At 45.8% G+C, this 246,779-nt stretch overlaps 3 protein-coding genes across 4 annotated transcripts; all 3 read right to left on the reverse strand.

Moving 5' to 3' along the window:
* Window positions 1-363: 363 nt before the first annotated feature.
* SLC8A2 (solute carrier family 8 member A2) lies at window positions 364-172,792 on the reverse strand. The gene is made up of 8 exons (XM_073549114.1): window positions 172,559-172,792; window positions 106,355-108,189; window positions 33,402-33,505; window positions 26,914-26,931; window positions 25,452-25,576; window positions 12,496-12,595; window positions 4,124-4,399; window positions 364-4,033 (listed from the first exon to the last, which is right to left on the reverse strand). The coding sequence occupies exons 2-8, from the start codon at window positions 108,103-108,105 to the stop codon at window positions 3,657-3,659; spliced, it is 2,751 nt and encodes a 916-aa protein (XP_073405215.1). The 5' UTR covers window positions 108,106-108,189; window positions 172,559-172,792; the 3' UTR covers window positions 364-3,656.
* A 35,908-nt stretch (window positions 172,793-208,700) lies between these two features.
* On the reverse strand, window positions 208,701-211,857 carry LOC141051960 (uncharacterized). Its single transcript, XM_073549116.1, has 2 exons — window positions 210,701-211,857; window positions 208,701-210,485 (listed from the first exon to the last, which is right to left on the reverse strand). Exons 1-2 carry the CDS (start codon window positions 210,897-210,899, stop codon window positions 209,656-209,658), a joined length of 1,029 nt encoding a protein of 342 aa, XP_073405217.1. The 5' UTR covers window positions 210,900-211,857; the 3' UTR covers window positions 208,701-209,655.
* A 125-nt stretch (window positions 211,858-211,982) lies between these two features.
* KPTN (kaptin, actin binding protein) lies at window positions 211,983-234,897 on the reverse strand. Of its 2 annotated transcripts, XR_012220717.1 has the most exons (13): window positions 234,625-234,897; window positions 234,394-234,476; window positions 222,069-222,153; window positions 221,367-221,421; window positions 220,555-220,630; window positions 219,875-219,948; window positions 219,020-219,129; window positions 218,002-218,103; window positions 217,831-217,909; window positions 217,331-217,466; window positions 215,322-215,477; window positions 215,076-215,256; window positions 212,122-212,260 (listed from the first exon to the last, which is right to left on the reverse strand). XR_012220717.1 is itself a non-coding variant. In XM_073549115.1 (12 exons), exons 1-12 carry the CDS (start codon window positions 234,845-234,847, stop codon window positions 212,117-212,119), a joined length of 1,323 nt encoding a protein of 440 aa, XP_073405216.1. In that variant the 5' UTR covers window positions 234,848-234,896; the 3' UTR covers window positions 211,983-212,116. The 2 variants fall into 2 exon arrangements, 1 of the variants encoding a protein (XP_073405216.1); XM_073549115.1 differs by lacking the exon at window positions 215,076-215,256 and having other exon boundaries at window positions 211,983-212,260; window positions 234,625-234,896.
* Window positions 234,898-246,779: the final 11,882 nt, after the last annotated feature.

Raw genomic sequence — 246,779 nt, forward strand, 5'->3', positions numbered from 1 at the left:
CCGGGCATGCGCACAGATAAATAGCGGACCATCAAAGCAAAAAAACGTTGCAGTGTCTATCCCATCCACCCAGGAGACGCTGAAATCTTGGCGGATCCATCATAAAACGGGTGGGACGGACGAACATCAGTCAAGATCCGCCACTAATGTAAGTCTATTGGGGAAAAAACGGATCCGCCCCCTTTTTGGCGGATCCGTTTTTTTCAAAAATTGGCGGATTTTGACTGACGTCAAAAAGCTGAAGTGTGAAACAGGCCTAAATGTCTGATATTGAGCAAAATTCCCGTCCAACTCCAATATGGCCATTACAATAAATCCCCGATCAATGTCCAGTCCCTAGAAACCTTGTACCCAACATCACACAAGGAAACACACTTTTTTTTTTCAAAATAAATAATTATATTGATAAAGTTATAGCTTTTCTTGCATTAATATGACATGCTGAGGACCTTTCTGTGTCGGCACACGCAAACTCAGAGAGATGAGGGGACAGACAGCCAAAGACAAGGAGGCAGGAGGAGAAGGATGCCATAATTAGGAGGAAGAAAGGTAAGATGAAATGGGAAGCAAGGAGGAAGCAAAACTGGAGAAAGTAATAGATATAGTTGGGCGGGAGTGCCATGACAGAAGAAAGTCAAGCAAAAGAAGAGTTGAGTCGTCTCAAGCAGAGTCATCTCGAAGTTCAGAATCTCAGAGATTTGAGATAACACCTCAGGCCATGTCCATTTTTCTATCTTGTAATAACTGAGGGTCAGACTGGCCCACCAGAGAAACGTGAGATCATAATTTACATGAGAAGAACCTCATCGGGAGATGACTTTGGACTCGCCAATCACCTGGCCACTAGGGTCAATATCTTATGGGATGATTGCCATCTCCTCTGGTGAGCCCGGGGAACCCCAGTCTGGCACGGATAAGAAAGGAAAAATGGAAAGAAAACCTAGAAGAAATTAAACATGTAAAGGAAGTTTGTACAATTGATGAAGACCCATCAAATAAAGATGAAGAAAGATTGAGAGATATGTGAGAAATACATAAAAGCAACAAAAAAGAATGAAAGGAGGAAGATGTCAAGACTTCACCAACCCCAAATTAAGCAGAGATGCCTCGCGCAAGATGTACAGGGTAAGGTTAAGATTGAAAGCAAGAATGGTAGGAGCAAAAAGCTCAGGAAGACAAAGAGGAAGCAAAGATCTCAGCATCTGGGTGAAGACGTAGTGGGATGAGCAGACACACAGACTAAACACTGAAGGATGTAGCCGGCATTACATATAAAACAGCCATATGAGAACATCAACAGTACAAAGGGCAGTGTTATCTCCTCTCACAGTCCGCAGTGCCCTCATCTGGCATAGGAGCTGGGACCGACGTGTCCCATTATTTTATTTTTTTTTTGGTAAGCATATAAACAGGAAATTTTCATCAGCATTAACCTGCCACCCGTTGCAGAATTGGGGCTTGGTCCATGGGTGTGCTTATTGAAGTCTGCCCAGTAATGCACAAATACAGCCTGTCTTTGATCAAATTAAACAAGTGCCAACAAGTTGCTGGATCACATCATGTTGTGCCTCTGTAGATCACCGTCGCGAGGTGTTGCACTTGCAGTGAAATCTAAATGGAGAACAGGATGGTGTGCAGAAAAGTCAAAAAGTCTGCATGTATGTTATCAGTACAACCCATTCTTGGGAACCTTGTCTCCTTCTGGTTCATTAATAGACATTACCAAGTCCGAAGATTGATTGATGGCCACTGAAAGAAATGTTCAATAATGTGGCTCTCTCCCAAAACTAGCCAACACTCAATAACTGGACCTTGAAGACATGCAGCTGGATTATGAAGTAGGGACATAATGGTGGACACATTTGTGTCTTCTGTGGTGAACAGGTTGGGTTTTGGGAAAGATGACTCAAGGTATTAACTTTAATGGATACCTTCTTCTTCATCGTAAACTCCGTACAGTTTGGATACTTAGAAACACCTGCTTTAATTCTTAATTTATGTTTCTAGGATAAGACAAGGTCCTCTTGATGGAAAGAGCTCACGGTGATCTATCTCATTGCTTTAATCATGTACTCACCATGCCGGGCGTTATTTGGAAGAAAATGGCTGAACACTGTGCTGTTTTTCTCTACTCACAATCTGGATTGTTTGGGCAGTGACATGCAGGAGCTGCTACCCCATAAATCTAGACAAATGACTAGGAGGGTTGGCAAATGGCTTTATCCTGATTGGCTTGGGAATCCCAGGGCTTGAAGGTGATGGCCCATCAGAACATCAAAACTTTGGTCTGATGGTCAATAAGGGCAGTGGGAGCTGAAAATTTTATAGGTTGTACTACTACTCATAGGTAACTACTAACACTGGTATAGATTACCACATGTAACGTTTGAAAGACGCTTCCTTCCGAGGTGTAAAACAGACACAGTTCTTCAGGAGGAATGAATTGAGTTCTTTCACCGGGATAACATCGGAGGGCGCTACGACAGGTGGAGTCTCTTCTTCCTCCATTCTGGAAGAACCATCTGACTAGACCTCAGGACATACTAATTGTATCGGGTTCATCAATGCACATACCAGTAAGTAACCATTCTCGATGAACCCTGGGAACTGTCATCATTGTCCGTTACTACTTCTTTCAACTACAAGTGGTTGAGTATCATAACTATGGAATATGAGAATGAATGGAAATTCTTGGGGTCACTATAGAGCACTTAAACTAAAATGCCCTTAAGCCTTCCTATTTGACTATTATAGTCACTGAAAAAGTAGACCGTAGTTCAGAATTTAAGGTTCTCCCTCATCACCGTGCACCAACCAGTTCTCATATTGAACACTGTAAACATTACTGACTATGACCATCTCACTTGAGTTGGCCAAAATACAGGAAAGCTATAAATTTGTGTTGGTAAACCTTGAAATCTTGGTAGACGAGAACTTTTGTGTGCCTGACATTAGATATAATAGCACCAGTGTGTGTTACCGGGCTACAGAGTCCCATCCATTGTCATTCCAGTAGAGCGTCCTACATGAGTTGTGGCTTAAAACATACTTACCACTGTAATAGGTATTTGAGGCTGCCATATTGGTGGTGTTTCCAATATTCAACTCTCCATTCACTAATAACTAGACCAAAAAGTGCCTCATACCTCATGTCCATTGCTATCTAGTAGGGTCCATCTTCATGAAAGTTGATTAGGTCCACAACTTCTAATTGTATGTAGAGGACGGGTTCCTCCGTCATGACATGACACCGGAGAACATAGATGTAAGGAGTCTATTTGCTGTAACTTGTAGTATGAGTAAAATCTCAACCTTACCTTAAGCAGTTACTTGTTGCCAGAGGCTGTTTAGGCAAAATTGTGACCCTCAACTCAACTTCTATAACTCATTCTATGAGTTGAACTTTAATATAGAGGACAATCTAATGGCCTCTTTTTTTTTTTGCAAAATTGTGCTACTTTACCAAAACAGAAGATGAAGGAATAAGACCCAAAAATGGAAACAAAATTAAAAAAATAAATAAATTATCCTTTTTTTTCCTTGTTTTTAGCTCTCCGCTTCTCCCTAATGAAACATCTCACAACCGATGTGAGTGGCAGCCCATGGAATGTTTGAGTTCTACAAGAAAGCCTCTTGTCGTATCTTTGTATCCCCTCTTAGAAGCCCTTGATATGGCAGTAGGCTTCCAGGCTAGAGAACAAGATGTAGAGAAACCACAAGCCTATGAAAAGAATGGCAGTGAGGGTCTTTGATAGGCGAGACCCTCCAAGCTCCCCTCCTATATGGGGTCTACGACGATATAAGAGGACACTGATATTGATGAATGCGAAAATGGTGAAGAGTGTGACCGAGAAGGCCAATGTACCCGTCTTCACCTCAAAGTTTTCTCCTTGGATAGCCCAGTAGATTGCAGCTACGGACCAGGCCACCCCAATACCCAAGAAGACATTCACTGCGTTGCTTCCCGTCACGTTGCCGATGCAGGCGTCTGCATACTGGTCCTGTGTTGCAGCCACCTTACTTGCAAACGTATCTGCAAAAGATAGCAAAAAATGAGAGTAAAAGAGCTCTGTATTAACCTCCTATATACCATGGCTAATTCTGTGTAAAACTAATTCTGTACCGGGGATAGATGTGCCAAGTGCGACAAACACCACCGCAGTTACTGAGTCTTTCAGCCCAACGGTGCAGCCGAAATGTGAGGCTAGGTCGCCTATGACTGCAGTTAGCATCCCCACTATAGTAATGCAGACGAAGAAGCAGGCCCAGCCATTCCAGTATTCTGTAGGGGGCACAAAGGCAAACAGGACTTTCCAGAACACCGTTAGGAAGTGCATGACGTAGTCAAAACAGGAGGGGAGTCTTTCGTCTCTTCCATCATCCTCCTCTTCCTCATCCCCTGGAAGATAAAGGCGAGAAGTGGTCAGATAAAATCTTATAGACCATATATACAGAGTTCTTAAACTATACTCAAAGTAGACCTAAGCTCAGTCTACAAGTGCATGAATCTAGTGCAGGGTTCCATCCGGTGCTGCACACTTACACATTACAACTGAGCGGTGCTAATGAGGTTACGATCCCGCCAAGACACCTACACGTTACATGTCTGTGGCGCCCCCAGGAGTATGGTCGCAACAGTGGTATTGCCTTCCTCCTAGGGAGTGTGATGTCATGCTTGGAAGCAATAAAGGACCTCTCTGGCAGTTTACCACAACACATGACACAGTTTCCATTCCAGGTCAGCAGAGGGAGCTCTGAACCAAACCTGGGGGAGGCGATACTCTCTGGGGGCCAGGAAGGAAGATTAGGGAGTTCGTGTGAGGAGGGCAACGTGTGTGGACGTGAGGAGAAGAGTGGGGAGATTGAGCAGAGAGTTGAAGCTCATTCCCAGCTATAGCGCATGATCTGGAGCCCGGTCTCCAAGGCTGTACGGACACTGATGGTCCTGCAACAGAAACCGGAGGAATGGGAAGCTGTAAATGCTCTATTCCCACATAAGACTCTGAGGCACAACAGTGACGTGTGAGCCAGAAGAGGAAGGCTACAGCTGTCTGCCATATGAGGGAGTTCTAAAGAGAATAAGCAAGTGGAACTTCAGTGTAACACAGTACTGCAAGTACCTAAAACTAAGCACTAGGAAGGATACTACACAACCCATCTGCCTAGAGAGATTCCTAAGTTGCTTCCAGGCTAGCCAGCTCCTGTGCCATCTGTAATATGGACCCTGGACTGCATTTGCCAAGCAAAGTAAAGGTAAAGAAACTGCACCCTGCTGTGTCCTTGCCTTCTTCGCGTAACTCCATCAGCACTGCTACATCTCTGTGCCAGACACTGCACCCTCTTCCTCAACACCTATCCTCATTGCCCTGGGATTGCTGCCCTACCTGTGGAGGGCCACAACATCATAGCTGCACCACACCATCTGTCCCAGGGGATCTGTCTGCAGCGTCGGCTTAACATCTTCATTGCCGAACACCACAGGTGGCGTCACGAATCATTCACTCATAAACTTTATTCCATCACGTAACCCCTTTTACATGGGCGCCCAGGGCCACGGACCGGGTCACCGCTGCTGTGACATTCCCCTTTGAGAGACCGGCCCGGTACCGAGTACCCCACAGCCCTGGGAGGGCGACCCATGTCGATCATGCAGGCAACTCGTGAAGTCATCAGTAGTTAGTGGCATTGGATGGCTCAGGATAACTTCTTTATAAGCCTCGGTGGCGTAGCCATAAGTAATGGAGTGACTGTTGCACCCAATATCTGCCACTTGATAGTGCCCAAATGCCCCTCTGCCACATAGGAAGACATCACTGTTTTAAATGGCCCCCGAGAGCTTTAATTTCTGCCATCGATAAAGCCATTCGTTGGTGAGAAATTGCCGTCTATCCTCAGGTGATTCAGTTTAGCTGAAATCCTTAGTAAATATCTCATAAGTGGCCTCACAGGAAAACTGCAAACTGCCAGCTCCCGAAAACACAGCTTTGACTGTATTACAGCGTTGTTACTTCTTAAAGTCACAAGGGGGCGCCAGAGTCTTGTAAGAAGCGAAGCTATACCGGGGACGGGTACTCTCATCATGAGATTACCTACAATTATCACACACAGGGCGCAGTCAGACGGCCGTATAACACGCACGACGATCGCATCGCAATGCTCTGACTGGCCGGCGGACCTCCCGTCTTGAGTGTGATAGCTGCATGGAAATACATGAAGCTGTCAAGCTTGGGTCAGGAGAGCTGTTTGGCCAGTCCGAGCATTGCGATGCGATGGTCGTCTGTGTTATACAGCCGTCTGACTGCCCCCTTACGTATAATTACACCAGTTCTTCACGTCCAACATTCACACTTCAGCTACGGACAGTCCATACCGGCTCCGCCTCTTTTGACCAAAACTCAACAGCCTTATATGCATTTATAAGACTTTTAAACGGTTATTCTCCTCCTCAGTGATGGATACTGTTGGGTGCACATTTGCCATTTACTGCTTATTAAAATTTGAAAACACTTTTCTTTTGTTTACAACTTGTTACTTAGGAGACCGACCACCGCTGCCGTCTAGCTTGTAAGCACTGTGCCGAAGCTGCCGCAATTAGGTGGTAACATCACACTCAAATGATCCTGGCCAGCATCAAAACAGTGCTTACAAGCTCAACAGAAAACAGCTTGTAAGCACTGTGTATGTTCTGCTGTCCAGCAGTGGTCGGTTTCCAAGGCAACAAGCTGTAAGCAAAAGAAAAGTGTTAGGGTATGTTTCCACTGTCAGGATTGGCTCAGTATTTGCTCAGGATTTGACGCAGGTAAAATCTGCACCAAATCTGTATCAGAGGTCACTGGTGGGTCACCTGCGTTTTTGATGCGTTTTTTTCCATGCAGATTTGTATGCGTTTTTTTGTAAGCTAAATAAAGATATATTATTTAACAACAAAAAAGAATTGTGATGTAATTTCCTTGTCCTACCTCTACATACTCCATTGAAGAATGTTTACACACATAGATAGATAGATAGATAGATAGATAGATAGATAGACAGATATGGGATAGATAGATAGATAGATAGATAGATAGAGAGATAATAGATAGACAAATAGACAGAGAGAGAGAGAGATAATAGATAGATGATAGATATGGGATAGATAGATAGACGGCACTCAGGACAGGAGTGTGCGGCTGCATGTATTTCTATGCAGCTGAACACTCCGGTCCCGAGTGCAGTGCTGAGTACTGAGGTGCGAGACTCATGCGAGTTTCTCGCATGTCTGACCCCGGCTTAATATGTAATGCCCTTTCCTTTATTTTAAAATAAATAATAGAAAAAAAAATGGTGTGAGCTCCCGTGAATTTTTCTGCGCCAGAGAGAGAAAGCCAGCGACTGGGGGCCGATGTTTATATCCTGGGAAGGGGTTAATACCCTTGGATCTTCCCAGGCTATGAATATCAGCCCACAGCTGTCTGCAAAGCCTTTACTGGCTATTAAAATAGGGGGATCCCCCACAAAAAAATGACGTGGGGTCCTCCTATAATTAATAGCCAGAAAGGCTATGCAGACAGCTGCGGGCTGATATTCATAGCCTAGGAAGGGGTCATGGATACAAACACCAGCACACAGTCGCCCCAGAAATGGCACATGTGTAAGATGCGCCAATTCTGGCACTTAACCTCTCTCTTCTCACTGCCGTGTAGCGGTGGCATATGGGGTAATAAGGGGCTAATGTCACCTTTGATTTCATTAAGACACCTATCCATTATTAATCCTATAGTTAAAGGGTTAAAAAAAGACAGCCAGAAAAAGTATTTTAATGAAATAAAACACCACACAGTTTTGCCATTTTATTATATGCCTAATTCCCCGAAGTCCTCGATCTCCTGAAAAAAAATAAAAATAAAATAAACACAAATACTTCCTGTCCGACATAGTCCTTAATAATGAGTGTCCCACGACGAGTCCAGCTCTGCTACATCTGGATGCATGACATCCAGATATAGTAGAGCTTGTAGATGACGGCTGTATGCAGCGTCAAACACGCAGCGTTTCCTGACCGTGGAAACATACCCTTAATATGTTAAGAACAGCAGAAAATTTTAAGAAGCAGTAACTTGCAAAATTGCTTGTATTTACAAGCTCTATCCAAAAAATACCCATTTATAAAGATGGTGCTATCTCTTTAATTTTAGTGAATAATCTCCACACACCCCCCAACAAAAGAAAAAAAAACCAGACATACAATAGCCCCATAGACTCTAATAGGTAATTTTTCTATCTGTGAAAAACAAGGAAAATGAACTTGAAATCTACAGAAAATTGCCCCCCGGAAAAAGCAATAGCACGTCCACGTTAAAATATGCCCTGTTGTATTTGGCTGCACAGCCCTGGCATAAAAAAAGTGTATTTAAGAAAATTTCTTCAAGTGGGTTAATAACCGATAACAGGTATTATTGGTAGCGGGTGGTTTCATGCCAGATATCGGTTAGTAAGCCGCTTAATCAATTATTATTTTTTTCTTAAAAGTAAATCCCTTTTAAATACATGATCCCCGTAAATGTAGAAATCCAGCATTAATTACAAGTACTAAAGTCAGGCAATTAGTGCATAATGAGCGGCTTAGTGTAAATCTGGTCAGATTAGGGGCTACTTATAAGCGATTCACACACATTATAGGGGCGCGACAAACAAAAATACCATAGGCGGCTAAATAAGGCTAGTTTCACACTAGCGTTTATGAGCGCAGCGACGGCCTGCGCACGGCCGCCGCTAAGCCCCGCCGGTAGCTCCGCCTACCGGCGCATGACGCTTCATGCGCCCTGCGTCCCCTATCTTTATCACTGGGGGCGCAGGCCGTGCGCTGTATGCGTTTGGCGGCGCATGCATCCTTTTGACGGTGCGCCGACCTGCGCCAAACGCAACCTGCTGCAGTTTGGTGGCGCCGGCGCACCGTCAAAAAGGCGCATGCGCCGCCAAACGCATACTGCGCACGGCCTGCGCCCCCAGTGATAAAGATAGGGGACGCAGGGCGCATGCGGAGCTACCGGCGGAGGCGCGGCAGGGGGCGGGGCTTAGCGGCGGCCGTGCGCAGGCCGTCGCTGCGCTCATAAACGCTAGTGTGAAACTAGCCTAAAGGGGAACTGCAGTGATGGGGGGCACCGCAATTTCCAATGTAAAAGGTTCTTGATATTCGGTCCTACGGCTCTCACTTGCAGCATTCTGATTTATTTCAGTTGGTCATGCTGGGTTCCGGCAGTCACCCCGACCCCCATCATTCATTGCCTACAAAATTGTAAACGGGGGATTGGCATGGGGCATAGTGCATAGACTGTTGTGAGTGAATTGGCCTTGTGTATGGAGCAGGGGGCATAGGCTGACCTGCACCGACGATGAGTGCATTGGCATTGAACATGTGGAGTGGGGCATAGGCTGTCCTGCACTGACAGTGAGAGCATTGGGCACGGGGCATAGGCTGACCTGCACTGACAGTGAGAGCATTGGGCACGGGGCATAGGCTGACCTGCACTGACAGTGAGAGCATTGGGCACGGGGCATAGGCTGACCTGCACTGACAGTGAGAGCATTGGGCACGGGGCATAGGCTGACCTGCACTGACTGTGAGAGCATTGGGCACGGGGCATAGGCTGACCTGCACTGACTGTGAGAGCATTGGGCACGGGGCATAGGCTGACCTGCACTGACAGTGAGAGCATTGGGCACGGGGCATAGGCTGACCTGCACTGATGGTGAGTGCATTGACAATGGGCATGGGGCGTGAGGCATAGGCTGACCTGCACTGACTGTGAGAGCATTGGGCACGGGGCATAGGCTGACCTGCAATGACAGTGAGAGCATTGGGCACGGGGCATAGGCTGACCTGCACTGATGGTGAGTGCATTGACAATGGGCATGGGGCGTGAGGCATAGGCTGACCTGCACTGACAGTGAGAGCATTGGGCACGGGGCATAGGCTGACCTGCAATGACAGTGAGAGCATTGGGCACGGGGCATAGGCTGACCTGCACTGATGGTGAGTGCATTGACAATGGGCATGGGGCGTGAGGCATAGGCTGACCTGCAGTGACAGTGAGAGCATTGGGCACGGGGCATAGGCTGACCTGCACTGACAGTGAGAGCATTGGGCACGGGGCATAGGCTGACCTGCACTGACAGTGAGAGCATTGGGCACGGGGCATAGGCTGACCTGCACTGAAAGTGAGAGCATTGGGCACGGGGCATAGGCTGACCTGCACTGACAGTGAGAGCATTGGGCACGGGGCATAGGCTGACCTGCACTGACAGTGAGAGCATTGGGCACGGGGCATAGGCTGACCTGCACTGACAGTGAGAGCATTGGGCACGGGGCATAGGCTGACCTGCACTGACAGTGAGAGCATTGGGCACGGGGCATAGGCTGACCTGCACTGACTGTGAGAGCATTGGGCACTGGGCATAGGCTGACCTGCACTGACAGTGAGAGCATTGGGCACGGGGCATAGGCTGACCTGCACTGACGGTGAGTGCATTGACAATGGGCATGGGGCGTGAGGCATAGGATGACCTGCACTGACGGTGAGTGTGTAATCATCACGTGCCAGTTGCGTAAGCGCCACCGTTGGAACCTAAGACTCTGTAGTCAGGAAGCCGTCAGACTGATAACTCTTTCAGGAACAGTTGCTTTACCTATTACAATTATTACTTCACCCTGCACCCATACTGTGCTAATATCATTTGCCACTTCCCTGCTAAACCAATACCTCCCTGCGTGGAGTATTCCCCTGTTAATAAATCTGTTAACCCTTGCTCTGCCTCCCATCTGTCACTGCATCCCGCGTACCTACTCACAAGTGCATTAACATTGGGCACAGAGGGTGAGGCATAGGCTGATCTGCACTGACAGTGAGTGCATTGGTATTGGGCACGGGGCGTGGGGCATAGGCTGATCTGCACTGATGGGGAGTGCACTGGCATTGGGTGTGAGGCATAGGCTGATCTGCACTGACAGTGAGTGCATTGGTATTGGGCACAGGGCGTGGGGCATAGGCTGATCTGCACTGATGGGGAGTGCACTGGCATTGGGTGTGGGGCATAGGCTGACCTGCACTGATGGTGAGTGCATTGGCATTGAACACGTGGCGTGGGGCATAGACTGACCTGCAGTGACGGTGACTGCATTGACATTGGGCATGGTGTGTAGGCTGACCTGCAGTGACGGTGACTGCATTGACATTGGGCATGGTGCATGGTGCATAGGCTGACCTGTACTGACTGTGATTGCATTAGCATTGGGCACGGGGCGTGGGGCATAGGCTAACCTGCAGTGACGGTGAGTGCATTAGCATTGGGCATGGGGCATGGGGCATAGGCTGACCTGCAGTGACGGTGAGAGCATTAGCACTGGGCACGGGGCATGGGGCATAGTCTGACCTGCACTGATGGTGAGTGCATTGGCATTGAACACGTGGCGTGGGGCATAGGCTGACCTGCAGTGACGGTGACTGCATTGACATTGGGCATGGTGCATGGTGCATAGGCTGACCTGTACTGACTGTGATTGCATTAGTATTGGGCACGGGGCGTGGGGCATAGGCTGACCTGCACTGATGGGGAGTGCACTGGCATTGGGTGTGAGGCATAGGCTGATCTGCACTGACAGTGAGTGCATTGGTATTGGGCACGGGGCGTGGGGCATAGGCTGATCTGCACTGATGGGGAGTGCACTGGCATTGGGTGTGGGGCATAGGCTGACCTGCACTGATGGTGAGTGCATTGGCATTGAACACGTGGCGTGGGGCATAGGCTGACCTGCAGTGACGGTGACTGCATTGACATTGGGCATGGTGCATGGTGCATAGGCTGACCTGTACTGACTGTGATTGCATTAGTATTGGGCACGGGGCGTGGGGCATAGGCTGACCTGCAGTGACGGTGAGTGCATTAGCATTGGGCACGGGGCATGGGGCATAGTCTGACCTGCACTGATGGTGAGTGCATTAGCATTGGGCACGGGGCATGGGGCATAGGCTGACCTGCAGTGACGGTGAGTGCATTAGCATTGGGCACGGGGCATGGGGCATAGTCTGACCTGCACTGATGGTGAGTGCATTAGCATTGGGCACGGGGCATGGGGCATAGGCTGACCTGCACTGATGGTGAGTGCATTAGCATTGGGCACGGGGCATGGGGCATAGTCTGACCTGCAGTGACGGTGAGTGCATTAGCATTGGGCACGGGGCATGGGGCATAGTCTGACCTGCACTGATGGTGAGTGCATTAGCATTGGGCACGGGGCATGGGGCATAGGCTGACCTGCACTGATGGTGAGTGCATTAGCATTGGGCACGGGGCATGGGGCATAGGCTGACCTGCACTGATGGTGAGTGCATTAGCATTGGGCATGGTGCATGGTGCATAGGCTGACCTGCAGTGACGGTGAGAGCATTAGCACGGGGCATGGGGCATAAGCTAACCTGCAGTGACGGCAAGTGCATTGAGTACGGGATATAGGCTGACCTGCACTGACGGTGATGGCTTCCATGAACTGCTCCCTCCAGGAATGGGTGCCAATTACAAGTGCCAAGTTCGTCTTCTTGATGAGTTTGTCCACCGTGCTCTGTAAGGGGAGAAGAGGAGCTGAATAATAAAGCTGATTCTTCATCAAATGTACTACCAATTCCCCAAACGATATATGGAAAGTTTGTGTCAATCCACAAGTGCCGCCATATAGCGCCATCCCCCCCAACAAGCATCTAACTTCCATTTAATAAACCACTCAAAAAATGTTTTTTGTTTTTCTTTTTAGTTGCTGTGGGGAAATTAATATATAGGTATGGACTTTACATTTCTATACATTAACCCTTTGTGGTCTATCTGGACCAATGGCTACAGAATGGCCGTGGCATAAAGGAAAGGAGAAGTAGACTAATTTATCGTCATAGCATCATCGATTACAGCCTAAAATATCTAACTTGATGTCGTGACCCTCCCTGGGAAAACAATCTTCAGGCCTGGTGAGATCATTGTGTCTAAAGTGTGTGACGTCAATGGCGGCACATAAATACTGCGACAATCAATTGGCCATTTGTGAATAGATGTGGTTTTCAGGAGCCAATAAATTAAAAAAGGCCTAAAAAAAGATAAATCAATGACATTTTCTGTTCTGATATACCGCTTATAGATTATGGCGGTGGTACTGATGTAGACCTGGTCCTAGGTCTGCTACCACCTAAAGCCATGCAGCAGCAGGGTCTTCATATATAGTAATTTATATAGGGGGCCTACCATCTCTCTCCAACAGATGAGAGAGGAAATGGTGGATCAGGCATGTTGAGTTTAACCTGCCCAATCCTTTCTTCTCACTGGAGATATGAAGCAGTCAAAGATGTCTGACAACGGCTCCCTACACTGTCGCCATTGAGAACAATACACCCTCTGCCAAGACGAGCGTGCCTGTACATGGGAAAATAGGAAGAATAGTTGATGGTTGAAAAGTCAATAGCTGGTGAAGGTGCATGGGGACTATAAATACAGTATATAGGAGTTATCAGTCATTGTACAGATGGGGAGGAGGTGAGCTGTGATATCACCTATTGTGAATGATGAATCCTGTGATCTACTGTATATAGAGGTGTTATCGGTCATTGTACAGGAGGAGGAGGTGAGCTGTGACATCACCTATTGTGAATGATGGATCCTGTATTATCTACTGTATATAGAGGTGTTATCAGTCATTGTACACGAGGATGAGATGTGTAAAAAGTCAACATGCCTGAGCCTTCTCTCCTCCTGACATCATCAGTCAAGAGACTCTACACATGAAATAGCAGGGTCTAGCTAGCTTTGCTGTAATGTAAATGGACACCTTAGGATCGTACGCTTTGTACCATAAACCATATTTTAAGCAGTTGAAGAATATATACAGTCAATACATCCCATAGCTGTTCTGAAGCTGAACTCTCTTAGAGGAATATATTTTTTGTCCTCAAAAGTCCAAGACATGACCAAAATCCACATGAAAAAAAATCCTAAAGCACATCGATTATTTTAATGAGGGTTTCCTATAGTGGGATAACAGTCATTGTCCTGCCCCGGTCTATGTAGACCCTTTCCTTCCATCTTTATGTCCCTTCAGTCATTTTCTAATGAGTAAACAGTCATTTCTTTCATAGCCTTTGGATACGGCATAGGTTTGGAGGTAATTGTATCCAGAGAGTCATATCCATAGGCAGTATAAATAATTAACTATACTGAATAACACAAGGGTAGAACAGACCGGGAACAAGGTAAGACAAGAACTGAACCCATGTATTCAGGAAAATAGTCATAAAGGCTTGTACAATGACGTGAAACAATATGGAAGTTTAAGCCCTGCCGTAATGATGGAAAGTGGGACACAACAAGTAGAAAGCATAGTACAGTTTATGAAAACGTTTGCCCCCTTCCTGATTTCCTATTCTTTTGCATGTTTGTCACACGTAAATATTTCAAACAAATGGAAATATTAGACAAAGATGACACAAGTAATCACAAAATGCAGTTTATAAATGAAGGTCTTTATTATTAAGGGAAAATGAAATCCAAACCTACAGGGCCCTGTGTGAAAAAGTGATTGCCCCCTAAACCTAATAATTGGTTGGGCCACCCTTAGCAGCAACAACTACAATCAAGAAATGGCGATATCTGGCAATGAGTCTTTTACAACACTCTGGAGGAATTTTGGTTGACTCATCTTCGCATAACTATTGTAATTCAGCCACATTGGGTGGCTTCCGAGCAGGAACCACCTTTTTATGGTCATGCCACAGCATCTCAATCAGATTAAGGTCAGGACTTTGACTAGTCCACTCCAAAGTCTTAATTTTGTTTTTCTTAAGCCATTCAGAGGTAGACTTGCTGGTGTGTTTTGGATCATTGTCCTGCTGCATAACTCAAAAGCGCTTCAGTTTGAGGTCACGAACAGATGGCTGGGGACATTCTCCTTCAAGAATTTTTTGCTAGATAGCAGAATTCATGGTTCAATTTACCACAGCAAGTCTTCCAGGTCCCGAAGCAGCAAAACAGCCCCAGACAATCACACTACCACCACCATATTTTACTGTTGGTATGATGTTCCTTTTCTGAAATGCTGTGTTACTTCTACGCTATATGTAATGGGACATACACCTTCCAAAAAGTTCAACTTTTGTCAGACCACGGAGTACTCTCCCAAAAATCTTGGGGATAATCAAGATGTTTTCCAGCAAAACTGAAACAAGCATTTAAGTTCTAATTGCTCAACATTGGTTTTCATTTTGGAACTCTGCTATGCAGGCCATTTTTCCCAGTCTCTTTCTTATGTTGGAGTCATGAACACTGACCTCTGACCTTAACTGAGGCAAGTGAGGTCTGCGGTTCTTTGGATGTTGTTGTGGGGTCATTTGTGACCTCTTGGATGAGTCTTTGCTGTGCTCTTGGGGTAATTTTGGTGGGTTGGCCACTCCTGGGAAGGTTCACCGCTGTTTCATGTTTTCACCAATTGTGGATAATGGCTTTCGCTCTGTGGTTCCCTGGAGTCCCAAAGCTTTAGAAATGGCTTTATAACCTTTTCCAGACTGATAAATCTCAATTGCTTTGTTTCTTATTTGTTCCAGAATTTCTTTGAATCTGGGCATGGTGTCTAGCTTTTGATGATCTTTTGGTCTACCTCATTTTGTCCGTCAGGTACTTTTTAAGTGATTTCTTGATTGAGAACAGGTGTGACAGCAATCAGACCTCGGTGTTGCTAGGGAAATTGAACTCAGCTTTTTAAAGATGTAATAAACCACAGTTAGTTTAAGTGTTAAGGAAGTGTGCAATCACTTTTTCACACAGAGCCCTGTAGGTTTGGATTTCTTTTTCCCTTTAGTAATAAAGACCTTCATTTAAAAGCTGCATTTTGTGATTACTTGTGTTATCTTTGTCTAATATTTAAATTTGTTTGGTGATCTGCAACATTTAAGAGTGACAAACATGCAAAAGAACAGGAAATCAGGAAGGGGACAAACAATTTTTCACACAACTGCAAAACCATATAGGGAAGGCCATTCTGTACATATTACAGAGGCCTAATCAGTAATCACACATAAATATCTACACTAAACAGAGAAAAGTACTGAGAAACACGCTTTAATCACTGAATTCAGGTTTGTCATGCAGTCCCATTGCATAACATCCGATCCCTCCCCCTGCCCCCCGATGTATAACATCAATTCCCTCACCCCCTGATGTATAAAATCCAGCCCTTCATCCCCTGATGTATAACATCCGGCCCCTTGCCCCCAGTGTATAACATCCAGCCCCTCGCTCCCAGTGTATAACATCAATCCCCCTGTTCCCCCCAGTGTATAACATCAATCCCCCTGTTCTCGGTGTATAGACTCCCCCGGTGTATAACATCTGGCCCCTCGCCCCCTGGTGTATAACCACCTGCCACCCTTGCCGTGCTGTCTGCCTTTACTAACATGTGACAGAGCGGCCGGTGGTGTAGAGCTCACAGATACCAGTGCGGTACTGTAATGGGAGCCACCGGGGTAACAAGTCCGTTCATTACATTTCTTTCCTCCTAAGGGTATAAGCAGGGGCGGGCCTACAGCCCATGCAGACCGTGCATTGCACGGGGCCCCGGGGGAAAGGGGGCCCTCCAGCTTCCAGTACCGCAAGGCTAATTATGTCAAAATTCAAATTAGCCATGTGTAGTGCAATGAAAGGGGCCCCTGTGAGGCGGGGGGGCGCCTGCCGCCAACGCCGACTCCACCCCCCCCTCTCCTCCCCGCATTGAAGGAGGCAATGATGGAGCCTGGAGGAGAGAGCGCCAGCTGACGCTCCCTCTCCCATCATTCCCCGCTCTGCCTCTGACACAGCGGGTGCGCGATGATGTCATCGCGCTCTCACTGTGTACCAGGCAGTGCAGGAGAGGAGACAGGAGCTGGGAGCAAGGCAGGCAGGAGGAGAAGGTGAGGAGTGTGTTTTGTTTTTTTTTTAAATCAGTGTGAGTACTGGACTGTGGGGCCATGCTGGGAGGCTATATACCATGCTGGGGGGACTATATACCATGCTGGGGGGGCTATATACCATGCTGGGCTGTATCATACCATGCTGGGGGGGCTATATACCATGCTGGGGGGGCTATATACCATGCTGGGCTGTATTATACCATGCTGGGGGGGCTATATACCATGCTGGGCTGTATTATACCATGCTGGGGGGGCTATATACCATGCTGGGCTGTGGGGCCATGCTGGGGGGGCTATATACCATGCTGGGCTGTATTATACCATACTGGGGGGTGCTATATACCATGCTGGGCTGTATTATACCATGCTGGGGGGGCTATATACCATGCTGGGCTGTATCATACCATGCTGGGGGGGCTATATACCATGCTGGGCTGTATTATATCATGCTGGGGGGGCTATATACCATGCTGGGCTGTATTATACCATGCTGGGGGGGGCTATATACCATGCTGGGCTGTATTATACCATGCTGGGGGGGCTATATACCATGCTGGGCTGTATTATACCATGCTGGGGGGCTATATACCATACTGGGCTGTATCATGCCATGCTGGGGGGGGCTATATAGAATGCTGGGGGGGGCTATATACCATGCTGGGGGGATAGATACCATGCTGGGGGGCTATATACCATGCTGGGCTGTATTATACCATGCTGGGGGGGCTATATACCATGCTGAGCTGTATTATACCATGCTGGGGGGGCTATATACCATGCTGGGCTGTATTATACCATGCTGGGGGGGCTATATACCATGCTGGGCTGTATTATACCATGCTTGGGGGGCTATATACCATGCTGGGCTGTATTATACCATGCTGGGGGGGATATATACCATGCTGGGCTGTATCATACCATGCTGGGGGGGCTATATACCATGCTGGGGGGGCTATATACCATGCTGGGCTGTATTATACCATACTGGGGGGGGCTATATACCATGCTGGGCTGTATTATACCATGCTGGGGGGCTATGTACCATGCTGGGCTGTATTATACCATGCTGGGGGGGCTATATACTATGCTGGGCTGCATCATACCATGCTTGGGGGGGGGCTATATACCATGCTGGACTGTGGGGCCATGCTGGGGGGGCTATATACCATGCTGGGCTGTATCATACCATGCTGTGGGGGCTATATACCATGCTGGGGGGGTCTATATACCATGTTGGAGGGGCTACATACCATGCTGGGCTGTATTATACCATGCTGGGGGGGCTTTATACCATGCTGGGCTGTATTATACCATGCTGGGGGGGCTATATACCATACTAGGCTGTATTATACCATGCTGGGGGGGCTATATACCATGCTGGGCTGTATTATATCATGCTGGGGGGGCTATATACCATGCTGGGCTGTATTATACCATGCCTGGGGGGCTATATATCATGCTGGGCTGTATTAGACCATGCTGGGGGGGCTATATACGATGCTGGGCTGTATTATACCATGCTGGGGGGGCTATATACCGTGCTGGGCTGTATTATATCATGCTGGGGGGCTATATACCATGCTGGGCTGTATTATACCATGCTGGGGGGCTATATACCATGCTGGGCTGTATTATACCATGCTGGGGGGGCTATATACCATGCTGGGCTGTATCATACCATGCTGGGGGGGCTATATACCATGCTGGGGGGGCTATATACCATGCTGGGCTGTATTATACCATACTGGGGGGGGCTATATACCATGCTGGGCTGTATTATACCATGCTGGGGGGCTATGTACCATGCTGGGCTGTATTATACCATGCTGGGGGGGCTATATACTATGCTGGGCTGCATCATACCATGCTTGGGGGGGGCTATATACCATGCTGGACTGTGGGGCCATGCTGGGGGGGCTATATACCATGCTGGGCTGTATCATACCATGCTGGGGGGGCTATATACCATGCTGGGGGGTCTATATACCATGTTGGAGGGGCTACATACCATGCTGGGCTGTATTATACCATGCTGGGGGGGCTTTATACCATGCTGGGCTGTATTATACCATGCTGGGGGGGCTATATACCATACTAGGCTGTATTATACCATGCTGGGGGGGCTATATACCATGCTGGGGGGGCTATATACCATACTAGGCTGTATTATACCATGCTGGGGGGTTATATACCATGCTGGGGGGGCTATATACCATGCTGGGCTGTATTATACCATGCTGGGGGGGCTTTATACCATGCTGGGCTGTATTATACCATGCTGGGGGGGCTATATACCATACTAGGCTGTATTATACCATGCTGGGGGGGCTATATACCATGCTGGGGGGGCTATATACCATACTAGGCTGTATTATACCATGCTGGGGGGTTATATACCATGCTGGGGGGGCTATATACCATGCTGGGCTGTATTATATCATGCTGGGGGGGCTATATACCATGCTGGGCTGTATTATACCATGCCTGGGGGGCTATATATCATGCTGGGCTGTATTAGACCATGCTGGGGGGGCTATATACGATGCTGGGCTGTATTATACCATGCTGGGGGGGCTATATACCGTGCTGGGCTGTATTATATCATGCTGGGGGGCTATATACCATGCTGGGCTGTGGGGCCATGCTGGGGGGGCTATATACCATGCTGGGCTGTATTATACCATACTGGGGGGTGCTATATACCATGCTGGGCTGTATTATACCATGCTGGGGGGGCTATATACCATGCTGGGCTGTATCATACCATGCTGGGGGGGCTATATACCATGCTGGGCTGTATTATATCATGCTGGGGGGGCTATATACCATGCTGGGCTGTATTATACCATGCTGGGGGGGCTATATACCATGCTGGGCTGTATTATACCATGCTGGGGGGGCTATATACCATGCTGGGCTGTATTATACCATGCTGGGGGGCTATATACCATACTGGGCTGTATCATGCCATGCTGGGGGGGGCTATATAGAATGCTGGGGGAGGCTATATACCATGCTGGGGGGATAGATACCATGCTGGGGGGCTATATACCATGCTGGGCTGTATTATACCATGCTGGGGGGGCTATATACCATGCTGAGCTGTATTATACCATGCTGGGGGGGCTATATACCATGCTGGGCTGTATTATACCATGCTGGGGGGGCTATATACCATGCTGGGCTGTATTATACCATGTTTGGGGGCTATATACCATGCTGGGCTGTATTATACCATGCTGGGGGGATATATACCATGCTGGGCTGTATCATACCATGCTGGGGGGGCTATATACCATGCTGGGGGGGCTATATACCATGCTGGGCTGTATTATACCATACTGGGGGGGGCTATATACCATGCTGGGCTGTATTATACCATGCTGGGGGGCTATGTACCATGCTGGGCTGTATTATACCATGCTGGGGGGGCTATATACTATGCTGGGCTGCATCATACCATGCTTGGGGGGGGGCTATATACCATGCTGGACTGTGGGGCCATGCTGGGGGGGCTATATACCATGCTGGGCTGTATCATACCATGCTGTGGGGGCTATATACCATGCTGGGGGGGTCTATATACCATGTTGGAGGGGCTACATACCATGCTGGGCTGTATTATACCATGCTGGGGGGGCTTTATACCATGCTGGGCTGTATTATACCATGCTGGGGGGGCTATATACCATACTAGGCTGTATTATACCATGCTGGGGGGGCTATATACCATGCTGGGCTGTATTATATCATGCTGGGGGGGCTATATACCATGCTGGGCTGTATTATACCATGCCTGGGGGGCTATATATCATGCTGGGCTGTATTAGACCATGCTGGGGGGGCTATATACGATGCTGGGCTGTATTATACCATGCTGGGGGGGCTATATACCGTGCTGGGCTGTATTATATCATGCTGGGGGGCTATATACCATGCTGGGCTGTATTATACCATGCTGGGGGGCTATATACCATGCTGGGCTGTATTATACCATGCTGGGGGGGCTATATACCATGCTGGGCTGTATCATACCATGCTGGGGGGGCTATATACCATGCTGGGGGGGCTATATACCATGCTGGGCTGTATTATACCATACTGGGGGGGGCTATATACCATGCTGGGCTGTATTATACCATGCTGGGGGGCTATGTACCATGCTGGGCTGTATTATACCATGCTGGGGGGGCTATATACTATGCTGGGCTGCATCATACCATGCTTGGGGGGGGCTATATACCATGCTGGACTGTGGGGCCATGCTGGGGGGGCTATATACCATGCTGGGCTGTATCATACCATGCTGGGGGGGCTATATACCATGCTGGGGGGTCTATATACCATGTTGGAGGGGCTACATACCATGCTGGGCTGTATTATACCATGCTGGGGGGGCTTTATACCATGCTGGGCTGTATTATACCATGCTGGGGGGGCTATATACCATACTAGGCTGTATTATACCATGCTGGGGGGGCTATATACCATGCTGGGGGGGCTATATACCATACTAGGCTGTATTATACCATGCTGGGGGGTTATATACCATGCTGGGGGGGCTATATACCATGCTGGGCTGTATTATATCATGCTGGGGGGGCTATATACCATGCTGGGCTGTATTATACCATGCCTGGGGGGCTATATATCATGCTGGGCTGTATTAGACCATGCTGGGGGGGCTATATACGATGCTGGGCTGTATTATACCATGCTGGGGGGGCTATATACCGTGCTGGGCTGTATTATATCATGCTGGGGGGCTATATACCATGCTGGGCTGTATTATACCATGCTGGGGGGGCTATATACCATGCTGGGCTGTATCATACCATGCTGGGGGGGCTATATACCATGCTGGGGGGGCTATATACCATGCTGGGCTGTATTATACCATGCTGGGGGGGCTATATACCATGCTGGGCTGTATTATACCATGCTGGGGGGGGCCATATACCATGCTGAGCTGTATTATACCATGCTGGGGGGGAGCTATATACCATGCTGGGCTGTATTATACCATGCTGGGCTGTATTATATTATGCTGGGCTGTATTATACCATGCTGGGGGGCTATATACCATGCTGGGCTGTATTATACCATGGTGGGCTGTATACCATGGTGGGCTGGGCTATATACCATGTGGTGCTGGGCTATATACTATGCGGCTGTGTTATATACCATGGGGGGTACATTTTACATTATATTCTATAAGGGGAGGCTGTGTTATATAATATGAGGGGCTACATTATATTCTATGGGGAGGTGTGCTGAATTATATTCTATTTGGGGCTACATTATATTCTATAGGGGGGGCTGTATTATATTTATTATATTCTATGGGGGCTGCATTATACTATATGAGGAGGGTTACACTGTATTCTATGGAGGGGCTACATTATACTATATAAGGGGCTGCATTATATCCTATGAGGGGGTTGCCATATATTCTATGGAGGGGCTGCATTATGCTATATGGGAGGGACTGCATTATATTCTATGGGGGGGTTACATTATGTTCTATACAGATATTATATCCAGCCCTGCATAGCCTCAATATTAGATAACAACAAATAACAAATAACTTTGTTGCCCTATGAAGGGTTGGGGGGCCCAAAAAATTTCTTGCACAGGGGCCCACTACAGTCTGTGTCCGCCCCTGGGTATATGCACACGGTCAGTAAATGCTGCGAGTTGAACATTGCATACTTGTGCAGCGTCCAACCCACAGCGTCCAGATGTTACAGCATAGTGGATGGGATTTAAAGAAATGCCATGCCCACTATCTCTCCACAGATGCCTGCGGCTTACTTGCAGAGATGGATATACGGCGCGTCTTTCCAGACTGCAGCATGTCTATGTATCTTGCAGAGACGCGCTGCGTCCAAATCGCTGCCAATTACTAAACGCCTGCACATACCCTAAATCTTCCCCCATCACCTGTGAGTAATATTGCTGAGAAATGGAAGGAACTGCAGCAACTGAGCCACAAAGTGGAGATCCTGTAACTTTAGAGTGGGGGGCCGAGTGCTGAGGAGCAGAGGGCAGAAAAGTCACAAACGTTCTGCTGACCCCATAACTGCAGAGTGCAGACGTCCGCTGGTATAATATAAGCACAAACACTGCACCCTCACCGGAAGCTTCATGGCTGAGCAGCTGAATGCAGTTTTACATCACCAAGCACAATGTCAAGTGTCTGATAGAGTAGTGTGAAGCCGCCACCACTGGACTGTGAGGGAGATGTATTCTGTGCAGTGACAGATCGCACTTCTCTATCTGGCGCCTGATTATAGATGGGGTTGGTGACACCAGGATAACGTTACCCCCTGGCTGCATTGTGCCCACTGTACAGATGGTGGGGGAGGGATGACGCTTTGGGCTTGTTATCAGGGGTCTGTTTCAGCCCCTTAGTTCCAGTGAAGGGAAATCTTAATCCTTCAGCACAAGACATTGGAGACAATTGTAGCTTCCAGCTTTGTGGGAACAGTTTGGGGAAGACCCTTTTCTGTTCCCCATGAATGTGCCCAGTGCACAACGTCCATACAGACATGGAGGGGGAGTTTGGTGGAAGAACATGACCTATAACGGAGATTGTGAGCCTGGACAAGGTGCGATGATGGAATTTAAAGGGGTTTTACTCCCTTTTTTAAAATTAATATATGACCCCAGTGTGGTCATTAAAAAAAAAAAAGAAGTAATTTCATATACATACATTTTGATCTCCCAAAGTTCCTCTGTAGTGCTGGTGGTCTCCTTTACTAGTCTCCTTTCCTTTTCTTCATGCACGGTTGGCTTGTGACTGCTGCAGACAATCATTGCCGGCAGTAATTTGCTGCAGCCAAGTGCCAAAAACATTGGAAGAGATGGTGAGCAGACTGGTAGGGGGACATATCCAGTGGAACGAAGGAACTGTGAGCGATCAGAGGGTAAATAAATGCTATTTAATTTTTTTTTCTACCAGACTAATGCAATGTGTAAAGTTTAAAAAAAAGCGCAGAAAATCCCTTTCATGTGATGGATAAACTTGGGCTCTTTGTGGCAGTGTTAGTCTGAGAATGAAATGTGGCATAGTATGATCACTGTATGGCAGTATTGTAAGGGCCAGTAGCGATCTGGAAAATCTCACGTCTGGAGGCCTGGTAAAGGGTTTTGGATGATCACAAAAGTTGGACCATGATCTCCCCAAATTTACCCAAAAACTAAGTTTGGAATATTAATATGGAGAAAATAAACCCATATATGATTCATGATAACAGAGACCATATTGAGCCAAGAGTAACCTCCTACCCGCTGGCCTCGCTGTCAGTATATGTATCTGGCGGGATTATCAGCAGTGATGCGTTGGACGTGGTCACATGTACGTAAAACTGCAATCTGGTGATATAAAACTATGAAGCATTGCACAAGACAAGGGATTGAAGACCCCTCCTCTGCCCCTCACAGCTGGATGCTACCTCAGCAGCAATTACATGCGACTCATATAGAAAGCCTTTTCTGCTACCACAGCAGCGCAGATACGCTTAGGCTTAAATAAGGATTATACAGCATTCTTTCCCTTTTTATGGGTTTACTACAGCAAAAAGCAGATAAATCCTCATGCTAATCTGGCCACAGCGCTTTACTGATGACTGCTGAAAGTGATAATTATGAAACTGCAGGAGAAGGATCTACGTAGCTGACATTTGTCTTACTAATACTTTAAGAACCCATCCCCTCGTTGATCGGTGGACGTGCCCATGGTACACCTAGGTAGCATCCTGATATGATTAACTTAAGTTCTCTATATATTTAATTTTCAGCCACTATCCGGACTCAAAGACATGTAGTATCGAAGGCAGAAACACTAACAGTGAGCCACAGTCCTGATCTGATTAAGTTAAGGTCTCAAAATATTTAATTTTCATCCACTGTCCAGGCTTAAACTCTAAGACGTGTAGTATTGAAGACAGAAACACTAATAGTGAGCCACAGTCCCGAACTTATTAAGTTTTCTATATACCGTATTTAATTTTCAGCCTCTATCCGGACTTAAACTCAAAGACGTGTACTATCGAATGCAGAAACAATAACAGTGAGCCACAGTCCTGATCCGATTAAGCTAAGGTCTCCATATATTTCATTTTCAGCCACTATCCAGGCTTAAGCTCAAAGACGTGTAGTATCAAAGGCAGAAACACTAACAGTGAGCCACAGACTGCACATCTAAGTATAAGAGAATTTTCTCTGCCTAAAAATCACAATTGTGTTCTTGTTTACAAGAATTATGATATATACCATCACATTTCAAAAAGGTGAAATTAAAAACCTGACAATCCACCCCCATAAAATAAAGACAAAAAATTACAATAAACACTTTTTTTTTTGCAATATAGTTTTTTTTTTCAAGTAAATAGAGTAATCATGTTTGGTATTCATGTAAAGAAATGATAATGTGTTGATAATGGAGGTCCCACGTCTTGGAGTATAAAACCGCGCACAACAGTATAAAGACATCACCTTGAATTCATAGGACTCTTCAATAATAATCTCCAACTTGGAATGCTCCCCAAGTATTGGCTTTCCCATCTCTGCAATCCTCCGAGCCTCCTCCTCTTCTGCAGTCAGCTTCTTGTCTTCCTCGTCTGGTTACGGAGAGAAAATATCTTAGTAACCATCACAAGCTCAAGTGCAAGATGGCATAAGACATTACATATGCTATACTAGGCGCATTACCCAAAATAGACAAGCTGACATTACTGCAGGCAAATAATGTCCTTAAAGGGATGGTTTAGTTTAAAACACTTTTTGTCTACCCTTTTGTTGAAGAATATTGAGTTCATAAAAGAAGTGGGGTCTCTCAATCAGTAACCTCATCTAGTAAATGAGGCTGGTGTACTTTGAAAACCCAGGTCAGATGGATTGTATATTCCTTTTATGAACGTTCAACCCATTATCTGCCTACCTAGCCTGATTAACAGCTCCTCAGTGTCCCTCCTCCCTGGTGCTGTTGTGATCTCACACTGCACAGCACTAGCTGCTGCTGTCTGTCAGGCAAAGACTGAAATATACATGGACTCCTGAGCTCTCTCACTCTGTAGCTGGACTCATAAAAGACTCGTCGCACAATAAAGATTATAATGGATCTTCAAAGTAAGTACACCAGCCTCATTAGGTCAAAATGTGTATTTAATAATGTATACAGTTTGTGTTGTAAAATCTGTTGACAGATCTGCTTTAAGGTACCCATAAACATAAGATCATACGCAGAACTGTACCAAATCTGTCTCTTTAAGTGGGATCACCCAACTGCATTATGCGGAAGGGGGTGTGTAGACTCTCTCTTTTCCCAATCATCCATATCTGGGGGGGGGGTTAAAAAACAGATCTATCATGTTGGATTTTATCCTGTTAGATTCTTACAAGAAATAATTTCTACAAGCGGTCTCTGAAAGTCTTCTTCTCTGTACCCATTGAGGACACATGTATGCTCGAGCATGCATGTGTTTTGGGGGGATTAAGGAGGGTCTCATTTCCGGGACAGTCGACAAGCAGGCAAGATGTCTGCAGTGACCTCTGCAGGCGAAACGTGGTATTACACAGCTATTGTTCAAATACTGTACCTAGAGTCGGCAAAACAGGGGTCACTTGTACAGAGCAACTATTTGTTGGACCACCCACTACATCTGCTCCTCTAGGGGCTATTTTTAATAACCTCTGTGAACATTTTACTTGCAGCAGTACCACATAGAGCAATATTACAACCATTGATTATACGGTACAGACGATCAGACATCCTCAATAGTCCAGAAAAGAAGGAGAACACGTTATGTCTCATCCTGCATCTCACAAGTCAGGCCATGTTCAGAAAAGCACTGACTGATACGAGTTCCTGACTATCAGATGCCGGATGATTGGAAATTTTGGGGGGTGCATTTCACAAGCAATTAGCACTGAAACACAGTAAAAGAAAAGATCTTACCCTCAGTAAGTAACAGAGCTGGAGAGAAAGAAGAAAGCGAGAAGACAGAAATGAAGCATCACATCTTAAGAGGCCACAGATCCCCCACCGCCCCTCACATGCACCCCGCATACAGTACCGTACACAGCACTGTAAGAATTCTGAATGTTTGCACTGTATACTGTGCATATTTATTATCTTCATTACCTTTTTGTCTTTTCAATCACTGTTTAAAGCAAATGGATACTTTCTACATTTCATATTCCCATTATATTCCCATTATTTACATATTAAAGGTGCTAAATATGTTACTTTATGACAAGGGCGAAAAAAAAAATCAAAATGGACTTAATTATCTGTATTATTGTTCACCAATACACTTTTATAATTAACTTTCTAGTTTGTTAAAGGGAGTCTGTCACGAGTATAATATAGCTTTTTTCTTCTCTTTCAGGTTACATCGGGGGCTTATCTACAGCATTACAGAATGCTGTAGATAAGCCCCTGATGGCTGTGGCCCCAGCTTATAGTCCAAAAATGGGGTGACAGATCCCCTTTAAATGATATAATTAAAACTACCTTCAACCGCCACTAGGGGGAGCTAATCGTATATGGATGTATACAGCTAGAACCGAATGAACTGTATAACTCTGTATGGACTGTGCTCCCCCTATTGGCAGGTTTGGCAGTGATTTCAAACAAGGTCCCATCAGTTGTGCTGTTAAAGGGGTTTTCGGGGGTCATAATTTTGATCTGATCAGTTGGTATGTGCTTGTGCTGTGGCAGGATGTAAATAGGGACCGGAGCTAAACAGCACAGCTGCTGGGATCTGCAGCTCGGCTCCTATTTAAAGAAGGATCAAAAGTTTTATCCTCTTAATACATTGCAATCATCCGATTATACAGCACTGTGTACTTACAATTACTAATTTACTAATTTTTCCCTTCTACCCAGCTAAGGCTGGTTTCACATTAGCGCTTTTTAAGCGCACGCACGGCCGGGGGTAGCTCCGCCCCCGAGCCGGCTCTCTCTTTTCGGATTTTGGCGCGCACGGCGCACCGTCAAAAGTGCGCAGCGCAGGTCAAAGCGCAACTAGCGCACGGCCTGCGCACGATCTGCGCACCCTATGCTAAAGATAGGGTGCGCCGATCGCAGGCGCCGCTGTGCGCTAGGAGGCGGCGCTACAAGCAAGGGGCGGGCACGCCGGGCAGAGAGCCGGCTCGGGGGCGGAGCTACCCCCGGCCGTGCGTGCGCTTAAAAAGCGCTAATGTGAAACCAGCCTAATTCTTCTCTTTTCCATTAGGTTTATGACATCACGTAATTAAAAACAGACTAGCGCAATCCTTCTAAGCTCTATGGAGAAACAGGAGGTCAAATTCTCCTGCATGAGTCATAAGTCACTGCAAAAGTCCCTAACATGGGGGAGGAGGGAGCAGCTGGGTCTGGAACTGAAGTGGGGAATGATGAATGCAGGGACAAGAGACTTCCTGTTAATACATAGAGCAGTGAAAAGAGAAGAAATAACTGGGTAGAAGGCAAAATGTGCAATTATAAGTACACAGTGTTATATAATATGATGATTGCAATATAGCAAGAGGATAAAACTTTGATAAGAGGAGGAGGAGGTAGAGGGCTTCTTTAAGATCTCCTATTTAAGGATGACCCAAAGACTATCATAGCACACATCAAGGACACGCAATAGGAAAAAGAGGATCTGTCAACAGCAACTTGTTGATTGTTTCCAAGTAGCATCAGGCGACATAGTCTGATATCACTACAAAGAGCAAACGCAATCTGATCAATAAATAAAAATCTCAAAAGTTGCAGAACCTTTTACCACTAGGGGGCAAGGCTGAGCCATCTCTATACCTATGTTATATCTGTTATCTCTGTGGGCTGTGTTATTATGACAGGCCATTTGTACATTATAGCAGTCAGGAATCATTTATACTGTATTGTACTTTACCATTAATAGCTTGAGGGAAAATGAACATTGCAGTGTTTTGTAATGTCTGTAATTACCATAAGTTCCAGTATATTTTTTAAAATATCATTTGTGTAGAAATCAGCTCCAATATATTTTGACAGGCCTACATTTTTTTATTTTCTTACTATAGAAAACAGTTTACAAAGTTATATATATAGCATGAGCTTTGTGGGTGCGTGTAAAGAGGACCTGTCAGCAGGTCAAAAGTAGCCAATTGTTTCTCTTCTTTCCACTGCTTCCCTGAATATTCAGTTTTTTGTATTTTTTTTTCTCTTTTAAAAATCCACCATGTGGTTGAAGAGATAGAGGCCTTTTTACCTAATGCTAATTTTTGTGGTCTTTACCAAGCAGGTAGTGCTCACAGTTTAATCATGCAGAGCAGACTAAAGCTACGCCCCAGAGGATCCTGTGGATCAGTTTAAATATGTAGAGCAGCCCAAAGACACGCCCCAGAGGGTCCTATGGGTTGGTTTATTCATGCAGATCAGCCTAAAGCCACGCCCCAGAGGATCCTGTGGGTCAGTTTAAACATGCGGAGCAGCCTAAAGATATGTCTTAGAGGATCCTGTGAACCAGTTAAACAATGCAGAGCAGCCTAAAGACACGCCCCAGAGAATCCCATGAGTCGGTTAAATCATGCAAAGCAGACAAAAGACACGCCCCAGAGGATACAGTGGGCCAGTTAAATCATGCAGAGCAAACGAAAGACATGCACCAGAGGATCCTGTGGGCCAGTTAAACTCATAGATCAGCCTAAAGACACGCCCCAGAGGATCCTGTGGGCCAGTTAAACTCTGCAGATCAGCCTAAAGACAAGCCCCAGAGGATCCTGTGGGCCAGTTAAACTCCACAGATCAGCCTAAAGACATGCCCCAGAGGATCCTGTGGGCCAGTTAAACGCCGCAGATCAGCCTAAAGACACGTCCCAGAGGATCCTGTGGGCCAGTTAAATCATACAGACTAAAGACACACCCCAGAGGATCTTGTGAGCAAAGTCCTCTTGATAAAGACCATAAAAATTGCACTAAATAAAAATGCCCATATCTCTGGAACTGTGTGGTGGATTTTTACATTTTCTTTTCTAAATTGAATACTTAGGTGATCAGTAGGAATAAAAAGCAAAAACTAGCCAATTTTGAACTACTAACAGGTCCTATTTTAAAATTAAGAATTTTTTTTGCTAGGAAACCTGTGAATATCCATAAGTTGTAGTTCGCCAAGTGTATTGCCTGAGGGGGTGGAGCATGACACAGACATTTACTCTACAGTACTGAATCCATGTGTCATGCTCCACCCCCTCGGGCTTTGTACTAAATATAATACAGTTTATCAGTTTTGCCTGGAGTGTTCCTTTAATGATAAACCTAGTAGACATTTTCACAACCAACCCTCGGAAAATATGCACAAACAATTTCTACATCTGCTGGCCAGTTGGTCGAGAATCAGGTCACGTAGTGGGGAGATAATGAGCGCTTCCTTCTATCCGGAGTGGCAGACTGTAGGAAGTGCTCATTATCTCCCCCCTACATGGCCTGTTGTTACGCTGTGCGATGACCCGATCCTTCCTTTTTTTGATAATTGTAATTTCAGATTTGCCCCAGTAAAATAATGGTCTTATCATATAATAACGAGCCTCCCTGTACGGACAGAGATTTCTATAGCTGACGCTCCATGGTGGATAATTAACATTGCACTATGTGTGCTCTCATATCGCATAAAGCCAATGACAGGAGAGACCATAAACACTGTGCTCTGTGCCACAGGCAGACAGGGCATTGTGTGAGTTGTAGTTCCCCAACAACTGGAGATCCATAAGTTATATAGCACTGTTCTATTGAATTGGCCTCTCTTTGTGTGGATATTGCCCAAAATCTGCAGCTGTGAAGGTGGCATAAGAAGAGGTGAGGAAAGGTGAGCATAAAGATTTTTTTGTTGTTTTAACTCTTTCCCTTCCCTTAAAAAAATGAAAACAAATTAAAATGGTAGAATAGATTTGATCATCTCTTCGTCAGGTTTAAAATTCTGTAAGTTTCAAATTCTGACCTATTGTCTTAATATATCTCCGTTTTTCGAATACAGAGATCCAAATTCTCTACATAGAAGTAAGCATAAAAGATAACATGCTGGCTACCTGCATCCACCACTAGAGGGAGCCTAGCAGCTTACTGCATACAGGTTATGCACTGAACTCCATAATAACACTGTATGCAGAAGACTCCCTCTAGTGGTGGCTGTAGGTAGCCAACATGTATTATGATAGATTTTGTATGTCATGTGCGAAATAACGTTTCAACTAAATGCCATTTATATAGAGGACCTAGTTCCTACTTAAATCGCAGCACGGTGGGTCAGTGGTTAGCACTGCAACCTTGCAGCGCTGGAATCCTGAGATAAAATCCCACCAAGGACAATATCTGCAAGGAGTTTGTACGTTCTCCCTGTGTTTGCGTGGGTTTTCTCTCAGTTCTCTGGTTTCCTCCCACATTCCAAAGACATACAGATAGGGAATTTAGATTGTGAGCCCCCATCGGGGACAGTGCTGATAATGTGTGCAAACTGTAAAGCGCTGCAGAATATGTTAGCGCTGCATAAAGATTATTATTATTATTACTAAGTAGGTATAGCTTAACTTTTTAATTAATTAAAAATCAACTTTTAATAGATATGTAAATGTCATGGTGCACCATCAGACCCCTCTTATTTACATAATAAAGTCAGTTCCTCATATTGATTGACTTGTACGTACTCGCACTGACGCTATGAGCGTGCCGTGATCATCCATAAAAGCTAACGTGAGCCAGACTCCTGCTATCTGCAGACTTGCTCCTGGAAAGAGTGAAGAATTGGGGTCCCTTGCTCTGAAGACTGATGGAGGTCTCTCATTACAAGCATACAAAACCTACAAAATGAAAAAAACCCTGCTATAATTAAATAAGTAAAAAGCAAAAGTGCATTTAAATCATACAGAGTTCTTAGTAATACTGTATTTGATCAAACTTAGCATAAAAGCCGTCCCACCATCGACAAGTATTACTAAGAACTCTGTGTGATTTAAATGCACTTTTGCTTTTTACTTATTTAATTATAGCAGGGTTTTTTCATTTTGTCTTTTGTAGGTTTTGTATGCTTTTTGGCCATGTGAACATGCATTTATATGCTGCATGTGTACCAACTCAAACCAAGCTCAATTTTTGTGTTTTTTCTCTCATTACAAGCAGTAAGGACTACGTCTGAAACGCGTCTGTTTTTTTAATGGTGATTTTTTTTCTGGCTTTTTGTACATCTAGTAAATGATTTTTCAAGGACCCAGCCTGCTGGATTTTATGCTTTTTTTTATAAAAAATACTTATCTCATAAGGTGAACGGCAAAAATGAAAAAAAATGAGAGGCCAGAACTGTCATTTTTCTATCGCCATAATTCCCGCAAAAGTAAAAATAAAGAGCGATCAATAGCGCACCCCAAAATAGATCTATAAAAACTAAAGCACAACACGCACGAAAACAAGCCCTAACACCAGTCCATTAACGGAAAAATAAAAAAGTTATAGGTCTTATAAACTTCTATTTTTTTCAAAGTTCACACTTTTATTTCATCACTAAAAAAAAATAATGTTTGCTATGGCCGCAAATTATCATTCTGGCCTAGAGAGTCATATTTTCAGGTAATTTTACATCCATAGTAATAAAATCTCCCAAAACAATGGCAGAATTGTGGGGTTGGGTTTTCACTGTTTTTCCACACTTGGAATTTTTATTACCATTTTTCGGTAAAGTGAATGATGTTTTTCAAAACTACAACGCGTCCCATAAAAATATGGCTTTGGTGACAAAAAAAAAGTAAGTTAGTAAGTTATGGCTATAGGAAGACGGCGTTAAGGGGATAAATTGGATCGTCCTAATTAGTAATGATTTCAGTGTGGGAAAAGTGGCGGCATATTTGTAGCGTAGTTACCGCTGTGTCCAAGGCTCACAATTAATAACATAAGACATCTGGTTATTGGGATGCGTAACACAAGACCCAGTGCCGGAAAGCCAAGACTCGTACCCTCATTCCACTACATTCATCTAGACATTTCTGCCATATTGCCTGTTGCTTAGCAACTGTTTCGATACCCGTTGCTATGTTACCGTGTCTAGTGTTCTACAAGGTAACGTTATTTGGCAACCATTTGCCGCTGTACACGATTCTCCTAGGCAACCGATAAAACTTGTTGCTAGGCAAAAAGTGTAATCATCTGCAGGTTGCTTAGCAACAAAGGAACCAAGGAAATCAATGCCTGCCTCGTCTCCACTGGAGATGATGTGAGCCGTATAAACCATTAGCAAATGCTGCCATAGATTTCCTAATTGGGAGACTATTTTTAGGTGGCTGTGATTAACCTCTCCCGTGCCGGGAAAAAAAGCAGCTCTTTGATTGGACGAAGGTTTTTCGGGGTGTGGGGTGGTGGTCTAGTTCAGCCTTTTAGTAGATGAATGTTTTTATAAGAATGGTGGGGTCCAGATTAGGAAATGACAGGGGTACCTGAAATGCCACGTTTCATCCACCGAGGCTCCTCCAGGACCACAAAGAAGTTCTCTTGTTTCTCGTATTCTTCGTCGTCAACAATCTTGACTTGTAGAGTTTTACTGAGGAGACAGAATGGGAGAAAAGGTTATTTTTTTGGAGTCCTGTTTCAGAAAGCAATAATCTGGACGGCCCAAACTGAAGTACAAATGTCACAGAGACAAAATGGAAGCCCTTTATAATACTACAATGCGAAGGAGAGTCTCATCCGGACAGTGTTAGAGCAGGACATTATGGGTCCGCGGGCCCCAGGGCAATAGAGCCCCAGTGGCCCCTGGTAGCCTCCTATTTGCCTACAGCTATACTGTGATGTTTAGGAACAGGCTACGTCTGAGAGTGGACCCTCTGGATCGCGGATCAGGAGCCCCTGGGCCGAGCACGCCAGGTGAAGACCGACCCCTATACAGGGATCGTTTGGGGCAGGACCACAGGGGACAGAAGCCTCGACAGCTGGTACCTAGAGGGACGGCTCAAAGGACAATAAGGCTAAGGGAGATGGACAGAACCTAGGGAACCAGAGCAGGGGTTCCTGGGCAGGGAAGGAGGAACAATAGAGGCAGCAGGGGAAGGTACAGGGAGCAAAGGGAGTCTGATGAGGAAATCCCAAGGGCAGGAATAACAACGGGCGGATAGAGGACGGAGAGCACAGGGAGGCAAGGAGACAGGAGGAGAGGCTCATACACAGACAACAGACTGGGAAGACACTGGAGGGGACGCACAGACAAGGCGAGGCAGAGGCAGGCACGGAGGTCGGCAAGGAACAGAGACAGAGGCGGAACAGACGGGTGACAAGGAGTATACACGAAATGAGGACTACAGTGGAACTGTAGCGGCCAGAAAGGTGCAGGGGTACCACACGATCACCAGGCGCCCTCCTCATAGAGAGGACGCCTGAAATATCTTAGCACCCGGAAGTACGTCCCCCAGCCCTGCCCCTCAGCGACGCCCACCGCTAGAGGAAGAGAGCGGGTGGGCGCGCGCACGCGACCTAAGGCCGGTGCATGTGCCCGCAGCAGGGAGGAAGGCAGAGCGGGTGCACACGTGGACGGGGGCGTGCAGGTGAGGGGACACTGCGGCGGGTGCTGCCGCTGAAGGGGCATTGGCGGGTACGGCCACCGATGTCACATATACATTTATTACCTTTCGCTTCATAGTGGTGTATCAGGGCTTGTTTTTTTCTTTTTTTTTAAATTTGCTTTACAAACTGTACTTTTTATCATTACCATTTTGGTGACTTCCTGATCTCATTTTATTAGATTTTTTTGAGAAGCAAAAAGTGGGGATTCTACATTTTTTTTGCGTTTCGCACTTCAGTATATGGAATAAATTATTCAGACATTTTGTTAATTTGGGTAGTTAACTATGTACATGGCGACACTAAATTTGTTGCTTTTAATTTGACTTTTTTAGATTTCATGCACACTGAGGAAAAAGGGAGGTGATCTGAACTTTTTTATGTACGCAAAATATATGTGTACGTGTGTATGTGAATATGTGTGAATGGATATTACGGTAATATAATTAAAAAATATATATACATAATATCTGTAATATATATTACATTCCTTTATATTATATATCTGTAATATATTACGGTACATACAAATGTATTATAAAGATAAAATATGAGTGTATGTATATAAATATATATTTTTAAAAAATATATGTAAACATTATACATACATATTTTATTGATATAATATATTTGTATGTAATATATATTACAGATATATAATATAACCAAATGTTATATCTAAATATACAATATATATTTACAGCTCTGGCAAAAATTAAGAGACCACTTCCAAATGTTCAGTTTGTCTGATTTTTCTCTTTATAGGTATATTTTTGAGTAAAATGTAAATTGTTCTTTTAGTCCATAAACTTCTGACAACATGTCTTCGAATTTTCAAGTAATAGATTTTGCATTTTTTTTATGACAAATAATAATAATACATTTTATTTCTATAGCGCCGACATATTCCGCAGCACTTTACATTTCAGAGGGGATTTGTACAGACGATAGACATTACAGCATAACAATAATCACATAGATCATAACAGATACCAAGAGGAATGAGGGCCCTGCTCGCAAGCTTACAATCTATGAGAAAAGAGGTGGGTGGTAACAGTTGCCCTGATTGTTTGGACCAGCCATAATGGTAAGTGTGTAACAGTACGGACACAGAGGGCTAATAGATGCATAAAGCATGTGGGAACATGATGCGGGGAACCTGGTTATGGAAAAACTTTTGACTGTGCCACACAGGGATAGTTAGGTTAATGTGTTGAGGCGGTAGGCCAGTCTGAATAAATGAGTTTTCAGGGCACGCTTAAAATTGTAGGGATTGGGGACTACTCGTATTGACCTGGGTAGTGCATTCCAAAGAATTGGCGCAGCATGTGTATAGTCTTGGAGATGGGAGTGGGAGGTTCTGATTATTGAGGATGCTAACCTCAGGTCATCAGCAGAACGGAGGGCACAGGTAGGGTGGTAGACTGAAACAAGGGAGGAGATGTAGGGTGGTGCTGAGACATGGAGTGCTTTGTGGGTGAGGGCAATAAGTTTGTACTGGATTCTGGAGTGGATGGGTAGCCAGTGTAAGGACTGGCACAAGGTATAGGCATCGGTGTAACGATTGGCGAGGAATATGATCCTGGCTGCAGCATTCAAGACCGATTGGAGGGGGGAAAGTTTGGTAAGAGGGAGACCGATTAGAAGAGAGTTACAATAGTCCAGACGAGAATGAATAAGAGAAACAGTAAGAGTTTTTGCAGAGTCAAAGGTAAGAAAAGGTCGAAATGTTTTTGAGATGCAGATAACAAGAGCGAGCCAGTGATTGGATGTGGGGGGTGAATGAAAGCTCGGAATCAAGTATGACCCCAAGACAGCGGGCATGTTGCTGGGGAGTAATAGTGGAACCACACACGGAAATGGCAGTGTCGGGTATAGGTGCATTAGTAGAGGGAGGAAACACAAGGAGTTCAGTCTTTGACAGGTTCAGTTTCAGATATAGTGAGGACATGATGTTAGTCACAGCGTTTAGACAATCGCCGGTGTTTTCTAAAAAGGCTGGCATGATGTCAGGAGAAGAAGCGTATAATTGGGTGTCATCAGCATAGAGATGGTACTGGAAACCAAATCTACTGATTGATTGACCAATAGGGCCAGTATACAAGGAGAAGAGGAGGGGGGCCTAGAACAAATCCTTGAGGAACCCCAACAGTAAGGGGAAGATGAGAGGAGGAGGAGCCGGCAAAAGATACAGTAAAGGAGCGGTCAGAGAGATAGGAGGAAAACCAGGAGAGAACGGTGTCCTTGATGCCGATGGAGTGGAGCATAGTGAGGAGGAGCTGATGATCCACCGTGTCGAATGCTGCAGAGAGATCCAAGAGAATTAGCATGGAGTAGTGACCATTTCATTTAGCTGTTAGTAGATTATTAGAGACTTTAGTGAGGGCAGTTTCAGTAGAATGTAGAGAGCGGAAACTGGATTGGAGAGGGTCGAGAAGAGAGTTATCAGAGAGATAGTGGATCAGACGGGAGTGGACCAGGCGTTCCAGGAGTTTAGAGATGAAGGGAAGATCAGAGACAGGTCTATAGTTAGCGGCACAGTTTTGGTCGAGAGATGGTTTTTTAAGTAGTGGATGTATGATGGCATGCTTAAATAAGGAGGGAAAGATACCAGAAGAGGGGGAGAGGTTAAATATTTTAGTTAGGTGAGGGGTGACAGCAGGGGAAAGGGACTGGAACAGATGTGACGGAAATGGGTCACTGGTGCAAGTGGTTGGGCGAGAAGATGCAAGGAGCCTGCTTACTTCTTCTTCTGTGACTGGTTCAAAATCAGAGAGTGAGCTACAATAGATGCAGTGGGGGAGGGAGGACAGTGCATGGTATGTGGTGATTGGGAGATAATTTCCTGACAAAGAAAAATGGTCAAAGTAAAAAAAAACCCAGTGCTTTCAGACCTCAAATAATGCAAAGAAAACGAGTTCATAATCATTTAGAAACAACAATACTAATGTTTTAACTCATAAAGAGTTCAGAAATCAATATTTTGTGGAATAACCATGATTATTAATCACAGCTTTCATGCGTCTTGGCATGCTTTCCACCAGTCTTTCACGCTGCTTTTGGGTGACAAAAATGTAAGCAGTTCTTCTTTGTTTGATGGCTTGTCACTATCCATCATCCTCTTGATTACATTCCAGAGGTTTTCAATGGGGTTCAGGTCTGGAGAATGGGCTGCCCATGACAGGGATTTGATGTGGTGATCTCTTTACTTTTTCCAGAGCTGTAATTTATATGGTCTATATTCATACATATACATGGGAACTTTGTTCACCATTTTCCATATATATGCTTATTCATGTGTGTGTATGTGTATGTACAGTTCTGGCCAAAAGTATTGACACCCCTGCAATTCTGTCAGATAATACTCAGTTTCTTCCTGAAAATGATTGCAAACACAAATTCTTTGGTATTATTATCTTCATTTAATTTGTCTTAAATGAAAAAACACAAAAGAGAATGAAGCAAAAAGCAAAACATTGATCATTTCACACAAAACTCCAAAAATGTGCCAGACAAAAGTATTGGCACCCTCAGCCTAATACTTGGTTGCACAACCTTTAGCCGAAATAACTGCGACCAACCGCTTCCGGTAACCATCAATGAGTTTCTTACAATGCTCTGCTGGAATTTTAGACCATTCTTCTTTGGCAAACTGCTCCAGGTCCCTGATAATTGAAGGGTGCCTTCTCCAAACTGCCATTTTTAGATCTCTCCACAGGTGTTCTATGGGATTCAGGTTTGGACTCATTGCTGGCCACCTTAGAAGTCTCCAGTGCTTTCTCTCAAACCATTTTCTAGTGCTTTTTGAAGTGTGTTTTGGGTCATTGTCCTGCTGGAAGACCTATGACCTCTGAGGGAGACCCAGCTTTCTCACACTGGGCCCTACATTATGCTGCAAAATTTGTTGGTAGTCTTCAGACTTCATTATGCCATGCACACGGTCAAGCAGTCCAGTGCCAGAGGCAGCAAAGCAACCCCAAAACATCAGGGAACCTCCGCCATGTTTGACTGTAGGGACCGTGTTCTTTTCTTTGAATGCCTCTTTTTTTCTCCTGTAAACTCTATGTTGATGCCTTTGCCCAAAAAGCTCTACTTTTGTCTCATCTGACCAGAGAACATTCTTCCAAAACGTTTTAGGCTTTTTCAGGTAAGTTTTGGCAAACTCCAGCCTGGCTTTTTTATGTCTCGGGGTAAGAAGTGGGGTCTTCCTGGGTCTCCTACCATACAGTCCCTTTTCATTCAGACACCGACGGATAGTACGGGTTGACACTGTTGTATCCTCGGACTGCAGGGCAGCTTGAACTTGTTTGGATGTTAGTCGAGGTTCTTTATCCAACATCCGCACAATCTTTCGTTGAAATCTCTTTTCAATTTTTCTTTTCCATTCACATCTAGGGAGGTTAGCCACAGTACCATGGGCTTTAAACTTCTTGATGACACTGCGCACGGTAGACACAGGAACATTCTGGTTTTTGGAGATGGACTTGTAGCCTTGAGATTGCTCATGCTTCCTCACAATTTGGTTTCTCAAGTCCTCAGACAGTTCTTTGCTCTTCTTTCTTTTCTCCATGCTCAATGTGGTACACACAAGGACACAGGACAGAGGTTGAGTCAACTTTATTCCATGCCAACTGGCTGCAAGTTTGATTTAGTTATTGCCAACACCTGTTAGGTGCCACAGGTAAGTTACAGGTGCTGTTAATTACACAAATTAGAGAAGCATCGCATGATTTTTCGAACAGTGCCAATAGTTTTGTCCACCCTCTTTTTTATGTTTGATGTGGAATTATATCCAATTTGGCTTTAGGACAATTCTTTTTGTGTTTTTTCATTTAAGACAAATTAAATGGAGATAATAATAGCAAAGAATTTGTGTTTGCAATCATTTTCAGGAAGAAACTGAGTATTATCTGACAGAATTGCAGGGGTGTCAATACTTTTGGCCACAACTGTATATATATATATATATATATATATATATATAATTTTTTTGCTCTCCTAAGGGACTTGAACCTGCAATCATTTCTACGGTGCAATGCAATATGGTGATGTTGTAGTGTAAAATTACCAATATCCTATTAAGACCAGCCACCTAAGGGGTTAAGGTCAGAGTTAGTTCAGATCACAGCAGTTAGACTCAGGTGCCACATTGTATAGTGCAGGCTCAGCTCCTGAGCTTGCTACATAGATGCAGTGCTCACATCCGGATGTGACAAATTTGAAATCTAAGTAGTTAGCCCCTCAATTGCTGTAGATTCCCGGCACTTTTCTCAGTTTGCCAGGTTCAAGTCCTGGCTCTGTTAGAACAAATGGATGCCATAGGGACACCATTTTTTGAGCTGCCATATAGTCTGGTTAGAAGTCCGTCTCCCAGCAATATCAGCTAACCACAAGGAGTTTTAGGAACAATATCCCCCGACGATCCACTGATTTTTTTTTTAGATGTTCCCTGAAATAGAGTCATCTGTTATGTTCCTCAGAAAGCTAAATAACAACCAATATGGCCGCCGACGCTAGTCCTGAAGGCAAATCTGTCAATTTATATGCTGCAACAGAGAATGGTGTAGGATGATTTACTATACAGAAACTCTACAGAGGAAATATTTTCTTCCCTTTCAGTATTTATAGGGGATCTGGCCCCAAACACTTCCCTCATCTATTCACAATAAGGGCAGCCATTTTGTTTAGAATATTTATGAGAATGCAAGTTATCAAAGCAGTAGGAACCACTCGCTCATGAATATTTATCATAATGATTTCCAATGCCCTCTATGATTGCTGAAGAATGGGTAGGCTAGGTCGTCATAAATATTGTACTAGCCCCAAAAATGGCTGCCTAGCTGGTTAGCAAACACTCTGCTTTTCTCTAAGGCTTTATGCACATATTTGTGACCATTTTTAATCAGTGATGGTCGTTTTTCTTCCGTTTGTCTAGTTTTACCTTCTATTACCAATTTTTCCCACATATATTAAAATCAGATGACTGGGTCCCAACCATCGCTTAGAATATGGTCCAAGAAAAATGGCCAGCAATGGGATTACATCCGTGTGCTGTACGTCTTTTTCACAAACTTAGTTGCTTGAATGGCTGAGTTCTGGGTGCCAATCCGGACTCTGTTTATGTTAGGGATTATGTCAGATGTCATTTAATGAGGGTCCCCCAGCCATGTGTGGCTGCCTGTGACTTCCGTATCATCACAAAAGTCTAAACTTTTTTAAAAAAGAGGTTGTCCAAGATTGAAAAAAGGAGTCTGCCCGTTCACTCAAATGGGGATGAGCTGTTATACCAGCTGTAGCCCAAGAGTGGTGCTGCTTTTGAACCCCTTTATTAACAGAAAACTTTACAAAAAAACAAATTTTGTAAAAGTAATTCTGATATCTAACGTCTTCATTTCCCGAGCACCATTCTATATCTGGCTTATATAATAGACTGCACAGAACCACATCATCCAATAGTTGATGTCACCATGGGTGCAACATCAATACGGCATGGTACGGAGGTTAGACTGAAGCATATCCATTGAGGGGAGAATAATTCACATGGTGAGGATTTTTTTTTTTAAATTGTGGTTTTTTTTAAATAATTTGAATCATTTTTATTTCATTTTTGACAATTGAGTAAAAATAGATAAATAAATGAACAAAGCTCAAAGTTCCAGGACTCAACTTGAAGACCTTGGGCCCACTGGCGGATACAGATAGACGACCCCTGGGTAAAACCAATATATAGGCTCTTTACAGCTCAATAGCTCATCATAATGCACAAATCCACCTACTTTGGAGGTGATCATAGGCCCCCTTACCTCTTGGGCTCCTGTATGGATGCACAGGTTGCACCAAAGATATATTGGCCCCAGCTTGGGCCCCAATGCAAAATCTCTAACGGGCAAAACCTACCATGTGCCATTTATTATACAGGTGGTTTCTTACATGTTAACAGGACCTTTAAGCTCCTTCTTGCACTGGGTACAACGTCTACCTCTGCATCCAGAGGCGTAACTACACTGCTCAATAAATGAAGAGAGGACTTGCATATCATGGGTAAAACCAAGTCAATTAAATTTCTGGGATTTAATCTGTCAACTTAGGAACCAGAAGTTAGTGTGAACCATTGTCAACTGCTTTGGTTCAAATGAAAAATGACAACAGATGAACTGGAGAGGTAACCTCCCAAAAAGAGAATGGTACAAGTGATGGTCATATATAATTTCACTCTCCTTATCCTTCCGTATAGTTGCACAGGTAGTCCAGCTCCTTCAGGACCACATATCCATGCCAACCGTTACAAGAAGGTTTGCTGTGTCTCAAACTGCAGTCTCAAGAGCATGGGGTAGATACCAGGATTTGCGCCGTTACACGAGGAGAGAAAGAAAGGGTCATAGAAAAGCATCAACCTGGCAGCAGGACTGGCATCTGCTCCTCTGTGCCATAAGGAACAGGATGAGTATTGCGAGCACCCTACAATAAACCCTACTATATGATGTGCATGTCCCCATGAGACTGGCAAGAGAGCACGTCATCCCGTACTAGGACCTTTGCTCTCACTCCAACACCGTGCAGTTTGATAGAGAACACCAGAATTGGCAGGTCCACCATTGGTCACCTTTTCTCTCCACAGATAAGAGAAGGCTCCCTCTAAGCACATGTGACTGATGTGAAATAATCTGGAGACACAATGCTGAAAGCGATGGTTCCGGCTACATCATCCATCATGGCTTGCTGTCACATACCCCAGATCTAAATCCAGTGGAGAACCTCTGGAACATTACACATTCAAAGTCACCAAGTAATGGCCGAGTAATGCCACAAGCAGTCCAGGAGCCACTGATGCCCTGATCCAGATCTCGGAGGAGATCCCCCTTGACCCCATCTGCCCTCTCATTAGGAGCATGCCCACATGCTGTCTGGAGAACATACAGGCACATACTGTACTACTGGGTCACAATATGAGTTGCCGTGATAAAATTCACAAATTGGATCTGCCTTTGATTAAAAATTTTAGGTGTGATTTTCTAGATGATTTGGAATCCAGACCTCAATTGGCTGGCCGATAGGTTTGGTTTCCTCTCTGAAGAGACAATTTACAATTTATATCTATGTTATATGTGACTTAAGTGTTACTTTAATTTTTTGGAGAGTAGGGAGGGCCAAAATGTCCTTTTGGCCACAAAAGGCCAATTCTATTAAAGATCTGTGATAGTTGAGGGTCCTGTTGGCCACTTTTCATTGAGGCCCACGAGCTTCAAGTTAAACCGCTGTCTGCACTCTATAGCTACGCCCTGCCATGAGTTGTACTGTGCTAACATGGAGTATACAGCATGTGCACATATTTTTTCTTTACACCTATATAGAAGAGAAGTTTATGAGAGTCAGCTTGAATTATAGAAATTAAATGCTATAATGAGACCGTATGATGGATGGGAAAGGAGGAGCACTAGAAATGTACAATATTATCCAGGGAGCAGGCTGATAATGAGTAGCTCTTCCAGCACCCATAGGCAAGGAACAGAGGAGTGAGGGGGTTGAGTAGAGATGTAGAGTTCGTCAATGAATAATTTAGACCCCAGATTTGTGGAGTGATGTCCCCCGAGGTCTCTGAAATGCTCTATCAAAAGCCTTCTGCTCTCCGCCTATAATAGACACAATATCAAACAAGAAGGGGAGTAAGACAGGGACATGGTCCTTACGTCCTGACTTTATTTCTGTCTGTACCAGGTCCTGCCTTATACATCCTGTACAGAGTATTACAGATACAGAGAGACCCGACAGTGTTAGAAGGTGTGCATATACTGCTACAAAAATGTCAAGCGCACGGCACTTGGCGTAATTTATAATTTACAACATGATCTTTCCCACCCACGTTACTACACTTGCTTTATAATTCTCTGGTGGGTATGGGTTGAATAAAGAAAACTGCTGACACTAATTTTACAATGTGAATGTGCACAAGAGATTTTTATGCCCAAGCTTAAAACCTATTTTCATATCCACTGTTAGGGCATTTTTAGTTAAGTTTATTTAGTGAAATGGGGAGTTATAAACGGCTTTTGTGGAAGGACCCAAAAGTCAATAAATTGCACATATTGATCATTGATTGCAAGGGATTCCATGAAATTCCTCGTTTTTCTTTTTAGTAGCACTGCAGGAGAAATTACTATGCTGCCTGGTCCCCCTACAGATTACAAAGGTTCCCTGGGGGTTCCAACAACAGCAATCACCAGCGATCAGTTGTAATGTGTGGGAGAAATTGTCATCAGGCGTTCTGATCCTTTGCAGTGTCCCCACTGGGGAAATTAGGCATTACACTACATGGACAGGCTAGATTCTTTATTTCTATTCTTTTTGGTGATCACCTGAATAAATGCATACCTCCCAACTTTGAGGAACAAGTTATGCAGTGTGCGTAACATTTTGGCCACAAAAATTTAGACTTAATTTTATATGGGTCGCCCTCCCAGGGCCGTGGGGTACTCGGTACCGGGCCGTGTCAGGGGGGTTGTGTCACAGCGGTGGCGGTGACCCGGTCCGTGGCCCTGGGCGCCCAAGTAATGGTGGTTTTTAATGTAGTTTATGTGATAGTTCGTGACGCCACCCGTGGTGTTTGGCAAGTAAGATATTAAGCCAACGCTGCATGCAGATCCGCTGGGACTGATGGTGTGATACAGCAAAGATGGTGTAGCTCCCCACAGGTGGAGCTGTAGTCCCAGGGCAGTGTAGGTGCAATGGATCTAGAGAAGTGCAGGATGGTGTGGATGCTGGTACCCAGATGTAGCGGTGCTGAAAGTGTTAGCGACGAAGGAATGGAGGACACCAGAGCTTGCAGTTTCAAAGCTTTAATCACAGTTCGTGGTACACACTGGTGCCTGCCTCCGTGCCGTGTCCTCCGGGGTAGAGACTCAATCAACCTCCTGGGCAAGTCGGGGCTCTCCTCTCCAACACTCTGCCAACATGTACCTTTCCTGAACGACTCCTCCAACGCGCCTTGTGGTGTGAAGCACTCCAGTACTTAGTTACTCTGGAATACCTCCTGTCTAGATGTTCCTAGAACTCTACTTGTATGACAGACAGCTGTAGCCTGCTTGGGGATGCTCCTGGGTCCCGGCTCTCTATCCGTGTTGCTGTTTTGTCCCAAGTCTTGGATGGGTGTAGTGCATTTACAGCCAACCACTCCACCGGTGTCTGCTGCAGAACCATAAGTCTCCATACAGCCTCGGGGACCAGGCCCCGACCTTGCGCGGAGAACCTATAGGCAGGTGTTATGAGCTCATTTTCTCCTTCACCTTTGATGTCCGATGAACTCCCTCTGCTGGTGAAAGGAGGTAGTGAAATTGATTTGGATGGGAAAAACCTGTCTTCTGAAAAGGTGGAGTGTGATTGGATATCCGGAATCTCTGAGTGGATATAAGGCCACCGACACCCTGCTGGGTTGCTGGTGATCCTCTCTGCTCTGAGCTCTGGCCTCCAGTTTAGTCCTGTCTACTAAAGCTAAGTTTTTGCTCTGCTATTGTTCCATGAGATTAAGTCTGCTTACTTAGTGTTTGTGTTCAGCCAGCCCTGGTTGGGACTGGCTGAACACCATTTTTGTCTCTGATCAGTTGATCTCTTTGCTCTGTTTTCAGAATATACCTGAGTGCTGATATAGTGATTTTGAAGTCTAGTGACTTCAGGGCCTTTTTTATCAGACGTGTTGGACATTATTTTTGGCAGGGTTTTTGCGTGATTGCAGACAGTTGCTTTTCTTTCCTGTCCTATCTAGTTAGTGAGGGCCCCATCGTTTGCTCAGCCTGTCTTTCTGTCTGTGTTTGTGTTTTCATCTGTTTTCACTGTCAATACATGTTGGGGGCTGTCTATTGCTTTGGGGTCTGCTCTGGGGCAGTTTAGATTTCCCTTTCTTCCTTTTGGTTTATTTAGTTCTCCAGCTGTGTACGAGGTGTCTAGGACCACAGTAGGAACACCCCACAGCTACTGTTAGATGTTGTGAATAGGATCAGGGGTCTGCAATCCGCTAGCTACCAACCTCTCCGGTTTTCTGGACTTAGCTTGTATTTTTGTTTTTTCCTCCTCCGGTGACTCATTCATAAAAGGCAGGGTTCCTATCCAACCCACTCCTCCTCTCTGTTCTCTTTACTCCTTCGTTCCGTACTTGTCTTTCCTTCCTATGGATGCTTAGGTTACAGTTCTTCGTCTTTCTACCTTTCTTACTTTCCCGTGCCAACTGGCTCAGGTCACTGAGGCAGCTGCATCACTCCTTCCTTCATCCCTTCTTCCAGGGATCCTCACTCCTCTCTCTGAGTGACTTCCTACTCCGCCGACCTTCTGTCAGACGGCCCCCTAAGGGACTGACCTGTAATTCTAAACCTTCCCAACCTTTTATATGGATCTAAACTCCACCCACCTCCCAGCACATCTCGTGTTACGAAGCAAGGACCCACGAAAGGTGCTCTGCTACCCTCTAAGCATGGAGCTGCAATCTGGTCCTTTGATGAACTATCCTGTGTGCGGGTGTAGGTGTTGAAGTGTGGAAAGGATGGTGGGGCACTACACCTTAGAAGGTGCAGTACCTCTGTGGCGACGGAGCCTCAGGGGCACCACATATACGCAGAAAAAAAATCTTTTATTCTCACTCTAGAATACAGACACCTAAAAATATACTGCTATATACAATGTATCTCTGTAATCTGCCTGTGGAGTCAGAGTCTGCAATATGGAGCAAGTATACAAAATTTTCCCAATGACATCACCAGAGCCTGTGGCTCATTAGATTTTGCTCCTCCTTGTAATGTTGAAGGTTGTGGGTTTGAGACATGGGGAGGCTCACAAAAAAAGAGAAAATTATATTTTTGTAAGTTCTTTTGATTAGTTGTAGTAGTTTTATTGGAACAAAAACTCAAAAAGTCTCAATTACAGAAGAAGTGTGAATAGTTTAATTTAATATGTGCACAGAGCAGAGAAATGCAGCTCTGACCCCCGAAGAGGAGGACATACCGAACGATGAAGAGAGATGAGTAATAGAAGGCGGGACCAGGGGAGTATCTGGGGGGGGCGCAGCCGGGAAATGTGCCCCCAGACTATTAGTCGGCCGTTCTCTGTGTCGGCTGTCAAGCTGACAGCCAGCACAGAGAAGCTGCAGTGTGCTGGCTCCCAGGGATCAACTGTACTCATGTCTGTCTTGCCAGTACAATTGAATTTGGATTTAATGTGTGTGGGGAGATTGGGAGTGGGGATGGGAATTTAATGTCTGTGGGGAGATTTGGAGTGGGGATGGGAGATTTAATGTGCAGTGGGGATGGAGAATTTAATGTGTGGGGGGATTTGAGGGCACAAAATGAGGAGCAAAGGGGGAGATGCAGGGCATGTATGAGGAAACAGTATGAGGGATGGGTGCAGACAGTATGGGGAGCGAACGGGGAATGTAGGCGGACACAGAATGAGTAGCGATGGGAAAAATGTATGTGGACACAGTATGGGGAGTGAAGTTGATAGGATGTGTGCAGACACAGTATGGAGAGTCAGGGGTATGTGTGAGCAGGCAGTATAGAGAGTTAGGGGGTAAATATACGAGGAGACAGTATGGTAAACAGGGGGGATGTGAGAGGAGACAGTATAAGGAGGGAGGGGAATAGTGTGAGGCAACAATATGGGGGGAGAAAAGTGTGTGGGCACAGAACAGAGACTGAGTAGTGGGGTGTAGCATGGGGGGGACAGTGTAAGGGTACAGCCAGGAGGGGACAGTATACCAAGGTGGGGGAGTGAGATGAAAGGGTTCACTATAGAGACTGAGCCCTATAGGGAGGACAGTGTGGGAGGACAGTGTGGGAGGACAGTGTGAAAAGGGGTCCCAATATGGAAAAGAGAGGTCAGTGTGAAGAGCATGTACTATAAGAGGGACAGCGTGGGGTAATATTTTGTGCAGACAATATAATGAGGGTAAATTACTTATTCAGTGGCTCAGCGTAGGGTGGATATTTTTATTCAGGAGCATTATAATGACACTGCTATCTTTTAAGGGCATCATGTGGAGAGATGGAGGTCTGCAGAGACGAGATCTGGAATCTGGATGAGAAAAGTCATCATGGGGTCTGGACAAGATGAAGAAAAGAAGGAGAACGACTCCAGAAACGACATCATCTATAAGGTACCTGGATGTAAATATTATTTGTGAGACTGATTAATTCTCATGTTTTTATTTATGTTAGGAGCATTAAAGGGGGTGTCCAGGTCTGTGGTGAGTCTGCAGTCATTCTATGTGACTGCAGACTTCTGAGTTCTCACAGTGCTCACTGAACGCTGTTAGGATTCTCTCATGCTGGTGATTTACATACATGCAGTCACATGCTGACTAGACATGTGTGGCCTCACTCAATGAAAATGAGCGGAGCGAGACCGGGCACGTCTAGTCGGAGTGTGGCCAGAAGTATATAAATCGCATGCTTGTGCTGACATGACCGTGTACTCTTGCCACCGGCAAGGGAGAATCGTGAAAGTGTGCAGTGCATTCGCTGTGAAAATTCAGAAGCTGTAATGTCAGGATTCAGCTCTGCAGGTTCCAGTAGTCATCACATGGACAATTCACTCATATGAGACTTTCATTCTTATTGTCCTGTGACAACGAGCTTCTCTTCTGCTTCTCTCAATTTTTCACTGAACATTGAGAGCAATAGGCAAAGCAGCTCATCGGTACATGACTAGGGCCTCATACTCACTTGCGAGAAATACGGACGAGTGCAATCCAATAAAAAATCGGATTGCACTCGGACCAATGTTATTCAATGGGTGACATCTCATTGGCGTTTTTTTCTCAGCTGTAATCAGACTGAGAAAAAAATCGCAGCATGCTGCGTATCTCGGACGAGACTCGCCAATGCAAGTCAATGGGTGCGAGAAAAAAATCTCTATCTGGTGTCTGATGGACAAGTCTTGGTGTGGTGAATACCAGGAGAACGTTACCCCCCGACTGCATTGTGCCTGCTGTACAGTTTGGTGGAGGAGGGATAATACTATGGGCTTGTTATCAGGTGTCGGCCTCATCCCCTTAATTTCAATGCAGGGAAATCTCAAAGCTTCAGCACAAGACATTGTGGACAATTGTAGCCTCCAGTTTCATGGGAACAGTTTGGGAAGACCTTTTCTACCCCCATGGCTTTGCCAAGTGCCCAAGCTCCTTAAAGTTTGGGGAAGTTTGGTGTAGAAGAACATGATTATTTGCACTTAGCCCAGACATCAATCCCATTCAACACCCTTGGATTGAACTAGAATGCAGATTGCAAAATACATAAACTAATGGGGGTGAATTATATAAAAAAAAAAAGATAGATGTATTTCATGATCAGGTAGAACTGGAAGGACTTAGATCAATACAGGGACTTGTGACGAGTGCAGAAAAATGTACCAATTTAGCTTGAAATGTTTTTGTTATTCAAGCCGTATAGAGTTAACCAGCAGCGTTTGCGCTGTTGGGCTGGTTTTACACTTACCGCATTTTTTGCTGTCCGTTATTGCAGCCCATTTTTGCGGGCTGTATCGCCGCATTTTTTGTGGTCTGCCGCAATAACGGGCCGCAAAAAACCTTCACAGATCGCCATTTTTCCCTGTTATAACAAATAGCAGGGAAAAACGTCAATCCGCAAATACAGTGTACCGCAAAAACAAGCTACCTTTGTTTTTGCGGTACCGTTGAAATGTATTGTGGCCGTGTCCGTAAGCCGTGAAAAATATCGAGCAAGCTCATTATTTTTTCACGGCTGCAAATACGGCCCTCACGGCCATATGGAGCACAGCCCTCCTACTAATTTTTGCAGGCCGATTTTGCGGCCCCATAGAAATCTATTGGGGCTGCCAAAACGTCCAGCTAAAATACAGCAAGTGTAAAACCAGCTTAATGCCTTTGCTCTGCACCTGCTGACACCCCTCCACTCTCTCTGTATGGCCTTGTGTTGTGACTTGGCAGTCCTGTTGCGCCATTTCACCTCCTCTGTAGCGTGGAGAGGCAAATCAGATTTTTCATTTGTGTTTTTCAAAGAGTAAGATAGCGGAGAGAGTGTAGGGGGAACAGATTTCATCTTGCACAGCCGCCCACGCAGCCTGAGCACACTGTCTTCACAGTGAGGAGGGGACACTTCTTTGGACTTTACGTGTGATGTGGTGGAGGTGATGCTGCTTACTATGTGGGGATTCTGCTAATCTCAGCACCGAGGTGCCAGAATGAGATTGAGTTTGTGGAGAGCGACGAAGCGAGCAGAGATGTTCTTACATAAGTCTCATTCCTTCAATGACACACGGCAATGCTGCTGTTACTAGGCCTCGCGGGTGATTGTCACCTTCATCCATGAACTAGACTGGGTGACATTTCTTTCACGATTATTGTCTGTGTACAGTCATATGTTGACTCGAATCTGTACAGCCGAAAAGCAAGATTCATTCATGGCAGTCTATAGCATTCTGCATTTCATCTCCATATTTAAGATAACTTGCTGGCAGAGAATGAGGTGTAAATTATAATGAATTTCTCATTCATGTTCGGACATTCATTCTCCTGCTAAATTCCGCACACATTTCAAAAGTTGTCGGAGCTGGCTGGCCATGACTGTCATAAAAACGGCAAAAAATCTCTACAAGTTGGGCAATATCTCAAACAGTTTTGAGCCAGAATTCTAAAAAGCAAAATGTTTAAGGCCTCATTGACATGTCCTTGTTTAAACACATAGGTGTCAATCAGTGTGTAATCAGCATGTCCGATTTTACCATCAGTGTGTCATCAGCATTTTTCACGTGTAAAGGCCCCGTCACACTAAGTGATCTCGCTAGCGAGATCGCTGATTTTGTGACACATCAGCGATCTCGCCTGCGAGATCGCTGTGTGTGACGGGGATCAGCGACTGGCCCCCCTGCCGGTTATCGCTGATCGTGCTCAAGCAGCCTGGGCCGTTTTTCGATCGCTGGTCTCCCGCTGCCCAGCGTGCATCGCCGCGGCTCCTGGATACCCGCTGTTTACCTTGGAAACCGGCATACACGCTGGTTTCCAAGGTAAACGTCGGGTATCCAGGAGTCGCGCGGCTCCTAAATACCCGATTTTTACCTTGGAAACCAGCGTGTATGCCGATTTCCAAGGTAAACAGCGGGTATCCAGGGAGTCACGCGGCTCCTGGATACCCGACGTTTACATTAGAAACTAGCGCCCAGCGTCGCTGGTCCTGATCGCTGGGGCTGTCTATGTGACAGCTCACCAGCAATCAGCCTAACGATGTCCCAGCGATTCCATCATGTTGGATCGTTGGTGGGATCGCTGGGACATCGTTTAGTGTGACGAGGCCTTAAGACTGTATTGCCCTGTTACTGCTCCTGAAGACAATTGTGTAATATAGATAATATCATGCATTTTTACATCTATATAGTGTTTTGTGAAATGTGAACTATGTACTGTTAATATAGTAATTTGAAATATTACTGTATATGCATAGTACGTGGCACGGTGGCAGGGGTATATGACGTGATAGTGTGAAGGGTTAAAACTAAAATCAGAGCTGAAGTTTTATTTCTCCATTTCTCTGAAGGTTTCGTTTCTCCATTTTTGTTGCTGTAAGATAAATTTTTGTAATTAGTATGAAAAAGTTCAGGATGTTATGAAACCAGACTGTTTCCATCAGGTGCAAGATAAGGGAAGCGGGGATGTAGAACTCTGAAGAATATGCCATTATATTACTTTCTGTGCTATTTGGATACGGACATATATGCAGTTTCCGGTTTTCTTTCAATATTATTGGCTTATAAAGTGAAATGATCCTATTGGTAGTTGAGAACTTTGCATAATTAAGCAAAAGATTATAAAAGAAGTGACTAAAATAAAGGGGACTAGTGATCTGTCTCGATCCTCCCGTACAGAGACCCCCGTCTCTGTGTGGTCATTTGAGTTGCTAGCAACACTCTGTGGATTAATTTGGAAATCACTGGGTCAACCGTGAAGGGTTAATTTAGCCCTCCCTAAAAAGCTCCATCAAGAGTTTGGCCGCCCAACGTGGGGCCCACGAATAGGGATGCCTCTGCCCCCGGAGGACAACAAGACAAAGGACCCTCGGAGCGGACACAGGTGCTGGAAAATTGGGACTGATCATCCCCCACAACAACCACGGTAAGTTGGCAGTTATACTGTTCAGACTGACCGTTGGTGTGGTTTTCCTGTGCTTGTTGCTGCAAAGAGGATCTGAGGTTTGTCCCCATGGTGGGGTGATTCTTGGGAGTAATCAAATAGAGGTGCAGTCCCGTTGGGGGCCCAGTGCTCGAACCGTACCTCATAAGGGATGGACACTCTGGATTGACCAGTGATTGTGACTCTCTTTATAGTCAAAATATCCTGAAATCCTGAATTCACTGTTAGAGTCAGGCGTGGTGATGTGATCGAAGACTGGGTAGGATACGTAACTCAGGTATATATAGATATATATAACCAGAGGTGTCCAGAGGGATAGTCTGAGACGCCCTCCTCCTTTCACTGAGTACCGCGTTGAATCTTGGGCAATCCCAGAGGGGGATTATTGACCCAGTGGAACAGACTGAAATGGCCGCTCCAGATCTGTGCACAACTGAAGTAAGGATATTTAGCTGTAAATGAGAGAATCCCTGGAAGGAAAAGAAGAATTTTGTGGCTTGGCACATGCATTGTGTGACGAAGGTGTTAGGAAGAAAAGAGAAAATGAATTCTGATTGTTTCTGTTACTGCTATGTTGAAGAAGGAAAAATTACCTATTATGACAAGGACGGGATGTATTGTGGTTCAAGAAAGTGACTGTGGTGCAGGAAAGAATTGAGAAAGTGATTGATTAAGAAGGAACTGAGATCGAGACTAATGTGTCAGGCAGATAAATAGTTAAAAGTGATGATTTGAAAGAAGAGGTCTCCCTGCTAGATGATAATTGTACAAGGAGACCGGGAGAAGCAGCCCCCCGCCCCCACCTTTCCTTTGTTAAACTCTGGCGGTACCTATTATCATCCGCCGCCAGCCTCAGTCCCCGCTATGTCTAATATTGCTAGTGGTTATGACTATACTCCCTTCACCTCATCTCAGATAGACACCCTTTGCAATCAATTACCCAATCCAGAGACTTCCCCCATGGCTTTCTAGAGGCAAATGGCAGCAAATCGAGAGATTTATTCCACTCCCCGAAGAGATCTATTACACATACTTCGAGTAAAAGTTGGGGAGGGGTATTTTCCAATTATTGAGGGTGGCATAATATATAATATGAATCTGGATGGGGAAACCTATGAGAGTGGTGTTGATTTCTGCAATGCTTTAAAGGTTTGGGTACAAGATAGATTAGCGGACCAAGCTACCTCTCTCACAGATATCATACAGGCCAAAGGGGAGACTGCCGAGAAGTTCTATGGGCGTCTTATGGTAGTACTTAGAGATCTGGGATTCTCACTGTATAATGAAGCCCATACACTTTTTTTGTGGCAGCTTTGATGTTCGGCCTCAGACCCGAATTGCAAGAGGCAATAATTTCAGTTAGACCTGACGTTGAGAATTCCACTCCGGACAATGCATTGAAAGTAATAAAAAGTTTTCAGAAGAATTTAACCCGTTCTGCAGCAGCAAGGAAACAGAAAAATAAATCAACAGCGACAGTTGTGACAGCCCCTGCTCTAGCAGCAGCCCCCACCATTGTGCCCAGCGCTGCTGCAAGTACACAGCAAACTCTGGCCCCCCCCTCAGACTTCAGCTCCCTACTCTCCTAATCCTATGACTAGGAATCTTACTACCCAGACCCGCCATGCCAATTCTCGTCTGTAATTCTGGCGCTGTGCCCGACTCGGTCACTTTCAGAGATTGTCATTCTCCTGCTGTTTTAATCGGGGTAGATGGCAGACCCAATTAATATACTTTTATAAACCCCATCCCTGTGGGACCCTTCCCCGAGGTTACTACTCAGTTTGTAATCTCTCCCACATGTCCAGTAAATTTACTAGGGGCAGATTTATTATCATAGTTCCGCTCCAGAATACAATTCCAAGATGATGGTCGGATGGTTCTTACGTTATATACGTAATCCCTATGTAGATGAAGACAGTGAGGAAATCTGTACTTTGCATGCCTTTCCCACAGATGCCACAAGGGGCCCAAAACAGTCCCAACTAGTTTGCAAAAAAAAATATGAGCAGGTGTCTTTTGCCATTGTTGCCACTGTTAGTCTCCTCAAGCATCTGGCAGCACTGAACTGTTGGGTTTCGGCCTCGAGACTTCAGTTCTGCCTTGGTCAAGTGATATTCTTGGGTCACTGTCTCCTTCAGGGTGCCAGACACCTCGCAGAAGAAAGAAAAATAGCTGTCAGCTCCCTTTCTTTCCCAAAAGATGAAGCTGAACTCCAGCGTTTTCGTGGACTATGCACTTATTGCTGTCAGTGGATACCGGATGCATCCCACATAATGCAACCCCTTTACAATGCCTTGAAAGACGGTATAATGAACTATAAGGAAAGATGGCAGTGATGAGGATTATCTCCAATATGATTGTTCCCAACTTCTGACTGAAGAAACAGCTACTCCACCAAATGTCAGTGAGAATCCACTCCCAAATCCTGATCTGGTGTTATACACGGATGGTTCAAGATATGCTGACGAGTTTGGTAGATTCCACATGGGATACGCTGTTACTACAGAGGACACTGTAGTGCACTCAGCTGCGCTCCCGCCCTCACAGTCAGCACGAGAAGCAGAACTCCAGGCTCTGTCTACTGCATGTACTTTGGCCAAGAACAGACGGGCTAATATATACACGGACTCACGGTATGCATTTGGTATTGCTCACGATTTTGGGGCACTATGGGCCAATCGAGGGTTTATTACTACTGCCGTAACTCCAGTGAAAAATGCTGAAGCTGTTAAAACCCTCATGGACTCGATCAAATTATCTATTCAGGCGGCCATTATCAAAGTTAAGGCGCATGGTCCTAGGACCAGTCCACAGACTGTTGGCAATGTATTTGCGGATATGCAAGAAAAAGCCGCCGCTCTTTTACCCGTTGAACCAACCATACCAGCTATGGTGACCACACGCTCTCAGCGGAAACAGTTACAAGATGCACTGACCCTACAAGAACCTGATGATCTACAACAGACTGAAGTTTTCTGTCGGACCCCGCGAGACCGCTTAATGACGATGCAGAGAATGTCTCCAAAGGAAGAGGTGAAGCAATGGAAGACTGATGGGGCACGAATGGATAATGGTCTCTGGAAAAAGGACCAACTCGTGTGTCTCCCTAAGCGGATGTACCCTGCTATTGCCACATGGGCCTACACATCGAGGAAAGAATCAGGCCCTCGCACTGGTGCAAAAATTCTACTGGGCCCCGGTTCTCCAGTTGGCCGGAAGCATTCCCTGTTACCAACATGACTGCGAAGACCACAGCGAAGAAACGGGTGATGGAAGTTATATGCAGATATGGGGTTCCAGAAGTTGTTGAAAGTGATCAAGGTCCGGCCTTTTCTTCTTATGTGTACCAAGAAGTTCTGACAATGCTTGGATCCACTGTAGCCCTCCATACTCCGTACCACCCACAATCCAGTGGGGAAGTTGCAAGGCTGAACGGCACACTGAAGGGACAATTGACCAAAACGATGCAGGATACTACGGCTCCATGGCCAGAGCTCCTACCCATTGTACTATACCACATTCGTACTACCCCTATTGCAAAACATGGCCTGTCCCAACATGAGATATTGTTTGGTGCTAGGCCCCCAGTTGCAAACTTCCAGCCTCAGCAGTTATCAGAAGAAACTGACCATGCTGTTCAATGTGTTTTTCAGCTTAGTAAAAATCTTGCTAACACCCATGCTCTGGTTTCTTCTTCTTTTCCAGATTCAGCAGAAACCGACACCTGTTATAACCTGAAGCCTGGTGATTTGATAGTTGTGAAGAGGCATGTCAGGAAGCACGGACTAGAACCCTTGTATGACGGTCCCTATCAAGTTCTCATCACCCAACAAGCCAATAGCAAATGAAGGGGACATCATGTTTTGGTTTTTTGCATTTTCCATATTATTATTGGTAGAAGTTAAAGTTAGAAGATATTGAAAGACTCAGAGATCAATACAATAAAGACAATGATTGTAATAAGGACAGTTGGTGGTCAGACACCTTCTCCTTTCTCAATCCAGCCAATTGGTTTAAGGGAATTGGGGGATGGATAGCTGGGATCTTACAAAGCTTGTTACACATTGCTGCCTGTATCCTTGTTGTATATGTGATACTAAAACTTGTTCTTTGGTGTATTTCTGTATGTATTAGGAAATTCTGCACTAAGACAGCTAATGATGATACCAAAGACGTTGTCACCCCTGCTCTTCTCTACACCGATTTCAAAAGGCTACCTGATGAAGATGTTGAAGCCAAGTGCATGGCCATCTTCAAAAGATCTCCACCACCGTCATCAAAAATTGTTATTCGTGAACTGCAGTATACAGAGGGGACGGGTGCGCCGCGACAGCCATGACTGGTAATATGGCATCAGTCATGTGAAGACCAGTACCCCTCAAGCTGTTAGCTTGGGATAGCACCTCTGATGTTGCATATGTGTTAAAAATTTTTATCTAGGGGGGAATGTGAAGGGTTAAAACTAAAATCAGCTGAAGTTTCATTTCTCCATTTCTCTGAAGGTTTTGTTTCTCCATTTTTGTTGCTGTAAGATACATTTTTGTAATTAGTATGAAAAAGTTCAGGATGTCATGAAACCAGACTGTTTCCATCAGGTGCAAGATAAGGGAACCGGGGGTGTAGAACTCTGAAGAATATGCTATTATATTACTTTCTGTGCTATTTGGATACGGACATATATGCAGTTTCTGGTTTTCTTGCAATATTATTGGCGTATAAAGTGAAATGATGCTATTGGTAGTTGAAAACTTTGCATAATTAAGCAAAAGATTATAAAAGAAGTGACTAAAATAAAGGGAACTAGTGATCTGTCTCGATCCTCCCGTACAGAGACCCCCGTCTCTGTGTGGTCATTTGAGTTGCTAGCAACACTCTGTGGATTAATTTGGAAATTACTGGATCAACCGTGAAGGGTTAATTTAGCCCTCCCTCAATAGCTACCCCGACAATAGTGTACAGTATAAGGATAGGACATAAGATAAGGACAATAGGCTTAGTATATGGATCACCCCCTGGGCTGTGGGGATTACTCGGTACCGGGCCGACGTCTTAAACGGGAAGTATCGCGGTGGCGGTGGCCTGGTCCATGGCCCTGGGCGTCCAATGTAAAATAGATGGAATGAAGCTGAATAAAGTTATAAGTAGATAATTCGTGACTCCACCTGTGGTATCTGGTCAGAAGGAGGACCAGCACTGCAGAGCAGATCCTCTGGGACGGATGGTGTGGTGCAGCAAAGAAGTAGTAGCTCTCCACAGGCAGAGCTGTAGTCCCAGGGCAGCTGTAGTGGATGTTGAGGTAGATGATGTAGTGTTAGGCACAGAGATGTAACAGTGCTGAGTAGGTTGGCGCAGGAAGAAGGCAATGACACAGCTGAGTGCAATTCCGAAACTTTACTCACATTTCTGGCATAGACAGATGCCCGCTTCAGTGCCATGCTCTCCAGGTCAGGGGCTCAGCCAACTCCCAGGCACATGGAATACACCCTTCCAGCACTCCCTTTCGTGTGCCTTTTCTGAACGTCTCCTTTCTAGCGCTAATCTGAAGTACTTGTAGTTCTGAATTACACTCAAGTTCCTTTCTTGATGTTACCTATAGATTACTCCACTCGTATGACAGGCAGCTGTAGCCTGCTTCGGGGACTCCATACAATCATGTCCTAGCTCACCCACGTTGCTGCTGTGTCTTCGAGTCTTAGGTGGGAATAAAGTGGTCACAACTTCTATTTTCCGTTTTTTACTGTAAGATCATTAGTATCACACACAGCCTCAGATACCGGCGCCCAGCCTTGGCGCATTGAACTTAGGACAGGGCTCTGCACTAGCCCTAATCCCCAGTCTCTCTCCTCCTCACGTTCCGTTCTTATCTATCTTCCTTCTGAACAACTGACCTTTCTTTCTTTCTCTTTCCTTGCCAGCAGCTCCAGCTCACAGGAGGCTGCTGCAACTACGTGCTTTCCCTCCTTCCCCCAGAGGGGAACTGTCTTTCTCCCCTTCTATGGGGATTCTGACTGCAGAGAGGTCCTCTATATTCTTCCCCCTGCAGGGAACTGACCTAACTTCCTGTCAGCTTTCCCCTCTAGTGTAATCTATAGCTCCACCCACTATCCAGCACCCTTCATGAACCAAAGCAGCTGCCATAAATGGTGCTCTGCTGCTCTAAGGTGTCTGTGCTGGATGTAGGTACTGGAGTCTGGTCAGGTGTTACCATCTTACCTGGGGAGTAGGATACTACACCTCAGGAGGAGGTGCAGTACCTCTGTGGTGACTGAACCCTCAGGGGTGCCACATATATACTCTTATAGGATAGTAACTGTAGTTAGCTAAAGGTGAAGGATAAGATACAGTTAATGTTTGAGCCCACAAGGGGAAAGGGCTAGTGCCAGTAAAAAGTAGGCATTTTCTGGTAGTGTCTCAGATAGGGAAGTACAGTCACAAGGTCAATGTTAAAGGGAACCTGGTGTTTTTAAGTAAAAGAGCCACCTTGTGCAGCACTAATGCTGCATTCTGTCTAAGTGGCTCTTTTATTTAGGGTACCTTCCACCGCAGAAATAATCGTTTATAAAATTGGTCAGACATACCTGATATTTGACAGGGGGGCAGGTGTTTCACCATCTTACAGAGACGCCTCACATCCGTCACTCATGCCTTCCTGCATTTTTGGATCCACCTCCACATCGCTCTTGTCAAATTCTGGCGCCTGCGCTGTCCTATTTATTCTTGGGCATGCGCAGTTACTGCTGCCCGTCCTCTCTCATGACTTCCTGCCCTTCCTGTCGCGCCTGCGTGGACGTGCGGCCAGATTTTCTTTTACTTAAAAATGCCAGGAGGGGGTGACAGGTTCCCTTTAAGCAGTTGGCTGCTAAGGACAGTATGTACCTATCATTCAAGGCAGTGGGAGGCCGTACCAGAATCCCGGGTGGACATCCTATTAATAATTATGGTAATCCTAACTGACCAAAAATGTGAAATGTTTATTCTGATTTCATGTTGGATGTTGAGAAAACATGCAGATGTGTCTTTTGATATAGTGAATGGAAACTTCTGGTTTCAACTGTAAATTCACTTTTAGGCAGGGGTCACACGAGTGTAGATTGTCTCCTCCGAAAATCAGGGTGATTATGTAAATGACACTAGGATCAAACTCTGATCAGAGTTTGATCCAAGTGTCAGCTTTGTGTATTCTGATTCTCCTGGATGACAGAATAGTAACACAGGTGAGGAGAAGATGGAGAAAAAGATTTCTCCGTCTTCTCCATAGTGTGAATTTGCAGAAGTCAGATTGCACTCAGATGTCATCTGAGTGCAGTCCAATGATTTCCTCGCACCCATGGACTTGAAAGGGTGAGTACGATGTGATTTGCACTACAAATCGCAGCATGCTGCAATTTTTTTCTCATGCCGAATCGGTATGAGGAAAAAAAAATCAGCATTGTCCCATAGAATAACACTGGTCCGAGTGCTATCATAAAAACATTGGCTAGCACTTATCCGATGTATACGCCACAGTTTGGCATCTGATTTTTACCGACACATTTCAATTTTGCAGCATACAGAAACTGTAAATGATTAATAGTGCTGAGTAAAAGAACGGATTGCACACAGATGACACGTGAGAAATAAGTCGTCCAACTTTTCTGGATGAAAATAGGAATGATTTTTTATACGCACGTTTAACCCTAACCTCTAAGAGTAAGTAAACTTTTTTTAACGTATTTATTGATTAGCCTTTGCAAAGTTGTGATTTTTTGGTATATACTTCACTAGCTTATTTTGTTTTCTCCTCTCCCAAATGCTATACTGCAGTGTTGTTTCAATATCTAGTATGTGCTCCTTTAGAAGTTGCTTTCAACTGCTGCTCAGAAAGATCCATAAATGATATTCATACATTCTATGTGCAGGAATTCTCTTGTCTGAGTACAGGAAAGGAGGGCAGAGAAGGCTCAGACAGTGAAAGTGTGGTACAGACTGTCTGAATATAGTGTACAGATTTTTGCTGCGCAGTAGTTGAAAGTAGCTTCTAAAGGACAATAACCTGACCATTGAAACAACACTGCAGCATAGTGTTTGGAAGAGAAGGAAGCGCAATAAAGTAAAGAAATATACAACAAATAATCATAACTTTTCAGTAACTGAAGGAAAATCAAATAAAAAAGTTGACTTACACTTTTACGATGTACAATATAAAATAATATTGTGGTACCGTGTTAGCTAGAAAAATAGATGTAAATACTTATGTCCCCCCCCTCAAAAAAAATGAGAAAAGTATTCAAGAAGTGATACCTTTATGGGCTAACCAGAGAAATTATATTTGCAAGCCCTGAAATATTGCTTGCAAATATAATTTCTCTGGTTAACCCATAAAGGTATCACTTCTTGAATACTTTTCTCAATTTTTTTTGGGGGGGGACATAAGTATTTACATCTACTTACACTTTTAGTAAGTTACCTTGTGGAATGCAATACCAGCAAATCTAGAAGGTCAGTAGCAGCTGTCTGGGTATGCTGGGAATTACAGTTTCTCATAGAGTGGAAAGTGATGTAGAACAGGGTGGTGTCTGGGGGCCCGACCCACCACTGCAAAAGGGCAGTAGGTCCCCTGGTGCCAAGAGTCAAATGCTCTACTGATCTGATATTGGTAGCCTTTTAGAAGGATCGATTATTATCAATAATATGATCCTGGAAAATCCTGTTAGGATTTTTTCTTAATCAATGTAATAAAACATCGTTGACTGTCAATGACAAAATCCACCCTGCTACATCTGTAAGCAGCCTTTGGGCTGTTTTCCCAAGTGCAACTTTTATGGTGGTTTTCATGCAGTGTGTGTTTTATATTTGGTTTTGTTGCAGTTTTTGTAAAAAAAAAAAAAAACACATTGATTTTACTTTCAATGTAATGATAAAACACAGCTCTACCCAACATAAAGGAAGGAAAAATTTGGAAATGTAACAAAACCTGCACATGTGACTACAGCTGTACACATGCCTTCAAACCATCACTGATCCAGTGACACAGTTTTGAATTCGGGGAGTTGTCCCACTTTAATCTATTTCTGCATCTTTAAGACGCAGATACAGTTGAATATAATGGTGGAGGAGCCGGAAGCACAACCTAGGAGGAACGATGACGACACTACATGGCACCAGCTCCACCGACTACACACTGCACAGAGCGGAGATTTGGTTTGCTCATCAAAAAAGGGGTAGATGGTATTTTGGGGAGAGGGCAATGTAAAGGCATCATGCTGTGTACACTATGATTGGGGGCATCATTACTCCAGGGGTATTATGGGGGAAATAAACTCTGGGGGGAACCACGCTGCTCCCGTAGGAGCCGATTAAAGTGTAGGAAAAGCCCTGTTCAGTATCACACCATTTTCGATTGGTGAAACCTGGTGGTGGTCAAGAACCTTTATGGGTCTCCCACTCAGGGGAAACTGTGAACGAGGGGGCAGGGTTTTGTCCCAGCTACGTGAAGTGTGAAATAAAACTTTCCTGCTTGGTTTAGCTTCATTTCTATCTTGAATTAATCATGAGAGTCTTCACAATATGAGCGTCTCGTACCCTTGTGGGCATTGTGTGGGTGGCGTACAGATTAGTTCCAACAAGTGCTCAATAACTGGTGTGCTCGGTGCAACATTGAAGAAAAAAAAGGCAGAAAATATGTAGGAAATCTGATTTATGTTGTGGTGTACGAATGTGCTTTAAAAAAGAATTATCATTTTATTAAAATCTATCGGGCAAATGAATGAGATTGTGTAAAAGAGAAATGCTGTCACCCATAGCAACCAACCACAGCTGAGCTTTCATTTCCCAAAGTGTTTTTGAAAAATAAAAGTAGCACTGTGATTTGTTGTTATTGGCAGTTTTATAAATCTGACCCTTAATGTTTTGCATCTTTTCAGGATGTTCATTCACTGTCCCTTTAGTAACGTAAACCTATCCTGATAATGTTTTGCCATAGTACATGACCACAATACACATCCGTGTGTTGTGGATTCCAACGATTCCATGAAATTCAATAGGCCTCAATGTATGAAAAAAAAATTTTGCTGGCCTGAGCAGCCAATCAGAATTCAGCTTTCATGTTTTAAATAGCTCTGACAAAATACAAGCTGCACTGTGATTGGTTGCTGTGGGCACTGGGCATCATAGGTTTCTCTAAATCTATCATCATCAATCCAATTTGATATTGAGGCACACAAAGGGGTTTTTACCACGTATTCTTGCTGTGTTATGGAGGAAATCCCTCCTAGAAGCATATCAGCCAGAGAATATGGTCCCTTGCCTCCTCCCTGAGCTCCATGACTTACTAGGGAAGTGAGTGTGTGGCGCGGGCTCAGGAGCTGGCCAGGTTCAGGTGTGGTACAGGTGACCCCTAAATGCCATCAGTGTCAGACTGAAGAACATTGGGCCCACCAGAGGACTTGATTCTGAGGGCCCACCTTTCATGTATACAAAACCAATGCATTATCATTAAAGTGGTTTTTCAGATCTAGACTAATTTTTTGTCATTCACTGTATCAAGTGGTATAGCCGTAAGATGCACAATGTTGGGATTCAGCTCTGGTTGCTAATTCGATTGGTTATCACGTGATTGTTCAGATACTGTTGAAATCCACATGGAGGAGCCAGGTTCTCTCCCAATCAAGAGCCCCAGAGCAGTTGCAAGGCTTGCACTAGGACAAGACAGGGCCCACCAGAGGATTCTCCGGTTCTTTGGTGGGCCAGTCCAACGCTGAATGCAATTGTCTGTAATAGCAGTATTTGAATGCCATGATCGTACCCAGGTGTCTATTCAGGGCACTCATCTTGGCAATCCAGCAACTTGTTCATAGAATGTCATTGGGATGCCGTGGCATCCAGGGGTCTGCTAACGGCCCTCTATTGCTACGATCTTGGTATTCTTGTGAAGCCCAGGCACAGACTGGGCTTCATAGGGGACTGGTGTTTTACATACTCCAGTCCTGTTTGATCGCAGGATCTATTGATCAAGTCCCCTAAGAGGACTAAAAGATAAAGTAAATGGAAAAAAAACCTGCTTAAAAATTTTAATCACACTCTTTTCCCAAGTCTAAGGCATAGAACTGTAAAAATAAACATGTTCAATATTATTGTGTCCATAAAAGTCCAATCAATCAACATATAAAATTGTTTAGCCCACATGGTAAATGGCGTAAAAAATACCCCTAAAAATGCCAGAACTGCCATTTTTCAGTCGCTGCAATGAAAAGCGATCAAAATGGTACCAGCAAAAAGTACACCATGGCACATAAAAAAAAAAAAAACACACCTATACCTCTATCAATGGAGAAATAAAAAAAAGTTTTGGGTTCCGGCAAATGTTGATACATACAAAATTCAGACTTTTAAGCCACTAAAACAAATTAAAAAAATAAATAAACAATTTTTTGGTATCGCCGCAATAATACTAATGCAGAATCAATGGCATAAATACAAAACTCTATTAAAAAAAAAAAAAGCAAAACTTTTTTGTTTTTGTTTTTTTGCACTTTTACGTTATATGATAAAGTGAATTGTGTAAATAAAAAAAGCCTTCATATGTCTGTCGACAGAAAAATAAGAACAAAAAGCTATGGTTTTTGAAAGAACTACAAAAGAGGAGGAAAAAAAATTAAAATAAATTGACAGTACCCTTAAGTGGTGAAAGGGGTTCACGGATTAGAAAAGCATGGAGGCTTTCTCCTAAAGCAGTGCCACAGTGGCATACAGACCATGTGTGGTATTGCAGCTCAGTCCTATCCACGATAATGGAGCTGCAGTACCAAACATAAACCATAGACGGGCGTCTCGAGGGGAAAAAAGCAGCCATGTTTTTCTAGGTCTGGACAACCCTTTTAAAGGGCCATTGTCATTTAACAATACAATTCTTGGCATACAGATAGATACAGTTATCAGCATTCTGCAGGACGAGGAGCATTGCATGACCAGGCAGCTCTTATGACATTATCAACATTGCAGACTATAGGGAAGGTTGCCATCCGCTATTTCTCCCATATCAGAAACCCTACTAATGAGACTTGGAAAATCTCAAGACAATTGTGGCCGACGGACGCAATGTAATTGTTAAATGTGATGGAATAAGAAGAGGGGGAGAAGGAGAGGCAGGAGAAAAGATGTAAGACAATCCAAGAATGGCAGCGAGACAAAGAACATTATAGAAACCGAAACGGAGACAATCAGATTATGATGGAGACAGACGCAGTAAGATAGCTGCAGAATCTAAACTCTAGAGTTAGCTGCTCGTCGTATATTAAAGGGCAATGGCAGTGTAACTTGTAAAATCTCCAATCAGGACTCTTTAATAGTATTGGTCTACTAATATGGGCCTGTGGGAACTATTGGTAACCCTTAGGTTCCATGGCCTAAGATCTCCGAGGATCTGTTTATACCAAGGAAGGTGACGGTCACAAGGGGGCATTCTCTGCGTCTGCAGGAGAGAAGGGTTTTCCACCAACACAGAGGAGGATTCTTTCCTGTTAGGGCAGTGAGAATCTGGAATTCCCTGCCTGAGGAGGTGGCGATGGGGAACTCAGTCGAGGGGTTCAAGAGAGGCCTGGATGTCTTCCTGGAGCGTAACAATATTGTATCTTACAGTTATTAGCTTCTTTAGAAGGACGTAGATCTGGGGATTTATTCTGAAGGAATATAGGCTGAACTGGATGGACAAATGTCTTTTTTCGGCCTTGCTAACTATGTTACTATGTTACTAAGTATGACTGCAACCACTTCTCCCACCCTAGTTATTCCCCCTTTTAATGGAAGAAACATAAGATTAGATATTAATAAAGGAACAGAAGACCCAAAATGGGGGTACATCAATTTCAGGAGAGTGACAGAATGGTTACAAAAGAGCCAAGCAGAGATAACACCAAACTCCATATCATCTAAAATATTTATGTGTTTTAAAGTTTTGGGTTATTTTATGTCAATTTTATTTCTTTATTCTTATTTAAAACTGGAGCTGACATGTTTTTCTATTTGTAGATCCTATTTTTTTTTAAATTTTTTACACTATTGGGGCACAGTTCTTGTATTTTAACAGCAATGAGAGAACATACAGCGAAGGTGTAGACGCATCTTTAGACAAGGGTTCCTTGTGATGTTATTGATGACATCACAGGGTTCCCCAAAAACCAGTCCTATGCGAATACCGCTACTTCTTCATTTGGGTACAGCACTCGTTATATACAGTATATATGCACTTTTTGATTAGTGGGTTTCCATAGTATAGGATTGGGCTTCAACCTGCCGATGGCACTACCTTCTATAGCACATAGTGCCAAAAATAAATTAAACAGGAGTAAATTGATGGTGGAGGATAATCCATTTTTTTTAGATGCAGCATCTTCAATGATCTTAGGGTATGTACACAAATCAAGTATCTTCTGCGCTTTTGTCGCGTGACGTTGGGATTGTCAAGTTGTTCACGTTTATGGGAGACACAACCATCCCCAAGCCCCACACCACCCCCATGTATTAACCCATACGCTGCTAAAAACACCAGAGACCAAGTTTCTTTTTGGAATTTGTATGGCCACAGCAGCCTTTTATTAAATTAACAAACAACAAAACAATGTATTATGAACACCATAAATACAATACTTGAACGCTGAGGAGTAGTCCTTGAAGCCACAAAGATCTAGGTGAATTACCCCAAAATTTTGTGGACAAAACCAACGAATTACTCCCAGCCGTTACCCCACTGGCTCGGGAGCACCAGCACACCGAGGCATCTTGTCCACTAATCAACTAGGGGATCCGCCCACTTTACGGAAACTCCCCCTCCACTTTTCACCAGATCACCACACCATACAAACGTAGGAGACCCAATACCGTGAGTCTCCAAAACCAATTTCATAACGACTCCAAGGACTCCCCCCCTTTTGAACCGCCACAACGAGGGCCCTTGAACACCTCAACGGCCCGAGACCCCCCGAACACGCCATGCCATGGCCCTCTCAATGCCTTCCTGCAGACCCAGTGTCCAAATGTCTGACCCAACCGCGTTCAAATGAACGCCATCAGCCAACCAAAAATCCCCTTCCCCTTTCTCCAGATCAAAATGCCGCACAACCACGCCCCCGTTCCTAACCACAAAGGAAGACACCGCCCTATTAACTTTAATCCTTGCCTTGTTGACCTTCACCAAGGATCTCATAGAACGCCAACGCTTGCGTGGAACAATTTCGGACCAGACAATGGTAACCCCCCGATACAACAACCACAGCCGCAAGCAATCCTGCTTGATGTCATTTATCAACTCACGAAAAGGTCGAACCGCCAAATCGTTGCCCACAACATGAAGAACCAAAATGTCCGGTGCGCGGTCCAACTGAGCACACACGTGAACTTCTTGCAGTACCCTTCTCCACTCCATTCCCCTGAAACCGAGCCACCGCACCACCGCCACGGTCCTGGGGAAGCCCAGTTGTCTGCCTTCGTTCCGGACATCAGCTCGCAAAGCTCCCCAATGAACGAAGGAGTGCCCAAAAATCCAAACCAGCAGAGGCTCGGTACCTGGAACAAAAGAAAAGGGGGAGAGGCGCTAGCCATCACAACATACCACCGTCCGAGAAAGTAAACTCCCATTACACCACCAAGCCGCTACCCAAGCCACCCCCCACCCCTCCCTCACCAGTGAGGCCTAACGTAACTTCGGTACCGATTAGACTTCCAACCACCAATATGCATTATGTACGCAGGACCCAAACCCCCAGACGCTGCTTCCGTGGCAGCACCAATCCGAAAAGAGTGAAAAGCGAAGCGGGATTCGTCGAGGCCCAACAACCGAATAGCCTTTTTAAAAACAGCGCCAAACTGATAACGGGACAAACTAGTGCCGTCCACATGACACAACAATGATCCGCTCAGCTGGGTCGAAGCTCCCAAAAATTCTGTTAGCAATGAACAGGGCACATTGAAAAGCCGGGCACCCTGCCCAACACCACCCGGCGGCCTTTTCCCGACTGATCCGTCTTGGACCGTCGTAACCAAAACTCCACACCACTCGAAGTCGATACAACATCCCTAGCCAATAACCCACCAACCGATCCTTTGTTAGGGGAAATAAGTTCACCCGCCCGTAAAGCTCCAAAAAAGGCGAACGAGAAAGCCAAGCGAAATAGCAAAAGCTCATAATGCGAAGAACAAACCAACTCCAGCACAAGGCCCAACTGTTCCAACAAATTAAAAGATACTGGCCTCCTCAAATCCCCCCCGCTTTTGCAGCGGCGAAAACCCTTAGCCGCTTGTCTGACCAAAAACGTCTTTGTCAGATCCCAACTATTGCGTAAACGAAAGCCAAAGGACAATGCAGCCAAAACCCGTGACACTTTTGCGTAAGACCAGCCCTCAATTGAACCGCGCCCCAACCAGGCCAACAGCATTCCCTCTTGATCCTGCCCGAAACCAATGACAGGGCCGGCTGCCACAACTTCCTCCCACATCCGCCATACAGCCCGGTAAGCCTCCCAAGTTTTTGGAGCCAAAGAAGACTCGATCAACGACTCTGCGGCCCGTAAGCCAACTTCCACAGTTCCTCTGGGCAAGCCAAACCCTCGACATCTGCTTCTGGCGCCAAAGAGCGAAAACGATCCCACTGCGAACGAGAGAGAGAGTCAGCTATTTCGTTCCTGACACCAGGAACATGTGACGCGGTCACGTGCGCATTCAAGGACAAGCATAGGAGAACCAATCGCTGTAATACACGAACGACTGGAGGAGACAAGGCGGTAAGCCCGTTGATCGCGCACACGACAACCATGTTGTCGCAATTAAACCGCACACGCTGGTCCCGAAACTCCTGTCCCCACAAATGCACCGCCACCAGGATCGGAAAAATCTCCAACAACGTAATGTTACGCACCAAACCAGACACAATCCACTCCTCGGGCCAACGAGATGCGCACCACTGTCCTCTGAAGTAAGCTCCAAAACCAACACCCCAGGCTGCATCCGTAAACAGCTGCAGCGCGTCGTTACCAACAACCTCAGCCATCACCAGCGAGCGACCGTTATACCCAACCAAAAAAGACTCCCAAACCGCCAAATCCGCCCTGAGCTCCGACGACAATCTGACAAAATGATGGGGGGCTAGAATCCCTGAGGTAGCGCTCGCCAGCCTACGTGAAAAAACTCGCCCCATCGGCATCACACGACACGCAAAGTTCAACTTCCCCAGCAACGAATGGAGATCGCGCAACGATATCTTTTTTAAACGGCGCGCTCGGACCACCTCGGCCCGCAGATCAGCCAACTTGTCCTCCGGCAGCCTAAACTCCCAATCAACGGTGTCAATGACAATCCCCAGGAACCGCAAACACGTACTCGGACCCTCAGTTTTACCAGGCGCCAGTGGAACGCCAAAGCGCTCAGCCACCCACTCGATGGCTTGCAATAATCTGTGGCAACGCAATGATTCCGCAGGGCCGACACACAAAAAATCATCCAAATAATGGATAACTGATTCAAAACCGGAAACATCGCGCACCACCCATTCAAGAAAAGAACTAAAGGCCTCAAAATACGCACAGGACAATGAGCAACCCATGGGTAAACACCTGTCCACGAAAAACTTGCCATCCCAAAAACAACCCAGGAGCCTCATGCTGTCCGGATGGACCGGCAACAGACGAAAGGCAGCTTCAACGTCAGTTTTAGCCATAAGGGCCCCCCGACCGCAACTCCGCACCCACCGCGCCGCCTCGTCAAACGAGGAGTAAACGACCAAACAAATCTCCGGATCGATACCGTCGTTAACCGACCTACCCCGCGGAAACGACAAGTGCTGAATTAGGCCTGTTTCACACTTCCGTTTTTGTGTCCGCCAAACGGATCCGTTTCCGTTTTTTTGACGGAAACTGATGCAAACGGATCCGTTTTTTTGACAGATCCGCGGTAACCACTAATGGAAGTCTATGGGACAAAAAAAACGGATCCTGCAAAAAAATGGCGGATCCGTTTTTTTACGGAAACCAACGGATTTTGACGGATTTGAAAAAACGGAAGTGTGAAACAGGCCTAAGCCGAAACTTATTTGGCTCCCTCTTCGGAACCACACCCAGGGGAGAGACCACCAAATCCGGAAACGGCGGGGACGTGAAAGGGCCGGCCATGCGGCCCAAAGATACTTCCTTTTCGATTTTTTCCGAGACCACAGCAGCGTGAACCAGGGCCGAACGCAAATTTTTCAAAACGGGCGGAATGTCAAAAGGGGAATGCGGAATCACAAAACCATCTCTAAAACCCGCATACAACAGTGCCGCTTTTTCACGGTCCGCGTATCTATTTAGATAAGGGACCATCCCTTCCATTTTCACTGGAGTCTCCCCCTTTGGAATTACCGCCCCCGGCTCCTGGCTTCCCTTTTTTAAAACACTTGGATGCTCCGTGGGAAGCACCGTTACAAGTGGAACAGAGATGTTTAAATTTACAATTTGCCCCGAACTTACACTGCCCGTCATTGAACTGCCAACAGACCCCCAACTTGTGGGTAACCCCTTGCCCCGAACCGCTTCCGCTCGTGGCACTGGAGTTACTGCTGCCCTGGCTGGTGCTGCCAGCCCCCCCATGAAAGGAGCTCCCAAACTTGTTCTGAGCAATGACGCGCATCCATAACCCAATATCCTTCTGATCCCAACGAATGGCTGGGCGAACCGCCTTCCTCTGCCGAAATTGTTCATCATACCGCAGCCACGCCTGACCCCCGTAAACCCTGTAAGCTTCGCCTATCGCATCCAGGTAACAAAACAATGCCGAGCAATTGTCCGGGGCCCTTTCCCCAATAACGCTTGCCAAAATGGCAAACGCCTGCTGCCAATTGACAAACGTCTGAGGAATTAAACGCCACCTGCGTTTCTCCTCCTCCTCCTTTTTGCTATCCTCCTTCCTACTCTTATCCAAATTAAATTTCTCGAGAGGCAACAACGAGAAAATTTCCACATATTCATCCTTCCATATGCGCTCCTTAACTTCCTTCTTTAAATGAGCACCCAGTGGGCCTTCAAAGCATACATAGACCTCACCATGAGCCCTGTCATCCAAATGCACGCGACACTCCTTCTCCTTCTCTGTTTGCACCGAAACCGACACTGGTTCGCTAATGCGCCCCGCCAGTTCCGGCCCGCTCCGCCCCACCCTTTCCACAGCCGGGGACCCCACCCAGGCCGCCAAAGGAGACGGTGCAACAATATCCCGCTCTAAGCGCGAAAGCAAATCACGGACGTCTGCCAGCATTGACCTAACACCCCCCCCCAATACTCAAACCGTCCGTCGAGGGACCCACCCCCCCTGACAACGGAGACACCAGTGGTTGACATACAGGGGACACAGATCTATACTCACCGGGCTGCGAGGGAGCTGTGAGCCCTCCAGCCGGACCGCCTGGATCCACGGATGGGTTCCCGCCCGACTGGCTCCCGATGCCGACTCCACTGGACCGCCGCTGTAGTCCGGGACTCCCCCCTGAAGGAACTGGGATACCGGGCCCGAAGCCCAGGGGGATCCCGCTTGCATATCCCCAAATGGCGGTGCTGCCTGAGTCCCCGTGACCGAAGCCCCTGATGACACGCCATCCGTCCGTGATGACGCGTGTGGAGCCCCCGATGAAGAGCTCCGTGGGACCGGAGCATACCCCCTGCTGCCAGATGTGGGGGTTGATGGCACATGCCCTGCAGCGCAGCAGGCCGTGCCGTCCCTGCTGCGTGGCCTCCCGTCAGTACGCCCGGAGCAGGAAGCAGGCCGCGGTGTGGGAGCCCCCCTGCCGCGGCCCCCCGATGAACCCGATGGTCCCCCTGTGGCAGAGGGTGAGGAACCCAGCCCTGCTGAGGAGCAGGCCGCTAGCGCCGTACTTGCCGACCTGGAGATGGGAGCAGCCCGCTCTGTGTTGGAGCCGTCAGCGCGGCCCTCCGAGGGATCCTGGGTGCAGCGCCGCCCGGCGCGTGTCCGCCCCGCCCTCTACACGGAGCGAGACAGAGGCCCAGACACCGCCGCAGGGCCTCGCCGGGCTTGAGGATTCCTCCCACGCCGGGGCCCGCCCGAGCGAGCAGCGCAGGGCGCCCGGCCTGGAGGGTCCCGGGAGGGGCTCCTGCGCCGACGGGAGGCCCGAGGAGCTGCATCAGGGGAAAGCCGTGTGGGAGGCCTCGCCCGCCGTGCACGCCGCTCCATGTCTGCAGGCAGAGCCGACTGCCCTGACGTCCCCGGGGTGATCGCCGCCAGCTGCACTTCCAGCCATCCCGGAGGCTGAGTCATGGAAGCCGCCCTCAAGCACTCCAGCGCCCGCTCCAAGTCGGCCATGGTAAGTCCCAAACTTGCTTAGGGAAAACGAGCAGGAACTGTGAGGAGGGAGGCCCGTTACTCGCCCATATATATATGCCCCCACCCCCTCCTACAAGCCCTCTCCCCCCACATTCACCTTCCACACCCCCCGTCATGCTGGCCTCCGCCTGACACCTTTTCTGAGGGGAGGCTCAGCTCCGGCCATTACTTTTTTTTCTGCGCAGATTTGTCACGAAAACTGAATGATTTCTACAGGAAAAAATCCAGTTGAACCAATTGTAGCAACTTGTGTTGGCCTTAATAAATATTAAGTGTGGCTTTTTATCATGCAATTCATTATTTTTGGAGTTCCGAATCAGTAATGTTTTGCAAATTAAGAGCGTCGGCATGTAAGTGACACGACATGTATGTACTAAGCCTTGTCAGAGAACTGAGCTAATCCACATTAGTATTGAACCTTTTTTTTTTTTTCAAAGGGATTTTGAAATTACTATTCAGAAGTGCAGATATTTTTGTAGAGGTAGCAATTACATGTTTAGATCGCAAATATGTCCATCAAGTTCAACCAGAGAATGGATGAAAGGGAGAAAAAGAGTATATTTTAGAATTTAGTTTGTCCCAGGTGATCCTAGCAAATATTGTGAAGGAACTAGTGATGAGCGAGTACACTCGTTGCTCGGGTTTCCCCATGCATGCTCGTGTGTCCTCCGAGTATTTTGGCGTGCTCGGAGATTTAGTTTTCGTCGTCTCATCTGCATGATTTGTGACTTGTAGACGGGCTGAATACATGTGGGAATTACCTAATAAACAGGCATTCCTCACATGTATTCAGCCTGTCCAGCAGCCACAAATCATGCAGCTGGACAGGCTGCATGATTAAGCCCTTTCAGGATGAAACGCGTAGGAAATTGCTCCCCTCCATACGCCTCTTTATGTCGTTTTTACCTGATGGTATGAAGATTTTATATCTATAATAATAAATGCCCTAAGCAACTTCCGGTTGTAACAACTTCCGTCCAGTTGTAACCGGTGACGTCACCGCACACCTCTTTCCATGTTAACCCTCAACACACACACTCCACTCACCTTTCACCATCTCCACTCACTCTTTCACTCCACATATGACCCTTTCTCTCACTCCGTCTCTCATACTCACGCCGTCATCGCCGCTGATCCACGATCCCCGACATCATCTTCCGCCGGCGCCATCCTGGATCCAGACGTCCTCCACGCCGGCGACATGTTCTTGCGGCGACGCCATTTTGGATCGGCGAAATCCCGCGATAGTCAAGATGGCGTCGCCGCAAGAACATGTCGCCAGCGAGGACGACGTCGGGATCCAAAATGGCGTCGGCGAAAACTCGCGAGATTTCGCCGACGCCATTTTGGATCCCGACGTCGTCCACATGTTCTTGCGGCGATGCCATTTTGGATCGGCGAAATCCCGCGATAGTCAAGATGGCGTCGCCGCAAGAACATGTCGCCAGCGAGGACGCCGTCGGGATCCAAAATGGCGTCGGCGAAAACTCGCGAGATTTCGCCGACGCCATTTTGGATCCCGACGTCGTCCACGCCGGCGACATGTTCTTGCGGCGACGCCATTTTGGATCGGCGAAATCCCGCGATAGTCAAGATGGCGTCGCCGCAAGAACATGTCGCCGGCGAGGACGACGTCGGGAGCCAAAATGGCGTCGGCGAAAACTCGCGAGATTTCATCGACGCCATTTTGGATCCCGACGTCGTCCACGCCGGCGACATGTTCTTCCGGCGACGCCATCTTGACTATCGCGGGATTTCACGATACTCAAGATGGCGTCGCCGCAAGAACATGTCGCCGGCGTGGACAACGTCTGGATCCAGGATGGCGCCGGCGGAAGAAGATGTCGGGGATCGTGGAGCAGCGGCGATGACGGCGTGAGTATGAGAGACGGAGTGAGAGAAGGGGTCGTATGTGGAGTGAAAGAGTGAGTGGAGATGGTGAAAGGTGAGAGGAGTGTGTGTTGAGGAGTGTGTGTGTTGAGGGTTAACATGGCAAGAGGTGTGATGCTAGTTCTCAATAAAGCAATTATTATTTTATCTCCTGGAGACGCTGGAAAAATCCTTCTTTATGTTGTGCATGCACTATACACCCGGGTCAGGGTGTTTCCGTGCGTCGGAGGTGTGATCAGGAGTGAAGAGGGGTGAGCTGAATACTTCTTGTTTGTGTACAGTTTACGGCACTCCCATAAATAACGAATGGAGCGGAGGCCAAGCATACATATCTCCGAGCCATTCAGACTCTGGAGAGGAGTAACCCGCACTGGGGTCCCACAGATCATCCCCATTTACCATGTGGCATTTATAACAATAGTGTCTTATATAGCAAAGGGATGTTTGGACCCCATCAGGCACCAGGGCCTGTGTGTGACTGTTATCTCTGAACCCAATATAAGTGCAAAGAAAGAGAATCTCCAGCGCTGGATTAATATTAAAATACAAAAATTAATGGAAAAAATTATTTTAAAAAAAATGAAGACTGTACTTCAAAATACATATATGAAAAATTAATAAACGGACATGACAGTAGATGGTATCTCAGGTGGTATAACCAACACGTTTCAACCTCAGCGGGTCTTATTCATGGTGCAATGGAGGCAAATATCTGATAAGTTGCAATGTCATTTTACTACAGAAGGAACTTGAAAAAATGAAATAAAAAACAAGACAAGTGGTAAAATTGATACATTATGTTGTTTCCTTGAAAACCTTTTTATAATGCTTGACTCCATACGTTTTAATGAAGGGTTTTCATTGATTGCGTCGACCGTTAAAATAATTGAATTGATTTTCTGTAAAGTTCTCCTAATAAAGCTTTAATGAATTAATAAATTATACAAGCAAATAGATGATTAAAGTGAAGGGAAGCGCTACACGATTTATTGTAAAAACTCACATCTTCCAGGTGATTAGACATTGCCTGTTGGGGGAAAAAAGGGGATATTCAACGATTCAGCCCTCCATACCTTGCGCCTCCTCACTGCGAAACACGTAGGTAACCTGCAAGGCTACTGAACTGTGGTGAATGATGCTAAGGGCTCAGGCATCAGTAATGCCGTGTACATGGATTCAGCACGTAATACGTATGGTGCCTCAGCTAGCAGCACAGTTAGGGGAGATCATCTCCCTAAGACCGCCAACTGATATAGGATTGCACAATCCTTGAGTAATATGTAATGACCCAAAGTTGGGGATTACATTAATGTTTTATCTATGCCTTGAGGGTGTAAGGAAGAAGACTGGACTGTGGGTACCTAAGAGACACCGGGTCACGAACTGCTGAGGCTGCATCTAGTGTTGCAGGGGGAAAGGAAATGGGAGTCAGAAAGAACCCATGACCTGGAGAGAAGGGGCGTAGGTTGAGCGCGGGAAAAGTCAGAAGAGAAGGGAAGAGAGAGTAAGGAGCTGCTGCGCGCTGCGGAGAGAGATAGATTGCAGAGCAGAGACCCATGATGGGCGCAGTGGGGACTCCAGGGTACCAGTGGGTGCACACAGAGACGTGCGCCGAGGGAAGCGTCGCGGTGCGGTTATCCAGGTACCAGCGGGTGTACCGAGAGTCAAGTGCCAAGTGAAGCATTGTGGTGCGGGCATCCAGTTCAATGGACTAAGGGGCTCAGCGGACAAAACCAGAAGCGGGACCATGTGTTAGGCGGGAAAACCTGAAGACGCAGCATCCCGTCACCCATCGGACTGCAAGCGAGTAAAGGACAACGGAATCATGATAAAGGCCCTGTCACAGACAGCAAGATCGCTAGCGAGATCGCTGATTTTGTGACGCCACAGCGATCTCGCTAGCGATCTCGCAGTGCGTGGCACGCATCAGCGACCGCCCCCCCCGCCGGGTATCGTTGATCATGCAGGATCGTCCTGGGCCGTTTTTTGATCGTTGGTCTCCCGCTGGCCAGCACGCATCGCTGCGTGTGGCGGCGGGAGAGCAACGATCAGCGACGCTGGGAGCTGGTATCCAACGTAAACTGCGAGTAACTAAGAGCCGCGCGAAGGCAGTAGGATGGGAAAATGTTCTACTAGGAAATCTTGGATCTTGACATCATTTAGATGTGACTTGTATCATCTACCTAAATATTGCACAGACCACATACCCCCTTCATGCCCTCATGGTAGTGCCCTCTTTCTGCCAGATAAACACACTATAAAAATTGGATGAACATTTCAAGAGATGAAGCTGATGACTTGTCTCCACATTCCCCAAATCTCCATCAAATCGATCAACTGTAGGATATACTGGAAAAACACGTCTGATCCATGAGTGACATATAAGATCTTCTGCTCATGTCTTTGTCTTTGATGACTCAAGGACCTTCAACAATATTGTGGAGTCCATGGCTTAATAGGTCAAGATAGGAACCCTCTCAGTATGAAGCTGGTGATTTAATTATGGGGCTGATTGGTATTTACACACACTGAAGAAATATGAGGCTCATTGGTTGCTCAACTGACTTTCTAGTAACATAGTAAAAAATGTGAAAATGTGGATTTCTTTTCTTTTTAAGGCAACCCCATTGACAAATGACAAACCTTGACTCAGAGGTCCAGCCTTAAGGCTCCATTATCCCAAATAGTAGCGTGAGCATGAGCTTAGTGGAGCTAGAGGGCAGCTAACTGTCCAGAATGAAGGACAGGAATCCCAAAGCATAGACCATTTCTGTAACATGAATTGCCCTGTCTGCAGGCTCTGAGTTTCAGAATCGACCTGTGGCACCGTCAGTGGCACTGACATAATGGAGGTGGGAAGATATGAGTTTGATGCACCACACTATAGGGTGAAACAAAGGGAAAAAGCCACTAAATGGAGAACTCCAAAATTGAGAGTTTGGATGATCTTGGATTAAAAAATGGCTAATTTCTTCACGAAACAGCATTACACCTGTCCATGGGTTGAGTGGGGTTTTGAAGATCACATAGGATGAAGGAAATGTTGATGGGTTGCGATACCCATAACCTATGGTTAAATGTGGCACTTTCTGGAGAAAAAAACCTGAAAGGCATGAAGGTTGAAGATTATAATTGTTGGCCAAATGAAGAAGCTTAAAGGCTTTGTCCTTCTAAAATCTATATCTACTATGATGATTGCCATAGCACCAGATGCCAAAACCTTCCATTGATCAAGTGGTGGCACAAAGGGAAGCTTCAGGCAGGTCTTCAGCAAAGAAGCTTCAGATTATATTGGGTTTGTGCTTTGGAGATGCCAGTTTAAAGGCGTTTACTGCAGAGGTGACATCACATCAACATATGTGACTGCTACAGCCGATCACTGATCACAGCGTTCACACCACTAAGACCAAAGGATGGCTTCATCTGCTGCCCACGTCATCATCCTCCACCAGAGTTCTGGAGCGGTGGAGGATTTAACAGGTAAGCAATGCAATTTTATGTTGACAACCTATACTTGGTGCACAGCTTTTGCATGTGTAGGTGTAAACACATCACAAATCGAAAAAGGATTTATCCATCCCATCGCATCTTTTCCCCCAGAATCAGCTGGGCTGCAGGAGTTGTGAAGCACGGCAGAGCTTTTCAGAAATGGTGATCCCATGGAATAGGACTATAAATGTAAAAGCCACCACTAGGATTCAAGATGGAGGACGTGTCCTTTTGATGTCTTTTGATTCCAACATTTACAAAAACGTCTGGTTGCTCAAACGCGTGAAGAATCTCTACATACTGTATAAAGACACACTGGTCACCGTCAATGAACATGTTATGAAAAGATAAGCATTAGACATGGACTAAAAAGAACAATATGTAATAATACAAGCTGCATTTTAGATCTTCTAAAGATTTAAAAAAAAACAAAAAAACAGGTAGATCACAGCGATGAAATTCACAGCAGTGAACACAGGACTGAGTGAGGGCAGAAAAAAAGGCTAACGCTATAATGAATGTGTCAAGTGTATCTTCAAGAACACGAGAAATAATAAAGTCATTTTACACCTGCGAGTGAGAGGTCCTGCCGGCACAAACTGAAAACCACACAACTTAGACGTAAGGAAAAATCCAATTAGTCATTTTTTTTTCATGTTTAGTCATCAGTGCTCCAATATTAAACCCCCAAAGTTGACATGTGTGTACTCGCAGAGGTGAATAAATGCCAGGTAAAGCTCTCTGGAATGGATCAGTAATGCTTCAGCCGGGGCTACCCCGCACCTGCTACTCTCGACAGTCGGATTAGAGGAAATGCATATGCATGCAATACCTAATTAGATCTGTCAAGGTTGACCTACACCAACGAAAATTTCTCCCAAGGTCTTTTTAGTACTCAGCTGTATAGTACAGATCACTACTAATTAATGTCAGTGGCTTTGTTAATGGGCAAATAATGAAGCAAGATCAGGATGGCTGGTTGGGTGATTCGTTGCATAGTTGGTTCATTGGCATAGCACAATTGTGGTTCAGAACTGCTCCACTTTGCCCCATGACTGTTATGGGGTCCATCTCTATCCAGATATATCATAAGCATACCAGAGAGATGCCTGAAGACCCCAGCAAAAACACAGATTGAACCCTTTATTCATGGGGTCATAAGGAGTCTATAAAGTCAGGAAAACTACTCTAAACAGTATATGTCCATGACTGTACATGTCATAGAGGCATCCCGTTTGGTTACTAAGAGGGTCTTGGACCGAAAAGGCTCAGCATTGGTCAGCCTCAACCCTTTCGTACTGGGTGGGACTTCCTTTTCTAGAAGAACTGCATTTTTAGGGTGGAGAATCGTCATAAGATTGTTAAAGGGCTGGGAAGGGAAGGGCAAGCATACACCGAGCCGTTCTGTACTAGGCTGCAGAACCTAATGAGGACTCTATTTTTTGTATATTTTTTTTTACAATGGGTCCCTCATCTGGTCTTGATCCATCTGACCTATGTATCTTAAGATCAATTTACACTGCAGGATTATCACGAACCAGCAATGCTAGCAACGCTCTCTTCACAATAATCTTACAGTTAAAACAGACTGGCGATCACCCAACGAACAAGAAAAACGGTTGTTCGTCGGGTGAAACAATCTTTTGATCTCCTCAAAAGATCATTGTTCTCCTCAGTGCATCATCCTTTATAAACAGTACTCTCGCTGCTATGGACAGTGGTAGCCAATGCGCACTAAGCGATCTATTGCAGACCTTTAAATGCTCATCTGAAGCCGGGTTGGACTATGTATATAGGCTATAAAACTAGCGCCAATCAGCAATCGCACAGCTGTCATTTAGTACCCCAGGTCGGCCTGTGTAAATGGACCCTTACAGTAAACAGATCACATTTTATAGATTGCATGTTGGAGGTGTCTTTTCTGGATCCTTTTCAGAGGATTCATGGAGTAAGTAGAACAATTAAAAAGTACATGTTACAATGGAGAGGTGGCTTTTCTGGATCCTTTGCAGAGGATTACTAGAAAGAGTAGATCTAATGGCCATCAGTGCATTTGGCAGTGGATAGGTGTCACATCTGAATGCTTTGCATAGGATTACTAGATCCCATGGTTAAGTGTAGGGATGGAGAAGCGTCTTTTCTAAATTGTTATACTGGAGTTAGTAAATCCATTAATCAGGAGTAGAGGTGGCACTGGAGATATGTCTTCTCCATCCTTTGCTGAGGATTACTGGCATGTGTAAATCCTATTTTCAAAATTGGAGAAGAGTTTAAGAATAATTTGCAGTGGATTCATAGAGTAAGTAGATCTAATGGTTAACAACATTTATTGCCATTGAAAGGAATCTTTTCTGGAACCTTTGCAGAGGGTTAGTGGCGTAAGTAGATCCAATAATCAAGAATGCATGTGAAAATAAAGAGGTAGATTTTTTTGGATTCTTTACAGGCAATCATTGATGTTGTGTTAACAACAGAATCTACGTGCTCCAATGAAGAGGCGTCTTTTCAGGATCCTTTGATGAGGATTACTAGATTATGTAGATCCCATTGTCAAGAATGCACATGGCAATGGAAAGGTCTCTCTTCTCGATCATTTGCAGAGAACTGACTGAGTAGATCCCATAGTCTACAGTGCATGTTACAATGAAGAGGCAGCTTTTCTGGACCCTTTGCAGAGGATTACTAGAGGGAGTAGGTATAATGATTATCAGCTCATTTGACAGTGGAGAGGATTACTAGATCCCATGGTTAAGTGTAGTGATGGATAGGCGTCTTTTCTAAATTGTTTTACTGGAGTAAGTAAATCCATTAATCAAGAGTGCATGTAGGTAGGTACAGTATGTCTTCTTGATTCTTTGCTGAGAATTACTAGATTGTATAGATCCCATAGCTGTGAATGCAAGTAGCAATGGAAAGGTCTCTCTTCTGGATAGTTTGCAGATAATTGAGTGAGTGGATCCCATTCTACAATGCATGTTGCACAGGAGAGCCATCTTTTTGTGAAAGATAGAAGCTGCACTGTTGATTTAGATTCATCCAGCAACTTTAGGGCTTAAAACGGTTATAGCATACAGGGAGTGGTTATCTCAGCCCCAGGGGATATTAGGAAAGTTATTATTGTGTCCAGAACATCCAAGAGTAAGGTGTGTTAGAGGGTCTCCTGTCAGACTGAAATCAGACAAGATGTAGACCAGTTCTTCCACAGAAGCGATTGATATAATAAAAGAAGCAGTCAGGACAGCCAGGAGCATCTTTATTACCTCAGATAGAGGTGAGAGAGTTACAGCACCGGACTCATCCCCTCTCCCACCTCACTGCATGAGCAAGGAAGGTACAGTTCTTCTTAGGTTAAGACACTGTGAGTGAAGAGAAGTTATCTGTAAAGAGACTTTCATATATGTTGATGAAGCATTGCATGCAGAGAAGTGATTCTGTGTGATGAAAAGAAGCTTGAATAAAACCCCTGTAATCAACTTCAATGCAGAACTGTGTCATAGCTGTGTGCCTTTAAACCATTATCTCCACTCTACTGTGAAGAATTATAATTAATGGTCATCCTGAGTAAGATTTCCCCAGGATTCCAAAAAGAACTCAAGTTTCTTTTGTATCGCATTCATATACTGAGTGGTGTACATGCAACATTTTCTTGATCCTTTGCAGAGGATTGCTGGATTAAGTAGATGCGATGGTCAAGAAAGTAAGTTACAGTGAAAACGAGGAATCTGGTACTTCTAAGGAGGATTACTGGAGCTCGTAAATTGTATATTTAATAGTGTTTTGGCAATGAGGGGTATTACCTCTACAGTCTTACAAAGGATTGCCAGAGTGAGCAGATCCCAGTGACATTGGAGAGGGATTACTTTTCGATCCTTTCGAAGAGGATTACTGAATTTATGTTTGTCACACAGAAAATCAGTAATTCCCCCAATAAAATGCCATTTCTCCACTTGCCTGTATCAGGATTTGCTTGGCTTTTAGTGATGGCAGACACTTGTGTCTTCCGTCCAAGGACTGCAACATGTAATTGACATAATTGATCATGTTTTCTTTCTCATTGCCAGCAATAAACCTGCCTGATTTTATGTAATGTCCCGACCCCTTTCTCTTGGTTATTAGATTTCCACGTAGATATGAGAACACATTACGCGTGGATGTGATTATGTCATCGGTTACTTGGCGAGAATGCAGAGAGGTGTCAAGGTGATCTCTTCTGCTAGAAATACAAGATGTGGCCTCATATGAATTCTCCATTTGTACGGGAGTCATTAAATGCTTGCGGAAAAATGCAATATAATACAGTAGGAGAGGATTTTTTTTGTTGCATCCTTATATAATGGGGTCGTAGTTGAGGTCGGGAGAACACGCAATTAATTTTGGTACAATTGTGTAAGTGCAGAGGGAAAAGTCAGCACCGAAGCAAGTAAATACAATAATTTATCACCTAGATCTTTTACATCTACTTCCTGTCTCACTAGAAGCTTAAGCTACTGCTTTGCCTCTCACCATGCTTTACACTGCAGCACTGCTTCCTCAGATTGGTTTCTAGGTATAAACATTAGCACAGCAAGTTTTACATTACTTAAGGATATAATGATTATAAACTACCAGTAACTACTAAGCTCGAGTCATCAGGTGACCACCCTCAATAAGTGGTGGTCTCTCTCTCTAGCAAAGGCGTATGCAAAAGCTCCTGGACCCCCAAAACTGTAATTAGACCTCTGGTCTTAATCCTGGTGTCTAATGTGGTATAGGAGTCTTTGCGCTTCCTTAGGTACCACTTCGTACCTGCTGTGTCAGGATCACCGCACTGCACTTGCTCAAAGATACCTGTGGAGCGGGGCAGCAGTGGTGACGATGCGTGCTTCAGACGAGCAGGACCTGAAGTACGTGACTGCTGGGGGCGTGGCCTAGATCAGAAAACCAGAACGGGCAATGGACGGTACAATAGGGACAAACTGTAACGGAGTAACGATAGCCAAGTCAGGAGGTCAGAATCGGAGAAGACAATAGTACCAAAACGAGAGATGGAGTACAGAGTGAGGGGACAGACCGGGTCATACACGGGAATCAAACAAGTAATGCAGTATACACGCACACCAGTGGGGTCAGACACACAGCCAGAATAACAGTATAGCTGACAGGGAATCCTAGTCTGGAGTGAGTATAAATACCCCACCAAGATCCAAAGAGAGGCTGGCAAAAGTTAACCCTGTGAGAACAGGACATTAACCATGTCCTAACCATGACATGCTGCCTTTGCACCCCTTATAGCTACTTGTCTGGTCAGGAGAGCTACAGCAATGTAAATTACAGATCCGTCAGTCTCTTTAATTCATAGTTTCCTTTTTTAAATGACTTCCTTGCATTGGAGCGTTTCCTTTTTGCAGAGTGCAGTGATGACCGTCTCATTTCCTACATCATCATTTCTAGAATAATGAGGATACAGATTTATAGAATGATCCATCAATCATCACCCGCTCCGGTTCTGCTGGATACATCGCACACAGTGAGGGTCTTATAGACAGTGACCTGTCACGTTCCAGCTATCGCCTATTATAGGATGTATATCGCAACTCATAACGGAGTAGCACAAATCTAATTAGTAATCAATAGGTCAATAACGAGAAAATATCTTGTACTTCTCACACTAATAACAAGAGGAAATTCCCCTGAAGTCCGTGTGTTATTACCAGGAGAGACATCTGGGTATTGGGAGATGAGTGGTCGGTGTACCAGGAAGGAATGGTGGTTGTAGGTGACTTTTTGTGGGAATCTCCCCCACCCTAAAAAAAATAAACAATACCTGTCCATGGCCGATTGGAGCCCTTTTTGGAGATGTTTCCAGATATAGAGTTCTTAAAACTGAGCTCCCCACAGTACACCAAAGGGCAGGTGCAGATGGCCATATCATCAGTCCCAAATATTGGACCACACCTGAACCAACGTTCATGTATGGGGCTGTGTACAAGTCCAATTTTTTCTGTCTGCGGAAAAAATTGCTGCATGCCCAAATTTGATCACACTCGGTCATACAAGTCAATGAGTGCGTGGAAATCATCAGACAGCACTCGGATGACATCTCGGTACTGTCCGATTTTTGTGCACTGATAAAATGGAGAAGATGGAGAAATTTTGTTCTTCATCTTCACCTCACATTGTGCTCCGATTCTCTCATCCGAATTGTGGTAGCTATGTTTCCCTAGGTAACTGAGAGCGGGTCAAGCATATTGGTCTGCAATATTCTTCCAGACACCACAGTGCTCCAAAAACAGAATATGCAACAGTAGCCACAAAACAGTGATAGCCGCAGTGTCCCCATGAAAATTCCAGCCATAGGGCACTCAGGAAAGGGCTGCCCGGAGTGACCCAACAACAGAGACAGCCAATGTATCTAAGTATCAGCCGGAGTGCCCTAGAAAAGTGGCCACCATGGTTTCACACAGAAAAGGGACAGCTACTTTGCCTCCTAATAGTGGCAACCATTGTGCTCCCAGAACACGGGCAGCTCCTGTACCTCAGAGGAACACAGAAAGCAGTAGTGTCCTTAGAAAATGGCTATCCATGGTGTCCTCAGAACAGTCTACCACAAAAGAAGCCTGAGGATCCTGGAAAATTGAAACATAGTTCCCTTGGAAAAGTGCTAACCAATGTGCTATTAGACATGGTTACATACAGAAAATAGTTAATATGGTTGAAAAAGACCCATGTTCATCAAGTTCTTCAGAGGAAAGTGAATGGACAATGGGAACCACAATGCATTTTTTTAGTCCGCCCCCAAAGAGCTAATCTTTCCCTCCTGATCCCAATTTTCAATTCACTGGGCCAAATGGTCAACCAGAATAATGGCAGCCGTGTTGATCTCAGAAGGTTTGAAAGAGGAGGAAGCTGAGACTTAATGGTGCTTTTGCCAGAGACTATAGTGCTACAGTACCCATAGCGGTAGCCACTAGGTACCAGAACAGTGCCAGCCCGTGGTGTCCTCCTTAGAATAGAGCAACCTCTATGACCCAAGAAAAGTGGGCAGTCGCGAATGGAATTTAATGACCAATTTGCAGTGGAGGGCACAGAATGTACGCAGGGATAAGATTGCATGCCACCGACAGCACCAATTTACATTGACACTAGCTGCAAGATTCCCACTATCGCTACCACATATAGAAGTGTGAAATGTGTTTTTAAATTGGCACTTCTATGTGAGCTGTAATAGGCGTAGAAATTTCCCATTCACGCTGTGGATTAGAAGGAAGTGAGAAGTCTGAACCCTGATTGTTCGCTGATCCCTCGTTAGCTTAGAGGACCCATCCATCATTAATACTGTGAAAGCTCCTCTCAGTCACACAGAATCACTCAGCCCACGCTCCCTGTTGGGTGATTAAAACCTGGCAAAAAAAAAACAGTAAAAGAAGAAGCTGTGTCTTGCATCGCCAGTAGTGGTGGGTGGATAGACCTCTGTTCAGCTGCAGCGATCTGCTATCACTGTTTTCCAGAATGCATTGGCTAGCATGGAGTATCATCCATCAAGCGAATCAGTGACGAGGGCCATGCTGAAAGATGACATGAAAGGAAGCAGATTCTAGGAAAATATTATATAATAATAATATCCTGGCTATACACTGCAGAAAATAACATGGTCAATGTCAGGCACATTGTTTTGATGGACGTGGCACATATGTGCATTTCCTAGAACATTGAATGTTCAACATGTAATACTTTATTTCCCCTGTGGAGGTGCTGCAGGGAAATTGAACACTTGCAGCCAAATTTAATTGCAGATTACGGATGATTACCAGGGGTCTTAGGTGTGGGGCAAGATGTGATCAGCGCATCTTATGAGGGAGATCTTTCTAAAAAAGATAAAAAGTAATAATCTAGATTGTACCGTAACTCAAACCAATGACGGACTCGGATAGAAAAGGGCCTGACTTGGCACATATGTGCATTTCCTAGAACATTGAATGTTCAACATGTAATACTTTATTTCCCCTGTGGAGGTGCTGCAGGGAAATTGAACACTTGCAGCCAAATTTAATTGCAGATTACGGATGATTACCAGGGGTCTTAGGTGTGGGGCAAGATGTGATCAGCGCATCTTATGAGGGAGATCTTTCTAAAAAAGATAAAAAGTAATAATCTAGATTGTACCGTAACTCAAACCAATGACGGACTCGGATAGAAAAGGGCCTGACTTGGCACATATGTGCATTTCCTAGAACATTGAATGTTCAACATGTAATACTTTATTTCCCCTGTGGAGGTGCTGCAGGGAAATTGAACACTTGCAGCCAAATTTAATTGCAGATTACGGATGATTACCAGGGGTCTTAGGTGTGGGGCAAGATGTGATCAGCGCATCTTATGAGGGAGATCTTACTAAAAAAGATAAAAAGTAATAATCTAGATTGTACCGTAACTCAAACCAATGACGGACTCGGATAGAAAAGGGCCTGACTCAAACACAAGTAAAATACATTGATGTTTCAGCCATATTGCCAACTACATGCCAAAAAGGCATTCTTCTTGTATTTGTACCACTTGTGTTAACACGTCATGACCCCTGTGATGTACAATTATGTCACAGAAAACAAATTGTGCTCATGAAGTGATGTAACAGTGGTGGAACCACTGTGCCGTGATCCGACGAGAGCCTGGAGGTGCATGACTAGGCGAACACCTGACTCTTCTCTAGAGCCCCTGATGGTGGGGTTAGACTTGGCTACAGATGGACGCCAGGTGCTACTGCAGGACAGACCTCGGCTATACAGCGGCTGACCCCCAAAGAGGCAGGTATATGGGCTTGATAATTAGAAGTAGGCACGACAGGAATACTGGGAGACATGGCAAGTGTAGACAGGTACAGCTGGTATACAGATTGGCATGGCAGCAGGTGCAGGCAGATACGGCTGAGATACGGACTGGCAAGCCAGGTGCAGACAGTTATGGTTGGTATATAGACTGGCACAGCAGGTGCAGGCAGGTACGACTGGTATACAAGCTGGCACAGCAGGTGCAGGCAGGTGCTGGTGGGCATGGCTGATATATAGGAAGGCTGGTACAGGCGGGCACAGCAGATGTAAAGGCGGGCAGGTGCTGGCGGGCACGGCTGATATACAGGAAGGCTGGTACAGGCTGGCACAGTAGATTAACCAGCGGGCAGGTGCTGGCAGGCACGGATGATAAACAGGCAGGCTAGTGCAGGCGGACACGGCTGATATACAAGCAGGCAGGTTCTGGCCGGCACGGCTGATAAACAGGCTGGCTGATGCAGGTGGGAAAGACAGACAGGGTGTCACGTCTCCGTCAGATTTGGGGCCTGCTATTCCGGTCGCAGCCACTAGGAGGCGCCGGGCCGCCACTTCGCCGTCAGACTCGGGGACGGCTGTTCCTGCCTCGGCCACTGGGAGGCGCCGTGGTTCTATTACGTCGCCGTCAGACTCAGGGCCGATGGTCCCAGCTTTAGCCACTAGGAGGCGCCGGTCTGTCACGTCACCGTTGGATTCGAGGCCTGCTGTTCCGGTCACGGCCTCTAGGAGGCGCCAGACCGCCACTTCACTGTCAGACTCGGGGACGGCTGTTCCTGCCTCGGCCACTGGGAGGCGCCGTGGTCCGCCCGTGAGTTATGGTGGTGACAGAGAAGTGGCTCCTGCGCAGGCATCTGGTGGGCGCAGGCTCCGCCCCTCTGTCAGTCATCAGGGGGTTACTGCAACTCCATCTGGCCTGGTCCTGGGGGCGGCCCTAATGACATCACCAGTCCAGGAACCTGTGAGGGATGACCTGATCCCTCAAATACCTTGGGACTGGTCTTGCAAGCCGCCGGATATATTCTTGGTTCCCCTGTGTGTTACTTAGTGATTGATTTCTGTTTGACTCTGACCTCAGCCTGGATTTCTGACCCCTCTTTTGCCTGACGATTCTGTACTTCTGCTACTCTCCTGGTTTGTGACCTTGGCCTGGATATTCTGACTCTGCTACTTCCTAACGATTCTGTACCTCTGCCGCCCTCCTGGTTTTTGACTCTGACCTTGGCCTGAAATTGACTCTGCTATTGCCTGCTGTTTTTGTACTTCACTCTGACGACCGTCCTGCTCTGGCCGCTGCTCCTATTCAGACAGCGCCTCCTGGGATCTGTTGTAAATCCAGATCCCTGTATAGGGGTAAAGGGTATCAGTGTTTCTCGGGGTGTTGCCTGGCTGCAGCCCAGAACCGCAGACAGACGTTACACAGGGGATACAGACAGAATTGTGCTGGCTGGCATGGCTGGAATACAGGGATACAAGGCAAATACAGGCAGACAGGTGCAGGACAGGTAAACTGACTGGCGGGTACTGGCGACCTGGCAACTAGCAAGCATGCAGACAGCTGACTTTACATGTTGCTCAGGCACCTCCATTCAGGTGGAGGTGCCTTAAAAAATAATCCATTGGCTGGGGACACTTTATGACAGTGCGCACTGTCCATTTAAGAAGAAAGGAGCACTTGCACCCTAAGCACAGTGTCCGTGAATTTTCAAGCTCTGCGTAGACCCCGGGCAGCAGCCACAGGAGCAGGAATTGCGGGATGGGGGGCCACGGCGGTGAGTGAGTCGGTGTCCCTGCCTGGGGAGGGGAAAAGCATGCAGGGATTCTACACTATGCCTGCAACATTTGAAGTTGACTACAATATACAGCTGGGCTTTTGCTCCAACAGCCCGGATCGGCGATTACCCTGATACAGGCACTTTAGCCATTGATATGCTAAAGATAAAGCTAACTACTACATTTAAATAGTCAGGGACCACTCGGTCTAAACCACCCAGTGCAGCAACACAAATAGATGTTGACTATACATTGTCATGGCAGCTGGGGGAGGTTTAAAATTGACCCCCAGGTCTAGTAGTCAATATATGAGTGGGCAGCGTGGTGTCTCAGTGGTTGGCATTGTTGTAAGGGGGGTAGAAGAAGACGATTCCAAACAGCAGGAGGGCGCACAGGGAGTCTAGCATAGATCCCAGGATGGTCCGGGGCCTATGGCCCCAAAGAAGCATTGGAATTCATGTCTCGTTCTCTTCTAAGAGGAAGGGGCCAGTTGGAGAAGAGCCAGAGGAAACGGTGGCGGGCCTCAGAAAAGCTGTGTTGCCTGACAGGGAGGCGAGACAAGGAAACATACTGTGAAATGGGAACCGTAACTGAAGGGGGCTCTGCACATACTGTGTGCCTCAGACAAATAGATCTGAATTTTACAGTAAAACTGAATCTGTTGAACTGGACCCAAGTTCTTCTGGTGTGTGTTACTAATCCTGGTTCAAAGGACACACATGTAACAGAGGCTTCCATCTCACAAGTGAGTACAGATCACATCCTACAGCACAACGCGCACATGTCAGATTCTTGTTTAGAAGAGGGGTTTAAGGGTAAAGAGAACTCAGTTCTGGCCCACAGCACTAAGCCTTGTGCCCCACTTCAAGTAGGCCCCGGCCCTTTCTGGGATCTATGCTAGACTCTCGGTGTTCCCTCCTGCTATTTGGAACCTTTGTACTGTTAGGGCCCATCACAACTTGTACTTGAACTTGAACTTTGACACTAAGACTCTTACTGAACTCTCTAGAACTCCTGTCCCAACTAGGAAGTACTTCCCCTTTTTATCCGATCTAGTTTCACACTTGCGTTCAGGAGAGCTCCGGATGGCTGCCTACTTCTTTCTTCCTCCCTGAAGCTCCGCCCACTGCCGAATGCAGCCTGCTTTTCCCTGCGTACCTATCTTTAACATTGGTACACAGGGACATGCGTTGTATGCAGATGCGTCCGCATGCGGCGATTTGACGTGTGTGCCGACCGCACGGAAAACCGAGACACAAATAGGCCATGAGGATAAAATTTTATATAAAACAATAATAACATTAAAACATTAATAAACATTACTGTATAATTTATCTTTTCTTGACCCGGCGTCTTCTTCTACCCCCTTACACAGTTTCCTCAGGGTACTCAGATTTCCTCCCACACTCCAAAGACATACTCATAGGGGATTTAGATTGTGAATCCCAATGGGACAGTAGCAAAAAGGACAAGGATTGTAATCCAGCACCAAAAAGGTTAAAATTCCAAATTTGTTTTTTAAAAATCCATGCCATAAAAAAAGGTAAACCAAAAAAAATCTAAAAAACGTGTTACCGACTGCAGCAAGTCCTTACTCCTAAGTATACTGTATAAAGATTTCCAACAAATAAATACTTATTAGGACAAAAAAGCGCAAAACATGTAGGTTTCTAGATGCTTTTTGGATTCCCTTTTTTTTTTACCGCATGTACAGTATCTTTTACAGGATTTTTTAAAAATAAATTTGCAATTTTAAAATTTTTTGGGCGTTGGATTACAAGAATTGCTGTTTTTATTTTACATTTTGCCTCTTTAGCTCTCAAAAAAAAAGTATAAAAAGAGTTCAAAAAGTCATAGATTCCTATTTTATGCATCAATAGTAGAGCAGAAAAAAACTCTTTAAATTTGGTGTCATCGTAATCATATCGAAGAATAAATTGAACACGTCACCTCTACCTTATATGCACAGACGAAAGGCAAAAACATACATAAATTACAACTAATTTCTTGTCATTTCTGAGTCGTTAACCCAGGAAATTGCCAAGTACAAGAGCTTTCTACATAATATAATATAATTTATTACATTTTCAAAATTGATGATGCCCCTTTTAGTTATAATATATACATGAATATTGTATGCATCTCCAGACTATAAATATATGATGTGCAACTCTCCTGCTAGGAACCTCTGACTGTACGTTGGGTATGGTATATTATAGATGGGTTCGGAAGCCAAGGCAAAAATGGCAGCTTGTATTCTTCCGAGAGACGCTCATAGCATGAACGGGCTACTTACTGTAGAATGGGAACACTCCCGAGGGCAAAAATCCGATAATAAGCATAGGAAGTGTTCTGATAGGGTTACATTAGGGCACTTAAAGGGGTTATACCGTGGTTATCGGTAAATAACAATCTGCTATTGGATCACAGGTCTAGATATGGAAGTTACATACTTGTGATGACACCTCCTAATGGTTTTTTACTTCCTTTTTGAATGTCCACCTACTGTGGTCAGTGCTGGCTGTTACATAATAGGCTTAGCTCCAGGAGTGGACACAGACAGAGGAGGCCCCTGTGCAAGAACAATATATAGACCCTCTGCAGTCCAATAGGTCATCAAAATGCACAATTCCACCTGCTTTAGAGGTAGAAGTGGCCCCCTTACCCCTCCGGCCCCAGTGCAGCTCCACAAGTTGCACTAATAGTATGCCCATCTCTGCTTAGCTCAATTGCCCATTGGACAACTCCTTAATATTTTAGACTCTACAAGTCACCCTTTAAAGTTGAACTTTTACTGGACTTAATTGCTATGCAATCAGATATGATTTCATGATGGTGAGAGTAGAGATCTGCAAATTGATTCGTGGGACTTTGATTCATTGGCCAAGTCAGTAGTCTTTGGCCATTGGATGGAAGGCTCACCAATCTCTTGCCTTCCGGGATCCCTGACGTGGGATACCTAGAAGGTCAGAGATTCGCAGAGCTCCCGTCCAGCGGTCAGAGGGCACTGACCTGGCCGGTGGATGAAAGTCCGGCAAATCGATTCACCCAACTCTAAGTGGCAGGTATGACACAATATGTCAAGGTGCTAAAGGGTGTAGAAACTGACTAGTGTTGCAAATAATATATTTTAATAGCGGGGCAGAATAAGCAAAAAAAAGTCCATGAATAGAAGACATATACCAGAACGTACGCTCCATAGTTGTTGAGATCGACAAGCGTGAAGGAAATTTAGAACATGGATTGAAAGGCAACAGCTATCCATGACAGGAGGAAGACGTGCCAGAGATGGGCCTAGTACACTGGTGCATTCTCTGACCGTAAACCACATTCACATAAACTGCAAAACTGTCCATTTACCAACCAAGAATTGGAATACCAGGGGATTTGGTAAAAGCTTTAGCCTGTTCCTGCCTGAATCATGTTACGACCCCCAGCAATTAATGACTGTGTTGTACAAGTTGGGCATTCTGCAGTGGGAGAGGAGATTTAATTTCATCCTCTCCAGACTAGGCTGATGTTACTCCAAACTGGCCAGTACTCAGGGTATAATGGCTAAATATTGACTCTCTGTTACCGCCTATCTGACTGATGTACAAACAGGATTAGAGGGTAATTAACTCTTCCTGAAAGCAACACATAATCCTCCCAGGGGAGCGCTATTGTAAAAGAAGTGCTCGAACACCTCTAAATATAATATCATCTGCCTACCTGTCATAACACTGTGCTCGGGGCGTCTATCCATGCCAGACTAAAATTCTGGCACTATTCACATTCCAAATTAAATTTTAACCACCATGGAGGCATTCATCATTTCAGGTGAGTTGCTATGTTGCAAGTGAATAAATTGGAATATTTATCTATTTCTTGGTTGGGTTGAAGCTCCAAGAGGGGTAGAGTTGGAGATGTGCAAGGAATCATGTGCCCATCATGGGTGCACAGGGCACACAACAAGCCACTGTTCGTTGGCTAAGAGATTTAGTGTGAGCGCTAGAACAGCCAGCATAATCTTTCCTCCAAGGGAAGGAAACACTATCTGGGTTAACACCTCAACAGTACTATATGTATGTTTTCCGCAGGTCTAGTATAACATCCGTATCTATATTTCTGCTTTTCCTAGGAGGTGCCGCATCCTTATTGCAAGGGGCTCAGGGCAGCACTGTTTAGCATTATGGGACTTATGATACATTCCAGACAGTTACTTATGGGTTAATTCCTCAATATTGTTGTTTTGGTAATTTTCTGCTTTGAGCCTTGGGCCAACTAAACCCCAGGCTCACTGCTTATATTTGCCAGTTATATACAGTGGGGCAAAAAAGTATTTAGTCAGTCAGCAATAGTGCAAGTTCCACCACTTAAAAAGATGAGAGGCGTCTGTAATTTACATCATAGGTAGACCTCAACTATGGGAGACAAACTGAGAAAAAAAAATCCAGAAAATCATATTGTCTGTTTTTTTTTCATTTTATTTGCATATTATGGTGGAAAATAAGTATTTGGTCAGAAACAAGCAATCAAGATTTCTGGCTCTCACAGACCTGTAACTTCTTCTTTAAGAGTCTCCTCTTTCCTCCACTCATTACCTGTAGTAATGGCACCTGTTTAAACTTGTTATCAGTATAAAAAGACACCTGTGCACACCCTCAAACAGTCTGACTCCAAACTCCACTATGGTGAAGACCAAAGAGCTGTCAAAGGACACCAGAAACAAAATTGTAGCCCTGCACCAGGCTGGGAAGACTGAATCTGCAATAGCCAACCAGCTTGGAGTGAAGAAATCAACTGTGGGAGCAATAATTAGAAAATGGAAGACATACAAGACCACTGATAATCTCCCTCGATCTGGTGCTCCACGCAAAATCCCACCCCGTGGGGTCAGAATGATCACAAAAACGGTGAGCAAAAATCCCAGAACCACGCGGGGGGACCTAGTGAATGAACTGCAGAGAGCTGGGACCAATGTAACAAGGCCTACCATAAGTAACACACTACGCCACCATGGACTCAGATCCTGCAGTGCCAGACGTGTCCCACTGCTTAAGCCTGTACATGTCCGGGCCCGTCTGAAGTTTGCTAGAGAGCATTTGGATGATCCAGAGGAGTTTTGGGAGAATGTCCTATGGTCTGATGAAACCAAACTGGAACTGTTTGGTAGAAACACAACTTGTCGTGTTTGGAGGAAAAAGTATACTGAGTTGCATCCATCAAACACCATACCTACTGTAAAGCATGGTGGTGGAAACATCATGCTTTGGGGCTGTTTCCCTGCAAAGGGGCCAGGACGACTGATCCGGGTACATGAAAGAATGAATGGGGCCATGTATCGTGAGATTTTGAGTGCAAACCTCCTTCCATCAGCAATGGCATTGAATATGAAACGTGGCTGGGTCTTTCAACATGACAATGATCCAAAGCACACCGCCAGGGCAACGAAGGAGTGGCTTCGTAAGAAGCATTTCAAGGTCCTGGAGTGGCCTAGCCAGTCTCCAGATCTCAACCCTATAGAAAAACTTTGGAGGGAGTTGAAAGTCCATGTTGCCAAGCGAAAAGCCAAAAACATCACTGCTCTAGAGGAGATCTGCATGGATGAATGGGCCAACATACCAACAACAGTGTGTGGCAACCTTGTGAAGACTTACAGAAAACGTTTGACCTCTGTCATTGCCAACAAAGGATATATCACAAAGTATTGAGATGAAATTTTGTTTCTGACCAAATACTTATTTTCCACCATAATATGCAAATAAAAGGAAAAAAAAACAGACAATGTGATTTTCTGGATTTTTTTTTCTCAGTTTGTCTCCCATAGTTGAGGTCTACCTATGATGTAAATTACAGACGCCTCTCATCTTTTTAAGAGGTGGAACTTGCACTATTGCTGACTGACTAAATACTTTTTTGCCCCACTGTATGTTACCAATTCTGGTTCACTTCTTTACCCGATTAAGTCGTAGTTTGCTTTTCCAGTCCCTGACCTTGGCTTGTGTTTAGACTACCCAACTGCCTTATAATTTTGTTACTGATCCAGACCTCTTGGTACTGACCAGGCTTTCTGACTATTCTCTGCCAGCTTGCTCCTCTGGCCGCAGCCACTCCATGGTCTCAACCTAGGGGGCTGGGCGTAATTCCTGTTCCCTGTATAAGGCTTCATGGGTGAAGGCCAGGTGGCATTAATCCCCAAGGCTCCTTTGTTCTCCTCTGGGAGGCCTGGAAACTGCCCCAACCTGTTTGACTACCCCTGGACACAAGGAAGGGGGTGGGGAGAACAGGAGCTGGTCAAGTCAGTTCCTGTTTGGAGAGGATCGTGTATAGACTGCACTTCAGAGAGAAGGACCCATTTTATCCTCTAGTGCTAGAGTTTTGGAAACTCGTCTCCCTGGACATTTTATCCTGTTACTGGACTACATTCTTGTTCTGGACTATTGTATCCTCAATGTGGTGGATTGTTTATGGACCTTCTAATTTTGCCTGTATTACAGGTCTTGGGATTGTTCACCTTTCCCTCGCTCTGTTGATTGTGTGGTATCGGAGAAGGACCCCGTGACACCAGGGTTCTCTTGAGACCTGCTAGATGGAGTGGCTTGCGTAAAAGTCCATCTGTGGAAGCTCTTTTAAGAGCTGCCAGACCTCAAATAGTAAGTCCTCTCTTACATATAGGAAGCTGAGATATGAGGAACTGGTAGGCAACCTCACATGGCATATTTGATTTACAGTCCCTGTGCCTACCTGTGGTATTTCAATGACAATGGAAGGGATAGGTATTGCCATATTTGTCAAATCTTTTGGAACAACCAGGGGGCTACCAGAAAAAAAGTAGATTACTGCAAGAGTTGGCAGATTCTTAGAAACCAATGCTCCCCAAACATTTTCTTTGATGGGAGCCCTGGTATTTGGAAGCACATTCAAGGGGCAGAAATGGCAATCTCAATTTCACAGAAACTATTTCCAAAATTATGGCTAAAGTTGCTATTTTATGTGAAAACTGCACTTGCAACTCCTCAATCCTGGGAGGAAAGTGGAAATTGAAGGTAGCTATGTTGGCTGTAGTCCTGAATTTCAAGGTCTTGAGTGGAGTTTTAATTTGATGAGTTAGACTCATGGAGACAACCTCTGTCTCCATTCCCTGTTTGAGCAAAAGAACATTACAGAAGATATCTGTCCTTCGAGATTACACATCTATGACCCAGAAAGGAGAAATGCCATTTTGGAGGTCTTGAGTCTTTCTTACAGCATATATGGACGGCGTTATATTCTCCATGGAAAGGTTTGGATCGTCAGTCCTCTAACTAGACAGCCCTACAATAATGGTCTTGTTATACACAACAACGTCACATCTTAATATACCATAATTATGATAAGAAAATCATGCCACCTTGTTTCTTCTATGAACTGAACCTCAAAAGAGTTGGGGTTTATGTGTAAGGAGGAGAACCAGGCCGTGGGTACCTGTCCTATGCCGGGTCCAGAACTGTCGGGGTTGTCTCCTCTGTTGTCCGGAGAAAGAAGTAAGAGACCGGACAGTCCTTTGCACTTGGAAATAGGGAGTGTGGCTAAGCGGCTAGAGCCATGCATGGAAGCAGTCAGTCTTGGCGGGAACAGGCAGCTCGCAGCACGGAGAGAGAAATGCTCCCTTGAGCACCTGGGCTGCGCCAGCCTGCATCTGTGTCCTCACTATATCTGAAACTGAACCTGTCAAAGACTGAACTCCTTGTGTTTCCTCCCGCTACTAATGTACCTACACCCGACATTGCCATTTCCGTGTGTGGTTCCACTATTACTCCCCAGCAACATGCCCGCTGTCTTGGGGTCATACTTGATTCTGAGCTTTCCTTTGCCCCCCACATTCGATCACTGGCTCGCTCTTGTCATCTGCACCTCAAAAACATTTCTAGAATTCGACCTTTTCTTACTTTTGACTCTGCAAAAACTCTTACTGTTTCTCTTATTCATTCTCGTCTCGACTATTGTAACTCTCTTCTAATCGGTCTCCCTCTTACCAAACTCTCCCCTCTCCAATCTGTCTTGAATGCTGCAGCCAGGATCATATTCCTCACCAATCGTTACACCGATGCCTCTACCTTGTGCCAGTCATTACACTGGCTACCCATCCACTCCAGAATTCAGTATAAACTTATTACCCTCACCCACAAAGCCCTCCATGGCTCAGCACCACCCTACATCTCCTCCCTTGTTTCAGTATACCACCCTACCCGCGCCCTCCGTTCTGCTGATGACCTGAGGTTAGTATCCTCAATAGTAAGAACCTCCCACTCCCGTCTCCAAGACTTTACACGTGCCGAGCCAATTCTTTGGAATGCACTTCCCAGGTCAATACGATTAGTCCCCAATCCCCACAATTTTAAGCGTGTCCTGAAAACGCATTTATTCAGACTGGCCTATCGCCTCAACACATTAACCTAATCTATCCCTGTGTGGCAGAGCCAAAAGTTTTACCATAACCAGGATCCCAGCATCATGTTCCCACATGCTTTATGCATCCATTAGCCCTCTGTGTCTGTACTGTTACACACTTAACATTATGGCTGGTCCATACAATCAGGGCAACTGTTACCACCCACCTTTCGTGTCTACCTCTTTCCTCATAGACTGTAAGCTTGCGAGCAGGGCCCTCACTCCTCTTGGTATTTGCTATAATCTACTGTATGTGATTATTGTTATGCTGTAATGTCTATTGTCTGTACAAATCCCCTCTGAAATGTAAAGTGCTGCGGAATATGTCGGCGCTATAAAAATAAAATTTATTATTATTATTATTATTATCTGTGGACTCCCGCCGTCACCAGCAGGGATTACAGAGAGGGAAGTGCAGTGTGCCCGGTAACTGGCAGAGAGCAAGGTGCTTATTCTCTTCGTGACCATGAGTACAGCGCACATTCTGCATAGAAAGAACCGGGCATTGGACAGAAGTTTGCGGCCCCCTTACTGGCATATCCCTGCCCGCCCACGGTGGACCCTGATAGTGCTGCGGCCTTGTTTGTTCCGGCTGCATATGCTCATGGCCTAGGGGCTCAGCGGAAGATGCCGGAGATCGACCGCTGCCGCCAGAAGATGGACCACTGTTGCCAGCAGAATCTCCTTGGACCAATACCGCGCCAGCTGTTGTAGGCGCCACCAACCCCCAAGTAGTACCTGCAGTCTGAAGAATTCCTGACACGATAAGTGCACCAAAGAACTGCTGTCACCTTGTTTATTAACCTTTCATATCCTTTGCAATTGGACAGCTAATTTCCCATTTAACCCTTCATCTCCCTGAAAGGCATTAACCCCCTGTTAAATAAAAACTGTTGAATTTGTTAACCCTTGCTCTGCCTTCTGTCTGTCAATGCATCCCACAACCTGCTTTCACTTGGCGTAGTCGGCAGGATGCAGTCCACAGGCTCAAGGGCATGTTGAGGATGCACGCCATGACCCCCACGATGCAGGCAGAGATTGCATGATGGTCCTGGATGGAGAAGCAAGGTGCTCCGTCATGTTCCATCCCCCGCATGAGCAAAACACCTTCACCAAGGTGTTAGAAATTCTAGAGGAAATGCATGGGACCCTTCCGGACATTGGCGAATTGCACATGAGCAAAGGGAGGGGGAGTCGGTGACCCAATACATGAATGCGCTGCAGGAGATCCACGCTGCAATCGCTAAGCCGGATGACATAGCCGTAGGGCCGCTTTACATGGTTTTGAGAGACCAGCTAGTTGCAGGCTTTAGTGATGCTCTGATTAAACAGACTTTGCGGGAGTGCATGCGGGTTAATCCACGTATTTCTTTTTTGCACGCGAGCAAGAGCAGGGGGTGACAGCCCCGGCAGGGAAAGTCCGGAGCAGGGAGGTATCTGTTCTGCTTGCAATTGAACCAAGCTGAGTGAGTGAAATCGGAAGGAAATCCAGGACATGCGAGAAGAATGGTCCGACTTAAGGAAGAAACCTCCCCTAACCCTGTATCCCTCCAGAGGTCGAACTAATCCGGCGCCTCGCCACGAAAAGAGGCAACCTCGCACAGAAAGACTGCTAATCTGTTTTGCATGTGGGGACATTGGACATTATGCCCGCGGGTGTGCGTGCCGGGGGGAGATCTCCCAACTGCGGTCAGTTAAACTAGCGGGCTCCGTTGCTGGGGGACACCGCCCAGACCCTGAGCAGTCAAGAAGGAGAAAAGGAAGTCCCACAAGTTTAGTGTCTCTGAGTCCTCTTGTGTGGGCCGAAATGGATGGTCAGGCCCTCCGCTGTTTAGTTGATACCGCTCTCAAGTAACTACTATGCCAGAGACTTATATCAGACATCATTTTCCCCAGGTGATGCGGCCTAAATGGGCCCCAGTAATTAAATTGATGGCGGCCAATTAGTTACCCATCCAGGTCGCAGGGGTGGTCTGGATGCAAATCACTGTGCGGCAAAGATGTGGGCCGGAAGGAAGTCGTGTTAACCGCTGGGGACCCAGGCAATGGTCCCACTGTGACTTTAGGAATGAACGTGTTGAAAGAACTCGGGAGCATCCTAGTTAGTGGGTCGGCAGATGTGTTCCTGAATCGATGGAGCCCCCCCAGAGAAAGGTGTTTCAACAGTTGATACGGGTGGCCCAGGCCCAAGAGACGTCAAGCGATGGAAAAACATTGGGGAAGGTGGTCATTACTGCTGCTGCCAACCTCATTCATCCACCATGTCAGACTGTGCTCCCTCTGCCCATCCGAGCCTGTACCCCTCTTGAAGGAGTAGAAGTTCAGATAGAGCCCACTTTAATGGAACAACTACCTCCAGGGCTCCTCATTGCACAGACGTTAGCCACAGTTCACGAAAGTAATGTGCCGGTGCGATCTGTCAACCTAGGAGAGGACAAATATTCAGAATTGAGAGTCCTCAGTGGTTGATATCTTTTAATGGCTAACTGAAAAGATGGTAACACGTTGCAAGCTTTCGAGACTACTCAGGTCTCTTCTTCAGGCATAGACTAATACAAAATCTGAAGAGTCACATATTTATGCACAATACAGCACAGAAAAAATGCAATAGATGAGACAAGTGACGTGAAGCAGAATTATGATTATGGGAGAGGGAGAAACATAAATATTGGACCAGTTCATAGATAGATTAAGTACACCTCATTAGATGTAATGCAGCTTCTGTCCTCTCCTACAGCTGGAGGAACCTTTCCTTGCAACCAGAAAAAATGTAAAACCTGTCCATCTATAATGACCACGGACAAGATAAAGATCCCCAATTCACATCAGGACTACAAGATCCCAGGTACTTTCAGCTGCATTACATCTAATGTGGTGTACTTAATTATTTGTACTAAATGTCCAACTGGGGGTCTGTATGTGGGGGAGACAGGGCAAAAGCTTAGAACAAGGATGAATGCTCATCGTCACACAATAAGAGAAAAAAAGAATGGATCTACCTGTGGCAAAACATTTTTTGTATGATGGACCACAACACCAGGGATATGAAATTACTGGTATTGAAAGGTAACTTCACATCTCAGAGAGAGAGAACAGTCTGTGAATATAAATTTATGACGACCTTTGACACTCTCAATGCTGGAATGAATGTGTCGTATGGATTTATGTCTTTTTACATCAATTAAGGAATTTGCTACTAAGACCTTGTGGGGGCATCACAACACATTAGGACACCCCAATCAGAGGACAATAAAACATCCGGACTCCTTATCTATGAACTGGTCCAATATTTATGTTTCTCCCTCTCCCATAATCATAATTCTGCTTCACGTCACTTGTCTCATCTATTGCATTTTTTCTGTGCTGTATTGTGCATAAATATGTCTCTTCAGATTTTGTAATAGTCTATTCCTGATGAAGAGACCTGAGTAGTCTCGAAAGCTTGCAATGTGTTACCATCTTTTCAGTTAGCCATTAAAAGGTATCAACCACTGAGGACTCTCAATTCGGAATATTTTTCTATCTACTGGCTAACACGGTACAAAGATATACATCTTTCCTGTAGGAGAGGACAGACTTACACTCCTGCCCAAAAGTGAAGTAGCACAGATAATGGGTATGCTGCAAGAGTTGATACCACCAGAGGCCGTTCAATTGACGATGAAACAAGGGGACCCCTGGACAGTGGCTGTGGCGGTGTCCTCTGAACCACCCCCTAATAACCTTAAGGAAGGATGCTGAATCCTGGAGCAGATGTGGGCTGAACTAACGGAACTCTCCCCACAGCAGGTACAACAAGTGGAAGCAGTGCTAGAGCGATACCAGGACATATATGACCATCATGATGATGATTTCGGCTGCACCACAGCCATCACCCATGAGATACCAACAGGAAACACCACACCCATCCGGGAGCGATATCGACAAATTCCCCCACAAATGTACCAGGAGGTGAAAGAGATGTTGGCGCATATGCTACAGAGTGGGGTCATCCGAGAGAGACAAAGCCCGTGGGCTGCTCCCATTGTTCTAGTACGGAAGAAGGACGGGACCCTGAATTTCTGTGTAGATTCCCATAAGCTGAAGGCCTGCACTGTGTGAGACTTGTACCCGCTACCAAGAATTGATGAGTCCTTGTCTGCTCTGGGAAAAGCAAAGTACTTTTCGTCGCTGGATCTAGCTAGTGGGTATTGGCAAGTGCCCATGTCTGAGCAAGATCGGGCAAAGACAGCATTCATACTGCCTATAGGATTGTTTGAGTTCAACTGGATGCCTTTCGGCCTTACCAACGCACTCGGGACCTTTCAACGATTGATGGAGAGATGTTTGGGAGACCTGAATGTTGAAGCTACCCTCATCTATTTAGATGACATCATCATCTATGCCGCCACCTTTGAGGAGCACCTGCAATGGCTGGAACAGGTGTTGAGTTTGCTGCAGAAGCACGGCCTGAAAGTGAAACCGCGGAAGTGTCATCTCTTTTGCAAGCAGATCGAATATCTGGTACATGTCATATCCACTGAAAGGGTGAAACCGGCACGTGAGAAGATAGCAGCAGTGCAGGACTGGCCCACTACAAAGACCGTGAAGGATGTCTGGGACTTTCTGAGACTTACCGGATACTATCGATGGTTCACGAAAAACTTCTCTTGAATTGTTAATCCGCTGCTGGAATTGTTGAAGGGAGTCCCGTCCAGTGCAATGAATCGGACCATTCAGTGGGGAGATAGCCAGGAAGAAACTTTCCGAGCCCAAAAAAGGGCCCTGACTGAAGCACCCATACGGGCCTATGCAGACTTCAACCTTTCATTCTCCACATCGATTGACGCAGATGCAGTTGGGAAAGAGCAAGTGATTGCTTACGCGAGCCAGTCTCTTCACGACTCTGAACAAAATCCAGATAATTACAGCTCTTTCAAGCTGGAACTGCTGGCTTTAGTGTGGGCAATGACCAAGGAATTCGCTGAGTACCTATCCGAGTTTGAAGTCTTGGTATACACCGATAACAATCCTCTGGCCCATCTGGAAAATGTGAAACTGGAGGCTCTGGAGCAGAGATGGGTGGCCCGCATGGCAAAGTATCGATACAAAATCGCATATCGGAGAGGAGCTGAGAATACGCATGTCGATGGTCTATCCAGAGTGACTCACGAGCCACCTGGGCGTAAATGGACGAGGAGCTGGAGGCCGAAGAGATCCATGGGTTTCGGAACCCCATCAGGATGTTGGTGGCAACGCAGGGACAGATCGGGGAGGCGTCCGGAGAACACACCCTAGGACGACCCTGTGATGACTGGGTCCAGCTTCAGCGAGAGGATGGGGAACTCGCTCAGTTAAGGCAGTGGGTGTCCTTGAAGCAACTTCACAGCCGAGAAGAGAGGGAAGCCCTGTCCCCGGGAACACTGCAGATCCTCCGGCAATGGGAAAGGCTCCAGTTGGAAGATGGCTTGTTGTACCGGAAAGTGCAGCTAGCAAGAGAGTTAGGAATCACCTGGCAAGTGGTGCTCCCGAAAAAATTGATCAGTGAGGTGGCCATCGAAGCCCATGAGAGGGGGGCCCACTTTGGCCCAAAGACATTCCAGTGGCTGCAAAAGTTGGTCTACCATCCTCGGCTAAAGACTTCAGTAGATGAAGCTTGTCACAGGTGCAGGAACTGTGAACTGGCCAAGCCTCCAGAACATAAGGCCCCTACGCAGACCATCATGACTTCTGCTCCTCTAGAGGTATTGATGATCAATTACTTGACTGTGGGTCCAGCTCACCTAGGATATGAACACTGTCTGGTGATGACCGATCATTTTGCCAAATTTGCTGTGGTAACTCAGACCCGGGACCAGACTACCGAATCGGCTGCACTGGCCATTTGCAGGGACTTCATCCGAGTATACGGTTGTCCGAAGAGAATCCACTCCGACCAAGGCGCCTGTTTCCAAGGAAGAGTAATGGAAGAACTGCATTGCCTGTATCAGATTGAGAAATCCAGAACGACGCCCTGTCATCCACAAGGAAATGGAGCCTGTGAGCGTTTCAATCAGACGCTGATTCAGATGCTGAGGATGCTAGAAGAGGACCAGAAAGTTCGCTGGCCTGAGTATGTGGCCGATTTAGTTTGGGTGTGCAACAACCGGGTACACAGCACAACAGGATGCACGCCATACACTCTGCTGTTCAGCCGAAAAGGGCGAGAGATCACTGAGCTGGAACTAGACCCCGAAGAGGACTACCCGCGGACGGGGGTGTCCACCTGGGTCCGTCAACATCGACATCAATTAAAGAAGATGCATCGATTGGTCCAGACCAAGTTTCGGGAGCTTGAACATCATGAGACGATACCCCGGCGAGGGAAAACTCTCAAGGCCAGAGACCGAATACTGGTTCGAGACAAGCGACCTTGGGGCAAGTTGGAGTATCGGTGGGAGAAAACCCCGTACCAGGTGAAATGCCGAATTGGATTCGAAGGTCCTCTCTATGAGATTCAACCTGAAGAGGAAGAAGACGCCCCCACCCGAGTAGTCAGTAGTGTAGCTACTGGGGGGGGGCAGAGGGGCCATCGCACAGGGCCCTGTCACATGAAGGGGTCCACCGAGAGTGACTGTCACTTTTTTGATAATGCACAACACAGCACCGTAGGAGAGCAGGAAAATGCCTGCTCCCCTGCCTGACAGAGATTCTGCACGCCAGCTAGCACAGTGGCCAGTTGCAGAGTTTCCCTCCTGACACCTGCAGTGTAAAGTGCCAGCTTTACTGACCTGAGGAGCTTCTTCTGGGTTGCAGTTTGGTGCATGCTCGGATTGGCTCAGGCATGCTGGGTCCTAGTGCCCACCCTGCATTTCTCCCAGACACTTCCTGGTCTTGCATCACTGCCTGCCAAGTAACCTGGTAAATAGGGATGGAATGTAAATGTAGATTGATTAAATGTAGGCATGTTATGATCACTGGGGGGTGAATATGAGAGGATGAGGGTATTGTGGGAGCTTAATTGAGGGAGGGGGAACAGGGCACTGGGGGGGCTGAATGTGAGAGGATGGGGGTATTGTGAGGGCTGAAGTTGAGGAGGGGGATAGGGAACTGGGGGGCTGAATGTGAGAGGATGGGGGTATTTTGGGGGATGAAGTGAGAGAGGGAGGACAGGGCACTCGGGGGGAATGTGAGAGGATGGGGGTATTGTGGGGGAGAAGGGACAGAGCACTGGGGGGCTGAATGTGAAAGGATGGGGGTATTTGGGGGCTGAAGTGGGAGAGGGGGACAGAGCACTGGGGAGTGAATGTGAGAGGATGGGGGTATTGTGGGGGAGGAGGGACAGGGCACTGAGGGGCTGAATGTGAAAGGATGGGGGTATTGTGGGGGCTGAAGTGGAGGAGGGGGACAGGGGCTGAATGTGAGATGATGGGGGTATTGTGCAGGCTGAAGTAGGTGGGGGACGGCATGGGGGGGTGAATATGAGAGGATGGGGGTATTGTGAGGGCTGATGTGGGTGAGGGCCAATAGAGCCCTAGGGGGCTGAATATTATACTGTTTTGTTAGTAGATTGTATGCACTCTATTACATGCAATAGTTGCTGTCTGGGGGTCTGAAGATGGGGAGGTAGGGGGCTTTTGATGCTTACCAGCTGGGTCTTATAAAAGTATTAGTATAACAAGCCCCCATATAATAACCATGAACTGCATCACATTTAAAGGGGATATGTCACCCCCTTCCCGGGACGTACAGTATATGGCCTATTAATATGGGCATACAGGTAATAAAAATATGTATGCCTCATAATTATGGTCTTGTTGTGGAGAAATGTTATATTCTCTCGTTATGCTTTCTTCCAGGCTCCGGGGCGTGTGGTGCTGTAAGAAATCCTTACCTCCTGTCTTCATTGTAATACTTACCCCCTCCTATCAGCGTCAATTACGGCCCTGAAATCCCACGCCTGCACCCTGCACTCCCTCAGAAATACACACCTCATCCTCCCTTCTATGGGTGCTGCATTCAGGGATATTCTGCGCATGCGCTGGCGACTTCCGCTCCAGTGACCTCCTCAGATGCTCTCCCCACTTCCTCCCTGCATGGGAGGGGAGTAGAATTATAATGAGGACAGGAGGCAGGGGTTTCTTACAGCACCGCACGCCCAGGAACCTGGAAGAAATCATTAACATAAAGAAAGAATATAACATTTATCAGCAACAAGACCATTAATATGAGGCATTCACGTAGGACTAGAGTAACATTTCTATTACCTGTGTGCCCATATTAATAGGTCATACACGTTCCGGGGGGTGACAAATTCAGTTTAAAGCACCACTCCAGCATTTTTTTTTATTTCATCGCTGGAGTGGCGCCTTAAAATCCAAGACCTCTACCGACTGTCTGATACTCAACTTCCGGTGTTTCCATCTGTTTTCGCAGCTGCCGCTCGCTTGCATCTCCTGCAGTTTGTGACCTGTCTGCTGCCCCAGTGTTTCATGGAGTGGTGCAGAGGTCTCTAATTAATCTGAGTCTATGAGAACCTCTTTCTAGCCTCGTTCTTGTATCTTTCTGTCTTTCATAAACTTACATTGAGTGCTTGTGATGTAGCTTCTAACTTCTGGCCAGTCAAAAGCTGCTCTCACAAGTTTGAGCTGCAGGACTGGAGCTGTGTGAAAAACCGGTGAATACGCCGGAGGATTAGTATATGACCGGGGCAGGGGACTTGCGTTTAAAGCACCACTCCAGCGGTGAGAAAACCCCCCCACTGCAGTGGTGCTTTAATAATAAGTAATTTATTTTTATAAAGTTAATTACGGCTTGGAAGAAATGTCTTCATTCACTTTATGTGACTGCAGACTGCCAAATAATGACAGGGAGCATCTGCTGCATGAACCCCCAATATCACTGGCATTATCGGGCGGTCATGGACCCCATGTTTGCTATGTGCATGTGTAGACTAGAAAGGTTTGGCTTCTTGCAATAGAAGAGAATTGAGAGAAGCTAAAATAGTCGTCACATGACCGCCTGCTGACATTAGCAATGCTGGGGCCATTGTTACTGTATATGGGGGTCTCAGGAGACATTATTAAATGTTAGGTGGGCACTTAAGCATTATTGTTATTGGGATTCAGAGTATTGTGACCATAAAAGTTGCATATGGAGTATTATTACGTTTTAGTGACAAAATGTGGAGGGCACTAGCATGGGTCATTAATATTTTTAGGAGGGAATTTTACTATCTAGAGAACACAAAGGGGGCATTATTACAATTCAATTCAAAGAAGCTTTATTGGCAGGACTAAATACACATTAGTTTTTCCAAAGCAAGTGTACAAAAGGGAATAGGGATAGGGAGTAAAAGACAAACCTTTGCACTCGGAAGCAGGGGGTGTGGCTAAGCGGCTAGAGCCACAGCGTTCGCGGAAGCAGTCAGTCTTGGCGGGAACAGTCAGCGCGCAGCACAGAGAGAAGTGCTCCATCCCTTGGGCGCTGGCCCGCATCCGTGGACTCCCACCATCACCAGCAGGGATTACAGAGTGGGAAGTGCAGTGCGCCCAGTAACTGTCAGAGAGCGAGGTGCCGTGCGCTTCGTGACCGTGAGTACAGCGAACGTTCCGCTTAGAAAGAACCGGGCATTGGACAGACGCTTGCAGCCCACCTTACTGGCCTATCCCTGCCCGTCCGCGGTGGACCCTGATAGTGCTGCGGCCTTGTTTGTTCCGGCCACATATGCTCATCGACTAGGGGCTCAGCGGAAGGTGTCAAAAACCGACTGCTGCCGCCAGAACATGGACCGCCGTTGCCAGTAGAATCTCCTTGGACTGACACCGCGCCGGCTGTTGTAGGCGCCACCATTCCCCAAAAGGTACCTGCTGTCTGAAGAACTCCTGACACGATAAGTGCACCAAAGAACTGCTGTCACCTTGTTTATTAACCCTTCATATCCTTTGCAATTGGACTGCTGTTCTCCCATTTTACCCTTCATCTCCCTGCGAGGAGTTAACCCCCTGTTAAATAAAAACTGTTATATTTGTTAACCCTTGCTCTGCCTTCTGTCTGACACTGCATCCTGCAACCTGCTTTCATATGCATAATAATTTAAAGGGACGCTTTAGTTAGTTTTGTGGTAATGTGACCGGAAATTGAGATACAGACCATTTACATATTCCAACTGAGCAACAGAACAGAAACATCTAATAGTAAATAGGATGGGGCTATTTTACTATTCTCCCAATATCAAAGAGGTCATTTTTCTTAGAATTAAACTCATCATAACCCTACATGTGAATGAGCCATAAAGCATTCTGATCTGAAGAACATTTACATAATTTTCTGTGAAGGTTCATACTATTCATGATTACATATAAATGATCTTAATAATCAGGCGCACACATTAACGTTCAGTCACATTTAACATAATAAAGCACATGCGACTAATGGCAGTAATGTATTTTAAAATCAACTTAGCCTTTTCTATAAAAGATATATTTTACTCGTTGGGCTCTTTTCTTTTTCAATTCTATCTTGGACACCGTTGGTCACTTTGGGGGGAGGAGATTTGGAGGGATAACAAAATTAAATAATCTTTTCCCACTGTGATGATTGCCATCCCCATTCTTACACATAGTGGCTCATGGATTTGTGGATCCTTGTAGTATAAGAAAATAAGCATTAAACATGTAGGGGCACAATTTTTGCATATTATTAAAGGACAAATTACTTCAAAAATTCATAATCGGTGGTGTGGTAGAGTTGACCTCTGCACCCTCTTCCCACTAATTTGAACAATGATGGAGCTGCTAAATGAGCACTGCAGCTCCTTTAAAGTTTTTTTTTTCCAGCCAGGGGAACTGGGGCATATCTCTATTTAAGTTGCAATTCCCTGCACAGCCAGGTAATTGAGCATGGTACTGTGCAGGGAAAATAATGACTCTGGTCCTGTAGCCAAGGACTACTGATGAAGACGCTATTCCGAGGTCCAATTTATATTTTTGCTCAATTCTCTTTGCAATATATACATATATTATTGGTTACTTACACTGTTTCATCATTCTGGAACTCCAGTTCTCCATAGGCATCTTCAAAGTCAATTCCTCCTCCACGTGCGGTACCTTCTACCGTCCGATATGGTATAACCACAGTTCCTCTTGCTCCAGAGTTACGAACCACTTTTATCTCCAGGATGCCAACACTTTCACTAACATGAATGAGTTTCTCATCAAAAGTAAATATTCCAGCGTGATCATCATCCAATATTGTCACTGTGGCAATGAGCGGAGAGACCAATCGTGCTTTGGGATGCCCTTCATTATCTGGTTCGAACATCCCTTCTGCATCTCCTACTCTTAAGTTCATGAGCCTTACAAAAAAATGCTCATCTTCCTCAAAGATGTCATCATCAATTATACCAATTTTAAGCTCTTTTTGGGTCTCTCCAGGTTTAAAAATCAATGTCCCTTCACTATATTCATAGTCAGAGCCTGCGTTAGCAGAGCCATCCTCCGTCTTGTAGTCCACATAAAATGTGCTCCCACCATCTCCTCCTTGGCATGCAACGTTGAGTGTCACAAATCCACAATTTTCCAGACACTGGTAATTGCAGGGATGGAAAAATATCTTGCTGGTGTTTTCCTCTCCAGACTCAGAAGTCACCTCTTGAAGATTGGCTGGTTTCTTACTATGGTCAGCTGCATGTTTCTTCAACACGTTGCCTGCACCGATCATCATGCGTGTGGCCTGGATACGATAGAAGGCCCTGCTCTTCTGTTGGTGCAACAACGCGTAGTAATTTGCCATTTCAACTAGTTGGTCCAATTCACGTTCTGGATACTTCTGCTTCAATTCTTTTAAGATGCGTATGACCTCTTTACGACTTTCATCAAGCTCCTTGGCTTCAGCAGCCGCTGCCGCGCTGTCTTGTATTCCAGGTTCTTTAGTTTCCACTGGCACTACAGCAGATGCCCCCAATTTGCCATCCATTTCTATGCTTTTGGGAAACTCCCCCTCAGTCTCTATGATGATACCTCTACGCTTATCTGCTCGGTACCTCTTGTAAACGTATTTATAAAAGAGAAGACGCTTATCAGCTATCCATGCAAAGACAACACAGGCTGGAAAGAATAAGAGAGTGACCAACGCCTCCCAGACTTGGACACGACCTGGAGAGATAACGGCAAGAATGAGGTATAACCATATATACGCAAAGATACTCCAGGCAGCTGTTACAAAAAAAACTCTTGGGTGCTTGATCTTCCGGGACTCTCCATTGGGAATGACATAGACACAAATGGCAATAATTACAAACATGTTAAAAGCTGCAGAACCCACAATAGTTCCTGGCCCTAGTTCACCTGCCTGAAAGTTGTGACCACACACCTCAATAACTGAAAGGAGGATCTCCGGAGCAGAAGAACCTAGTGCCATGAGTGTGAGATTGGAAACTGTCTCGTTCCATATACGCACGGTGGCGACGCTGGTTTCTCCATTCGGTTTGGTCAATGTGATCTCCTTTTCTTGAGATGTGATGACCTCAATGGAGGCCATGAAGCGGTCAGCGATGATAGACACCCCTAGGAAGAGGTAAAGCATTGCTACGAAGTAAACCACCGCCCGGGCGGCTTTGTCTCCTGTTGACGGATTGTGAGGGCTCCAGACTGGGAGCAGGATCCCTGGTTGACATTGACCAACCGGCGATGCAGTGCAGTTTCCATTTTCTGATATTTCTGAGGAGGTGGCAGACACCAGTATAGTTACCAGCAGAAGGATTCCCACTCTTAGGACGTTTGCCATAGCTGATTTTTATTTTTAAATTATTTCCTGTGAACGCCTTATGCAGGATGATGTTGGATTTGGGGTTGCTCTGGACGAAGATGCCTATGACAATAGATAAAAACACATATATTAGTTGCTTAACTATTTACTGTCATTTCTGCATATGATCTGAAGCAGATTCATCAAAATTGTCTAAACTAAAACAAAACCACTCTTGTTGCCCATAGCAACCAATCAGCGTGCAGCTTTCATTTTGCCAGTGTAGTTTAAAAAAATAAAAGTTGCGTTCTGATTGGTTGCTAGGGGCAACAGAGACATTTTTAGATAGTTTGGGTTAAAGAGATCCTCGAAAAATATAAGAGCCCCTTGTAGATTCATATGGCTCATCACCCACATCCAATGTCTCCTCAGACATCATCCGCCTTCTGCCTTGGCTATAGACAGGACATTTATAGGGGCATAATTACCAACAGCAGTATTAGGGGAAAAGTGATGTTTACGTTGTGAGGGTGTAACGGGGAGTGTCATATACCTTTCCCTGAAGACGACAATTGTAGTGTGAACACTGACATACCGTTGTATTGTGTTTTGTACTGATGCTGCTGTGTGGGTACTGTATTGGTAATACCTAAGGTAACCTGGTACAATCAGCTCAGGGATAGGAATATTAGGGCAGATACAGTAGGTAGTGGTGGGCCTATTAGTGTTTAAGTGATAGGTATGGTATAAGTATTTTTAGTACAGTATTGTTGTAGGAAAGTAATGCAAGTTGTGTGCTGGAATGTAGGTGGAAGTTTAGATTGTCCCAGCAAAAGATTGCAGGCCAGGAACAGATGCAGTTAAATGTTTGGTACCAGCCTAGCATGGGAGGCGGAGGTCAAGCAAGAAAAGGAATAATTTCCTGGTTTAGTCACTCTGAGTAAGGCAGGTTTCACACTAGCGTTTTATCGCGCAGCGTATTGTGCGCTATCGGGCGCACGCGCAATGTTCCCCTATCTCTAACATGGTGGTCGCAGGGTCTTGCGATTGCATGCGCTCATCAGTGTTTAGTGTGCGCTGCGCATTTTACAGGTGTGCGACCAGACGCGCCGTACGCTACATGTTGCATTTTTTGTTCCGCCTACATCGTTAAAAAAATCGCACGCGCACGTGTGCGCTCGGTGTGCGCACAAAAATAGCATTACAGTCTATGGGGTCGCTGACGTGCGCTTAGATGCGCGCACGTCAGCGCTTTGTGCGCGCACGCGATTTCAGTAAACAATGTCTAGACACTTGTCTAAACCTCCCCCTAAACAAGCAACATTGTTTGAGAGGAGTCTAGATAAAAGGTGTCTTCAGGGCCAGACCAATACTCTACAGACAGCCTTGCAGAGACCAGACAAGAATAGTAGAGCCTTCCAACCGTGGATTCAAGCTTCAGAAGCCAAAATGTGAGTATTCTTCAACATAATGTCTGTGTGTCCTGTACAATTTTATAATGTACTAATGTATTTTTTGTTTAAATTTCAGCATGTCTTCTTCTGGATCAGTCTATTCGCCATCTCGGCAAGAACTGGCCCAAGCTGATCGTGAGGTGTCAGCCATTTGACACACTGTCCTTCACATCTCCGACGTGACATGTAATTCAGTGTCAATAAACATTCATCATTATCCCGCAGAGTGCGACCTTTTTCTCTTGGAAACTACATTCGTCTTGCTACGAGGTCAAGCACCCGGGAGTCCTGGATGTGAGCTCTCCGCCTGCTGCCAGCCACGGACCTTAGCACGGTAACAGCGGTGCCGTCCGCTTTCTTGCATTGACTTCGTAAGTATAAAGATGCTCAGTGATACTGCATTGATTTTTGGTCCAGATGGTACTGGTGTGTTTGTGGCAAGATATATTCTTGCATCAAACACACCAATGCCTTCTGGAAAACAGTGATTGCTTTGTGTATTGAACTGCTGTCTTGATCCTGTTTTCACTCTTGCTCCTGATGATACCGTTGTTTTGGCTGATACATTTGTTTTCAACTATGCAAGCTTATATCTGGTAACCAGCTTTTCCAATCTCTGCTCTGAATCCACTCCTGTGTGTCTCCATTCAATGTCAGCAAGCAGTTAATCCTGAATGCTATCTATGTGTTTTCAACTATGCAAGCTTATATCTGGTATATAGTTTTTTCAACTTACTCTGCTTGTCCCCTTATATTGTGAGGTCAAGAAACTTTTCAAAGTGCTTTATGATCCATGTAGTGCTAGACATGTGTTTATTTGACCACAACATTTTATTGGGTCCTGGTGTCTCAATTTAGTGTGATTGATTAACGAGAAAAGAGAGAGCAAAAAAAAAAAAAAATCTTAGCCTTAACCTCCTATATATTCAGACATAGCTAGGGGGAGCATTTATGCAGGGGGCATTTATGCACATGTAATCGAAGTACATGTATCAAAGTACTACTGGCAGTTATAACATGGCAGACAGGGCAGGAGACAGGTAAGAAATTTATATACATCTACTCCCTGTACATTTGGAGTACATCAAATATATACCACATGCATTTGTGTAATTTATATCCTGGCCGCTGCATTCACACACATCCACCACCCTGGCATTAACTCTCTACACTCCATCCATATCGGCCCCTCGCTCCTTTCCTCTCCTATGTATAGCACTCACGCTCTTTTCACATTGTTAAATTGCACAGATCCATTCAGTCCCACCATTCAACTTAAGAGACGCTCCCACAAATCACTCAACCATCTGCTCACTCTTTCTATCCTCCTTCTCCTAGTCACAGGAGACATAGCTCCCAACTCTGGTCCCCCATGTTATAGAAAGTCAAACCCCCCAACTGCTACACTCAGAAACCCCTCTAATCTTATTAATATTCCCTGCATGCCATCTGTCTCTCTTAATTGTGCACTTTGGAATTCTCGCTCAGTGTGTAACAAACTCTCCTTCATCCATGACTTCTTCCTTTCTAATTCTCTTAACCTCCTGGCTCTTACTGAAACCTGGATCCAGCAGTCAGACACTACCGCTGCTGCTGCTCTTTCATACGGGGGGCTACACTTCTCTCATACCCCAAGATCAGACAATAGAGCTGGTGGAGGCGTTGGTCTGCTCCTATCACCAAAATGTACATTTCAGGTTATCCCTCAACTACCCTCACTAGTCTTCCCTTCTTTTGAGGTCCATGCCGTCAGACTCTACACCCCCTTCTCCATGCGAGTGGCGGTGGTATATCGTTCTCCCGGCCCCTCCCATCAGTTCCTGGATCATTTTGCCACTTGGCTTCCACATTTTCTCTCCTGTGACATCCCTACCCTCATCATGGGAGATTTCAACATCCCCATTGCTCTTCCCCTCTCACCATCTGCTACTCACCTTTTATCTCTAACCTCCTCATTTGGCCTTTCGCAGCTTACTAATTCTCCAACGCATGAAGACGGAAACTCCCTCGACTTGGTCTTCTCTCGGCTTTGTGCAGTGGATGATTTTGCAAACTCCCCTCTCCTGCTATCTGACCACAATCTTCTTTCATTCTCTATCAAGAACTGCCAGGCTGCTCAGGTCACCCCCACTGTCCAGACTTATAGAAACATACAGGCCATTAACACCCAGAAACTTATGAAGAACTTGCAGTCTTCATTGGCCCCTATCTCCTCCCTCTCATGTCCTGATTCTGCATTGAAGCATTACAATGAAACACTTCAAAGTGCCCTGGATGAATTTGCACCCCCTATAAATAGAACAGCACAACGCAGATGGCGACAACCCTGGCACACGGTGCAAACACGTTTCCTGCAGCGGTGTTCCAGGTGCGCCGAACATCTGTGGAGAAAATCCAATCTACACGAAGATTTCATCCATTTTAAGTTTATGCTTAGAACATACAACACTGCCCTTCACCTCTCCAAACAAGCCTATTTCAACACCCTCATCACCTCACTGTTCAATAACCCGAAACGTCTCTTTGACACTTTTCATTCTCTACTCAACCCAAAAGTACAGGCCCCAACCACGGAGTTCCGAACTTACGATCTGGCCAATTACTTCAAAGAAAAAATTGACCAGATTCGACAGGAAATTATCTCCCAATCACCTCATACCATGCACTGTCCTTCCTTCCCCACTGCATCTAGCTCACTCTCTGATTTTGAACCAGTCACAGAAGAAGAATTAAGCAGGCTCTTTGCATCTTCTCGCCCAACCACTTGCACCAGTGACCCATTTCCGTCACATCTCCTCCAGTCCCTTTCCCCTGCTGTCACCCCTCACCTAACTAAAATATTTAACCTCTCTCTCTCTTCTGGTATTTTTCCCTCCTCATTTAAGCATGCCATCATACATCCACTACTTAAAAAACAATCCCTCGACCAAAACTGTGCCGCTAACTATAGACCTGTCTCTAATCTTCCCTTCATCTCTAAACTCCTGGAACGCCTGGTCCACTCCCGTCTTATCCGCTATCTCTCAGAAAACTCTGTTCTCGACCCTCTCCAATCCGGTTTCCGCTCTTTACACTCCACTGAAACTGCCCTCACTAAAGTCTCTAATGATCTGCTAACAGCTAAATCAAGTGGTCATTACTCCATGCTAATTCTCTTGGATCTCTCTGCAGCATTCGACACTGTGGATCATCAGCTCCTCCTCACTATGCTCCGTTCCATTGGCCTCAAGGACACCGTTCTCTCATGGTTCTCCTCCTATCTCTCCGACCGCTCCTTTACTGTATCTTTTGCCGGTTCCTCCTCCTCTCACCTTCCCCTTACTGTTGGGGTCCCTCAAGGATCGGTTCTAGGCCCCCTCCTCTTCTCCTTGTACACTGTCCCTATAGGTCAAACAATCAGTAGATTTGGTTTCCAGTACCATCTCTATGCTGATGACACCCAATTATACGCTTCTTCTCCTGACATCACGCCAGCCTTTCTAGAAAACACCGGTGATTGTCTAAACGCTGTGTCTAATATCATGTCCTCACTATATCTGAAACTGAACATGTCAAAGACTGAACTCCTGGTGCTTCCTCCCTCTACTAATGTACCTATACCCGACATTGCCATTTCTGTGTGTGGTTCCACTATTACTCCCCAGCAACAGGCCCGCTGTCTTGGGGTCATACTTGATTCCGAGCTTTCCTTTGCCCCCCACATTCGATCACTGGCTCGCTCTTGTCATCTGCACCTCAAAAACATTTCCAGAATTCGACCTTTTCTTACTTTTGCTCTGCAAAAACTCTTACTGTTTCTCTTATTCATTCTTGTCTCAACTATTGTAACTCTCTTCTAATCGGTTTCCCTCTTACCAAACTCTCCCCTCTCCAATCTGTCTTGAATGCTGCAGCCAGGATCATATTCCCCACCAATCGTTACACCGATGCCTCTACCTTGTGCCAGTCATTACACTGGCTACCCATCCACTCCAGAATTCAGTATAAACTTATTACCCTCACCCACAAAGCCCTCCATAGCTCAGCACCACCTTACATCTCCTCCCTTGTTTCAGTATACCACCCTACCCACGCCCTCCGTTCTGCTGATGACCTGAGGTTAGCATCCTCAATATTCAGAACCTCCCATTCCCGTCTCCAAGACTTTACACGTGCCGCGCCAATTCTTTGGAATGCACTTCCCAGGTCAATACGATTAGTCCCCAAGCCCCACAATTTTAAGCGTGCCCTGTAAACGCATTTATTCAGACTGGCCTATTGCCTCAACACATTAACCTAATCTATCCCTGTGTGGCACAGCCAAAAGTTTTGCCATAACCAGATTTCCCGCATCATGTTCCCACATGCTTTATGCATCCAGTAGCCCTCTGTGTTTGTACTGTTACACACTTAACATTATGGCTGGTCCACGCAATCAGGGCAACTGTTACCACCCACCTTTCGTGTCTACCTCTTTCCTCATAGACTGTAAGCTTGCGAGCAGGGCCCACTTTCCTCTTGGTATTTATTATAATCTACTGTATGTGATTATTGTTATGCTGTAATGTCTATTGTCTGTACAAATCCCCTCTGAAATGTAAAGTGCTGCGGAATATGTCTGCGCTATAAAAATAAAAATTATTATTATACATATATTCTAGCAGGACACATAACAGTGTCCTCAGGATCAACAGTGACTGCATTGTGTATAGAATTTTTTTGGGCTGCAGCATTGACTGTTTGCAAAGTTCTATCAGGTGTGTGTGCTGATAATTATGTTGCCTTCATTGCATTGTCTTTTTTCTTTTTTTTTCCCAACAGTGAACAAAGTCCGCACACGTTGGCGCTCGATGAAGGACCGCTTCAACACTGATGTTCGTGCTGAGGGACAGGTTCGCAGTGGTTCAGCGGCAAGGCGCAGAAGAAAGTACCGCTATCATCGCGAGTTGGCTTTCCTGAGACCGGTCCTTGCCAGCAGAGCGCAAGTATTTTTTTTTTTTTTTTTTTATTACTATGTGCTTTTCTATTCCACAGCTGATGCTTCTTGTTAATGCATGATAGTAATATTTTCTCTTTCTTTCCACAGCACTTGGAGCAGCACCCTGCAACCTGTCCCGGTAGCAGTTCTTCATCGATCGACCTCGGTCCAGTCCCAGCCATCCGACAGCCAGGAAGCATCTTGCAGGTCAGAAACACAGACAGCTGGTGACCAGGAAGCTGGTCCATCAGGTGTTCTCCTGTCCCAGGTCTCTGTCACTGGTTATGCGGGCACTACCCGCCAGCGGCTGAGGGCCTTGGATAGGCCTGTCATGCCCGAGTTCATGTACTTGAGCGAGGCCTTTCAGGCCAGCCTCAAGGTGCTGTCCGGCAGAGTGGACAGCGGTTTTTCCCTGATGGAACGTGGTTTTAACCACATGGAACACCGCTTCCACTCTGTCAACCAGCGCCTTGACCGTCTGGAGGCCGACCGCAACAGACCAGTGCACCATTTTTTCAGTAAAATTGAACAGGGCATGGCTGAACACCTTAGTCCTGAGCAACAGCTGAGTATGTTACAGGCCTGCAACACTGCTTACTTGCAGGCTATGTAGCAGAATCGGTATGTGCAGCAGTCAGTGGTGTAATTTCCAACAGTGCCACCGCCGACTCGCTACACCTCCCTACCGACTTCTGCTGCATACCACTGCACGGCCACCAGCATTCCCAGCGAAGCCGGACACCACTACACCACACCAAGTCTGAGTGCTGCTGGACACTCCTCCGCCACCACCACTATGGCAAGCGCTGCTCCTGTATGGAGCACCACCACCGCCACAGCACCACCTGCTTGGAGCAAAACCACCACAGAACCTGCTTGGGCCACCGACACCACCAGTCAACATCAAAGGAGCACCGCCAGCACTCCTCAGCAAAAGAGCACAGCCAGCACTCCTCATCAAAGGAGCACTGCCAGCACTCCTCATCAAAGGAGCACCGCCAGCACTTCTCATCAAAGGAGCACCGCCAGCACTTCTCATCAAAGGAGCACCACCAGCACACCTCATCAAAGGAGCACCACCAGCACACCTCATCCAAAGAGCACTGCCACCAGAGTCCCGCCAGAACTGCTGCTCAGATCACAGACACGCAGCCTCCATCTAGGAGCACCGGCACAACTACATCTCCAAGGATCACCGCCATCGCCACTTCTTTGAGCACCGACACAAGTTTGTCTCCTCGTTTCACCTCCACCGCCACCACTACTATGAGCACCGACACAACTTTGTCTCCTTCTAGGAGCAGCGCCACCACAGAGCAGCAGAGTGGTGACCCGCATTCGATATTTTACAGGTCAACGCCACGGTCCACGATCTCCAAACGGTCGAGCAAAGTAAGGCGGTCACACGGTGGAAGTCGGTCCAGGCAGGATACTCCTGCGCCAAAGAAATGAAAAAAAAAACAAAAACTTTGTTCGTCCATCCACCCTCTCCTCCTAATGTGTCTCAACCTGTCTCCATGTCCATTCCAGAGCTCCCTTCCCCCAGTACTTTCGTCGCCCCTTCTCCTAGAACCCCTTCCTCAACCTCCAGCCGTTCCTCGTCTCTCCACACCCCCAAAGTATCCCAATCTTCCCCCAAACGTCATTCCTAATAAAATCTTTGTTTTTTTTTGTTTTTTTGCTGGAAAAATAAATGTGCAATTCTGCTTTCAAAATATTTGGATTGGTTACTGTGTCAGTCGCCGACTACACACACTGAGCCGTACACACACTGCGCCGTACACTTAGCGTTTTTGCCACCAGATATCTCCATTACTGAGACATGTTTCTTGTGTTAGTCTTGGAGATATGTGTTGTAAAAAAAAAACCAAACAATCTATATGACTTGTCTTTTCCACACCAGTCTCTACATTCTTGTAATATTGCACAGACTGGATCCAACTGGGTTCCCCAACTCCAGTCCTCAAGGGCCACCAACAGATCATGTTGTATGGAATTCTTTTTTTTTTTTGCTCTTGTGAAGCAGTTACCAATGGAGCTATGGATTTCCTTACAACATGATCTGTTGGTGGACCTTGAGGACTGGAGTTGGGGAACCCTGCTGGATCCAGTCTGTGCAATATTACAAGAATGTAGAGACTGGTGTGGAAAAGACAAGTCATATAGATTGTTTTTTTTGACAACTCATATCTCCAAGACTGACACAAGAAACATCAGTAATGGAGATATCTGGTGTACTGCACAGACTGAATTGAGCAGGGTTCCCCAACTCCAGTCTTCAAGTCCAACAAACAAATCATGTTTTAAGTAATTCCATTACTCTGGTGATAACTGCATCACCTGAGCAAAAAAAAAATTAAATCCTTAAAACATGATCTGTTGGTGGACATTTAGGACTAGATTTTGGAAACCCTGGCATAGAGGACGGTGTTGAGTGCAAGGCATATCTATTGTTACCTTGCCTTTTTTGTACCATTATCATTTAACTATTAGAGACAAGGCAAGGAACTGTAGATATACCTTGTAATTAACCACATACTCTATCACGTGTGTGTTGAAGAAACTGATGATATGATGGTGAAAATAAATGTTATATATACTTCACAAATACCCTGACCTTGTATCATCATCACTATCACACCTGGGCAGGTGAATACACATGAGTTTTAATCTGCAGCGTTGCTTAAGGCTGTGTGCACACGCTGCGGATTTTGCTGCGGTTCCGCAGCGGTTTTGGCCGCTGTGGACCCGCAGCAGTTTCTGCCGCGGTGTACAGTACCATGATTCCCTAAGGGAATCAAAAACCGCAATGCAGACGGTGCAGAATTTTCCGCGCGGTTTTGCTGCGGTTTTCAATCCGCAGAAAGAATTGACATGTCAATTCTTTCTGCGGATTCCGCTGCGGTTTGCCATCTCCTCCATAGAGGAGATGAAAAACCGCAGGGCAAAACCACAGAGCAATCCGCAGGTAAAACCGCAGGTCTTTTGACCTGCGGTTTCACCTGCGGATTTTACAAAATCCGCACGGATGAATCCGCACCAAATCCGCAGCGTGTGCACACAGCCTAACTCTCCATATATTTGAAGACGAGTGTAGCGATGCTGTGGTAATGTGTATTCTCCTGCCCATTTGTGATAACTTTGTGAAGTATTCATAACCTCAGCAAAACACCAGGCCTGGGTATTTTACCAGTATGCTTTCAAAATCCAAGCCACACTGGTGATCCTACAAATAATATTTATAGTCACATGTTTCGGTGTCATAAAAAGTGAATTATGCCAGTGCATCAAAAAATCACTATTTGTAAAATCGCCTCATGTCACATAAATATTAGTTGTATTATCTCCACAGTCGCTAGCGATTATAAAGGTAATACAACTGGTGTGTGTATGTATAGTCACCTACTCAGGAGTATTAGTGAATTCATTATGCACAAAACACAGCATCATAAATTCACTGATACACCTGACTACTTGCTAATAGTATTGGGAGTGAAAAAACACAGAATGCACTCAATACAGGTATCAAAACAGTGTTTTTTATTCACATACCAACAAGACAATTTTTTTACACCATTTGCTCTTGCCATTCCAACTGGCCTACATCTGAGTTGAAGTAGGCCGCAAATTGGTCCCTCATTTGGCCAACTTCAACGGATGACCTGAGAGGGTGCTGAGTAAATTCAGGCAATGGATTAGGAGCAACATCATCAAGATCTAAGTTCTAGCAATTACAAAATTATGTAGAACTACACACGCCTTCACCACCTCATCCACTGTTTCCAGTTTCAGATTAATGGCTGTGCCAAGAATGCGCCATCTGGAGACAAGTATTCCAAATGCACACTCTACTGTTCTCCTGGCCCTGGTCAGCCTGTAATTAAAAATTGTTTTGTTGTGGTCCAAGTCCCGGCTGGAGTAGGGCTTGAGCAGGTTTAGGCACATCTGGAATGCTTCATCACCAACCATTACAAAGGGCTGAGGCGGACATTCGGTGTTGGGAACAGGCCATGGCATGGGGAAATTGAAGTTGTTGCCATACAACCTCCTGCCCATGTCCAAGTTCTTAAAAGCCTGAGAGTCATTCCCACGGCCAAATGCCCCAATGTCCACTGCAATAAACATACAGTTTGCATCCGCAATGGCCATGAGTACAGTAGAAAAGTACTTTTTGTAGTTGTGGTACTCAGATCCAGTTCTTTTGGGCTTGATAATCCGGATGTGTTTCCCATCCACCACTCCCAAACAGTTAGGGAAATTGCATACTGTCCAGAATCTTTCGGCGATTTCCAACCACTTTTCTGTGGAGGGCAGGGGAATGAATTCTGGACAAAGAATGTTCCACAAAGCCCAGCAGGTGTCCGCTACAATTCCAGACAACGTGGAGATTCCAATCCGGTACTGGAAGTACAGTGAAGAGAGGGTCTCTCCAGTAGCCAGGAATCTGTGACACAAAGAAAAAAACAAAAACTAATATTTGTGTATACGGATTTTTGTACACACCTAAAATTCAATAAAAAAAAAAAAAATTTAAATATATCTGCAGCCTTTTGTTCAATACATGCCATAAAAAAAATTACTGCAGCCTTTTGTTAACTACATGGCAGAACTATAATTCTGCCAGGTTTGTAATAGTACATGTCACAACAAAGAAAATTATGCAGGCATTGGTTTTGCAAAACTACGTACCGTAATGTAACCAGTAGCCGTTCCTCAGGAGTAATCGCACGCCGGAGCTGCGTGTCCTGTCTCCGGATGACTTCTTGGACCCAACCAAGCAAATAGTTAAAGGTTTCTTGGGTCATCCGGGTATAATCCGTAAATTTCTCCAGGTTTGCCTGGAGCTCACTGTAGAGGGTGTGGTACGCGCAACGGCTCTCCCGGAGTTCCATAATGGGATGTATCCACATACGCCGCTGCTGCCGTCTTCGCTGCCTCTCTCTCTCCCTCTGTTCATGGCAAGCAACGGCATAAGCCTGAGCCGTCCTCATGTCCAGATCCAAGTCAAAGTAAAAGCTCTTCCAGCGCAGATCCATGTTCTCAAGTCAAATGCAAGCAAATGTGAAGAATTCAGCTGTAAACAGGGACTATATAAAGAATTTCCATAGACACGCCCACTGGTGTCCCATTGGTGGAGTGTGTAGCAAGAATTTTTCAAGGATTTTTTCTCCTGTGAAGTGACACCATTGTGCATAAAAAATGCAAACGCATGAAAAACGCTTACAAACGCATAAAAACGCTGCGATTTTTTGTCGTAATGCGCACAATAATGCTACAAAAAACGCAATGTTTACAAGCGTTTGCATGCGCCTTTGACACGCGTTTCGTGTGCACTCGATACGCTGCTCAAAAAGGCGCAAGTGTGAAAGTAGCCTTAGTGAGAGGTTTGTGTGAAGTTCAGGTTCAGTGTAAAGTTGGCTGGAGGCACGTGGAACACATATCGTTCTCACAGCATGAATTTGTACCAAATTTTCTGTGGACCTTTCTATAACGTCCGGGGCCTATGGCACAAACTGGGCACGGACTCGTGTGCCTTAATCCCTTCCATACAGAGGAAGCCGGGCAAGGAACCACGTGAGGAAAACGTAGTGGATTTCGGGAGTGCTATGGGGCCAGGCGGGGCTGACAGGAGGATCAAGCGTAGGGATAATCCGAGCTGAACTTGAGCAGAGGCTTGAAATGTACTGTGTTGATGAAACTAGATCTGGAGGGTGATGTGCTCAAAACTGTGTGTTAAAGACTGTTCTATCTGGCCTGTCCAGTAAAGGTAAATTTGTTATAACGAACCAGGTGTCCCCTGATGTGTGTACGGCTAATCTTGGACCAAAGGATGTGAATGAAACCGAGGCCTCCAGCCTGAAAGTGAGTACATCGCACTACATTCAGCTCAACATTAATGGTCTGGGATACTGTTTATTTGTCTTGTGCCAGGGTGTGGAGAAGCAGCAGCAGCAGCCCTGGGCACCTTACAACGTCCCACCCCACGCCGTCTGATTTCCCTTACTCCTGCGCTGATTAGAAGCACTTCATCTTCTAGCACAACAGGGGTGTCACGATCCATTTTTAACATAACATAGTAAGAGTAATATAGTATTTAAGGTTGAAAGGAGTCCATCTAGTTCAACCCATAGCCTATGCTAACTTGCCCTAACATGTTGATGCAGAGGAAGGCAAAAAAAAACCATGTGACAAACATTAAGCTCCACATTGTGGGAAAAAAAAATTCCTTCCCGACTCCACATACGGCAATCAGACTAGTTCCCTGGATCAATGCTCTATCAAGGAATCTAATATACAGTATATAACCTGTAACATTATACTTTTCAAGAAAGGCATCCAGACCCTTCTTAAATTTTAGTAGGGAATCGCTCATTACAACATCATATGGCAGAGAGTTCCATAGTCTCACTGCTCTTACAGTAAAGAATCCACGTCTGTGAGTATGCTTAAACCTTTTTTCCTCTAGACGTAGAGGATGCCCCCTTGTCCCCGTCTCAGGTCTAAGGGTCCTGTTACATTTAGCAATGCACCAGCGATCCCGACAACGATATGACCCGGTCAGGATCGCTGGTACATCGCTAAATGGTCGCTAGTGAGCTGCCAAATAGGCAGATCTCACCAGTGACGCAGCAGCGATAAGCGATCCATCGGCGGTCGCTCTTACCTGTCACAGCGATGATGACGACTCCCGCCTGCATCCATGCATCGCTATTCGGCGCCAGCGGGACGCCAACGAGGAAGAAATGGCCCAGGACGGTCGAGCGCGATCAGCGATATCCAGCGGGGGGGCTGGTCGCAGGTACGTGTCACATGGAATGAGATCGCTAGCGATATCGCTGTGACAAGGAGGCTTAAGAGTAAAAAGATCATATTGTAATAAGATCACCCCTAAGCCTTAATATTTCCAAACTAAATAACCCCAAGTGTAATAACCTGCCTTGGTATTGCAGACCCCCTAGTTCCCCAATAACCTTGATCGCTCTTCTCTGCACCCGCTCCAGTTCAGCTATGTCTTTCTTATACACCGGAGACCAGAACTGTACACAGTATTCTAAGTGTGGTCGCACTAGTGACTTATATAGAGGTAAAATTATGTTCTCCTTATGAGCATCTATGCCTCTTTTGATGCATCCCAATATTTTATTTCCTTTGCAGCAGCTGCCTGACACTGTCCACTAAATGTGAGTTTGTCTTTCCACCCATACACCCAGGTCTTTTTCAGTGACAGTTTTGCACATACAGGTGCTTCTCACAAAATTAGAATATCATCAAAAAGTTCATTTATTTCAGTTCTTCAATACAAAAAAGTGAAACTCATATAATATAAAGTCATTACAAACAGGGTGATCTATTCCAAGTGTTTATTTCTGTTAATGTTGATGATTATGGCTTACAGCCAGTGAAAATCCAAAAGTCATTATCTCAGTAAATTAGATTAACAAAAAACACCTACAAAGGTTTCCTAAGCATTTAAAAAGTTCCCTTAAACTGTTTCAGTAGGCTCCACAATCATGACAGATGTGTAGAAGGCAGTCATTGACACACTCCACAAGGATGGTATGCCACAAAAGGTAATTGCTAAATAAGCTGGCTGTTCACAGAGTGCTGTATCCAATTATACTAATGGAAAGTTAAGTGGAAGGAAAAAAAAGTGTAGTAGAAAAAGGTGCACAAGCAGCCGGGATAACCCCAGCCTTGAAAGGATTGTTAAGAAAAGGCCATTCAAAAATTGGGGGAAGATTCACAAGGAGTGGACTGCTGCTGGAGTTATTGCTTCAAGAGCCACCACACACAGACGTATCCAGGACATGGGCTACAAGTGTCGCATTCATTATGTCAAGCCACTCATGACCAATAGATAAAACCAGAAGCGTCTTACCTGGGCCAAGGAGACAAAGAACTGGACTGCTGCTCAGTGGTTCAAGGTGTCGTTTTCAGATGAAAGTAGATTTTGCATTTCATTTAGAAATCAAGGTCCCAGAGTCTGGAGGAAGAGTGGAGAGGCCACAATCCAAGCTGCTTGAGGTCTAGTGTGAAGTATCCACAATCAGTGATGGTTTGGAGAGCCATGTCATCTGCTGGTGTAGGTCCAATGTGCTTTATCAAGACCAAAGTCAGCACAGCCGTCTACCAGAAAATTTTAGAGCACTTCCTGCTTCCCTCTGTGGTGGGGGGGGCCGGATTGGGGGGTGGACCACTGCTTACCCTGTCCGGATGACACAGACACCAGGCGATGCAAGGACGAGGCGGAGACAGATTTCAATAGTAACAGTTCCGGGTTTATTCGCCGTCCTCCTGACGACCACAACCACGCACCGCAGCCTCTTTACAGTTCTCTGCCTCCAGGCCCGGGTACCTGCACCTTTGCTCCAGTCGAAGTAACGTCCCTCGCGGATCTTTCGCTGGGGCTGTCCTAGACCAATCTACCGCCAGCGCTTCACCTGCCTGAGGTCGTCGTCCAATCGGTACCCCCGGGGCCTCGTCTGTCCTGCGGTCCGTCGGGTCAGGGCCACCCCCCTGAGTGTCTCTTTGCTGTCCGTCCCCTGGTCAAGCTCTTCTCTCTTCACTGTATTCTACCGAGCTCCTCCCGGGACTAGCCTGCCTGGAACCCTACCCTGTCCTATTTATCCCCTCTCACCGGGAATTCCCCTCCTGGGTTACTATCTCCCGCCCCCCATGACTATGCGTTTCTCAAGCCATAAGCTGATGTTAAGTCCTAAGCTACTCCCCCCTGCCATCTTGTGGTCAAATTTCGGTACTGCACTCCCTTTTCTGTCTCTCCCTGCTGTTACTTTTCTGTCATTGCCAATCTTCGTCTGTAGTGCACAAATCGTCCCCTCCTACTTCCAGTCAAGTCTGTCCATCAAGTCACCTTCCCCACACTCCCCCTTCCTTTGTCCATTGTTGTCCCGACACTCATACTCCCTACCTACGTCGTCCTAAAGCTTGTCCACAGTCTGTTGTTGGATCGGTCGTTGGGCCAAACCCGCTGCCCACGGGGGCCGAACTAAACCGGGAGCACCATGCTCCGAGCAGCATACTGCTACTCGCCAGCGTGCACGCCACGTGATAACTTCTTTTATTTTGGCGAGGTCCACCCGGACTACTCTACGGCATGTACCTCCCACTGCTCTCCCCTTCTACTACCTTCAGCTGTCCGGAATGCCATGACCGAGGCCTTTTGCCTATCGGGTCATCATTGGCGCCCACCCATCCTTTTGGGGTGTCCGTGGTGTCGGGGACCTGACTGACGGACCACTGTCTGGTTCAATGCTCTTCGCCTCTTCGTCCTTCACTTAAAAGAGTCACGGTCGGCGTCTTCGTCACATCTACCTCGTACCCGGGACCTGTTACACACACATTTTTCTTTTCGTTACACACACATTTTTTCTATACATACTACACATTAATTCAACTTTTAGTCTAACATTACCTCTACTTTAATAACAATAGGAGTTACTCAACCAGAGTAACCCCATTTTTTTTAGTTTGTTTTTTTCGTTTTTTTTTTTTTTCCCTTTTCTTTCAACATAACATTTTCTCACAGCATCTTTAAAACAAAATATAACTACTCCCCCTTCCTTTAGTATTAGTACTTCCTCGCCCACATCTTCGCTATGTCAGGAGAAAAGATCAAACAATAAAAACATTCTTCTTAACCTGGACGAAAAACTGTCCTCGTGGCCTGCACAATGGAGCAGCGAAATCCCGACAGTCCGGGCCATCTCCTGATAGCCGGTAGCAAGGGGCCCCACAGCCGTGGAGCTCCCAGGATGCAGGGAGTGTCTCTAGGGGTCCTTTTTACGGGGGGCTCGTGACCTTCGGGTTCAGTGATTACGGCTACCGCGTAGTAGCCGCGGGCACAGTACTCCTTGTACTACGAGACCAAGTCCCCCTCTCGCAACGCCCGGCCGTGACGGATGGAGGTCACGTTGATGTACACCTTCTGGCCGGTTGCGAGGTCCCGAATGAACCCGTATCCCTTCTCCAGGTTGATGTACACGAACCGCCCCATAGATCGTGAAGCCGCCATGCCAGCCTCCCCTCTCTCATGGAGCAGGTTGCAGACCTCCTGCTCCCTGGCCTTCTTCTTCCGTATGACCTCTGCGACCCAGACGGAGGGTCCGGTGTAGGCCCCGGAGTCCGGTGGGCGGGACACAGCCGGGGTTGAGAGCGGGGCAGAGGCGGCCATAGATGTCGGCGGCCCTGCAGTCGCTGGGGCTGGGCGGCGGTCAGGGGCAGCCGTGGTTCCCTGTAGGTAGGCCGCAGACCCCAATAAACAGGCCGCAGACGACTCCGGGGGTGACGCAGATGCGGCCGCAGGGCAGGCCGCAACCGTAGTTGCAGACGGGGCTGGAGTGGCGGCCGGCTTCAGGGAATGGACCGCTGCTGGCAGGTGGAACGCAGCAGCATCGGCCGCGGGCTGGTTCCGCACCGGCGACACTGAACATGGCGCTGCCGGGCGGAGTGGCTCGGGGACAGAAGCAGGGGCATCGCTCAGCCCGGCGGAGGCCGCAGAGCCCTCCGCAGCCGGGTTTGCAGGAGCGCAGGAGACCGCGCGGTGCGGCTGGGTGGAGGGGGCCGCTTGCGAAGCTGCTGGCAGAGCCGGGGGACCTCTCGACTTCCCCGGCGCCGCGGCCTCCGACAGGCCGCCCCGTGACTTTCTCCCGCAGCCTCCGGTCTTCACCCCGCTGTCCGGCAGGGCTAGTCTCCAGGCTCGTGGGTCCCGCGGGGAGGCTCCCAGGTGACGTCTTCGGCGGCTGCTCCCACAGGGCCCACTGTCGCTTCTCTTCTCCGCCCGATGTCTTGAGGACTGTCCGTGATTCCAGAAAGCAGGTCTCCCAGCGAGAATCGACCTCCCGACGCCACCGCCACTCCAGGCGTCCGAGGCCACGACAACTGCAGCGTCGCATTCCGTCCGGTGGGCAACAGTCGAATGGCGCCAAGCAGCCTCAACCGGTCTTCTCTCCCGGGCCACTCCCGCTCCTGGGTGGGGCGATGACCGACTTCTTCACCCATCTGCCCGGGTCCAGTATGAGGGGGCGACGGTCTCCAGACACACAACGCTCCCCCTAGGGGTACACTGGAGGTGGCCCCAGTCCGTCCAGAACAACTGCAAATGCCCGGGCCTCTCCCCGGCGTTGGAGTACCACAGCCATATTGGACAGCTTCTGGTGCCGCCCCGGATCCTCTGATGGCAGCGATGATCCGGAACAAAGCCTCCAATTTATAATCTCCGGGTGAGCAGTCTTGTAATCCACAAGTATTTGTAATCCACAGGGGAGCAGTCCAAGTCCATTTGGGGTGCATCAGGCGCAGGCCTGCCGCAGAAGATGTCGTATTAGCGGCGGCGATCCTGCCGACTACGCCAAAATGTGGTGGGGGGGCCGGATTGGGGGGTGGACCACTGCTTACCCTGTCCAGATGACACAGACACCAGGCGATGCAACGACGAGGCGGAGACAGATTTCAATAGTAACAGTTCCGGGTTTATTCGCCGTCCTCCTGACGACCACAACCACGCACCGCAGCCTCTTTACAGTTCTCTGCCTCCAGGACCGGGTACCTGCACCTTTGCTCCAGTCGAAGTAACGTCCCTCGCGGATCTTTCGCTGGGGCTGTCCTAGACCAATCTACTGCCAGCGCTTCACCTGCCCGAGGTCGTCGTCCAATCGGTACCCCCGGGGCCTCGTCTGTCCTGCGGTCCGTCGGGTCAGGGCCACCCCCCTGACTGTCTTTTTGCTGTCCGTCCCCTGGTCAAGCTCTCTCTTCACCGTCTTCTACCGAGCTCCTCCCGGGACTAGCCTGCCTGGAACCCTACCCTGTCCTATTTATCCCCTCTCTCACCGGGAATTCCCCTCCTGGGCTACTATCTCCCCGCCCCCCATGACTAAGCGTTTCTCAAGCCATAAGCTGATGTTAAGTCCTAAGCTACTCCCCCCTGCCATCTTGTGGTCAAATTTCGGTACTGCACTCCCTTTTCTGTCTCCCTGCTGTTACCTTTCTGTCATTGCCAATCTTCGTCTGCAGTGCACAAATCATCCCCTCCTACTTTCAGTCAATTCTGTCCGTCAAGTCACCTTCCCCACACCTCTGCCGACAAGTTTATTGGAGATGGAAATTTCATTCTCCAACAGGACTGACTTAGCACCTGTCCACACTGCCAAAAGTACCAATACCTGGTTTAAAAACAACGGTGTCACTGTGCTTGATTGGCCAGCAAACTCGCCTGACCTTAACCCCATAGAGAATCTATGGGGTATTGTCAAGAGGAAGATGAGAAACACCAGACCCAACAATGCAGACGAGCTGAAGGCTGTTATCAAAGCAACCTGGGCTTCCATAACACTTCAGCTGTGCCACAGGACGATCTCCTCCATGCCACGCTGCATTGATGCAGTAATTGATGCAAAAGGAGCCCCGACCAAGTACTGAGTGCATTTACTGAACATACATTTCAGTAGGCCAACATTTCACATTGTAAAATCATTTTTCAAGCTGGTGTTATAAAGTATTCTAATTTACTGAGATAATGACTTTTGGGTTTTCATTGGCAGTAAGCCATAATCATCAACATTAACAGATATAAACACGCAGAGGCGTAACTACCATGGTCGCAGAAGTCGCCACTGCAACCGGGCTCAGAGGAAGTCAGGGGCCCGGAAGGTCAAACCATATCTCCCTCCCAACCATCACGATTCTCATGGGACAATGGGACAACCCCGATTTTGACCCCCCCCAGCATCCTGTCCAGGACTCTATTCTTCCTGCACTGCAGTGAGCCGCCACGCCCCCCCATGCACCCCATCCTCGCCCTCCCAGATAGACCCACGGCGGCCCCTTACAGCCTGCAATAACGTTGCTAGGCTGTGTTGTTTTATGTGGCACAGGACCTGTGAAGAGGTCACAGAGGGGAGGAGTCAGGGGTCACATGATCAGGAGCCTCGTGTATGCAGGACTCTCTTTTGCTCTGTTAACATGGTGCTGGGTCAGGAGGGGTTTACAGGGTGGATGTAGCATAGCTGTGTGTGTACAATTTTGGACGGAGCGGAGCCGTGTGTGTACGAGGTGTACTGAGCAGAGCAGCGTGTGTGCGAAGTGTACGGAGCAGAGCCGCATGTGTGCGAGGTGTACGGAGCAGAGCCGCATGTGTGCGAGGTGTACGGAGCAGAGCCGCATGTGTGCGAGGTGTACGGAGCAGAGTCGCATGTGTGCGAGGTGTACGGAGCAGAGCCGCATGTGTGCGAAGTGTACGGAGCAGAGCCGCATGTGTGCGAGATGTACGGAGCAGAGCCGCATGTGTGCGAGGTGTACTGCGCAGAGCCGCGCGTGTACGAGGTGTACGGAGCAGAGCCGCGTGTGTACGAGGTGTACTGCGCAGAGCCGCGTGTGTACGAGGTTTACGGAGCAGAGCCGCGTGTGTACGAGGTGTACGGAGCGGAGCCGCGTGTGTACGAGGTGTACGGAGCGGAGCCGCGTGTGTACGAGGTGTACTGAGCGGAGCCGCGTGTGTACGAAGTGTACGGAGTGAAGCTGCGTGTGTACGAGATGTACGGAGCCGAGCCACATGTGTACGAGGTGTACGGAGCAGAGCCGCGTGTGTACAAGGTGTACGGAGCAGAGCCGCGTGTGCGAGGTGTACGGAGAAGAGCTGGGTGTGTATGAGGTGTGCGGAGCAGAGCCGCATGTGTGCGAGGTGCACGGAGCATGGGCAGGGTGTGTACGAGGTGTACGGAGCAGAGCCACGTGTGTACGAGGCGTATGGCGCAGAGCCGCGTGTGTACGAGGTTTACGGAGCAGAGCCGCGTGTGTATGAGGTGTACGGAGCGGAGCCGCATGTGTACAAGGTGTACGGAGCGGAGCCGCATGTTTACGAGGTGTACGGAGCGGAGCCGCGTGTGTACGAGGTGTACGGAGCGGAGCCGCGTGTGTACGAGATGCACGGAGCGGAGCCGGGTGTGTACGAGATGTGCGGAGCGGAGCTGGGTGTGTACGAGGTGTATGGAGCGGAGCCGGGTGTGTACGAGGTGTATGGAGCAGAGCCGGGTGTGTATGAGATGTACGGAGCGGAGCCGGGTGTTTACGAGGAGTACGGAGCGGAATCGGGTGTGTACGAGGTTGACGGAGAGGAGCCGCGCGTGTATGAGGTGTGCGGAGCGGAGGGTGTGTGTATTTTGGCATGGGGGGGGTCCATTTGAAAGTTCGCACCAGGGCCCATAACTTTGTAGCTACGCCACTGTAAACACGTGAAATAGATCACTCTGTTTGTAATGACTCTATATAATATATGAGTTATGAGTTTCACTTTTTGTATTGAAGAATTGAAATAAATTAATTTTTTTGATGATATTCTAATTTTGTGAGAAGCACCTGTAATTATACATCTTATTTCTTCTGCCCAAGTGCACGCATGACCTCACATTTATCCCCATTAAAGCTCATTTGCCATTTATCAGCCCAAGCTTCTAGTTTACATAAATCCTCCTGTAATATTAACCCCTTAAGCCCCAAGGGTGGTTTGCACGTTAATGACCGGGCCATTTTTTACAATTCTAACCACTGTCCCTTTATGAGGTAATAACTCTGAAACGCTTCCATGGATCCCGGTGATTCTGACATTGATTTCTCGTGACATATTGTACTTCATGTTAGTGGTAAAATTTCATTCAAATAACTTGTGTTTATTTGTGAAAAAAATGGAAATTTGGCGAAAATTTCACAATTTTCCAACTTTGAATTTTTATGCCCTTAAATCACAGAGATACGGCACACAAAAAACTTGATAAGTAACATCTCCCACATGTTTACATCAGCACAATTTTGGAAGCAAAATTTGTTTTTGTTAGGAAGTTATAAGGGTTAAAAATTGACCAGCGATTTCTCATTTTTGCAACACCATTTTATTTTTACGGACCACATCACATTTGAAGCCACTTTGAGGGGTCTATATGATAGAAAATACCCAAAAGTGACACCATTCTAAAAACTGCACCCCTTAAGGTGCTCAAAACCACATTCAAGAAGTTTATTAACCCTTTAGGTGCGTCACAGGAATTTTTTGAATATTTAAAAAAAAATGAACATTTAACTGTTTTTCACAAAAAAATACTTCAGGTTCAATTTTTTTTATTTTACCAAGGGTAACAGGAGAAATTGGACTGCAAAATTTATTGTGCAACTTGTCCTGAGTACGCTGATACCTGATATGTTAGGGGGAACCACTGTTTCGGCGCATGGCTGAGCTCAGAAGGGAAGGAGCGCCGTTTGACTTTTTCAATGCAAAACTGGCTGGAATTCTGATAGGACGCCATGTCACGTTTAGAGAGCCCCTGATGTACCTAAACAGTGGAAACCCCCCACAAGTGACCCCATTTTGGAATCTAGACCCCCCAAGGAACTTATCTAGATATGTGGTGAGAACTTTGAACCCACAAGGGCTTCACAGAAGTTTATAACGTACAGCGGTACAATTAAAAAATCATATTTTTTCCACAAAAATGATCTTTTCACCCCCAATTTTTATTTTCCCAAGGGTATCAGGACCCTAAAAGTTATTGTGCAATTTGTCCTGAGTACGCTGATACCCCATATGTGGGGGTAGACCACTATTTGGGCTCATGGCAGAGCTCGGAAGGGAAGCAGCACCATTTGACTTTTTGGCTGGAATTGAGATCGGACAACATGTCGCGTTTGGAGAGCCCCTGATGTACCAAAACAGTAGAAACCCCCCATAAATGACACCATTTTGGAAACTAGACCCCCCAAGGAACTTATCTAGATGTGTGGTGAGCACTTTGACCCCTCCAGTGCTTCACAGAAGTTTATAACGCCCGGGCGTGAAAATAAAAAAATTGAATTTTTTCCACAAACATGATCTTTTAGTCCCCATTTTTTTTTTATTTTCCCAAGGGTAACAGGAGAAATTGGACCACAAAAGTTGTTGTCCAATTTGCCCTGAGTACGCTGACACCCCATATGTGGGAGAAAACTACTGTATGGGCACACGTCGGGGCTCGAAAGGGAAGTAGTGACGTCTTGGAATGTAGACTTTGATGGAATGGTCTGCGGGTGTCATGTTGCCTTTGTAGAACCCCTAATGTACCTAAACAGTGGAAACCCCCCACAAATGACCCCATTTTGGAAACTAGACCCCCTAAGGAACTTCTCTAGATGTGTGGTGAGCACTTTGAACCCCCAAGGGCTTCACAGAAGTTTATAATGCCCGGGCATGAAAATAAAAAAATCGTATTTTTTCCACAAACATGATCAATTAGTCCCCAATTTTTTTATTTTCCCAAGGGTAACAGGAGAAATTGGACCACAAAAGTTGTTGTCCAATTTGTCCTGAGTACGCTGACACCCCATATGTGGGAGAAAACTACTGTATGGGCACACGTCGGGGCTCGAAAGGGAAGTAGTGACGTCTTGGAATGTAGACTTTGATGGAATGGTCTGCGGGTATCATGTTGCCTTTGTAGAACCCCTAATGTACCTAAACAGTGGAAACCCCCCACAAATGACCCCATTTTGGAAACTAGACCCCCTAAGGAACTTATCTAGATGTGTGGTGAGCACTTTGAACCCCCAAGGGCTTCACAGAAGTTTATAATGCCCGGGCATGAAAATAAAAAAATCGTATTTTTTCCACAAACATGATCAATTAGTCCCCAATTTTTTTATTTTCCCAAGGGTAACAGGAGAAATTGGACCACAAAAGTTGTTGTCCAATTTGTCCTGAGTACGCTGACACCCCATATGTGGGAGAAAACTACTGTATGGGCACACGTCGGGGCTCGAAAGGGAAGTAGTGACGTCTTGGAATGTAGACTTTGATGGAATGGTCTGCGGGTGTCATGTGCGTTTGGAGAGCCCCTGATGTACCTAAACTATTGAAACTCCCCACAAGTGACCCCATTTTGGAAACTAGACCCCCCACGGAACTTATCTAGATGTGTGGTGAGCACTTTGAACCCCCAAGTGCTTCACAGAAGTTTATAACGCCCAGGCGTGAAAATAAAAAGATCATTTTTTTCCACAAAAATGATATTTTTGCCCACAATTTTTTATTTTCCTAAGGGTAACAGGAGAAATTGGACCCCAAAAGTTGTTTTGCAATTTGTTCTGAGTAGGCTGATACCCCATATGTGGGGGTAAAACACTGTTTGGGCGCATGGCAGAGCTTGGAAGGGAAGGACCACCATTTGACTTTTTCAACTCAGAATTGGCTGGAATTGAGATCAGACGCCATGTTGCATTTGGAGAGCACCTGATGTGCCCAAACAGTGGAAACAACCAATTCTAACTCCAACCCTAACCCCAACACACCCCTAACCCTAATCTCAGCCCTAACCTAACCCTAGCCCTAGCCCTAACCCTAATGGTAAAATGGAAATAAATACATTTTCTTTTAATTTTATTATTTTTCCCTAACTAAGGGGGTGATAACGGGGGGGTTTGATTTACTATTTATGGCGGTTTTTATATTTGGCGGCTGTCGCACGCTAAAAGACGCTTTTTATTGTAAAAATAGTTTTTGCATCACCACATATTGAGAGCTATAATTTTTCCGTATTTTGACCCACCGAGTCATGTGAGGTCTTAATTTTTGCGGGACGAGTTGACGTTTATATTGGTACCATTTTCGGGCACGTGACATTTTTTGATCGCTTTTTATTCCGATTTTTGGGACGCAGAATGAACAAAAACCAGCGCTTCATGAATTTCTTTTGGGGGGGTGCGTTTACACCGTTCCGCGTGCGATAAAATTGATAAAGCGGCTTTATTCTTCGGGTCAGTACGGTTACAGCGATACCTCATTTAGGTCGCTTTTTTATGTTTTGTCGGTTTTATGCAATGAAAACTATTTTATATAAAAAATAATTATTTTTGCATCGCTTTATTCTGCGAGCTATAACTTTTTTATTTTTTCGCTGATGATGCTGTATGGCAGCTCATTTTTTGCGGGACAAGATGACGTTTTCAGCGGTACCATGGATATTTATATGCGTCTTTTTGATTGCGCGTTATTGCACTTTTTGTTCGGCGGTATGATAATAAATCATTATTTTTTGCTTCGTTTTTTATTTTTTAAGGGGTTCGCTAAAGGGGTTAACTAATGGGACAGTTTTATAGGGCAGGTCGTTACAGACGCGGTGATACCAAATATGTGTACTTTTATTGTTTTGGTTTTTTTTTCCAAAAAATGAATTTATTGGGGGAAATTTTTTTTTTTTTTTCTAATTTATTTGGCAATTTTTTTAAATTATTTTAACACTTTTTTTTAAACTTTATTACATTGTCCCAGGTGGGACATCACTGTTCTGTGACAGATCGCTGATCTGTCACATCACAGATCACTGTGACAGATCAGCGATCTGTCACAGGCAGTGCAGCAGGTTTCCTCGTGCCTGCACTTTGCAGGCACTGAGGAAGCCGGCTCCCTGCAGGCCCCCGTCGCCATCTTGGATTCGGGGGCCTGCAGGGAAGGAGCCCCCCGCAGCAGCGCTGCACATTGCGTTGCCGTGGGGGGCTCAGGGAAGCACAGAGGGAGCCCCCTCCCTGCCGATGCTTCCCTTTAACCCCCATTGCTCCGCGATCGTGTTTGATCGCGGTGTGCAAGGGGTTAACGTGCCGGGGGCGGTCCGTGACCGCCCCTGACACATTGTGCCGGGTGTCAGCTGTGATAATCAGCTGACACCCGGCCGCGATCAGCGGCGCTCACCACGTGGGCGCCGCTGATCGCTATGACGTACTATCCCGTCCCTGGGAATTAAGTCCCAGAGCACATGGACGGGATAGTACGTCTCATGGCAGAAAGGGGTTAGATTGTCCTCACCTTTATTGATTATCCTGCAAAGTTAGTGTCATCTGCAAATATTGAAATTCTACTCTGTAAGCCCCCTACAAGGTCATTAATAAATATGTTAAAAAGCGGGCCCAACACCGATCCCTGCAGTACCCCACAGGGATTCGTGGCAGCTCTGGTTCCACTATGTTCTAAATGTAGCTTTTTTCCTTTCAGGACCAGCGGGGGTCAGTTTTCCCTGCTGGCAATCTGTTGTAACTGCAGAGTTGTTAGGTCAGCTGATGTGGGTGGGCTCCGCGGCTTCTGTTTTGCATGCTTCTGCATATTTCCCATAAGGGATGGGGGCAGTGCTCTAGAATCACTGCGTTGAGAAACACGTGATGGTGTCTCTGCAGTGTTGGATGTTGATCTCCTCATTTTTCATTCAGCTGATGTGGGTGGTGACCACTCCCACCATCCTTTAAATGGTCATCTGATGCATCAGCTGACTGTTGGTGATACAGTTTCTCTATGGAAATCGGCCTGGCAGTAGCAGCTCTCTGGTGTCTGCTGTTTCTGGAGTATGGAGTCCGACTTCTGTGTCATCTGCGGTGTCTATCTTGGCAGCAGAGTCTGGAAGCTAAGCGTGGTGTTTTCTCCTCGTCTGCCTCGTGTTTGTCACTGTCTCCTGTGTTGTTCCATCTGCAGTGGTGAGGCTAGCGCCCTTGGCCAGAGCACTAGCCAGGGCAGCGTTAGGTGACAGCGAGGGACGAGGTTCCTGACAGCGGTGAGGGGAAGTACCCACTTAGGGCGTTAGGTGAGTACAGGGTCAGGCTCAGGTTTGAGCTCAGGTGGTGACCATCCCCCATTTCCCTATCGGTAGGGCCTTTCTCTCCCCATTTCCATCCCGTTGTGGGTGTGTCGTGCCGTCCGCTGACTAACCTCCCGTTGGGTTGCTATACATTTCATGACAAGGGGTTAATCTACTCAGTTGAGAGCTCCTGGAAGCTTATCTGCCTTTAGCTTTCAGCTGCTCACTGTTGGCCACTTTCTCTTATATAAACTGGACTTTGGAAACTAAGCATTGCCAGAGTTAGCTTCATGCTGCATGGTCCAGGAGTTGGTGGTGTGTTGTTTGCGAAGACATTTGGTGGATTTATCTAAGACTGCTGCTAGGTTCTAGTTGTGCGCAGATCCTCTCCTTCTTTGGTTTTCCCATTCTTCACTCCACAGTGTCTCCCTCTGTTATTTGTGAGTGCATTATTGTATGACTGATATTTTTGTTTATCTCTGTTCTTATTATCTTGTTAGTCTGGTTGGTGTATAGCCATACACTACTATTCCCGTCTTCACTGGGTGGAGGAAGGGAACAGACTAAGGGCGTATTTAGGAGCTCAGCAAGGTACGTGGTCACCATAAGAAGCAATCCGGGGAACAGGCGCCCCTAGCATTATGGACAGGGAAGGAGCCCCTTGCCCCGGAATAAACTACACTGGTATTGTGACATTCTTGATATATAAAATACGATTTAAAGGGGTTGTCCAGCGAAAACAATTTGCAACATGTAAATTGTTTGGGGTCCGACCACTGGGCCCTACACAGATCGGCAGAACAGGATGCTTTTAACCAGTTTGGATTGGATCGGTTTTGCACATGCTCGACCGCCGCTCCATTAATTTTCTATGGGGCTGTCAAGTGTTGTGCTCCATGAATGGTGTCCCTCCTCCCGCTCCATCTGATAACTGGGTTAGAAGTGTTCCATCGAGGGTCAGTAAGTTTTCATCTATCCTGTGTGTAGGACAACCCCTTTAATATCGGTCCAGTAAACCAGAAATTCTGTTAATCTGGTACATTCATTGGAATAAAACATGTGTGCGCAGAAGCAGCCGACCAGGAGATCATAGGCCTTGTGCCAGTGTCGGACTGGGCTGCCTAGGGCCCACCGGTAACATTGATTCCGGGGGACCACCGTTCAGCTGGATTACCCTCATTCATAAATTTAGCATTTTGTTAAATGAATGATGAGATGCTGCCTTTGTCTGTACATAGTGAATTAAGTGTACACTCCTGCACAGGGGCCCACCAGGGGATTCACCGGTTCTCCTGTGGGCCAGTCCGAGCCTGGCACTGTTTGCTAGAAAACAGTCACGGCTCATAGTATAGTTGACTTGGTAATCGCAACCTCTGATAAACGAGGCGGCTGCTGCTGCGGAAGAAAGAGTAAAAATAATGGTTATGTGATGTGTGACAGAAGGGCCATGTTGTTTGTGTGGTTTACATGTAATTGCTCGACTGGGCCAATCGCTGTGCCACCTCACGCTGGGCCAAGCCTTTGTTTGCTGATGTCTCAAGGGACATGACAAACAGGGACAGACTTATCGTCTGCACTATTTATATATCTCTAACCTCTGGGAATGCTCCGAAACGCGTTGCCCCCCCTGTGTACCAGCGACGTACAGGAATCCAGCGGCAGGTGCTATAGGTTTCATGCCGTTAAACAAGAGGAACCCCTGGGAGTCTCCTGGTTTAGCAATGCACGTGTATGAGAGCAGCAGGAGAGCCTAGTCTGGCAGAAGACAGGATAGAATATGATTAATGCTTTATTTACACCCTACCGCCCTGGGGCTAAGAAAAAGAACATTAGGTCCTATACCGTATATCTTAAATTTTACATATAATGTTCCAATTTTTCTATAACACAGATATTAATTCACAGTAAAGGGGATTGCTTTATTCCAAAAACAGCGCCACCAGTGTACACAGGTGGTGCACAGAATTACAGCTCAGTCCAATTCTATACAGTGAAGCCTAACTATAATACCAGACACAAAACACGGACTCCTGGAAGAAGGAAGCCATTTCTTTTTAATTATGTGCAACCCCTTTCATCATTTCCTTCCCATTCCTGTAATTCCTGACTTCCTTTGCTGCATATGATGACCCCGAATGATTCAATGTTTGGTAACTCCATGAAAGGAGTTGTCCACCTTTTGGAACTTTTCTTTTTACTTAAATGCATGTGTTTAGTGCTGAAAAACATTTTTTTAATTGAGTTTCAATTAAAATATTGCACCATTTGCCTTCTATAGCCTCCGTATTGTACTGTCCATTACGGGCTGCAGAATGAGTTAACTGAGAGACCATCAATGAGCTCCTTCTGGCAGGAAAGTTTGTAACTCTTTTATCTATCTTTTCCAGAGCTTCTCTCAGCCGATTTATCACCACAGACCACATCAAAATTGATTGTTTAAGGAAACAAAGAGCCAAATGGTGCAACATTGTTAATAAAACCCAATTGAAAAAAATATTGTTAGTCCCATATCCGTGCATTTAAGTAAAAAAAAAAATCTCTATATATATTTAGTCACCAAAGGTGCACAACCCCTTTAAAACCTTAGACAATATGATGTCCCTGGGCTTTGCGGTAGATGGTGGTCATAGCCATCCATAGAGGAATCGACTTCATGTTCATGAGCTACCATCATAATTTGCTGTAATTTCCGCCACATTACCACCTTTCTCCAGCATAATGTATATGGTCAGTTCTACTAAAATAAAAGGGGTGAAACTGCAATACCAGACACAATCCGGGGATATTTTTCCAGGGGCAAGCAGCCTCCTTTTTCTAATTCTGTACTTTATATGTGAGTCGGTGACTTATTTCATGATTTTAAACTTATGGTATGTTAAGTCCCTCATCTACTTAGAGGCGCTACCCGGACACGGGACGTCAGAATATGATTTGGTCTATACACATACGAGAAGGGATTTCTTACACGGCACATGTACTGGATAACCATACATAAGACATTTTTGGGATGCTCTCCTGAGACATTAGTGATCAAGGCACAAAGCTGTTTTACTTTAGCCAAGTCTTCTTTTTCATGCCATTCCCTTCCATGCTTATGGCAGACCTCTTCCACACCCTCTCCATGCATCTTCTACACTCTTTACATGCCTCTTCTACTCCCTCTCCACGTCTCTTCTACTCCATCGCCATGACACTTGTACTTCCTCTCCATGCCTCTTCTACACCCTCTCCAAGTCTCTTTCACACCCATGCAGACCTCTTCCACACCCTCTCCATGCCTCTTTCATGCCCATGCAGACCTCTTCCACACCCTCTCCACATCTCTTCTACTCTCTCCCCATGACACTTGCACTCCCTCTCCATGCCTCTTTCATGCCCATGCAAACCTTTTCCTTACCCTCTCCACGCCTCTTCTACACCATCTCCACACCTCTTCTACGCCCTCTCCACGACTCTTTCATGCCCATGCCGACCTCTTCCACACCCTCTCCATGCCTCTTCTACATCCTGTCCATGACTCTTCAATTCCCTCTCCACGCTTCTTCTGTACCCTCTCCATGCCACTTCCGCACCCTCTCCATGCCTCTTCCCAACCCTTTCCACACCTCTTTCACAAACTCTCCACGCCTCTTCTATACCCTCTCCATGCCTCTTCCACTCCCTCTCCACATGTCTTCTACTCCCTCTACACGCCTCTTTAGTTCCCTCTCCAAGCCTCTTCTACTCCCTTTCCACACCTCTTCTACTTCCTCTCCACGACTCTTCTACTCCCTCTCCACGCCTCTTCTACTCCCTCTCCACGACTCTTCTACTCCCTCTACACGCCTCTTTAGTTCCCTCTCCAAGCCTCTTCTACTCCCTTTCCACGCCTCTTCTACTCCCTTTCCACACCTCTTCTACTTCCTCTCCACACCTCTTCTACTCCCTCTCCACGCCTCTTCTACTCCCTCTCCACGCCTCTTCTACTCCCTCTCCACGCCTCTTCTACTCCCTCTCCACGCCTCTTCTACTCCCTCTCCACGCCTCTTCTACTCCCTCTCCACGCCTCTTCTACTCCCTCTCCACGACTCTTCTACTCCCTCTACACGCCTCTTTAGTTCCCTCTCCAAGCCTCTTCTACTCCCTTTCCACGCCTCTTCTACTCCCTTTCCACACCTCTTCTACTTCCTCTCCACACCTCTTCTACTCCCTCTCCACGCCTCTTCTACTCCCTCTCCACGCCTCTTCTACTCCCTCTCCACGCCTCTTCTACTCCCTCTCCACACCTCTTCTACTCCCTCTCCACACCTCTTCTACTCCCTCTCCACACCTCTTCTACTCCCTCTCCACGCCTCTTCTACTCCCTCTCCACGCCTCTTCTACTCCCTCTCCACGCCTCTTCTACTCCCTCTCCACACCTCTTCTACTCCCTCTCCACACCTCTTCTACACCCTCTTCACTCATGAGAAGAACTCAGATTTTACAGATTTATGCCACTGACATATTCTGGATCCATACCAGTGTGTGAATGAGGCTTTAGCTTGTATTTTGGCGGATGATTATGCAGGGGTCTATTCACACTTTATATAATATTCTGCCTTTTTTTAGTAATCAACATATATAGAAATGGGAAAAAGAAGAATGAAGAAAGCCATCTGTAACTAACGACGAGGATAACATTCCATTCACAGCACATGAGTCATACCCGCCGCAGCGATGTAAGTATATACAGGAACAGCGTACGGCAACACAAAGGGACAAGTGTAGCGGTAGAAAAGATTGCCACTTTCTGAAATTGAAAAGATAAGTAATCATGTCATGTGGCTTCTTTTCCTGGCCAGATGTGGCCACCATGTCTGGATTTACCGAGCTGGAGCAGCAAGACAGATTTTACACCTCTTACAACATTGACATGTAAAAGACATGGTCATACAGAGATTTTTGAGATATTTTTATTTTGTAGTGGATCTGCTCCAAAATCCTTGTCAAAAACATAATGAAAACTTTTCCTCTCCATTTCTGTGGGAATCCACTTTGCTGTTAATAAGAGAAAACCTTGTTTAGCGGTTTATGTTCTTGAAAAGTTTTTGAAAACCGCCTGGCGGAAAAAAAAAAAATCGCTTGTCTCTTCTTCGAATAAAGATCCTGAAGGAACCCTTTCCAAAGTAGGCACTGCCCATTCTAAAGTATGCAAAGTACTCTTCTAGGAGAAAAATCTTCCAAAACTTTTCAAATCATTAAAAAAAAAAAAATCGCCAAAAAGACCCCAAAAAAAAGAAACGCTTTCTGCTTTAAAAAGTCATTATTCTTGAACACCTCAAAAAAAACTCATAGCCTCAGTCTGCAATGAGCAATGTCAGATAGCGGAAACAAAACTTTCCAGGAACAGTGCCACTTATATCCATGGCTGTGTTTTAGTAGTGCAGCTCATTTCTATTCATCTGAATTGTTTGAAACTGCAATACCAGACAGTCCGCATTGCTTCTGAAGAAAAAGTTGATTTTTTTTTAATTAATTATGGACAACCCCATTTAATGGTGTCTGTCAGTACTAAAATGCTATCAGAATCCATTATACAGCTATGTGGGGTCTTAGCCCCTATAAAATTTTTACTTATGGTGTAACTTTTACTAATTTAGTAGGTATAAAAAAAATTTGGGTGCAAATGAAAGGGTTTCGGGGTACCATTGGTGTGGCCAAGGGCTCAGTGCACTGTTGCGCCCTCTCAATTTGCATACAGAGTGCTGTCATACCTTGATTGACAGGACTCAAGGGAGCAATGCTCTCACCACTGGCTCCTGTCTGCAGTACAGCACAGAGCGGCAGCTGCAGACAGGAGCCCGAGATGAGAGCCAGCAATGACATTGTATGAGCGCGGCTGCAGTGTCTGTGCAAAGCTAGAGAGCCGCGGATTGACAGCACTGCAGCCACACTCACATATTATCAGTGCCAGCTCTCATCTCTGGTTCCTGTCGGTGGTTGCCACTCAGTACTGTTCTGCAGACAGGAGATAGCGATGAGAGCCGCTAATAACACGATGTGAGCATGGCTGCAGAGTCCGAGCCGCTGATTGAGTTTAGTACTGTCAATCAGCAGCTCTGCACACTCGCACAGACACTGAGGCCGCACTTACGCCTCCTTCACATGTCAATATTTCCGGTATGTGACGTGACATTTTTTACAAATACCGGAGACTCAAGTGAATGGGTGTGTGCATGTCAGTGTGTTTCCACGGACCGTGTGTCCGTGGGCAACACACGCTTGACATGTCTGTTTTATAACAGCAGCACACGTGCATACTGATGACACATAGATGACATCAGTGTGACACGTGCCAGCGCCTGAGAAAAGCTGTACAGTTCGCGCTGTTCCGAGGCGCCAGGTGCTGAAGACAGCTCTCATCATTGTCGCCTAGTCTCCCTGAGATCAGTGCGACCAGGCAACAATGATGGGAGTTGTATTCAGTATCCGCTGTGTACATCATGTATTAAATAAACAATTTAAGAAAAAGAAAGGCATAGGCTGCCACATAATTTTCATAACCAGCAGAGAGAAAGCCGACCCCTGGGGGCTGATGTTAATATTCTGGGACAATATCCCAAAAGGTTCCCAGGCTATTAGTAACAGCTCACAGCTGTTTGCTTAGCATGTACTGGTTAGTTTACGGTGCGCCTAATGAAAAAATGAGATAGGGTCCCCCTATAAATCCTAACCAGCAAAGGCTAGGCAGACAGCTGTGTGCTGATATTAATAGCCTGGAAGGAGCCATGGATATTTCTCACGGTGCTAGTTGTGACGTCATGAAGGTTACCGCAGTTCATAGGCCAGTTCACACTGAACCGAGCTTGGGAACAGCTGCCTGTGACCGGCGGTAACCTCAATGACATTACTGCTCAGCTCGGTGTCTCCTGGATTCACGGCTGAGCGGTAGATGTAGCAGAACTGGAGCTGGAGTTCTTTGTGGGACAAATAGATAGTTGTCAAACAGATGAGGAATATGGTGTTTCATTATTTTTTTATTTTATAGCTATAAATGGGTAAAAAGGGTGGGGAGAGTTAATTTCAAAGAAAGAAGTCTGTGTCTTACTTTCAATTAAAGGACTTTTTCCTGTGTCTGTGTCTTTTTACATTTGACTATGGTGTTAGTAAAGTGGGTGTCTTATAAATGCCTCTCCATCGACCCCAACCCTATTACTCCACTTGTCACCGCACCAGGGCAAGTGGGAAGAGTGGAGGGTAAGTGCCAGATTTGGTGCATCTTATGGATGCGCCATTTCTGGGATGGCTGAGGGCTGATGTTCTTAGCCTGGGAGGGGACCAATATCCATGGCCCCTTCCCAGGCTATTAATATCAGCCCACAGCTCTCTTTATAGCCTTTGCTGGTTAGAAATTATAGGGGAACCTGTTATGATTGAGTCACCGTAGGAGGCAAAAATAGAAATGCTAGCTAAGTCCAGAAAACCAGAGAAGTTGGCAGCTATCGGATAGCAGACCCCTGAACCTATCAACACAACTAGCAGTAGCCGTGGGGGGCTCCTATGATGCCCTAGGCCCCTCGATCACAGCCGGAGGACTACACAGCCCAAAGACAGAAAGGGAAATCTAAACTGCCCCAGAGCAGACCCCAAAGCAAAAGTCAGCCCCCCACATACAATGACGGTGAAGCAAGAAGAAAGAACAAAACACAGACAGAAAGATAGACTGAGCAAAGATGGGGCCCACGCTAGCTTAGATAGGAAAGGACAGGAAGGCTGCTGTCTGCAATCCGTGAAAAACCCTATGAAAATAAGAGCCAACAAACTGACAGTAAAAAAGGCCCTGAAGACGCTAGGCTTCAAAAAAGCTATGTCAGTACTCAGGAATATTCTGAAGACAGAGCAACAGGCAAAAGGAGATTCAGCTCACCCCAGCAGGGAATGGCAGAATCCAGAAAAGAAAGGAAAACAAAACACCAATGCAAAAAGGCAAAACAGAAATCTTAGCTTTAGATGAGCAGGAATCAGACTGGTTTCCTAGAAGTCCACAGAGAAATCACCCGCAGGCCAGAAGGGCGTCGGCAGCCTTATATCCAGTCATTAACTCCACTCAGCCAGTCATCATCATCAGCCCCAGGTGTTTGACAATCAAGCTCACTACCTTTCTTCACCAGAAGAGGGAGTTCCTCGGGCCTCAGTAGTGAAGGGGAAAATGAACTCACAACAGTACCTCCCCCTTGAGGAGGGGTCACCGAACCCTCAACCACGCCACCAGGGCGATCAGGGTGAGCCCGATGAAAGGCACTCACCAATCTTTTGGCATGAATATCAGAGGCAGAGACCCAGGAATTATCCTCCTGACCATAACCCTTCCACTTAACCAAATACTGGAGTCTCCGTCTAGCCAGACGGGAATCCAGTACTTTCTCTACCTCATATTCCATGTTACCTTCAACCAATACAGGGTCTGGAGGTGCAACCCCCGGAACAACAGGTTCAACAAACCTCTTCAACAAAGATTTATGGAACACATTATGGATTTTAAATGTGACAGGAAGAGCCAAACGAAAAGAGACCGGATTAATAATCTCCAAAATCTTGTAAGGTCCAATAAATCTAGGCTTAAACTTAGGAGAAGCCACCATCGTAGCAATAATTTTTTAATGATAACCACACCATATCACCAACCTTAAATTGGGGACCAATGGTCCTATGTCGGTTGGGAAACCGCTGGGCCTTTTCCTGGGAGAGAGATAACTTATCCACCATTGGTCCCAGATCTGGTGCATTCTCTCCACCACAGTGTCAACCCCTGGGCAGGCAGAGGGCTCCACCTGCCCTGAAGAAAATCGAGGATGAAACCCAAAGTTACAAAAAAAAGGAGACATCAAAGTGGCAGAGCTAGCTCTATTATTTAAAGCAAATTCGGCCAAGGGCAAAAATGAAACCCAATCATCCTGATCAGCAGAAATAAAACATCTCAAATATGACTCCAAGGTCTGGTTTGTTCTCTCTGTCTGCCCATTGGTCTGAGGGTAAAAAGCAGAGGAGAAGGACAACTGAATTCCCAGCTTGGAACAGAAAGTTCTCCAAAATCTAGACACAAACTGGACTCCTCTGTCAGATACAATGTTCTCAGGAATCCCGTGCAAGCGAACCACCTGTTGTAAAAACAGGGGCACCAATTCAGAGGAAGACGGCAACTTAGGGAGTGGTACAAGATGAACCATCTTAGAGAACCTATCACAAATCACCCAAATAACAGTCATCCTTTGAGAGACAGGCATATCAGAGATGAAATCCATTGAAATATGGGTCCATGGCCTCTTGGGGACAGGCAAAGGCATCAACAACCCACTAGAGCGAAAACACGATTTAGACCGGGAGCACGTCCCACAGGACTGCACAAAATTCCTGACATCACGAGACAAGGAGGGCCACCAAAAAAAACGACTCACCAGATCTCTAGTACCAAAAATACCTGGATGACCAGCCAAAGCAGAGCAATGAACTTCAGACATCACTCTCTTCTTCCACTGGTCAGGAACATACAACTTTCCACTGGGACAACGCTCAGGTTTGTCCTCCTGGAACTCTTCCAGAGCACGTCTCAAATCGGGCGAGATGGCAGAAAGAACTACCCCTTCGCCTAAGATGGTAGCAGGCTTGGTCACCACAGGAGAATCAGCAAAGAAGCTCCTAGAGAGGGCGTCAGCCTTGACATTCTTAGTTCCAGGAAGAAAAGAAACCACAAAATCAAAACGTGTAAAAAACAAGGCCCACCTAGCCTGTCTAGGGTTCAAGCGCTTAGCTGACTCTAGGTAAATCAAATTCTTGTGGTCAGTGAGGACCACGACTTGATGCTTAGCTCCCTCCAACCAATGTCTCCACTCCTCAAATGCCCATTTCATGGCTAACAGTTCCCGATTCCCCACATCATAGTTACGTTCAGATGGAGAGAACTTTCGGGAAAAGAAAGCACAGGGATTCATTTTAGATGTTACAGGATCCTTTTGGGACAAAACAGCTCCTGCACGAATCTCAGAAGCATCCACCTCTACCTGGAACGGAAGTGAGACATCAGGTTTCCGCAAAACCGGGGCGGAGGTGAATCTTCGCTTCAGCTCCTGAAAGGAAGAAACAGCCTCCGGAGACCAATTTAACACATCAGCACCCTTCTTAGTCAAATCAGTCAATGGCTTGGCAATACTAGAAAATTTTGCTATAAATTTCCGATAAAAATTAGCAAAACCCAAAAACTTCTGGAGGGCCTTCAAAGAAGTGGGCTGAACCCAATCGTAAATGGCCTGTACCTTGGCCGGGTCCATTTCAATAGTTGACAGGGACAAAATAAATCCCAAAAAAGAAATCCTCTGTACTCCAAAAAGGCATTTAGATCCTTTGACATACAGGGAATTCTCCCTCAAGATCCGGAAGACAGTCCGAATATGTTCCACATGAGAATCCCAATCCTTGGAGAAGATCAAAATATCATCCAGATAGATAATCAAAAATTTATCGACAAAATCTCGGAAAATATCGTTCATGAAGCACTGGAAGACAGAAGGGGCATTAGTGAGCCCAAAAGGCATCACCAGGTACTCAAAATGTCCCTCCGGAGTATTAAACGCCGTCTTCCATTCATCCCCATGCTTAATGCGAATAAGATTATACGCCCCCCTGAGGTCAAGCTTGGTAAACCAGCAAGCACCTTTAACTCTGGAGAATAGATCAGAAATCAGGGGTAACGGATACTGATATTTAGCAGTAATTTTGTTGAGAGCACGATAATCGATACAAGGTCTTAATGATCCATCCTTTTTGGCTACAAAAAAAAAAACGGCACCTAAGGGTGACAAGGATGGTCTAATATGACCCTTCTCCAACGCCTCCTTAATATAGGATCGCATAGCCTTGTGCTCGGGTACAGATAAATTGAAGAGCCGACCGTTGGGAAATTTACACCCCGGGCTCAGTTCAATAGCACAGTCATAACTCCTATGAGGAGGCAGAGACGCAGACTCATTCTCACTAAATACATCATAAAAGTCCGCCAAATAATCAGGAACATCCTGCGACTGAGGAGAGGTGGAAAACACCGGAGCCTCACTAAAGGCACACCGACAACCCCAACTCACCACAGACACAGATTTCCAATCCAAAACTGGATTATGAATTTGTAACCAGGGAAACACCAGAACAATAGTATCATGCAGATTATGTAACACCAAAAACCTGCAATTTTCTTGATGGTCTGGGGCGACCCGCATTACCACCTGGGTCCAAAACTGAGGTTTATTTTTAGCCAAAGGAGTAGCATCAATCCCCCTCAAAGGGATAGGCGTCTGCAGAGGTGTCATCGGAAATCCACAACGTTTAGCAAAATCCAAGTCCATTAGGTTTAGAGCTGCTCCCGAATCCACAAAAGCCTTGGCGGAAAATGTGGACAGGGAGCAGATCAGAGTAATAGCCAGAAGAAACTTAGGTTGAACACCACCAACAGAAAACGTGTGTGCAAAGTGTTTCTCGCGTTTAGGACAGACAGAAATAATATGCGAGGCATCTCCACAGAAAAAACACAACTTATTACGCCTTCTGAACTCCTGACGCTGCTCTCTGGAAAAAACTCTATCACATTGCATAGGTTCAGACATCTGTTCAACAGGTGGCAACACCTCTCGTGCAGCTCTGCGTTCGCGTAAACGCCGATCAACCTGAATGGCTAAAGACATAGAATCGTCAAGACCAGAGGGAACAGGAAATTCCACCATAGAATCTTTTATGGCTTCTGACAACCCCTTCCGAAAGAGAGCAGCCAAGGCATTATCATTCCAGGTAGTAAGTACTGCCCACTTTCGGAATTTTTGACAGTACAATTCTGCAGAATCACGACCCTGGTTCAACGCCAGCAGGGTCTTTTCAGCCTGATCAATGGCATTAGGTTCGTCATACAACAACCCCAAGGCCTGAAAAAATGCGTTCACATTAGTCAGAATAGGATCATCTGGTTTCAAAGAAAGCGCCCAATCCTGGGGATCGCCACGCAGCAAAGAGATGACAATTTTAACCTGCTGCGCGGAGCTCCCTGACGAGTTAGGCTTCAAGGCAAAAAATAATTTACAATTATTTTTGAAATTCAAAAATTTAGACCGATCCCCAAAAAATACATCAGGTGTAGGAATCTTTGGTTCAGCAGCATGTGAATGAGCAAGGTAGGCGGAAATTCCCCGCACTTCCGCAGCGAGCTGCTCCACACGATCAGACAATTGCTTTATCTCCATTGAGAGAAAAAAAAAATTCCCCCTACGGCCTCAGAGATATAGAGGAAAAAATATACACTTTTTTTTTTGTTTGTTTACAATTCTTTCCTGCTATTGAGTACCCTAGGATCTGCGGTATGGCGGGTGATTCTGTTATGATTGAGTCACCGTAGGAGGCAAAAATAGAAATGCTAGCTAAGTCCAGAAAACCAGAGAAGTTGGCAGCTATCGGATTGCAGACCCCTGAACCTATCAACACAACTAGCAGTAGCCGTGGGGGGCTCCTACGATGCCCTAGGCCCCTCGATCACAGCCGGAGGACTACATAGCCTAAAGACAGAAAGGGAAATCTAAACTGCCCCAGAGCAGACCCCAAAGCAAAAGGCAGCCCCCCCACATATAATGACGGTGAAGCAAGAAGAAAGAACAAAACACAGACAGAAAGTTAGACTGAGCAAAGATGGGGCCCACGCTAGCTTAGATAGGAAAGGACAGGAAGGCTGCTGTCTGCAATCCGTGAAAAACCCTATGAAAATAAGAGCCAACAAACTGACAGTAAAAAAGGCCCTGAAGACGCTAGGCTTCAAAAAAGCTATGTCAGTACTCAGGAATATTCTGAAGACAGAGCAACAGGCAAAAGGAGATTCAGCTCACCCCAGCAGGGAATGGCAGAATCCAGAAAAGCAAGGAAAACAAAACACCAATGCAAAAAGGCAAAGCAGAAATCTTAGCTTTAGATGAGCAGGAATCAGACTGGTTTCCTAGAAGTCCACAGAGAAATCACCCGCAGGCCAGAAGGGCGTCGGCAGCCTTATATCCAGTCATTAACTCCACTCAGCCAGTCATCACCATCAGCCCCGGGTGTTTGACAATCAGGCTCACTACCTTTCTTCACCAGAAGAGGGAGTTCCTCAGGCCTCAGTAGTGAAGGGGAAAATGAACTCACAACAGGAACCCACATCATTTTTTTTCTGGGGTCCCCGTAAACTAACAAACTAACCAGTAAAGCCTAACCACTAAGCAGTGAGCTGTTATCAATAGCCTGGGAACCTTTTGGGTTATTGGCCTCTTTCCCAGATTACTAACATCAGCTCTCAGTGGTCGACTTTCCCTCTGCTGGTTATGAAAATTATGCGGGAGCCAACAACATAAATAATAAATAATTACTGCTTATTTAATATAGGATATACTCAGCGGGTGCTGAATACAGCTGAATACAACTCCCATCATTGTCGCCTGGTTGTGCTGATCTCAAGGAGACTAGGCGACAATGATCAGAATTGATTCAGGTACGTGTCACACGGATGCCAGACATATGTAAAAAAAGGGACATGGATCGCACCGGTACTGGTTTTTCCAGTACAGTTAATATCAGAACGTGTGAAGGGGGCTTTATTTAGCATCATTGCCAGCTCTCATCCCTGGCTCCTGTCTGCAGCTGCTGGTAGGTACTGTACTGCAGACAGGAGCCAGCGATGAGAGCTGGCAATAATACTGTGTAAGTGCAGCTGTAGTATCCATGTGAAGGTGCAGACAGCATTAAACGCTCACACAATGTCAATGCTGGCTCTCATTGCCATTGAAAGGGTACATTGAAGTCTCCTAAATAACTATAAGTGGTTTATTTAGCATTTTGGCGGTGACAGACTCCTTTTCACTGATCCGTTAATAGATACAGGTTTGTTACCAGACTGAAAAATGTAAAGAAAACAAAAAAAAGATTTATTTTGTTGTTTTATTAAAAACCTAGTCCTGATGGAACAGGTGCAGAGTGACATCAAATGCAAAATTTCTCAAGGCGCTCGCGCTGACATCACATAGGTGAAGTGAGTTCATTGGCTGTGAACTCCCAGGACCTTTCTGATGGCACCAAGAGCAGGAGAACTTTCTCAGGCCCATAGGGCCGTCACACAGGTAATAGGAGCTCACAGGGAGACACTGGGAGGCGGTAGCAGACACTGTTCAGTGTCTCTGCTGGATGACAGGCTGTATGGTCGCATCATGCAACCATGCAGCCTGCCATCTAGAGGTAGCAGAGCTAGACCCGTCGTGGGACAAATGGATTATCATCTTTTCTGTGGAAAGGTGAGTATTGTTTGTTTTCTTAACTCTTTTGCAGAAGACAATGGCATCGGTTGAATGGTCGCAGTAGTAAGTATGGTTCAATAAAGATTTATTATAGGAGTCTGTGTCATTGTTTCAATTAAAGGACTTTTTTCTGGGTGTCTGTGTTTTCCTACAATGTAAATATTTGGTTAGTAATTGGAGCATCTTATTGACTCCTCTCCATTACTAACCTCAGGGCTTGATGTCACTTGGCAATACAAAGGTGACATCAACCCCCCCAACTATCACCCCACTTGCCACCGCTACACGGCAAGTGGGAAGAGTGAGGCTAAGTCCCATAATTGACACATCTTATAGATGTGTCTTTTCTGGGGCGGCTTAGAGCTGATGTTTTTAGCCTGCGGGGGCAGAAGCCATTGCCACTTCCTAGGCTATTAATATCAGCCCGCAGCTGTCGGCATAGCCTTTGCTGGTTATTAATTATAGGGGGACTCTACGTCATTTTTTTAGGGTCCCCCATTTTAATAGCCAGTAAAAGCTAAGTATACAGTTGTGAGCTGATATTAATAGTTGGGGTAGCTCCATGGGTATTACCCCTTTCCCAGGCTTTGAACATCGGCCCCTAGCCATCGGCTTTCCCTCTGCTGGTTAAGAAAATTACATAGGAACCCACGCCATTTTTTTTTCAGAAAAATAATGTTGTATTAATTAAATACATTTACAGTAAGCTGCACACACAATGTACTTGTTGTATTTGTCACAGACATCTACCGGTATATAGCTATTCTATGTGTATTTACTATATGTAATCCATCTTTTCTATCCTGTCGGCTCCTGCAGTGATTTTACAGTATGCGGCTGCTGAATTACCAGCTTTTCTTCTATGTATCTATGTACTATATGTACAGTATATATACACTGCTCAAAAAAATAAAGGGATCACTATTCCATTTGCAACAGGCTGTTTGTGCTCCCTATATTTCTTTGAGCAGTATATATAGATATATCTATTATATAAAGCTCAAGTGTGTGTATGTATGTATGTATGTATGTATGTATGTATGTATGCCCGGGATTGGCATCCGCACCGTCGCAGCTACAGCCACAAAATTTGGCACACTCACACGTCTGGACCCCGAGAGTGTCCTAGGCTATGTTGTGAGGCAAAATTTTAACCCCGCGCGTTCCAATTCACCAAACAATTTTGCCCCTATCTACATAATGGGGAAAAAGTGTATGTGTATCAAGCCCCGCCCCTCATGATGTCACAATGGTTGCCATGGCGACGCTGATGTCATCATATGTTGCAAGCCCCGCCGCTCATTATGATGTCATAATGGTTGACTATGGGATGGAGGATGTGTGACGGGTATATGGGCACGGGAATATGGGATGGAGGATGTGTACGACGGCTATATGGGCACTGAACTATGGGATGGAGGATATGTATGATGGGTATATGGGCACTCGACTATGGGATGGCAAATATGTATGATGGGTATATGGGCATGGGACTATGGGATGGAGGATATGTATGATGGGTATATGGGCACTCGACTATGGGATGGAGGATATGTATGATGGGTATATGGGCACGGGCCTATGGGATGGTGGATATGTATGATGGGTATATGGGAACGGGACTATGGGATGGAGGATATGTATGATGGGTATATGTGCACGGGCCTATGGGATGGTGGATATGTATGATGGGTATATGGGCACGGGACTATGGGATGGAGGATATGTATGATGGGTATATGGGTACGGGACTATGAGATGGAGGATGTGTGATGGGTATATGGGCACTTGACTATGGGAGGGCGAATATGTATGATGGGTATATGGGCATGGGACTATGGGATGGAGAATATGTATGATGGGTATATGGGCATGGGACTATGGGATGGTGGATATGTATGATGGGTATATGGGCAAGGGACTATGGGATGGAGGATAATTATAATTTCTTATAACTATCCACAGTTAGTTACTATGCCCGGGCATCGCCGGGCTCTTCAGCTAGTATATATGTATATACACATACATACATACCCACATACATATGCACATATACTGTATATACATATATCTAATATATAAAGCTCAAGTGTATGTATGTATGTATGTATGTATGTATGTATGTGTGTGTGTGTGTATGTCCGGGATTGGCATCCGCACCGTCGCAGCTACAGTCACAAAATTTGGCACAGTCACATGTCTGAACCCCGAGAGTGTCCTAAGCTATGTTGTGAGGCGAAATTTTTACCCCGCGCGTTCCAATTCACCAAACAATTTTGCCCCTATCTACATAATGGGGAAAAAGTGTGTGTATCAAGCCCCGCCCCTCATTATGATGTCATAATGGTTGCCATGGCGACGCTGATGTCATCATAGGTTGCAAGCCCCGCCGCTAATTATGATGTCATAATGGTTGACTATGGGATGGAGGATGTGTGATGAGTATATGGGCACTGGAGTATGGGATGGAGGATGTGATGGGTATATGGGCATGGGACTATGGGATGGCAAATATGTATGATGGGTATATGGGCATGGGACTATGGGATGGAGGATATGTATGATGGGTATATGGGCACTCGACTATGGGATGGAGGATATGTATGATGGGTATATGGGCACGGGCCTATGGGATGGTGGATATGTATGATGGGTATATGGGAACGGGACTATGGGATGGAGGATATGTATGATGGGTATATGTGCACGGGCCTATGGGATGGTGGATATGTATGATGGGTATATGGGCACGGGACTATGGGATGGAGGATATGTATGATGGGTATATGGGCACGGGACTATGGGATGGAGGATAATTATAATTTGTTATAACTAACCATAGTTAGTTACTATACCTTGACAGCGCCGGGCTCTTCAGCTAGTATATATATATATATATATATATATATATATATATATATATATATATATATATATAGATAGATAGATAGAGATAGATATATATATATATATATATATACACAGTAGATATATATATATCACTAGTCTATCGATTCTATTGTAACCTGTCACTCTGTGATTTTACTGTACGCGACACATGAATTGCCGGCTTTGCAAAGGACACCGGTGCATAAAAATCGGGTAGCACGCACATGGTCCAAGTGCTGTGGGAATTTTTCTCACACCCATAGGCTTGCATTGACGAGTCTCGGCCGAGTCTCAGTGACATTCGCAGCCTGCTGCGATTTTACATAGATGTCGAATACGCCTGAGAAAAAATAAACGCTGATGTGAGCTGCCCCATAGATTAACACTGGGCCAAGTGCTATGAGATTTTTTCTCGCATAGCACTAGGCCGTATTCTACGGTAGTGTGACTCTGGCCATAGGAACATTTCCTGAAGTGGTTTCTGCTGGAAAAACTGTCCGTTTTTTTACCGTCTTTAAAAAATAATTCTGTGTGAACATGGCCTTACTTTGTCCTACATCATCCTACATCAAGAAAATGCCAATCACCAGAGCCAACAAATGAATTCTTGGAGATTTCAGATTATCAAACAATAAATTCATTATTTATGACAGCTCACATTAGTGTTGGATTTGCGACAACCACTGATTTCTATTATGAAGGGGCCCTATAAAGCAATGAAATCCCTTTAGCACTGCTCAGATATTTTTGTTACTGGATATCTAACATAAAAGTCTTGGAAAAGGTCCCTGCAAATCAATGGATCACAATGTTACAGAATTTCACCAATGTACTCTTCTCATGTGTATCCTCGGCATATCGGAGGGTCATTTCGACTAGAGATCCCTTTTAAATTTTAGAAATCACCAAATAAACTAGAGCTAAGTAAAGGGATGCAAAATACAGCTTGCACCTTTTTCTGGCTCTTATTAAAGGGAACCTGTCACCAGCATTTTGCTATGTATTATGAGAGCAACATGATGTAGGGGAAGAGACTCTGATTCCAGTGATGCGTCACTTACTAGGCTGTGTTTTGCAGTTTCAATACAATCAGTGTTTATCAGCAGATTATCACTACAGGACTAGCTACTTTGTGACTTCTAGTCCAACCCCGCCCTCAGCACTGATTAGCAGCTTTCTGTCAATAAACAATGTACACAGAAAGCAGCCAATCAATGTTGTGGGCGGGGTTATACACAGCTCAGCATTCCAGCTCTGTCAGGCTGAGTGCAGACGGACTTTTTAGCCCTGCGGATTTTTCCGCGCAGAATGGAAGAAATCCGCAGGTCAAATGACCTGCATTTTTCCTGCGGATTTCTTCCATTTTTCCATGCGGTTTTCTTGCGGTTTTTGTGCGGTTTTCCCCCTGCGGATTTGGTGACAGGGGAGACGGAAAACTGCACAAAAGAAGTAACATGCTGCGGATTTTGTACCGCGGGAAAACCCGCAGCGTCTGCACAGCGGTTTTTTTTTCCATTCATTTTAAGGCTACTGTACATCACAATGCGGATATGCAACGTTTCTGCGTGGTAAAATCCGCTGCGGAACCGCTAGATATCGGCATCGTGTGCTCACAGCCTTAGGCTATGTGCACACGCTGCGGTTTTTGCTGCGGTTCCGCTGCGGTTTTGGCCCTGCGGAACCGCAGCAGTTCCGCAGACATGGTACAGTACCATGTAACCCTATGGGTTTTCAAAACCGCTGTGCTCACGCTGCATTTTTTTCCACGCGGTTTTGCTGCAGTTTATAAACCGCAGCATGTCAATTGTTTCTGTGGATTCCGCTGCGGTTTCACATCTTTAACATAGTAGAGGTGTGAAACCGCAGGGCACCGGTTCCGCTGGGAAAAACCCACAGGTGATTCCGCAGTGTGTGCACATAGCCTTCGGCTACTTTCACACTAGCGTTTTTTAACGCTGCGCTTCGTGCGCAATAGAATCGCATACAAAAAATCGCATCATGCAGTTTTTTAGGCACATGCATTTTAACCAGTTTCTAGCCATGTTAACTCATAAAACGCATGCGATTTTAAACGCAGGCGTGCGCATCTCCATGCGTACGCCTGCATTCCCATAGACTGTAATGTGATTTTTTTTTTTGTGCATTCCGTGCGCATGCGTTTTTTTTTTTTTAGACAGGTCGGACGGACCAAAAATGCAACAGGTTGCGTCCGGCGCGCAATACAAATAAACGCATGTGCACGAAAACGCATACGAACGCGTGCATACGCTAGACCATGCGCACCCATGTTAAAGATAGGGGCGCAGGATGCATGCGCATGGACACGCACGAAGCGCAGCTCTAAAAAACGCTAGTGTGAAACCAGCCTTAGATCTGCAGAAATAAAAACTGTGATTCTAGGACAACTGCTGCACCCAGTAAACAAAGTGATACATTGATGGACTCAGGGTCACTGTCTCTACATCATGGTGCTCTCCGCTAACATAGCAAAAAACTGCTTTCCCTTTAAGAAAATTAGTCCCGGCAATGCTCTAATGGGAAAAAGACATGCAAATTAGCTCTCTGCAACAAGGAAAAAAATGATCTCGCTAGTGCCATCTATTGGATATAGGAGAAGATAAAAGATTGTAGGTAGCCAGCTCTGACATGTGTCTTAGGAGCTGGCATAGTGATAGTGAAACATCCCCTTTAATAGTAACTGTTCGTTATATTTTGCCTTTAGTAATGCTTCTCTTACTCCAGGATCCATTGGTATTGATCCTCACAAATGCGGAGCATCATTCATAATCAATACTATAAATGTACGCCAGCAAGATTAACATCTTAGGATATTGTGTCTTTGTGCTTGTCTGCTGTACTAATATATAAGGGCAGGTAGTGTAAAGCTTGATTTGGCTCAGGGGTACATGCTGTGGAGGGGGGAGTGATTACATCTTTAGCCAAAAAAAAAAAAAAAAGTATTCATCATTTGTATCATGTGATGATTCCACATCGATAAGAAGACCACCACTGCTTTGTAAAGTCACCTTAAATAAGCCGTAAGATAATGTAATGATGGTATAACAAAAAGTTATGCAATTTTTCCATATTCCTACTGCTTCAATTCCTTGTTTAGAAAATCATTGCTTGCTTTCAGTGAATGGAAATATTCACTACCTATATGAACTCCCTGTGCTGGCCAAGTCCTACTTTCTCAAAGCTGCAAAATACCAAAGCCCTGCAAATCTCATACAACCTATAACATCCACGGTTCCTCTTTGGAATAGTAAATCATCGATACTTCATCTGCGCATTGTGTCGAAACGCTGACACTTCATTCGCGCATTGTGTCGAAACGCCGACACTTCCTGCACTCATTGTATCGAAACGCCGACACTTCGTGCACTCATTGTATCGAAACGCCGATATTTTGTGCACTCATTGTATCGAAACGCCGACACTTTGTGCACTCATTGTATCGAAAAGCCGATACTTTGTGCACTCATTGTATCGAAACGCCGATACTTCCTGCACTCATTGTATCGAAACGCCGACACTTTGTGCACTCATTGTATCGAAACGCTGATACTTCATGCACTCATTGTATCGAAACGCCGATACTTCCTGCACTCATTGTATCGAAACGCCCATACTTCATGCACTCATTGTATCGAAACGCCCATACTTCATGCACTCATTGTATCGAAACGCCCATACTTCATGCACTCATTGTATCGAAACGCCCATACTTCATGCACTCATTGTATCGAAACGCTGATACTTCGTGCACTCATTGTATCGAAACAACGATACTTCATGTGTTCATTGTATCCACATGCAGATAATTCATGCACGCAGAAAGGAGGAGGATCACAGCGCTCCGGTCCAGCGGCCATGAGCCACCGGACCAAAAATGAACCAAATCTTTTTGCTCAATTTTAATAAACAGTGAAAAAAGTGGTAGTCCCCCATGCTTGACTACTCTCCATTTAAACAGGGGATTAAGGACCCCTTATTTTGGAAAACCGATCCCTACCAATTTACCAGTAGCGCACCTATTTTGCTTGCCCCCTATTCTTCAGCCCTTCCTACAATATAATTGTTTTTACAATTCTTGTCCTACGGGCGGCTTGGGAAAGGTTCTGCCTTATGTTTCCGTGTGTGGCACTCATGTTTCCGTGCTCATTACAGCAGAACGCCTTGCAAAAGTCGTAGGTAGCGACCTAGAAATATCTCTGTAATATAGGAAAGACCGGAGACTGGGAACAGATCCATTTATCTGTACATGTCTCTAAGACAAAAGACTATATTTAAAGTGAGAAAACAAAGAACAGAATAAAATTGGAGCAGTATTTTACATTAAAAGTCTACGGAGACAAGACTTTAAGGACCTCGACGTATGCGCTGCGAAGGAACAGGAGGCAGCAGCAGAACATAAAAGACACGTTCCGACACATCAAAGGAATTGTCCAGGGACTCTACAGATCTTATTGCCAGGAAAAATGAAGATAGAAAGAGCGGGATCAGGAGCTAAGCTTGGGAGGGAAGCCCTAGAGAGACGTGAGAAAAACTCATCTACGTCAAATTGAGGTGGGTGCATGGAAAGGAATCCCCTCAAGGTGGTAAAGGGCAAAGAAGGGGCTTATAATAGCAGACTGTCAGATATCAAAGATCTGCCGTACTTAGATCTTCCTTGATTAAATTCACATCAAACTTTGAGCTGACGGGAATGCTACATAGGGCAAAGGTGGTAAAAGAAAAATATGGAGGTTATCAAATTCTGAAAATCACTTTTTGTTAGTAGGGCCCCATGATGATAAACTGATGAAAGGGTATCTGTGCTAGAATCGAAAGCGATCAATGTAAGGAATAAGAGAATCCAGTGCCAAGTGTTCAGCTTTCCTGCAGCACCCCCACAGGAGAAACAAAGAATTGCAAAGTTTTCTAAATGCATGGACACAATGGGTCCTTAAGATTTTTGGGTTTTTCTAAACCAGATTCCTTCAAATTCAATGATGCTTTTCGGTTCCTCCTAGTAAACAGTCTACTCTACAGATCTTCAGTGCCTCTTTGACCAAGTATGTATGGAAAGGAACCAAATGGAAGACGACCCAAAATTTTAGGTGAAAATGGAGTTTTAGAGGGGATGTCGTGTAAATGAAGGGGGACAAAATCTAGTGTGTGTGTGTGTGTGTGTGTGTGTGTGTGTGTGTGTGTGTGTGTGTGTGTATGTGTATGTGTGTGTGTGTGTGTGTCCGGGATAGGCATCCGCACCGTCGCAGCTACAGCCACAAAATTTGGCACAGTCACACGTCTGGACCCCGAGAGCGTCCTAGGCTATGTTGTGAGGCGAAATTTTAACCCCGCACGTTCCAATTCACCAAACAATTTTGCCCCTGTCTACATAATGGGGGGGGGAAAAGTGTGTGCGTATCAAGCCCCGCCCCTCATTATGATGTCACAATGGTTGCCATGGCGACGCTGATGTCATCAAGCCCCGCCGCTCATTATGATGTCATAATGGTGGACTATGGGATGGAGGATGTGTGATGGGTATGTGGGCACTGGACTGTGGGATGGAGGATATGTATGACGGGTATATGGGCACGGGACTATGGGATGGAGGATAATTATATTTTGCTATAACTAACCACAGTTAGTTACTATGCCCGGGCAGTGCCGGGCTCTTCAGCTAGTATATAATATACTAGCTGAAGAGCATGGTGCTGCCCGGGCATAGTAACTAACTGTGGTTAGTTATAACAAATTATAATTATCCTCCATCCCATAGTCCCGTGCCCATATACCCGTCATACATATCCTCCATCCCACAGTCCAGTGCCCACATACCCATCACACATCCTCCATCCCATAGTCCACCATTATGACATCATAATGAGCGGCGGGGCTTGATGACATCAGCGTCGCCATGGCAACCATTGTGACATCATAATGAGGGGTGGGGCTTGATACGCACACACTTTTCCCCCCCCATTATGTAGACAGGGGCAAAATTGTTTGGTGAATTGGAGCGCGCGAGGTTAAAATTTCGCCTCACAACATAGCCTATGACGCTCTCGGTGTCCAGACGTGTGACTGTGCCAAATTTTGTGGCTGTAGCTGCGACGGTACGGATGCCAATCCCGGACACACACACATATACACACATTTGAGCTTTATATATTAGATAAGGGAATTGATGGTCCATCATAGAAAAATTTAGTCTAGAAGAAGGTTGGTCTTCTCCAAGAGGTGGTCCTTTAGGAGAGATTTTGCTCTATACTCATACATAGGCGTGCTTTAACATTTGTATGAGGGATTACTCTTTGATTACTCTAATGGTAAAAATTCCCTCTGCTTGCTGTCTTCTACAACATATTCAAATGGTACAACTTCCCACCTCTGATTGCTGTCTCATCTGCTGCAATAGACTCTAATGGTAAAAATTCCCTCTGCTTGCTGTCTGCTGTCATCTGCTGCTTTACCATCTAGAAACATATTTTAATGTGTCTGCTAATTCATTGTTATAAATCATTTGGTGCATTGTACTTAAAACTCACTGTTGCATTTCCATGACTGGGATCAGTGTAGATCTTATCTGGTGGAGGTGTTAAAATAGATGTTGCCTGGCTGAATGTCTTTGATCATCCCAAAAAAAAACAACAACCCTGGTGTGCTGAGCCCAGCTGCCAAATTATCCTCAACCAGTTCCCACAATCCATCTCTTCTGACCCAGCAGTCTGGACTATAAATGTGAACCATTCTTAGGGGTGCACGCATGTGGGGGTGCACGCATCACAGAAGCAAAGCGTCACGAAGATAAGCGTCGGGATACAGCAGTTATTACATGGCAGTTAGTCAGGGCAGGAGTCAGGTAACCCACACTCTGCTGTCCCTTTTTAACCATGTGCTTTATTCCTAACCTCCTATGTTCTCTTGCAATCCACTTTCACCGACCAATCCCCCCTCCATCACAACTCATATACATCAGCTCCTCTCTCTTTCCTTCTCCCATGTACAGCTCCCATGCACTTCTCACCTTCTTAAAAAACCTCAGCCCATCTTGCCCAAACACACTGCACAAAAAATCTTCATACAATTCCAAAAACTACTTGCTCTTTATCTTCCTGCTCCTACTGATTTCAGGGGACATCTCCCCCAACCCCGGTCCACCATCCCCCAACCTCAACCCCTACCCTACCTCACATCAAAACCTTAATAATCTTACTAATATTATTTGCACTCCTTCATCTCCTTCTTTCAACTGTGCCCTTTGGAATCCACGGTCTGTATGCAACAAGCTTCCTTTCCTACACAATTACTTTCTGAAAAACTCTCTGAATCTGTTGGCCCTCACGGAAACCTGGATTCAGGATTCTGACACTGTCTCTCCTGCTGCCATTTCCCATGGTGGCTTACAATTCTCCCATTCCCAGAGACCGACAAACAGACCTGGTGGTGGAGTCGGCATACTCCTGTCCCCACAATGCACTTTCCAGGTCATCCCCCCAGTTCCATCACTCTCATTCCCTTCTTTTGAAGTCCACACCATCAGGCTCTTTCGTCCCCTCTCCCTCAGAGTAGCGGTCATATACCGGCCCCCAGGCTCACCCACCCACTTCCTGGACCATTTCTCTGCCTGGCTGCCGCACTTCATGTCCTCAGAACTACCAACCCTTATCCTGGGAGACTTCAACATCCCCATTAACAGCCCCACTTCCACATCTGCATCCCAGCTTCTATCACTAACCACTTCTCTAGGCCTTTCTCAGCTCTCAACCTCTGAAACACACAAAGACGGTAACACCCTGGACCTGGTTTTCGCCCGGCTCTGCTCAATCTCCTACATACAGTCATGGCCAAAAGTATTGACACCCCTGCAATTCTGTCAGATAATATTCAGTTTCTTCCTGAAAATGATTGCAAACACAAATTCTTTGGTATTATTATCTTCATTTAATTTGTCTTAAATGAAAAAACACAAAAGAGAATGAAGCAAAACGCAAAACATTGATCATTTCACACAAAACTCCAAAAATGGGCCGGACAAAAGTATTGGCACCCTCAGCCTAATACTTGGTTGCACAACCTTTAACCAAAATAACTGCGACCAACCGCTTTCGGTAACCATCAATGAGTTTCTTACAATGCTCTGCTGGAATTTTAGACCATTCTTCTTTGGCAAACTACTCCAGGTCCCTGATATTTGAAGGGTGCCTTCTCCAAACTGCCATTTTTAGATCTCTCCACAGGTGTTCTATGGGATTCAGGTCTGGACTCATTGCTGGCCACCTTAGAAGTCTCCAGTGCTTTCTCTCAAACCATTTTCTAGTGCTTTTTGAAGTGTGTTTTGGGTTATTATCCTGCTGGAAGACCCATGACCTCTGAGGTAGACCCAGCTTTCTCACACTGGGCCCTAAATTATGCTGCAATATTTGTTGGTAGTCTTCTGACTTCATAATGCCATGCACACGGTCAAGCAGTCCAGTGCCAGAGGCAGCAAAGCAACCCCAAAACATCAGGGAACCTCCGCCATGTTTGACTGTAGGGACCGTGTACTTTTCTTTGAATGCCTCTTTTTTCTCCTGTAAACTCTATGTTGATGCTTTTGCCCTAAAAGCTCTACTTTTGTCTCATCTGACCAGAGAACATTCTTCCAAAATGTTTTAGGCTTTTTCAGGTATGTTTTGGCAAACTCCAGCCTGGCTTTTTTATGTCTCGGGGTAAGAAGTGGAGTCTTCCTGGGTCTCCTACCATACAGTCCCTTTTCATTCAGATGCCGACGGATAGTACGGGTTGACACCGTTGTACCCTCGGACTGCAGGGCAGCTTGAACTTGTTTGGATGTTAGTGGAGGTTCTTTATCCAACATCCGCACAATCTTGCGTTGAAATCTCTTGTCAATTTTTCTTTTCCGGCCACATCTAGGGAGGTTAGCCACAGTGCCATGGGCTTTAAACTTCTTGATGACACTGCGCACGGTAGACACAGGAACATTCAGGTCTTTGGAGATGGACTTGTAGATTTGAGATTGCTCATGTTTCCTCACAATTTGGTTTCTCAAGTCCTCAGACAGTTCTTTGGTCTTCTTTCTTTTCTCCGTGCTCAATGTGGTACACACAAGGACACAGGACAGAGGTTGAGTCAACTTTAATCCATGTCAACTGGCTGCAAGTGTGATTTAGTTATTGCCAACACCTGTTAGGTGCCACAGGTAAGTTATAGGTGCTGTTAATTACACAAATTAGAGAAGCATCACATGATTTTTCGAACAGTGCCAATACTTTTGTCCACCCTCTTTGTTATGTTTGGTGTGGAATTATATCCAATTTGGCTTTAGGACAATTCTTTTTGTGTTTTTTCATTTAAGACAAATTAAATGAAGATAATAATACCAAAGAATTTGTGTTTGCAATCATTTTCAGGAAGAAACTGAGTATTATCTGACAGAATTGCAGGGGTGTCAATACTTTTGGCCATGACTGTAGATAACTCACCGCTTCCCCTCTCTGACCACAACATTCTCTCCTTTACACTCACAAATCCTCGCTCACCACAGCACCCTCCTACCTACCATTCAGTCAGAAATCTACAAGCCATTAACCCTCATACACTTTCAGACTCCCTACACTCATCACTGTCCCCAATCTCTTCTTTGTCCTGTCCTGATCTGGCTGTACATCACTTCAATGACACTCTTAGAAGCACCCTTGACCAAGTAGCTCCCCTCACCCTCAGAACCTCCAAACACAGAGTGAAACAGCCCTGGCTCACATCGCAAACCCGATTTCTCCAGCGATGCTCTAGGTGTGCTGAACGCTTATGGAGGAAAACACGCACACCAGAAGACTTCATACACTTCAAATTTATGTTAAGGACATATAACTCTGCCCTTCACCTCGCCAAACAGACCTACTTCACCACCCTGATCTCCTCACTATCCAACAACCCCAAGAAACTTTTTGACACCTTTCATTCCCTCCTCAGGCCAAAAGCACAAGCCCCTATCACAGACATTTGCGCTGATGACCTTGCCTCCCACTTTATAGAGAAAATAGACAATATCCGTCAGGAAATCCGCTCCCAATCACCAAATTCAGTGATTCCCATCCCTCCCTGCATTCCCCCTGGCTCACTCTCCACATTCGATCCCATCACAGAAGAAGAAGTCTCCAGGCTCCTCTCCTCTTCTCGTCCGACTACATGCACAACCGACCCCATTCCCTCACATCTCCTCCAGTCTCTCTCCCCAGTCGTCACAACTCACCTAACTACAATCTTTAATCTCTCCCTCTCCTCTGGCATTTTCCCCTCCTCCTTCAAACACTCTATCATTACTCCATTACTAAAGAAACCCACCCTCGACCCATCCTGCACAAACAACTACAGACCAGTCTCCAATCTCCCCTTCATCTCTAAACTCTTGGAGCGCCTGATATACTCACGCCTTACCCGTTACCTCTCCACTCACTCCCTCCTAGACCCTTCACAGTCCGGTTTCCGCCCCCTACATTCGACAGAAACTACACTCAAAGTGACCAATGACCTTCTGACAGCAAAACGTAATGGTGACCACTCTCTGCTCATTCTTCTCGACCTTTCTGCAGCTTTCGACACTGTTGACCATCCTCTCCTACTCTCTAGGCTCCAGTCACTAGGCATTAAGGACACTGCTCTTTCCTGGTTCTCCTCCTATCTTTCCGACCGCTCCTTCAGTGTTCTGTTTTCTGGCTCCACTTCATCTCCTCTTCCTCTCACTGTTGGGGTACCTCAGGGCTCAGTCCTTGGCCCCCTTCTCTTCTCTCTCTATACGGCCCCAATTGGACAGACCATCAGCAGATTTGGCTTTCAGTACCATCTTTATGCTGATGACACACAACTGTACACATCATCCCCTGACCTTACCTCCGCTGTACTACAGAACGCCACTGACTGTCTGTCTGCAGTCTCCAACATCATGTCTGCTCTCTATCTGAAACTCAACCTCTCCAAAACTGAACTTCTGCTCCCACCATCTACTAACCTCCCTAAATCTGACATTTCCCTCTCTGTGGGTGGCACCATAATAACACCCCGACAGCAGGCACGCTGTCTGGGTGTTATGTTCGACTCCGATCTCTCCTTCACCTCCCATATACAATCTCTTGCCCGCTCATGCCGCTTACACCTAAAGAACATCTATAGAATCCGCCCTTTTCTCACCATGGAAACAACAAAAACTCTCACTGTCGCCCTGATCCACTCCCGCCTGGACTACTGTAATGCTCTATTAATTGGCCTCCCTCTCACTCGACTCTCCCCTCTCCAGTCTATCCTTAATGCAGCAGCCAGGGTTGTTCATCTGGCTAATCGTTACTCAGATGCGTCCGCTCTTCGCCAGTCGTTACACTGGCTGCCAATTAATTACAGGGTACAATTCAAAGTACTTGTTCTCACCCACAAAGCTCTCCACAGTGCGGCACCCCCTTACATCTCCTCCCTCATTTCTGTCTATCGGCCTAACCGACCGCTGCGCTCTGCAAATGACTTTCGACTAACCTCTGCCCTAATCCGTACCTCCCACTCCCGACTCCAAGACTTCTCCCGTGCTGCGCCAATCCTCTGGAATGCTCTACCCCAAGATATTAGGATCATCCACAATTTGCATAGTTTTAGGCGCTCGCTCAAAACGCATTTGTTCAGAGCGGCCTATCACATTCAGTAATCAAAGTCATGTTATGTTTGTGTGTGTGTAGCCCATTCACTATCTCCATCTAACCCCCACCCCCTGAAGATGGCTGGACCGTCATTGTAAATACATCATTGTAAATACAAACCTATGCTTTGTATCTCCCCCACCTCATTGTAGATTGTAAGCTCCACAAGCAGGGTCGTCTTATTTCGCTTTAATTATTGTATTGTTAACGTTGTTACTTATGACTGTTGTGTTTGAAACTGTTCAACTGTAAAGCGCTGCGGAATATGTTGGCGCTATATAAATAAAGATTATTATTATTATTATTATTATTTGTAGCAAGTGGGATTTAGGACACTAAGGAGATATTGTTATTGAGGAAGCAAGCGAAGTGTCTCATTCTTCAGCCTCTGTCATGCTCCATCTCACATCATTATGCACACCATGCAGCCTCTCTCAAAGCAATTTCCATCTGTGATGACAGGGAGATGACACTTGACGGCTTTGTGTCCAGATCTGAAAAGTGGCACGACTGCAAAGATATCAGCAAAAATAAATACAGCAACAAAGAAAGAAGTAGCAGAGAATCTATGTTCTCAGAAAAAGCTCCCCAAGTTTTCACTTCCCATGTATGTGCTATTATGCACTTAATTTAATATACAGAAATACAAAATTAGCATAAAAATAAAGATCCATCAACAGCAACTTGTTGACAGTTTCCAGAATGCAAAATTTAGGCAAATATTTATGGAGAAAAGAATCTCGCAAGAGAGGCCTTCTGGGGCGACTGACTCAGACTATTAGTCAAGCCAGACACTCATGTACAGGCTGCCGATGTATGATACTTGTCCCTCATCAGTGCAGATCAACATTTAGCTGACTTAGATGCTGTTAATGCAGCTTTGAGGAGAAGGGACTGTCTTTGTAAGAAAGATAATTTGCTCCATAATTTTTCCCATGGAGCACTGTCAATAAGACTTTGTATTCAGCTGGTTTCCTATCCACAAGATAGGTGATAACTTGCAGATTGATGGGGAGAATGAAAGGGGAGGAGGTCAAGCATGGGCATCGCTGATGTATTCTAAAGGGGATAAAAGCGCCCCGTTCTGCCGATCCATGGTGTGCTACCAGTAGGACCACCAGTGGTCTATAAGTTATCAACTATTCCATTTAATGAGAGTCATAGCCACTCTTAATCAGATGACAAAATAGGATTTTCTGATGAGTAACCAGAGAAGAACATACCATTGGAGAAAGCTATGCAGCCCAACAGGGACCCAAGAGGTACTGGGGCCACTATCACCTCCAAAGAAGGAGGAATCGTGCATTATGATGAACTACTGGACCCATATTTTGTTCTTGCACAGGTCAGGGGCCCTTTCCAGACTCCTCTGCAATAACCCTTGGGGTCTCGGTACACACGAACTTCAGCCCTGCCATTGTCATTGACTTCCCATTGACACGTTGGGCTGAGGATGCATTAGCCATTGTTTTGTTCATCTGCTGAGCTGGGGACTTGCTGATGAGGCCTCCATGGATTTACAGTTAGCTATGTAGATATAATTTAGCATGATACTGTCGCCTCCTCCTCAGTTTTATACTCTTCCGTTTATAGCTCATGATGCTCAGAGAATTCCCTCTTCCTTGTGAGCCGGTTTATGGAATCTGCGGGCCGCCTGCGCTGGAAATGTTTATTTTTGGAGGAATAGTTGTCTTGGTGACACTGAATCGTATGAGACGATGAAAAGTCCCAGCCTGCGCAGACTAGAAGCTTCTGCAGATTATTACACTTTTCTCATTCACGTCTCAAATAATCAGGGGTAATGCAGCCCATTAGTCATAGTGCCTATTCATGGGTCACGTCATAGGTTACAACAGATGCGTTTCGCCACCACAGAGTGGACCTCAGGTATCATCAGGACCACACAGATTTGTTAACCTATACAGGGAACGCCTGATTAAAAAGAGCAGGTACTGTGTGGGTGGCAGCAATGAAAGGATGTGGGAGTCATAGCTGGAAAATAAGCTAGCAGGATGTCTAGCTGGCCCTGTTGGCATCTGCCCAAATATGGTGGAAACGGAGGCGGAAGTACATCATAAATAATATTAAGAGGGTTTGGGGAGGTGGAAACAACTGTCTTGGACCCATAGCAAGCTTGTCCCAACCCTAACCGACTAGATTATGCTCTTATTTTCTTGGATTGAAATATCTCGCTGAGGTTCTTTTCACTCCCCATATCATCTCCCATCTTCAGCAGCGCCTCCTGGCTTCCTGCTTGCCGGGGTGCAGAGTGCTCCTGATGATTGACAGTTCGGACTGTGTAATGGTCATGCTTCTGTCCCGAACTGTGTGCTCTCCAAGCAGAGGCAGCATTGTCTCTGCAGCATCGGAGGAGCCGAAGGACATTGAATAATAATATATTTGCAGACCCCTGGTCAGTATTCCGTAGTTGCTGGATAGGTGCACTACGCATCTTTTCCTACCAGCCCATATCCCCAGCTCTTCTTCTGCATAGCTGACCTGGAGCAACATCATGTGTATGTCACACCGCAACCATGATGTCACAGGAGGTGACGAGTCCTCGTTAAATAATGGAAGTTAGTGCCCCCCTTATTTGACCCCACGGTATCTTGCACAGCTTTAAGTAGGTGCAGGTCATTAAAACATAATCCTTGCACCAAGAGGACTCCCAGCACTATGACACCTCACAATCAGGTTCCAGATCTGCTGAATGTTAGATTTGTTCCCTTATAGAATATTCTGCATAAAGATATTTTGCCATTACCCATTTCTATCCGCATCCATTACCCTATGCAGTCATTTTTCATATCCACCAGTTCCTCCAGTTCTTATATTAATAAGTTATGGCCATAAGTTATGGTAATAAAATCTCACTTTTCCTTGAATATAAGTTATGGAAAACATATTCTCTCACAAAGTTATGTACGGCTCTTGGGCATGCAGAATCACAGAGCAGACTTGTTGTGATATTTGCTACGAATTATCATCACGTTCTTCCGAGGGCTGAGATGAGTGTAGGAAATCAGAATATCTGCATTTTGTCTTTTGTGGGAAAGAAAAAAACAATGAAGATAGGAAAATTACACTATTCCCTATAGGGGGCAGTATAGCCGTAAATTGTCTCACGCTGGAAACAGACTACAAACTGGTAGTCGGATCCTGAAGTCCTTTAATAAATGTAGGAACCATTTTACAGGGTCGGGGGTGAGATACTGAGGCATCCAACATAAGTGTGTCATTACTATGCTGGGTGGTAAGGAACCCCATGCAAATAATTCCTCAACATTTAGTCTACTCTCAGTCCGACTGAGACTGGGATTGCCCTTTAAGGATGAAGATTTTTCTCCAGGATAAGATTTATAGAGGGTTCATACCTATCATGAGGGCTGACTGCCACCTTTAGGCCAGGATCACACGTGCGAGAAACACGGCCGAGTCTCGCATGTTAATACCCGGCACTGCCGCCAGCACTCGGGCGGAGCGTGTGGCCGCACAGCAATACAAGGCGCCGCACGCTCCGCTCCCGAGTGCCGGTGGTAGTGCTGGGTATTAACATGCGAGACTCAGCCGTGTTTCTTGCATGTGTGATCCCGGCCTTAAGGGGTGAAAAAGATACCAGACATCCTCTAACATCTGTACTATCCTCTAACATCTGTACTATCCTGAACATGGTTAGTTTCATCTGGACGGGATATAGTTTGGCAACTGGCACCCAAAAAAAGAGTCTCCCCTGATGGAGGCAGGATGGCAAAACATCTATTGGAGAAAGTAGTTTCAATAGAGAGAAACGATTTAAAAAGAAATGATCAAAGACAAGAGAATAAAATGATGCACAAAAAAAAAATTCAATAGAGGGGGTGATAACCAAATCCAAAATAGTCACAACCGCATTTTAAGGGACCCTAAAGAAGACTAAAAAAAAGTGCCACTGTACCTATTTTATGTTGGTTCTAGTTATTATAGTCCATCTTCAATAAAGGGGTTTTCATATACTACTATCACATCAGTGACTATAAGAACAGGACCCTATTAAGGACCCCCTCTTGAGGCCCCCATAATATACCCCTGGATTTTTGCAGGACTGGATGATTATTTCATGTTTTTAGGGGCCTGCCAACTCTCAATAGATGATTTTTTTTGTAGGGAGGGAGGAACAGGCAGTGGGAATTTCAACACCCGATCTTTTTGTTTGGTGGAGAGATAAACCACGGCTTGATGATTCAAAAATGAAGAGTTCATAAATGATATAAAAGTATTTTTTTTATTATATCAAGTACATGAGCAAGTGAGGTAGGAGTGGGGGAAACCAGGAAGAAAACGGACACATCACAAGGGACAAAAGAATATACAAGATGTAATTAGCAGCATCAAGATTTAATGTATCAATGAAATTAAAATGCCTATGTGCAAAGTTGCAAACATGCAGCCTGATAATATCAGTTTATATATATACTATATACTTAATGTCTTGATGCTGTGTAGGTAGATCATACAGATGTTATATGTGTGCAGGTATATGGAAGAGGACAGGGGTAGAAAGATAAGTACCAATGCAGATAGTAGTTTAAACTATCCATAGGAAAACCGAGTTCAAGGTATAGTGTATGGGTGATATTGGAGTCCAGCTCAACAGGACTGGGTTTTTCTTTTCTTTTTTTATTTTTCAAAAGAAAATTTTCATGGTCGACATGACCCACTAAGCCGGCGTCTGAGCTCCGGCCTGTATAGGTGATATACAAATATTAAATGGATACTCTCATAAGTACCTGATAACAAGAAGTGGGGCCCTTGGATGCGCCCTTCCCCGACGCGCGTTTCGGCGTCTGCCTTACTTTTGTCCCATGTGGTGTGTCCGTTTTCTTCCTGGTTTCACCCCCCAGCCCTACCTTATTTTTTCATGTACTTGATATAATAAAAGAAAATACTTTTATACCATTTTTGGACTCTTACATTCGGTGGTTTCCTCTGTTTTTCTGTTCAATTTTTCCGATGTGTCCTATATTTCGTCCATTGGTAGCACATGTGGCGGTGACGATGTATTATCCTTGTGAATGACATTACGTACGGCCAATTTTTTCATGTGTGCTTTGCCTTTGAGGCCTCTGTTTAACTGTGTATGGAGGAGTTGGGAGAAATACCCATCAGCCGACAGTTATCCAAGGTGTATGGCCAGCTTCAGAATGAGTAACTGGCCTAGGACCTGATCTCACTGATTGACATGTTATTTGGGTAGCTCCGCTAAGGAACACCCAAGATAATGTCTCTCATCCAAACACCAGTGCTCCTCTGCACCTGGAATAAGCACAAGAAAATAGCTGTGACATTTATGCTGCGTGGAGAAAAGTTACTGCCTGGAGGCAGAAAAAACTATAGCACACAGGATGTAACACAAAAAAAGCTAAAACATAGCAGTAATTCCATCGGGGATCTATCACCAGGACAGGCTCGTGTTGGATTACAGGGGCTGTCTGGCTTAGAGGACCCATATTTAATAAGCGCATGGGTGGTTGTACCCTCTTCTCTATTCATTCTGTTATGCAGGAACATACATTACACAGACTTCTCAATGTGTAATTCTTCATTTCTCCTATAGAGGCGATGTAGGGAGATTGAACACTTTCTGATCACCAGTAGTCCCAGCACCTATAATCCCTGGATTTAGTATATCATTCACTTAGTATCACGGGTCCCTATAATCCCTGTGTTTAGTATATCACTGACAGACCCATTGAAGAGATTGTCCTAAGTGGGCAACCGTCATCCTCAGCCATCTTTTATTTTTGCAACTCAAGGTGAGAATATTGAAATCAAGGGTTAATTGTGCACTATTTTGCCAGAATAGTAAGTGAACCCGTCTGCGTTTTTTTCTATTTTAGTCTAATAAGATTAATAAATGGAACATTTGTGTTACAGCTGAGAAGGAGACTTGTGAACCGTACAACGCACAGTGCCCGGTCGCTCCCACCACCATAAATGATGAGCTTCTCCTACAAGTCATCTCCATGCTCATCATCCAATGAAGGTTACTACGCTGTCGCTCATGTTACAATGTCATATTGCGTGATACATCATCAGTATCTGGAGGGGGTCTGAAGGCTGCATTTGACTTAGCGCCATATTAAACCTAAGTTACGCTCATATGGCCAACTGCTACACTTCTTCACCCTCCCATACAGATGCACGCTCTGTTGGACTGAGTATGCATGTCTTTTCAATAGCAAATGAGGATTAAGCAGCTTCCATAAACCGCAGATGGCTGCTTATCTCCCAGGAGAAAAAAAAAAGGATGGGCTTTAAAATTCAATTGTTCTCTGACATAAAACATCTCAGTCCCGTAAACAGAAAATAGTCATTCCAGTCCCACAAAAATCGGAGTTTCGGACTTTTCACGCATGCCTCAAAAAAACATGGGCCACCTCTAGCCATTTCTCTAATGCTGAAACAATCAGTCTGGTCCTGTGTGCAAATTACAGGAAAGTAGTTCCAAGAGAGACGGAGGCAAGGTTTGAGTGGCAGATGCTATTTGCACAATTGAGGAGGAGCTGTCCAGGATTTTAGCATTACTTATTTCATATAATAGTCTGCAACCTGTACCTCTCTAGCTGGAGGAGAAGTGGGTGACCGGATGACAAAAAGATGCTTCTCCATTAGTGATGAGTTGTTCACAAATGATCCAGCGCAAGAGCTGGCTCCTTTTTACGAATGATGGGACCAGGCACCTGAGTGAAAGCCGTTTGCAGTTTCCAAATGGGGATCCCTAGGGGTAAGAATAAAAATCCAGCTGACGATGTGACCATTTTGGCCATATCAACATGGGGGTGATTTTACCTAATATATGCGACAGAGAGGAGCCAGAAGAATGTAGCGTCTGGTTTCTCCTACTCCTGCACTGATTAGAAGAAGCATTTCACCTTCATATTAAACGGTGCAGGCTTCTTTTAATAGTGCAGAGGTTAATCTGCTCAGTTGAGAGCTCCTGGAAGCTTTCCTGCATTAAGGCTCTCAGCTATGCACTGTTAGCCACTCCCATCTCCTATATGAACTGGGTCCTGGCTAGCACTTATTGCCAGAGCTAGCTTCATGCTGCTTGGTTAGGAGATGGTGGTTTGTGGTTGTTGTTTGAGAAGGCGTTTGGTGGATTTATCTGAGCCTGTTGCTAGGTTTTGGGTGTGTGATAATTACCCTTCTTCTCCTACTTTGATTTTACCCCATCTTGCACTCCTCGGTGTTTACCTCTGTTGTTTGTGTGAGTATATTTGTATGACTGGTATTTTCCTTTATCCCTATGCGTATTACCTTGTTAGTCTGGTCGGTGTATTACAGTACACTACTACTCCCTTCTTCCCTGGGTGGTGGAAGGGTACCATCTGAGGTCGGATTCAGGAGCTAAGGCAAAGTACTTGGCCCTGACATCTTTAACATCAGAAGTAATCTGTGGCACAGGGCGATCTAGGGTGCCCCTAGCGTTAGGGACAGGGAAGGAGGCTCTGCTCCCAGGACACCCGACAACAGAGTCGTGATGGCTAACCTGCCATCGAACATATATATATCATATGGATCCAAAAGATGAGCTCTTTTGGGTGATCAGAGCCAGTCAATCCAGCTGACCAAAAATACACAGATTGTCCATCACTAAATCTCCAAAGCCTCCATAATTGTTGACTACGACTACAACCTCTTTTCACTATTCACAGTAGAAAAACAGCCCTGAAGCACAAATTTCACGAAGTGATCAACCATGCAGATTTAGGTTGATTTGTCAGCAGATATTACAGTACTTTGATCTACTATATGTGAAATAAATGGAAGAAACCACGATCCACATGAATCTCTGTACATACATGTCTACAGGCACAAGCCTACATAGATGGTCCTTTATTGGTCAGACTGTAACTGATTCGCATGTAGGTCCCGGAGTGGACACAGGCAGAAGATGGCCCCTTATGCAAGAAGAATATATGGACCCTTTTGCAGTCCAATAACTCATCATAATGCACAATGTCACCTGCTTTGGGTTTAGAAGTGGCCCCCTTACCGGTCGGGCCCCTGGGCACAGGTCGCACCAATGGTATGTCCGCCCGTTTGGGGCCACATATAAAGAAGTAATCAGATGATTGGGCTCACACCAAACCAGGCAAGTGTGCAAGAAATTAGACAGCCGATTAGACAAGCATGCATGAATTCCCACATATGGTGAGCCATACATGCTAGGAATTATACAGACAGTCACACACACATGGATGAATGGGAAGGGACACTTGACCCCAATAAACGCTCTATTGTCATTTTCCTTAGCAGCAATAGTCACACAGTTATATTTATACCCATCCGAGTATCGTAAGTGACATGTAATAAGAGCCACCATCAGCATCTTAAGACTCATGTCAGATAGGTCTCTCAACAAGCGGCGAGACACTGCAAGGAACCAGGGAAAAGGGGATTGTTCACAGTTCTCCAATTTTGGAAAATGTTTGAGAAAAAAGACAAGACAATGTTATGCACTATATGGCGGTGCTTTTAGACTAAAGCTAAGGTTTACATCAGTCTTTTGTATTACGATGTGTAACGGCCGTTGCATACATAGCCCTGATAATGACCCATAATGTGGTACCTCTTCCTGCTTTTACACCGTCAAGTCCCGTCCATCTGCGCTACGCCGCCGCCTTGACAGCATATTATTAAACCTGAAGATTCCCCTCCTCTGTGGTTGCTGACAGTACAATACTACACCATGCAGCCTGCATAATTACATACCTCCACTATGGGACATCTTATAATATAAGGTTCGGACCACTAGGAAACACATTTTCATTGGCCAGTTCTATACTGGGTGGGTTTTGCTCGGGGACTACTAACCTTTTTTTTTTTTTATAGATGGAGGGGCTCTAATTCCAACCATTCCCAACACTAAGGGGTTTTCATTTAGGCATCAAGACCCCCCGTCTTGATTATTTTTCCCCATTTTGGGGTATGATGGTTCATAGACAAGGGGGGGGGGGACGTACAAAGCCATTAATTAACTGCTTCAATGAAAACCACAATTCATCCCCACGTGCTCCATGTTCTGGAGATGCCACTTGTGGACCGGCTACTGGAAACCAATTAAAGGAGCCCGGGATCCCAGTTAATGGAGGTTGTAATTCCACCTCGTCGCTGGAAATTTAACACTGGGCAGTGGCCATCTGCCTGATGGGACATCATGGATGGAAGTAGACGGCGAAAGGAGAAAATTTACATGGGAAGATAATAGGAAGACGGCGGAGATAGTGATGGGGTGGCGGGGGGATTCACATGGGAAGCACCCAGGGCAGGGAAGGGAGCCAGCAGGGAGCGGAGTGGGGGACTTGACGAGATAATGGGCTGTTTATGTGAGACGGAGATGGATTTGGAGGGGTACAATTACACACATTAAGATTAGGGAGGAGGATAACGGAAAACACAAAGTGACTAGAGGGACAGATGTAGGGAGAGCGGCAGGGAAGCAGAGAGACAGCGGCTATTGTGATGGCAGGGATACCAGGCACAGCCACGCACAGGGACGGGTATGTGGGCAGAGGGGACAGGCACCACAAAGCCCCCCAGACAGATTGATGGATGGATAGATATGCGCCCTCCTCACCTGGTCCTTGGTCTCTCTTTCCTCCTCACAGACTCAGATACATGTCTGTCCTTCCTGAGCTCAGGGGGTCCCTTGCTGCTTGCAGAAGGGGGGCTGCAGGAGTATCAGTGTCTGCGGAAAAGCCTCAGCGCCCACCCCCTGCTCTCTCCTCTCCTCCACAGCTGTTGCGCCTCCAGCTTCTCTCCACCTCCACTCCCTCTCCCTTGTCTGTCTGGATCCGCAGATTGCTTCCCCCTCCCTGTTTCCCCACCCTCTCCTCCCCTCCAGCTTCACCCACCTCCTTTCTTCTCTCTCGCCTTGGTCTTTGCTGTTCTCCACTTATTTCAGCACCTGGACAGCACCATAGATAACTACAGCCTCAATTTGGGTGATGTGAAATAATGGCGCTTTCACATGGGACTGTAAAATCCACAGAAAAATCTGCTGGCAGATATTAACTCTGCGGAAAGTAGATCTTGAGAAAAATTTGCAGCAGATTTTATTCTCAACACTGAAAAGGGGAGAAAAGTGCAGTCAAAATCTGCATCAGAAACATTAGAAACTTACTTTGGAAAACCTACTTAAAACCTGGAAGGAATCAGTCTCCTTCCCCCTCTGGCAGCTGACAGTATAATTTTTACTACTCCTGTGGAATGTTCAGCTAATTCCCTGACTGGAGTTGTATAGTAAATTTGATATACAGTACAATAGTGGGATAGACTCTTTAAAGAGGTTACCATATTAAGGGACTTTGATGAAGATGTTGACGACCTTTTTGTTAACTCACAGCCATACAGTAAACACAGACTATCCATTGCTTTCAATAGGTAATCATGTAATGTTTCATTTATCCTGTGGTGGCGCTGCAGGAAAATTAAATACCACCTTCAGATCTTAAAGCAATATTATACTTTTTTTTAGAAGGGACTGTGAAAACTTGACAACCCCTTTAAAGGGATTTTCACACCATAGACTGGGAGTCTGGCTACTGGGGCCCCAAATAATCAAGAGAACAATAGATAGCAGCATCCCATACCTGGTGTATAAGAGTCTAGGCATGCCTACACTGACTTATCAAAGAGGACATACCAGCATTCCTGCCATGTCTTTTTAGTAACCGCTGTGCTGTACCTCTTTTATTCCTCCTGGAAAAGCATGAATAAATTGACAACTGGGAATGGTCATTTTGTCTGTGACTCCACAATGTCTGCCACTTTTGACAGCTGAATCTACAGCGCATCTATGCAGAGCATGCTATTCGTTTTTATGTCAATCAAATAGAAATTAATGGAGGGGGCGGTCATGCATGTTTACTATTGCTCTGACCCCACCAAGGACAGTCTCAGGATCGCTAGGGGTCCCCCCAACTGTTGGACCCCCATCCACTGTTCAATGTATAGGTGACAGATTAATTTAATGGGACAAACCCCTTTAAGTTTTGAATGCAAAAATCTACCTATGCGACCATATAGGAGCCATGGCACCCAGCTCTGCCCGTGCTAGCAGGACAGTGCAGGATTTAGGAAGTCATCCCTCTACCCTGGGATATTTTTTTGCATGTCCTGTTTTCAACTGTATCTGCATCTATGGGCCGCATAAACAGTGGGGTAGCACTTTGGGAACATCATAAAAAGGGTGGGTGGGCATCATTCTATTTGGGAATGTGTGGGGATACTGAGAGGGGATCATAATGTGTGCGAGGCAATGTGGAGGCATCATATGTGGGTGGGACACTGTGGTGACATAACTTATGGGGGGCACTGAGAAGGGATCATAATGTGTGCGAGGCAATGTGGAGGCATCATATGTGGGTGGGACATTGTGTTGACATTTATGGGGGACACTGAGAAGGGCTGGCTCATAATGTGTGGGAGGCAATGTGGAGACATCATGTGTGGAGAGGACATTGTGGTGACATCATAATTTGGGGGGCACTGAGAAGGGATCATACTGTGTGGGAGTTGGATTGTGGTGACAACATGATTCGTGGGGGCACTAAGAAGGGATCATAATGTTGTTGGAGGCAATGTGGAGGCATCATGTGTGGAGGGGACATTGTGGTGACATCATAATTTGGGGGGGCACCGAGAAGGGATCATACTGTGTGGGAGGCACATTGTGGTGACATCATGATTCGTGGGGGCACTAAGAAGGGATCATAATGTTGTTGGAGGCAATGTGGGAGGCATCATGTGTGGAGGGGACATTGTGGTGACATCATAATTTGGGGGGGCACAGAGAAGAGATTATAATGTGTGGGAGGCTATGTGGAGGCATCACATGTGGTAGGAAAATCGTGGTGACAATTTATGGGGGACACTGAGAAGGGATCATAATGTGTGGGAGGCACATTGTGGTGACATCATGATTTGTGGGGGAGACACTGAAAAGGAATCATAATGTGTGGGAGGGAATGTGGAGGAATCATGTGTGCGAGGGACATTGTAATTACATCATAATTTGCGGGGCGGCACTTAGATGGGATCATAATGTATGTGGGAGGCAATTTGGAGACATCATATGTTGGGGGGACATAATGTAATAATTTATGGAGGATAGTGATACCCTTTGTGGTCGGTGTAGGTTGGGAACTATGGGGGCATCATACTGTGTGGAGGGCCATTGTGGGTGTGTAATGTTGCATGATGGCCATAAAACTGTTATCACACTGTGTAGGAACACTAAGTGGCTGGGACCCTACGAGGTAGCGACCATGTTATTTTAGAGTTTCGGATAACTTGAGGAGGGAGACCTGTGAAGACTCAGACATCAAGGTTAGATTTCAGAAAGGCAGATTTTAAGGGATTCAGAAAAAGAATTGGAGGGATCCAATGGCTGGATATCCTTATGGACAAAAATGTCCAGGAAGGATGGGAAATTTTGAAAAATGAAATTCTCAAAGCACAATTGTTAACAATTCCGAAAAGAGGGAAGAATAGGAAACCAGGATGGATGAACACAGAACTTAAGCACATGCTAAAAAGGAAGAAATAAGTGTTTATAAAATGGAAAGAGGGAGGCATATCTAAAGAAGAATATAATGCTGTCGACAGAACCTGCAGGGCTCGAATCAGATTATCTAAAGCTGACAATGAATTGAAGCTTGCAAGAGACATCAAAAGCAATAATAAAGAATGTTGGGGATATGTCAAAAGTAAAAGAAAAGTGAAAGATGCTATAGGAGTTTCACAGGATGAAAATGATGAAATGGTAAGACAGGATGTTGAGAAGGCCGAACTTTTAAATTCCTATTTTGTATGTTTTCTCTCAGAAAGGAAATGTAACATCAACTATTCTTCACTGTCCTATTAAGGGAATAGAAGAATCCAGGATATCTGTAAACAGATAGTGAAGAAACACTTAGCTAACCTAAATGAATTCAAGTCTCCAGGTCCAGATGAATTACACCCCAGAGTACTGAAGGAGATAGCAGAAGAAATTTTTGAACCCCTCTCCATAATCTTTGAAAATTCTTGGAGAACAGGAGAAGTGCCAGAAGACTGGAGAAGAGCAAATGTTGTTCCTATCTTCAAAAAGGGGAAGAAGATGGACCCAGGCAACTATAGGCCGGTGAGTCTGACTTCTATACCAGGAAAGATCTTTGAACAAATTATTAAACAACATGTATGTCAGTACCTGGATAAGAATGAAGTGATTAAACAGAGTCAGCATGGGTTTGTAACTAATAAGTCATGTCAGACTAACTTAATTTCCTTCTATGACAGAGTCACCGATTGGGTGGATCAGGGAAATGCTGTTGATATAGTATATCTTGACTTCAGCAAAGCATTTGACAAAGTAGCTCACACAATTCTTATTGAAAAATGACTAAGTATGTAATGGACAAGGCAACTGTTAGGTGGATTCATAACTGGCTTAGTGATCGGACCCAAAGAGTGGTCGTAAATGGCTGCACATCCAGTTGGAAGAATGTCTCAAGTGGGGTACCACAGGGCTCTCTCCTGGGCCCTGTATTGTTCAACATCTTTATCAACGATTTAGATGAAGGAATTGAGGGTAAACTGATTAAATTTGCTGATGACACAAAGCTAGGAGGGATAGCTAATACTAGAGAAGAGAGAGAGAGGATTCAGAAAGATATAAATAAACTGGAGCAGTGGACAGCAACTAACAGAATGGTTTTTAACAGGGAGAAATGCAAAGTACTACATCTGGGCAATAAAAATGAAAAAAGCATATACAGAATGGGAGGAATAGGGCTAAGCAACAGCACATGTGAAAAAGACTTGGGTATACTAATAGATCACAGACTGAATATGAGTCAACAGTGTGATGGAGCAGCAAAAAAGGCAAATGCAATTCTAGGATGTATTAACAGAAGCATACAGTCTAGATCACGTGAAGTCATTATTGCCCTCTACTCCTCTTTGGTCAGACCTCATCTGGAATACTGTGTCCAGTTTTGGGCGCCACATTTTAAAAGACATCAACAAACTGGAGCAAGTTCAGAAAAGAGCGACCAGAATGGTCACCGGTCTGCAAAAGCTGTCTTATGAGGAAAGGTTGCAGGATTTGGGAATGTTTAGCTTGCAGAAGAGAAGACTGAGAGGAGACTTAATAGCTGTCTACAAATATCTAAAGGGCTGTCACATTGTAGAAGGATCATCTTTATTCTCATTTGCACAAGGAAAGACTAGAAGCAATGGGATGAAACTGAATGGGAGGAGACACAGATTAGATATTAGAAAAAACTTTTGACAGTTAGAGTGATCAATGAGTGGAACAGGCTGCCACGAGAGGTGGTGAGTTCTCCTTCAATAGAAGTCTTCAAACAGAGGCTGGACAGACATCTGTCTGGGATGATTTAGCGAATCCTGCTTTGAGCAGGGGGTTGGACCAGATGGCCCAGGAGGTCCCTTCCAACTCTACCATTCTATAACACTTAGACCACTACTGTTTGGTTTCACAAAAAGTACTCGGTGTGGTTAGGTGTGTGGATTCGCCGTAAAAGAAAATGGTCTTGGCACACTGCAATACGCATCTCATTTTACTGTCTTTCACAAATTGTGCGGTATGAAGGAGCAGGGAATGTACAACTGTAACAGCACAACCAACCATAGCAGCCATAATGTTTGTCACCCAGGTTTTCCAGAAGAAAAGATGTGTTCGTCTGCTGGAATATCCTACACGTCAGTGATATGATATCGGTAACACCACACTCCTTATACCCCTTGGGTGCTTGGATATAAGATCTCTTATGGGAATACAGCCACAGTCCTCTCCAAGGGATCCGCATTCCGCACACATAAACCTAAGTGAGCCATTGTGAATAATATTTCATCCGGTGCTTGACCCTGGATTTGGGTCCAATCTTCCCTTTTCTCCTTGGAGAATCTTTCAAGTTCTCCGACCCTGTGACCTCCGCCATACATTATGTAGGATAACAAACAGGTTGAGAGAGCGTTTATGGAACCTGACCCCTGGTAATGATATGATGCCGGCTCCAGTTTCATGGACACAACGGTATCCAGGCACCATAGCAAAAGGCACCTGTCAATCACCGGGGCGGACAGGTACCTATGGACTATCTTGAGCGCAGTTACCAAGCCGTACATCAGAACGGCACTTTCTGGCTTTAGTTACATCTCGTTGACATACGAAATATCAGCGTCTTTTCTAAGACTCGGATAGAGAGAAGATACTGAGGGTGAAGCAGGGAGTGGGGCTCATTCTGAGTATTGCCATGAAGCCCTATTATTTCTGTGGGGGGATAGATCTCATATTTCCCCCCTCAACACAAAGGTAAAGGGGGTCTTTAAAAAGGACGGTGTCCATTCAATGACAGCAACAGGGATTCTCGAAAATGGTGATGAACTGAAACACAAACTATATTAGTGCGCTGAAGAACTTTTTCATCAGAAAATAACTGAGCACATGGGGCAATGTCTCTCACCAACCATCTCGATATTCCAGTTAAAGATGGTGGTGGAAGCGCAGCACAAGGTGCTAGGCAAGATGCCGCTCTGTCTTCATATTTTATTTATTTTCAGGGGGCAAAGTATATATTTTTGGCCATTTGTAGGAGTTATTGTTTTTGCCACCAGTGCCTTAAAACTAAAAAGGTTGGAAAAAAACTAGCAAAGGGCTAACCCTTCAAAGTGATCCTGTCACTAAGTCAAAAGTGTCTAGTTATTACTTTAATTTTCTTCCCGCTGCTCCCCGAGTAATCTGTTTTTTTTGTTTTTTCTTAGGGTATGTGCACACACTGCAGATTCACCTGCGGGTTTTTTCCCGCGAAACCGCAGGTAAAGTGACTTGCGGTTTTGCTGCGGTTTGGCCTGCGGTTTTGCCCTGCGGTTTCACACCTCTACTATGTTAAAGGTGTGAAACCGCAGCAGAATCCGCAGAAACAATTGACATGCTGCGGAAAAAAACCCGCAGCTTTTCCGCAGGTAAAAAACCGCAGCGTGAGCACTGCGGTTTTGAAAACCCATAGGCTAACATGGTAAAGTACCATGTCTGCAGAACTGCTGCGGTTCTGCAGGGCCAAAACCGCAGCAAAACCGCAGCATGTGCGCATGGCCTTAATGCGCAATATGACATAGACAATATGGAAAGGAGTCTTCTGCTCACTGAGCAGACGCTCAATGGGATAGATGAGGGGGGGATGCTAGGTTGGAGCTGCAGGACAATGAAGCAGCTAGCTGGGTGACAGAAGGCGGGGTAGAGGGAAGAGCACCAGGGAGGCTAGTCCTGATCTGGCACACCCTAATAAGTTTGCCAAATTGGCAGATGAGGGGAGTGTTAGCGCAGGAGTAGCACTGCCGCAGCAAGGCATGTCCTCTGAAAGCCGGAGGAGTGTCTGCTTCAGTAAGGGGGAAAATAGGAGAGCAGGGCAGGCCAGACAGGTTCTGGTAGTGGGAGACTCAATTATTAGGGGAACAGATAGGGCAATCTGTCACAAAGACAGGGATCGTCGAACGGTGTGCTACCTACCTAGCGCTCGAGTCCGAAACATCGCTGATCGGGTTGACAGATTACTGGGAGGGGCTGGTGAGGATCCAGCGGTCATGGTGCACATTGGCACAAATGACAAAGTTAGAGGTAGGTGGAAGGTCCTTAAAGATGATTTCAGGGAATTAGGCTGTAAGCTTAAAGCAAGGACCTCCAAGGTGGTATTTTCGGAAATACTTCCTGTACCACGTGCCACACCAGAGAGGCAACGGGAGATTAGGGAGGTTAATAAGTGGCTCAGGAATTGGTGTAGGAAGGAGGGGTTTGGGTTCCTGCAGAACTGGGCCGACTTCTCAGTTGGCTACAGGTTCTACGCTAGGGACGGGCTGCACCTCAGTCGGGAGGGTGCAGCTGTGCTGGAGGAGAAAATGGCTAGAAGGTTGGAGGAGTGTTTAACCTAGGGGCGGGGGGGAGGGTATTCCTTTTGTAGGAGGGGAAGACAGTGCAGATAGGGACCTGGGCACAAATAAGGAAACTGGGGGTAGGGATGGCATGTGGGGTGGGGTTAGAACAGTTAATAATTTAAGAAAGAATAGAGGTACAGAGAGATACATAAAGTGCATGTATACTAATGCCAGAAGCCTTGCCAACAAAATGGAGGAATTGGAGTTAATGTTGTTGGAACATAATTATGACATGGTGGGGATATCTGAGACATGGCTGGACGAGAGCTATGACTGGGCGGTTAATTTACAGGGCTATAGTCTGTTCAGAAATGACCGAACAAGTAAGCGAGGGGGAGGTGTGTGTTTATATGTAAAATCATCCTTAAAACCCATCCTTCGTGATAATATATATATGAATCTAATGAAAATGTAGAGTCCCTGTGGGTAGAGATAAGGGGAGGGGGGAAAAATAATAAATTACTGATAGGGGTTTGTTATAAGTCTCCAAAAATAATGGAAGCAACAGAGAATATCCTCATAAAGCAAATAGATGAAGCAGCGAGTCAAGGAGAAGTCATTATTATGGGGGACTTCACCTACCCTGAAATACATTGGGGAACTGAAACCTGCAGTTCCAGCAAAGGTAATAGGTTTTTGACAACTATGAGAGACAATTACCTTTCACAACTGGTTCAGGACCCAACAAGAGGGGGGGTACTGCTAGACCTAATAATAACCAACAGGCCAGACCGCATATCAAATGTAAGGGTTGAGGGTCACTTGGGTAATAGTGATCACAAAATAATAAGTTTTCATGTATCCTTTAATAAGATGTGCAGTAGAGGGGTTACAAGGACACTAAACTTCAGGAAGGCAAATTTCCAACGGATGAGAGATGATCTTGGTGCAATTAACTGGGACGATATCCTGAGACATAAAAATACACAAAGAAAATGGGAGACGTTTATTAGCATCCTGAATAGGACCTGTGCACAATATATACCATATGGGAATAAACATGCTAGAAAGAGGAGGAAACCACTATGGCTAAATAGAGCTGTAAGGGGTGTAATAAGAGATAAAAATAAAGCATTTAGAGAATTAAAGCAAGTAGGTAGTGATGAGGCATTAACTAAATACAGAAGATTAAATAAATTCTGTAAAAAGCAAATCAAGACAGCAAAGATTGAGACAGAGAGACTCATTGCCAGAGAAAGTAAAAGTAATCCCAAAATATTCTTTAACTACATAAATAGTAAGAAACTAAAAAATGATAGCGTTGGCCCCCTTAAAAATAGTCTGGGTGAAATGGTGGATGAGGATGAGGAAAAAGCCAATATGCTAAATGACTTTTTTTCAACAGTATTTACACAAGAAAATCCCATGACGGATAACATGATCAGGGATAAAAATTCTCCGTTAAATGTCACCTGCTTAACTCAGCAGGAAGTACGGCGGCGTCTAAAAATCACTAAAATTGACAAATCCCCGGACCCGGATGGGATACACCGCCGAGTACTGCAGGAATTAAGCACAGTCATAGATAGACCATTATTTTTAATCTTAAAAGATTCCATAATAACAGGGTCTGTACCACAGGACTGGCGTATAGCAAATGTGGTGCCAATATTCAAAAAGGGGACAAAAACTAAACTTGGAAATTATAGGCCAGTAAGTTTAACCTCAACTGTGGGTTAAATCCTGGAGGGTTTTCTAAGAGATACTATACTGGAGTATCTGGAGAAGAATATCCTTATGACCCAATATCAACATGGGTTTACAAGGGACCGTTCCTGTCAGACTAATCTGATAAGCTTTTATGAAGAGGTAAGTTCCGGACTGGACCAAGGGAATGCAGTGGACGTGATGTACATGGACTTTTCAAAAGCTTTTGATACGGTGCCACACAAAAGGTTGATACATAAAATGAGAACAATGGGGATAGGGGAAAATATGTGTAGGTGGGTTAAGAGCTGGCTCAGGGATAGGAAACAAAGGGTGGTTATTAATGGAGCACACTCGGACTGGGTCACGGTTAGCAGTGGGGTACCACAGGGGTCAGTTTTGGGCCCGCTTCTTTTTAACATATTTATTAATGACCTTGTAGGGGGCATAGAGAGTAGAATTTCAATATTTGCAGATGACACTAAACTCTGCAGGGTAATTAATACAGAGGAGGACAATTTTATATTACAGGAGGATTTATGTAAACTAGAAGCTTGGGCTGATAAATGGCAAATGAGCTTTAATGGGGATAAATGTAAGGTCATGCACTTGGGTAGAACGAACAAGATGTATAATTATGTGCTTAATTGTAAAACACTGGGCAAAACTGTCACTGAAAAAGACCTGGGTGTATGGGTGGATGACAAACTCACATTTAGTGGCCAGTGTCAGGCAGCTGCTGCAAAGGCAAATAAAATAATGGGATGCATTAAAAGAGGCATAGATGCTCATGAGGAGAACATAATTTTACCTCTATATAAGTCACTAGTGCGACCACACTTAGAATACTGTGTACAGTTCTGGTCTCCGGTGTATAAGAAAGACATAGCTGAACTGGAGCGGGTGCAGAGAAGAGCGACCAAGGTTATTAGGGACCTAGGGGGTCTTCAATACCAAGACAGTTTATTATACTTGGGGTTATTTAGTTTGGAGAATCGAAGGCTTTGGGGTGATCTTATTACAATGTATAAATATATGCGGGGACAATACCAAGACCTTTCTAATGATCTTTTTATTCTTAGACCTGTGACGGGGACAAGGGGGCATCCTCTACGTCTGGAGGAAAGAAGGTTTAAGCATACTCACAGACGCGGATTCTTTACTGTAAGAGCAGTGAGACTATGGAACTCTCTGCCATATGATGTTGTAATGAGTGATTCCCTACTAAAATTTAAGAAGGGACTGGATGCCTTTCTTGAAAAATATATTACAGGGTATATACACTAGTTTCCTTAATATTGCGTTGATCCAGGGAGCTAGTCTGATTGCCGTATGTGGAGTCGGGAAGGAATTTTTTTCCCCAATGTGAAGCTTACTGTTTGCCACATGGGTTTTTTTTGCCTTCCTCTGGATCAACATGTTAGGGCAAGTTAGGATAGGATATGGGTTGAACTAGATGGACTTAAAGTCTCCCTTCAACCTTAATAACTATGTTATATGATTCCAGAGATATGGGTCTTTTTTTCTCTATTTGGTGATCACTTTTTGTGATCTTTGCCCAGGGGCGTGGCTTACAGGGTAGTTATGCAGTGCAGCCTAAAGACACGCCCCAGAGGATCCTGTAAGTCACTCTCCCTTAGTAAAGACCATAAAAATCAGCACTAAAAAAAAAAAAAAAGACCATATTCCTGGAACCATATAGTGAGTTTTAAAAGACAACCAAACAACAGAATGCTTAGGGGATAAAATAGGAGCTTAAATTGGATTCTTTAACATGGTGACAGGTCCACTTTAAGTAAAGCACAACATCTATCCATTTATTGGCGGAGAAGTAACACCTGAGTGCACCCTTTAGTAATGATGCTGGGGTGATCATTCCCTTTTCGGGCACTCTATTATATATTATGATTTATTAATGTGTCTTGTTGGAATTAATTCCACAGCCCCAGACCCCGTCATTGAGATATTATTGATCTTTCCGCCTCGTACGGGTTTATTTATTTTTAACACTGAATGTGTGAATTACGGTACTTGTTGATGTATAATGAGGCGACCAGACAGGAGCGGATCCTGACAGCTGCGGAGGATGTACATAGCAGGCAATCACATTGTGTCACATTCAATACACTTTAGAAGATGAAAACTGACATGTACTCTGCTTTTCTTCACCGCCGCCTGTACGGTATTTGTTACAAAACATCACGTAGAGTGTTTACCGGGGGCTTCAAAAGAAGCAGAGACCACCGGGTCCTGGTGCACAATATGAATCCTAGCAATATACACAAAAATAACAAGCGTCTCTGTTTACTACAACGAGAGAGGGTCACCGCACTCATAGGGCGAATACAAGTGAAACGTAACCTACATAGTGGTGAGGGGGGAAATGGCGCATAAGGAGAAAGTGAATTCATTTTATTTCTAGGATCCCCTTTAATCATTATATAGTGAGAGGATCTGAAGCTTTCTATTAGACTTTTAGATTTAAGCTACTCACCATTGCAAAATCTCTGCTCTGACTTTACAGTGGTTGTCCAAAGTACTGCTGTTTAGACTGGATCTTTCATGCAATTTTTATACTGTTTAGCAGTGTTCTCAGGTCTTATGTGGATCAGTTGATTTTTCTTGGTTAACTACTTTCTTGTCCCCTTCCTGATTATTAATCAGTGGTCTCTCCGTAGCAATAACCTCCCACATGTCATCTGTGCACAGTAACATTTCCACTCTACACTTACCTGGTAATTGTCATTATCCAGTTTGGCCAATGGAGCTGCATCCATTTCGCTCCTCTCCGGTAATGCGCAGGAGTTTATCCGGTAGTGACTCGCACCGGACCAGCAAGTGCGCCGTCACAGACGCACTTAGCACAAGCCAAGCCACCACTGGTAGGCAAATCCTAAGGGCCGGGATATTCATCACCCACTCCCCAAAAAAAGAGGGTGGACTTTACAGCGCCCTTCCCAGACTGATGTGCTGTTGCGAGGGAGCTGATGTCTGGTGAAACGGGCGATGTCAGAGTCAGGATACCAAAGTAAATCCTAAGCTAGCAGCATTAAACCAAAACGGAAACCAAAAGGGAACCCAAAGAGAATAGCTAAGGAAGAACAGGAAAAGACCATAAGCAACCACTGAGAAGCAACCTCGACTCTCACCAGAAAGAACTCACCCCACCACTACACAAGGGAACTGAATAAACAGCAAGCTTCAACCCGTTAGTGACGGAGCTAATTTTGACCTTAATGACCAGGCCAAATTTTAAAAATATGACAAATGTCAGTTTATGCGTTAATAACTCTGAAACACTTCAAAGGATCCCTTTGAACAGGGCCGGTTCCAGGTTTTTGTGGGCCCCTTTAACACATACCACAATTCATGATTAACAGATACAGCAGAGAAATATTGGTATAGCACAATGCCAAAGATTTCACTTACTTTTTACATTCCATGAGTGATATCAATAGCTCAGAAACCAGAAAGTATAGTCCTCCATACTGTATTAAGGGCACCACGTAGTGCTCCATACAGAATAATGGGCCCCATAAAATACTCCATACAGTATATGATCGGCCCCATATTCTGCTCAATATATAATGGGACTCACATATTGCTCGATACATAATGGGCCCCATATAATGCTTCATACAGTATATATAGGGCCTCATATATCATGGGCCCCATATAATGTTCCATACAGTATATGAAGGGTCCCATATATGTGACGCATATAATGCTCCATACAGAATATGGCCATATAATGCTCCATACAGTATATGATGGGCCTCATATAATGCTCCAGTATATGATGGGCCCCATTTATGCTCCAAACATTTGAAAAAAATGAAATCCTCACCTCTCCTCGCTGGCCGCTGCTCTGCTCCAGACTCCTCAGCGTCACAGTCTTCCGGTTCTCTGCACTGTGACTATTCAGAGCAGAAGGCGCACAGTAGTGATGTCATCGCACCCTCTGACCTGAACGTCACAGAGTCTGGAGACGTGGAAGATGCCACAGCAGAGGAACGAGGAGAGGTAAGTATTGCAAGTACCGGGGCCCTGAACAATCGGGGGGCCCACTCACGAACACTGGCACCAGGCCCTCTCATAGCACACCAGTGTCCTCAACGATGAGTGGACCCCCCACCTGCTCAGGTCCCCGGCACTTGCCCGGGTGTGCCAGGTGTTGACTCCAGCCCTGCCAGTGAGATTATTTTTTCGTGACATATCATACTTCATTAATGGTAAATTTTGGATGATATGACTTGCGTATATGAAAAAAAATCGAAAATTTTACAAAAAATGTGGCAATTTTCAAACTTTAAAATTTTATGCCTTTTAATCAAATAGTTTTGCCACACAAAATAATTAATACATAACATTTCCCACATGTCTATTTTCCATCTGCATCATTTTTGAAAAATATTTATTTTTTGTTAGGAAGTTATAAGGGTTAAAAGTTGATCAGGAATTTCTAATTTTTCCAACAAAATTTACAAAACATTTTTTTTAGTTTTTTAGGAACCACATAACATTTGAACTGACTTTGGGGGCGTATATGACAGAAAATACCCAAAAATTCTAAAAACTGCACCCCCAAAACCACATTCAAGAAGTTTATTAACCCTACACCTTCTTCACAGGAATTAATGACATTTTTGTTTTTTCACAAAAATTTTACTTTAGGCTGGTTTCACATTTGCGTTTTTTAGCGCTGGAAAAAAACGCTAACCTGCGCATGCGTTTTTTCCCCTATGTTTAACATGGGTGCGCATACCTGCGCGCTTGTAAGCGCATGTATGCGATTTTCATGCGCTGCGTTTTTTTGGGGTGTGCGATTGGATTTTCCAGACGCATCATGTTGCATTTTTTGGCCCTGCAAAAAAGCGCATGCGCACATATGCGCACGTTTTGCGCTAAAAATGGCCATTATAGCCTATGGATGCGCATATGTGCGCACTGGCATGCTCATGTAAGCGTTTTTTTGCATATGCGTTTTTTTTTTTAACCATGGAATTTAGGGGTTTGAGTTAGAGTTAGGGTTAGTTAAGGGGGTTTAGGGTTAGGGTCAGGGTCAGGGTTAGGGTTGGGTTTTGGGTCAGGGTTAGGGTTTAGTATGGTTTGGTTAAGGGTTAGGGTCAGGGTTAGGGTCAGGATTAGGGTTAAGTATGGTTTTGTTAAGGGTTAGGGTCAGGGTTAGGGTTAAGTATGGTTTTGTTAAGGATTAGGGTCAGGGTTAGGCTCAGGATTAGGGTTAAGTATGGTTTTGTTAAGGGTTAGGGTCAGGGTTAGGGTTAGGGTCAGGGTTAGGGTTGGGTTTTGGGTCAGGGTTAGGGTTTAGTATGGTTTGGTTAAGGGTTAGGGTCAGGGTTAGGGTCAGGATTAGGGTTAAGTATGGTTTTGTTAAGGGTTAGGGTCAGGGTTAGGGTTAGGGTCAGGGTTAGGGTTAGGGTTAGGGTTAGGGTCAGGGTTAGGGTTAAGTATGGTTTTGTTAAGGATTAGGGTCAGGGTTAGGCTCAGGATTAGGGTTAAGTATGGTTTTGTTAAGGGTTAGGGTCAGGGTTAGGGTTAGGGTTAGGGTCAGGATTAGGGTTAGGGTTAAGTATGGTTTTGTTAAGGGTTAGGGTCAGGGTTAGGGTTAGGGTTAGGGTCAGGGTTAGGGTCAGGGTTAGGGTCAGGGTTAGTTAGGGTTTAGGGTTTGGGTTAAGTATGATTTGGTTAAGGGTTAGGGTCAGGGTTAGGGTTAGGGTCAGGGTTAGGGTTAGGGTCAGGGTTAGGGTTAGTAAAGTCATGGTTTGGGTAGTGTGAGGGGCCACCTAAAAATGTTGGAAAAAAACGCAAACGCGGTAAAAACGCGCTAAAAACGCATACAAACGCATAAAAACGCTGCGTTTTTTTCATGCATGCTCATAAAAATGCTTGAAAAAAACGCAGCAGTTGTATGCTTATGTATGCGTTTTTTCAATGCGTTTTTTTGCGGGAAAAACGCGCTGCAAAAAAAAGCAAGTGTGAAACTAGCCTTAGCCCTAAATTTTTACTTTCACAAATGCAACAGAAAATTAACCTCAAAATTTGTTGTGCAATTTCTCCTGAGTATGCAGATACCCCATATGTGAGGGAAAACTACTGTTAAATGCCCAAGCGAGGTAGTCGTGGGCGAGCTGTGGCTTCCACTCGCTCTGGCATTCTACAGACAACACTTGTCCCCGTCCCACTGTGCTGCTATATGTGGGGTGCATCACACTTACTTTGGGCCTTGGAGCCTCAATCGGCTCCAGGTTTTCTTCTTCTAGAACTTCAGCAACAATCAATTCAGATGTGTAAAAACAGTCCAAGTTTTACTTAATGAATGGCAGACTTTACAAGCAGGCATACAGGATAAGGCCCATCGGGTTGACGTCTATCTCGAGTATTAGGCCCACTTTGTCCCTAGCAGCCCAATGTGTGATAATGCTGCCGCCACTTCACACTACTGTCCCCCAATGGTCAGACTCTTCCTGAACCTGACACTAACACTCAGTTCCCCCTCCCAAACTGGGTCATCCATTACAGTTAATCCTGTCTAGGCTAGAATGCAGTCAGAGTGAGTGTTACCCTTTTCTAACATGCATGAATATAAAATACATAATAAAGAAAGCTAGAGGGCACCACACACAGGGATACACACAGAGTCTGTAAAATAACAATTGTAAATTAAAGAGAAAAGCTACAGACTTAAACTAGGATCACCTGAATAAGCAAATACAAGTTTATTGGATACATAACAGACATAACCAGAATTAAAAACATTTAAAAGTCAAAAAACATGACAATAACCATACCCTGTTTAGCGCACAATAGAGCTAAATAACTCCCCCAAGAGTGAATATTGCACAAAGGCCGTACATAGTAGCCAATATCTTATAAGACAGTGTGACCTTAAATATAACAAATGTACACACACAAAACAGGCACATTAAGGCAATTAAACCTAAGAACTATCACGGCACTTATTCACCTATCCCCCATATATTGGTATAAATCATTATAATATGACAATAGTGAATAGTCCCAATAACTCAGATCAACATAAGTAGAACTAGGTACTCAATCAGGAGGAAATAAAGACACTACCAAAAGAATTTATCAATACAGTGTTACCAATAGCATAAATGCAAAGAGCCACTTAGGTAGAAAAGGTACCCATCCCACCAAAAAGAAAGCTGAGTGCAATCACGTGGGGGGTATCAATTGCTGGGGGAGCTTGTGGAGATGCCCGACGCGTGTTCGCCACAACTAGGTGGCTTCGTCAGGGGCAAGTGGTTATGTCAAAAAGTATCCTATTTATAGGGAACAGGTTTTAGACAAATAGAGTGCAGCTGCACTATTACCTCATCGGTCACGTGTCCTAGAGGAGGCGGCAAGTCCTTCGGAGAGTCATATTATAATGATTTATACCAATATATGGGGGATAGGTGAATAAGTGCCGTGATAGTTCTTAGGTTTAATTGCCTTAATGTGCCTATTTTGTGTGTGTACATTTGTTATATTTAAGGTCACACTGTCTTATAACATATTGGCTACTATATACGGCCTTTGTGCAATATTCACTCTTGGGGGAGTTATTTAGCTCTATTGTGGGCTAAACAGGGTATGGTTATTGTCATGTTTTTTGACTCTTAAATGTTTTTAATTCTGGTTATGTCTGTTATGTATCCAATAAACGAATATAAAATACATTTAACCCTTTACAGTGTCAAGGAGCAGACTATTTGCTCCACCACTCCTACACTTTAATTATGGTCGTCCCCGACTGTCAGATCTTATAAGAGGAGTTAGTGCAAACATTAAAACATTATAAAGCGTTATAAAACATTAAGCTGTAAACTGGTCCAGACTTCTCCCATCACAGATAACACCCAGCCCTTTTTGGATAAGGGCCCCGGAACAGCAAGTGAAACAGTCCAGCACATAACTGTATTATGTTCAACTTTATAACTTTCAGCAGCACCGTTCCATCTCGGTAAGGACCTTGGAAGCAGAGTGTCCATGTCCATATTGTCAACAAGGATCAACGGACAACACAGCAGTAGTACTTTCCTTGTTCAAGAACATGGGCCATAAAACGCACAGACTCTCAAAGTTGCACCAACGCCTGCTACTCCAGCAGAAAATGGTGCTACATGCGCAACAGAAACAAAAATGAACAAAAAACAGCGGCTTCAGGCCTTTTCGGCTTCAAAGGGTAAATGTCAGGAACACCGCACTGCACTTGCTCACTGAGCCAGTGCGCGTGTCCTGAGTAAAGCGAACTGTGCTCAAAGATACCTGTGGAGTGGGCAGCAGCCGAGTAGGTGCGTACTTCAGAACAGCAGGACCTGAAGCATGTGACTGCTAGAGGCGTGGCCTAAACTCCAGAGAGCTAGGAGCTGCAAGAGAACTCCCAGCAGGGTAACTGCGAGACAAAGTTACCAAGGGGCATAGACAGGGATGATAGTCAGGACGTAGCCAATAAGTCATACACAGAGATAGCTGCAAGGTACAAGAGGGGCGAGCAGAGAGTAGTCAGATCACAGGCAATGAGTCATACACAGGGAGGGTAGCGAAGTATAGAATCAACAGGCAACTCACAACGGGGAACAGAACCAGGTCAGAACCATATAAACAAGCTATAACAACGAACAGGCACAGGCACACAGAGGTCACCACACTCGGCCAAAGGCAAAAGTATAACTGACAGGGATTGGAGCTTCCCAGGGGTTTAAGAAGCTCTCCCAGAACCAAAAAGAGGCCACAATCATTAACCCCAGGTGTGTAGGTCAAAACCTGCACTCAGCTCCAGACATTAACCATTGACGTACAGCTCAAAAACCTGCACTGGGATCATGACAGTAAAAGGAACATTCCCTCACATTTGTCTTAATTAGCACACAACTTTTAACTGCATATAAACAGTCATTTACTTTAAACGGGGCAGTTCCCCCCTGCAGTATTTTCTGCAGGTGTCTCACCTATCTGGTGTGAGACGGCTCCCTGTAAAACTTACTGAGGCAACCCCTGACGTGCAGCTCAAAAACCTGCACTGGGATCATGACAGTACCCCCCTCTCAACGGGGGGCCTCTGGACCCCCAGGCTTCCCCGGGTACTTGGCATGGAAAGCCCGAACCAGGCGATCTGCATGTACAGAGCGAGCAGGGACCCATGAGCGCTCCTCTGGTCCATATCCCTTCCAGTGGACCAGGTACTGCAAAGAGCGGCGCACCCGCCGAGAGTCCACAATATGTCCTACCTCATACTCCAACTGACCCTCCACCAGCACTGGAGGAACAACAGGCTCGGAGTCCTCTTTGACAGACTCTACGGATTTCAACAGAGATTTATGGAACACATTGGATATTTTTAAGGAGGCGGGGAGACGCAACCTATATACCACTGGGTTGACTATCTCCATAATCTCGTACGGACCAATGAACTTTGGACCCAAGTTAGCTGATGGTACCTTCAAGTTGATGCTACGTGTGGAAAGCCAAACCTTCTCTCCCACCTGAAACATGTCTCCCGAGGCTCTCTTTTTGTCAGCAAAATATTTGTACCTCCCCTGGGCCCGAGATATTACGCTGGACTTCAGCCCAACCGTTGAACGGACCCCTCAACCCCGGACGACCGGAATCCACCCGTGAAAACTCCCCAAAATGCGGATTGAACCCATAGTTAATCAGGAATGGGGACATGTTGGTGGACTGACTCACCCGGTTGTTAAAAGCGAATTCTGCTTTCTGCGGTAACGCATCACACCAATCCTCCTGTCTGGCGGAGGTCAGACACCTGAGAATTTGATCCAGGGATTGATTGGTGCGTTCTGTCTGACTATTACTCTCCGGGTGATATGCTGACGAGGAGAGTGAGATGCCCAATTTCATACAGAACGCCCTCCAAAATTTGGCCACAAACTGCACACAACATTCAGGGGTACCCCATGCAATCGGACCACATGCTGCACAAACAACCTTGACAATGTTTCTGCTGAGGGTAATGCTGCCAAGGGAATGAAATGGGCCTGTTTAGAAAACCTATCCACCACCACCCAGATCACAGTATTGCCCCTGGAAAGTGGAAGGCCGGTAATAAAATCCATGGAAAGATGAGTCCATGGCCTATCAGGAACCGGTAAAGGTATGAGTTCCCCAGCCGACCGGTTATGCAAGCTTTTGTAACGGGCACACACACCACAAGCAGAAACAAAATTCTTGACTTCGGACCTTAGTGAAGGCCACCAAAAACCCCTGGCTACTGCCTCTCTAGTGGCCGTGATACCTGGATGAGCACTCAACCTAGACTCATGAAACTCCTGCAGAAGTCTAGGCCGCAAAAAATCTGGAACAAACAATTCATCCCCTGGCCTGGTTGCCGGAGCTAGGGCCTGAGCCCTTAGAATTTCTTGTTCCAACTCAGGTGAGACCCTCGCCACTACCACCCCTGGGAGAAGAATGGAGGATGGCTGCTCGGGGGGAGTCACCGGGTCAAAACTTCTGGACAGGGCATCCGCTTTAACATTTTTGGACCCCAGTCAAAAAGTAATGGAGAATTGAAATCGTGAAAAAAAAAAGTGACCAACGGGTTTGTCCAGGAGTAAGCCTCTTCAGATTCAAGGTATGCCAAATTTTTGTGATCCGTGACAACCGTGATAGGGTGAGCCGCCCCTTCCAAAAAGTGCCTCCATTCCTCAAACGCCAGCTTGACCGCAAGAAGTTCTCTATTACCTACGTCATAGTTTCTCTCGGCTGAAGAGAACTTCTTGCAGAAGGCGGCACAGGGTTTGAGATTGGTAAGGGTGGCCGGACCCTGGGACACCACAGCCCCCTCCCCCACTTCAGAAGCATCCACCTCCACAATGAATGGTTTGGACGGCTCTGGTCGTACCAACACCGGGGCGAACATGAAACATTTCTTAATAGCTGAGAAGGACTCCTTAGCGAGTACAGACCAATTTTTTACATCAACGCCCTTCCGGGTAAGATCCGTGAGTGGTTTAACCACTTGTGAGAAACCTTTAATGAATCTCTGATAATAGTTCGCAAATCCTAAGAAGCGCTGGAGCCCCTTGAGATCTTGAGGCTGAACCCAGTCAGTGATCACCAGCACCTTCTTAGGATCCATACGAAACCCCTCACAGGACACAATCAACCCCAAAAAAGTTCCTGTACAAAAAACGAACATTTTTCCAATTTAGCGAACAATTGGTTCTCCCCGAGTCTCTGGAGAACTGTCTGTAGATGTTGCAAGTGAGATTGGCTGTCTGGGGAATACACCAAAATGTCATCCAAATAAATAATAACAAAACGGCCTATCAGGTCAGAAAACACACCATTGATGAAATTCTGGAAAATAGCGGGTGCATTAATTAACCCAAACAGCATTACCAGGTTTTCAAAGAGTCCTTCTGATGTGAACAACGCAGTTTTCCACTCGTCCCCTTCCCGAACCCTTATCAGATCGTAGGCCCCCCGGAGATCTAACTTGGAGAACCATTGGGCCCCAGCTAACTGGTTATATAAGTCTGGGATGAGGGGAAGCGGGTAAGTTTTCCTAACCGTTATCTTGTTCAGTTCCCGAAAGTCGAGGCACGGCCGCAAACCACCATCTTTCTTCTTCACAAAGAAGAATCCTGCTGCCACAAGTGACACAGAAGGCCTGATATGACCTTTGTGGAGACTCACAGCTATGTACTCCTTCATGGCTTGGTGCTCGGGCCCGGACAAATTGAACAATCGAGCCTTAGGTAACTTGGTCCGGGTACTAAATCAATGGCGCAATCGTAGGGTCTATGTGGTGGCAGCGCCTCAGCCTCACTTTCGGAAAAAACGTCTTCGAAATCCTTCAGGTACTCCGGAATACCTTCCAGACCGACAGATAACACAGATAGGGATTTAACAGCGTTAACAAGATGTCCCAGGTTACCACATTTATCTTTACATCCCCATTGAGTGATCTCCCCTGTCACCCAATCAATGGTAGGATTATGGTGTTGAAGCCAAGGCATCCCCAGTACCAGTCCTGCAGGCAAGTTATCTAGCAGAAGACAACTTAGTTTTTCCACGAGTGGAACCTTTTAGAGAAAAAAGTTCAGACCTGCAACAGATACCGTCCTGGGTAAGAGGGGACGAGTCAATTGCCACAAGTTTAACAGGATCCTGAAGCCTGACTGTCCCTATCTTATTAATAGTCATAATTTTGGTATCAATCAGGTTCACGGCAGAACCACAGTCAACAAAAACAGTAGTTTGAACCGGACCATTACCAAGTTCCAGTTCCACCTGCAGCACCATTTTTGCACGTGAGGAAAATTGTACCTAAAGGTCTGGGTAGCCTCCTCGACTACTACCCAGACCTAGTCGTTTCCCGCCATCTTGGAAGATGACGGACAGGAGGGGCAGTCCTTCTTCCAGTGTCCAGATTCCCCACAATAGAAGCACAACTGCTTCTCCCGGCGGCGTCTTCTTTCCTTTTCCTCACAGGTGACAGCGCTCACCTCCATAGCCACAGGAAGAGTCTGGGTCTCATCTCCACTGAAGAATAATGGTGTTTCCAGTTGCATAACGCCTCTAGCCCGCAGTCTGCGATCCATGCGAACCACTTGGGTCATGGCATCCTCCAGGGAGTCAGGTGGAGGATGGAGTGCAAGGGCATTCTTCAGACGTTCACACAGGCCTCTACGGAACAGCCCCCGAAGGGCGGCATCACACCAAGAAATCTTGGCTGCCCAACATCTGAATTCAGAACAGAACCACTCGGCCGAGTGCTTCCCCTGACAGACACTCATCACCTTGTCCTCAGCCAAACGCACTCTATCAGGCTCATCATAAATAAGCCCTAAGGCTTGAAAAAAACGCATCCACAGACATTCTCTCAGGGGCAGAAGAGGAAAGCAAAAATGCCCAGGCTTGTGGGGACCCCCTAAGCAAGGACATAACCACCCCCACCCTCTGTTTCTCATCCCCAGAGGAGCGGGTTCTCAAAGAGAAAAAGAGCTTACAGCCCTCCTTAAATGCTCTGAATTCATCTTTGCTACCAGAAAACGTATCTGGCAATTTAACCGGGGATTCGGGTGGGACTAAAAGGACATCTCTATTCCCCACCTGCTGAAAGCCTGCGGAAAGCACCCCCTGAACCGAGTCCGCAACCTGCCGCTGGGACTGGGCCAGAGCTTGGGGTTCCAACTTAGCTTCTGCAGCGACTGAGTCAAGCATTTCACCTGCTCAGATAAGGCATGCATTGGGTCCATGCTGCAGAAGTGAGAAAAAAAAAAAAGTTCACGGTCAGTTATAATGTCAGGAACACCGCACTACACTTGCTCACTGAGCCAGTGCGCGTGTCCTGAGTAAAGCGAACTGTGCTCAAAGATACCTGTGGAGTGGGCAGCAGCCGAGTAGGTGCGTACTTCAGAACAGCAGGACCTGTAGCACGTGACTGCTGGGGGCGTGGCCTAAACTCCAGAGAGCTAGGAGCTGCAAGAGAACTCCTAGCAGGGTAACTGCGAGACAAAGTTACCAAGGGGCATAGACAGGGAGGAGAGTCAGGTCATAGCCAATGAGTCATACACAGAGATAGCTGCAAGGTACAAGAGGGGCGAGCAGAGAGTAGTCAGATCACAGGCAATGAGTCATACACAGGGAGAGTAGCGAAGTACAGAATCAACAGGCAACTCACAACGGGGAACAGAACCAGGTCAGAACCATATAAAACAAGCTATAACAACGAACAGGCACAGGCACACAGAGGTCACCACAATCGGCCAAAGGCAAAAGTATAACTGACAGAGATGGGAGCTTCCCAGGGGTTTAAGAAGCTCTCCCAGAACCAAAAAGAGGCCACAATCATTAACCCCAGGTGTGTAGGTCAAAACCTGCACTCAGCTCCAGACATTAACCCCTGACGTACAGCTCAAAAACCTGCACTGGGATCATGACAGTAAAAGGAACATTCCCTCACATTTGTCTTAATTAGCAAACAACTTTTAACTCCATATAAACAGTCATTTACTTTAAACGGGGCAGTTCCCCCCAGCAGTATTTTCTGCAGGTGTCTCACCTATCTGGTGTGAGACGGCTCCCTGTAAAACTTACTGAGGCAACAGAGCCTATATAGTTCAAGTCACATTTTCTTTAAAGGCTTCTTTCGGGCCTTTTGCCTTCCTTCCATGAAGGCGGCCCAAGCAGTGGGGGAAGGTGGCCTCCTCCACTTCTAGGGTTGGCCTGAGACCTTGGCAGGGCAAGGATCCACTTCTCCTGAAGTGACGCTCCCGTAGCCCACTTGTGTAGGACCATAACTGTTGATGATGACCCAGAACTTTTGGACCACCTGGCCCACTGTGGCCTGGTTATTTTCACTGAACCCTGGTTTTGCGAGGTTTGCCTCCCCAGCCTGCAGGTCTGTCAAGCTAAATTGTTGCAGTTCCCTTGGAGATTCAGTTGGTCCACAGCCCTTCGAGGGGTTTTGGAAATCTTCTTCCGACACTGCTAGCAATTCTTTAGGGCTCAGCTTTTCCTCACAAAACTCTTCGGTCCTTGTGGCTCTCAAGAACCCTGTAGGGGCCTCTTAAGCTCATTTCTGGCAAGCCTGTCTCTTAGCCCTCCGTTTGAAGAGCTCCTGGTCTCGTTTTAGTATGTCTTGCCACGTGTGGGAGTGCACCAAGGCCGCTGCATACCAGCCCCGGCATCCGCATTTCATGAACTCCATGACCTCTTTCGGATACAGACTGTGGACTCGTGAGGGCATGTACTTTTGTGATCACCACGTCGTGGCTGACATAAACCTTGTCCCCAGTCCATCCTTCCTCCAGGAACCTGTACCCTTTCTTTATGTTAAATCCGACAACCTGTCCGTGAGTCTGGGACTCCCCTATTGACTCCCGCCGAGCAGTGTTAGATCTTTCCAGCCACCTCCTAAAGTACAGGTCAGTCCATTTTCTGCACTCTAGCAGACTCATTGCGTGAGGGCGCTTGGCCAGCCACTGCAGCTGATAATCAAGGTGGCTGTCAACGGGATGGGTGCTCAAGATGTCCCACTCTAGCTTGTGACAATCAACGTACGGGGTCTTTCTCTTGCCCAGTCTTACCTTCACCTTGCCGATCTCTGGCACAAACACGCTCATCTCATCTCCAAGGATCATTCTAGCAAATATCGGAATTGGGACCAGCCACGATGGAATACGTTCATTCTCTTCTTCCGGGCACGCTGCCTCCGCACCAGTACCTTCTTGGGTCTTCCCTCCCTCAGCCGAGGTAGTCTCTCTTTTTGGCATCCTGGTCCGGCACATCAATCTGAGCTCTTGAGCCTGAAGGCCCATGTTCGGCTACGACGTGGTTGTCCATTGTGGGGTGCTTCACCGCAATCAATTCAGGGGACACGAGATTTATAATTACAGTCCAACTTTTACTTAATGAATGGCAGACATTAGAATTAGGCATACAGGATAAGGGTCAACGAGTTGTTGTCTCTCCCACAGGTACCGGACAAAACTTCAGCCCTGGTTCTCGGTATGGGTGGGGTGTCCCTCTTGCTATATTTTCTAGCACTAGGAATTCTTCTCCATCACTAACAGTGCAATATCTTCTGCCCACCCCATGTAGTCTGAGTCCATCAATCCTTGTAGCTTTACAGGCTGAGTGCATCCAAAGCCCCCGATGTCTATCTCAAGGTTCTCCAGGCCGACAGAATCACATGAAAGAGAATTTCTGGCAATTCACTTCACCGAGTGTTAGGCCCACGAATCTGACACCAACAATCAGTGAGCTTGGGCTCATAACCTATTGCAGATTTCAACTTTCAGCAAAATGATCAACATTCAGACATTGTGGGAGAATGAACTGCAGCAAGCATTATATTCATGGTCACAACCTGGAGGATTACAGGAGAAAAAAATAATAGAAACAACAAGCACAGAGAAGTCACAAAGTACAGTATTGGCAAACTCTGTTACTCTTACCACACCATTACATAAGCCTGCAGCTGTTGAATATTCCAACAAGGATTAGGGCAGGCGTGAATCAGGTCAGTATCTTGCAGAACTTACTATTTTAATCATATTTGATTATATTTAGGCTAAATGCTATCCAGTTACTCAATGGTTGAACATATGATTGACTCCCTTGCTTCCCGAACAGTCCATTGCTTATTTGTAGGCAATGAAGACAAAGTTTTCCAAAATGCTCCAAATCAGTCAGTCTCATTGCATCTCTCTGTGTGCCCAGCTTAGGATTGCCAAGCCATTAGCGTTCAGGTCTCACTGATGGCGCACAGCTCTCCAAAACAGGTCAGCTGTTCTCGTAAGTCCGGAGCTCACTGTTCACACTCATCGGGTCCTACAACTATATGGGATCACTACTGCACACACTGCTGCCTGTCTTTGTTCACCTTGGCCAGATTCCTCAGTTCACACTATGCTGACTGAACGTCTATACGTAGACTCCCTGGGCACACCATGTGGCCTCAGCCACACATTAACTGACTTCCTGCTTCTCAGCTCCTATATACAGTAGTCTATAGTGCTGTACTACAGTGGCAACAAGTAACAATGAAATCATGTCATTACTAAATCATGTTACATACAGTGTAAAGCACTATACCCCACGGTAATAAAGAGTGCTTATCAGCCCTGTAAATGGCCTGATGCCACATGATTACCTGCTTTCACATTCTATTTGTCCAATAATACCTATATCTTTAATGCCAGTGCACTCATATCATTCACAGTTTACACTTATGTCCCATTGATTTTAAAGGGTGCTATATAAAGGTTTTTTTCTTCTCTAGTTTTGCTGATAACAGCAGGATCGCCCACTTGGTAGGGGAATCTTCACAGTGTCACCCATGCTGGACTATGCTTTTAAACAAGGGGAAAAACTGTATCTTTTGCTATGTTAGCATGTTTATTCAGCAGCTCATGCGACCTCCTACAGGACAAATAGGGAATTACAATAGTAACTGCTGCCTATTTTTAGAATTTTTTTCAGATCCTAAACGAAAATCAGTCATTTGGAATATGCTAATTTTGGCACATCCCATCTGTCAGTATTTAGTTAAATGTCCTTCAGCAATAATAACAGCTTTCGTAAGTGTCCTGTAACCAGAAAATGTTCTTGTTCTGCTCTTTTCATGCTAAATGGAGAATACTATTCATTGCAATAGGATTGGAGATAATCTGAGCTGTAACACTGGAATCCTTTATCCATTTTAAAAGGTGCTTGCTTGGGTTGGGCATCTGGGTATGAGTACTGGCTGCCAAAACTATTTAGATACAGGACTATGACACCACCAGCGCCAACTGTCCATGTTGCTCAAGAACTGCTCATCCAGACTATGGGCTTTGAGGATGCACCTCACCAGGCGAGACCATCAGGTTCCAAACCCTGCCCTGCAGCACGGCAACAGATTCTGGGGCAGCCCAATGTACAATATGAGCTGGATGCGCAGACGATAGCCTAAGCAAGTATGTGAGATGGGTTCTCCATAAACTCCGGTGACAGACGGGAGGCCACTGGTTATTAACTCCTGATAAACTATTTGGCTTAGAGAACTTTCTATTTTAGAAGAGAAATTGTGGTGCACAGCATCTGGAGTAAGCACTTTTCTTTGGGTGTAGACATCAGTATCTTCGGCTTGTAGACAGGGGCGTACATAGAAATCGTGGGACCCCATAGCAGAAGTTCTCATTGGGTCCCTCCCCCCAAAAAATAACGAAATTTGGCAGAGTCACATAAGAGCATATCTCGCAAATTTGCAGTCTTTACAAAGTAATTTTCCTCCTACTGAAGTCCCTAATTCTCCTTATCATGGTAACATTAGTGCCCCACAAATGCTGTATGATGCCCCCACAGTGAATTCCTCCACATGCAAAGTATGATGACCGTACTGTACCCCACCTCAACTCCCCCGGCAAAGTATGGTAACCATAAGACAGTATAATCCTCCACACTGTATAATGGCCTGCACTAGCACACCAGACAGTATAATGACCCCCACAATGTACAATGGACCCCACATAAACCTTCACACTGTATAATTGCTTGCATACAGTATAATAGTCCTCCAAATATTATAATAGCCTCCACATATCATTCCGAATATTAAAATTGCCCCCACATACCCTTCCATATAGTATAATGGACCCCTCACAGACCTCCATGTAGTATAATGGTCACCACATAGCTCTCCATATAGTATAATAGACCCCATAGTCCTCCATACAGCATAATGCACCCCACAGTCCTCCATATAGTATAGTGCACCCCATAGTCCTCCATATAGTATAATGCACTCCCCATAGACATCCTCCCCTGAAGTTATTATTTATTTATATAGCGCCATTTATTCCATGGTGCTGTACATGAGAAGGGGTTACATACAAATTACAGATATCACTTACAGTAAACAAACTAACAATCACATACTGATACAGAGGGGAGAGGACCCTGCCCTTTCGGGCTTACATGCTACAGGATGGTGGGGAAGGAGACAGTAGGTTGGGGGGTTGCAGCAGCTCCAGTGATTATGAGGTGGTAGCTCCATTGCAGGCTGTAGGCTATCCTGAAGAGGTGGGTTTTCAGGTTCCGTCTGAAGGATCCGAGTGTGGTTGATAGTCGGACTTGTTGGGCAAAGAATTCCAGAGGATGGGGGTTATTCAGGAGAAGTCTTGGAGGCGGTTGGGTGAGGAGCGAATAAGTGTGGAGAAGAGAAGGAGGTCTTGGGAGGATCGGAGATTACGTGAGGGAAGGTATCGGGAGATTAGTTCAGAGATGTATGGAGGAGACAGGTTGTAGATGGCGTTGTAGGTCAGTATTAGTAATTTGAATTGGATACGCCGAGGGAATGGAAGCCAGTGAAGAGATTTGCAGAGGGGAGAAGCGGAGGAGTAGCAAAGAGAGAGATGAATTATTCGGGCGGAGTTAAAGATGGGCTGGAGAGGTGTGAGGGTGTTAGCAGGGAGGCCACAGAAAAGGATGTTGCAGTATTCGAGACGGGAGATGATGAGGGCATGCACAAGCATTTTAGTAGGGGGTTGATGAAGGGACGGATTCTGGAAATATTTTTGAGCTGGAGGCGGCAGGAAGTGGAGAGAGCTTGAATGTGCGGTTTGAAGGACAGGGCAGAGTCAAGGGTTACTCCGAGGCAGTGGACCTCCGGTAGGGGGAAAGCGTGATGTCTATTGTTATAGATAGGTCAGGTAAGGAAGAACTTTGAAATGGGGGAAAGATAATCAATTGAATTGAAGTTAGCAGATATCATTGGGGGAAGCAAAAAATAGTAGCGCAGTGTAGTCAATGACATAACTTGAAGTTTGTGGGCCCCAGTGCAAAATCTACAATAGGGCTCCCAGCTATTAATAGCATTGTTCTTCTTATGTAGTCCAAAGGAACCTTTTGGGTCCCTCTTGGATCTGATGCGACTGCAACCTCTGCACCCACTAATAGTTACAGCCCCAAATGTGCTGCAGAATATCCAGCAAGGTCCCCGCTGCTGTCCGGAGAAGCTAGTGAATGATGAAAAGAGGCCGCGTTACTGTACATGTAATCCTCCAGACTGCAAGGAACTCATCAATAATTGTAAAATCCCAGAGGGGCGGCCGGGACCTAATATTATCACTGACGCTTTTCAAAGAGATGGTTTAATGGTCTGAAACAGGACTCAACAGGATTAACGGGACTTAGCCCTCGACTTGTGCAGGATTACAAGGTTTCATCAAAACTGTCCGGGGCTCGTTTAACCAAGTAATTTGCTTTTTTTTCGCTGTATGTGTATTTTTCCGAAATGCACATCCCAATGTATGAACTGTTACATAATAAGACCGGAGCTTTGCTTCAATCTTAAGGGAGTTTACTATTTGATGGCACCGTTATGCCAGGACCACCATCGCTGGTGCCACCTCTGCAGATAATCCGTCATTGCTTGCTTCACAGCTGACACGAGATTACCAGGGACGGCAATCTCAGACTCGTTCCAAGGGCAGCAGGTCATGATTTAGGGGCCGTGCGGTCACCAAAGCCGCATTATGTTCCTACTGAATGGGACGTCACCGACAATGGTTCGGGCACTGGATTTTGCAGTTGATTTGATGCCAAGGATGCAGCCACGTTCCTAAGGCTATGTGCACACGTTGCGGATTCCGCTGCGGTTTTTTCCGAGCGGAAACGCAGGTAAAACCGCAGGTAAAGTGACCTGCAGTTTTGCTGCGGTTTGGCCTGCGGTTTCACACCTCTACTATGTTAAAGGTGTGAAACCGCAGCAGAATCCGCAGAATTGACATGCTGCGGAAAAAAAAACGCAGCAAAACCGCGCGGAAAAAAGCGCAGCGTGAGCACTGCGGTTTTGAAAACCCATAGGCTAACATGGTAAAGTACCATGTCTGCAGAACTGCTGCGGTTCCGCAGGGCCAAAACCGCAGCGGAACCGCAGCAAAAACCGCAGCGTGTGCACATAGCCTGAGGTTACTGATTGGGTGCGATGGTTGTGCACTATATGGCAGTACTACAGCACGGAGTGTGAACGTTGAGGCTTTAATACCCTACGTTAGAGTAACATATATGGTTGGAGCTTTGCAGACATCTGGTTTCTGGTCTGGAACTGAACCCGGTCACTGCAGATGCCCTGGCCTGCTCTTCTATACCGTCTTCTCTAACGCACGCAGTGTACGGTGGGGACTATAGGTGAATGGCTTGGGCTTATAGCTTTTTTTTTTAAGGGAATTGGTCTCTAATTCTGTTGTCCAGCAATATTCATTGGTTGGTGGGAAGAACTCATCTTCTATATAATGTGTGCAATTTGGCAGCACATCAACTTCTATCGGCCACACAGTTAACGCCTTTTATCTATAGACATAAAAAGAGGCTACAGATCTATAATCTATACATCTCCCCCTTAATACGATGGCGGCAGATGCTGCACAGAAGGGCAAGGTGGGATGGGTGCTGAGCAATCATACCGCAATGAAAGAGAAAAGCAGGGACTTTATAAATGGAGATTTACTGTAATGGAAGAATTGGGCAGGACCTGGAAATCCAGAATAATGGAGACCGCCGACAACAGTGGCCCAGAAAAGATCTCATAAGGTCAAAAGTGGAGATCACTTTTAATGATAATGTGGAAATGCACTTGTTCTGTATTATTAGGGAGTCAGACATACATAGTCATCAAGGTCCTATGCCAACATCTGCACCATGCCTGAAAGGAGATAAAGAGGGGGAAGAAAAAACAAAACTGCAATTTGATATATTGTATATGAATATTTAACTAAAAAAGTGAAGCTGCCACTAGGTGTCGCTAATGCCACATGATTTCTTCATCTTATAAGAAAATGTATAAGTATGTGGTGAGCTCCCCCTGGTGGACTGGATATGGCTGGTAATACGAATTTTAACATTTAGGTTTTCAATGTTAGGCTCCATCCCATTGACACCCTAAGGCTAGCTTCACACTTGCGTTGGGAGGGCTGCGTAGTTCCTCCATTAAGCCCCACCCACTGCCGCACCCCTTCCTTCAGCTCCGCCTACATCTGCATGCGTCCTGCATATTCCATCTTTAACATTAGGTACGCAGGCCATGTGGATGTATGCTGATGCATCCGCAAGCGTCTTTTTGACATGCCCGCCAAACCGCAACAAAATGCAACACGTTGCGTTCGGCGCAGCGTCAAGATGACGCATGCGGAGGTATCTGCATACATCCACATGGCCTGCATACCCAATGCTAAAGATAGGTACGCAGGACGCATGCTGATGTAGGCGGAGCTGAAGGAAGAGGTGCGACAGTGGGCGTGGCTTAACAGAGGAAGTAGGCTGCCATCCACAGCGCTACACAATGCAAGTGTGAAACCAGCCTAAGCCTCCCTGGGAGGTACAGTACTGAATTTCAGTTTTTGATCCATTTGCAATTTCCCAATGTTTTAGCCAATTGATTGTCAATCTGTGGTCATGCTTACACAGACAGTTGTGTGAAAAAGTGCGTGCCCCTTACTGATTTCCTGTTCTTTTGCAGGTTTGTCACATTTAAATATTTCAGATCATCAAACAAATGGAAATATTAGACAAAGATAACACAAGTAATCACAAAATGCAGTTTTTAAATTAAGTTTCTCATTATTAAAGGAGAACATTCCAAACCTACAGGGCCCTGTGTGGAAAAAGTGATTGCTCCCCTCTCCCACCTTAAATCATAAATTATCTTTGGTTTATCACATCTTTGTGAAGCGGAGTTCAATTTCCATAGCCACACACAGGCCTGATTGCTGCCACATCTGCTCTCAATCAAGAAATCACTTAAATAGGACTTGCCTGACAACATGAAGTAGACAAAAAGTTCCTCAAAAGCTAGACATCATGACGCAAATCAAAGTAGTTCTGGAAGAAATTAGGAACAAAGTCATTGAGATCTAGCAGTCTGGAAAAGGTTATAAAGCAGTTTCTAAAGCTTTGGGACTCCAGCGAACCACAGTGAGAACCTTCCCAGGAGTAGCCAGCCCACCTAAATTACCCCACAGCAATGACTCATCCAAAAGGTCACAAAAGACCCCACAACACTAAAAGAACGGCAGGCCTAACTTGCCTCAGATAATGTCAGTGTTCATGACTCCACCATAAGAGACTGGGGAAAAATGGGTTGCATGCGAGTTCCAAGACGAAAACCACTAATGAGCAATAAGAACATACAGGTTCATCTCAGCTTTGCCAGAAAACATCTTGATGATCACCAAGGCTTTTGGGAGAATACTCTGTGGAATGAGGAGACAAAAGTTGAACTTTTTGAAAAGGTGTATGTCCCATTACATCTGATGTAGAAGTAACACAGCATTCCAGAAAAGGAACATCATACCAACAGTAAAATATGCTGGTGGGGTAGTGTGTTGGTCTGGGGCTATTTTGCTGCTTCAGGACCTTGAAGACTTGCTATAATAAATGGAACCATGGATTCTGCTGTCTACCAAAAAATCCTGAAGGAGAATGTCCGACCATCTGTTCATTACCTCAAGCTGAAGCGTGCATGGGTTATGCAGCAGGACAATGATCCAAAACACACCAGTAAGTCCACCTCTGAATGGCTTAAAGCAAACCTGTCACCCCTTTTTGCCACTTTAAGATGCGGCTACCGCCTTTCAGGGCTTATCTACAGCATTCTGTAATGCTGTAGATAAGCCCCCGTCAAGCATGCAAGATAAGAAGAATAAATTTTATTGTACTTTCCTGGGGGGTGGTCCGATGCAGTCTGGTCCGATGGGTGTCACAGGTCCGGCACCTCCCATCTTTATGCGATGTTGTACTCCTGCTTTCTTCGTGTTGTGCTCCTGCGCAGGCATACTGATCTGCCCTGTTGAGGGCAGAGCAAAGTACTGCAGTGCGCAGGCGCTGGGCCTCTGACATTTCCCGGCGCCTGTGCACTGCAGTATTTTGCCCTCAATAGTGCAGATAAGTATGCCTGCGCAGGAGCGTGATGCCGGGGAGAGATGAAGCAACAGGAGGGTGGCGGCGCAAGAAGATGGGAGGCGCCAGACTTGAACCTGCGACACTCATCAGACCGGAAAGCCCCCTGGGTGAGTATAATAAAACTTGCTATTGTTATCTTTCAGGTCAGACCGGGGGCTTAACTACATAATTCTAGAATGCTGTAAATAAGCCATGAAAGGCAGTGGCCGCATCTTATAGCGGCAAAACGAGGTGACAGGTTCCCTTTAAGAAAAACAAAGTGAAGACTTTGGAGTGGCCTAGTCAATATCCTGACCTTAATCTGATTGAAATGCTATGCCATGACCTCAAAAGGGCGATTCGTGCTCAGAAACCCTCCAATGTGGCTGAATTACAGCAATTCTGCAAAGATTAGTGACCAAACTTCATCCAGTGTGTTTGTAAAAGACTCATTGCCAGTTATCGCAAGTTCTTGACTGCAATTGTTGCTGTAAGGGTGATCCAACCACTTATTAGGTTTATGTGCATAAGGAGAAAAAGAGAGCTACTAGGTGATTGATATAAAAATATTAATTGCGCTTTATTAGACAGTGAATCGAAAAATACATAATAACGAATACATAGGTGTGAACATCATAGGACTGCAGCAAGATAATCCGGGTGCGTCACAGGGAAATTACGGTGCCCTTTCATGCATAAATAACATGTAAACAAAAGGGTTAATAGAAAGTGCACATGCTTTTAGCGAGTTATATGCATGAGGGAGGACTCCAGGTAACGGTCCAAATTGACAATAGCCCATAAATATGGATAACCATAAAAGGTTGGATGGAGGACCGAAAGCCAGAAGACTCAAAAGATGTGAAGGACACCGAAGGAGACCCCGGACCGGGTATAAATGCCCCCAACGCACGTTTCGCGTGCACAAGGCACCGCTTTCTCAGCCCATACTTATGGGCTATTGTCAATTTGGACCGTTACCTGGAGTCCTCCCTCATGCATATAACGTGCTAAAAGCACATGCACTTTCTATTAACCCTATGTTTACATGTTACTTATGCATGAAAGGGCACCGTAATTTCCCTGTGACGCACCCGGATTATCTTGCTGCAGTCCTATGATGTTCACACCTCTGTATTTGATATTATGTATTTTTCAGTTAACTGTCTAATAAAGCGCAATTAATATTTTTATATCAATCACCTAGTAGCTCTCTTTTTCTCCTGATGCACGTTTGGTTTGACCGGGTGTCTTCTCTCCCTGGGGAGGGAGTATTGACATTTTTCTTGCCACTGGGGTTTTTTGTGCCTACTTATTAGGGTTAGTGGACAATCATTTTTTCACACCACAGTATAGGAGATTGTGATCTTACAGCAGTACTGGCGGATGGCCTGCTCTGGATGCTTTTATGGTTATAGACCGATAGCAGTGTTGGTGCTTTGTTAATGAGCCGGCACACCAATGAATGGAATATCGCACATTAAAAGCAAGATATTTTCCATGAAGAGAATAACAACATTTCCCTTGAACTTCCCCTAGAGACTTCTACATGTCCAGGCCTCGTCCTACCCTTCTGTGCGGAAGGAATGGAAAGTACGTTCTTCACCTCAAGTGACCTGCTCTTAGACCTGTTTCACACTTCCGTTTTTGACCATCAATCAAAATCAGCCGTTTTTGCAAAAAAACGGATCCGCCATTTTTTTTGGCAGATCGTTTTTTTCCCCATTGATTTGCATTACCGGCGGATCTTGATGGATGGCCATCCGTTGGATCCGTTTTTTTGCGGATCCGTCAATTTTTTTGCGTCCGCCGAGATGCCTGGACGGACCATGTAACGTTTTTTGTACTGCAGGATACGCATTTTTATAGAGCGCATGCCCGGAGGAATGAAGTCAGCCGGAAATTTAACCCCGAAATCATTTCTGGCAGATAGAATTTTTTTTTCTCTCTCTCTCCTTCCCGGGAAGCGGTTCCTTTAAAATTCTTCATTCGGCGGATCCGTCAAAAAAACGGATCCGGTGCCATCCGTTCACATCAGTTAGGAACGGATCCGCTTTCCGCCTTTTTGGCGGATTTTAATTGACACAAAAAACTGAAGTGTGAAACAGGCCTACACAGATTCAACCATAACTGGGAAACGTCCACAGGCAGCAGATTTACTACTGGCAACCCAACACCAATATCTACAAGCCCCTATGAATGTGATGTCCAGCGAATGTGCGTTCCAACTACACTGCCAAGTGATATCTTACTAGTCAATGCTCAGGATTCCTGGTTTCTGGGCCCTGGGAGTCAATGGTAATAACAAGCAATGAGATAGTAAACTAAAGGGGTACTCCCACCGGAAATGCCAGAAATGGCTAGTGACTGGGGATCTGAGATCAGATCGCTGGGATATGCCATCACTTTCCCCATAGTGATGAGTGAACGTGCTGGGATAAGGTGTTATCTTAGCATGCTTTGGTGCTAACCAAGTGACTGCTTCTAGAGGGTCTGCATTTCACTGCGCAACTGTGGTCATAAATTAGCTTTGAGGAGCAGCAAAAAAATAAATAAGGACAGTTAAAAGTAACAAACCCTCCCATTGGACCATCAGAATGAGCTCACTGATCGATCCTAATTTGACTCATTCCGTAGCCTGTAATAGACAGGGAAACTTAAAGGTCACAGAAGGCAAACGGTGCAAAAGTTTTGATTACTAAAATGAATTTTAGGCGTTAGCGAGAACGCATGAAACAAATGTTATTGGGATAACATTTTCTGGCTTTTTAGGCAGACTGTTGCAGATTGTGGTGCAGTTTATCCTTAATTACTTCGGCTAATTATTAATATACGGGGTGCCAATGATGCTACACGACAGGATCCTAAAAGCAAGAGCACCATTTCTATTTTGAGAATTTGTTGGGAGACATGAGCAAGATCATTTTTACATGTCGTGATTTCAAACATTAAGGTCACACATTTCGGACTAGCGGAGGGCACTTTATGTAGCAAATTATCCGCAGGGAAATCGGCAGCAGCAGAGACAAAAAAATCTTGCAGATCAGCATATAAAAAAAAAAGAAACCAAAAAATATATACTCCTGTAGAGGATTTCTTCAGTGGCCACTAGAGGGAGCCCACCACTTACAGATCCCATCGAGAACACTAGAACCTGTATAAATTCCTGTGTTGTGAGCTCCACCTAGTGGTGGCTTCGCTTCTTGTTCTTTTTTCCAGGCTATGTCATTAGTATTTGCGCCTGATTATACCACAGTAAGAGTAAACAAAGGACATTGACTCCCACTGTAAGAAAAAGCATAACATGTTATATGATTATTTTTTTTTTACCGTGTCCCTATGCATAAGAAAATTAGTACGGTAGGTATAATGGAAGGGACACTATTGGCATATGCAGCATGCGGTAGCAGAGTATTGGCCAGGGTGGATTTGATTTAAATCTAACTGATTTAAATCACGATTTAAATCACTAGTCAGTAAGGCTTGATTTAAATCAGTGATTTAAATCAAAGTTTCTACCTAAACTAGTTCTTGCTACTTTAACATGCAAGTAGATGAAGATTTTTAGAATCACTTTTTATATTACTTTTTTCTCCCCAGTTTAATGGGTTAATCATTCATATTTGGACACCACTGTTCTGTTGTACTTAGGAAGGAGAAAAATAATCCTGACCTTAATAACAATTTAAATAGATTTATTCAACTGAAACAATAACAACATTACAGCATAAGTTATTTGCTTAAACAAACATCCATGTTTGTTAACTAATTTGGCTAAACAAAATATATATGTATTTTAAGAAACTTAGACTGTCAGCCCAGCCGACACATGAAAAACTTAAATACTACTGTCCCTGCTGTCCTCTGTAGCTCACTTGTCGTCATCTTCATCATCATCATCATCTTCTTCTTTGTTCCTATTAATAATCTGGAAAAGAAAAACAAGCTTTCCTGCTTTATTGGGTCCCAACCGATTTCTCAATTTAGAATGAATGAGTCCAAAGGAAGAGAATATTCTTTCAACGCCTGCAGAAGCTACTGCTGTTAAAAGTGAAATCATTACTTGAACAGTCTCTAAATCCAAGCGCTTAAGTGACTTCCACCAGTTTACTGGTGTGACCTTCCTTAAAATATCTTCAGGAAACATATATTTCTTGAATGGTTCCCCCTTAGCTCTGAAGTTTATTATAGTTGACATTAAAGATGGATGATTGCTGGATACCCATGTCATAGCTAACTCCTCTTCCTCAGCACTTAGGTTTTGACCCTGATATTGGATATTGACAATATTTGCCAAAAAATTAGCTGGAGTCAGTGCTTGTCCCATTCGTTTGTTTACTGCTTGTAATTTAATTCTGTCCATGTGTAGTTCTGTTTTTAAGTGTTCACTCAGTTCCTTCCAAATTTCAACAGCATCCGCAATAAAACAGCTATTTTTCTGTATTTTGTTTAAAGCTTGAGAGATGGGTTTCAGGAAGCTCAGCATATGTTCAACATTTCTCTTAAGCCCAATGTTGAGGATTTTGGCCGTGACAGTGCCATCTATTTTATCTCGATTTTCTTCACAAAGTGTCATCAGAATAGGCCAGTTTTTGATATACTGCTCAAAACAGTCCACCACAGAGTTCCATCTAACATCTTGTGGGAGCGTTAGCTTGGTTCCACCCATCCTTTTCAGAGCTGCTGCAGCAAAATATTACGGAAGTATTTAGCAATTTCAACAACATTAGCCTTTATTTCTGGAACACTTAAGTCTTTGGCTAAGAGGTGCAGCAAATGAGCACTGCAACCATATGTTATTAGCAGCTTTGTATTCCCTCCCTGCTCTTCTAAATCTCTTCTCATCTTGGATACGTTTGCAGCATTGTCAGTGACCAAACTGCGTACTAGACATTTGAATTTTTGTTCACATGTCGTTATAGCTTTTACTGCCACTTCTTGTAAGTATTCTGCTGTGTGTGCATTTCCTGACGTATCAGTTGTTTGTGCAAGGAAGACTTTACCTTCTTCTGTTGTTATACAAGCACATACAATAGGATCATTGTGGACATTACTCCACCCATCAATACTTAGGTTAACAATTTTACCCTCCAGAGCTGTTGCACATTGCTCCATTTCTCTGTCATACACTTGATCCAACAGTTTCCATGCAACATCAGCTCTGCTGGGTGGACTGTATCCTGGTCTCAGTGACTGAACCATATTAATGAAATGTGGGTTCTCAGTCAGACGGAAAGAAGAGTTCGTTGCATAAATAAACTGGGCAATTTTTTCATCAATCAACTCTTTTTCTAATCTGCTAGTTCTTATCACAAACCTATCTATGGTGGTTCCAGGAGGTAAAGGTTTTTTCTTCCTTTTGGGTGATGGTGATATGTGGCTGTGGGTGTCTGATGATGATGCTGCTGCTAATGAAGCACTATCCTGGATGGATAACTCTGAAACTGTAGAACAGGATGATGGTGATCTTGGAGGTGGATAGTTTCCAGAATCCATGAATTCCCCTAAACAAAAAAAGTCAATGCTGTTATTTTATTGTTTATACAATTTCTGCTTATTGTACACAACACATCACTGCCCCTGCCCCAAAAGGAATATTTGTTTTTCTTCATAACTGTACCAAATGACAGTAACATGCAGTAATAATAAGAAATATAATTTTTCTCACACATGACAGTTCAGTCTTTAGAAATAGGATTCAATAAAAATGTTTACCAACCTGAAGATCCTGCCTGTTCAGAAGTGTTTCTTTGGTCATCTTCATCACCGCACTTCTCATGATGTTGCCTCATTCGCGCCACCAGGCCTTGCATCTCTTTGCATCGTTTGCATTTTGCACACATGCCTGCCTTACCGATAGGCGAAGGAGCTTCATTAAAATATTCCCAAACTGGGTCTCTTTTACGGCCTGCTGCCATTATAAGGAAAGAATGTAATAAACCTCAGATCGTACACACAAACAGATCCAGACTTGTCTGTCTGTGGCTATGCTGCAGTATTGTGCTCAAAGTTTCACTTTAATTTTCTTGTCTGCTTGCCCTTCCTCCTCCTCACACTTAGATTCACATTCTTCTTGTGTTGTGCAGATGTATTCCACTCCAAACAATCAGAAACATATTGTCTAACTTCTTGGACTTGGCACTGAAGGGGCTGATTCTGTATTCATAGGTTTGTAGAACAATAGGATTAAGGTCTTTTTCTCAACTCTGTTCATGTTGTAACATTTTTGCCGTGAAGAAGAGGCTGGGACCTCTGCGGAGTCAAATTCAGTTTTGAGAACTGCGTAAGTAAAGCGAGCATCTGTGATAATATAGGAGAGAAACTGCCCACTAATCCTACAGAAACCTCTGGAAGAGCATGGCATTGTGAATGTTACACATATACAGCCTTTATTCTACTGAGTTAAACAACTCAGCTTTATCTCATGATGGAAGAACCTTTGGATGGTAAAATATTTTCCTCAAAAAGCAGTTTATTGAAAAAAATCCGATTTAAATAAAAAAAAATCCGATTTTTTTGATTTTTTTTAAAAAAACATTGATTTTTATCCACCCTGGTATTGGCACAATATGGCAGTATTCCGTCAGATTATTATTCAGGTGCTTCATATTATTCGGGCTGAACACAGTAGTGTAGTATTGGCACAATATTGCAGTATTACGTCAGAGATTACTATTTGGCTGAAATGGGTAGTGTAGTATTGGCACAATATGGTGGTATTATGTAAGAGATTATTATTCAGGTGCTTCATATTATTCGGGCTGAACACAGTGTAGTATTGGCACAATATAACGGTATCATGTAAGAGATTATTATTCAGGCCGAATACGGAATGTAGTATTGGCACAATATGGCGGTATGTCAGAGATTACTATTCGTGTCCTCCATATTATTCAGGCCGAACACAGTCTTATAGTATTGGCACAATATGGAGGTATTAGGCCAGCACACACTATTCTCTCTCCATACAAGGCTGTAAATAAGACAGGATCACACAAGACTTTTACTATAAATTTCTGCCATCCATTGCCGAGTCTTGGCCAATGCGGCTTCTTTATTACAACAGTGTTGCGGGGTTCAGAAGGCGAAAACAATAATGTGTATGGTCCTGATATGAAAGCAGCGGCTCTAAGGATCAAGCGGGGGGATTAGCTGCAGCATCACCGGGCGGCTCGGCCTCCACCTCTTTCTGAACGTGTGATTGGTCCGACACGACAGCGTTCTCTATCTGGTGTCGCAGCCTCTGGATTAGACATTCTGAGGTCCTTGCCAAACTTTGCTGTACGGAGAGACACAAGACACAAGTCTCAGACCACAGTGACCGCAACATTACACCTGACGCTCTTTCCATCTGACATTACATTCATGAAACAGGAGGCTCAGGATGAGCACTGGCTCAGATACCATAGTGGAAGCACAAGCGAATTAGTGGAGAAAAAGTGAAGGCGTTGTGCAGGATTAGAAAAATATGGCTAAAAACAGCGCCACCACTGTCCACAGATTGCGAGCGGTACTGCAGCTCAGCACCATTAACAACATGGAACTGAGCATCGTTACCAGACACGAACAATACATGACGAGTCCCGGTTTCTGGAACAGGAAAAATAAAAATAATAAAATTGCAGTCCCCAAGGGGTGAAACCCTCATTTAACCAATGGAATTCATAAGAATCTCTGAAAACCGTAAGCAGTGAAAAGACGGGGATCACGTGCCCAAAGTTACTGAGGGAAAGGGCGACTGCAGGAGACAGGGTTATGCAGTTTGGGAAAATGAAGGCTCAGGGGCGTCTTATTACAATGTACAAATAATAATAATAATAGTTATTTCTATAGCACCGACATATTCCGCAGAACTTTACATTTCAGAGGGGACTTGTACAGACAATAGACATTACAGCATAACAATAATCACATAGATCATAACAGATACCAAGAGGAATGAGGGCCCCGCTCACAAGCTTACAGTCTATGAGGAAAGAGGGAGACACGAAAGGTGGGTGGTAACAGTTGGCCTGATTGCGTGGACCAGCCATAATGTTAAGTGTGTAACAGTACGGACACAGAGGGCTAATGGATGCATAAAGCATGTGGGAGAATGATGCTGGGAACCTGGTTATGGTAAAACTTTTGGCTGTGCCACACAGGGATAGGTTAGGTTAATGTGTTGAGGTGAATAAATGCGTTTTCAGGGCAGGCTTAAAATCGTAGGGATAGGGGACTAATCATATTGACCTGTTATACAAATATAACAGGACAGTACAGAGATCTGTACAATGAGCTCTTTACACTAAGGCCTGCAACGGTGACAAGGGGGCGACCTCCTCATCTATAGGAATGACGGTATCATCACAATCACAGACGGTGATTCTTTACTGTACAAGCAGTGAGATTATGGACTATTTACAGTACAGCCAGACTACGGATTCTTTACTGTACGAGCAGTGAGACTATGGAACTCTCTGCCACATGAGGCTGTAATGGTGCATTCACTCTAGAAAAAAAAATAATAGTACAATGAGGGCCTATACACCTTTCTTGACAAGTATATTACAGGTTCTGGGCACTGGATTCTGTGATGGGACATTAATTCAGGGAACTAGTCCGATTGCCGTAAGGAATTGGGAAGGAGTTTTTCCCTCAATATGGGGCAATTAGCATTCGTCCCACAGGGTTTTGAATTACTCTGGACCAACACGTTAGGTTATACGCCGCCGCCACCATACTGCGGAACAATGATCCTGATGCTACACTGCGGCCATACTGCAATACGATGTTCCTGATGCTACACTGCGGCCATACTGCTGTACGATGTTCCTGATGCTACACTGCGGCCATACTGCTGTACAATGATCCTGATGCTACACTGCGGCCATACTGCTGTACGATGATCCTGATGCTACACTGCAGCCATACTGCTGTACGATGTTCCTGATGCTACACTGCAGCCATACTGCTGTACGATGTTCCTGATGCTACACTGCGGCCATACTGCTGTACGATGATCCTGATGCTACACTGCGGCCATACTGCTGTACGATGATCCTGATGCTACACTGCGGCCATACTGCTGTACGATGATCCTGATGCTACACTGCGGCCATACTGCTGTACGATGATCCTGATGCTACACTGCGGCCATACTGCTGTACGATGATCCTGATGCTACACTGCGGCCATACTGCTGTACGATGTTCCTGATGCTACACTGCGGCCATACTGCTGTACGATGATCCTGATGCTACACCGCGGCCATACTGCAGTACGATGATCCTGATGCTACACCGTGGCCATACTGCTGTACGATGATCCTAATGCTACACTGCGGCCATACTGCAGTACGATGATCCTGATGCTACACTGCATCCATACTGCTGTACGATGATACTGATGCTACACTGCGGCCATACTACAGTACGATGACACGGATGCTACACTGCGGTCATACTGTTGTACGATGATCCCGATACAAAACCACGGCCATACTCTGGTGCCTTAATGCAGATTAACTGTGATGAATTAATAGATTCCACCTAAAACTTTTATGGCTGGAGCCCAATAGTGAAACAGCTCAACAACTTCTGTCTAATGTGCGAGCACAATGTGCAAGAATATCACCAGGAAACTAACTAAGAGCCTGGAGATAATTATTTATCAGGCTGATTGCTGGGGACATAGCAGGTGTTTAGTGAGGGCCACAGTCTGTTCTGCAGGAGCAGAAACAGATAATTTGTGCAAGAAATAATAAAGACTCCATAGCGGGCGTCACGTCACTTTAATAAGGCACACAACAGACTGGATGGTGAAAGGACATAATGAGAGCGCGTAGCCTCCTCATAACACGCGGGAGCGTCATCCCGGGTATCACAATTATGGCTTCTCTTCCCCTTCCTTCTATAGCAAACTTTGGCCCTAAATGGGCAGAACCATGTAAATTCCTAACTGGTGCATGCATCCATTATTGCAGCCTCAAGTAAGCCAATAGCAGCTCCGTTATCTGCTGCCAAGAGAGGTCAGAGAAGGTTGACGCGTCATCCGGAGCTGAACTCAGAAATCTGTTGTCTGCGGTAATGAAATCCCCAAACATCCCTGCTTACACCATTAGAAAGGTTTTCAACTTTGTCAGAAGTTTTGATCACAGATGGTTCAGATGAAGGGGCAGAAGAGCTGCGCTGACCAATTCTTTCCCTGGAGATGACCATCAGTCTCGGAGGAGAGCAGCGCTCAGCCAAGTACTCCTGTCCCTTCATTTTAGCAATCAGTGAGGGGCTTCGCATCCTGAAAGGAATACGGATGTCAGTGGGGTGTCTGACAGTAACTCTGCAGACCCCCTGACGTTTTACCTGTAGTATGTGCAGTCCTTTAAGACACACAATGGCCAGCTCACACAGTCCGTCCCACGTCAGATCCACATGCGCTATGCACAGCAGGGGGCTGGGGAAACTTCTCTTCCACATAAGCTGGAAATGCCCCTCCATGTACTTATAACACAGGAGCTCCTGAGGAGAGAGAAACCAGAGAATTACAAGCGGGGACTGGGCTTTTTTCTGACTACATTGTGCTGAATATTATCTATATTCACTATGCAAATGTGGCTGTTCGGTGCATCCTTGGAGTGGCCAAACACTCAATGAACCCATCTGACCCTTACCACCTTCATATATGTAGAATAGCAGCACGCCAAGTCCCCCTACAGGACTATCTAATTAGTTTAAATTGATTTTTGGCGGTGACAATGGTGGACAATTCTGCTCACATAAAGGGAGTCTTAAGCCCCCTTTACATTTAGCGATGCACCAGCGATCCCGACCACGATACAACCCGGTCAGGATCGCTGGTGCATCGCTAAATGGTCGCTTGTGAGCTGCCAAACAGGCAGATCTCACAGCGATGCAGCAGCGGTCTTTACTTACCTTTCAGACATAGCGATGATGACGTCCTCCACCTGCGTCCACGCGTCGCTCGTCGGTGCCAGCAGGAAGCAGCCGACGAGAAATGGACCAGGCCGATCTCGCGCAATCAGTGATAGCCAGCGGGGGAGGCGGTCGGAGGCAAGTATCAAATGTAGCGATATCGCTAGCAATGTCGCTATAACGTCACAAAATCGGTGACGCTTTAGCGATATCGCTATGTGTAAAGCCCCCTTAACAGTGAGATCAACCTTCTCAAGCCGTCTATATAGGCACGCAGGTCATAGAAAGCTGAATAAGACGACACCTTAATATCTGCAATCTGTCTTATTACAGAGAAAACCACCTTGTTCTTATTATGTAAATGAGCTGTTAAGATCTATGGGCCGGACATAGATCTCCCTGAGAGTCTGCCTCCAGAGAGAGCGCTACCAGCGTGAGACATGTAATGACTGACAATCTGGCCCATGGATCTGAACAGCTCATTTACAGAAGTTCTGTGGTACAATCTCCCCCCCCCCCACACACATCTTTATTATCGGGGGGGACGTAACTTTGGAACGGAGTGGCACAGGAGAAAAAGAAAAATTGTTCCAGGATCAATGGAGCCTCAAAAAGCAGAGGAGATACTCAGTACAAATCCCCAAAAAATCCTCTAGCCTCACAGTTTGAATATGCCCTAAGGGATAATAAAGAGTGAGGAACTACAGAAGACGCGACAGTCACGCTTAGTAATATGGGGGAATGAAACCACACCGCAGGGGGCCGGCAGGCAGTTTCGTGCTCACAAGCTGCACTTTTTTAATTAGATTCCCTGTTTACTCCTTCTTTGCCAACTTCACCCCCCCATAGCACGGCCATGTGTCAGTGGGCGGTAATCTCATCAATCCAAAGCTGTTACACTGCAATCCCCACAATGTTATATCCAAGGGGGAACAAGGCATTAGTATCGGCTGCGCAAGGGGCACTGAACTCCGATACTTCTGTCTTCAAAAATAGGTGACCACCATACATCTGATTTTTTCCTTGCAAAATATTTCTGCCTAATCGTACTCCAAAATAACCTTTTCGATGGTGCGATTTGTTTGCAACTTGATGACTTTCAACCACAGTCGCCATTAAATGTTATAGGATATCCTGTGTAAGGGGGGGGTCATGAAGGCAAACGTGGGGGAAGGAGTGGTGAAGAGGGATTGGGCATGTTGAATTTCAACATGCCAGATCCTCTGCTTCCACCGGAGATAAATCACTGTTTGCGGCTTATTTTGCTCCTCTCCTATTGAAATGAACATGCACGTTCGTCCCAGCTGAGCATGCACGTGTTTGATGAAATCTGCGGAATCAGCCCGTAGCCATCTAATATGTGTAGTAGTCATTACTGTCCTGCACCGATCACAGGGTTGTCACGTACACAGTTACATGCTGCAAAGTAAAAGACATACCTGTCCGTAGGTTCCAAGTAAAATCTCGGGGTCTCCATCAAAATCCACATCGGCCGTCACAGCGCAGAGCACGCTGTCAAACTGATCGCTGTTCGGCAGGAGAAGTTGCTCCCGAAGGCCGTTCTGTAAGATGTTCCTAAGACAAGAAACAAACAAACAAAAAAAAATCAATGACGTGTGAGTATGTACAAGTCTAGGGCTGTTTCCCTATGTGGCGGGGGAGTCAGAAGAGCCATGTTCCAGCACCATTTCCTTCATGGGAGGAGATGGCCAGTGACCATTTCTAGTTTTCACAGGCGTTGTGCTGCTCGTTCTAGCAGCAGTTCTGCCGTTTTGATGCTCATGAACCAGGAAGCCCAGGATGAACTATGTTATGGTTCACCCTGAGACACACATAAATGCTCTCCACCCAGGAGAAAAGATGATTTCCTGAATCACGGACCCCGCTATCAACTTGACATCCCATTTAATGCCTCCCTTATCACATAAAGGTAACTAACCAGTAAACGGCAGACAGCTCTATGGTGCTGGTAACCAGGACGTTGTACTGCTCCCGAAAGGTCTGGCATGTCTCCATTTCTGGAACACAAAAGTGACCCCCCAATGGCCGTGATTACTAAATATACATGAGAAAGTCAACACTGGCTGATAACCGATACCTATAGCCTCACCATTCCATGCACATGTGTCTCCTACAAGGGTATTCGGCATGCTAAATATGAGCACCTTGGAAAGGGGTCCGTCCTGCTGCAGAGACCAGCTCTGGAGAATCTCTGTCCAAAAAAAATAATTGGAGGGGGGTCACATGCAAGAACCACTATGGCCAGGGACGGGTCATAGGCTGAAAATTCCTTGTACCACGTTTTGTAGTTCTCCCTTATCAATAGGATAAGGGGATGCCTTCCTAATCGGTGGGGGTCCAAATGCTGGGAGAACCTCACTGATCCTGAGAACTGGGGGTGGTCATGTGGGAAACAAGAAGCCAAGGCAGGACTGGAAGCGTCATGACACGCTGTAGCGTCCGACCGCTCCAGTGAGCAAAAGTATGTGTAATAATGCTCGTGGGACTTTTCTAAAAGCGTAAACCGACCTACGCAGGGGTGTCAATAATACTGTGACCTCCGAATATGGCCATTTACCATTTTGCAGTAATATATAGAAGTCTCCATTTTCTCCACAGCCCTTCTGGTAAAACGCTACAACATGAAACCAGTTGGCCATTAGGTAGCATGACACATACACTGCATATCTATGCAATACATTGCTACGAAGTGCTGCTGCAACTTTCATGTTGCAGTCCCAGCAGATTCTTATTTCACCTTGTTAAGAGATGCCTTCTAATTTCATCTTTTGCATGACACTAGGTGGATCTGTGTAACCCTACAGAATAGAAGTTCTATGGGGGTCTGTGTGTAAGATACTGGCCCAATTTCATAATACGCTCATAGGTAGTCAGTGGCGCTGCTCGTTTATATGAAGATCCTAGAAACCCCCTTTAAGAATGTATTTCTCCAGAAGTAAAGGTTCTGTACAATAGTGACACCTAGTGGTTAGTTTACAGAAAGCAAAAGAACATTTGTAAATGACAAAAAGAGAAAAAAAGATACTTTCAAAATTAAAAAAAGGAAAACTTACTTTCAGTTCACAGGCATCATCGTTTATGCACAGATCAAATAAAGTCAATCATACCTCGCTTTCCTTGGTCCACATGGGACACGCAGAAGTAACCGCTCTGACATCCGTACGCTGTGATCCGTCTCTGGGTGTCTGGAATGTTGTGAACACTCAGCCAGGTAACGCTGCAAATGCAGAACATATGTCTAGTAGCTTCACATGTCTTGTTGGCTACTTTAATGTGTAATAGATGGTTCCCGACAATTAGGATCTGTTGAAATAAGCCCTGTCTGTTGCCAACACTAAGGGGCGATCTTTACCCAGCTGTGTACTGTAGGTCTGCTATTGACCTGAATAGGAGACATTATCGCCACCTGGTGGCAGCAAAGCAGGCAGACAAATTGTGTTTTTTGTTTTTTTTATCAGAGAAGCAACTAACAACTGTGCTTGGACTACAACTCCCAGCATTGCATGCAACATCTATATAATTGACCAAGTGTTATTCAGGGTAATTTTTTTTATCACTTTATATCCCATTATATATTTTTGAAATACACCTCAATCATATCGTCATCATCCTTCTGGCACCGTGACCAATGCACGGCTCTTGAAACGCTCTCACAGCACATGTGCCCTGAATTTCGGACTGTCCAGGTACGACATGTCACTTACGACAACATGTACATTAAAAGGTCCAATCATCGCGTGATCGGCAGCAAGAGTGGCAGAAATGTGGGCATATGATAAATAAAGGTAATAAAATAAATAATGGGACATATATTTATTATTATTATTATTATTATAATAAATAGAACACGCCAAGAGTTTTCCTGGTGTATTTGCCACATGTAGGTGTGAGCACAGCCTTACTGGGACGTGAGCGTAGAGTGTTATTCCAGCCCAATATGTGGACCATCGGCTGTCTCTTACTTGCTGGGGAGGTCTCTCAGCTCCGGAAAGAGATGTTCCACCGGTTGTTCTTCGAATTGGTGCAGCCCTTCATTCTGCCAGACAGAGGTGCAGTCAGGGATCACTAACATTTCCAATGGTCACCACATCTTCCCCCTTTCACATGCACGGCGGGACCATCATGCATGTTGATTACAGGGAATCTCCAGGATTGGACATGTTGACTTCCAATATGCTCAGTCTCGCTTCCTGCATTGCCCAGACTGCTGGCTCTCACACACACTATATACTATGGCCGATTCCTGTATCAATTCCTTTATTTATGTATTAGGTAGAAGTAGTTTTACTTTTAGATTTAAAGGGGTTGTCCCCACTTTCATCCACGTAGACCCCAACTGCTTACAGGTAAATAAAAATAAAATTGCCCTTCCTCGCTGTAGCATCACGTCGACAGTGCATGTCACCGCTGCCGCCAATCACTGAGCTTAAAGGCTCTGCAGATGTAGACAGGACAAGCTGCTGAGGCCTGTGATTGGCTGCAGCAGTGAGAGTAATAGACAGAGAGCCACCACTGAATGCGGGGAGGAGAGCGTACTTTCAAGCTTTATTATTTTACATACCTGCAAGTGTTTGGGGTCCACTATCCCAAAAGCGCAAACCCTCTTTAACTACTAAACTCATGGAATAGATGATTCTCCCACCTCTTTGTACAGGTGAATGTACTGATCGTTGCCTCCCAATAGGAACACCGTCTCTTGTTGATCTCCAACCTGCACCCTGCAGAGGACATAGAGGGAGAACAGCTGGTCTTTATCACCAGAAAAGGCTTAAACTTATTGCAGCAGCAAGTAAAAGGTTAAACAGAGAGAAGGGGACGCCCTCCGTCACCTCATTATAAACCCACTGTGATGGGACTCCATGGCCTTCCATCTGTTTATACTTTTCAGGTCTTAAAGGGGTTGTCTGGGGATTTGATATTGATGGTCTATCTGTAGGACGGGTCATAGATACCAAATTGGTTTGTGGTCCAACACCCCACCAATTAGCCAGAAGTCTAGGGTATGCAGACCAGCAACAACGTAGCTCCCTTCACCGTGTAGTGGCCGTTCTGTGGTACTGCAGTTCTGCTACCATTAAAGTGAATGGGAGCCGGTGGAGCATGCCACGTGTCGGAAGGATAAGCTTTTCATATGAAAGTTATGGACAACCCCTTGAAAGACAAAAAAAATTCACACTTGACTGACTGGTTCTTATTCTTCAAACTATACCAAAAGAGTGAAAATAAAACCAATGTGACTTGTAAGTGCTGGGGGGCGCTGTTGCATTGATATCTATAGCAATGTGCAGTGGTGAGAAGTGGTACTGCATGTAACAAAACTGCAGGGAGGGAAAATGTAGTGAAATAGTGTGAAGATTATATATGAGAAATATTGTAAGATGGCGATCGGAAGTGACTAAATACATAAGAGAAGAAATGAATATCACAAGGTCCCCAACATCCCCGTATACTCACTCTGCATGACACAGCTGGAAAGGGGTGAATTTCAGCTCCAAATTTAAGCAGCTCTCTGTCAGAACAAGCGCAATTACGAATAAGATGGATCTTTATTCTCTTATTAATTTATTCTACTTATCTGTCATTTTCATCTCCATGTGCAGAGGATGGAACGCTGAATGTACAGGCTCAGCCTGCAATCTCCTGTAACGTCTGAGATCAGGATAGTGTTCACATCCCCTGCACATGGAGGAGAAAATGACAGGTAAGAAAGAGGACATATTAAATATCTTCACACCCTAACCCCCATTAAAAACAAAACACATTTTATAATTATTATCTTATTGCACCTACTACCCTTAGAACAAAGTTGCAAAGTGGATATCTAAAAAACCTTTATATAAAAAAATTCTCGTTTTTCCATACATACATGGTAATTTTAATGGTGTCATTCAAAAGTACAATGCAGTGCTTACTATATCAGTTTGTGCATAATTTTTTATAAAAATAAAAAAAAGAAATTACTGCTCTGAAACGAAGGAAGGAAGTGCTGCTGCTGTGCCCAGGTGTCAGGTCTGCCGCCCACAATGGCTCCCAGTTACCCAATAATATTACAATTCAGAGTGATAGGAGAATAACTGCTGGGGGCGCTGTTGCATTGGTATCTATATTTTAAAAAAAGTGGCCACAAGCGGTACTGCACAAGGATGAAATACTTACGGGCAATGGAGTCCAGATTATACTCCGATCCTGGCTCATAGTCACAGTAAATATTTAGGAAGGGGCTCGCTTTATCTCCAGAGTCCTGGGGAGAAGAAAAAAAAAAAAAAAAAAAAAAGGTTGTTATGAACTGTCTTTTAGGAAATGATGTTACAAAGTGTGGCGCCATCCTGACGGGTAGTGTGAAAAACATAGGAAAGGTTGCTGGTTGAAACTAGACCCCTGCTCATATTATACCGAGTGCCTCTGCTGGAGATAGGACATTTTACAGAACCAGAAAACACCGGTGCAAAAAATTTACAGTGTGGTGAAAATAAATAAAACCGCAGCAAAAACGCAACATGTGAACACAGCCTAAGGCTGTGTGCACACGATGCAGATTCACAGCGGATTTTACCGCGCAGAAACACTGCATATCCGCATTGTGATGTACAGTAGCCTTAAAATCAATGAAAAAAAAAAAAACCGCTGTGCAGACGCTGCAGATTTTTCCGCGTGGTTTTCCCGCGGTACAAAATCCGCAGCATGTTACTTCTTTTGTGCGGTTTTCCACCTCCCCTGTCTCCAAATCTGCAGGGGGAAAACCGCAGTGGAAAACTGCACAAAAACCGCAAGAAAAATAGAAGAAATCCGCAGGAAAAATGCAGGTCATTTGACCTGCGGATTTCTTCCATTCTGCGCGGAAAAATCCGCAGGGCTAAAAAAGTCCGTCTGCACTCAGCCTTAAACCCTCCACTGGTCTTAGGTGACCGATAGGGGAGAAGAGAGGAACGTTTCATTGCAGATTCTGCTTTTTCTGGCTACATAGTGCTCGATAGATGCTGATGCTTCCAATGGATCTGGCGATAACAATTGCTGGGAATGGCAGATCCGCATTAGCTCTGCAAGCAAGGCCTGGGACAGAAAGGGAGGGTTCCTGTCAGTGACTCGGGCTCCAGTGGGCGTGGGGACATTTTATTATCTACATACACATAATAATATAAAATAATATGCATAGGAGTTAAGCATATAAATTTGGAGGACCCTGATCCTGCGGCAAGGTCAGTAATTTGATTACCCAACTTCGAGCATCACATGAAAGTTAACCCTTTAACGACCACAGATACGCCTTTTAACGGCAGTAGTTAAGGGTACTTTAACCACAGCACCATGAACTCACGGTGCTGAGGAAAAAGTATATAGCGCCCCCCCCAGAGTCGGATTTTCTCCGGGGTCACGGCTGCCGGGGGTAGCCGAGACCCCAGAGAACATGATTCGGGTCAGTTTTTACCAACCCAGATTTTGCAATCGCCATTATTAACCATACAACGGCGACCAAAAAAAAAAAAGTTTGATTTGCCATTTAATTTCTCTCTCCTCTGATGTGATCGCACATCAGAGGAGAGAGAAATAGGGTCCGCAATCCCCCCCCGGTGTCCCTCTGTCTCCAGGCCTCCCCCCACCGGCGTCTTCTTCCAGCAAGAAAATGGCAGGCGCATGCGCAGTGCACCCGCCGAGATCTGCCGGCCGGTACCCGGCAACAATAGGAAGATTTTTCCTATTGGTTCATTTTGGACACTGGGATAGACCCTATCACAGTGATCAAAATAAAAAAATAGCAAATAAACCCCCCTTTATCACCCCCATAGGTAGAGAAAAATAATAAAATAAAGAAAAAATATATTTATTTCCACTTTTCCATAAGGGTTAGGCCGGGGTCACACTGGCGAGGAATACGGCTGAGTGAGAGGCGCTAAAAGCACGCATTACACACGGACCAATGATTCTCTATGGGGTCACTCACACCAGGCATATATTTCTCCTCCGTATCCTACGCTCCGTGCCACTCGCAGCATGCTGCGATTGTCAGCGTACTACAGCCGTAATACACCAATGCAAGTCTATGGGTGCGCAAAAAATACGGATTACACACGGACCACACATGTGACTTGCGAGAAATACGCACCAGGTGTCTTTTAGCAAAGGTGGCAATTCAGTGCACTATACATTAAAATCACACTGACAGGTTTAATAAAGAAATGAAAGAATAGATATAGACACATAGAATACATATATATATATATATATATATATATATATATGTATGTATTCTATGTGTCTATATCTATTCTTTCATTTCTTTATTAAAACTGTCATAGGGCTCCATTATATGTCCATTTTGCAAGCCTGCGAGAAAATCTCACCATACGGATGCCATACGGATTACATACGGATGCTGACATGCGCAAAATACGCAACCATACCTTGATTACGGATGACATACGGAGCACTATTTAGGGGTCTGTCATCCGTATTACGCATGTAAAATACTGACCGTATTTTGCGCAGGTTAGTGTGACTCCAGCCTTAGAGTTAGGCTAAAGTTAGGGTTGGGGCAGAGTCACACTGTTGTATTTCTCGTGTGATAATTGCAACGCAGTGAACGGACTAGCCGGCACCTCTCCTGACCGGAGCATGACAGCATGATGGATTACTATGCAGCTGTCAAGCTCGGGTCAGGAGAGTCGACAGCCAGTGCGAGTTTTACAATCCGATTCTCGGCAGTGTGTCTCTGCCCTTAGAGTTGTGTTGGGGTTAGGGTTGTGGTTAAGGCTATGGTTTTGATTAGGGTTAAGGGTGTGTTGGGGTTAGGGTTGGAGTTAGAATTGAGGGGTTTCCACTGTTTTTGTACATCATGGAGTCTCCAAATGCAACATAGCGCCACCATTGATTCCAGCCAATTTTGTGTTAAAAAAGTCAAACGGTGCTCCCTCCCTTCTGAGCTCTGCCGTGCATCCAAACAGCGGTTTACCTCCACATATGGAGCATCAGCGTACTCAGGACAAATTGCACAACAACTTTTGGGATCCTATTTCTCCTGTTACCCTTGTGAAAATAAAAAATAAAAAAAAATTCTCCATATTTCAGTTTTTTTCATAAATAAACGCAAATCATATCGAAGAAATTTTACCACTAGCACGAAGTACAATAGGTTACAAAAAAATAAACTCAGAATCACCGGGATCCATGGAAGAGTTCCAGAGTTATTACCTCACAAAGGGACAGTGGTCAGAATTGTAAAAATTGGCCGGGTCATTAAGCTGCAAATTGGTTTTGTCACTAAGGGGTTAATATATTATATATATATATGCAATAGGGTAGATAACCAGCTCACCTGTCTTGGCTGGTGGTGCATGGAAGCACGAATCCCATGTAGTCACACGTGAAGAAACCCAAAGAATCAGAAATATCCAGCTTCCAAAACGTAGGAAAAGTTTATTTGGGCATAAAAACAGATCAACGGACAAGCCGCATCAGTGCGAAGTGGCAGTAGCAACGCGTTTCGAACAATAAGTTCTTTTTCCAAGCCACTACTGCCACTTCGCACTGATGCGGCTTGTCCGTTGATCTCTGTTTTTATGCCCAAATAAACTTTTTGTACATTTTGGAAGCTGGATATTTCTGATTCTTTACATACATAGTCCATAGTTCAAATATTTACCCAACTGTATCAACCTGGAAGATTCATTCAACGAATTATTTATGATGAACAGTGTGACGAACAGCCCACCGCCGTTCGTCCACTTACGGGCGACGACTAATGGGGGTCCCGCTGCCACCAAAACGCGACGGACAGCGGACCCTGTGTCACCACTATGTCACAATCCCACCACTGACACCGGTGTATCAGCGGACGGAGGGACCTGACACAATGCCGGCACACGGCTATCACAGGCGCAGTGGGGCTTATCTTAGTTATCCCACCACTGGCACCATGTGACAAAAATATCCAGCAAGCTAATCTCGCTCTACAATTTGCCGCAGGGGGAGTTTAATTTGGATGCCCCACCCTGCTATCAATCTTCCAAGTACTGCGGGGATTTGTGTATATCCCACTTTCTCAGTTCCACTTTGGAACTCACAGCTCTCCGGCGCCCCCCTTACCCTCAGGTCAGTCAGGGAACTGCACCTAGGATAATTGGTCGCCGGACGGGCTGCCTGTTGTGAACCGGCAATTAGGCTTCTGCAGTAAGGGAATTATCAATGCTGTGGCCGCAGACCCTTATTCAGCAATATAAGACCCTTCTGTACTGCCAGCAAGCCGTAATAGCCGTACACAACGCGCTGCCACCAGTCACGGTTACTTAATTCACAGTGTTAAATTAAGAGGGTCCGTGGCAAACCCTTTGAATTAGTAGCGATTATCTAACAAAGGCGTATAGTTCGATTCTTAGAGCATGGAGACAGATCTAAATAATTTCATTTATTTTCCGAAAGAGGACAGTGATTACAGATAAAAGTTGCTATAAAATTGAGACATAAAATATGTACAGTACAGGTATAAAATAAAAGTGGAGAAAACAAAGAGATTGCACTCACAGTTCCATATTGTTCCTTAGGCGGACCATGCGGCTAAGGTGGGTGGAGGCGGAGCTGCACTTCTCCGCTCATCTGAGTTCTTGTCAGCACGGACTCTGCAGCTGTTCTGAGCTGGTTTGCCCAGGAAATGCCTTATAGACTTTCCTATGTGACATCACAGAGAGGTGCATTCTGGGTTGATCCCACCTCTCTTATCCAAGTTATGTTTTGGCTACAAAACTTAGATTAGCTATAACTTTATGGGAGAAGCTGGTATGGACTCATCAGTGGTATCATGTTTCCCAGCGTAATGAGCCCATCAAGAAAACATCAAACATCTATGCGATATGACCGTCCATTTGGGCGCAAATCCTATCTCATGTTCTGGACAGGGTAGAACTTCGAAACATACGCGGTCTCGAAGCTGGGACCGCTCAGGTTACAAAAATATGATTTTCATATCTCTAGGGTATTTGGTTCTTATGGTATAGTCTCTCATAGTTTTATTCGTTTCAAACAAAGAAGTTTAGTTCCCGCACTTTTTCCTCTTTCAGCTGAGAGAAGCCAAATGGTGTGAGGAAGATGGTCTAGCTAATTAACATTCCTGCTCTTCCAGAGGAAGTGGCAGGGTTGGTAAAACCTGGGGGGGAAGGAATTCCTACTACTGACAGTTTACAATGTCCTAGGATGGAGGATTTGTTAGCACATTGCAACAGAAAACATATCTTGCAGATATTATACATCACACCTCCCCCCTTAAGAGGGCGCTAAGGAGGCATTACCTCTCGGTAATCGGCCATGCGCACCTCAGCGGGTTTGCCCCGGCGGGACAACCCATCGGCATTGCCGTTTTCACTGCCCTTCCTGTGTTTTACAGTAAAATCGTACTGTTGAAGGGCAAGGCTCCAGCGGAGCAATCTTCCATTGGTTCCGGACACTGTGTGCAACCAGCTCAGAGGGTTGTGGTCGGTTACCACCGTGAAGGCGCGCCCATACAGGTAGGGCTGCAAACGCTGCAGTGCCCACACCATGGCCAGACACTCCTTCTCGATGGTCGAGTATGCCACTTCCCTCGGCAAAAGTTTCCGGCTCAGGTACAACACGGGGTGCTCTTGGTCCCCCGAGTCGACCTGGCTAAGCACAGCACCGAGGCCAAACTTGCTGGCGTCGGTCTGTACCAGAAACGGGCGACTGCTGTCGACTGCTCTCAACACTGGAGAGTTGCACAGGGCTGCTTTCAAAGCTTGGAAAGCCGCCTCACAGTCATCTGTCCAGTTGACTGTTTGGGGTAGCCTCTGCTTGGTGAGGTCAGTCAAGGGTTTGGCAAGGGCGCTATAGTCCTGTACGAACCGCCTATAGTACCCTGCAGTGCCCAAGAAGGACTTCACTTGTTTCTTGGTCCTGGGGGTGGGCCAGGACACGATTGCTTCCACTTTTTCTGGCTCCGGACTCATGGAACCCCCGCCTACCCGGTGCCCCAGGTAGTGGACCTTGCGCATGCCTATCTGGCACTTCCCCGGCTTGATGGTCAGGCCTGCCTGGTGAAGACGCTTGAGCACCTCCTGGAGGTGCTGAAGGTGTTCCTCCCAGGTGGAACTGAAGACGGCAATATCGTCTAAGTACGCCACTGCGTACTCCTCCAGTCCCCGAAGCAGGTGGTTGACCATCCGCTGGAAAGTGGCAGGGGCATTCTTCATGCCGAAGGGCATGACCGTGGACTCGTACAGTCCAAAGGGGGTGATAAAGGCGGATTTCTCCTGCGCCTCAGGGCTCAGGGGAATCTGCCAGTATCCCCGACTCAAATCCATGATGGATATGTAGTTGGCGTTTGTCAACCGCTCGAGCAGATCCTCGATGCGCGGCATTGGGTGGGCATCAGAGGTTGTGATGGCGTTGAGCCCCCTGTAGTCCACGCAGAACCGGGTGGTTCGATCCTTTTTAGGAACGAGGACTACAGGTGAAGCCCACGCACCTTTTGACCGTCGAATCACTCCCAGCCTTAACATCTCATCAATCTCTTGGCGCATGACTTGTTGCACCGTTTCAGAGATCCGATAAGGTGTTCGCCGTAATGGGGCATGATTCCCGGTGTCCACCTCATGAACCGCTAACTCCGTCCTCCCAGGACGGTTGGTGAACACGGGCCGGAAGAGTTCCAGGGTGGCCATCAACTGCAACCGCTGGGACACGGTGAGCGAACCACTTATCTCCATGTCCTCAATGGACCCATTGGCCTTGGCCAGCATGTCCAGGAGGGAATCTTCCTCCCCATCCTCTGGCAGATTGCAGACCGGTAGGATGCAAGCTTCACGTTCGTAGTGCGCCTTCAGCATGTTGACGTGAAAAGCCTTGCGCCTACCCCGAGCATGGTCAAGCGTGACCACGTAGGTGACCGGGTTGAGCTGTTGGTGGACGACGTACGGGCCTTCCCAGGCTGCCTGAAGCTTATCCGTTGGTACAGGGACCAGCGCCCACACCTTTTGACCCACCTGGTAGGTCCGCTCCCGGGCGTTCTGGTCGTACCAGCGCTTCTGGTCAGCCTGAGCCTGCGTCATGTTGTCATGCACCAACTGCGTCAAGGTCTGCATCTTGTCACGGAAGCACATGACATAATCCACGATGGACACTTCTGTGGGGTTTGGCTCATCTTCCCAGGATTCTCTTATCAACCCAAGGGGTCCCCGGACTCGCCTGCCATACAGGAGCTCGAAGGGGGAGAACCCGGTCGAGGCCTGCGGAACTTCTCTGTAAGCGAACAGCAGGTGTGGGAGGTACCGCTCCCAGTCGCGCCCTTGGGTCTCAACCAGTATGCGGAGCATCTGTTTGAGGGTACCGTTGAAGCGTTCACACAAACCATTAGTCTGTGGGTGATACGGACTCGATACCAGGTGCGTCACCTGCATTTTCTCACAAAGAGCCTCCATTAGGCGAGACATGAATTGGGGCCCTTGATCGGTAAGCATCTCCCTGGGAAATCCTACCCTTGAAAAGATGGTCACCAGTGCGTCAGCCACCTTATCTGCCCTGGTTGAAGACAGAGCTACTGCCTCTGGGTACCGGGTAGCGTAGTCTACCACGGTGAGAATGTATCGCTTTCCGGAGCTGCTGGGGACGGACAGCGGTCCTACAATGTCCACCGCGATTCTCTGGAAAGGCTCCTCTATCACCGGCAAAGGAATAAGGGGAGCCTTAAGAGCAGGCCCCGCCTTACCCACTTTTTGACAGGTGGCACAGGAGCGGCAGTAGTGTGTTACATCTGTCCCCATCTTGGGCCAATAGAAGTGTTGAGACAGCCGTGCCTTTGTTTTGCTGATCCCCAAGTGTCCAGCGAGTGGAATCTCATGGGCAATCCGCAACAACTCAGTTCTGAACTGATAGGGGACGACCAGCTGTCTTTCCCTCAACCACTCCTTTTTAGGATCTCCGGGTACTGTCTCCCGGTACAACCTTCCTCGTTCCCAGAACACCCTCTCCTTATCAGACTTGGAGGTGGGCGTCTCGGCGAGACCTCTCAATTTCTCCAGGCTGGCATCTGAGTGCAGAGCAGCCTGGAACTCCATGCTGGAGGCTGCCAGAAGTGACGTCAGGGTACCTCCTTTACGGGGACCCTCTGGAAACGGCTCTGGGTTCACCTCTGGTTCAGTCTCTCCTGTAGCAGCAGAGGGTCCAGAAGACAGTGCGTTACCTGCGATCTGGGCACTCTGACTGCGTGTGACAGCTGCTATGTATGCTGTCTCCCTGGGGATTTCTACAGACCCACCAGCCGGTGCTGCCCTGGGCTCTCCCTCCCCATCCACCCCCAACACTTTAGGAGCAGTGCTACTTATGGGCCAGTTACCTTCCTCGGTGGCACTGGTCAGCTGCATGGCATTACCTTCCTCATGGTCCCCATGCACCTCCCCATTCTCTTGAGCACCGTTGCTTGCTCCTGCCAGGGGTTCCTCAGCCGTCTCACTCCGCAGAGTGACGGGGCTGAGCACCTCGGTACCTGTGGACACATCTACCGTTTCAAAGAAAGGGTTAACGTGTTCAGTCGGCACAGATACATCAACATCATCATTCCTAGGAAAAGAATGGTTATCAGTTTGCTTTGGTACATTCACATCAGCATCAGCATCATACCTTGGGAAAGAATGGTTGTTAGTTGCATCATTACTCATCAAGGTATTAGCAGGTAACACATTCAGTTTCCCATCATCAACATCATCAGGGTTAACGTTACCCTCATTATCAGTTTGGGGAAGGGTGTCAGGGACATAGTATGCAACCATCCTCCCCAAGTCAGTCCCCAATAAAACATCAGTGGGCAAATTTTCAGACACTCCCACCTCCCTCAACCCGCTCCCGGCACCCCAATCAAGAAAAACTCGTGCCACTGGCAAGGGACAACGGGTGCCTCCAATCCCGGTGACAGTCAGGGTTTTCCCCTCAACAAACTCTTCAGGGGCCGCCAGTCCAGGACGGATGAGGGTTCGTTCAGCCCCGGTGTCCTTGAGGCCTGTAGCAAGACGGGCCCCCACCTGAACAGGTTGAACGTTGTCGTCAGCCCTCCCAACCACACCTCCCACCAAAAGAACAGAGGCGTTGGGCCCGGGGGCCTTGGCTGGGGGGTTCTTCGGCCTATTCGGACAGGTGTAAAAGAAGTGACCAGGCCGCTGGCAGTGGTGACACAGGCGACTGTCAGTAGCCGGCCTGCTGTTGGCAACAGGGACAGGGCCTCCGGAGGGACGGCTAGCTGGGGCATTGGGGTTGGTTGCTGGCTTACCCCCTTTCCAGCTGGTGGCGACTGGCCTCCGCGCCTCGGGCTTCCGGTTGGCCTCGTGGTTGTCGGCGATCTGCGCCGCTTTGTCCGCGTTCGTTGGTTCGCGGTCCAGGATGAACTGTCGGACCTCAGCTGGGCAGAGATGCAGGAACTGGTCTTTGATCATCAGGTCCCGTAGCTGCTCAAAGGTTTCAACGGACAGTCCATGGATCCACTGGTCAAAGTGGGTCCTGAGTCCTTGCACCACATCACTGTAGCTATCATGTGGGCCACGTTGGAGGTGCCGGAACTTCTTTCGGTATACCTCAGGTGTCAGCCGGTATTTGGCGATCAGCGCCTGCTTTATGGCGTCATAGTCGTCATCGGCTTCTGGCGGAAGAGAAGCAAATGCCTCCAGGGCTTTGCCTTTTAGCCCTGGGGTCAAGTACCTTGCCCATTGGTCTCTAGGCAGCTGGTACTGTCTGCAGGCTTTCTCAAAGGCTCGCAGAAATGTGTCCAAGTCCCCATCCTTTTCCATCACGGGAAAATGCTCTGGCCGGGGTTTAGGAGTCTGGACGCTGCTGGGCTCACTGCTTCGGGCTGTGGGGGCATTCCCACCCCGCTGGAGTACCTCCAGTTCATGGGCCCTCTGCGCCTGGCGCTCGGCTCTCTCAGCCTCAGCTTGGCGCTCACGTTCGGCTTGGGCCTCCTGCCGATATTGCTGGATCAGCCTCACCCGCCCATCCCTGTCTTCGGCGGGGAGTTCGTCCAAGGCCATTTGCAGATAGGGGTCCACCCCGTTCTGGTTGAATGTGGGGCCAGCGCTCAGGAGTGGAGCCTCTGCTGCAGCCCCATGGCAACTTGGGCCAACTTCTGCGCTCGCTGGATTCTGGTCGTTGTCCAGCTGCACTAGAGCCGCGATCATTTGATCTTTGGTTCCGCCTGCGGCGTCTATGCCTCGGTACGTGCATAACCCAGCAAGGGTGTCCTTTTTCTGCTTCTGATACCACTCCACTGTCATCGCCGCCATGGTTGCCAAATAAAAGATAGAAAAAGAAAAACGAAGAAACGGGAGGGGGATACTTGCAAGTACACACTAATGTCTCAGGACTAGTAACCACTGAGTCTGTTCTCCAAAACCTATGATGCAGGATTCCCGCAGGAACCGTGCAGGTCTTTAGTGAGAGGAATGATTGCTCAAACCAAATCACTAATGCTCTAGGATTATCCCACCGCTCTGCCACCAATATGTGACGAACAGCCCACCGCCGTTCGTCCACTTACGGGCGACGACTAACGGGGGTCCCGCTGCCACCAAAACGCGACGGACAGCGGACCCTGTGTCACCACTCTGTCACAATCCCACCACTGACACCGGTGTATCAGCGGACGGAGGGACCTGACACAATGCCGGCACACGGCTATCACAGGCGCAGTGGGGCTTATCTTAGTTATCCCACCACTGGCACCATGTGACAAAAATATCCAGCAAGCTAATCTCGCTCTACAATTTGCCGCAGGGGGAGTTTAATTTGGATGCCCCACCCTGCTATCAATCTTCCAAGTACTGCGGGGATTTGTGTATATCCCACTTTCTCAGTTCCACTTTGGAACTCACAGCTCTCCGGCGCCCCCCTTACCCTCAGGTCAGTCAGGGAACTGCACCTAGGATAATTGGTCGCCGGACGGGCTGCCTGTTGTGAACCGGCAATTAGGCTTCTGCAGTAAGGGAATTATCAATGCTGTGGCCGCAGACCCCTATTCAGCAATATAAGACCCTTCTGTACTGCCAGCAAGCCGTAATAGCCGTACACAACGCGCTGCCACCAGTCACGGTTACTTAATTCACAGTGTTAAATTAAGAGGGTCCGTGGCAAACCCTTTGAATTAGTAGCGATTATCTAACAAAGGCGTATAGTTCGATTCTTAGAGCATGGAGACAGATCTAAATAATTTCATTTATTTTCCGAAAGAGGACAGTGATTACAGATAAAAGTTGCTATAAAATTGAGACATAAAATATGTACAGTACAGGTATAAAATAAAAGTGGAGAAAACAAAGAGATTGCACTCACAGTTCCATATTGTTCCTTAGGCGGACCATGCGGCTAAGGTGGGTGGAGGCGGAGCTGCACTTCTCCGCTCATCTGAGTTCTTGTCAGCACGGACTCTGCAGCTGTTCTGAGCTGGTTTGCCCAGGAAATGCCTTATAGACTTTCCTATGTGACATCACAGAGAGGTGCATTCTGGGTTGATCCCACCTCTCTTATCCAAGTTATGTTTTGGATACAAAACTTAGATTAGCTATAACTTTATGGGAGAAGCTGGTATGGACTCATCAGTGGTATCATGTTTCCCAGCGTAATGAGCCCATCAAGAAAACATCAAACATCTATGCGATATGACCGTCTATTTGGGCGCAAATCCTATCTCATGTTCTGGACAGGGTAGAACTTCGAAACATACGCGGTCTCGAAGCTGGGACCGCTCAGGTTACAAAAATATGATTTTCATATCTCTAGGGTATTTGGTTCTTATGGTATAGTCTCTCATAGTTTTATTCGTTTCAAACAAAGAAGTTTAGTTCCCGCACTTTTTCCTCTTTCAGCTGAGAGAAGCCAAATGGTGTGAGGAAGATGGTCTAGCTAATTAACATTCCTGCTCTTCCAGAGGAAGTGGCAGGGTTGGTAAAACCTGGGGGGGAAGGAATTCCTACTACTGACAGTTTACAATGTCCTAGGATGGAGGATTTGTTAGCACATTGCAACAGAAAACATATCTTGCAGATATTATACATCACAAACAGTAAAAAAATAAATAAAGTAAAGTAAAATAAAGAAACTCAACCCCAAAATTTTTATTTCTATATTTGCTGTGCAAAAAAAAAAAAAAAAAAACACAAAGCAATTTACAAAAACCTCCAAATAAGATTAAGGACGGGTTGCAGCAGGAAATATGTAACGGCTGTTTTGCACGACTTCTCAGGGAACTTTTCAGGTGTGTGGTTGAGAAATCGCTCTCCTGCTTGGAATCTGCTGTAGTTTGGAGATCACCTGGAAATTAACTCTCTTCCTATCAAAGCTCAGGTGAGTTTGCCCTTATAAATTAAGGCAAATGGAAAAGAGCACGGCTGCAGTGTAAAGCATGGGGGCAGTGTGACTCTGAGCCTCTGATGAGCCAGATAAAGGATTTCAGACAATCTCAGGATATAACTACGTGATTACACATGAAAAATGAGGAACGCACCTTAATAAAAGTTATTCCCACCACCAGACCGCGCTTAGGAGGCGACTTGCTGAAGGAATCAATGGAGACAATCTCGGCATCGACTGGAAAAAAAAGGAGAAAACAACTAAAAACAAAACTTTTTCTGTACACAGCCCCAATGCATCGTTACCGGCTGTCAGGTGTTACAAAGGAATCTGATCGTGGACACGCCCCCTCCCAGGTACAATGACAAGCCACGCCCCCTCGCACCTGGGATGTAGGTGAACTGCAGCTCCCGGGCCCCGGCGCGGACCTTGTCCCGCAGCTCCTGGTACTTGAAACTGGTGACTTTACCCTTCAAGGTGGCGGCCAGCAGTTCGTGTCCGCCGCCTCCTCCCGCACACGGCAGCACCGAGAGACCGTACACATTGCTCTGGGAAGGAAACCGGCTGAAAGTATCTTCTGTAAGAGGGCAGAAGCAGGCGCCGGACATGACCAGAAGTGACGTGCTTTACCCACAGCTGCCAGCTGTAAAGATGGCGGATAGTCACTTCCGGTCTTAATTTGTTGATCGGCCAGTCTAGGTGACGTCATCATTCTTGTTGCTTTGGGCAGTGTAAGGAGTAAAAACCTCTGTAGTCAGGGAGGGTGGTGATTATTTGGGGGCAAAGGTACTAAAATATCCCACCTCCATGACCATTATGCATTTTAGCATTAATTGCACTTGAGACCTGTACCTCACCTTTGTGGGAGCTCAAGTTATAATGTACTATGCAGAGACTCAAACTCTTGCTGAAAGGTGGCCTATCCCTGCTTACAGAGTACCTCATATAACACCCATGTTTGACCCTTTGGGGCCTGACCCCCGGGACACGCACTGATTACAGCAGGAGGGGTTTGCAGGATAGATGTAGCAGAGCTATGTGTGTACGGAGCGGAGCCGCGTGTGTACGAGGTGTACGGAGCGGAGCCGCGTGTGTACGGAGCAGAGCCGTGTGTGTACGAGGTCACATAGCGGAGATGTGAACGGGGTGTACGGAACGAAGCAGCATGTGTACGAGGTGTACATAGCGGAGATGTGTACGGAGCGGAGCCGCGTGTGTACGAGGTGTACGGAGCGGAGCCGTGTGTGTACGAGGTGTACATAGCGGAGATGTGAACGGGGTGTACGGAGCGAAGCCGCGTGTGTACGAGGTGTACGGAGAGGAGCCGCGTGTGTATGAGGTGTACATAGTGAAGATGTGTACGGGGTGTACGGAGCGGAGCCGCGTGTGTACGAGGTGTACATAGTGAAGATGTGTACGGGGTGTACGGAGAGGAGCCGCGTGTGTATGAGGTGTACATAGTGAAGATGTGTACGGAGAGGAGCCGTGTGTGTACAAGGTGTACATAGTGAAGATGTGTACGGAGCAGAGCCGTGTGTGTACGAGGTGTACATAGCGGAGATGTGAACGGGGTGTACGGAGCGGAGCCGCATGTGTACGAGGTGTACGGAGAGGAGCCGTGTGTGTATGAGGTGTACGGAGCGGAGCCGCGTGTGTACGAGGTGTTCGGAGAGGAGCCGCGTGTGTACGAGGTGTACATAGTGAAGATGTGTACGGGGTGTACGGAGCGGAGCCGCGTGTGTACGAGGTGTACGGAGCGGAGCCGCGTGTGTACGAGGTGTACGGAGCAGAGCCGTGTGTGTACGAGGTGTACATAGCGGAGATGTGAACGGGGTGTACGGAGCGGAGCCGCATGTGTACGAGGTGTACAGAGAGGAGCCGCGTGTGTATGAGGTGTTCGGAACGGAGCCGCGTGTGTATGAGGTGTTCGGAACGGAGCCGCGTGTGTATGAGGTGTTCGGAACGGAGCCGCGTGTACGAGGGATGAGCAGAGCCAAGTGTGTACGAAGCATGCAAAGCGGGCTTTTCCCACAGACACAGGAGTACACGGCAGAGTCCCGAGGAGCATTTTAAAACTCGCACATGACGTTCCACCTGAAGTGATGTGCTGGAAGCTGACCGGAAATGAGATAATTTCATGAGGAGATTGTGACTGAACTAGGAATGCTTCAGATCCATCACCATGTCCTCCGACAGCGCAGACAGCAGGATCGCCTTGGAATCGGGGATGCCGGCCATGTGAGTGGATCATGATATGTCCTGCATCGGGAGGCTCAGTTGGTCACTACAATGGGAGCCGGGCTGCTATAGTATCTTTATAGAATATTTCTTTATTTCTTTCTCTCTGTTTCTTTCTCTGTTCTTTCTCATTCTCTGTTCTGTCTCTCCCTCATTTTCGCTCTCTCTCTCTCTGTTCTTTCCCCTCTTTCTTTCTTTTTCTTTCCTCTTTCTTTCTCTCTGTTCTTTCTTTCTTTTCTTTCTTTTTCTCTCTGTCTCTGTTCTTTCTTTCCCCTCTTTATTTCTCTCTCTGTTCTTTATTTCTCTCTCGCTCTCCTTTCTTTCTCTTTTCTTTTTTCTCTCTCTGTTTTCTCTCTTCCTTAGTGCCAGTCAGTGTGCCCATAATGCCAGCCACTGTGCCCTCAGTACCAGTCAGTGTGATCAGCAGTGCTAAATGGGTGCGGTTGGGCGTGGACATGGGTGTGACTAGTTGTGAAATGGGAGTGGCCTAAAATTTGCAACTGCGCACGCCGCAGTCTTTCTCCCTCTTTCCCTTCTTCAAAAGTTGGGAGGTATGATAGGGGCGGCTATGACCAGGGGGTCTGGTTGCCCAATGGATAGCAGTTCTGCCAGGAATTCTGTCACCGTGCGTACAAAAGGGGACAGAGCTTTGGGAGGAGTACTGTACCTAAAAGCAATAAATAGGACTGAGCTGAAATACTGGGCACAGCTCTGACTACATGTTATAGAGTCGTGTTAGGCTAAGTGCACACGTTGCAGAACATTTCTGCACAAAAACCTGAATCCCTTCCCAGAAACCGCACCTATTTTTCTGCGGCGGTTTTTGTGCGTTTTTTGCGCGTTTTTGATGCGTTTTTTACCGCAGCGGTTTCTAAAAGCATGGGAGAAGCCTAAACCGCGGAAAAAAACGCAAAATTAATGAGCATGCTGCGGTTTTTACCGCGATGCGGTTTTTTCACGGTAAAAAACGCATCAATGTGCACAAAAAGTGCAAAATGCATAGAAATGACTGTGCACCTTATTTTTAGCGGTTTTATAGCAGTTTTATAGTGAAAACCGCGGTAAAAACCGCTAAAAAACCGCAGTGTGTGAACACAGCCTTAATCTCCTCTCACTTCTTGTAACCTACAAGTGTACAAAAATATTATATAGTCACCATGTGACTAGTGGCCCTGTGTAACTTCAAATGCCAGGGCTGAATTTTAGTCCCAGTCTGGCCTTGTGGATGTTGCATACACACAGTATGTGGCACAAACACTGTATTTTACACACACATGTAGACACACAGCACAAACACATGTATACAGAGCATATACATATATACACACACACTACCGTTCAAAAGTTTAGGGTCACTTAGAAATTTCCTTATTTTTGAAAGCACGTTTTTTTCCAATGAAGCTAACATTAAATGATTCAGAAATACACTCTATACATTGTTAATGTGGTAAATGACTATCCTAGCTGCAAACGCCTGGTTTGTAATGCAATATCTTCATAGGTGTATAGAGGCACATTTCCAACAACCATCACTCCAGTGTTCTTATGGTACTTTGTGTTTGCTAACTGTGTAAGGCTAGTTTCACACTAGTGTGTGGCCGAGCTACAGAGGGATGCGTACTTTCGCCGTGAAGCTCCACCCACGGCTGCACCTCCTCCGTGAAGCTCCGCCTACGTCAGCATGCGGCCTGCGTAACTTATCTTTAGCGCCGAACGCAACGAGTTGCATTTTGGTGAGTTCGCTGCACCGTCCAAACGACGCATGTGGAAGCATCCGCATACATCGGCACAGCCTGCATATCCAATGCTAAAGATAGCGTACGCAGGCCGCATGCCGACGTAGGCCGAGCTGACCAGAGGAGGTGTGGCCATGGGCGGATCTTCACGGAGGAAGTCCGCAGCTTGGCCATACGCTAGTGTGAAACTAGCTTAAAGGGAATCTGTCACCAGAAGTTGCAGGCCTATGTAAATGGCCTGGGTCGGGTTCGATGGGCGATATTTCTTCTTTTTTCTCCACCCCATCAGTGACCCCCGTCTGCGCTCTTCTCAGGTATTCTTCTTTTTGTGCACGCGCAGTATGCTTTGCCCAACTGCGGGCAAAGCCAAAAATCATTACTGCGCATGCGCCGGTACACTATGTCCCGGAAGTATTTCGCTGTGTTCTTGGACATAGTGTACCAATGCATGCGCAGTAATGATTTTCAGCTTTGCCCACAGCTTGGCAAAGCATACTGCGCGTGCGCGAAGCAAGATTGCTTTGTGCACACGCGAACGATGGAGAAGAGCGCGGACGGGCGCCACGGATGGGGTGGAGAAAAAAGAAGAAACACTGCCCATCGGATTGGACCCAGGCCATTTACATAGGCCTGCAACTTCCGGTGACAGATTCCCTTTAAGAAGGCTAATGGATGGATAGAATACCCTTGAAAACCCTTGTGTAAGTATGTTAGCACAGCTGAAAGCAGTTTGGCTGATTAGAGAAGCTATAAACCTGACCTTACTTTGAGCTAGTTGAGAAACTGGAGCATTACATTTGTTGGTTCCATTAAACTCTCAAAATGGCCAGGAAAAAAAGAAGTTTCATGGGAAACTCGACAGTCTATTCTTGTTCTTAGAAATGGAGGGTGATTCCATGCGAGAAATTGTCAAGAAACTGAAGACTTCCTATAAAGGTGTGTACTGCTCCCTTCAGAGGAGAGCACAAACAGGCTCTAACCAGAGTAGAAAGAGAAGTGGGAGGCACCGCTGCACAACTGAACAGCAAGACAAGTACATTAGAGTCTGTAGTTTGAGAAATCGACGCTTCACAGGTCTTCAACTGGCAGCTTCATTAAATAGTACATTCAAAACGCCAGTGTCAGCGTCTACAGTGAAGAGGCGACTCCGGGATGCTGGTCTTCAGGGCAGAGTGGCAAAGAAAAAGCCATATCTGAGACTGGCTAATAAAAGGAAAAGATTAATATGGGCAAAAGAACACAGACATTGGACAGAGAAAGATTGGAAAAAAGTGTTATGGACAGACAAATCCAAGTTTGAGGTGTTTGGATCACACAGAAGAACATTTGTGAGACGAAGAACAACTGAAAGGATGCTGGAAGAGTGTCTGACACCATCTGTCAAGCACGGTCAGGTACGGACTGGGACTGAAATTCAGCCCTGCCATTTGAAATTGTGAAGGGTTAATACTAAAATCAGCTGAAGTTTCGTTTTATCCATTCTCTGAAGATTTCGTTTCTTTGTTTTTGTTGATGTAAGATAAATTTTGTAATTAGGTAAAAGTTCAAACTGTCATGAAACCAGACTGTTCCCATCAGGTACAAGATAAGGGAGGCGGGGGTGTAAAACTCTGAAGAATGTGCCATTATACTACTTTCTATTTGGATACGGACATATATGTAGTTTCCGGTTTTCTTGCAATATTATTGGCTTACAAAGTGAAATGATTTTATTGGTAGTTGAGAACCTTGCATAATTAAGCAAAATATTATAAAAGAAGTGACTAAAATAAAGGGGCTTAGTGATCTGTCTCGATCCTCCCATACAGAGACCCCCCATCTCGGTGTGGTCATTTGAGTTGCTAGCAACACTGGAATAATTTGGACATCACTGGCTCAACCGTGAAGGGTTAATTTAGCCCTCCCTATATAGCTACCCCGACAGTGGTGCCCAACGTGGGGCCCCCGAATAGGGACGCCTCTGCCCCCGGAGGACAACAAGACAAAGGAACCTCGGAGCGGACACAGGTGCTGGAAAATTGGGACTGATCACCCCCCACGACAACCACGGTAAGTTGGCAGTTATACTGTTCAGACTGACCGTTGGTGTGGTTTTCCTGTGCTTGTTGCTGCAAAGAGGATCTGAGGTTCATGGGTGGAATCATATAGAGGTGTAGTCCCGTTGGGGGCCCAGTGCTCGAACCGTACCTCATAAGGTACGGACACCCCGGATTGACCAGTGATTGTGGCTCTCTTTATAGTCAAAATACCCTGAAATTCCCGATCATTATTAGTATTGGGCGTGGTGATGTGATCGAAGATGGGTAGAATACGTAACTCAGGTATATATAGATAGATATATATAACCAGAGGTGTCCGGAGGGATAGTCTGAGACACCCTCCTCCTTTCACTGAGTACCGCGAATTTTGGGCAATCCCAGAGGGGGATTATTGACCTGGTGGAACAGAGACTGAAATGGCCGCCAGAACTGTGCACAATTTAAGTCAGGATGTTTGGCTCTAATGGAGAGAATTATGTTTCTGTGGAAGAAAAAGAAAAGTTTGGAATTGTGTGAAGGATCAGATACTGTTAGTCTTATGATTCAAAGACGAGGAAAGAAATTTATCAGGAATGCAGGAAAAATATTTTCGATTCTGGGATTTCCTAAGGGCGGGAGGTTGCAGCCTACGCTATGGGATGAAGGAGTTAAAAAGAATAAAGGAAGGTTGACTGATGATGGATTACTTGAAGGCGCTGAGGAATTCCGTGGCTTGGCACATGAATTGTATAATGAAGGTTATGTGGACATTGAACTGCAAGTGAATTCTGATTGTTTCTGTTACTGCTATGTTGAAGAAGGAAAATTGTCTATTATTATGGCAAAGACGGGATGTATTGTGGTTCAAGAAAGTGACTGTGGTGTGAGAAAGTGATTGATTAAAGAAGGAACAGAGATTAATGAGACAATGTGTCAGGCAGTTGAATAGTTAAAAGTGATGATTTGAAAGAAGAGGTCTCCCTGCTAGATGACAATTGTACAAGGAGACCGAGAGTCGCAGCCCCCACCTCTGCTGACGGCACCTATTATCATCCGCTGCCAGCCTTAGTCCCCGTTATTGCTAGTGGTTGAGTATCCACCCCTCCCATTTACCAGCTCCAGAGGAAAAAAAAAAAGTTTTCAGAAGACTTTAACCCGCTCTGTTCAGCAGAGAGAGAGAAAAAAAAAAGAGCAAACAGCAGCCTCTAGCCCCCACCGCAGCTGCGAGCATACAGTGTGCCCTTCAGCCCACACAGCAAACTCTCACCCCCCCTCAGACTTCAGCTACTGGGAATCTTTCTCCCCAGCCCCTCCCTGCCAATTTTCGTCTGCAATGCACTGTGCTCGATTTGGACACTTTCAGAGAGATTGTCATTCCCCTGCTATTTTAATCGGAGTAGATGGTAGACCCAATTAATATACTTTTATAAACCCCATAAAACCCTTCCCCGAGGTTACTATTCAGTTTGTAATCGCTCCCACATGTCCTGTAAATTTACTAGGGGCAGATTTATTATCACTGTACCGCTCCAGAATACAATTCCAAGATGATGGTCAGATGTTTTTTTTGTTATATAATCTGTTGTGAGTTCATTTTCCCCTTCGTCACTGAGGTCTGGTGAACTCCCTATTCTGGTAAAGGAAGGTAATGAGCCTGATTATCAGGAACCTGAGTCTAATGAGGATGACTGGCTGAGTGGAGTCACGGACTGGATATAAGGCTGCCGACGCCCTTCTGCCCTGCGGGTGATTTCTCTGTGGACTTCTAGGACACCAGTCTGATTCCTGCTCCTCTAAAGCTAAGTTTTTTGCTTTGCCTGTTGCATTTGTGTTTTGTTTTTGTTTTCCTTGCTTTTCTGGATTCTGCCATTCCCTGCTGGGGTGAGCTGAATCTCCTTTTGCCTGTAGCTCTGTCTTCAGAATATTCCTGAGTGCTGACATAGCTTTTTTGAAGCCTAGCGTCTTCAGGGCCTTTTTCACTGTCAGTCTGTTGGCTCTTATTTTCATAGGGTTTTTCACGGATTGCAGACAGCAGCCTTCCTGTCCTTTTCTATCTAGTTAGCTTGGGCCCCGTATTTGCTCAGTCTTTCTGTCTGTGTTAGTGTTTTCATCTTGCTTCACCGTCATTATATGTTGGGGGCTGCCTATTGCTTTGGGGTCTGCTCTGGGGCAGTTTAGATTTCCCCATTCTTTCTTTAGGCCTATTTATTTCTCCGGCTGTGATCGAGGGGTCTAGGGCATCGTAGGAACCCCCCACGGCTACTGCTAGTTGTGTTGATAGGTTCAGGGGTCTGCAATCCGATAGCTGCCAACTTCTCTGGTTTTCTGGACTTAGCTAGCATTTCTATTTTTGCCTCCTACGGTGACTCATTCATAACAGAATCACCCGCCATACCGCAGATCCTAGGGTACTCAATAGCAGGAAAGAATTGTGCTTAGAAAAAAAAAAGTGTGTGTATATTCTTTCCTCTATATCTCTGAGGCCGTAGGGGGAATTTTTTTTTTTTTCTCTCAATGGAGATAAAGCAATTGTCTGATCGTGTGGAGCAGCTCGCTGCGGAAGTGCTGGGAATTTCCGCCTACCTTGCTCATTCGCATGCTGTTGAACCAAAGATCCCTACACCTGATGTATTTTTTGGGGATCGATCTAAATTTTTGAGTTTCAAAAATAATTGTAAATTATTTTTTGCCTTGAAGCCTAACTCGTCAGGGAGCTCCGCGCAGCAGGTTAAAATTGTCATCTCTTTGCTGCGAGGCGATCCCCAGGATTGGGCGTTTTCTTTGAAACCAGATGATCCTATTCTGACTAATGTGAACGCATTCTTTCAAGCTTTGGGGTTGTTGTATGACGAACCTAATGCTATTGATCAGGCTGAAAAGACCCTGTTGGCATTGAACCAGGGTCGAGATTCTGCAGAGTTGTACTGTCAAAAGTTCCGAAAGTGGGCGGTCCTTACTACCTGGAATGATAATGCCTTGGCTGCTCTCTTTCGGAAGGGTTTGTCAGAAGCCGTAAAAGATACTATGGTGGGATTTCCTGTTCCCTCTGGTCTGGACGATTCTATGTCATTAGCCATTCAGGTTGGTCGGCGTTTGCGTGAACGCAGGATTGCACGAGAGGTGTTGCCACCGGTTGAACAGATGTCTGAACCTATGCAATGTGATAGAGTTTTGTCTAAGGCGCAACGTCAGGAGTTCACAAGGCGTAATAAGCTGTGTTTTTTCTGTGGAGATGCCTCGCATATTATTTCTGTTTGTCCTAAACGAGAGAAACGCTTTGCACACACGTTTTCTGTTGGTGGTGTTCAACCTAAGTTTCTTCTGGCAATTACTCTGATCTGCTCCCTGTCCACATTTTCCGCCAAGGCTTTTGTGGATTCGGGAGCAGCGCTAAACCTAATGGACTTGGATTTTGCTAAACATTGTGGATTTCCGATGACACCTCTGCAGACGCCTATCCCTTTGAGGGGGATTGATGCTACTCCTTTGGCTAAAAATAAACCTCAGTTTTGGACCCAGGTGGTCATGCGGGACACTCCAGACCATCAAGACAATTGCAGATTTTTACGTGTATAAACGCACGTAATCCACACATGACCTTATGGATAAAGCTAAGTAATGTGAAGTTTCCAAAGCTAAGCAATTTTACTTAAGACATGAAATGGCCAAAGGAGACAAAAATTGCAACAGAAAACAAATACAATAAAAACGCATGTAAAAAAAAAAAAAAATTGCACTAAAAAATGCAGCTTGTTAGAGCTAGAATGGACAGCTAGGAGACAGTTTCTTCCATCTCAAAGGAAACTTTACTGCTGCAGCCAATCAGTGAATACTGATTTGCTGCAGCGATCATGTCATATTCCCCTCCTGAAGGGGTGATCCGGTAGGAAAGTGTTGGTTTTTTTGTGGGGTGGGGGGAGTATATGCATTTCAGGACTACCATGGGCACATCTGTAAAATAAAATGTATAGTAGTGGCCACTACTGATGAGTGAGCATGTTCGTGTCCTAATCAAGTATTTTCGGCGTGCTCGAAAAATATGTGCGAGTCCCCGCGGCTGCTTGTCTCGCAGCTGTTCCGACAGCCTCAACACATGGAGGGATTGTCTGTTTGTGGAACAGCCGCGAGACATGCACCCATGGGGGCTCGAACATTTCTTTCAAGTGCGGTGAAAATACTCAAACAGGACACGAGTATGCTCACTCGTCATCACTAGAGGCCACCCCTTTTTCAAGGTCAAGTACATGAGGCTTAATATTCTAACACATACAACTCTTACAAAACACGTACAACCCTTTAAAAAGAAAGTTCTGCAACTGTTAAATGTTAGTGCTGTCCCATATTACAAATGAGTGGAAATTCTTGGCCAGAAAGAGGAAATGTTGCATAATCGCCTTGTTTGCTTCGCTTCTATCAGGCCGTTGTCACGTATTTGTGTTGGAAGTCAAAAAATATCTGAAAAAAGGCCAGAGCCAAGAACAGCACATTAAAAAAAAAAAAAATAATAATAATTTTATGCAAGGTCAACGCTCAATGGATCTGTAATCATAGACCTGAACCAGATAAGATCAGAAATGGGGGGGGGGGGGGGGAGGGAAAGCTCTCTTCCAGCTTTTAAGAGGAACATTACACTGAGGGGCTGTCTGCTGCAATAGATGTATGGAAAATTTTCATTGCTTTCAATCTCAGCATCAGTGGAGCTCTCAGAGGATGGACCCCCAACCTATCATTAAGTGATGGCTAGTTCAGAAAAAAATATCCTTCTAGACAGAAGGGAATGAGGAATTAAAATGTCCCCCCTATGTTTGCATGGAGACATACTGATTAATTGAGAATGTAGATTGTGAGCACCAATGGGGACAGTGATGATGATGTCTGTAAATGCTGTGGCACATTATGGCACTATATAAGTAAACTAAAGAGAAACCTAAAAAGGGTCCTGGTGCCACAACTGCAGCGTTAATGGGACCGAGTTTAGACTAGCTTCAGACTAGCGTTTTGGCCCGCAGCGCACGGCCACCGCTAAGCCCTGCCACGCCCCCTCCGGTCATCTCCTAGTGTCGCACATCGCTGCATGCGATCTGCACACCCTATCTTTAGCATCGGGAGCGCAGACCGTGCCCTGGCCGTGCGCTAGTAGGATTTTGAGTGCGCTGTGCCCTTTTGACGGTGCTCCGAGCGCACCAAAATGCAATATGGTGCGTTCGGCGCACGTCCGAGGACCGTCAAAAGTGCGCAGCGCATGCAAAATCCTATTAGCGCACGGCCAGCGCACCCTATGCTAAAGATAGGGTGTGCAGATCGCATGCAGCGATGTGCGACACTAGATGACTGGAGGGGGCACGGCAGGGGGTGGGGCTTAGCGGCGGCCGTGTGCTGCGGGCAAAAACGCTAGTCTGAAGCTAGCCTTATACATGAACATCGACCTGAAGTAAATGTCCCCTCTATTGTGTTTTATGTTATTGAGCCTGTAAAAATAAAATGAATCCCCAGTGATCACACTGTTTACCAAATATATTCATTAGGATTTGCTCATCTTAAAATAAAAAAATCTGCTCTCATCAGTGAAGAGGACATGATGCCTATGTTGAATCTGCCAAACTTGGTGTTCTCTGGCAAATATCAATCTGCATGGTGTTGGGCTGTAAGCATAACATCCATATGTGACCATCGGACCCTCATACCACCCTCATGACGTCTGTTTCTGACAGTATGAGCAGACACATGGCTGTTAGTGGCCTGTTGGAGGTCATTTTACAGGGCTCTGGCACTGATCCTCCTTGTTAGGGTTGCGGATCGCACTAAATATAAACTATGAAAGTGTGATCGCAGCCCGGGGTCCACCATGCAGAGGTGGTATGCTGCTGCTAGGTAATGGAGGACGCTATATGGTGGTATAAAGGAAGAACACACGTGGGTTAACGTCACCCGGTGTGTACAGGGCGAACTCTTACCTCACAAAGCCGCACTACCGCAGAACATAAATGCCGGAGCCTGTTTAGCTCACAGAGCCCGGCCACGGAGCGCACAGAATGCGGTCACAGAACTCTGCCCCAAAGACACGGGGTCAGAGTCCCTCTAGACCTTCTGAGCGTGCGGCGTCGCACCTGCGGACACCACTATAGACGCTGACTATGGTAGAGAGTCGAGCACGTGCACCGTGGAGTGCAGAGCCTGCGGTGGACACTGATGCCAGTCTCAGACTCTGCCTCTACCTACACCTAAGCCTGGGCGCTTAACAGGCTAGGCTGCACAACACATGCGTGCCAAGGGTAGGGGTTTCTTAATGAGTCATTCACCAGAGACATTCATACATGCATACAACACTCGCTTCTCATAGTCTGGTAATGCATTCTTTACTAGCGCATGGCCAAGTGGCCATGCGAACCTTTTATAGCAGAGTCCTTCCGGGACCTGCCTGATGGTCCAATCCAAGCTGGAGAAGGACCTGAGCACGTGACCTCCGATCTCCAATGGGAGATCGTCCCACAGGCATGCTCAGTGGACCAAATGGAGGACTTAGTCCCTGGAGTAGCTCGCTGCTGGCC

The sequence above is a fragment of the Dendrobates tinctorius genome, unplaced genomic scaffold (assembly GCF_039654945.1).
Source record: "Dendrobates tinctorius isolate UK_male_01 unplaced genomic scaffold, ASM3965494v1 ptg000158l, whole genome shotgun sequence".
NCBI lineage: Eukaryota > Metazoa > Chordata > Amphibia > Anura > Dendrobatidae > Dendrobates > Dendrobates tinctorius.

Excerpts from the sequence above, each read along its gene's own strand:
- SLC8A2 (XM_073549114.1), bottom strand. The coding sequence starts at position 108,105 with ATGGCAAACGTCCTAAGAGTGGGAATCCTTCTGCTGGTAACTATACTG. Across the intron at positions 12,596-25,451 it reads AAGAGTCCTATGAATTCAAG|AGCACGGTGGACAAACTCAT; the intron begins GTGATGTCTTTA and ends CTCCCCTTACAG. Across the intron at positions 4,034-4,123 it reads ACTTGGCACATCTATCCCCG|ATACGTTTGCAAGTAAGGTG; the intron begins GTACAGAATTAG and ends TATCTTTTGCAG.
- KPTN (XM_073549115.1), bottom strand. The coding sequence starts at position 234,847 with ATGTCCGGCGCCTGCTTCTGCCCTCTTACAGAAGATACTTTCAGCCGG. Across the intron at positions 222,154-234,393 it reads TGGGAATAACTTTTATTAAG|GACTCTGGAGATAAAGCGAG; the intron begins GTGCGTTCCTCA and ends TCTTCTCCCCAG. Across the intron at positions 215,478-217,330 it reads TACTTGGAACCTACGGACAG|GAGCTCCTGTGTTATAAGTA; the intron begins GTATGTCTTTTA and ends CTCTCTCCTCAG.
- LOC141051960 (XM_073549116.1), bottom strand. The coding sequence starts at position 210,899 with ATGGCAGCAGGCCGTAAAAGAGACCCAGTTTGGGAATATTTTAATGAA. Across the intron at positions 210,486-210,700 it reads TGAACAGGCAGGATCTTCAG|GGGAATTCATGGATTCTGGA; the intron begins GTTGGTAAACAT and ends TTTTTTGTTTAG.